Source organism: Buteo buteo, chromosome 1 (assembly GCF_964188355.1).
Source record: "Buteo buteo chromosome 1, bButBut1.hap1.1, whole genome shotgun sequence".
Taxonomy (NCBI): domain Eukaryota; kingdom Metazoa; phylum Chordata; class Aves; order Accipitriformes; family Accipitridae; genus Buteo; species Buteo buteo.
In genome coordinates, this window is record NC_134171.1 from 57,931,323 (window position 1) to 58,187,567 (window position 256,245).

At 37.9% G+C, this 256,245-nt stretch overlaps 3 protein-coding genes across 5 annotated transcripts; 1 reads left to right on the forward strand and 2 right to left on the reverse strand.

Annotated features, from left to right (window-relative positions):
* Positions 1–32,407: 32,407 nt before the first annotated feature.
* TBCK (TBC1 domain containing kinase) lies at positions 32,408–147,980 on the reverse strand. Of its 2 annotated transcripts, XM_075032410.1 has the most exons (28): positions 147,866–147,980; positions 147,314–147,437; positions 141,156–141,390; positions 138,151–138,223; positions 114,902–115,016; positions 113,269–113,342; positions 112,030–112,171; positions 110,710–110,770; positions 109,571–109,632; positions 108,744–108,805; positions 107,886–108,034; positions 106,741–106,879; positions 105,202–105,301; positions 103,195–103,244; positions 102,701–102,830; positions 101,707–101,805; positions 100,340–100,402; positions 99,413–99,539; positions 98,801–98,851; positions 97,103–97,186; positions 92,454–92,539; positions 84,004–84,040; positions 82,450–82,611; positions 66,465–66,640; positions 49,928–50,103; positions 45,121–45,280; positions 35,690–35,816; positions 32,980–33,082 (listed from the first exon to the last, which is right to left on the reverse strand). In XM_075032410.1, the coding sequence occupies exons 3-27, from the start codon at positions 141,346–141,348 to the stop codon at positions 35,778–35,780; spliced, it is 2,610 nt and encodes an 869-aa protein (XP_074888511.1). In that variant the 5' UTR covers positions 141,349–141,390; positions 147,314–147,437; positions 147,866–147,980; the 3' UTR covers positions 32,980–33,082; positions 35,690–35,777. The 2 variants fall into 2 exon arrangements, with proteins under 2 accessions (XP_074888501.1, XP_074888511.1); XM_075032400.1 differs by lacking the exon at positions 35,690–35,816 and having other exon boundaries at positions 32,408–33,082.
* Positions 147,981–148,177: 197 nt separating this feature from the next.
* Positions 148,178–187,894, forward strand: AIMP1 (aminoacyl tRNA synthetase complex interacting multifunctional protein 1). Of its 2 annotated transcripts, none has more exons than XM_075032486.1 (7): positions 148,178–148,253; positions 167,114–167,247; positions 167,982–168,095; positions 170,388–170,546; positions 173,628–173,839; positions 179,392–179,560; positions 186,689–187,894. In XM_075032486.1, exons 2-7 carry the CDS (start codon positions 167,139–167,141, stop codon positions 186,853–186,855), a joined length of 930 nt encoding a protein of 309 aa, XP_074888587.1. In that variant the 5' UTR covers positions 148,178–148,253; positions 167,114–167,138; the 3' UTR covers positions 186,856–187,894. The 2 variants fall into 2 exon arrangements, with proteins under 2 accessions (XP_074888587.1, XP_074888577.1); XM_075032476.1 differs by having other exon boundaries at positions 148,215–148,277.
* A 921-nt stretch (positions 187,895–188,815) lies between these two features.
* GIMD1 (GIMAP family P-loop NTPase domain containing 1) lies at positions 188,816–192,861 on the reverse strand. Its single transcript, XM_075032495.1, has 2 exons — positions 191,875–192,861; positions 188,816–189,097 (listed from the first exon to the last, which is right to left on the reverse strand). Exons 1-2 carry the CDS (start codon positions 192,265–192,267, stop codon positions 188,816–188,818), a joined length of 675 nt encoding a protein of 224 aa, XP_074888596.1. The 5' UTR covers positions 192,268–192,861.
* Positions 192,862–256,245: the final 63,384 nt, after the last annotated feature.

Genomic DNA, 256,245 nt, shown 5'->3' on the forward strand with positions numbered 1-256,245 from the left:
TATACTGTGCGTGTGTGTGTGCACATGGATGCGTATTGCGCCCAATAGGCTGTGGGCAGTATTAAGTGTTTGAGCAAGGAAGCCAAGTATTTATCTAGCACACAGAATAAGGATGCTCCTCTCTCTGTGATACAGCCAAATCCTGCCTTCCTCTGACCACAAGGTACTACAGCACTTCTCCTGTAATTTTTAACCTTCTACTTTATGACTTTTTACCTTTTGTTCAGGCCAGGAATCGTCCTCTTTCACACTCTTCTCCCAGGTTTTTCCTCATCATGAATTTCAACAGCCCATGTTCTCATTTCAGACTCTCATCCAGAATCCTTTTGATACTCATTTTGAGCTTGGCAAACACCTGGAAAGACAAGGTACAGTGCGTATTCAGAGAATGATGTTACTGCATTTGCATGCAACACCAGTGCTAAAGTTTGGGATTGCCACTTACACGGGATTTCAGGGAGACACCATCATTGCTCTGGTACCACTGCTGCCCCAGCAGAAGGGTGGGGACCACATCACTTCTTCTCTTGCCTTTTGCCCCTGCCCCCACTTTAGGTCAAAAACTCAAAGAAATGGACTCACCACAAATGTTTTCCCCATCAGGATTGTCCAGGACAGAATTTCCCTATGCAGGAAGCAGGATTACTGCAGCATGCATACACTCCAGTTCAGTACCTGTGGCTTCTTACTGCAAACAATAACAAAAAAGCCTTTCAAAGAAAATTGGTTTCAAAAGAACAAAAGGACTGGATGTGTATCATAGCAAGTGCCCATCCTTCTCCTCCGCAAGGAAACTGGTAATGTTAAGCTTCCATATACAATGCAAAACCTCATGGGTCTGGTGGCATACTCATGTAATACTCCACCTGTTTTAAGAAAGATTCTTCTCTCAAAATGTCTCAGTTTGTAATAATATCAACTTAACAGAAATTAAGTCTCCATGAACTCCACAGAGGCCACTGCTTTATTAGTCAATTAAACATGCCTGGGACTGTCCTCCATCCCTGAGGTTAGATAACACATAATACCTGTATCCGTACTATTAAATCTATATTCATGCATCCATACTATTAAATCCCCTTCTCCCCAACAGGCTGTTGATGCGCACTCTATCTGTGAACAGCTGATGCCGGGGTGAGCTGACTGCCAGCCACACCAGGAGCTGTTTGGAGCAGAGCTGGCTGGTGAGGGCTGATGCTGTGCCAGCGTTTGCTGGGAGACCTGGAGCCCATGGGGCTCCATGTCACTGCAGGTCCCGACTCCCCAGAACGGCACCTGCAGAAACAGCCTCAAGCCCACCCAGGCACAGCCCCACCTTGCAAGTCCTGATTTAAGCCATGACAGGTGGGCCCTGTGCACTGTAGGCAGGTGAAGAGAGTGCTTTCTGAGGACACAGCAGCATGACATGAATAGTAAAACACATCCTTTCCTTCAGAAATGCTCTGCCAATCCCCTGATGCAAACGCACACAGTTTGCCTCTCAGCTTGCACAACTGGCCTGCTCTTGGTGTGGCTGCTTTGTGAAAAGTACTTTGCAGAGCTACGTATACAACAGAGCCAGCAAACACGAAACCAGTCATCAAAAGCCAGAGCTAGGGCAGGTGTCATCAAAGCAAGAGGGGTGAGCACAGGGGAGGGGTGAGGTTGCTGTTCCCCCTGCCTCATGCACTACTTCTTTCTACACAGACATCACCAATGCTGAGATGCAGCTGTGCGACAGTCTCACAAAAATCCCTATGAATAAAATCCCAAAGATGCTCATACCTACCACCCTCACACCAAGGTCCGGTCCCTAGCAAAAGTTGTGACTGGTGTCCTCAAACGTGATCACACCTTCTTGTACCCCTGGGGAAAAACACTGACCATGGCTACAACCCTCAGGTCGTAAGCTCGTGAAATCAACAGGGGGACAGACAGCTGTGTTTCTTGGCTGTACCTCTAAGGTGCTCTTGGCCTGTGCAGCAGTCTGATGTGGAAGAATAAGGAAGAGTTGCCCTTGGTCCTTCTCCTGCTGCAGGCCTCAAACGGTGCCTTGTCCGCCTTCCCCCTTGTGCCACGTTCCCAATCCACAGAGGAAGCACAATGGGAAGCCCCACCAACACTCCCGCTGGGAAAGCTGCACAGTCCACTCCTAAAACACATTTTCCTCAGAGCCTCTGTCTCAGGTTGTCACAGAGCTGCTCCACAGTGGTTCTGCCAAAAAAAAAAAAAAAAAAAAAAAGGGAATCACTGCCAATTTAAAGTATGTTTTTACATGATTTTATTCCCAGATGAGCACAATAATACACATGTAGAACAAGTGCCCAGAGAAAAAAGATAAGCAGCCAAAAGCATACCTTGATATGTGATTGGTAACAGATCAAAGGCAACATCCAAATTTTAAATTAAGAAAAAAAATGCTGGCTGACTTAAAAGAACAAGCCTCTTGCCTATCATTTTGCTCCAGCAAATGTTGGAACTTACTCATTGGATCTTAATACCATTATTTTGGGATGCCAAGTGCAAGTAAACGTTCTTCCCTTTTTCCAGACCTTTCCATCTAGATACAAATACTGAGAGTGGCACAGTGAAATGCACTCTCACATCCCTGGCTTCAGGTCTAGCACAAGAGCTCCTCATCTGGTTGCTCACAGGATGTATGCCACCTCAGCTGGTGATGACAACACCTCAGCAAAGACCACCTTGACATCCAGCCTGATATGAGTAGAGAACTAAACCCAAATAAGCACTGAGCAGTGCCAGTTAGCTTTCAAATGAGGAAAATAACTGGAAGACTGTCTAAGGCAAGAAATTTGATTAACAGGATTCAGAAGGGCACCCAAGAGAGACACTTTGACTTCCATCCCTCTCAAGTTCTGAGTTAGCTCAGGATATGTCATCCTACCTCAGTTTCTTGGACCAGCTGGAGGACAGGAGAAGTTGTGATCCCATGGGGCTTTTCAAGGTTTCCATGCCCAGATGGGATGTTTAGTGTTCTCAAATACCAAATACATGATTCTTGTTACAGTCTAGAGGATCCCTTTAGTCATTGTGGCTTGGAGTGTATGAACAGGGCTTGAAGACACTGAAACTGCTCACTAATATTAAACCCCACAACTCTATAGTGTACAACAATTTACACAGAAACCAGGCACCTTTATTGCATAGTTAGAAGTGTCATTAAACCGTGAGCAATTCAGTTACCCTCCTGTTGTATGCCACTGATTTTATCCTGCTTATAAAAAGATACTTTAATTGGCTGAACTCCATTACTGAAGCAGATTGCTAAAAGCGAGTTATGTTTAATTACCCGCAAGGTACATCAGGCAGTTTTGTGGGGTGTTAGGAGACCTCAGCACTCTGGCAGCTTGGCTGTGTATTAGCAAGCAGCCCTGGCACATTCACACGCTCGCTGGGAAACTCACTGTGAGCTACTCTGCCAGCTTTTATTGGAGTAATTTGCCAAATAAACAAATATGGGACTGGGGCTTGAAAAAAATATTTAATTAATATGAAAAACGGGCAGAGAAAGTACATCGTACATCAAGTACATGGCCTTCATCACCTCTATAGCCTTTGATCCACTTACATAGGTGGTTAGAGAGCTAGACAAAAATTGTAAGGGTTCAAATACGGCTTGGTCACAAAGCTCCCATCCACTGGCCTCTCACTAAGGCTCTTTGTAACACTGTTCCTCATCTTCTATTCAGCCACCCACCCCAGGGTGTCTCCCAGGACACCACTTAGCCCAAAGAGTGTGTTTGGCATTGCAGCAAACACACAAATTACGACTAACCCTCCACAGCTGGCTGGGACCATGTGGTCCCTAACACATGCAACTGTCTTCATTTTTCTCTCAAGTTTTGTCAGATGTATGAGCTGTGCTACTAAAGACATTGGGCAAATTCAAACTTTCATGTTACTTGATGAAGGTAAGGAAGAGATTTTCCTTCCCTGACATGCAAGTCTGCTTCCTTCCTAATGAGGGACCCTCAGCAGAGGAGACCCATTCAGTACCACCCTCAGTGCTAGCTGCTCTGACCGAAATCCCCTGCATACTGCAAGTAGTGCGTACATAGAAAACAACACCAAAAAAACCAAATAAGGCAATACCCGGAGCATGCGGCAAATGGATCTGAACTATAATCCTCCAAGAGGCACCTATGGGTGAAACTACAGGAGGCACAAATGGGGAATGCAAGGAATCCTGCAACTGCACTCACCAGCATGGCACTGCAAAACAACTCAGCTCCATTCCTGGCTCTGAAATGCACTGACACACACTTCAACTGGTGAGTTTTCCAATGGCCAGTCTGCGTGGGACAGCCCAGGAACACAGCATCTCCAAACCACGCAAGGCTGCCAATAGTGACCGCAAGGTAATCTTGCGACATGAAAATAATACATGAAGGGGATTTTCAAACCTTGCTATTAAAAACATCCGTGGAATGATAGCTGTGTCCCAACACTCAATACGGACAACCCATGCTTCACGTCTCAGTGACGGGGCAACAACTCCCTTAGGGGATGTGTACAGACTGCACAAACAAGCTCTAGCCTTTGATGACTGCACTTTTGGGAATACAAATCTCTTGCACTCATAAGGGAACTGCACAGAGCTGCAGCAGAACAGGCACAGTCTGCTCCAGTGTTATCAGGCTTCACTCACTGGCCTTTCAGCCAAGGGGTGAAGCTGCCCGGGAGCTCCCTAAACATGTTCAAGGGACCAGTAGGAATTTTCTCTGTGCACCTCTCCACACCCTTATTTATACTGCTGTAAGTTGAGTAAACTCACCCACGTGGCAGATAACAGAAGTAGGCAAATACTTATATCGTGCACCTAAAGGTAGATAAATGCCATTTACTTGAACCTCCTCAGGTATCCTACTGCCACACACTGTCCTCTTGACACACAACCACAGCAGACAGGTCAACTAGCCTAACCGGCAATAGCAGTTAGTTAAAAGCAGCAGCACAATTAAAAGCCTCCGTTATCCAGCATTACTGAAGGGAGAAAGCTTACAAACAAGTTTAATTTGTCTGTAACTTCCAGAAGCCTGGACCTCTGACTTGGCCCTTTTGCCACCGCCACAGTCAGGTGAGGCACGCTGAAGCTGTTTTGGACCCAGCTGCCATTAGCTTCTGTGGCACAAGATCAGGTCCTTCATTAATACCATACAAAATACCTTGCTTCTCATTAAAATGAATCCTCTCAGCTGCTCAGAGAAACACTTCTGACTTTCTCTCCTGAAGGAGTTGCTGAGCAGGGCATCTAGAATGCCGCTGTGCACAAAGCAGAGAAAACCAAAAAAACAATTACAAAGGAACTTGGGCAGCCATGAGACAAGCAAGCAGATCAGATACTGATGAAATCACTGTGCTCCCTGAGCTGTTTATATGTGATTTATCTCAGTTGCTAGTTAATTTTTAACAGGCATTTCCCCTGTCCCTTGCCAAGCAGTTGGCAAACTCACTGCAGAAGAGCCGCATGTGCTCCACTAACAAACATCCAAGCAGTGTTTCAAAGCAGATACAGTAAATGGAGTTCTTACTCCAAGTAAGAACTGTTGTTTAAAATCCTATTTCTCCTGTATCTGAAAACAAACAAATTTCTTTTTGCCCACATCAAAGAACTGAAACACAACATTCCTCCCTTCTTCACCATATTCTGCTTTGTGCTACAGTTTTTCTTTTTCCTACCTAGGTACTGCATGTCATACCTATCTCCTATGCAGAGACTCTACAAGACTCCAAAGTGGATTCTTTCATTAAACAGCTACCAGCATTCAAAGTCTTTTACAAAATGCATTTGCACCAACACTAAACCAGGACAACATCAGGGCAAGACAAAGGGAGAGCTCTCGCAGCCTCACATTTCAGCACATTGCAGTTTTGCTGCAGAGCTTCCAGTCTAGCCCGCAGTGACACCAACCTGTCAAAAGCTCTTCAACAGACCTACCAGCAGTTTTATAAGCACTACACTTGAAGTACCGGCACTTTCACCTGCAAAATGCAAACCCTCAAACCACCTCCTCTGGTTCCAGACATTACAACCCTCTGGGCTGGTGGAGAGGTTGGGCTGCCCCAATTAGTCCCAGCTGAGGGCTCTACTCCCTGGGCAGAATGCAAAGGCAATACCCACCACCCAGCCAGGGCCCCTGCAGCTAATGGTGCTCCTGCACCAGGGGACCTGGTGCCAAGCCAACACCACTCCAGACAGGCCCTAGATCTGCTGTTTTCCCCCAGCGGGATAAACCAGCACGGGCACAGCCTGGGTTAATGCAGCTGCGGTGCCCTGTTACGCAGCTGTGTGCTGTCTCTGCACAGCATGAGGGCAGGCAGCCGTGGGCATCACGACACCCACACACCTTGCCACAGCGGGGTTTCTAACTCCTGGCAGGGCCCAATCCTGCCACCACTGCCCCTGGCTTCAGTTAAGGCTGGATCAAGCTCCTGGTGCGAACAGATTCAAACCAAGTCCCTTCAAATCAAACTGGAAAAAGCCCCATTTGCCTCTGAGCCTTTGTGGTTGGGCAATCCACAAAGAACAACCACCTGAATTTATACAGCCTATCAAGCCTGCACTACCCACCCCATGGTGTGATGGCAGCCCTAGCAGCTGGGATGCTGACAGGCACCATCAACTGACAGCAGGAGAGCAGGCACTGGCATTGCTTCTAAGCATAACCAAGTCTTGAATTAAGCAGCAAGTGGCTACAGACTGTGAATTCAGAACTGGAGTATTTCTTTATCTCGTCCACAGTAAGTGTGTGCGTGTGCTTTGGAGTTGGATGCACCCACTGCGACACACCATGTGGGGGTACAGCTCCCCATCCTCTGCACAGGTTGCTTCCTCTCCTACCTTTTCCACCTCCTCCTCACACCACTCTCAAAGTTTCCCAGCTGCGCTTTTTCTCTCACTCTCCAGTTTCTTCCAGGAGCCCAACTTTTTTCTCTCCATCTTCCAGTTCTGTGTTGCTGCTGTGGTTTTGAGCTTTTGATGAAAAACAGGCTATCAAAGCTTTTATCCTCAGCTGCATACTTTTAAGTTTAGGCCCCTGTCTACCAGGAAGATTCACGTTAGGTATAAAGCACTGCACCTGGCAGTGTTTGCCAGATCCTGCCCAACCTATAATAAAGTTTCTTTGCCTCAGGACCTGCTGAACCCAAAGACTGTTTTCTCTGGCACGAGAGGCCAATTTAGTCCTCAAGATAAATATTAAGCAAACAGGATTTTTTTTACTTTAGGAACTAAGAAGCCAGAACTTTTTCCTGCAACCACAGTCACACCCCTTATGCCTGCAACACTGAGCTATTTAAAAAAAATTAATTCCTGTGGTATTTTCCTAATAGCCATAAAGCAGCGGGGCATTCTGTCAGACACACGTTGCTATTATTACTCTGCCTATGCCTTGTGACTATGACCTTCCAAATTCAGAAAGATTAGCCAGCTGTCAAAAGAAAAAAAAAATTAAATTCTTCTCTTTGTAACCTTTCCTGTATCACTTGTTTTCCCTGGGCAGCAGCTCAGACCTGGCAGGGAACCACCTTTTAGTTCCTGCCGTAAGACTCCATCACATCTTGGAAATGTCCCAGTCCGAGTGTTGCAACTTGAACCTTCTGCATACTAAAAAAAGAAAAGAAAAACTTGTACTCTTGCCAATGTTTCAACAAGCAAAAACAGTGAACCAAAACCCAAGTGAAGTACTGTTGCCCATCCATGTAATAATAACAATTTCTATACCTGAAAAAATAACATTAGTAACTTGAAACAACCAAGGGGCACCGACATCAGCCATTCCAACAATCATACTGTTCCCTTCATCTCAGCAGATGACAGGTAAATTGAGTTTGTAACACTGCTAGTAATTCTAATAAAAGTATGAAGTCCATGGCAAATCACGATACAGACCCGTATCAGCTCAGGGACCTCTTGGTAAAATAGCATTCAGAGACACAGAGCAGTTAGCCGTTTCTCTCCTCTGTACTTGTTCCCTCCTTTAAAATACATAAGATTTTTTTCTAAGACTATGTAAAGATAAACAAAGATTAAAATAACGGCAACTATCTCCTTCCCCTGATTTCATTGTCTGAACCCTCATTAAACTCCTCAGTAAGCAAGGTCAGATCCCATCTATTTTCTATTCATACATACAATTTATCTCGGCTTGCCCACAGTCTGTGCCTGGGGAGAGCACTCCCAAGCAATCAACCTTTCACTCCCAGCTCCTGACCCCATTTCTTTTCACCCATCCTTTTACATTTTCCAGCCTTCTGTCCAACTCCTAATGGCAAAATCAGCTTTTTGCTGCCTGAGCCAAGAGAAGAGGCAGTGGCAAATGCCCTTGTGAAGAACTTGCCTCTTGCCATGTTTTCTACCTGCTGGAGCAAGTCTGCAGCCGTCTGTCCTCCTCGCCCTAACCCGCTCTGTGGCTGCTGCCCTCAGCAACGCTTGTAAGGTCACAAGAAGTGGCAAGCTCCGGAGCAACCCCTCGCGGCTCTGGTTTGCATCTTGTCACGCTCCCCCTGCTACTGCAAATGCACCCTGAGCCAAAAATCTCTTTCAAGCCAAAACTTAACTTACTGACGCACAATGAGCCCAACAAGCGGTAACAGTAGATTTTGAAATGTAAAAAATTTCCCCTGCATGTTAATGCTCTTTTCCCTTTACTTGATGAGTCCACCTTCAAACTCTGTCCTAAAGAGGTGTTGAAAATAAGATACCGTGAGACACATGCAGGTCAGAGCTTCACCCACTGGCACAGCCCATCTGAGCCACCTCCCTCCTGGATGGAGCTCAGCTACTGACTTCAGAGATGCAGCTGATAAAAGTTATAATAAAGGTTTTAGTTCAAATGGTGCTGTGCTGTTTTTATATCAGCTGATTTTCCAGCCCATGAGTTCCAGCATCATTCATTTACTCAGAAATAATATTTAATTCTCATGTATGTCAGAATCACAAAATTTACTTTGCCTCTTCCACATCAAACTTAAGGAAAAAATAGGTGATGGGTTGCAGAGCTCTCTAAACCTGAACACTAATAATTGCTGGATGAGAAAACAACAAACAAAAAGTTATCCAGCACTTCTGGCTAATTTCAGAGAGCAAAAGGGAAGGACTTCACTCAACAAAAAAAGAGCAAAATCCCCAAAGACAAAAGTAAGCATTTTTTTCCTCAAGTCAATATTGCTTACAATATTTCCAGTGGTTTATCTACATTTCTAGACTCATTATTTGTTCTCCCAGACATTGGAAATAAAAGATAAAATCAACTATTGCCCCCCTCTGAACAAGCTATAGTGAAATGCAACAGATGACAAGCTGAACATGTCTCTAACAGGACGCCAATTCCAATACTGCACCTTTATTTATATAGGAGGAACAGCACATATATAGAGATATTTTTAATATATGTATCACACATATATATATATATAAAGCCTATTTATGCATTCAGGTAAAAGGTGTAACAAGAATTGCTTGGGAAGTGCTGCCAATGCCGGTCGGTGCTGGGAAGGCAGGACCTCCCGAACCCCTCCCTGGGGCTTGCCGGGGGAGCGGGCGCTACCTAAGAAGGAACAACCTCCGCTAGTGCCAGTTTTTTCCCCCGTTTCACAGCTGCAAATCCTCAGCAGTGTGTCAGGCTCTGCTTGTTATAACAAAAGCCTTCAGTCTCCCGACATTTTAAAAGGGTTCGAAGAAACATAACATCAGCTAGTTAAAAATACCACGTGGAGCGTGTATACACACCCACCTCACTCTAAGCCAAAATCATGCAGAGCAAAGTTTGTACAGCCTAAGAGCTCATCCTGCCTATCCCCCCTCTCCTGCAGGACTCCTCCGAAACAGGATCTGCTCTGTTGCCTTGCCTGGTGTGCTTCGAAAGCCCCAGGTGACCCCCTCTTCGCAGCAGGCGTGCAGGCTGTACCCCTGTGTACGCCCATACCGTGCCTGGCACAAAGAGGCTCTGAGCCGAGCCGGGCACCTTCAGGTGATACCCAAAGTAAATAGGTCACTGGATTCCTCACACTGCAGTACCTTTCCTGACCTTCAGCCAGAGTTTTTGCTTCAGCTAATTTGAAATTCCTCCTCTTGTGAGACTCCCAAAATGCCTTTGTACAGTTCAGGTTGTGTCTTAATCACCTGGCCAAACCTAAGTCCTGCAGCTCTTTTGATCTTTCCTGGTTAATCAAACTTCTTGGTCTCTTTGCCATTTTTGATACCGCTCTTGGAATTCCTCTCACGTACAGTGAATCTCCTCCTGCTTCAGACAGCTGCAGAGAGCCAGGCAGCACGATAACTGCAGACAGCAGCACGTTCCCACAGCCGACACTAATAAGACCAGCGCAATGCTCAGACCGGGCTCAGAGCACAAGAGCCCGTGCTGAGCTCCCTCTTGCTAGTGCTAGACTGCTTTTGAAACTGAAGTAAGGTAAGGTCTGTCTGCGCCACGCTGCAGCGTGGTCGCACCGTTTTATTACCCAATCCATTCCCAAACATCAGTTCACAGTCATCTGCATGCCTTGTTCATGGCACAGACAATACCTCCCTGCAACTGCTTCTGCAGCAACTTTAAATGTCCGAGGGCTTAAGTGCACCCAAAGCCTGCTGCCAAGCCATGCGGTTACAGCCCTTGCTCCCCTCTCAGTCCACCATCAATTTCCCACAGCCTCAGGGAATCAGAGGCAGGGACCACTATGGAGAGAAGAAAAAATGATCAAAAACCAAAGGGCAAATAACAACATCCAAGGTAATGCAGGTAAACCACCACCACCAGTATTCTGGTTCTTTGGTGGGCAAATTCCACGTCCCAAATTTTCCCTAACGCTGAACAGTTATCAGTGGCATTTTATATTAAAAAATAATGTAAACTATACCACCAATCCTACTGTATAACATAACAGGAGGTTACAGACTTTGCAGTGAGTAGCCAGGCAACGAGGCTTCCTGCATGACAGTTCTATGGTATTTTGTCACTGTGCCAAAGCCTGACAGCAGCCCTGGATTACTGCCTCTTAGCAGCGCCTCTAGGCTGCTCTTCCTACCACATAGTTCATCACTGTCTTACTGTTAGCATCAGCACACCCTGAATGCCAAACGCCAAGTTTCGGGTCAGTGTGTGTTTCATGCTACCCTTGTGTTGATGCAAAAGTGATGCCACAAAGCGGCAGGAGAGAAGGCATTGGGGTCTCAGACTAGAAGACGTCTAAAGAATTGATGGAGACAATCCTGTGCCACTGTAACAGAAAGATTGCTTTTGGAAAGCCAATAGTGCTCAAATAGGTCATGCTATAATAATTAATAAACTTTTATACTGTGCCAGTGATCCATGAGAGATCTTACGCTAGATGCTGTACAAACAGGGAGATTTCTATTCAGGGAAATCCCACCTCTTTATGTCATTTGCTTAAACAGACAAAAACCCTGAAATGGTGTTTTCATCTCTTCTTTAGGATATTTTTCATCTGAACAGATTCTTTCAGAAAGTGTTCTATAAAAAAATGACTTAACCCTTGCAATACTCTCCTGACAGTGGTAGGGTGCAATCACCCAGAAGAAACTTGCCTTTCAGATGAATTCAGCATAGCCTGCTGACAGCACTTAAGGCATTGCTCTCTTCATTCAGCATTATAAAATTAATTGTCTCTTGAGTGTAAGAGTTTCATTTCAGGTTCTGCCAAGGCTAATAGGCAGGATAAATACTCTCCTCACCCATGGCCTAGTGGGAGCTCTCTTAAGCACCTCAAGTTTGCTATGTAATACCTAGGGAAACATGACAGTCAACATCTTATATGCTAAGTTATGTCAGACTTCAGAATGCAAGCACGATTTTACTTCAACTACTCTGTTCTAACCCCCCTCTGATACTGAAAAGAAGTGATCCTCTGTAAATCTGAGATACTTTGACTCACAACACTAGAAAAAAGAAATCAGTATTTCTTATAGGGATTGTTACGAACAAAGCTTTAGCTGAACAAGAGCTGTCACACCAACCTCCTTCATGAAAAGTTAAGTGCCAGGAACTGGGCGGGAGGTTGGGGAGAGAGGGAACACCGCCACCACGACACCGGCCCCAAAACAGAGACAGATCCATTTTAATAATTTTTTCCCTCAGAATACCTTCCCCAAGAATCACTTTTTTCCCCTTAAAAATTGATATATATTTAATAACAACATTAGCAGTATTTATTTTTATTACCACTTTGCCAATGATCTGGGCTACTTTGAACAGTTAATCTTTTCTCCAAATGAACCCATAAGTTTTCATAATGGCTGGCCTGGAATGAATATGTGCCCTGATAAAGTGCAATGACATTTTGCTAAAATGTAACTACTGTATATTTTATTTGGCAAAAAGGTGGAATCTTCTTCTGGAATTTGTTTATAATTCAGAAGTCTACATAGTCCTCAAAATGTCTTGGTTACTCAATGAAGTTCATAATGAAAGAGAAGTCATTCACAGAAATAATCTGTTAAGCCCAGAGCCGAAAATTCATACCCAAGGACACACACCAACACATGCATGAGAAGATGGTGTAAGTTTATCTTGGTTGGACTTTATCTGTAGAGTTTGTGTCAATCTGCAGTTTCACTGTCAGTAGAGCTACTGCTGTCTGCACTACCAAGCTAGAACAGACTATTAATTAAGTCTAGTTAACTCTGAATCCTGCCCCCAATGTGTCCATAAACCTCCAGACAGTTAAGGAAAAAACGCCCATTTTCATTTTCAGCAAGAGTATGCGCTATTGAGACTTGTCAGAATGCTGACATCTAAATACGCTTCATGAACTTTTGAGTTTTGACTGCTTCGCTGTATTTCCTGAATGCATTATGCCTGCAATTTTCCCCCTCTGAATCACACAGCTCATCCGTGTCAAAATAAATTTATCACCTATTAATTTCCATTCTTCTGCTCAGTTATTCCACACCTCCAGCAGACAAGGGCAATGCAATGGCAGGGCATCAGGTTGCTAATCTAACATCACTGAGGAGGTTACAGCATTTCCCCCCTCTGCAGTGTGCACACTTTGCACTCTTCTGACTGTAGGTTTCTGACAAAATATAAACGAGGTATCTTTTTCCACTTTGAGAGAGCTCTTCCCTGAGTTCACGGACTTGGGTGTCTACTTTACCTCTTTCAATTTAAAGAGAGATACAGCAGAACAAGAAAAACTGCAACTGATGAAGGCATTTTCCTAAAAAAAACATTTCACAGGGAAGTTAAACCTTACACAGCAGTGGTACAGCCAGCTAGAGCTCCACTTCTTGACCATCCATGTCAAAAATTAAAAAGTAAGACACTTTCTAGTGTGGAGTAACTCAATCTCTCACAGGAAAGCTCTCCATTTGATTAAAACCACTGCACCCTGCCTCTCAGCCAAATTAAACTCAGTTTTGCTTTAACTGTAATTCTGCTTTCTGATGCCTCGTTGTTACGATCAGAGCGGGTGTATTTTTCCACGAGAAAGTACTGGCACAACTGCAAAGGAAATGTACTTATATCATGCTTCCACCCTAATGCCCAATTAAAGCAAAAGCTGAATAAATTAATTGTTTTCATGTTTGGGAAGTCAGGTGGTCAGCACCAGCTCTCTCCCATCTGAACATCATTTGACACTGCTGCCGCTTGCCAGCAGGAAGCACGGCTGCCCACTGAATGCTGCTCTGTCGGCATGGCACTGCAGCCTCTCATTCAGAAGACGTTAATTTAATTAAGAATATTTAAAAACAGACAAAAGGCAACTGAAAAGCCTGTCAGTCATTGCATACAGTTTCCCAGCTTCTGTTCTTTGAATACATGAACTCATCACAGACCTGCCACTGATATAACGTGCAAGCTGTCAGTCCTCTTGACTGTACAATGCCTGTTGCACACAATAAACAACCTCTCCACCTCACACATTTACTCAACTCAACAAGTGGCAGCATCCTCCCATCCCCAAACTACTTTAAAAAAGTGGTTGCTTTTTGGAAGTACCTTATAATGTTCTCAGATTACCAAAAAACTGCCCAACGCACTTCAGACATAGTTCCTTTTAAAAATACACCTACAGGATTCCTTCTATAGCATGAAAATGAAAGAGGGTTAAAAACTTGGACGCCTGGTGAACACAAGTAAAGTCCTCCTCCCAGAAAACCAGGTTAGCAGGAGTTAGCACTGTTCGATTAAGAGCTATGCTTTGTCTACACCTTTCATCCCTGAGCCTTGAAGGAAGGTACTCCAAGGGGACCACTGGTGGAGAAGATAACTGCTAGCAGTACCAGCAAACCTGCGTGCGAACGTCTGAGAGTTGAGAAACACTCCTCAAGCCAGACGGGCCAAACGTCACACCAGAACCAGTGACCTCCAATAAATTCTAGTGTCACTTTTGGAAGCCCCACCTCAGGGAACTCTCCAGGCTACTGTGTACAAGCCCTTTAGGTTGCAGAGTGCCAGTAGGGTCTAACAGCTCTGATGCTAGATACATGCACAGGATCTAATGCTGTGACCATTACAATGGCAGCTACTACGTTTATATTTTTACACTATTGTAACAAACAGGTAAATGTTTAGTTCCGGATCCCCATACAATCCACAGGATGATTTAATTAGCAATACTCTGTTTCTCTGCATACAAACCACCATACTGATGCAGTACTAAGGTAGACAGTCTTCATAGTCTCCATTTGCTGGAGGTATTAGGTACAGGTTTACCCCAGAAAAAAATAATTCAATGAAGCCTTTCAAATATTGGTATTATATACCTTGAAACTAATATATTCATCATTTGAACTACAATAGTATCCAGAAGACCAACCGCAGTTGGACCCCACATAAGCATATAGGGAAACACATCTCCCAAACGGCGTATGCTCTGAAGAGTCAGTCAAATCAGGCACACACTGGAAAAAGAAACAAAGTTCTAATGAAGTTAATTGAGCAGCTTCAACTCGGTAGCAGAGGCAGGAATAAACTTTCAGTCTCCCCAGACCAGTTTTGTGTTCACGTGTTCATGTTGTCTCACTGGTGGTTAAAGGAGATGGTGGTGAACCATACCGTCCCCAGCTCAGCACAGCTTGAGAAATAGGATTCTCACAGCTCAGACAAACATCAGTTCATAGCACATGAGGAAACTTATGCATTGCTCTTTAAATGCCCAGTCTATTAGAGTTTCATGCTCCGATAGCTCTGCCAAAATCATGGTATCAAATGACAAACTACCGTATCATCCCATTGACTTGCACTGGAATACACTCCCTGAAATGCATTCAAGAAACGTCATAAATGCACACACCCGGAAGCTGCAAAAATAATAACCTCAGGAAACAAAAAAAGGAGGTAACAATAGCAGAATTCATTGCAGGAGCAGCAGTGTATCAGAACAATGACAGAAAATAAAGTCCTAACAACGTACAGAAACCACACAGAACAAACATGACTGCTATCATTTTATTAAAGTGCAGGAAAGACAGACAAATCAAACACTGGAACACAGAGTCAAGTTTCCTTCTACAGTTCAGTATGGAAATTTCTGGTCAAAACAATGTTATTTACTACCAGCTTCAGTATCTCACCTCAGTGTCATTCAGAGACAGACCAGATTGAAACAGTTTTCTTTCCAATTGACAATTTTGTACTCACCGTGAATCCTAATAAGAGACACATGGAATGAGACACATGCAGAAAAAAAACCAGTTTGAATTGCTTCAATTTTACTTTTCTCCTTCTGGGTCCAAATCTACATTGCTGCTCTTGGCAGACGCGTTTACCAACAGGAGCCAGTGACCAGCTTGGTTCTCAGCTAAAAATGCATTAATGATCATCACTGAGTAGGACTACCAGATTTGCTCCACTGTTTCAACAGAAGACTGAGCTACTACTGTAGATGTAATCATTTTTGCAGCTATTCACTATCAAGCTTGCTGCATTAATGTCAGAAGATTTCCTGTGCTCAATTTTAACTGTAAAGAAATCATCAGGCCCGATCACAGGCCGAGTGAGAGTAACATTTATATCCTCAGAGGTGGTAAAAGGAAAGAGAAGAGAGACAGTAACTGGCATGAAGCAGAATCTGTGTCACGGGGGAAAACTGGAGACTTGCATCCCCCAGGTTTCTAGTTAGCACCCTGCCTTTCAGCTCCAAGCTGAATGCGCTGCCACTGGACGATACTGAAGTCTTGCTCAGTAGTTGTACACAAATCCCAAAGACAGTAAGGGACACAGCAGGATATGAAAGCTGCCTAAAACAAAAAACCCTAGGCATGAAAAAACAACACAATGTGGCCATCAGTGGTACATCTCGTAAACAATAACTGATGTAGCCGATGGTTGCAAAAAGGGGGGCAAAAAATTTGGAAAGAGAATCTGCTATATTATTTCAAATAAATTGCTTCTTTCTCAGGATATCCATATGTCATGAGCGTGTTACGGTACACTTGTCACACTAAATGACTGTCCACAAGATATAAGTGTATATCTGATAAACTTTTCTTTCTCATGAAATGTTCTGCATGTCATGTTTTAAATGTCTTCTGAGAATCTGAGCTGTTGGCTTGCTGAATGAAAAGTGCACCTCATTCATGCATGACTCTGCCTGAGATTTCACGAAGAGGCCAGACCTACCTGTGGGGCTCTGCAAAGCAAACACCAGCTTCAACAAAGGCCGTAAACACGTGAATACCTCTTAAACAAATAATTACACTAGCGCAATATTGGGAGAAGGGGTGCATTCCAGACTTGCACTCAGTTGAGAGTTTCTGGGTAACAAATTTGTTCAGCAACACTTGACGTTAATCCCTTTGTTCTCTGTACATATTAAGTTGCTCCTATATGCTTTCTATAGTTAACAGACAGACTATGGGGACCCGTCTGTTACCTGCAAGTACTCTGAATACTGAAGAAAGAGCACAATTTCTACTTTTGTTTAACGGTCAAAAACCTTCCGTGCTGACAGTACTTCTGAATGCCTACACAAACATTTTATTTGACTTTGCAGGTCTCCCAGGTTTCCCATAGCCCTTCTTTCCCCTCTGAATGGGTCTGAAGTTCAAACTCTTCCAGTAATACTCAACTGTAACTCCTACCTTCACTGCTAATATTCTCCAGCCCTACTGATATCTCAAGAGGCCCACTGGGTACCTGAAGACTCTGGATCTTTTGGATTAACCTACACTAGAATATTCCTTTTAATTAAGCATAATTTTGTATAATTAATCCGCACAGAAAGCATTAATTTACCTCGCTATCTCAGATTTCCCCAGAGAAAACTTTACAGTTAGATGATCCCCATATCTATTGTTATAAATCATCGTACCTTAATAATGCAGCCTGCAAGTACAAGGAGCTTCCCACACACTCATTCTAATCAAAACAGGAATGCTGCCATATACAGCACGCACACGAATTCCAGCCTTCAGCAAAAACAAATCCTGCCACAAGACGCTCTGTAGAGCCAATCTGTCAGCATCACTGAGGCGCTCTCCATTCACAGCTCTGGTGTTTTGCATATGTCAGCGACCCAGCAATCATCAGTACGAGCCAACTCAGCCACAACCCTAGTGACTAGGCAGTCTAGTTTCCCAGACTTGCCCTCTTTGGAAAACTGTTCCCTAAAGTCCTGTTCTTATCTATGAAAATCAAGGCTGTCTTCCACTTTTATTAAGACTGTGCAGGATTTTGCCTTGTGTACTTAGAGATGTGCAGCACAGTGTGTGCAGAGATGCCCACTTGAGCACCAGCTTTGTTAATTTGCCTTGGAGGAGCAAGGAAGTACTCCACTGTCACAGCAACTTGGGGATTCATTTCACGCAGCATCAACAGCCCTCACCTGCCCTCCCAGTTCTGCTGTTGTGTTGAGAACAAGCACACCAGAGAGAGAGGACAGTTCAGAAGGAAATATTTAAAATTGAAAGGAAAAAGACATCTCAGGCTGTAAGCCCATGCTGGGCACAATACATTTGTGCATTTTTAAGTTGTCTCTACCCTGCAGTCAAAGCTGGGCACACACACACAAGACACAGTCACCGTTTTGCACAGTGTTACAAGCAATGTTTCCCCAGCAGCTAATCTGTATGAGCTGTGGACTGGACAGACACCTCCAGAAAGGTATTTTTTTTTGATAAACAGAAACAAACTTCGGTTTGTGCTGAAATGCTTCTTTGTTCTTGCCTCTTGACTAATCAGTCATGAGTTCTGAATAACCCTACACCATCTTCCCACAAAGTAAGTCCAGTCTATCTCATAGGGCACAGTGGCATAAGGAAATAACTATTCCCTGTAGCAATTTGTGCTCCAAAAAAAGCATAGGAATTGCTGTCAATTTGGTCAGTATTTACTCTTACTAGTTGCCATTTGTACAGGTGAGAGTAGCAACTTTTGGCAGGAAGGACTGTGTGTAAGGATCATTGCTTTTAGAGAAGGGCAACAGCCTGTCATCAGCAACCATGCTGCTATAACACAGGGACAGCTGCGTTAGGAAAGGTACAGAAATAGTCTTACACACCATTACCTGGTTTGGCAAGGACACCAGTGTATCAGAGATCAGCAGATTCACACACTTCAGTTCCTCCAGGAAATGGAGTTCCAGCATTGAGGGAACAAACCTGAAGAAACGCAGGGAATATGAAGTTCAGATTCTCCCTCTCCTCCTGCCTAATAGTTTCAAATAGTCCTTTGATTTCAGGGAATTTGCCATTTATAGTTAATTGTTATGCCATTCGGTCTGGAAGTACCCACTTAAATAAAATTAGTTATTCACTTGGAATAACAGATAACACAATGTACTATGCAGACTCTCTAAAAGAACTGTCTCTGCTTTTAGAAGCGTACGTGCACCTGGGAAGCAAGGCAGGGCAAGTAGGCAGGAAAAGACAGCCTATGCTCCTCATACAAGGAGAAAACTGTGAGCGTGCAGGACAGGCGTGAGAAGGAACCAGGGTTAGATGCTGAGCACCTGGTGAATGATAATTCTTTTCCAACTCTCAAGATTTTGACTGACCGACTGGCAAATCTGGGTATAACATCTATTATACTCAATATCTCTGTCTTCTGCACACTCATTTGTTTTCACTGACATGAGCTTTCCAAACTTTTAATCACCTTGATGAAAACAACATAATTTTAACTTCCTTAATACTTCATGTTTAAAAGCTACAATAAAAAATGGCTTTTGGTCCAAATACTATTTTCTTCTAAATATTCCAAAATGTGCTGGGATAATTGTTACTGCTTGACTGCAGGCAAGAACAACCCTATACTGGATGTATCTATGTATGATAAATCCCACGGTTTCCCAAGCTCCATGGTTATCATTAAAAAAACCCAATAAGTGATTAAAAAAATGAAAGAGGGAGGGAAAAAACCACTTCTGAAATGCATTAAGTACATGTGCACTCATACACAAAACTTACCTACAGTATGATCCTTCAGGAATTTAATTCATAGTTTTGGAGAGTTGTATATGACCAAAGGTTATGAGCCTCTCTTACAGCAAGACTTGCCTGCCTCTTCTATGATGCTCACGCTGAACCAGACTGGAGGTGGGGGAGGATGCTTACTTACTGTTTTGCACTCCAGGTGGGGATTGACAGGCAGGCTTTCAACATCAGCCAAAAAGTAATCAGCAATTACAAACTGTATTGTGTGACGAAGACCATGCTGTGCACATGTGGAGCGTTCTGGCTGCACACCATCTCCTCGCCAAGAGTTAATGAGAATTTTTCTCCTTGGAGGCTATGCCACTGCTAAATTCATGAGTAAAGGCAGCCTTTGCACAAGCAGAACCTCCCATGCAGCAGGGCCCTGAAACAAAACATTACCTAATTGTAGGCTGCAACTCAACAACTACAGCCAAGAAAGGCTCCTCCTCTCTCTGACAGTAACTGCTTGCAAATGGGTTGTGTTATTTGAATGTGAGAAGCTCAAGGATCTGCATGCATACTCTCAAAGCTGTTTACATCCCTTCAACACATCTTTGGTGGGTGGCCTTTCTCTGTTTTGTTTTTGATTGTTTCTACACCATCCTCTTTCCCTCAAAGTACCGTCCTTATTATTATTCTTCTAACTGCTATTCCTTAGCCTGATTAAGGCTCTCTGACTATAGGAGGTATTTTTAATTTTGGTTTAATAAAACAAAACAACACAGCAGAGAACCCTCGGGTCTTTGAGTGGATTCAGGCAAAGCTTGATGTTTTGATCATCCCTGCTAATGGTTTCTAGCCAGATCAGAATAAAGTATTTAAGGTATTTAAGCCTACGCCTAACTTAAAGCTAGGAGTCATGACATTATCTTCAACCTGACAGTGCCTCTGATCATCTGCATAAGTATCTTGCTGAATCAGTAAAACAGTGCAGGAAAACGACTCTCATGCCTGCTAATACTTGAACTTCTTAAGGTTTCTTATTAAAAAGTGCTCCCCTGAAAATGAAATCTGAAACAGGGTCAGCAGAGACTTTAAGAGGATTTTGTAGTCAGCCTAAGATTTCATGAGGAAAACAGATGCAGGAGACAATTTTTTTTTTTTTAAATCAGCTAAAGGAAATCAGTAAGGACGAACCTTGGCAATGAATGCCCCATTTAGGCTTGTTCTATTGCACAGGCAGAATGGGTGGTCTGCAAAACAGGTTAACAATTAACACTAAAGGGATGGCTCTGCCATCTTTCTGATTTCCCACTGAAACCATTTACAGACTGTATGTAAATCCTGACCCTTATGACAACAAATTTTCCAAGCTGAAGTCCAAATTTTTAAGTGTTTAGGTGTGAGCATGGAGGTCAGACTTTCAGGAACTGGGGTCCCATTCGGACATTAACAAAGGGTTCAGATTTTTGCAAGTCCTTTGTGTAAGTAACTGAAGACTTCTGAAAATTGGCTATGTGTTACAAGAAACAGTTTCTGTTGCACAAAATAACCTTTACTTAACCTGGTTCATACCTAGTAGCACAAACAGAAGTCTGATATGTTTCTGCACAAAATTGCAAGAGTCCAATGCTGTAATAATTTATCAAGGTATTATATCATGATATAATTATATCATGATATAATCATTATATCATTACATCATGAACAGGTGAGGCTTTGCAACAGGGCAACACATTACAGCAAGTGAACAGGTGGACAGTGGAGATTACCCTAACCCTTAATGTAGCGGAACAATGGAGTAAATTATGCCCACCAACAGGCTAGGGCAAGCATTCAGACCTTTTGATCTGCTCCCTACATCAGTAATGACAGCCAGCTATGCAAAAATTTACAATAAGGTGAAGTCCTCCATGCACCTCAAGCAAATACAGGCTTAAGACCAGCTCAGCGTAAGAGCCTGGGAATCATTACTTTCTGATCCCTGGGACAGTCTGCTTGACTCAAGTTTTAGATGTGAATTTAAACAGAGAAAAAAACACACCCTGAACTTCCTCACACCGAGTCAAAACTTCCATTCCCTCCTCCCCAGCTTCCCATTCAAATTGGTGACCCATCCACTGCTGCACTTCATCTAAGTTGCTTGCTATGGATGACCAACCATCCTTGAAAACTGTGTAGGATATAACGCTTAGGGGCGTCTCCAGCATAATGTAGTTCTCACTATACTATACATGTTTACCTGTGCTGAAAAAACAAAATCCTGAAAACACCAAGCCAAAATCTGAGAAAAATTGCTGGGCATGTTCTTTTGTAATTTGTAACTCAGAACTATTAAATGCTTTTATTGCTTCAAATACAGTAGTAGTTGAAGGTCACAGAAAAAAATTAGGGTCCCTTGTGCTAGTGGCAAAGGGTCAGGGAGGGTACACGCTAACACAGTGATTCATAGATGAGAGCTTCTTAGCAGTCTATCATCCCCCCATCGTGGCTCTGCAGCAATCTTTGTAAGCTCCTGACTGTAGTTAACAATAGTTCTGAAAAGTTCAGAAACTCTTACCTTCTACAGCATGTTTAACAAAGGATTTAAGCTTCAGTTCCCGCATTTATTCTGGGTTCAGTCATCAGTTCCTTATAAACATTTAAAACAAACAAACAAGTTAAAGGGCTGCAATATAAAGGACTCTCTTCCCTTTTTCTTGGACTGACCTCACCTCATTTTTAGGGACTTCCTCTTGACTATGTGCATGAATATGATATTGTTTATAGAGAAAGAGATAGATACATGTCCTGCACTACATGTACCAGGCAAAGGTTTCTCACTGCTCTTGGCAAATTTAATTGTTACTTTGGAGGATGAAAAGCCTGGTAGGGGGCCACTCATCATGGAAACTGGAGAAAGGCTGGAGCTGCAATGGAAAGCTGGCTTCAGAAAGGCTCCAGGAGAGCCAGGCCTGCCCTCTCTGCTTCCTCAGGGGGCCAGAGATACCCAATACTGCTTCTAGGAAGACCTCTCCATCCCTGGGAAAAAGGGTGGTCCGGGCTTTCCAAGACCGGCAGAGGGGATATGGTGAGTTTTCCTGGACAATCGCTTCTCCTTCTGCACTTCAGCAAGCCTTGGGCACACACACATATATGGAGATAAGGTATAAAAATGAGGAGTACTCATTTTGCATCCCTATTTGTATTTGCACAAGACCCAAAGGCAAAAAACTTTTAGGGCTCTGTAGCCGACAAAATTTCCATTCGCCAAAACACTAAAATTCCATTTTGTAACACGGCATCATGGTGACCTGTCTGTCACAGCCAGAGTACTGTATTTATGCAGCCTTAAGTACTTCAAAGTCTCAGCAAGTTTGCTGGGCACACAAGGTCTGTCCTACTGCAAGCTTAAGAGGATTCATTCAGATCTGGATTCACATGGAGGGCTATCACAGAGAAGAGATGAGACAAAATAAGAAGCAGCTTGAATAAGGATGAAGGAAGGCTGAGGTTCCTTTTTTCTTTTGGCATTCATCAGATGACCACCAGAAACACAGGATATCTTCAAGTTCAATATAAAAAATTCCTAATACCCATATGTTTAGGTTACTTGCTATTGTGACTGTTTACTGCAAAACTTTTACATGCAGCACATGTAGTACGGCTGCTTTACTTTTTTCACTGCCTGTTTTTTCCCCACTACTTCACATAAAAAAAAAAAAAAGAAAAAAGGAAAAAAAAAAGGCAGCCACCTTGTCTTTGCCACAATGAGAGGTGACAGTTCATGCCACTGTCTCAGGATGTGATAACCCAAGAGCAGTCCCAGTCCATGAGGGCTGTTGGTGCTCCTGTAACAAGCCATGAGCAAGAGGCTAGTCTGAAGCACAGCCCTAGGTGTCAGTTATTCTACCTTGTTAGGAAAGAGTAATTAGAGAATAACTCCCTGTTGCCTTCAACTCTCTCTTTCAACCCCCACTGGTCCTTATCCATCATCATGAAGACTTCTCTCAGTGATTCATTTTGAGAGCTGCCTTTCCAAGGGAGGCACTGAAAGGAATTTTCCACTTCTCCCTCCCTCCCTCCTCCTCTGCACAGCAGCAATCTCATTTCATTACAAGCCCAGGATCCTAATGTCAGTGGCTTCAGGCATCTGCTAATAAGGAACAAGTAGTTTCCAGGAACAGGAGACACGACAAGTGTATTAAAAAACTCTTCCAAGAAAGAAAACCCATCACATGTTTCTGATAGGGAAGGTGAGCAAAAGGTAAGGGCCTGTGAAAAGCTGAATGAAATCCTGGAGGAAGGGAAGGCCTGTAAGATACACAGTAAAAGCACTATCAGACAGGATGAAAGAGAGCAAAGAAGCCTGGGCAAATACTGGTTTACATGCAGGAATTTAAGAAGAAATGTAGAGCAAATACATATATGTAGGGCGTATATATATATATGCACATATAGTACCAAGAGGCACAAAGCATTTCAAAAGCAGCGAGAATATTCAGAACAACTGAGCTCAGATACATTGCAACAGCACTGGGTTCTAACTGTCCATTTCTCTGGTTTCTCCTTCAAAAATAATTGCAAAATTTCTCTCTGCATGAAACGGCAGAAGGACTTACCTATTTTAGTAAAGCACTCAGATTCATATGCATGTACTACAAGTCTATATAAATATTGCAAAAGAGGAATTTTCATTATTCAAATTCTTTGAGCTATTCTAGCTAGGTTCAAAGGATTCTCCAAAAAGAGTCAGAAGTTTTTAACAGCCTTGACAGTTTAAAGAAAGCTGTTTGTTAACTATATTGTTATAGTTATACATAAATTATACATGTATATAGCATATAGTTATATGCTAAACTAAACTCTCCATGTTCATTCTTCCAGATACATATTGTAAATGGGGCATCTTTCCATACCTGGGGTAGGAGTGTCCCAGTTGCTGAAGAGCTGCCATCAGAGAGCACTGAAGTGGTCCTACACATACGACATGTAATACTCGAGACAGCCACCAAGTTCCTCTCTTGAGGACATCACCCTACATCTGATGTCACTTATTTCTTTCAAGCTGCGATGACATTGCCTGAAAAAACAGCTTTACTTGAAACAAAAACTTAAAATCTGAGCTATCCGCTCATTCAAGTTTTGAAGGGTTTGAGACAAATTGCATTTAGGGTAGGAACTGAACCAAGGCAAATCAAATTAATTGATGTAATAGCAAAAAAGTTAACGCTTTTGTGGAAGCTGAATGTTGTGAGCTCACTAACAGTATGTTTCTGAAACTCCAAGTTTGTACAATACTTTTAAAGTAGTAATTACGGTTACACAGCAGATGATAGAGTGTGCTACTCCTGTGCTCAGTGGTGCCAGAACTATGCACTAAGCTCCCAAACAAGATAAAGTTCTCTTTATGGATGTGATTGAAAAACGAAGTACAGCTCTGATTTGTTTTGAGTCAGCTTGCTGTGAGAATGCCGAGTGAAAAAAGATTAAGGCTAAAAACCTGTCTTTCAACAGCTGTTAGAACACGTCAGGAATACCCAGAGGATGAATGTATTCAATTTGTATAAGAACACTGACAGTCTGAAACTATGGAAAACTGAGTAATAGCATGATATCACATGTTAATTTATCTAAAACAATGACTACTAGCAAAGGCTAAATATCACGTGATCAACTCCATGACATTTAGTTCCAAAATTCTGGTCTAGATTTATCTCTGTTAACATGAACAATTTGTTCCTTATTGAATCTTTTTAACAGAGATCTAAAGTGGAGAAAAGGTGGATTGGATAGAAAGAGAGAGATCCATCCAAAAAGCTTGACACTTCCTAGCTTGTGGTATTTTAGTGGAGCATATAAACATGTCTGTGAGATTAGACACCCCTGCTATCCCTTCATGCAGGCCTCAGTGCCTGTATTTCCCCGTTGAGAAGCTGTGAGAAAACTGTTAGTGACAACAATTTGGCATTTTACTACTGCTGAGGCAGGCAGAGTTTTTATGCCTTAACAAGCCGTAGTAGGACAAAAAAAGTGCTATACAAATTGATCTACTTCTCTTCTACACATAACTTCTGAGCACACAAGACAAACTTGAATTGCTAAAAGAGAAAAAAACCCTGAAAATCAAAAATGAAAATACATTCTTATTATCCTCTGACCTCTGCTTTATAAGGGAGACTATGATTTTATTTCTGGTATTCTAGGGTTGTAAAGCCTGGTATTTGGTTAATTTTACAGAAGGTGTCAATCTTGATCAACATTAAAGAAAAATCTAAGTATCGCAATCATTGAAAATACATCATATTTTATTATGGCCTAACTGCACAAGAGTGTTTACTATACACTATTAACATGATTGCTGGATATAGCTAACCAAAATTTAAAACAAGCTTTATAATATGAGGGCTTCTTCCTCACTAATACTATATTCTTGATAGATGCTGTGAATTGTTTGTGGGAATGCTGAAATTGATTCATTAACAGTACTTACTAGTGAAAGGATTGTTTACAAAATTATTGATGGAGAACTCATGTTGTCATCTGTCTCTGGCTTCCCAAGGAAACAGCTTGTTCCTAGGAAAGAAGTATTTAGTCTTTAGAGCCTGCATTGTCCTCATACTCACACATTTTAAGTAGTCACAGTACTCACTATATTTCTTTGTCCTACACCGAATAAAATTAGGGAGTGGGATCTGAACCATCCTGATTATGCAAGGCCTATCAAAAGTTTGTAGAAAGGCAGGCAATAATAGCCCAGTAACTCAAGCTACTGCCACAATCACTGGATCTCTCAAAAACCCGCAATTATTCCATGTACCTGTTACTCACAGGACTTTTACTCCTTTGGCCAGCTCAGCTGGCAAGACCTGATACCATCAGATGCTATGACTCTCTAAAATGATGTAATGCTAGATAACCATAGATAGACAAAGAAGCAACAAATTTAATACTGCTTCAGTTAGGAAATACTAATTAAAACAGTGATCTACAACTTTTCTCTGGATTGTTCCCATAGAATATAGTGATTATCACCTTGATCTCTGAGTCGCTTTACTGTATCTATTCTTTCACAGAGATTACTGTGTCTAGAAACTCATTTGGTGTCTGTGCATTATAGAATATAGCTCCTAAAGTACATAAGGACCTATCACTGGGGAAGTAAAATATATGAATTACAACAGTGCACGCACTGGGGTCACTCTACCATCATGTGCAAGACCACTACCAGAGCTTAATCTGAACATGGATTTACATCACAGTTAAACATGTTTTGGGAAAAAGCTTTACATGAAATACTTACAATTTGATTCAGTGGTAATATTTTTTGGACCAGTTTCTTTAACTTGTAACACATTATTTTATTAAATGTTCATTAATTGTTGATATGATAAGACAGCCACACTGCAACATCAAATTATGTTCAACTACATGCTTATGGCAGTACAAGTTGAATTTGTCAACCTAAATTGATAGAATACAGACTCTGTTATCACAGAGCACAAATTGTTGTCCAACGGGTATTTTGGTGTTACTATTGAAAAGGCACTGCCAGCAGCAAACTTCAAGCCTCATGGTTATGTGAAAGGCAGATGAAACACTATTTCTGAAGCAGAATGCAGTTTCTGGCATCAGCTCTCCACTGATGCTGGAAATCTCAAAGAATGACAGTACTGGCATTTTAGCTTGGGATTCAAAGAAAAAGGAAAATCTGGAGTTTTGCTAGTCCAATATACAAATCTGATGTTAGCTCAGTCAGCACAGATCATGTTTCACTACTTGCCCTGGAAAGAAAAAATCTTTTGGGAGGAATAATAATTCTTTCAAACAATGTTTGCAAGTTGGGCCCAGGAGAAGGAATTAAAAATAGCAAGATAAGACTGATGACAGTAGTTAAGTTTCTAACATAACAGTGGGAGAGGCCAGTCTGACTCATCAGCAAAGAAAAGATAACTGGAAATGAGAGATTAAAAGGCCACACTCATTCCCACAGGATTCCCAGACCTCCTAGTAACTCAGTCTGAACACTGCGAAAGCTAAATAAAGATATAGCTAGTTTTTATCTTAACTGAAGAAGCTTAATAAGCTACCCAAACCAAAAATGTAAATTAAAACTCTGGAATGGATATTCTGGACAACATTCACACCCTGCAAGTAGGAACAGTGACTATGTCTCAGGCCACAAAACTAAAAGGTTCTCACAGTACCTCTCTATAATGACATGAGTGATGCAGCTGCTGAAGAGCTATTGTAATTTTTTTTTTTTTTTTTGCTTTGTTGAGTTGTGTGTCATGCAGCTCCAAAGTCCAGCTAAGAGATACTCCAATAAGCATCTTCTTTAGCTGGCTAGAATAGCAAGGGAAGTCTAGATACCTATATCCAGAGGTCACAGAAATAACATTGCACCACTGTATTATACCTACACAGATTATGTCTACACAAAGGCAGGCATAGAGGGATGGCAACAAATCGAAGCGTAGTGGTCTTGTCAGTTAGCCTAAGATTAGATCAAAGCTTAGAAAAAGAAACAAGGAAAGGATGGTATTGAAATTTAACCTCTTATCCACCCTGACAAATGATTTAGCCCTTCACACTTCTAGAGATTATTCAGGAGATCAGAAAAATAAATCACCTAAGTAAAAGAATACACACCTGCCTCTGCCGAGTTGCTGTGGTTACTGTTTCTACTTCAGAAATACCAGAAAGACTGTCTACCAAATACCCTACACTACCAGTGGGGAGAACACAAACCTAAAGGGAAAACTCATGCTAAATTTGAAAAAATAACAAACCAGAAGTACCTGAAGTAAACCAGATTAATGAAAGCTAAAGTGAAGTAAACATCACAACTTCCCTATCTTCTGCTACGTAAGATGAGTTGTTCCCATCCTGAACTGGGAAGGTAGCATGGCTGCAGATGACCTAGACTTACAGAAACCAGGATGACAAAGGGAAACAAGATGGGTCCAGGAAGGGAGGTTCCTAGGATAAGGAAAAGTAGTCTTAGCCTTTGCTCAAAAAAGTGGGCCAAATAGGAAAAATATCTATTTGTAAAAAATAATCCAACAAACAAACAAAAATAGACACAAAGTGTAATAAAAATCTCAAAGGACCATGTCTAGCCTAAAGAAAGACATTCTATAATTTAACAGCAATTGTTTAATAGTCTCCAATGATCAATAGGTCTGAGACTGCCAAAGAAGGTTTAGCTCCTTTGCTCTGTTCTCCTTAGATGCCCACCTGGGTACCCTGCAGGGAAATCTGGCTGTCCTGGCAGGAAGCTATAGGTCCAGGTGGCTGGGGCAGACTCAGGGTGTTTTTAAAATGGTAGGCAAAAATAGACTGGGAGAGGCTACCTTTTCCAGGCCAAACAGTGGGAAATATTTAGCTGGGACATTTTTCTGCTAGCAGCAGAAGACATCAGCTTGGAAGATTAGTAACTTTTCTCTCCTACTAGATCTTTATGGTATCCAGTTGCAGTCTAGAACAATGACCATGGCACAGCTAGACAAACCATGGTGCTAGAAATGTACATGTTTGGAAAACCTGGCCTCCAGAAATCTTTCAAGAGCTCTACAAAACCTGACAACTGCTTGGTCCACCACAGCAGTGCCAAAATTGGTGGGGTAACAGAGCAAATACATTTTGATGCTCTTAAACTGGGCAAACACCACAAATGCTAGATAAATTCTTTAATGAGAGATTACGACAAAATACAAACATTTTCCTTATCTATGCAAAAGGAGATCAGAAGTTAATTTTGTGACCGAATACTTGTCCTACATAACTGAAACAAAATAAGTAGGCATACTATGCCTATCTATAGGCAGAGTTTCAAAAATGCTGACTAAAGTAGTAAGTGCAGGTACATCAGCAACTAGCAGCCATAACCAGCTGTTAGCCACAGAACTTTCCAGGTAGTTCTATTTACATGGGAAAAAAATTCAATACTGTTTAGCAGTTCTTGACATTTCCTGCTTTTACACACATCCTCTCTCACGATGTCTCCTGGAAAATATGTGTAAACATTACTTTATAACATAAACTTTAACTTAATGGCAGCTTTTAAGTCTTCTGTCAAAAACATATCCATACACAAATGGAATACATCGTCTTTGACTCTTATTCAGCTAAATTGAAAATGAAGACTGAACTGCATTATAGCTGAAATCTATAGATATCCAACATTTAAATACTAAAACTAGCTGTATTTGTCAAAATGGTTTTATTGAAGCTGTTAAATATTAGGTATTTTTAACTCAAAAGATAACTTGGCTTCTCTAAGAATGAAAATACCTGTAGAAGATACAGAATACTTCCTAGCCCTAGGAACAAATAGCTAGGTACACATTAAATCCTATTTTCTCAAAGGCATTCTAGTCTTTGTGCTTAACAGTCCTTTTCTGAGTACCTATATAAAGGAGAAGGAAAAATCAAGCTAGGATTAAATATAAAATATTACCTGAACTGATGTATTGTGTATAGCCCAATATCCACTTATGAAAGGCAAATGCTTGAGAAGGGAGTGCAAGAAACAGGGTGAAATCTTTCTCTGGTGCATTCTCCCAGCCCCTCTTAATCAACAGATCAGGAAAGTCCCGAGTTGAATACCATTTCTCAACCATTGTGGTTAATAGTCAGTCAGAGATAGAGCTCTTCCACAAAGCTGTCTAATCCTTCTTTGTGAGTATTTTTATAAACTGTTGGCCTCTTCTGGTGACAAATTCCACATTTTAAGGATGTACTTTCAGCAAAAGGTGGGACGTTCTGTTTTGGTTGTCTCTTTTTCCAAGCTGCAAAGTTTTGGTCATGATAACCAACATCATCTTATTCTGACTCTGTTTTGTGTCCATTCTAATCCTGTGTATCTTTTTTTTGTATCTGGCTGTGTTCAAAATGTACCATATAGGTTAATTCTCTGATGGCATAACTTGTTTTGTTCACTTCCTTCGTTAAAATCATCAATATCCTCTGTGGCTTTCTGGCCACTGTTAGGCATTTGCAATGGCATCTTATCTGTAAATGAATTCACTGCTAAACATGGTTAAAACTGTTATTCTCCAGAGCCCCATGTGTACCCTTTCATAGCGAATCTCTCTGACACCAAGTATCACAAGGTCTTTCTCATTCTCCTTGCAGCCCGGCAAAACTTTGATCACGGTGGATGATTTTGTAGTATCAGGAAGCTTGTTACTAACTTCACTGCTCCTCTCCCTTTCCAGGTAATTTTTAAAGTCAGCTGAGCACCACAGGCCTCACCTGAGATTGTTGTAGAATCGCTCTGCTAACAGATGAACTTGATCATCTGTTCCTACATTTCATTTCTGATCCCTTAGTCATCTTACTGGCAGGCATCTTGGATTTTTAAAGTAAAAAACTTCCTGAAAGCTTCGGTATATTATGCTGACCTTAGACCAAAGAAAGCCCGTATATATATCAGCATGCTGTAATTCCACAGGGATTTTTTTGGCAAATCACAGCTGAGATAAAGGGAGCTAATAGGTGCCTTTCTTCCCCCATATTCTTTTCACCCATCATACTTTTCCAATAGGGTTCTCAAAACCACACCTGTGGCAATACTAAACCCCTCTGGAGACAGCACATAGTGCTAGCGACTAGCTTCTGAAGATTCATGATAAAAATCTTCTGGTCATCACACAGGGGAGAATGAAGACTTCCTCTTTCAGCACCTTCTACAAGTTCTCGTATTCCATGGTTTCAGTTAAAAAAAACAACTCCCAAAACAACAAAACCCAAAACCCACCACCACCACTAAAAAACCCCACAGAACAAGCAATCATTTTGCCTGTGATTTAGAAACTGTTCACAGCTTTCTCACTGACCCCTTCTCTCTCCAACAACTGTCTCAGTTTCGGAAATCTCTTCTGACAGAAAAATGAAATAAAGTTAGCGGTTGCAATGTTCCATTTGCCAAACTAAAAACTAGTTGAGGATTTTATATCATAAGGCATATGGTAACCATATCTTCCAGAGCAAATCCTCATTACCCTAACAGTGAGCTTGTATCGTGTAAACTGCTGTGTCCCAGATAATGCTCTAATAAAGAGCATGGTGTCAAATACACAATGCAAGCTATTATGTGACTGTAACCAGGTGAACAGATCTTTGGTGTCATTTCATTCATTTTACAAAATACATTTTCATCCCTGCACTTCAGTGATTTTTAAGCCTCATGTCACATCAGTGTTTTCTAAACTTTAAAAATGTATAAAGAGAAACCTAAAAGTTTCTTGTCTTCTAAAAGAAATTCTTCCAAATTCCCATTTAATTTCAGAGCCATACTGTCAGTCTTACATTATCACAACTGTTTTTCCTAGATTAAAGGTACTATTTTGAAGTAGCATTCTTGAAGACAGATTCTTTCCATTTCCTAGTCTTTTTTCCCCCCACAACATTTTTAGAATAATGGACCTGACATGCTAGCAAAGCTAACATGGGATTTTGAGGGGGAGTAATTAGGGTGGGTTTTTTTTTCACATCTCCTGAAAGGTGGTACTTCTCTGAATCAAATTTATTTTCAGGTTCTCGGTAACAGAGAGATGCCAATTCCTGTTTCTGTTGGTGCTTTCAATACTTTTGGCTTCTTATTGCAAAGTAATTTCCACATCTCTAGTGCACAGTCACCTTATGGCCTTTGTGGAAGCCTGCTTTCACTCATCTACAGCACTTGCATCCAGTTTAGTTTAGAAACAGGTTTCCTGTCTCTATCTGTCAGTTTTAAAGTTCATATTTAAGAAAAAAGACTTTAAAAAAAATAGACACCACTAGCTGAAAGAGTAGAGAATTGAGAACTTTGCAGCTTCAATTCATATGACAGCGATTACTCCAGAATGTTTTCATATGAAAAGTGCATTGTTTCTTTTTAAGGCATGAGCTTCTAAAATGGAAAAGCACGATTATTCGCGGAATAACTGATCTATGGTCATAACACACAGTATTGTCAAATGCCTACCTTTCTCGTAAATGTAATTGTTTCAGAAATGGTTGCATTTGCTGTGTTTATGGAAATAGAATTCTCCACAGAGGAGTAGGCCTTCTCTTCTGCAGGAGATGATACAGTTTGGATTGACTCAGCAGCAGCTCTTACAGTGACTTCCAATCTAGGACACATCTTTATTTCCAAACCAGATGAAAAAATGCTTTCTCAAAAAGAAAGTAGGTCACAAGATACAGCAATTACTCTTTAAAATATTAGAGAATACACTTTTTCACAGGATACACAGAGGGTACAGTTTTAGCTTGTTACTTTCAATATTCACAGTAAAATGCTTCTGAAAAATAATCTATTTAAGTGCAGCTTAGAGCCATCAAGTGCCAGTTTATTTTGTTCTGCAGAAATATTTATAAGATACCAAATGCCTGCTGAGTTACTCTTTTTGTGTTTGGACTTGCTTAACCAGCTGTGCACTACATCAATGCTGAAAGAGGTTTCTTGGAAAGCTTGAAGCTTCACAGTTTTCATCTGTTCCAACTGAAGCTCTATATCAAAGAATAAACACAAAGCTCCCATGCTCTAGATCTGCAGGATAAGATATTGATCATCAGGATAGCTTGTGTAGCGAAGACGCCATAATGCCCTTTGGGTTTGGGATATCTATGTTGTACGGTAAGACTTCCCTATTCAGGCAGATTGTCCTGAATGTTTACAGTCACTTAAATTTGTGGAGAAGGAACAGTGAGGAGACCAGTTGGCTTGATCTTGTTGATTCCTCCATCTAGGATGCAGACCCTTGGGTACTTGTTTTTCACTAGATGAGCTGCAAACTGAAACAGATACATCGTTAGCACACTGCATATTATAGTCCTTAAATCTAAGTAACTTTGTGTTAAGTAAGGCAAGTTAAACAAAAGAAAAAATTATCAGATCCCTAGAAGTTTGTTCTTTGCACCAACTAGTCCAACACAGGAACCCAGGCCTGTTGAAACAGCTGGGATGAATTTGGCGGTCATGAAAGTGCCACAATGATAACCCTGAACTTTATTTATTTCTGCTTAGGCAGGATTTTACCTCATTCTAACAGGATTGTTTAATCTCAGAGTAACCCCTCTCAAAGCATGAAATAACATATTTTTCTCTGCATTCATCTAACTCCCAGCTGTTTTCTGTAGGTTCCCAAGTGTACAAGCATCACAGTTTGGTAGTATAGTCATTTGCTTACCTGTAAATTTGTCTGACATGACTTGATTTCACAGATATCAGATATGAATTTGGGATCCAGCAGCTGTACTCCCCTCACCCCTTCAACCTGCCCATAGACAGGTTACATAGTACAAGCACACACCCCACAACCCTCCCCCTCAGTCCTTGAAAGCTTCTTTCCCTCTTTCCTCAATTAGTTCATTCTGTAAACCAAACACAGCAGTTACCAGTTTCCATGTAGCAACTTCATGAAAAGTTGCTACACTGATGAAAGAACAGTACTTTTTCCATCAAAATAATGATAATGATAAAATCAAAATAACAAAAATTTTGTATCAAAATCCAAACCCAAAGGAACAATATTTTGTGTATCACATGTCAAACTTACCCTTTAAATACTAACTGCAATACATTAAAAAGCAAGCCACGAAAATGGATTAATCAGAGAAAAACTATAATAGTTTTACTTTATTTCCAACAGCTGTGAGAAAGACTGGCCTGCCATCCCAGTCTTTGAGACTGTTGCTTTATGCTTGTTTGACAAATTAGTACCATTCAGAAAATCACTGAGTGCTTCCAAATGGGCTATGTAAAACATTTGTAATTTCCTTTTTGACTCTTTAAAATGATTTGTGATACTATTCCAGAACCCTGTGCAAGCATGATGTCCAAATAACTAACTGCATAAACAACAAAATTACCAACTCAAGAACAGCAGTAGGCATCCCATCCAAAATTACTACATGGGATTTCTTTTTATATTTACATTCCTTCTAATTACCTGTGATAGTGTCACAGATACTAAGGCAGAACAAGATGTACTACATGATTACCTGATCAAGTCCTGAAATAATCTCTTTAACAGGTAAGAGTTCATAGTAGCAAAGTTTTAAACTCCTTCCACAGCCAGAACTTTTGCTTCACACTGAAGGTTATTTTATATATGCAAGGAATTTATTTCTGTCCACTTGTGTGTCAAACTTAGCTACTGCATTCCTTTCTCTGTGTTGCAGGATGGATTTATAACCAGGGAGTGAGCAACTAGTACATAAACTGTAACCACTGAGGACTTGTTGAGGCAGAGTAAGAGGTCACAATGGATTAGTCAGGACATTTTGGCTGTTATGTTTGTTTCAGGTACTTGCCTAAGGAAGACCAAAAGAAAGGTCAATCATCTCTTCCCCCATTACTTTGGGTCAGTCAGTACAGGATTCAGAGGATTAAATGAAAAAAAATCACCACAATCAAAAAGTTAGACTGTATGTAGATGCCAGTTTTCATGAGAAAAGTAAATGCTATGCTTTTAGAGAGGCTCTCTGATGCAAAGATGGTGTAATAGGCACAGATGATATCACTAGGAGAGACCAACTACCTTTCGCTATAATCACAGTCCATAAAGATATGGCAAAACAGAGACAAAGATATTTCTTTGTCAAAAATAGCACTCAACTGTGCATACCCTGAGCTACAAAAATAGTATATATTCCTAGTGAAATACTCCTACCAGACATCTCTACTTCATATGTACATATCTATCGCCTCACAGTGCTCTCCACCTGTGACCAATGGATAGTGGTCTGTCTTGGACACCAATGCTGCTCATAGCTGGCAGAACTGAAAAGTGGCAACAAGTGTTCAGACTGACAGGAAGCAGTATGTTATTTGCCAAGTACAATGTCCCATGTGTCAGCAGAGAGGTTCTACTCTACTGATAATGTTACACTTCTGATAATACACTGTAAACTCTGTTGCAAGTTTTTGGATGCCCTAACCATAATATAACTACCATTCCATGTAATCGGGAAAAAAAAAAATGCAAACAAATGTTTTGTATTTTGGGTTTGACAAATACAGTGTCCCACTGTATTTTAGAACTGCTTTAGTAACCAAGGTATGGCTTGAAGTAAAATTTTCTTCCCTGTATATGACAAGAGGTTCCTTTTTAACCTTATGGTGGGGAACCTCTCGCTTCTTGCAGGGCCTCTGTGAAGCAAGCACTGCAGAATCTGTGGCTGTTAGCAAATGACAGACAGAAGGCACAAGAGCATGACAAGATGATATACCACAAGATGAACTGCCTTTTTTTTTTTTTTTTTTTTTTAAGTTGTCATAGAACTGTCTGTAGTTGTCTACATAGCTTCGGTGAGAAAGGCTGCAAGTATAGCTTAAAATATTGCATCTGAACATCCAGCCAGGGAAAATCCAGCAAGCAGGGAACATGTTATTGGTACCTCACTACTGTGGGAATTAGCTGCAAGTCAGGGCCCCAGAGGCATACACATTGCCCATAAGCTGAGAGCTGTCATCAAACTCCAAATATCAGCCTCCAAGAGCTTTGCGCATACACCTGTCTCCACACTGTAAAGAAGAAGAGTCAAGGTTTAACTCATAGGATCATAGGATTTGATCCAATTAAAGACATTCCTAGTTTTACCTTCTGCCTTCCCACCACTGTGTCACTGCAAGTAGAAACAGTAACTTTCGGTAAAGAGTAGATTTAGAAGTAGTCTCTTACTAGCATTGCAGTCTTCCTAATTAAAACTTTGACTTCTTATAGTTCTGTTCCTCAGTACATATTTGTGCCTTCCAGACAGAAGAGTCTGTCACAGACAAGAACAGGAACTTGTTCACCATATTTCTGAAATGTTCCAACACCACCTGCTATCTTTCCCTGCCAAAATATACTGTATGAAGCTAGTATTTTCAAAACACATGGAAGTGTTATTTCTGGCATGTGCACTGATGGAGGGGCATGGAAAACTATTTGAAATAGCTACATAGACTTCCTCCCTAATGTGACCTTCACTTATGTTCAATATCAGTAACTTAGAAATACAAGAAATTAAGAGAGAGAGAAAAACATTAATCTTTCCCCCAAAGTTGAAAAAAACAGTGATCCCAAAAAAGCAAAATTTCATGCATCAAAAAAAAGCCCAAGGTGCTCTTCTGAATTAATGCCACAGACTTTCTACAGCAGAAACTGCCACCTTGGACTTCACACATGGGCTCTATTTGCTTTATAAATGCTATCATAAAGTGTCAACTAGAAGTTTAATAACAGGCACCTGACTACGTACTTTGTAGTCCACTAAATAACCTAATTTATGGAGGTGCTCTTAAGACAGAAGATAACATGGTGAGGAGATGAGCAAATGGGTTACATCATCCTTAGTAACCTGTAAAGCACACCTAAATTTTAAAAAGAGATTTATTGAAACATATAAAAGTAGTGCACAATTATATTTCCATTATACAGGTTGACTTTAAATAGAAATGAAACTCTGTCATTTATAAGGTGATTATACTTTCTCAAATTTATCAAATGTTTGTGTTGACATTACTTTTGAGATACATCTGTTTCCCCATACCACCAACGGATCACAGTCCTCTGTAAAGCTTCTGTTTTCATTTGGACAACACTACTTGGTGGAAAGAGAGTTATGCTTATCTGAGGTAAAGGATTAAAGGGATGCTACAAGACTTTAAGCCTTTTCCTTCTGCCTCAAGTGGCCTTTCCTCAAAACATACTTCCCCCAAAAGTTCAGTTACTGTGTTTTTACTGGCTGTATCTAGTATTTAAATTGAACTTCCTCTTGCTACTTTCACAGCAAATAGTATATATGAAAGGATGAATAGGTGAGCAACTTGTTTAATAACTACTACGGGATGGCTTTGGTGAAAACTTTGGAAACACTGTTCCTCTATTAAGTAATGCATCAATCAATTCCACATAAAACACTCTTCCTGGTAGGTATAACTGAGCCAGAAAATTGTAATTTGCATTTGAAAGCAGTCAGCTAAGACTCTTTCATGCAGATACAAGAAGTCAGGCTTTCAAAGACAGACAAGATCACAGCCAATTTGTATCAAAATTTGGGCAAATACTAGACATTTTACCCTGTATTGGTGTTGCTCTCAATACAAACAGCATAACAGGACTGCTCCTTTAAGTACCATCAAGAACCTTAATAATGTGCACATTGGAGCATTTATCAAAATGTTTCTACTACCCTGTTCCAAGCAGTAAAATCACAGCTTTTAAGTGTGCTGAATGTATTACACCAGACACATCACATTTTTGACTGTCTACAGCAAAGAGTCTAATAACATAACAGCTTGAGCAGCACCGTTCCCAGCACCCTTCGGGCTAGCCATCAGGGTTGCTCTGTACACATTATTCACTTTCACAGACATTCTTCTGACAGGTTGTAATTAAAGGGCAAGTTGGGAGGGAAGGAGGAGGACCATACTGTACCAGAATACCCAAAAAGACCGTTGTGACAAATGTTACCAGGGTATAAAATGTTGATATCATACTCTGAAAGAGTCAGAAGAAAAAGAGATACTTTAGAAGCTGGAGGAGAAATATCAACCCAATTTTGTAGTACTCATCCATTGTCACAAGATTATTATTAGTTTTTCATTTGTAAACACATGCTACACAAATCTCTTAGGGACTGCAGCCTGTTTTGCTGTATGATTTCAGTCAAAAGTTCACCACTCCGAAAGCACAGCGTAGTCAAGATGGTCAGTCTAGAGCTTTTTAGACAACACTTTCCATATGCCACAAAGCAGACTGAGCACACAGGGTTATTTTTAGTCAGCTCCTTCTTATATTAAAGGGTTCCAGATAAATGAAATGGCACTTCAACACCAAGGGAAAGTTAGGCACCTAAAGCCTCCCATATCAACAAAACATTGCCTATTTAATGGTTACGGTATTAGCACAAACTGAATGAAGTACAAAACAGAAAAAGCACAACTTTGTGCAAACACATAATATGTAAAAAAAACCACCAACAAACAAAAACAAGAAAAAAAAAAAAAAGTAAAAGAGTGCAGAACTTACTGCTCTAACAAGATCAAGGAAAAATTCTTTACATGCAGACCTGGCCAAAATGGAGCAATTTCCATTCCATCAGTACAAAAAACACGGCAGTAACTTAAAGGACTAACATGCAAAGATTTGAAAATAAGCCTACACAAACAGGTATTTAATAGCTGGTTTCTGAATAAATTTTACTGAGAATGAAAGTAAGAGTAAATACCTAAATTTATCAAAGTAATAAATTTTAAACACCTGCATTTTTAATTTTCCACTTAGAAATTATAAATAAATAAAAAAACCAGCTGAGAGCAAGCACTCGAAAATGAAAACTCAATTGCAGAGTGTTAGCTGTTGTAACACAGCTAATTTATACTGACCAAAATATATTCACTACACCCAATATGGCTGAATGAATTGTAAAATTAAAATGCAGAAAGCAAACCTATTCTATTTTTGATTTAACAGAAAATAAAAACAGCTGTTTGTGAACAGAAATAGTATTTTAAAAAAGATGCATAACAGTTGGCTTGAATATAAAAAAGGAAGCATGAGTCTTTCTGAAAGATTCTACCTCGCTCCAAGTCTAAAGATTGCCCTAGATGTTGAAAAATGATCAAAGAAATACTTGAAAGTTAAAAACCTTTCTTTGTGATTTGCAGTACTTTTTACTAACACTACCCAAACTGCCAGTTTTGTCCTGTTTCTTCTTAAACTCCAGGACTAAAGTCTTTGGACCTCCCACACAACGGACACATTGCCTCCTGAAGCTGTCAGTCAGTCAGTCCTCTTCAAAAGCTGATTCAGATACAGTTTAGAGAAAAGCAAAACAACATTGCCCGAGACAAGCATTTTGGATACTGGAATTGCCAAATTCACCAATACCATTCTAGCTGGCAATATCCTTACACAAGTCTCCTGGACCTGTAACACATTTACTAGTTCATTACCATCTCTATTTCAGTTATCACTATTTCAGATTCTCTGAACCAGAATACCAGGAAATATAAAACACTGTCTCAGAGCAGAAAAACAGCCCCAGAAAGTGGTAATTCTATGTTATAATGTAGTAGCCCTGAGCGATATGGATACAACCTATCCATGCAAGCTCATGCAAGGACAAGGGTGCTCTTTCAGAGGTGCAGCCCACAAAGACAGTATAACCACAGCCAACACTGATGTGCCTGAAGGAAACCCTGGAGCCTGACAGCACCACTTCAGAATTCAGGTTCACCATCTCCTATCTTTCCTGGCCTTACAGATCTGACAGATGATTGAGAAGAGCTGAGATCCTGGTTGCCAGCATCTCTCAGAAGTCAGACTTATTTTGACAGAAAAAGCTGAGGACTCCACAATTCCTCATCTCAGAAACATCCAAACCTCTATGTAGTAAGGCACACAGATAAGCCAAACAACATCTACATCAACAAACCAGCTAAGATTTCCAGTAACCGTACCCATCAGTTTCAGTATAGATTAAAAAAAGAGAACCTATTTGGAGTTTTAGAAATAGCCTGCCTTCCTTGGCACCTAATTCAGAAGAAGAAAAGGAACACTCAAATTCTGCTCCTGAGCCTCCATCTTTCATTTTCCCCTTTTCCTTTTTCATACCTAGCTGGAAAAGGAGAATATTTAGATCATCTCTGCTGTACCAGATGCATTCAGTGCAAACTAACCAAAGCCACTGACAGGGGCAGAATTACAACAGCATAACACAACTCCTGGCTGGCAGCCCAAGTGTCTTTCTCCTGCCACATGAAGAGCAATGTATTGGCAACAGCAGCTGGGCTACTTTCTGTTGATGAAGGAAAACATGCATACATGTTACAATAGTTAAAAGGACTAAGTAAAATAATACAGAATTTACAGAATAAAATAATGAAGACTTAACCATGTCTTGGGCAGGGTTACAACCAGGAGGATTGTTGCTGATTAACTAAACCTTTCAATCTCTTCAAAATACAAGCTTAATCTCTTCCTCTTTAAAAGCAACAAAGAGGTGCCTGATGATTCCAGTAGGCTCTGAGTCTGAATGCAGAAGGGAGGGTGATGCTTTAACAAAATCAACATGAAAAAAGAGCCATTCTGGAAATCAAAGGGACTGCCTCCATCCCTGCAAAGAGAAAATATCTTCAGTTTTCATTCCACTTGTTCAATCACTTTTCTGCAGAGAATATTTACAAGGAAATGTAGAATCTAAAAAGATGTATAGTGGAAACATCAAGAAGTTTATTGCCTAATTTCTATTTACTTTCACTCCAGAAGTTTCATTAAGCCCTTCTAACTAAATGTCTCTGTCTTTAGAAGCACAAATGCACCTGGCCTTTAGTATTCTATGTAACACCTAATCTTCAGATCACCCTATGAAGTTTCATGGTTATCCATCTGTGTTTTTAAGACAGGTTTGTAACAAGAAACCAGCTTCAGCATGCAGAGACTTGCTTCTCTGGCAAGGCCTTTTTAAAAGGCCTAAGGAAGATGACAACAAAATCACACAAATTCATTGGTGGTAACTGGACGCTTTAACCTATGTGTTTCAGTCTTCATACAAGAAGAAATGCATTTTTGATAGTGTGCTGAGAGACAGAAAATGTTACTTTCATATAGGAGAATTTTTTTTTTTTTCAGAATATGAATATGTTATACAAAAAGAATCTTGAACTTGACCCTCTCCCTCTTGCCTTGGAAAGGGTCAGAAAGGTCTCATGGAAGATCAGGACTGCTTGACTTTGCTTTGGAGATAATTCATATATTTTATCTATTAGCTACTGTGATGTAATGACTACTTTGCTTCAGTAACTTGTAGAAATTGTCTAGACAACCTATTTATAACAGCATAACTTATCTAGACAAAAATAATCAATGTAGCAATCAGAAGTTACAATTTAGAATTTACTTCCCTGCTATAAAGACAGATTTTCTTAAGCCTTGACTTACAGTTTAGCTAACTTTTTCCTAGGCAAGAAATAAATGAGTTGCAAATTATTAGACAGATTAAAGTATCCTGTATACTTTATTCTGTTATAGCATTTAATTGACAATAAAACAGATACATTAAACCACCAGGGAAACACACATAAATTAAACAACCACATCACACAAGTAGAAGCATGTCACTGTCAAAATTGAGTTGCTGGAGCATGATTTAGTATCAGGTAAGGTTTTTATCCTGTTCTAATTTCAGTCAACATTGCAATAGTACCGACAAAAAGATGGAAATGGAAACAAATAATGGCTTAGCACCTCAAAGTTGACTGAAGGAGCGGAGATGAAGAAGTAACACTGCCCTTCCAAAAAAAACCCAAAGCAATCTCCATGCTACGTATGCATAACTATGATCCGCCTTTGCACTTGCTGTATCTCAGACTTTGAAAGTGACAAAAGTCAGGAGACATGCTATTTGCCATGCACCAAAAAAAAAAGCCACAGTTGAACACTCATTGCCTATTCAACTATTATACTCCCAGCTGTAATGATCCCTTGTCCATACTGGAATTTACAAGGTACTTATCTACCAATGGATGTGGGAAAGGGGAGTTTGATTCACTTAAGAGATGCTGCCACTTAACATATTTAGAAGTTAAAAATCAAAATAGAATCTGTTTGATTAACTCCAGCATAATGCCTTTTATGTAGAGGTTTCCTGCTGTTTTCAAAGACAAACAAGTATCTGCTCTGTTAACAAGTGCCCAGAATCCCCTAGGAGAAGAAAGGCTGGCACAAAGTGAGCACCAGCCTAAAGGAAGGAATATTCTGCAGAGAAGTGTGAGCCAAGCACCACCACATGATGCCCAGTGCAAGGTCCTCTTTACAACACCTTTATGCTGCTAATGGCACATTCAGTAAGGCTCTTGTACATCAGCCAATCTATTAATTTAACTTTTAGAGTGAGTAAATTAAATGGCTTAACAAGCAGGATTACCCTGTTTTAATTCTGTCCTGAGGAACTGTTCAGCTAGAGCCAGAGCTATGCTGAAGTCTGTGGCACTGCTGGCTTCCTTTGCCTCCTGCTGGAACAGTACTGTAGTGAAGTTTTCAGCTTCCCCTCTCGCCTGTCAAGTTCTAGACAGCATTTTCTTTCCAATTTAAATGTTTAATCACCTGGCACCAAATCAAATACAAAAGATAGAAACAGAAAAGAAGTGTGAAAAAGGATTTTTCTACATCTGTTTGGGACATTCAACTTTGCTTTATTTAAATTTTTAATTCATTTAAAGGATGCCAAGTAGGCTACTAATATGAAACACAACTGAAAGATTCAACCTTCTAATTAATAATAGCCCCATAAATAATCAGTGTTTTTTCACACTTGCCCCCACTTCTCTCAGTCCTGCCTAAATTTAAACCAAACATCTAACAGTGCCAATCTGCATATTTTTAATGGAGTAAAAATCAGTGAACACTTCTGAAAAATTCTCCTTTATGGTGGAGGGTACAATTTGTGGCTCATTCCTTTTCAGCTGGAAATGCATAACTCTGTTTAGAAAAAATACATTTTAAGCTGAACATATTATAACAGTTCTTTGGACAAAATTGTTTTTGTTTCCACACATTCACTTTTGCAATTTTTCATATGACTGGATTACCTAGTGAAATTTAAAAATTAATAGCTATTGTTCTTGTCAAGCCTCAAGCTACATAGTTTTGGGTTGGTTAAGTCCATGAAGAGTGGCAGACAGTTCTATGCAGTCATGCAGAGTAAAACTGAAACTGGTCTCAAAAAATAATCCACAAAAAGGAGTTCTAAGTTTTATCAACACAGTCAAATTGAGGCTGGTTTTATATGTACTTTAAGGGTGTGATAGAAGTGGTGAGTTCCTAGCAGTATTTAGGCTCCAGTATTTAATTAATTTGTGGTCAAACTGGTCAATCCAGTATTTTGTTGCTATTTAAAACTCTACACACCCTTTAGTTAGACTTTCAAGAACTCTAAAAGCAAATCAAGAGGCAAAGCAGCATTTCTTTTTTATGAAAAGCTATAATATTGACAATGCCAGGTAAACCAGGTCAACATTGTCTCAGTTACAGAAAGTCTGGGTTTAGAGGATAAGGCAGCACCCTCACACGTGACTGAAGTACTTGCACTTTCAGAGCACATTGCAAGTTTTCTTTAGCTGCACTGCAAAGGAAACATTCAATTTTCATTTAACAAAACTTTAAAAAAAAATAATCTAAGTTTGCATAAGAAGTGTCACTATGTTACAGGAGAAAATGGTATCATCTTAGCTATGGTGTAACCCACAGCCCGCACTGTAATGCCTCTGTCCTTTCTTTTCTTCAGACACTTGTTTCAGGTTGTTTCTTCATTCTGTTTTAAACAGAATACTTAGTGTTTCTTTGTTTCAGAGAAAACATTTCTGACTGGTCCTGGAAAACAACTCCCAGAAAATGACTTGGTAGTATGTGGGATATCTCCCATAAAAACACTCATTAGTGAATACCAGAGCACGTTCTTTTTCCTGTTCCTACTCCTCAGGAGGTTCGTGAAAGGTTAGGCTCTCACTGAGATAAATTAGGATGTTCAGAGATTTTAAAATGTAATTGTTGAAAGCAGCTGCATAATCACCATCAAACGTGTAAAGCATCATTTAAATCATCTCCATTTGGCTCTTAGCATTTTATGGATTTTGCATTTGTTCTTTGGGGGGGCAGGGATTTATGCATTCAGCATTTGGCGAGCCATTATGATTATTCAAGTTGATTATTTCATGTTGAAATATTTATCATGGACTTACCCAGATCTCATGCACAAAACCTAGATATAGTCACTGACTGAAACTATTTGAGATATGCTGTACAGTCTATTTTATGCCATCTGTTACTATTTAAGAGATATGATACATCTCACAAGTTAATTTTCTAAATGATGAAACACAGATTAATGAAAGGGATTTCTCACACTACTTACAAGTCCCTATATGTATAAAAAACTCCAACATGTGTCATGCTGATGCTTCTGCTGTCCATCACATGAAGGCCTTTTAGTGGTCCACAGCCCTCCTTGTCACATCAGGGTTACAGTTCATGCCGTTTGAGTAAATAGGCTTAAGAAATGGGTGAACTAAAGGTATACCATACTTAAGAGCATATCTTAAAAAAACAAACAAACAAACAAAAACCAACCAAAAACCAAAAAACCAACCAAAACCAACAGATAACTTTCCTTCACCCAAGAGAAGAGTGGCAAAAGAAATACTTCTACTAGTTATTCTGCTGGTTCACAACACCACCAAATATTTAGTTATGAAAAGGAATAGGCAAGTCTGAATATTCTCCCTCTCTAGTTAAAGCCACTGACAATAAAAGTATCATACGAAAGTTACCAGTAGGAACCATTCTCCTCTTCACTGAGCACAACTACATAAGCTAAATGATTCTAAAAAACTAATCAGTACATTGTTTTTTATTAGTAAGAATATGAATTATATCTTATTTCCTTTGGACTTCATAACACACCTGTCCCCACCCTACTTACCTTATGTGTGCTTCCTAACACTACAGAAAGTAAATGCAAGTCAGTTTTCAAAACTAAATCTTACTGATGCACATTAGAAGTGCTGATGTCACTTCCATAACATGCCAAAAGTAAAGATTTTAAAGCTGAAAAAGTAATGTTAAATAATCTCATTTCAAAACATGAACTTTCTCAGATGTTAATCACTTGGAGAGAAATGTCTTTATCAGAAGCAGAAAAGAACAACAACAATCACCCCAAATCCTATCATCATACCCAAAGCTACTAATCTGAGTTATCCGGATTCTAGCATTTATTTACTGCTGTCTGTATTCATGCCATTGATGTATTTCTAAGTATATATGTTATAGCAATATACTTACGGCAGCTGTGCTCTTCACTGCATTTCCTACAATCACCACAACTCTTCCTTTAAAGCTCTGGAGCGTGGCAGTTGCTGGGCACTGGACGAGATCCCCTTCTGCAGTAAATGCTGATGCAAATGGGACATTGATGCTGCCAGAAATGTGGCCACGGTTAAAGCTTAGGAAGATCAGTTAAGGACATCTAAAAGGCAGAGGTATCTGTGGTACACGCACAGCTGTAGGATGAACCTGCTCTTCATCCTGGCTGTCGTGATACAACAGTGTTGGTCTTTTGTGCTAGCATATTTTGACAAACCTCATTTACTGTTCACTTATATGGAGAAAACTTCTGACACTACATAGAAAAAAAGGACAGAATGAAGAGTTGTTTGTTTCTTAAAGGACATAGCACAGCACTACAGAAACTGATCTGCTAAATGAAACACTTGGTGCTAAGGACCCAATATCCACAGTATACATATTTTTGTGGATTTTACTTCAAATCAGCTCTAGTCTGATAACAGGAGCCAAATACCAATAAACAGCTGGAACATCTCTTCCAGAGGAGTTTTATGCAAAAGGAATAAAGTACTTACAATTAGAACTAAAACTAAATAGGGATTACTGGAAAATTTCCTTAAACCTCCTACCAACCCCTGCAAGCCCCCTACAATTTTGATCCAAACTGAAATGTACACGCATTCAGATTCCCAGACTATAAGCATTATGTATATTATCTGCAGTCCTGCTAACAGCAAGTATGTATTGGGTATTGAAAAGCAAACAATAAATGAGTACGAGCAACTCTGAGATATAGTTAGTTGTGCTTGACTTTCAAGGATGATCATTCAATGAGATTTTTATGAACAAATATTGAATGTGAAAGTTGCTTCAAAAATTAAGTTGGACCACTACTACCTAGCTTTTTATGAATTTGAAAATGTGCCATGACCTTGACAAACCTCTGAATTACTTTCATAGACACATGCCTGGAACACTCCCCCTCCCCAACAATAAACAAGAACAGCCTTGAAGAGATGGGAAGCAGCAAATTTCTGCAAAAATTTACACAATATTGAATACCCAGGTTAGTCACTCTTTATTACTGTACTGTACTTGCAGAGAACTAGTTTAATTTATAATTAAATCCCAGAACCCTTTTTAATAAAGGAGCTGCCTTAAATGGAGGCAAGACTTAATTGATTTAGGTTAATATTAGCATTCTTTTCTCGTGATTTATGTAACAGTTTCAGCTTTATGATCATCACTGTTAGTGTGGGAAAAACATGGCTATACAAAAACATTTGAAAGAACAAAAGATGATCACGTACCATTCATTAATGTTGCCTGTTTCTATTTTGAAGGGAAAAATTATGATGCTCCTCCTTCACTAATCTGTGCCAACCCCCTTTCCCCAACCCCATTTATAACCACATCACTCTCATTGCTACTAACCAGGGTAAAAATTCTGAAACAGTCATCATGTAGACAGAAAATTACTTTGGACAGATTTAGTTGCATGCACTTATGCCACTGAGTATACTTAACTGCTCAGAGAAACTTGACCTAATCTTTTATAAAAGAAATAATTTGATATCAGCATTAGACACCAAACTAGATCCAAAATGTATTTGCTGTCATTCACATTCTCCCTAACCTTAAGTGACCACCTTAAGCATTCCAGTACTAAGACAATTAATAAAATGGCCAAGATTTTGTGCTACAGACTGTGAGACCGTAAGTATGCAGCTATAACTTTCATAACAGGAATGGAAAGCTGCCAGTATTTCTGCTAACATGCTTAATGAAATGAGCCTTAGACGAATTGCTGGCCAAGAGAGACACTGCTTTGAGTATGTTACCTTCTCATTAGAAAGTCTTCAGTTACAAAGCTGTCTATTGGGAAAAAGGGCTAGTAGCTCTTGGCCTTGCAACATAAGCTTCATTACAAAACAATGCCTTAGCTTTCAAGTGCATCCTAGTATGAAATACGAAGCATGTTTGATACTTGTTGAAAGTCCTCTCATGCTTTTTTCAAATCACACTGAAAACAAAGTTTAGCACAACAGGCATAGACAATGAGTAAGACTAATAACAAAACATAAGAAATGATCATGTTTTTGAAACACGTGATAGTGGTCTGTCACATTTTAAAACACATGCCACAGTAACATACAGACTGTCTGATCCTATTGTACAGTTTGTTGAAATTTTGTGACAAACACAGAGACTATTTCCTTACTGCAAGAATGAACAGGACTCGGAACACTGTATTCCTATGGTTTCCCATGTATATTCAGAACTGCTGAGAGTTTAATAGCTTTCTAGGTACCGTATGTTTTCTTCTACAACTGACATACAAACCAACTCACTCAAGGGGTAATTTTACTACCTACCAGGCTGCCTTTTTAATAATGACATTCCCTACCTCCTAATATCAGACAGGTATTAGGATTTAAGTCCACCCATTATTTAAAGGACAGGACATTTCAGTCTACCATAAACTCCAACCAGACTGAAACAGCAGCAGTGATTACAGTGCACTGTTCAAGCTATGGAGATTTTTCTCTCCCCAGCATGCCTCCTCATTCAAGAAATAGAAATGGAAAGTCTGATTAAAATTTTGGAATATGAAAGACAGGTTCATAAAACCACTTACTTCATAGCTGTCAAATGATTTTCAAATAATTGAAATTCTGAATCCACTCTGCTAAAGTAGAATAGGATTTATACAACAGTAGAGTAGAACCTATTATTAAGCTATTAGGAAAGCTATAGAAACATTTAAGCAAACACCTTGCCTTTGATCCTGATTATAATATAAATAAATCCATTACTGTACACAGATAATAGCCTTTCAGTGCAACAATTGGAGTCTAGGCATTTTATATTACTTGTTCTCCCTCTGCATTCTCCTTGATGATTTCTAGGAAGTAGCTTAAATAATTAATAACAGAATGATGCACATAGATAAAGAAACATTATTTAACTCAGTAGTATCAAAACTTTCTATGCAGTAACAAGAACTTTTTATAGTTTTTAATTCCAGGGACTTCTCTTTTAAACTGGAGTCTAAAAAGTATTATCTCTTGATGAAGAAATTATCTCTCTGAAAATAGCTTGCATTTTTACAGTTTCTGAATAAAGGACCACATTTTCAACAATCTAGATCCAGGAGTAAAGAAGCCACTGAAGTGCAGAAAATAAAGAGTCAAACTACTCAGACACATGAATCTCTACTTAATTGGAATCCTTAACTGATGCATGAAATTAATACATGCAAGCAAAAGAAAAATTACTTTTTTGTGTTCCTTTGACCATTCTGTTTTATCTACACAGCAGATCACATTACAGGTTCAAGTTTGGCATACAATAAAATTATATTTCCTTGAAAAATAACAGTTTTAATTTAGAATAGTCCAATTATACTATTCTGTTTACAATGTAAATAATAAATTTATCTTTACATAGTAAAAATATTTATTTTTTTACTTCACCAGACTGTCATAAATGTTGCTAAATATTTAATAGAGAAAAATGTTAGTGGCAGTGTTTTTCTGCATATACAATTACCTTTAAATGAAAAATGAGATTGAAACATTCTTTATTTAAATTTTTACTACATATTTTAACCCAAATATTGGCATTGATCCACCATTCACTTCATTGTCTGGAATCTACACTTTTCTAATGCACATGCAGTACGTTAGTAGCATTTGTTAGACACTGGAAGATCTCTCCTAATGGTAAAGCTGTTGGGAGCCTGTTGAATCTCTGTCGTGGGAGACTCAGAACAAGCCAGACATACGTAAAAGGAATGAACCTCCTTTCTCAAAGTAAAGTTGGACTAAAACTCATGGTTCTATTTTTTCTGTTTTTCTATTTTCTCTATTGTTTGCGCATTAAGAATTATAGCTTGTGACGCAGCAAGCTAAGAGTACATCTACTGCAAAAACAACTATCTACATCATCTTTGCTATTAGGGAAGGAGCAATACTTAAAAAAATGATACAAACCAATAACAAGTATATTCCCAAATACTCAGTATAACATTAAGAGTTACTTCTAATAAAATCTTGTCATTATTCCCACTTTTAGATGGATGTTGACAAAGATGTGTCTTGCTGGCAAAGCACATCTGTAAGGACTCCCCCTTCCAAAACCCCAATAAACCTGGCCCTGTAACTACACTATTCAGAAAAACAATAAAAAAAATTACTCCACATGCAAAGAACTATGTCTCTGAAAAAGAACAAATGAGTAAGGCGTAGACAGGGTAGCAACCCTGATAAAAATACATCCTCTAGTTAGCTTATAATCAGAAAGGTCTTAAAGGTAACTAGAGGATGTAAGTTAGGGCAGCCATATGGCTGCATTACCTGATGGCAGCAAGAACGCACTCAGTAGGAATTGGTTTTCCACTGAGGGATTGGCAAAGCACATGAGGTCTCAACTCTTCTCTATCTCCCTTCCACTTAATTGGAAAGCCTCACACCCTTCCAAAATATTTGTCATATTAGATGGGGAAGGTTTGCTGACAACACCTGTCATAAAAAAAGTAGCATTAAGGCACTTTCACTACTGGTACAAAGTGGTTTCACTAGATCCACAGCTTAAAATGGGAAGGAAAAAATACGTTTGTCCTCTTCTCTGCAAACCATGGCTCTCCATGACAAAAAAAATCTGCCTTCAGTCCTTCCACTGTACCTCTATCACATCCCTTTCCATTATTTACTATTTGAACATCTCACTGCCTGCAGACTATGAGGAAATAATTGATACAAGCATGATTTGGCAAGGCTGGCACTTCAGATTTGAAGGATACTCTTCACTGTTACGAATGTCCACCACCAGCAGCTTTGGCTTGCTAGACTTTGTTTTCTTTACAGGTGTTTTGGAATGACTAGGTCCTGTCAACTCACACAAATCGATCAGATCTTCTGCTGAAATTCGTGGTGACACCTCTGCCTTCAGGTCATCCAACTTGATAGAATCCCTAGACTTTAAAAGAAGAAAATTAATATTAGAGGTGATAGAATTAGAGACATGGTGTTCTTTGAAACTTCTACTTATTTGACAACCTCAAAATGTAACAACCCAGACAGACAGAAACAAAACTTTTCCTTATGACTCTGAACTCTGAGTTAAACTATCCATACAGAAAAGCTCCAGAGCAGTGCCAAATACCTGTCTGCCAGTTATAGCCCTATATTCTGTTGAAGTTGTTAAAAAAGAAAATCGTTTGACAATCTGTACAAACTATTTTAGTTTGTGATTTGTTAATGAATTATTCACTGTGGCTGAGGGGGTCACAAAACTCACCAAATGTTTTTCAGCATCAGAAATTAAGTAAATTGGCTAGAAAGCACTCTGAAAGGAGAAGCTGAAAGACCTTTTGTTTGGAGCAGGAAAGCAGGGTAGCAGCTGGAGACTTGGCACAGAAACTGCAGGGATGCCTCTGTAAGATACAGAGCTAACTAAACACCAGTTATTATCCCAGCCCAAAGACTAGGCACAAATCAGGACACCAGAAATGTAAGAAATAGTCCTGTATTATAATCCAGAAAATTTGTTCCTTAGTTTTGGGGGATGGGGAAATCGGGGGGACAGGACAGATGATGACATAACACACTCCACCACACACCTGGTAGTACTCAAGCAACTAGTTTGATAATACTTAAATATTTTTTTCATAAGAGAGCCTTCATTGGGAATTATCTCAGAAATATTCCTAACTACTAGCATTTCTTCACTTTACCTTCTTAAATGCTCATGCGTATCTAAATCAAAAAGGGAACAAAAAAAATTTAACCCTCCTTATTTTTGCGAATAACAGAGAATGCAGAAATCCCGTATTTTCATTACCAACACATACAAATCTCTGAACTGAAAAAATAAAATATGGTCACTGCAAGACAGTTGTGAAATGTATGAAGCCATGTCTCCACCTTCCTTCAGAGGCTGCTTTAAACTGCTGAAACTTCCAAGTGCCATTACAACTACACTTTTGCCCAAAAGATTTACCTTGACTCAATCAAAATAAAGCATAAGGAAAACCTTCAGCTTGTTCAAGAGGGTTAAACTTAAGATTATTTGCAAGCAACAGGCAAAAAGTTCTGCAGCAGCACTAGGCTTTTGTCCTTGGGAACACCGGGTTTGCAAAACCTATTTGCAGATCTAAAAGTTAAAGGAGTGCTACAGTCACTTTTCATATTATTACATATGCAAACATAAGACTTCTTTCTTTAATCTCTCAGCTACCCTGGTGGAACTTACAGAATTATATCTGCAGTAAAAGGTCCTCATATCACTTCAATTAAATGTTGAATGTGCTTATTTTTTAAAACTTTCATATACTATGTAATTAAAAATACATGAGCATGCACCATGGTGTTAAGAAGTTAATAAATTACACTTATTATAGTCTTCTGCAGCAAGAACTTTTTTCTTCTATTGTTGCCATTGTCTCAATTTGAAAAATCACAGGTAAATTTTAAAGCAGCTTGTTTTCATTATGCTTTAATCCAGCAGATACAGAGTTAACAGGCAGATTATGTATGGAAAAAACCCCCAAAACGTTATGGAACTCAACTTACTCCAAGAGTTATGCACATCAAAGATACACTTATGGGGCTCAGTCATCTTACAACAGAACTGGTTTGTCTTGTGCAACCATTGTGCTCCTGTTGAGCAGGAGGTCAAGTAGAGGCGAAAGTTGTTCATAACTAAGTCCACAGCTGTCTCTAGCAAGTTATTCTGGCTTGTCAGGAGACAGGAACAAACAGGATAACTAGGATTTGTTAGAGGGAACATCTGAAAGATCTTCTAACTGATCTGATGTCGTCTTCTTGAGGAAGACCTAAATTCATGAAATAGCCAACCATTTCATTGTGAAGATTTGCATGTGTGCTCTGCAGTTGTTTAGAACACGAGCACAGGCATACAGAGATGGACTACAGAAAGTGAAAAAATAAAAGAATAAATATCATGTATTATCTTTGAGAATGATTCTATACAGTGCAGTCAAAATACAGGTCTTTCTAAGAGTATCACAGTAGCAAATTTTCTGCTTTGAAAAAATATTCCATTTCTGTCACCTTGTTTTAGATTGCAGTGACCACACTGATTTGAGATACTATATGCTTATAGCCCATGAAAAAAATTCAAGAGAACAGGAGAAACACACTGAAGGAAATGGACGCCTTACTAATTAGTATTAGCCCAAATGACTGGTAGCTCTAGCTTTTGTTTCAGTTTCTAAACATACTAGGCTTCTCATTTAATCTGAGGACTGTTTCAAATTTAGAGAGTGTGCTAGAGAGAACAGAGAGGCATACACATATTTTCTTGAGTTATGTCCCAGAAAAAAGACTTCTTAGTCCCTCTGCAGTTAAAAATACCTCTGCTGTAAAGCAGGTTATCAAAAAGCACTCAAAATTACAAACAAAATCCGTAATTGTACTTCAGGGAATATATTAGCCCACCAAACTGCCTTTTCCATTGTATATGATAGTATTCAAAACAAAAGAACTTAAAAATTGCTAGTGTCAGCACATAATTTCCTCCCAAGTTCAGAATAATAGATGTCACAATGCTTTATAATCAGAAAAATGCTTGATTTTCTGGATAACACATTATTTGTTTCAACAGAATAGCCAATACTGAAGGGAGATCTGTTTCCATAAAAATAAGTATGGCAGAGGACACAGCCGACTCTCAGCTGCTGTCTAAAGCCACCTCCCAGTTGAGTAGCTCGATTTCCCCAAGAGGAGTCCAAGGAAATGAATTGCATCAAAGGAGAGGAGGAACAATAATACCAAACTCTTCTCTCAAACTTCAGACTTGCCAAATGAATTCAGCAGTCCACGTCTAGGGGATTCACAGCAGACACAAGTTTGCAATACCCAAGAAAGGTAATAACGTAAAAAGGGTAGCAATTATATAAATACACGTTTGGCTGAGACAGCTTAATTTGCCTGATGACTAAAACTGGCAGACATCACTACACCCTCCTGAGGCAACAGCTTCTCCCTCAGGAGAACATTTGTGGAGCATTACCAAGGAGAAAAGGGAAGCAAGTCCACTGCAAAAAGATTTCAATCCTTGAAGCAGGGTCAGATGATTACAGGTAACAATAAACACTCAGGAAGCAAAGTCAAGCATTATAAATGTGGACTATGCCAGTGAAGCTGGCTGAGATGACCTGAATTAAGTCTTCTTGAGAAACATTTACCTTATGATGGTCTCTAATTACACAAACACTTCCTACTTCTATTTATACAACTCTTGTCTAATTCAGCAGATAGGATGGATGCCTCAGGAAAGAATAAAAGTTTAAGAGGCAAGCATAAAGTCTACAGCAGAAAACAAACCAGTCCAAATTCACCTATATTGATATAAAAACATTTTCTCCTTATCTAAAAGTATAAAGCCACAAGGAGTACTCCACATGTAGACACTATCTGTCCTGTGAATAGGTTTTAATAACCAGGAAAAACATTTTCTTTCCTTTAGCTGCGTTGAAAATAAGGAGAAACACATTCAACTGTGAATTTTACAACCATCTTTGCTTTGACCTAGTATGTCCAGATCTGCCTAAATGGTATATTTAGCGATACAATATCTCTATACAGGCTTTGAACAAAGCTGCAGCCTAAAGCTCCTCGACAGTCTTGCTGGAAATAGAATTGCTGAATCAGTTATTTCTTTTTACAGCTGTTTTATCAGACTAATTTATTTCCTTCAAATTGCAAAGTGAAATATGTGCATGCACTTATAAGATCATCTTTCCTAATTACATTTAAAAATTTGACTTTATCTGCTGTACCTGGTAACAACTATATTTCATGTCAGACATTTTCTCACAGGAATCTTCTAATGAACTGTCAGTCAGCGCAAGCTAAACATGGCTAACACGAAGCTGTCAATCCTTCTACCCAGTCCTCACACCTCCTCTTCATATCACCATCCTGCTATAGATACCTGTAGTTTCACACTGGACTTGAGTTCAGACAGTTCTTGAGGCTGTCATGGCCCCTGAGCACCAAATCTTGCAGACTCTTCTGAACCTTTAACACCTTTCCTACTCCTCTCCACAACAGTGTTCCAGCTGTTGTCTACCACCTCAGTGACTACTCTCTTTGCCTCAGCCTGGCCAACTAAGATGACATGCATAAGATGCAGGTTGACATTTTAGACCGGAGGCTTAACATTTGTCCTGACTGCTGCCTTCAATTCCCTGTTTAGGCTTTATTATGTTCCAGCTGTAATGAACCAGAAGGAAGAGTAGGTGAAGGAAGGGAGAAGGCCCACTTTAAACCAAATCCTTTGAGTAATGTTAGCTGCTCTTGGAAAAAGTTTATGCCACTAATAGTCTCCTAGTAATTATTTACAAATACCCAACAAATTGTGAAGAGGCAGTAGTATCCAACTGAGATTTTGATTCCAGCTAAATTAAATTGCAGGTAGTCACGTCTCAGGACAGCTGCTCACAATATCTTGTTGAATTTATCATCTGCTATTTTTTGTTTGTTTTAAACAACGAAGGGAGCATAAGGATTATCCTACAAACCAAAATTTCCATGCTAGTAATACTTATTATTCTATGGGGGGTACAAACAGGACAATTAAAAAAACCAGCCAAGATAACCCATGGGAAAAGCTTAAGTCCAAATAGCATATCACATATGTAAGACGCTTGTTTCTTCCCTCCAATTATTCTTCTACTGTGCTCTGTTTGCTCTTTTCCAAGGCAGACATGGCACATAATTTCTAAAACAACCCCTTTACTCTTTTTTAAGAAAAAGGCAAAAGCTCTACTTTAAGCACAGTGCCACTGGGTAGTTGAAAGTCCAGTTACACACTTGTGTAGTGCTCCAACAGTTCAGTCAATATACTCATAGTTTTAGAGGTAGTGTAAGAAATTGTATACCAACTACAGCACTGAAATTGAGAACTGTGTTCATATACAGACATGAACTGCCTGTCATTACTTAGAAAAGGTAAGAATTTATCAAAAAGATGCACGCGTATTTTCACACACACAAGTCGTACACATGCTAAGATACCGAGCTTACTACTTAAGTTGCTTTGCCTCTTTTCCTGCAAAGAAGAGAGACTTATTTTAGCAGATCCTAACTTCAAGCATGAATCTTGCTTTAGACTAGTCAGTTGTAAGAAGTTGTTCATCAGGGAAGCCTGCTGATTAAGCAGGCTGGTAATAGGAAAAAGAGTGCTTAAGCTTAAGTCTGAGGTCTACTTCCCTCCCAGAAGTTTCTCTGGCAACACCCTAAATTCTTTACTTTCAAAGTACTTATTCTTCTTGCCCCATTAATTTTCAAATAGGCCTGGGAATTGCTAAGCCATATGCATTTACTGCTCTTAATAAGAAGAAATAGGCATTAAGAATTTTTTTTTCTTTTAAATATTAGGAATTAAAGCTGCTTAATCATTCTCAAATTAGAAGTCAAGCTTCAGAAAGATTAAAGCACTTCAGAACATGAGGCTGGCACAATCATAGCTCCTATCTATTTTTCCATTAGCCTGTAATCTCTTACGGGCATTTCATCCTGGCTATTAAATGAAGATATATAGATTTTTTTTTAGAAAATGAGCAAGTATCTTTAGTTTTGCTGAACATGAACTTAACAGTCCCATCTGATAAACACAGGAGCTATAAAGCAACTTTTTATCCATGGAAAGGATGGCTTTATCTGAGTAGAAGCAGGGTTTCCCTCCTTTTGTCTTTGAAGCTGGCAAAACTTATTGCAGCAAATTTAATACAGAAGGAACTTCAGCCTGAAAGTCAATATAATTAAAATCTGGGGTTCAAATAAAATAATCTATTCAAAGTATCAAAGTCCTTCATAAAGAAACACGCTTCATGGAAGATGTCGTTCCATATTTTTGGAACCTCATGTTTTGTTTCTGAAATAAATGTATGCATGTATATCTAGGAATAAAACAACAAAAACATTTTAAAACCGGGTTAGAAGATAATGGTTTTAAAAGATTTCTGAAGAATTGATCAAACAGAGAAAGAGACAAAAGCAGATTCACACAGCAACCAGAAACAGATGCAACTCCGAATCAAGAGTCACACTAGTTTGTAGCAAAGACACTGCTGTTTGTGTTTGGTTTTACTTTAAATAACCATAATGGAGGAAAGCTAATGTTTTGTTTTGTTTTTTTTTTTTTTTTTTTACAGTGATTTCCACCTAAATATAATAATGTAATGGTGCCATCATATAAGCTTTGGGATAAATATATCTTTATAGAATAGCACTATCTTATACCAATTAAAATATAGCAGCCAGATGAAAACAACTCGTAGAAAAGAAGAGGGAGAATAAGCAAGAAGAACAGGACACTTTAGGATAGATTTGTAGGCAAAGCCACTGCTATCGTATTTTTATCAAAGAAGCAGTTTTCATGACAAGCAGAGTCAGTTTTCAGGAAGTAACTGAAAACAAGACCAAATAAGAACACTGGATTTTAGCTGCATCATCTAAAAGGATTTTATGACTGAAACCAATCATTACCGGTGTGTTTGCACTTAGTATTTCCCATGCAAATGGTTTTGTTTACATCCTTCATAACTAAGTAGATGAAGGCAGTATTTAATACCCAAGGAGCGTTGTCCTTTGCAAGTTTATTTTTCATGGGGTGTTTTTGTTTGTTTTTAAACAAATAGAACAACACCCATTGCTCCCTTGAACTCTGATGGCCTGATAAGCGAAAAGTACTTAACTCCTGTACCAACTGAGAAAGAATGATGCTTAAATCCACTGTTACTGACAGAGAGAGGCCTATACAGGCAGGGAAGTATTCTAATGATCACAAATAAATAAAAAGGAATACAAAATATTTTGACATGCTCCCTAATCCCCCTGTCCTCTCCTCCCCCGCCATTTTTTATGACCATTATTAGCAAAGGATCATACAAAAAGGCTTCAATGGTTTTGATGTTCAATCAGTACTACTTATAAAGGAGGAACAGTCAAACTTCCAGATTTTAGGAACTGTTTTCTAAAATTTTTCAAAGACTTGAGAGCCACTGTTCTCTACACAACCTCTCTAGCAAACTCATTCTTACATTTCAAATTCAGTCCTCCCTTGCCATCATATTCTGCTTCTCACATTTCCAAGTGAAGACATTGGTGACTACTTTCTCTATACTCCCTATCTCCCTCTACTTGGAATCATAGAATCGTTTAGGTCAGAAAAGACCTTTAGGATCATTGAGTCCAACTGTCAACTCAACACCACCATGCCCACTAAACCATGTCCTACATTAAAAAGTTTGCTCCATTTCATTTTGCAAGTACATTTTGCAAGCTGTACTCTTCCACCCCCTCCACCACCTCGACTCCTCCACAGAGCTCCCTGCTCCAGAACTCACACCTTAAGGAGTGTGCAAACAACAACTTTTAGCCAATTGTCATTCATAAACGTCCTCTAAATGTCTTAGTACACCATTGTAGGTAGTCTACAAATATGTGAGCTCTGCTTGCTGAAGTAGCTCATTATTAAGGAAACCTATCTCTCTTTCTCCCTGGAATAACATAATTGAGTGAATAAGCTGAGTCAGCAGAGCAGAAAGACAAGTTACTCCCTGCATGCAGCTAGGCAAATATGCTGCAAAGTCTCATTAGTTATTGCCTCTGATATGATAAAACAGGTAACACTTCTCACCACTGCAGGGACCCATTTTAAAATACAAAGCTGAGCAATAATCCAGTCGTGCCTGAAAACACCCACAAGATGTTTAACAAGAAATAAAACTTGAAGTAAAAGAAGCAGCAAGAATGATCTTGCAAGCCTTCCCTGCTTTCCATTGGTGCCTCTTTTCCCATTGATAGATACTCTTTCCCTGACAAAAAATTGTATTACGTTGAGAAAAAAAATAATACAGAATCTTAAGAATACAAACTGTCAGAGATTCCCTCACCCTCTTTAGAAACAAACCCAACAGGAATTTAATATCACATCTCAATACAAACTGCAACTGGAAGAGGAATTTCCTTTCCCTCACGATGTGATCACGTATGTCTCTTGGTGTCAGAGACCTTGGATTTAGCAATCCATCTTTTTTGAGGATTCAACTGTAGTTATTTATCCATGATACCTGTTTTCTGAACTGGCATTATCAATGGCAGCACAGTTCTGGGACATTTTCAGTTATTTACCAATGCAAAGCCTGCCAAAGAGCAAAACATACTGTTAAGGCTCTACCTTAACTGCTGACTATTAAGAGAGGTGCTGAACTTTAATAACTGTCAAAAAGTTTGAAACTATGGTTAGCCAGTTACCCTGCAAGCTGTACGTGCTTTTCACATCAATCTCCTTGGATTTCTGTACGACTCTGCTCATTTTAGAAACCCAGGTCCAAGCTTTGGTGATATATACATTTTAGCATCAACAGAAACATTTATGCCCATCAAACTAAAATGTGTTCATTCATGTTTACAGGGTGGGCTCTGTGACTAACTTTTGCTGCAAGTTCAACTTTGCAATCAGTATGCACTTTTTCTTCTAGCTATGCTGTCATGTGTATTTGAAAATCAGATCTTCCACTAGTGACAATAGCAGATGAGAAAATATACATACATAGCTGTAGCAATTTTACTAGTAAATTAAGATGATGTTGATACGATCACACAGGCCACCAGTCAGTTTGTACTAGGCTATCAACTGCAAGAATGGAGCAACAGCACCAGGCAAGAGAGCTGTGTGCAGGAAAATTTTTTCCATCCTCTCACTCCACTTCCTAGTAAAATTAGATCGTTATGACATTGCATCCTGACTCAACTGAGAAAACGCACAGTACTTAGCCTTGCCTGAGGTGCATTAAGAAAGGGATGTGGTGGAATCCTGGATTCAAGGTTAGCCTAAGGCAGGCTCCTATAGACACCTATACAGAGAAAAAGAGCAGGGTAGGACAGAGGACTGGGAAGTAGAGGAAAACCACACCTTAGGTCTTTGATAGAAATAAGTATCTCTGACATCATACACCCCCTCCCCATGTCATGAAATTTAACTTTTATTACATTTTCCCAATAGCACTGTTAGACAGCACTGTGCTCTAAGACATAACGTTCACAGCAGCAATACAGGGCATACACAGGAGTTACTGCATGCTGAAATTAGAGTTGCTGTGAGTGGCAGGAGGTAGCTATGCCTGTGCACCTGAGCATATTTGTGTGTGAGAAACTACAAACATCCTTGAGTTTACTTCTCCAAAAACTGACTTCAAAAATTTCTCCCAAACTCCATTGCTTTCTAAAGCTACAAGCACACACGTAAAAAATGTAATCCTAAGTGGACCATTTCTCTCTGCAGTATCTAATTGTGCTTATCAGAAGCTGAATAAAGCATTAAGCTTTTTAGATCCGTGCTGGCCCTAAAGCATATTTTTTAGCACACTCAATGGATTGTTCTGAGTGTTACTTCTCTCCTAAACTAAATTCACATACATGCTGCACTGCTTTTTCTTTTTTCCTTTTTTTTTTTAGATGCAGGCCACTATTTTTTTTGATAAAATATGATTATTCAACAAAGTATAAAATAAACCTTTCACCCAGGAAACCACACCAAGTATTTATATTGGTTGCCAAAAAGACTACTTCCACCATAGTCCTCCCTTTGAGAGAGGGCCAGTCAGCACTGAAAACAAAGTAACCATGTCTTCAGCCACCTAGCCAGCTTGCAATTCAGGACCACTACAGCCTGAAATTGTGCTCTCCCTAGGATTTTGCAAGCTGATCTCCTTATGTATTTCTCAGAGGAAAATTCTAAAGCATCCCTCACAAAATGTTAACTTTACATTATCAGCAACCCACTAAGTAATTACCAGTAAAATTATTAAAACACCGAAGTGTGTAACTATTTCCTAACATTCTCCATGCATTGGATGTGCATTAAAAAAGCCCAAACAAAGTGTTTGAAAATAGCTTACTGCTACCCTCCTTGCTAAAACTTAGTCATAAACATAAGGCTTTGCTCCAGCTGTCCTTGTGGAAACACACACTTGCACACAACACCAATTTTTCAAGAATGGAACCATACCAGATCACATATCACAGAGATCACCCACCAATAATCGGTGAGGAAAACTGGCATGAATTAACGCAATGGAAATAGCACAGGTAAAAACCACAGCGCCACTTTGCAGAGCTCAGGTGTGGATTGCCAGATACACCTGAGCATGGAATATGGCTGGGCAGGTGTAACACTGGCCAGACAGACTATGGAAATTCTGGGTTTCCTCCATTTTTCATTTCTAATATTCCAATAATTTACTTTGGCAAGGACTGACCTCAGATTACATTACCAGTGCTACCATATGCATTTCAGACAGTGTCTCCTCACAAGATACACTCCACAGGGGCTATGGGTGGGTATAGAAGGGAAACACAGAGTTGGCTCAAATACAAACAGCTGCAGCAAACTTGAATGCATGGTTCTATTGTGTTTACTAATTTATTATGGGCTCAATCCTTTCTTTATCTTGTAAACAGCTCATTTATCAATAACTTCCACACCTTAAAGGGTGGTGATGATAGCGGCCATATTCCTTATTCTGCCATACAGTGGCTACTGCTTATGATTTTTTTTTAAAATAAATTTCTTTTCCCCAGTAATATGGCAAAACTGAAAAAAAAAAAAAAAAAAAAGGAGAAAAATGAAACTCCCAATATTTAATTGATCAAAGGCTATGAAACCCTGAACCTGATTTTAAAACAATTTCCAAATCAGGAAGAAAAACCCCAAACATAAAAAGAACATTCCCACAAGATGGAGAGAGAAAGAACTGGCTGATTTTTTCTTTTTTTAAAATTAATTTTACAGGTATAATTACCCCCTTCTCCCCCACCACATTTGTTAATCAGTCATGGAAACCCAATTGTGGGAGGTCAAAAAGGTCAAATACACCCAGCTTTCAACTTCAAAGTGGGTATAATCGCAAAGGCTTGTGAGGAAGGACTAGATGGACAATCAGTGAATCCAGAACCTGAGCCTAAGGCTGCAGCAGAGTGTGCTCTGGCTGCTCTGACTGCCCATTCATATTCACAGCAGACAAACACGTCCCAGGGAGACTCAGAAACCAAGTCTGTATAAAATATGTTTAAAATCCTTAAATATGATCTAAGTGAGTGTCTAACAAACTATTAAAGTCTCATATAAATAATATTTAGATTATTATAAACATACACCTTTAATTCTGCCTCAACTAAGAAAACCAGCACATTTGTTCCAGTGAGTTTACATTCAATTAAAATAATTGCTCTTTATATTACAACTTAAAAAACAACCACAACATTCATTACAGACTCTTAAATTAACATTTAACATCAGTTATTTCCTAAGCCATGTACTTCTTGTTTTATCCACTCTGGTAATTGATTTAATGCGTTATCTTCTATCAGAAATAGTCCTAAAACATAAGAAAATACATTCATATTTTTAAAACCAAGCAGAGTAAGGGAAGTCATAAAAAAGGCTTCCTTCAGCTAATTTAATCTGCAAAACCAAAGTACTGAAAGCAGAGGTTCCCTTACACTCCCTACTTTTTGGTTGCTGTCTGCCTGGTTTACGAGTACCAAAAAAACTTTGAAAAGCTCACAAAAACACAGAGAAAGTTTTGAAGCTTTCAATAATTCTGCAAAATATTTGCCACAACGTGATGAGCTTATGACATGCCTAATTAAACAGTGAATTGCTTATTCACTCACAGGGGAGCGACACAGAAAATGTGTTTTAACCAACTCATCTCAAAAATGACAAATAAATCCAACTTCTCACTCAAGTTGTTGGCAGCTACAATCAGAAATACAGAAGCATCAAAGGTACATGCAAAATAAATTAGAAACATTAACTCAGATCTTGATGAGTTAATGCTTTGCACAACATAAACTAAAAACAAATTTGAGGAACAGCTTTCTGTTGAGTAGTAGAACAATGAAATAAGAAAACAAAAACAAGTTCCCTACAAAAACAGAACACAAAACAAACCTGAAATGGGTCAAGGCAGTCAGAAGACCCTTGAGGCAGAATATATGTAACAGATATTATGAACAGCAAAGACATTGCACTTGGACATTTCCTAGCTCGTACACTGAAACAGAAATGTTAGTATACACTACTCATCATACTTCTTTTAGAAGATTAGATGGACTTTACGCACCGGTTATTCAAGGGCTTAATATAAACCTAGCCAATACATTTTATATGGACAAATATATCCTAGGTGCATAAAGGAAATCAAAAGCAACTGAGCGCTGGCATATTTATTGCAAATAGCCCTGCATTCCTATCTGCAAGAAGTCAGTCATGCAAGCTATCCTTGATTATCTGCTAAGAAAAATTACCATCAGGAAACTTTGTTCATACTATTTTTGATAAAACCAATGTTTTTCACATTAGTACTGTTTCATCAAGCCACTTAGTCACCTTCCCGCTTAGTTATTTCTCCTACTTCATCAAAACCGAAAAGCTGAACTGGACCAGTTGCATTTAAATCAGCGCACAGATCAATAAACATCTGGTAGCCTTTTCTCCAGTTGAATGCTTTAATTCCGCAACATTCGTCAGAAACTTGGACCCTTGAAAAGAGGATTACCAGTAGAAGACAAAGACAAAGGCATAATTGTATCAGCCTCAGGATTTCTGGGAGTCTACCTGCCACACCTGAGCAGACATTCATAAAGATAAAGAAACTGCATCATTCTCTCGCTTTTATTTAGAAGTATATAGGTAGCTGGAGAGAGGGTACATCTACCATGTCTATAATAAGGGAGATACAGGCAGAACAGAAAATTGTTACATGACAACTGTTATTTGTCCCTGTGACTCCTAGACATTCAAGAAAAACACTTCAGGAGTTTTCAGGGTATGAAGGTAAGTTTCAGGAAGGATAAGAAAAAAAATCATTAGTGTACTGGTCAAGAAAAAATTACAGACACAAATCTGAGTAGACTGCTACTAAAATTCAGTAGTGAATTTAAAGGGATTTTTCCATTCTTATTTTTGACATTTTATCTTGCTCAAAATAAACATGCAAAACCACTTAAGATGTACATTCATTCTCTCTGAAACTATTTCCTCCTTGAGATTTTATCTCAGTAGAAGTATGCTTACTGGCTGAAAGAGTAAAAGATTAAGCAACACAGAAGTCCAGGAGGGAAGAGGGCATCCAAGCCTGTTTATGAAGTTGCAAATAGATGCCACTAAAATGAAAAATAAGCAACGTTAGTGATAAAAAGAGTCAAAACAGTTTTGTTTTACTGGTTGCTGATTTAGGGAGAAAAGTGCTCACCCAGGGGCAAACACTTCTTTTGATATTATTAACCAAAGCACCATAACATGCAGATACACACAAACACTTGAGCAGTCAATAAAAAGCACTTAAGAAACAAACTGAAGCAGCTTAGAAGGAAAATACAAATATAGGAGCAGGAGACAGCTGGTGTTTAGAATTAAATACACAAACCACTTTGTTTCAAGAAGTCATAAATTACCTTCATAAGCAAACCCACAGCTTTGTTTACAAAGGAACTGTTTCCTACCCTCCCCACCCTCAGATACAGAGGTGACCCACAAATATAAAACTGGAGATAAAACAGTAGTGCAAAGTGCTTGTCCAAATAATGACCAACTAAATAGGTGGGGAAGCTGCAAAGTAATTTTTTAAAAGCTAGACTGACCAGCAAGGACACAATGGTGTTTTAGAAAATTCATTAAAGGCTACTGTGTGTGCTAAAGATTGAACTCAGATTCCACTGCTTTCAAGTAGAAAAAAGTTTCTCCATGGCAGCAAACACCAGTAAAGTACATGTTGAAGAAAGACAGAGATAGTTCCAGGATTGAGGTTAAAAAAAGACACAACACCTTTGGGTGTAAATAGGGTATTTCACCAATAATTCCAATTTTTTTTTTAAGCAATGTTGCTCAAACCCCTGAGAAGTGTCGTCTTACAAAGACAAGTACCCAGAAGTGCAGAACTGGTCGCAAGTGAGAGGTAGCTCGTTAGTGGCTCATGTTACACAGGATTTTCGAAGTCTGAACTATGGCTCCTGACAGAACTGTAACATGCTTGGCTTGTATATATCTGCCTCAAAATCTGACACAAAAAATACAGCACATGAGAAGAAACACATTTGTATACTATAACTTAACTATATGAATTGGCTTCCTTGTCATTCATGTGCCCGTGAGATCCATTTCCTCTTTGCTACAGGAAAAGACTGAATGTGTTCCCACATATAAATCATGTAGCGCTGCTCCATATGATAAGCTAAAAAACCCCAACTACAGCAGTACCCAAAAGATCCAATATGTTTGAGCTTCAACAGGAGTTAAACCATCAGTTATGCTGCAGTAAATCAAAAGTGCTTTCCTATTAAGTAGAAATGAAAGAGAAGGCAGTAGAAGTTATAGTATTTATTTTTCTTCTGTATAACATACCAAAAATATTAGCTTAATTTCTTGGAAATTGTGGGATGGATGAGCTTAGTTACTCATTATAAACAAACACAACTTGTGGTATGAAAATAAAATTACTATAAGTAAAAAAACACCCAAAGAATTTCTCAGGAAATGGAAGAACAGAGAAAAAAAACCAACAAATTTTGCTTGACCCAGAATAACAGATTTTTATCTTGGCTACAAATGTAAATCTCAGTTCTATTTACCAGTTGAGTAGACCATTGCTGCTTTATCCCATCTCCCTCCTCCACTCTTGGATACAGAAAGGCACAAGCACATCCTTAGGACTGAGGAGACTTGTCTTTTTACTCTCTTGTTGTCATAACATTAAGAAAAGCTATCACACACATGAAAACATTTTCACTGTTAGTACTGTCAGGCTGCCAAGAGAGACTGCATAATCTCTTTCCTTGGAAGTTTTCATGACCTGACAGAACAAAGCCCTGGGCAACCCCACCTGAATTCAGTGTTGGGCCTGTTTTCTGCAGGAATTTGTACCAGATGACTTTGTAAGGCCCTATCTGAATTATTCTATGAATGTGCAGCCCTTAGCTCCTTCAGAAAGTCTCTCTACGTATCTCCAGAACAGCACAGCAGCAGTTGTGTTGGCTACAATTCCTGTATGACGAGCACCAGTATTCTACTGTCATTTAGTTTTTCTTCCCAATTGTGTTTCTACATGCACCTATTATTTCTTAAATTCTGTAAGCTCTTTGGAGTTTCCTTTTGTTCTGCATTTGCATGCCTAGCATGTGGAGTCCTGGATTTGTGGCTAAAGCTTCCAGAAAATACAGGAATAGAAATAAAATCAAAACTAAAGTAAAATAAAGAAAATGACTGAATATAAGACTCAGGTTTAAGGACTACGTAAAAAGTAAGATACACTTGAGTGACAATACACTTAGTTTCTTAGTAGTTAGGAAAAACAGATGGAAAGACTAAAATGTAATACAAATGACCAAATAGATATGGCAGGTCTATATATCCTTCCCCTATTATTGTAATGCACTTCTGATTGTAAGGGAATGTGGAAGGGAAAAAAAATCAAAACTGTTTAAGAGACTGCCTAGATTTATACTGCTGAGAGGAAGGAAAGGTATCATTTCAAATCACCATTCTTCAGATGGTGTATTTGACAAGAGAAACAACCATCAGATTTTACTGGAGAGAGAAGGGAAGAATATTTCTGCTAAACTGAGCATCTATTTAATGCAGATATACTCTTAGCCACTAGTTATTCTTTGCCAAAACAAACACAGGCATAACTCACACACTACCTTTCAAAATCATTTGAGTCATACCTTTAACCTAACATGCCAAGATGGAAAAAGCAGTGACAGCTGCCTGCATCACTTTCCAGTTACCTACTTCTCACTGGCAGACTGTTCTTTTTACTATTTTTCTCCTAAGATAAAGGCTGTTTGCGGTTCTGCAGATGAGTCACGGACATTGGTCTGTTGTGGTAACAAACACCACAGAACCGAAGGAGCAGGAGTTGGGAGAGACAGACATCCGACACAAGAAGAAATAACTTTATTGGCATGTACATCGAAGAAGCTGAAGTTCAAAGCAATAAAGTTAAAAAAACCCAAACCCCAGCAACCTTTCAGTTAATTCTCATTCACTGCATTGGATTGTTCATCAAAATTAATAATATGGCATATGCTCTAACACCGTGCACTAGCTGACAAGCAAATCAGAACACCTGATGAATGTGCCAGCCCCCTGTGCTTGGAAGTGACAACATAAATGCTAGTAAGTGAGGTTTGGTGGGTACTTTGCTCCTGTCTAAATTTTAAAGAGGAAAACAAACACCTGGAGCAGGAGAAACATGCAAATTGACAAATACTCCCACCTCCAATTCCCAGGTTACTTACTAGGTCACTTCGAGGTGCTTCCTGATAGTCTGCTGAAAAGCAGGACATTGAACTTCTTGTGCCATTGCTCTCACTGGCTTGCCGTGGATGTTGTGCATATTGCCTGTATGTAGCACTCTTGGGGGTCCAGCGAAACAAGTTGATTGACTCACGAACACAACGCTCAATATCAATCTCTGATCAGGGATTTAAAGAAAAAACAAGTAATGTAATTGTGAAAAATCAATAAAGCCAATTAACCTAGCTATGACATTGCTAAAAATATATATAGATATCCATCTATACCTCTGTCTGTCTGTTCCCCCCCTGCCTTAAAAGGCACATAGTTTTCAAAAACATTTTCCCATTCAAAGAAACCACTTTGAAATTTTTTATGAAAAACTAGCAAAGACGTTTTGAGCATTAATTTTATCCCTAGTTATGTATGGAAATACAGCAAGCTATTTAAGAGAGCATAACAGAACTTTAACCAATGCAAAGACAGGAATATAATTGAGGCCTCGTCATTGTAAGGCATCTTCATTAAGTGTCTTTGCAAGTCAGACTATTGACTCTTAAATGTAAGTACATGCAATACATCGAAAGTACATTTCATGCAATGTATAGACACCAGAATTTTTGGATCGACTGTCTTATTTGTCAGTTAAATACTGCTGTGAGCTAGACTGAAAGCTTTCAGTTGTTGAACTTTGTGTGGCCTGCCATTTTGACAAAGCTACATGTTATTGGTTTGCTGGAAAACAGGATTTCTCAACACTAATTTGTGCTTGATGGCAAACACAATGGATTTGCTTTAGAGCGCAGAGAGAGAGAGAGAGAGAGAGAGTCCAAAACCCAACCAGACATTCACAGTGAAACACTCTGGCTGAAGGAGTGAAGTGCAGTGTGTGACAAAATACTACACATCTTGGGAGGAAAGCAGACACCCATCAAGTGGGAAGCATCCTAAAATAAACTATGGTCAAATAAAAATTCCCAAAGCATAATGAAAAACATATGCAAAATAAAAAAAAAGTAAACCTATCACAAATATTTTTGTGATGCAAAGCATCCCACATGTATCTGTCTTGTAACAAGATGTAACACAGAAATCATTCACTTTTCTATCACTATAAAAAGACTGGTTAGTTTTGTGTCTCCTGTCTGAAGTCTCATGAAGAGAAAAACTATTCTAGCTTACATTTTACAACAAACCTAGTGTAGTTCATCAGACAAACAAGTATATTAGCACTTTTCTTGTGTCTGTCCCAAGCATCTTGGATTATTCATTGTAGCACTGAAAATTTAGAAGATTGAAGCATCAGCTTCTATCAAAAAAATAGAGGCACTGTAACCAAGCTTTATCTGTATATCTCAAAGGGATTTGATGCATTGCCATCAATCAGGGAGTTACTCCAGAAATCTCAGTCATTTAGCAGGGTGGTGAGCAAAAGAAGCTGAAATTGAAGATTGGGGCAGAATATTCCAGTTGGATGAGGTTATTAACTTTGTTTAAAATCTGAATGAATGATGTGATCTATTAATCTCCCATCCAAAAAGCTGTCTGTATTCAGGTAGGATACAACCTACAGCGTATGCTTTAATAGCATTGAAGACAGCATGCTTACATGCTGTCTTTCTCTTGAAATTCTGAAAAATCTGGGACTAAAGCTGTGGTTTACCCAATTTTAATTCTAGCTCTAAAACCTTTTTGTGGATATGAAAGTAGATCACAATTTTCCTTAACCATATCAGGTTCCCTCGCTACTTGGGATAATACTTGCCAGAGATAAATGGACAACGCAGTGTCTCAGCAATAACTAACAATTTTTCATTCTGTGATGAAAACATATTAGATTTTTCATTTTGAATAATAATTATAATGGAATGTTGTTATTTAGTATCATTCCCAAGGAAAATCCATGAAACTGGAAAATTTCACAGAATTTCTAAATTCAGGTAAAGACAGCAGATGCCTTTCACTAGTTATTATTCCTAGAACACACTCTGAAGCATGGTCATTACAGTTGCACTTTCTCTACATTTCTGAAAACTCATTTATAAAAAGCTGAGAACTTCAGTTCAAAACCATAGTATACTTATGGGTTTTGGTTTTTTTTCTGTAGAGACTGCTATAACTGTGAGTTATAGCCCTGTCTCCTAAGATTCTTAACTAAGGAAATTTTAGCAGTACTTTGGTAATAAATGAGATGAAAGCAGAATTTAGCCAGTAAAAAAAAAATATCTGAACAGCAATAATTAATAGCATGAGAAACATTTGGTTGTGAGAGGGCATAATAGCCTACAAATATCTGAAATTGAAAACAGAAAACTAAGGGATGGAATAGGAATGCTATGGGCAGTAGAAAGTTACGAAAAAGCTGAAAGCAGAAATTGAGATTGACAGAGTTAATCATTGAGACAGACTATAAAAATATTTTTCCTAGAAACAAGGTCTGTAATTCCAAAAGGAATCCATTTAGAGAAGTGGGAAATGCAGCAATGCATTTCCTTAAAAACAATAACCAGTTCTCACATATTGGCATGTAAGTAAAAAATTTAGGTGTCTGTTGTTCTGTGATTCTTGGCTGTTTGGTTTCTCATTTCTTCTAAGCAGCATTTCAGGAGGACAGTGGCCATGGCTGAAAATGAAATTCCATGGAACAAGAGGGAATTTTAAATGGTTGAGAAGGAGGCCGTCAAAAACTTAACACCAATTTACAGTCTGCTGATTAAATAATCTGCTTCTAAGTAATGCAAAATAAAAATGTAACAAATAGATTGTGGTTTCCACAAATAACAATAAAAAAAGTATGCACATAGGTACATGTATGTATACGTATGGGAATGGTCAACATTTATCACCTACAAGGGAGACAAGACTATTGGTAGTAAAAGAATTTACTTGCATTCTTTTTTAAAAAACAATTAGTTTCAGGATACTGGAGATTAAGACAACATTAAATTGGTGTAAATATTTACAGAATATTTATTAGTCACATTGCATGAAAAAGCTTCACACTTGGGTAACCTTCAAGCCCATCTTCACCCTTTGTTTGAAATTTTGGTTTAAGAAAAATCACTTCCCCATCAGTAACTAAAATGCAATGCAATCTTTTGCAGCCTTGCTGGATAAGATCTTTCCTCCTCCTTTTGGCTAGTAAGTAAGCATCTACTGTACTGCTTCAATTCTGATTTCTTCCCATGCCCTTTCAAATATATGCCAAATGAGTCAGTCTCCAATTAAATGTCCATCTTTTGTTATCGCACCAAGACTGCATTCACACAGTATTAATCCTGCCTATACTCTTCCTGCTCCCAAGTAACTGTATTACAAGCCAGAAGACACTAAATTTTACACATTATTAAAAACATACTGTTGGTATATCAGAAGTGTAAACATATCAGACAGTGCCTAGATTCTTGATAAGGACTATGAACAAATGGGAGTACCTCACCAGGATGCCAGATTACTTGTCACGTGCAAGCAACTTAGATGAACATCCTTCTGAGAGCAGGCTCTGTATAAATCTCAAGGCATTAGCAAGAAGTGAACAGAAACATTTAGAAAAGACAGGGAGGGCCTGCTCACTCATGGACATGTACCTATAACATCTCTGTGCTCTCCAAGGTCCCAGCACTGGGGTGTTTTGTAGTTTAAAAAGCACGTGCCTTCCGTTTTTATTAGTACAAATTACTTTGCTGAAAAATCCAGAATGAAAATACACTGATATAACATGATGTCATTAACATGAAGTGAGTACTGAAAAAAATTAAGCTTAACTTTAAACATAGTATAAATACTAGAAAAATAAGCTTCAAAATCTAGTACGCCTTCAAGCAGTCTGGTTTTCAAAAAGTACAGAGCACCTGCATTTCAAAAAGCCAGAGTTGGCAGCCAAGTACTTAGGAACTAAAAATCACAAGGTTTCATTTTAAAACATTGGTTTTAGGAGTTCTGGCTCAACTGAGCTCAAGTATTTCACAGTCAAGCAGAAATCAAGCCTTACAGGAAACAATTCTATGGCACCAGCTAATTACTCCATTACTTGGCATCAAGAGACTCTTCTTGAGATTTCTAGATATGCAAATAATAGGGGAACTGAAGAAGGTGGGGATGGGGAAGTAAACCAAAAGAGATCTAGCAGTAATATCCTGGTTTTGCCATGGCCCCATCCCAATATTAAGCCTATTGAAATTTTTTTTCTCCTATTCTCAACTAAACTTCCTGGTTGCTCTAAGATGTTACTCATTTTGCTCTGTTCATGCTAAATTATCACTCCCTACCACACTGCTGCCTCCCTCTGTCAACAGCCTCAACTGAAAAGGATGGCTCAGCCTAACATAGCTGCTTTTAAAGCTACATATATATTTAATGTTTATTATTATAAATATGGGAGAGAAGTAGACGGCACTTGAAACAGATGTTAGAAAGAAAGCATCAGTTTAAAGGCAATACACCTGTGACAAAAGCACATAGAATTTTTTATTTTTACAGCAAAACCGGACATGCATATGTTGTTCACAGCAAGTAAAAGCAAGTAATGGAGAAAAACATAACACAAATGGTTCTTTCTTAATGAAAATGTACACAGACCAAGTCTTTGTGTGCAGTTAATCAATTCCAGAGCCCTTTCCTTGGGTAACAGGACACCAGTTAAGAAATTTGGCCAAAATAAACTGCTTCTGCATTTTGGAAACAGCCCAGAATTATGGGCTTGGTTTGACCTCTCCATCACAAATACTTTATTACTACCCTGCCAGGCAACATCAGGTTTCAGCACACAGCCACATAAATAGGCCATAAAACCTCTCTGCTACAAAAGCAGGGAAGCTGAATAGGTCAGTCAGTTCGATCTCATGATTCCTGCTCTCAGAAGAAATAGAAGTGAAGGGCCATAAACCTTTTCTTTTCTGATGACATACAAAAAATACACTAAACCTAGATATTTAAAAGGACAAATCTAGGAAGAGAAGTGACATGTCTATCCAACATCTCTGCATCTATTACTGCCAGAAGGTTACTATAAACAAAAATGTCAACGCAAAATTGTTGTTCTTATATAATTTATTTCATATGTTATAGGATAGTTATGTTACTTCCTTGTTTTGTGGATAGTAATTTGCTCTTACACACATCAGCATCCCTTTCAGTGCATCTTGCAACAAAATTTCAAAGGCAACATAAGTATCAGTCCTTTATTTTTAAAACGCTTCACCTAATATGATAGAAGTCTTTGGTTTTTTCTACATGGATGCAAGGTGTGCATCTTTCAAGAGCTGCCAGGAGGACAAGTGCTGTCAATCAAGGAGCCATCATATTTTTTATGTAATATAGCAGGCGTACAGAAGTTGCACTCGTCTAGAAAAAAAGACTGGATGCAGAAGCAAAGTAACAAACTATAGTACTATGTCTTCAGAGAGACTGCATGTTGCATGGCTGTAATAAGGATCAATAATTTCAATGCTGCATTGACAGGCTACCTTGTCTGACAGCATATTACTCTACAACTCTTTCAGTATCCTGGAAAAAAAATAATTCTCTAGACAGCTCTCCACAGTCAGTGTTCACTACCTCTGGACGATATTGCCATTTTCAGTGTACATGAGACAGTTGTCTTGCTGTTGGAAAGAAAGGACAGCAATTTAAACTATTCTTGAGCCTGAATGCCCACAAAAGGCAGTTAGTGTATCAAAAATGAAATAGTCCAGGCCGTTGCTTGGTGGAAGCACATCAACCATCTGCATCAGGGTTCAGAAACACTGGGAAAAGGAGGACTTTTGTTTTTATGTAATGAAATCATATGCAATGTTCAAAGAGCAGAAAAAGAACTTGTCAGTCTCTTGTCTTAATCCATAAAAGAGATGTCTGAGGACTGGTAAATTCAGAACGTGACCAAAGAGTTCTGTAGCAGAGGGTGTTATGAAGATAATAATTCAAGTAGATATGACATATCTATGTGAGATGCTGACACTTCTGCTGAGACCAACAGCAGGTATGTTTGCAGCCTGTGTATAAACAAAAGAAGCTGAGAGAAGAGTTATTGAAAGTACAACTACTACAGTACCTGCAGTTATGCAGCTGTCTGGACCAGTTCATGCAACACTTACCAAAGTACTGAGCAATAGAGAGAAGCAGCAGTAAACACTGAGTTATGCAGTCTGAAGTCTCAGGGAATAAAAACCAAACATGAATCCTTACTCATAATTGTAAAAATCACTCTGACTCAGCAGTTTAGTGAAAAGGTTTCATAAAGAATGCCTTCCAGTACAGAAATGTAATGTTGTCCTGCACTGATAAAGATGAGCAGGGAAGACAGAATGATGAATGATTGTACAAAGAGTAAAGGTTTACTGTAAGTGAACCACCAAATGCCACATGCTATGTCTTACTGAGAAAGACGACCAAAATAGATTACATAAAGACTGTAATGTCAGCAAAGCTCTGACAGGAAAGCGTGTTTTACACAGTTTTGAGGTGTGCCATGGCTGTTTAACAGCAGACATTTCTACAAACTAAAAAAATGTTAAAGACATCTGATCTGGCCCTAACATCAGATTAGGATACTAGCCAACAACAGAAGGACATGAATTCACACTGTATAATGGAAATAGTCAGATGGAGGCTGCTATGCAAAACCCAAGAAATAAACAAGAATAAGAGGAAATAAAACAGATCAGTAGAAGAATGAACATTATTTCATAGCTAGATGATAACCATCTACAGAAGATGCATAAAAGGGCAGGTTTACAAAACTGCAGGGATCAGCTTAGAGGACAAACTTGTTAGATATAAAAGGAGATGAAGAACTTATGCCACCAATACAACATCCAACGACATTCAATTTTTGAAGGAAAAACATTGTGTTGGCTTTTCTGTCTTGTATGGTTTGTTAAAATCTTTCTAAAGCTGACTCAACAGGCATTAAGCAATCTCAAAAACTAAACTTACCTCTTTTATCCTAAATCTGTGTTTCACAGAAGTAATATGCAAATTTTGAAGCTCAGTATGCATTAGTAAAGATCTTGCTGTCTAAGTTTCTAGCTGGGTGGTAGATATGAGCCACTTCATCTGTTTCCCAGACATAACAGGTACAAAATTGTAAAAAAACTCTACCATCAGAAACTCTAATTAGACCAAATGCTTATAAAACTGATCAATCTCTAAAGAGCCGTAAGTAGAAGACCTTTGTATTAGCAGAGGTCTCCTCTTGTTAGCCTTCAGGACAGTTTTAAGGAAATAATATGAAGTAACTCAGAATGTCTGTTTTTTGAAAAGACAAAAATTCAAGTAACCTTGAAAAGGAGTACCTATTGCAATGAAAAAAGGATCAAAGCCTCTAATTTGATATATTGGTTCCTAAATCAATAATGGAAAAAACTTTGGGTAAAGATTAATATGGATAAGATATCTCGATCTGCCTAAAGAGCATCCTCAACCATGTAACAACCACAAACTACCACAGAGCAAGAAACATATTATTCAAGACTGAAACATTGTTAATTTCCCACAAATATGGCAACTGTATACAGGAAGGATAATAACCATCTTGCTTAGGTACCCATGCTTAAAACTGCTTTCATTTCTAAAAAAACACTCTTGTCATTTGGAACTACAGTATGTAACTCACTGAGGTGCAAAACTTTCAGTGTTTACCGCTAATCAAGTCTATGCTAGTGTTTTACAGTGCAAAACTAGTAGCTTTAAGTACCTAACATCAGGCCAACCTTGTCAATATCAACTTCTAAATGATTTAAAGTTTGCTGCATAATTAACCTACTTGGAATTCAAGAAAAAAAGTTCCCCTATTCTGTGAAAAAGCTTTCTAACTCCCCCCAATTTGAATTTACACATGAAAGTATTTAAGAAGTACATTCCTAAATATCAAATTTTTATAACAAAAAAAAAAAACCAAACCACCCCAAAAGACCATCTTTAAGACATTTTTAGGTTTGTGTTGTTTCAAGGTTACATCCCCAGCAGACAAGTTTGTGGTTCATACTCTGTCACCTTACATGACTGCTGAATTTGTTTCCCTATAACTATGCTATGGTTTAAGTGAGTGAAAAAAAAGAAAAAAAAAAGGGGGGGGGGGGTTGGTGTTTGTTTGTTTGTTTGTTTTAAGCATAAGGATTGAAGAACCAGCAAAAGATTATCTAGTTCCTTGCCTTGCTGTGAAGCCAAATGGTATGTGACTAGACTATCTCATACAATTGCTTGTCTAGTTGTCTAGACTTCTTACAAATTTTTGCAGCTACAGGTTTCACCTGACACACCCCTGATGGGTACTTAGCCCATTTATCACCATTTTCAGAATACAGACAACATTCTTCACATACAATGCGATCTTTTCCCAGTTGGGATACCTGCCCTTCCTGAACAAGTTTTGCCCTTCAACGCTAACAATCCAGTCTTGAAATTTATTCCAAGCTTGCAACATCAACAAAGTCTTAGCTTTAGGTACAAACTCTAGTTCTCCATGTTTCATTTTGGTCTTTCTGTTGATTTCTACTAAACTCCAGCTCTTAATATATTAAAAACAAAGAAGTTTGGATAGACAGAATCAAATGCCTCATGCAGATTTATAAAGGCAAGAGTTTTAAGTTCTTTGAATATGGGAATATAGACCAAGGGAATTGACAGCTATCCCAAAGTATGACACCACTGAGAATTCACTTAAACAGACCTTGTTTCTCAGTCCTTACTTTAGCAGAAAGATTTTTCTAGCTCTCAGCCTATACCACCATTCCAATTCTGTATTTAAGTAGTTACGTGTATCTCTATTAACAACACTGGATATATGCACCCCCAAAATATATCTACTATCAGAGATGTGCTGCTAATATACATTTTAATCAAGGAATTTTAACACTGCAGTATTTGTGCAGCTCATTTTAAAATCCTCCCCAATTAACAATTAGAGAACTAAAGACTATTGGGAAGACCATTTATACCTGTACAGGCAAACACATTCAGCATAATAAAGATACAGACACCCTATTAGGCATCTTGCTCTGTCAGCAAGATTTTCCATAATTGTAAAAGGAAAAAAATCTAGTGCACACTCTTGCTTTCTAAGCACTAGTCTAATCCTGAACCAGTTGTGCTCATAATTTTAATGAAGGGAAAAAAAAAAAAAAAAAGGGAAATATTTTCCCAAGACACCTTTGTAAAGAGAAAAAATAATAAGTTGCCACATCTAGAAGCAAAGTTCAGATAAGAATGGCCTGAATTTTGTCTTTCCATGCCTAAAAATGCTAGCATGTTTGATGGTCTACCTTCACGTACTTTGATTTTTTTCCCCAGGGTGTCCTGATTTCAGCTGGGATAGAGTTAGCTTTCTTTCTAGTAACTGATATTGTGTTATGTTTTGGATTTAGTATGAGAAGAATGTTGATAACACACTGATGCTTTCAGCTGTTGCTAAGTAATGTTTAGACTAAGTAAAGGATTTTTCAGCTTCTCTTGCCCAGCCAGCAAGAAGGTTGGAAGGGCACAAGAAGTTGGGAGGGGACACAGCCAGGGCAGCTGACCCAAACTGGCCAAAGGGATATTCCATACCATGTGATGTCACATCTAGTATATAAACTGGGGGGAGTTGGCCTGGGGGAGATTGCTGCTCAGGAACTAACTGGGCATTGGTCAGCAAGTGGTAAGCAATTGCATTATGCATCACTTGTTTTGTATATTCCAGTCCTTTTTATTATTATTATTGTCATTTTATTATTATCATCATCATTATTATTTTCTTCCTTTCTGTTCTATTAAGCTGTTCTTATCTCAACCCGCGAGTCTTAACACCCCCCCCCCCCCCCCCCCCGATTCTCTCCCCCCATCCCTCTGGGTGGGGGGAAATGAGTGAGCAGCTGCGTGGTGCTTAGTTGTTGGCTGGGGTTAAACCATGACAAAGGGTAAAGGTGCACAAAAACCTACATAACTAATAGCTGGATTATTCTATTTTCTGAAGTCCCCTTTTGCTACAAAAGGTACATACAGGCTGTCTCAAGAAACAGGAGGCATAAGCTGCTCCTCAGACTGATTTTAAGACACACTAGTAAAGTTCTACTGAGGAACTCACTTTTCACCCTTCTTATGAAATACCATCTCTTGAGACAGACAGTCCTTTGCTAAAGGATATACATTTGATTTTCTTTTGCCAGTGACAACTACAGACTAGCAAGAACACTAATATGAATAAAATAAAGGATTTTGGTATTTTTTTCCTTAGTGTGTCACCCACCACAGCATTTCTCTTTAGTCTCAAGAAGGTAAAATCTATAAATAGAACTGCATTTTGTTCATGTCACTGCAAGAGGAAAACGTGAATAATTAAAGAATTCACGGCTTCAGGTAAAATGACATCAATCCTGGAGTTTGACATTACTGAACAGCCTTGGTGAGCAGGTGTGCCCTAACAAATTGCTCTGCTTCTGTACCAAAGCCAGCTCCCAACCCACAGTTGGCTGTAAGCCATGAAAAAAAGCCCCAAACCCAAACACACACACACAAACAAAACATGACTCACTGGCAGCTATGCACATTTTATACTTCATAAATGCCATTATTTAGCAATGTAATTTTCAGGAATTGCATTATAAAATACACCTGTCAATTGCATATAAAAAAGCCACCTAACAGCAAAGACGAAGAATACAATCAGAAAAAGATGTTTTCATAAATACCAGTCAGACTACACCTTTCAAGAAAAGGAAACTACAAACGTGATTTACTTTTTGCTTCTAATGTCTTTTGATATTTCCAATTGAATTTTTTAACGTTATAGTTATAGCACCATTATCAAGCACATCATGTGACAGAGACCAAATTACTGTTTTTCTTCAGATATACTGTAATTTGAAAAAGCAGTCCAGCTTCACTAACTCCATAATTAATCACTTTCCAGTGTCATCTTCCATGGGGGGAACTACAACAAAACCACGTGTCAAAATTTCATAGGTAAAGTTATGAAAAAAGTTTCCTCTTAAAAGAGCTATTACAACTTCTATTCCTCAGAGCCTTAATCTAAGCAATAGGAAGTTTTCAAAACTGTACAATAAAAAGTCAAACCTAATCAAAACACTATATTGCCTTTGTTTTTCTACTGCTCACTGGCACACAGAAGACCCCAGTGTATCTCTTCCAGTCTCTTCAGAGTTGGTGTTTTGATCTCAGAGTTTACATTTTTATTCAAGAAGAGGTGAAACAAATGGGAACAGGCACCAAACACTCACAAACTCAGTGTGGGCTTGGTGGCCAACTGCCATTTCTTCCTCCTACCAAATCTTACTTAACTAAATGCTGAACCGCCAGAAATTCTGGCATAGTAAATGTGTATGAATCACAGATGTGGGCAGACAAAGGATTTGCAGGAAGAAAAAACAACAAAGTAAAATGGTAGCTACTTAGGGTCAGATATGTATCTAAAGTAGAGTTCTCTGATATGTTCTCTCTAATTCTGCTGCTGTCAGCAGAAACACATCATTCAAAACTGCACCATACAATCTTAGTGTAGAATTCTTTTTAATCTTTAGTCCATTCTCAGCTGGAAGTAATCCTTCTAAGCATTTATATGGCTTTCACCATCTTGGGATTCAGCATTTTGTCACGTCACTACAATGGCAACAGATAGAATTGTTTCTCGCACATTAGAGAAACTCTGGTCCTTGGAGAATCATTTATTGTTGTCCTTTGATTATAGCTAGATGTTTGACTATATGTTGCATCTTCAAGCTACATGCCTGTGTCTCACAAAGTAGAATCCTTTACATTTTCCACTTCAACCATTTTACTGTAGCTCCTCATTGCACTGGATTGCTTTTCCACAGCCAGTCTTTCTGGACTTTCTAGCTGAGGCCAAGGTTCTTCCTTTGGAAGCACTGACTAACCTGGAGTCAGCAAAAAGACACCTTCCTAAGGTGCACAGCATTAAAAGAATGAATGCTCCTCTTGCTCCAAAATTACAGAAGATGAGCTTATTGTATAAACTAACCTAAAAGGCTTATTTCAAAGTATGTTTTATCTTATTTCTAGGCTTAGTGCTTCCCTATTCTCTAATAGCACCCATCCCCATAATTTTGTTAGTTGCCTTATCCCTTCTCAAGGCCATAATTAATCTATGTCAGTGACTATATTGGCATGGATCTCTGGAGGAAGATCTGTTTGCCAGGCCCTGTACTGCACCCATTCTAGGTGGGAGTGAGTTGGCCTACAGGATCCTTCAATTATTTGCGAACAACTGTACTTATCTGGATGCTTTCTTCTGGGTTTATTTCCTAACAAGAGGTGCTGGTGACTTTGTACTATTTGTACAGCGGGTAATGAACCTGGTAATCAAGTCAAGCTACAATAATTATAATTTTTGAGTTGCATAACGTACATTATCACACAAACTTACAGCGATGCTAAGGACTAATCTATAAGCAAAACTGCAAGTTTTAACGTAAAGTTACTTATACAGTTGGCCCTCAATGCATGAAAGAGCCTTCTGGGTTGTAAATTTGCTGATACATAAGATGCAGACATATCCAAACTGGCTTAGTACAAGTCAGTACTGGTCTGAAAGCAGAGTCCTGCCTCTGTTGTTGGTACCTCAGGAATCACATCATAGTAGAGCTACCCTTACCATCCTCATTTTCCTGCCACATTCTCCTCTTACGTGTCAGACTTAGATAAAGGAAAAACAAAGGTAATGCATACATGTTTGCTCTCTCTGCATCACCCAAATAAGATGAAATTTACTAAATCTCAAAACTACACATAAAGAATTAGCAATGACTCCAGGGTTGGTTTTGTTTGCCTGTCTCAAATCATACCTCCTAAATTTTCTCTGGTATTTATATTGCTTGAATAAAGTTTATACTTAACAGAGCTCCTTAAAAACAAGTTAAAAAAAAATGAAAAAACAAATGAAAGTGAATTATAAAAACCACCTTGGGGTAGTAATTTCCTAACCAATCTATATAAGTTTATATATAAGCACTTGCTTATATGTCCCCTTTATACAGCCCCACAAGGAATGAACTAGGACGTTTGTTGCTACAGCAAAGGGATTTTCCAGTATTCTTAATTAACCAATTATTTTGTCAAATACTTCAAATAGATTTCCTAATATGCTAGAAAACTGTTACAACTGCATAAAAATGAATTAAAATTTCCAATAGAGCTCCCCAAAATAGCAAGTAATGGCCAATTATATTTGATTTATAGATAAAAATATGCCCAAAGCTTTGAGGCAAGCATTGGAAAGGGGTTTCAGAATCAAGTAATCAATAATGGCACTGTATCCCTTCTTTTTCCTCAAATAATTGATTTTTTTTTAAACAGTAATTTTAACTTTGTTATATGCAGTGAACTGGAAATAAAGCAATGGTTTGTTGTTTGTTTTAACTTTAAATATACATTTTTAGAAATAGGTACTGTAAAAACAAGAAATCTTAAAAAAGTGTTCCACAAAGTTGCAAGATTGTAGTAAAATAGCTTTATCAGTCTGGAAAGCAACTTGCTTTCACTGGCAGCCTGAGATAAGCCATTCCAGTGCACATAAAGCTTAAAAACCACCGGAGTTTCAGACTGTTGAGCAACAATGGATTTTAGATTGAAATTATTGCAGATGTTTTGAACGACATAATCTCTTCCTCAGGGTGACCCAGTTTCAGGTGAAGGTTGTTTGTAAATTACTTTCAGAAAATTGTCAGGCATGGCACAGGATTTATATTAACCAAAATAACAGAAGTCCTGTTTGGAAGACACACATGATGAAAAGCACAAGCAGTCAATACTTCTTAACCAGAAATAAGACTCAGGTCAGAAAGAGAAGGCACGAAGCTATGATAATTATATGTTCAAAGAAGTTACTGATTACAGAATTCTCAGCTAGACCAGTAACATTTAAGTCACACCAGGATTGTCTCCCATCCTCATTCTTTTTTCCCTTAGTAGTCAGTTTATGATATGCTTTGGATTAATCTCACAATATTCAATCATGACACTGTTGACATGCAAAATATTGCAGACATCAACATTACAAAAAACAAACCATCAAAACAAAAAACAAAATCAAACTTTTCAGAAACACTGTTCTACCAAAACATTTCCTACCAGAGTATCAAAGCTGTCAAACTATAATCAGCAGAAAGCATGTACACAATAACACCACAGATTTTAGTGATTTGATTTTATTATATTAACAGATATGTATTATGAGAACTAACGTGTTCTTACACAAGACCTCAGCAAAAAGTACTTCAACTGTCAGTAAATCAGCTGGTTCAAGATAAATTGGAATATATAACTTAGAACCACTCAAGAAATAAAAAAAAAGGAAGAAATGACCTTAGGCAAGAAAATAAGTTAAATATTAATGAATCTATATTTAACTAAGACATACAGCTAATAGATGGGGGAGGAGTGAAAGGGGAGAGAGACAATCTTTTAGTTTAGCACTCACCTTTCAGTCCATCTTAAGATACCCAGTTAAATCTAATCTGAGCATTTGAAATGACAAAGCATATAGATGGAAAATGAAAAAACCCACACCGTAAGGAATGGCCTAAATAAATTTCTTATAAATTGAAAAATACAGCAGCAATTGCATTGTACATACCAAGCTGAAAAGTAGCACAAAAGCAAAATTTTGAAATCTGGACACATGTTCAAGGGTATACAGCGATAGACAGAATTTGTGACAATAACATTTAGAGAAATCACAGAGCTTCATCCATGACAGCTCACTCAACTTCTGAGAGACTGATTTATGCAGCTATGAACTTAGCCTCAGCCTGCTTGCTGCCATATCCTAGACTACTGTTAACCTCTGTAAACTCTGTAGTTGTGGAGACTGCCACACTCAACAAGACCTTTTAAGCTTAAATGCTCTTCCAAACTTGATTCTCTCATTCAGTTCTTCTGAAAAAGAATTACTTCTGTTTAAATGAATTATGAATTATTGAATTGCACACGTGGTGTTCAAACAGAGCGCACTAAATCTATAGTTAGCCCAGGAATTACGCAAAAGTCAGAGCTACCTTAAGAAAGACCACACGATTAAAACAATGTCACCTCTTAACCAAGACCTATATTATGTTAGTAAGATCCTGGGTTGGAGAGAGGGAATTAATGCAAGAATGTAAGTATGTTCTGGGAGCAGTAGCAAGAATGTAAGTATGTTCTGGGAGCAGTAGCCTTCCAATTCATGTGTTATGTAAATATTAGTCCATCACAAACGGAAACACATCTTCCAGTTGACAGGGCTTACTCAGTTCAAATGTATTCTACTGTCTCACTAGGAACTGGCTCAGAAAGACGACCCAAACTTCATGGTTAACTGCATTTTTTTTTCTTTTTTTTTTTTTTTTTTTATTCCCCCCAAATATGCAACACTTGCTTGTATGGATAGGTCAACCACCTCCCACTGAACAGGAAGACAGAACTTCTGCACAACAATCATGCAGCCTCCAATCCTATTTTGAGGGTTCTTCTGAAAGTTTTACATTTCAAATGGAAACTGATTTAACACAAAGCAATTCCAATGGCTTCTATACTTCTTTCCCTAATCCTTTTACATTAGTTGCTTCCACAGCAAAAGTTTAATTATTTTTTAAAAGAAAACAGGCTGGTACTAGCATCAAAGTGGAAAAGCACTGGTCAGAACAGCACTAAATTTTTTCCACTAGGAAATCCCTATCAACTGGATTGTTTCTATACATGGCATGTCTACAAACAGTCACTTATGAATTATTTAAAATCATTCTAATTTCACAAGTACTCCAAGCTTCACCTGGAAATAACAAGTTAATCCCATTTTTGCTGATGACAGCAAAAAGACTTCTACTAACTTCATCAAGCTGCAGTTAAGACCTACACACTCTGACAGTGTTTGCCTAAATCTACCATGATTTCAAAACACATGTAAGATCTGTAGTATAGATTCACATGTAAGCACATACTGTCTTCAGCAACACACTGGGGAAAACAGAGAAAGAGGGAAGAAATACTTCTTTTCTGTACCTGGCAAGTCTGAAAAAAGGAGAATGCATTCATTGAATCCATTAGCCAGAAGACGATCCCTCAGCTGTTGAAGTATTGCAACTCCAATACAGAATGGAAAGGACGAATTTCCAAGCAGCAATGTATCCCACAGGTGAAAAATTTTGTGCAAAGGAAAGACATCTGCATGATGAACACGCACAATAAAAAAAAAAGCCATAAGCATATAAGTTGATAAAAACATATACATACACTCATAAGGAGTTGCCTATATACTTTTTTCCCCTTCTATCTTAGCATTATTTCTTTTTGATTTGGAAGCAAAAAAGATTCAATCTGTTTAGAAACAGGTTTGTCTTCATATGCAGTTTGATTATTCTGGAAATCATCAGTGTATGCTTTCATTATTAAAAACTTACAAACGCGCAGGTTTTCATATCTCAAACACACAAAATTAGGCAATTTATTTTTCTTTTGGTATGGTGCAATTATGCATTAGGACATGCATATCAGTTTTTTCAATACTATGAAGACATTAATGAGTTAATCAATAAGCTCAACTACTTAAAATTAGACAAAAAAATGAGCAGAATAGAGCAAAAACTGGCAGAATAAAGGAAAGACAAGGAGAAGGGCCTGTTAAAGATAGCAACATTTTACATATAAAGCTGAAAATGGCTCTCCTAAAATAAGCTATCCTCCAACTAAATAGTTCTAACATTTTATTGCAATTCATTGCCCGGGAAACCATCTTCTTGGTTTTCCAAAGGTGGTGATTGTCACAAAAGTTTTAGAAAAACGGACAACTGCAAGAACCAGTTCTTTACAGTAAAGATCTTTAGAAATTGCAATCGAGAATCTCACATTAAATTCTTTGATATTTCATCAGAGAAATAATCCATCAGCTCTTTTCGTCCTGCCACTTTTTTTTTAAAAAATTCAAAGTCTGTCAATGTTGACATGACATGAAAAAAATCACAGAGATCTTTAAGAAGATTTTTAATTGCTTTCTAGACTTGCTTTATTAACTTTGTCCTCTTTCATTAAAAGCTCACCAAATTATAAAGCTCTTTTTCTTCCTACCGTACATGCACAAATGTCATAGTAAACTAATGCTAGTACAATAACAATGTGTTAAAGTGCAATAAAAGAAGCTTGTTTTGTTGGTCTTCAAAACCAAAGTTACTCTCTTTCTTATGTTAATTGAGTGAGGTCAACGGAAGGTGGTGAGGTTTGGTTTTGTTGTTTTAACTATTATTATAACTTTTTCCAGTAGAAAACAGCTTCCTTTGCACAATCCCTAAATACCACAGGTGTAAAATAATCCAGTTCAAATTTAATATAATACTTTTTAAAAAAATAAGAAAATGCTAATTATTGTCAAATCAGGGCAGAAAGTATGTGACAGGCACTGTTGAGACTCAAACCACAACACACATCCTTGCAAATTACAAGTGACTTAGTAAATGATAGACACACCACACCAATTAGGAAGGCTTTAGCTGAAAAAGTGAGGAAAAACTACGCTTAAGAAATATAAGAACATTTAATCAAAGAAAAAGAATGCATACTCACGTGTAAACATTGTAAGAAACCAAGGAATAGCATAAAGCTGCAAAAGGTGGTGATGGGGGGGGGGGGGGGGAAACAAAAAAATGTTTTAAGAGCTAAAGTTGTTTGTGACAATTGTGTACTACATCAAAAATTGCCTAGCTTGGCATGAATGTATTTAAAATGGGAAATAACTGCAGTGGCAGAACCACTATCACACAACTTTTCACCTCTCGGAGAAGCTTTTTCCTCCCCCAAGCCCCCATTCCGATCTCTTCAAAATTACTATATTGAAAACAATGACAAAAACAACCATCACCCTCACTAGGCTTATGCTTGCAAAAAATAACCCCCAAAGTCTTAAAGAACTCAAAAACCTGCTCTATTAAACTGTCACATTTCTTACCTTGCATATATATACCGCTAAGTAAAAATTAGCAAAGGATACCTGAACAAGCATAAAACAACTTGATTCAGTATATCTTTTTGACTATAGAAAACCCCAGTTCTATATAAATAATTAAAATTCCAAATCACAATTTCCAGCGGAAAAATTAACCATATCTACCTTTTTCTCCTGTGTTGGTATTTATTAAAATGTATACTTGTCAGTGAAATGTGGTAAGAATGGTTTCATTCTCAAAAGCATATAGTGCCAGTTACTAATACCTTAAGCATTTATGTAGTTCTAGTGTAACCTTTAAAAGCAGGTGTCATCTGAAGAATTTGAGGCTGCTTCAGCACTTACACTGCTACAAGACTGTCTAAGAACTTGTGCTGCTGTGATGGCTCCAGAAAACCTTTAGTTTCTGCAAATTTTCATACTCATGACATCATATTGAGAAAATTCAGTATGCATTGGAAGACCTAAGCCTTTTTGACACCCTAAGAGTTTCTTAACTTTCAGTGAAGTATTTAGCATGTTGAAGGCAACAGAACCTATTTTCTTGGAACATCGAACTGCGCAGAAAGTCCCTACAAATTAGGAATGCAAGAGCGAGATGATTATTGTTAAATTTTACTCTGTTGCATAGCTCATGTGCTCTGTTTTCCACTTCTGAAGATTTACAGTTAGACATAAAGCTTAATATATTACTTTTTAGCTCATAAAAAGTGCAAATTAGTCGTCCTATTAAGCTTTCCCTGGAAGTAAGCAAATGAGAAACAGAAAGCATAATCGATATTATGTTAATAAATTACTACTTATTCCATAAACTCTTAACTGGGTTAGGGTACTGACTAAATGATGCACACATTTGCCGAAAAGCTCTTTAGCACAGCTCTCTCTAAATTTTATTCCTACATCTTCATCTGAGCATCTGATAGTATCTGAACCATAACTGTCCATAAAGCTAAAAAAGCTGCGATGATCAGACTGTACACCACTTCCAATATTCAGGAGGCTTTTATAAAGCTTGGCCTCCAACTTGCCAATTGATTTTAAGGGTTCAAAAACCAAAACAAATGCATTTCTATCACCATTTTCATCTTATAATATTTTCATACTATTTCTCTGAGTATATCTTTGTTATGCCTTCAACAGATGGTTCTCTACTGAATAGTAACATACCCTGTTCCCCGAAATATCCCCTACAGTGGCTGTGATCAGCTAATACCTGTTTACCTGCTTGCTTGTATGCAATATCTTGCTCTTCATGCAGTAGGAAAACAAACATTCCTAATAGCCTGAGGCTCCTCTTGTAGGTACCATATTATGCTGATGTCATTTTGAACTACATTACTTCCTTGATATTTAAAAGCAACTATTTCCTCCTTTTCATAGATTTCATTAAAATATTTTACCAAAGCAGATCCACACTTCCTCCTAATTTCACAAACACCTCTATCTTGTATGCACCTACATAGATATATACAAGAAAATATACAAAATCTGAAACATTGAACAGATTGTTAAAAGGTAACCACAAGGCAAAACATTGCTTTGCTCTAAACCATCCTCACCAAACCTATCAACAGTGACATGAAAAGTAGGTCAAACTATTTAAGTAGAAGGTATCCGGCAAGTTTTTACTGAAGGGATTTTCCCCTCTGATTTTCATAAATATAATGTTCTAAGACAAGGAAGTCTTGGTAACCCTGAAGAGGTTATGATTACTATTTATCAGCAAGCAAAGAAAAGCCACAACACTGGTGGTATTATTCCACCATGCAAATCAAATTGAGAAACACAGACAAAAAGAACTGCACTGACGAAGTCCTCAAATAAATAGGCTACCAAATTCTTTTAGTTAAATGACTGCACTTTTAACATCTTATTAGTAAATACTGCCCTCTAGCAATCACCGGCTTGAACAGCATTGTGCCATGCTTCTGTACTAACGAGCTGCTGCTGTTAGAGAGGTTTTCAACCCTTCACTACTGAACCCTGAAACATAATGGCGTTGTGTTTTTAGTTGACACTTAACTATGTAATTGGGAAGCATACCTAATATTTAATCAAAGTCGCTTTTGAACTGCTGGAACAGTCTGAGAATACGTCACATTAAAATAAGAGCTTGTAAAACCAATACTTTCTTTTTTAAGAGTAAGCCTTTGATCAGCAATGCCATAATTATCATTTTGCTTTGCTAGTAAAATACAAGCTCTTTTGTGCTTTTAAGTAACGACCTGGACATTTCTTATACATGAAGAACACAGCAGCCCCCTAACATCAGTTCCCATTCAAACAATCTGAATACATCCACAGCTTTTTTTAGTTACAATTGAAATATCTTGTCCTTAGACTTGGCTTCATTCTTTATCTTTCCGTTATCCCTAGCTAAAGCTCCCTTTCCAACAGTGCTCCGCTATGACAAATTCTGTTCAGTACTTGAACTTGGAAATGCAGTTCATTTTTTTTCAACAGGGTGAAGATGTTTACTCGCACATAGTTAGATGGGCATATTTTGAAAAGAGTGCATCTCCCATTAGACATTCAAAGCTCTTGGAGATGTTGGCTCAAATCTCAATTAAAGCCTTTTCTCTGAAGATTTTGTTATTGCCCATTACTACTGTCTGGATTGTTTCATTATTTGACTGTTCCTCCAGAAAGTGAGAGCTTTACATGCTTGTGTCTATAGAAAATTGAGATTTCAGTTGTAAAGATGAAATTTTTAAAGAAATTTAGGCTCAGGGGATTTTGATTCTAAAGATATTTTAGGAGGAATAGCAAGGTGAAAATGAGTGTTAATGTTTGTTGGTGGGGATGGTAAGGAGTATTAAAAGATATACACAAGGTTCTTGCTCTGTGAAAAGTCTGTAAGAATCAAATGGCTGTCATGTGTGATCCAGGTGCACCTTATGAACACAGTGAAGCTATGCACCTGGTTGCAGGATAATGAAAATTAGTTATTTAAAATTGAAGGTTTGAGTTTTCAAAACATCAAAAATGCCAACATTCTTCACAAGTTCTTGTTCATTATGCATTTATATAACAAAAGTTTACCAAAAACCTCTAAGAAAATTAAAAAACCTCTAAGAAAGTTCACCCTCCACACCTCATAGAATTACAGAGCTGAGATCAAGGTTAATTACCTGTAGTTTTAAAGATAACAAACACAATAGGAGTAACCATTATTCTTGCATTTTTTTATAGAAGAATCCTCACTTGACCATCTGTCATTCAATGCAGTGTGTTATTTTAAACTGGTAAACTGTCATGTCTTCACCACTGTAAAAATAATTTACAGACAGATAACAAAACCCCTATGCTATAGCATGTATTTCACACTATTTTCAGTGTTCAAGACTTATGTTGGAGCCTTTCCTTCTCAAAGCTGAAATCACACTTACAGGAATACAGGAACTACCACTGTCAATGGCTACGTGGGCAAGTATTCTACTTCCAATAGTGAGTAGCAAATTTGCTTCAGGAGAACATATTAAAAACCCTGCAATGGACAGTTGTAAAACAGTTTGTCTGCCATGCTAATGTGCTTTCTACACACTTTAGGCAGGCACTAGCTTAAAAGACAATAGAAAGGATTCAGAAAAGGTATCATATATTTCTTTTCTTGTTGAATTGTCCAGTAACAATGCCAGGTGTTGAAGATCTGTTAAGTAATCCAGTCTTTCTTTCCAAGCTTACTAAACTAAAAGACCATTTGACATAGCAACACAGAAATGTGGTCAAACAAAGAATGAAAGAATGATTCTCAGCTAAAAGGATGATCCTCAACTAAAAGAAATCCTTTTCACACTTGCCCCCCACTCCCAGTCGCAACCCCCTTCCTCCCCCCTCCACCATGGTCATCCTCACCAAGCAGAGTGAACCCCAGCCCCCCCTGCACAGCACTGCCACTCAACCAACATATAAAATTATTTGACCTTTGCAGGGAGAGAACCCCCTCCCTTCCTGCATAGACCCCCCCCTCCCTCCTGAGCACCAAAACTTGAAGACCCTGATTGCTTTCTTAAAAGTACTTTAAAGGAGAATTCATTTGTATTTTTTATTTACATTTTATATTTTTGTACATGTTGTTAGGAGGTCCACCATTTTTAAGTGATCTTGGATTGACCAAAAGGGAGGCTTTGTAGTGTGTATGTCTCTTGTTACCTATCTCTGACTTGTAGTGTCACCAGGCCTAAACTATTATCTCAAAGGAGAATAAAATATAACCTTGTAAAAAAATTTAAAATTATGAAAATGCAAAAAAAAAGTTTACAATCTTATTCTGAGCATTCCAGTAACTTTTTTTGTGTACTTTAGCTGTACCATAGATCATGGTTTGTATGAGGTGGCAAGGCCAAAGATAAAAAGGTTTTTTTCTTTTTTTTTTTTTCCCTTTTCTTTTTCCTGTCTATGAAGTTGCTAGTTTTTTGGTTGGTTTTTTTTGTTGTTGTTGTTGGTTTTTGTTTGGTTTGGGGGGGGGCAGGGCTGTTTGACATATGTGTGAAACAATGTTGTCCAACAATAAACCAGAATTTTGTTTTGCTGAGTTGTCCTAACAAGGCTGCCTCCAAATTGCTGCTTTTAGTTTTAATTTTCATTTGTTAAGAAAAAATTTTTTTTGCTCTCTACAGCTTCCTAAGGAGGGGAAGTGGAGAGGAAGGTGCTGATCTCTTCTCCCTGGTATCTAGTGATAGGACACGTGGGAATGGTTCAAAGCTGCACCGGGGGAGGTTTAGAATGGACATTAGGAAGCATTTCTTTACCAAGAGGGTAGTAAAACACTGGAACAGGCTTCCTAGAGATGTGGGTGATGCCCCAAGCCTGTCAGTGTTTAAAAAGCATTTGGACAATGCCCTTAACAACATGTTTTAACTTGGTCAGGCCTGAATTGGTCAGGCAGCTGAACTAGATGATAGTTGTAGGTGCCTTCCAACTGAAATAGTCTATTCTATAAAACCCTGATCTTGCAACTTCATGTAGTGTCTTCAAAATACATACACAAATACTTAGCTTCAAACCTGTATGGTGCCTACACATTTAATCATATATTTAAATGCTACAGAAAGGTGCAAAAAATGTTTTGACTAGGGATGCAAAGAGAATGCAGATTGAGTCCAATTTTTAATATTAGATTCTACCCACCTATATGCACCTACACAAACAAAATTTGAAGAATGATCACTTTCCTCACAAGATAAAAATGCCAGCAAGAAACTTTTCCCCAGATTCACCACTAGGTAATCATGTAACAGAACAGAGATAAAGTACTTCAATTTCACGATTTTTAATTCACAGTTAGATGAAGCCCTATTACTGACCCCTGGACATTGCCAAAACCAAGCTAAGGTATCTACCTATGACAGCAGCTCCAGCACAAAGATATTAAGTAACTGCAGCCAGACTTTGTCATCTCTGTTAATGGCCAGCTGACAACTGTGTCCAGCTTCCATAATTTGCAGCTGAAAGCTCTTTAGAATAATTTATGGCTATAGTTACCCTTTTAGTAACATAGCACACTTCCTTGTTTTTCTTCAGTTCAAAACGGTCTGTTGTTGATGTCAGAATTAGTCAGTAAAATATAGAACATGTTATAAAACAATATATAGCATGGGGGAGATTATAAACTTTGGGAGAGTGAGCAAATAAGAACTGTAAGATTCACTGTATATATCCCCCTATTTATATGTAAATCACATAGCCACAGCAATGTACTTAATCCAGGCACCACATCAACTAACAATATTCACAACTATTCAAGCTTCAGCAGTGTTCAATATTCTGAGAGCTACGTGACCCGAAGCAAATGAGAAGGGTGCCAGGAAACACAATCTTTCCTGCAGCGGAGCCCGCATTTCAATGATGAAAGATTAATCAGGGTTTACTTTGATAGGATTAGTACTCAAGCACAAAACTCTGGTTCAGATCTCATTACTATAGTGCATATCCTTCACCTTGATGGATCCTGTGCTGTCTTGTTACAGGTACAAAAATCACCTCTCTCACTAACCTAAAAGGCAAAACAACTTCTACTTCTAATAAAAAAAAAAAAAATTAAAAAAAAAAAAAAGACAGATGATTATGTAAGGACAAGCTCTCTTCAGAGGTTAGTGTTAGTTTTAGAACTAGCATTCATATTCAATGCAAGGGTGTTTTTTGTTTGGTTTTTTTTTTAAAAATACCTCTGTTCTGTAATTATTTATTACATTACCTAATCATCTCCAGACTGCAACACTTAAGAGACAAAGCTCACATTTGACTATGTGCTGTGGAATGACTAGCACAACACAAAAACTGAAATACAACAAAACAGGTGATTTTAAGCTATTCCATATGACTTGCACTTTGGAAGTTTTCAGTGGTGAATTATAACTGTATAAGCAGACACTAGGAGCTGCTGAAAGATCAGCTAACACCCACGATGGGTTGCTACAAAACTCTCATGTAGATTAGTAGCAGAAATGGGGACCTGTAAGATGGTCAGGGAAATTACATCTCTACCTCTTCAGTGGGAACTGGTATCCTGGACAAAATACACAAAGGAATTGCTTTGGTCATCCACAGGCTTTAACAAATAAATATCAAGTGCATTTACATAGTGATGCTGCAAAATCGATTCTCCCTCAGAAACCTGAATGTTGCTGTTACACATGCCCTTCATACACCCAGATATTTAGCCTTTCTACAGATGAATGTTCTCCCTTCTCCCTACCTTCCCTTCATCTTCCTCCCACCTGCCCTCTTCAGATGTGTGTTATCAGCAATACACATTGCCTTCTCAAACACCTCTCTTTGTAATGCAATACACCGGCTTTCTCTTCTGCTCATTTCAATGCCTCAGTATCTTTTAAATTTGTACCACTCAAACAACATTATTACATTAAAAACACCTCTACAAATGAAAGCATATATTTGTTTTTCCATTACAATCTTTGTAAACAATGATAATGAGTATCTGCCAGTCCCAAAGACACACAAATTCATCCAGGAATTGCGTACAACAAATGACTTTCAGAGGCTTGGCCTTGCTACTTCAACTTAAAGCCTTTCCTAATAAACATAAAGCTTTTCTGATAAAATAAGCTTTATATTACTTATAGAAGAAATGCATATGAATTTCTGATTTATGAAATTTATATTTCTACATCAACATCTCCTGACTTCAATTTCCTTCCACTTTGTTTCCATCTGTTCTTATGACCAACCTGTAACTATCAAATTTCTAAATGTCAAAAATATCATGATATACACTGTATCAATTAACAATGTTCTCTCTATAGCTTTGCCTAAATCTACTTTTTAGAAACATCAGCCATCAACTTCAATAATGCTATAGTAGGAAGACAAGCATTTTTACAGACTATTATCTTGGCTTTCTGGACTATCCACGCCTCTCTAAACAAAAGAGGAAAGCTACTTACAGTGATAGCTAAAAGTGAAGCTCTAAGGAAGGCCTTGTTTTGTTTTTTCCAAAATAACCCTCCCTCTCTCCTACATTTTGGCTGTGTTCTCAGTTTTCATTTTCCACCATCTTACAGACTTCTTCCAACGAAAGCATAAAACTTAGACACAAGTTATGCACTTGTCCAATGTTTCTGACAGACTTCAACAAATGACTGCTAAGCATTTTTCAAGGTCTCACATATCTACAGATTCACCATCACTTGCAGGTTTTTTTTGTATTACTTGCAAATTGATGTCTTTTGTGTTAACCAATGGCATTTAATCAGTTTGCAGAAATTTTGCTATTAGTAATTTATGACCACATTAATTTTTGTGCATTAATCCACACTTTAAAAATAAAATTATATACATCTTTTAAGATGAATCTGTAAGTTATAATAACTGACTAGTAGTATTTTATTGTATTTACCATGCCAACAGAATGGGACAGACTAAGGTATGTAAAACAACAATCAAAACTTTACCATTTTATCAGCATACTTGGAAAGGTCCATTAATATGAAAGCTTCACTTTGGTCAAATTGCTGCTGAAACAGTCTGCAAAGGCATCTCAACCTAGTTACCTTCATTTTCCATTTTTTACTTCCTTTGAGCAATACTTATAAGAACCCTTAGCACTTACATCTGGAATAAAACCAATTTCATTAAGGTGGTTACTCAGCTCTGGATCATGGAATGCAATCATCTGGGAAAACACCGTCAGATATTCTGAAATGACAAGCATATTCAAGATCATTGTCAGAAACACAAGCCACCACATACTGCTAGCTCACAACAGAGCTGTAGAAAAGGAAGAATTTTGATTTTTTAAAATTTTTTTTTTTAAACCTACAATAAAACAGCAAGTGAATACCACTACTGTCCTCCTTGTCACCATTATATTCAATACAGAAGAAGAAATATTTCATTTCTCTTAGTACTTCGCAATTTGGATTTTCAACAATCCAAATACTTAGTTCATACTTATGTTGTGATGTATGTTTGACGTGCAAAGCTAGACTTTTCAGTATGAGTACGAACCACAAGATATTGATGGAAGCAAATTAGAACAAGATCATTCCAAGGATTTTTAAGACCCAAACTGTTTCAGTGATACACAAAGTTTATACTCTTTAAATTACATTGTGTAGTTTCTTTTCTACGAAGTTAAATTCTGTAATCTACAAGTTGAGGTTTTAAGACAATAGGGCTTTAGGGTTACCATTTCCATGATCAGTAACATCTTAATTTGTATTTTTTGGATCAGATAAGAAATACTTATTGTAAAAGATAAAATTTATTACATCTTCAGCATAGCATATTAGGCTGACGGGTACAATTTAATTAAGTTGTCTAAATAACACTTGCTTTTAATTGGAAGAGAAGCAGACAGCAGAACACAGACACCGACAGTTTTCTTTCTCTGTTCTGCCCCTCTCCCAGTTTTGTCCACACTATCATATGCTTTGTTAGAAGGAAGATGAAGAGACAATAACATAGCAGTTCTGTAACAGATGGCAATTCCTTTTCCTCCATGCTCCCCAGAAGAGAGTAATTAGGGCCCCGACAGCTAGTTGAGGGGAGGAAGAGAGACAGAGAACGTGAACCCTGCTCCCAGATCAGAACATGCTGACATCTCAATGCTCCACAGACTACTGTCCCCAAATATAAGCCCCCAAACACCCAGTCCACACAGCTCCACAAATCAGCCACCTAGAGTTGTGACTGCCTCCTTTAAAGTCTATTGTAAGGATTAGATGCCTACTACTGTCTCTCTTGAGGACAGCAAATAACTCCCTATTACTCAGTTTGTCTTCACCCCTGAAGTGGCAAAATTAAATTTCAATTCCACTGCTAAGAAGCACAGAAGTGGCTCTGCTGGGATAATTCCACATATAGACACCTTTATTTAAAAATTGAAGTAGGTCTACACATTCAGTTGTTTATAGACCCCTATCTTACTTAAATCTTGATTACCTGCACTCGAGTCAACTCCTCTCAGGTTAAGCCAGCAAGTTAAGAACAGTCACTCTGTAAAATAATTCTGTTTGGACTACAAATTTTAAAAGCTGATTCTGCCTCAGGAAGACTGATAAACAATGCTCTCACTGTAAGAACACAAGGGAAACAAGCCACAGTCCTACTGTAAATTATACTTGAAAGGATGCCTAATTCTCCAAGGTAAGTTGCAACAAAAATTAAGACCTCTTGAGTCGACTCCAGAATTTTACAACTTTTGCTTCAAGCTGCAAAGACAAAGCCACAGCACACTAAACCTCTTAGGTGGTTTCTGGTATCTTAGGAGTGCCAGCCTCTCCCCTCTGATACTGCATCTCTATTATGCCACAGACGCCCTGGCAGCACTTAGCTGGGGAGTTAAGTTGGTAAACAGACCTGTGTTGTGTTTTATGTCACCAAGGCCAGACTGCTTTGGAGCTATTCACACATCTCAGGTTTTCTCAGTTTCAAGTCGAAGTTACTCTTGCATTCTTGCATGTATTCACATGTATACAAGTTAAGGAGATATCTGAATCCATGCCTTAAATTCACACCACACTACATTATAGTCATTTTAAAAAAGTGCACCTCTAAGGTGCATCTTACATCAGTTTTATTTCACAAAACAGCCAGGAATCACAAGTCAGGTATAGCAAACCAGTAATCCTACACATTCAGCTGTATGCTGATGAAAACAATTTCACAATTAGCTTCCCTGAAGCACATTTATTTTAAAATTGAATACTCGTGCCCATGATGGTTCTCTACAGGTATACTACTGGCTGATAAATACCATCTTTATTTGACTAGCCAGTCTCATGAAATGTAATTATTGTGTGGGATTACATGGTTAATTACGGGTCTATTGAAAACACACAAATCTTTTCAAAAAATGTATCGCTTAGGTCCAGCCAATTGCTGGTGGTTGGAATTTTATTATATGAAGTTTTGTTTTACACAATTGGGCATTCCATACCCAAACCCCTTCAACTGCTCTTGCTTCCTATTTCATTCAAGGAAATACATTTGATATGATTAGAAAAAACATGTATCTTCATTGTATAGGACAAGCTCAGAAAATGACGTATGTTGAACTCTGCAGTTCGAAAGATTCCTTCTGTCCATGCCTACATGGAACACATAAAGAAGCTAAGAAGCTAAAATTGCAGTAGGCATTTTCAATGACATTCTTAGAACTTTCTTCCAACCCAATAATGCAGGGAAATTACACAGAATTTTCCTTTAAAACCGTATTTACCCATTGGTGTTTGACATATGACCCTAGAAAGGATTAAATCAGAATACTGAAAGAATCTTAAAAGGTCCAGTATCCCCGAGTCCTTGATGATGCCAGATGTTGCACAGGAACTCAGAAACACCTACACTACTTTGGTTCACAGAATCCTACTCACCTATATTTCTAACTTTGGCTTATACCTATTTTTGTATAGCCCCTCAGGAATAACATCAGGGAACTCTAAAGAGCACAAGTATTATTTTATGGAAGAGTATACCCTCTTGAGAAAAGTATACCCCCTTGAGAAAAGTCTTTGTAAAGCTATCAATCTTGAAGTCTAAAGCAGTTGTCTCCACAGGACGATCTGATATAATACACTTACTCTTTTCATCTTTAGAACTTTACTGCCCCTTTTTTTCCAGCAAGCACTCTTTCTTTACAGACAAAAGGATGCAAACAAGTTCTCCCGAATATTTTTTCCAAACTATTATTTTACATATTCAGTTCATAACACCTCTTACCCATTGTTTTTTATAAGTAAACTCTCCTAATCACTGTGTTCTCTCCGTATGATAGCTCTCTCCCTATTATCCAATATATAACTGCTTTTATGTCTAATTATTTTTTGTTGATCAGTTCTTAATTTCCTTTCATTTTTTGAAGGCAAAACCCAACAGACAGTTTCTAAGTTGAGGAGTTTCACAAGTTATATACAAAAGAATTTCTTTAAAAGAAATACAAGGACAGCAAGCCATGCTGAAACCCAGTATTCAATAAACACTCATAACTGCTTGCAGTTAAAAACATTCATTACCACCTGTTTTGGTTTTTTTTCTTTTAAACTACTGATGGCTTTTCAAACAGCTTCTTTTGGTTTTTAAAAACTCTTGGCAAGACAAATTATCTTTCCAACAAAGACTGTGCCAAGGTGGCTTTCTAGGTCTAGACAATTCCTTCTTCATGTTTCCATGAAATTTAAAATTAATTTTCAAGTAGAATAGACATTTACCTCCTAGCTATTGTTTTAATTTCTTTGAGTTACCTATATAGCTGTTGAAGACTGAACAACAGAATGTTATTCCTCAGGGTTCTCCAACTCCTGTCCTGTATTGAATGACATTATCTTCTGTTTAGTAAGAAATACCCCTCAAATCCCTAACTCTCTGAATACCGTAACTTCCATTTTCTGAGAAGTCCCTAGTTTGTACTGTTCCTCTTCATTTTCCCTCATTGTCAAAACAGCTCCTGTAACAGTATGATTTTGATCACCTGAAGGGTAGGTCTTTACAATCTAACACTGGAAAGACTATTTCCTCATTTTACAACTTTGCATGATCAACTGACTCTTACCTTGGATATTACACAGAACATTTTGGGGGGAGGGGGGGGTTTGTGTGTCCTGGGTTCAGCTGGGATAGAGTTCATTTTCACAAGAAGCTGGGAGGGGACACAGCCAGGATAGCTGACTCAAACTAGCCAAGGGGATATTTGATACCGTATGACATCATGCTTAGTATATAACTAAGGCAGCTGCTTGGGGTGTAGGAGGGAATGCAGCTCAGGAATGGGCTGGGCATCGGGCACCAGGTGGTGAGCAATTGCATTGTGCATCACTCGCTTCATATATTCTTTTATTAGTATTGTTGTTGTTGTTATTTCTTCTCTCCTTGTGTCCTATTAAACTGTCCTTACCTCAACCCATGAATTTTTACCTTTTTTAATTCCTATTCTCCTCCCCATCCCACCAGGGGTGGGGAGGAGTGAGCAAGCATCCACGTGGTGCTTAGTTACTGGCTAGGCCTAAGCCACGACATTGTGTGCAGTTGGGTTTTTTCTCCTGCCTGAATCTTTACCCACTTATTTTGTTCCTACTTTTCTTGCACAGCTATTGTTCTTATTTATCTACAACAAAGCTTTGGAAAGAAATAGATGTGTATGTCCTACAGTATGATTCCAACTGTATTCCAATTTTACCAACACTTGAAAAAGTATATTTATATACCCAGAAATAATTTTACTTCTCTTAGGACTACAAAAAAATAAAGGGACTTACTTACCTTGAATAACATGAGAATTATCCTTCAGAAAGAAGTTATACAAATACTTGGGGATAAAAGCAGACATGCAGGCATATGCCAGAGCTGAAAAAATTAAAAAAAATGGATGCAACTACAGAGGTAAAAACATAAGTACACCTAAAAAAGTTCATTAATAAGCAAATAATAAGCATAAATACTTAAATCAATCTATACACAAAAATTATTGTAGAACACATAAAACGGGCACGTTCCTTATTAAAGAATTTCAAAAGCTCCTAAAAAAGGTTTCCTTCCATCACTGAGTAATCAATATAAAGCTGGCTGGACCTGATCTGCTCCCAGTTTATTTCCATACTTCTGAGTGACAAAGAAATGAGATGATGTTTGGAAAGCCATGGTGATGTTTGTGTCAAAAAGTCAAAGTCCCTGGATGAATAAAATTTTAGAAGACAGTTTCAGACTACTGCATTATTGTAGTCTTCTGGGTTTTATTCTATAGAACTTACATCCAGTTTATGCCCCATTAGACTTGCATCTTGTCTCTTCAGCTCAGAGACTAACGATGACAGAATTCAGAAGAAAAAAGAGTGGAATATAATTAAAAATACTGTCAAAAAGATGGACAAAAACATCTTAAATTTCTCAACGGCTCCTCATAAACATACCAATTATAGATTAGAGGGTAAAAACTTAAGTGTTTATCCCCTTGATTAATTCCTGGGAACTTGGTTGAGAGACAATGTACTGTCATACAATTCTTAGCCATGGTGCTAGATCACAGATAAAAAAGAAATATGTGTTTGTCATAAATTGTGCAAAGACAATAAATATAATTTTGAAGTTTCTTAGCAAAACATCAGATTTATAGCAAATATGACATAGGATCATGTTTTAAATGAATTCTGTGTTAGAACTTTTCTAGCATTGAAACCAATTTTTAAATATCCAAGCCAAATGTGTCCAATTAAGTTCGTAAACCAGCAGAAAAACTTTACATAATTCACTACTATTATATTTTGCTTCAATGGGAAGGAAACAACGTTCTACAATCAAACTGTATATGAACATGTCCAAGAGCAAGAAAAATCTGTTGAAATATTTAAATTAGTATGCACAGTAGGCATAATAGGAGTCATTGTCCTGAGAAACTAGTTTTCCCCGGTACGGACCTTATAAAAAGAAAGCCAGGTACAAGAGAATAGAAGATTGGACTAGACCTATTCTTAACAAATCACATCCTCAGAAGATAAAGGCCACATATCCAAAGCTGGTCTGATAAGCTTTTAGGCATTTAAAACCACCATCAGCTTTTCTGAATAAAGCTAGTCTGACAGGTTAACAGCTAGGTTAACAAATAATGCATTCACATTAAATAAGGCAAAACTACAGCTTCACTGAAAAAGACAAGTACTAGAGAAGCATTTCTTGCTTTTCTGTAATCAAGGTGATTTGTGCTTTTTATTATATATTCGTTATTGTACTCGGCAATAAAAACAGGGTTTGAATCCCTGCTTGAAGAACACTACAACACATACACTTTTCAAAACACAACCATTTCTTTTGACTTGTGGCAAAAAGAGCTTTAAAATTCCTCTGTGGCTACAGAAAGTTTCCATCCAGTGCAAAAGCACCCAGTGGGTGCAAACATCTGTCTACTATTAGATACAGATGACAGACTGTGCTTCCCCTTCAACCCCAGCAGAAAAAGGTACTCACCTTCATTGTTAAAATTCAAGTACAGAAACGGTGCACAAAGAGAGTCAAGACCTAAAGAGAGAAAAGCCATGAATGGCATAAAGAGCTCATTTATTGTAATGCACAACATAAATTCATTAATCATGAAAATTTGCATACTTGATACTGATTATAATTCTGCAATGTCAGGCTTCACATGTAATGCTGAGAACCACTGTGAGATCAATGCACAAAAACAGAGAACATTTTAAATTACTGAACTATAATGCTGAATTGATTATTGTGCCAAGGATTCCAAGAAATGCCATTTACCATCCCAAGAACTCTCTCAGTAACTTCTGCAGTTTTACCTTGGAACTGAACAGACTATTTTTTTTTTTTTAAATAAAGTGACTGAAACTTAAGGAGAGTAAATATATAAGAAAGAGTGGAGCAATTTTGCATTACAAATTAAATATAAATCATTAGGAGCTAAATTTGCAATTACACACAGATTCATTCTTCAAAAGAAATAGAAATGAAAGCACTAAAAAAAATGCTTACATTATTGGTGAGGGGAAGCGGGGGAGGTAATTTTAAGTCAGCCGTAGCTTTCCAGTTAATTATCTGGCCTTGCCAACTAGTCAAACTCACCTTGCCAGTATACCAAATCAGGATGGGAAACAACCCAGGCCTTCAGCACACGTCTAAACTTTGCATGACCCTCTGGCGATGACAGCAATTCATCATACTGATGGCAACGAGGAATATCAACTTCAATCTGCACCACAGCCAAGCATATAATATAAAGAGAAGTCAGAGTAAGCGTGGTAGCACTACAGCAATTTTGCAACACTAGAGGCAGAAGTCAGGCAAAGAATGTAGGTCAGACCACCATTATAAACACAATCTGCTTCCTCCATCACTTGAAACCAAAACTTGAAGAGAACAGGGAACTATAGCCACCCTGTCCAAGGTTAAAAATAGAGATTTTTTTCTTTTTCCAGATTCATATTTTTAAAAGGGTTCTAACCCTTGAAAAAGACAGCAAATTACACTTATAGTTTTTTTCTGATCCAAATTTGGACTCATTTCAGGTGCTAATATCACTTTGCTCTAAAGGATAATCAAATCAGAGTTCTCAGAATGTTGTACCCAATTTGATGGAAAATATTTCTTCACCCAGCCAAAAGGAACAGCTGTTGCCTTTGATGTCTTTTTATGTCTGGCAAGACTTCTTGGAGAACCAAATTGCTCAAGAACCCCTTTCTGTGAAGCACAGCTCACCTTACAGAATCTCAGGGTATTCAGCACTATCTGGTACAAGGTCCAACAGGTACAACAAACATTTGATAAAAACAGGACTTTTAACAATACATCAGTAACATTGTTCACTACACTCTGCTGCTGCTACAGAAACAGTGATTCTGAAGTAGAAGAGGATTTCACTTTCTGCATGTTATGGGGAACCCTTTTAGTATTATCAGCCACATCTGGTGTAATAGGCAAATGACTGCGACTGGTGGGAAATATCTTTGCATTACTTCAAGTGACAATATTTGATAACACTGGAAAACTTACTTGTCTGTCTGTAGGAATTGGTGTGTCTTTATCAATGGCATCATATTTTGCTTGTATGTCACCCTAAATGTGGAAGAAGAATACTTGAATTTAGAAAGCACTTACTAACATAAATGCATATTACAATGTACACACCGATATACAGAATTTGACTGTTTTTATTAGGTGCTTTACTTAGCAACATTTTTTCCCTGAAAAAAAGTCCCCAAAGTACAGACAATTCTGACAGCTGAATTTTAACAAAACCATCTTTATTCTGTTATGATTCAGGACATATAGACCATTCTGTGACCTCCTCAGTACAATATTCAGTGATTTTCAGTTGTTTATGCAGGAAGCTATGTACTTGACACAGTTTTCCATTTTCAAATTATGAGATGCTCTCAATTTAAATTCAGTGCTTACCTCAGCCACTGGCAAATGGCTTTCAGCATCATCTCTGTAAAGACACTGAATTCAGCTGCCTGTTAATTAATATTGGTGTTACCAATATATACTACTCTTAAGTAGCCTGTCCTTGCATGAATCCCAAGACAGGCAGGCTGACAAGTCCATCTTAATGTTATGGGACAGGGAAACACCACCTGCACTGTAAGCAGATAAAGCATGAGAACTGACTCATCTCCCAAGACCCAGGCTACAACCCTGACCATTAGTTGTTCTTTAAACTTTACAGCTTTTTTCGTGGTCATATTATATCATACTCAGCAGATCACATCCTATGCTAAGTATCCTAAATAACCTGGGATGTGTTATCTGTAAGAACCTCTTTGCTGCACTACTGCAGACTGCAAGCAGGGTAGATGCAAAAGCTGGATAGTCAAGCAGTCTCAGTGAGGAGTCCTTACTTCTGGGACATTTCTAGTCCTTTGTCCAAAAGGGTTACATTTAATTTATTTATTCTCCAGTCTTTGGAGGAAGTGCATTGATTGGTAGGTGAGAAAAATACATTTGATATGTTTCATCCTGTTTTGCCCAACTACTGGTGACTGAAGCAGGATTCTAACTGCATGTCAAAAAATAATCAAAATCAAAACTCCCCCTCCCCCCCAGTTAACTACCTGTTGTATTTAAACAATCTAGAAAAATTTTACTTTATGGGTAGTATTTTTCCATCCCATAATCAAAATTAAGAGCAGTCAAGTTTACATACATTCTCCGAAATCAAATAATATTGGAGACAAGAAGCATGTTTGTCTGAACGTTCTTTGTTCACACAATTTCACGACTCATTTTGTTTGAAATGCCAGTAATTTTACTTGCCAACTCTTCAAATCCATTCCAGCTTACCTGTCAATCCCATTCCTATCCCACTCCCTCCCCAGTCAGTACTGGACCTTCTGCAAACGCCCTCCCATTGCCCTTACCTCAACACCCAACAGGGCAGCCCAGGTTATGCCTCTCAGAAGAGGAGGGATGTCAACCCTGGCTTCTTTCCAAATTTGGTTTTTCTTATATGGATAGGCCTTCAAAGAGAAGAGATTAACAGCAAAAAATGTTACCATGTAACTGAAACAATTCAAATCCCAGTCCTGGGACGGTCTTTCCCCCAAAGGACAAATGCTGTCAGCCTAAACGATGAATGCAAGTTTACAAGTAAATTTCATTCCTAACTGGAAGGCCTGGATGGAGGAATACTATTTGATTTTAAAATACCCACTTTTTCTCATAAATGTATTCACGTGGTTTGGTATACACTGTATATATAAATTTACTAAGCCAAATTTTAGTTAAAATCTTTTTCTTCATTAAATGTTTCTTTTCATACTATCCATCCAACTTTGTTTTATTAAACATTTCTAGTTTATGCCTTCCTAAGTAGTGCACTTGATAAGGCGCATCAGCTCTTTCTCATTCTTAAACAAGAATCCATCTCTCTGCATATATGTAAATTAGGGACCGGTGTCCGTCCCCCCGTCTGTGTCCTGTTCCCGCCCCCCCCCCCCCCCAGTATAAACCCTGTATTTCTAACATGACACTGTCACAGTAAAACGGTATTGTTTTCAAGTATCTTACTGCTTGGAAATGCAGAAGTGTTACTGGCATATTTATACCTATAATAGCTTAGTCTGTTACGAAATAAAGGATGCAGAAGTATTTTCTTCAGTAAATAACAGGTATTAGCAACAGCTCTATTTTCATGTGCATACTTTAAAATACACTTTTATATTCATCACTACTGAAACGACCTATTTATCATATTTTTATTTTAAAATCTTCTTATACTTCTGTAGGGTTTTCTCCCCCCTCTCCCACTATGGTCTCTTGTATCTCTGCTTCCTTTTTCAATTACTTGGTGCTTTAAAAATCCTCTAATTACCAGACCAAATCCAATTACCCAGCATCAGAAAGATTCCATACCTTCAACAGCCTGTCAAACAGGACAATTCTATTTAGCTGGTACTCTGTGTCCCTCTCCCGGATGATCAGAGGAAGACTAGCAGCTGCAGACAGCTCATTACTACTATTTGAATGAGGTAAAGTTGACTGGCTGAAAAGAGAGTTAGGATAGTAGTAGTGAACAGCAAGAAATACAAATCATTGTGAAAAAAATGAATATCCTGTGATGTATTTCTGAGTCAGAAACAAGTATAAATGGCTAACTTTGAATATTCAACACAGAGTTGATTTCCAGAACAGAGAAACAGGCTAGGATCCTCAGTTTGGTATCAGGGCCCTGAGTCCACCAGTGCAGAGTGCTTATCAGCTCTCACTGACTTTAAGAGCCAAACAAGGACATGTTAGGTTTGCTTTTGGAAGACAGTTGTGTCTAACTCTGCAGTGTGCCACTCAAATAAAACTAATAACTCAAAATTCAGTCCCTTCTATATGTACAAACTTACACACACACTTACTCATCTTCAAGCAATGGATAAAATGCTTCCCCACCAACATCTTTCAGTCTCTGAAATGAAGAATAAAAATAATTATCAGAATACTGCTCAGAATTCAAGTGGAAATGTTTAGCGGAATACAAAAACTATTAATTAGCAATTCATTTGCCAAATTTAGAAGCTTGCCTTGAGATCTAAGCATTAGCTCAGTCCTCCATCAGCAAGGAAACATACACCCTTTAATGCTACAAACTTTTGCTAATACAGGCTTTTTGAGTTGATAGATGTTCTTCTGCCTGAAGATAACACTCATTCATAAACGTATTTCCACACAAAAAATAGCTTCTATGGGCCATGGATTAATAGATCAATAGTATTACATAGTTTTTTTCTTTTTCTCATTTTTCTACATGAAGTTCCTATCCAAGTAGCTGCAAAGCAACTGCACAACTTGGTTTTATATTTTTAATCAATTCAAGAGTTATGCAAATTTGAGTTCCTTTTAGTAGCTGCATCTGAAAGCTGCACAGAAATACAGACACTCTCTGGCAAGGTGACAGACAAGCATGCCTGGACTTTTGCCTTAAGTTTTCAGACACCTTTGGTGCATTGTGATTAATGTTTAATACTTTCCTCCCTGCAGTGCTCTGTTTTGCAGTTCAATCCCTAACTTAAAGGCATACAGCATACAGTCTGTCCCTCCTGGGATTGGAAGAACAGTTCATTCTCAGTTCATTCAGTACTGATCCTCTTTTGATTATAAGCATCATGCTCTGCTCCATAAAAGCTGTTTGAAGAATTGCATAAGTTCAAAAATTTATTTCAACTAACATTGCAAGGTTCAGTCTTGTATCTTCCTCAAAATGAAACTTCAGTATATAACTTATTTGCTGCTGTATTTATAGAAGTAGGTAGCAATATCCAAAATTACAGATTAAAAAGCTTTTAAAAAAGCCTTAAAAACTGCCCTTTTGTAGGAACAACAGTAGGAGCTGCAGTGTGTACTACCTTTAAAATAGCCGTTGTATATTCTTAACCTCCCCACACCCCACCAACCAAGCAAACAAAATAACCCAGTTCTTTGATCTGTTTTCATGCATTTGTGTGAAGTAATGCAAAGTTCTTCTGAAGAAATAAGTTTACACAGTATTTGCCACATTGCCCCCAAAATTACGGTAATGGTGGCAGAGATCAAGACTTCAGGAGTCACCTTCCTTTCTGTATTAACCCTTGTAATCATATGGAAAGGTATTTTTATAAAGACTGTGACAGTATTGCATTTGCTACTATAAAAAGCAAGCTGCAAACAGTGCAGCACAAATTTCTAATTCTACAGCAATAAAGCTCTACATATGTAAAGACATGTGAACAATTAAAACATTTCAGTGATACATGCAGTAAATCTTGTAACTGATCATTACATCAGGGAAAATTATGAGTTACCTATATGCTGATTTTTCCACTGAAGATGAAAGAAAACTGCATTACTGCATGTTGGCAAAATGCCTTGAAGTGATCTTTTGAACTAGTTGTTTAATAGCTATACATTCCAAAGATTAGTAATTAACTACGGGAAACTTGGTATCCAATGTTAGGTATAAAGCCTTCAAGGATCTGCAACTGAATTGAGTTGATCTTTCTTTTGAATAATGTGAGCCACCTACAGACAGGAATTAAAGAATGCAAGAAAACACTCACTGTCCAATTAGTTTAGCAATTGTGGAGAATATCAGTACTACAGAACTATTTGGGCTACACCAGAACAAAGCGGGTAACAAAAATCAGGAAAGGGAGGGACACAGGAAGGGTATGGAGAGACAGAAGATAAATTAAATTTAATAAGCTTTTGCAGACAAAGCAATTTAATAGCATAAATCAGAATCTGACTTGGACGCCAAGAAGTGTTCTCTTGGAATTAGTAACACTGACATTTGTAGGAACAGCAGTAGGAGCTGCTGTTCCATATTCCCTTTAAACAAATGTCTCTGCAGGAAAGACATAAGAACAAGTGCACAATATTCTTCTTACGTTTCGGAGCTGGCACAGAGACAAAGTCACAGTTGTGTCATCTAGGAGGGAACTTCTATCTCGTCCTTGCCCAAAGCTCTCACCATCTTCTAACAAAAAGCTTCAAAAGGGAGGTGGGAAAAAAAAAAATAAAAATCAGGTCATTTTATAACATAAGACTTAAGTTAGAAAAAATAGAAAATTCTTACATCAATCAGTTTCCTCTTTAAAACAAAATACTAGCTCTGAGAAGTATACTGTATTGACTCTGCATGGCATGAAACCTGCTATCAAGGGAATGTACAATCACCTTAAATTATTCAAACAGTTTTTGCTGTAAAAAGGCACATTTCAGGTTTTTTGTAACTTTGGTCTGCACACAAAGGAAGAGTAATGAGATATGGGATTAATATTCTCTTTTATTCCTTGACCTGGCACAGCGAAGGACTGCCATTTATTATGAAAAGCAAAAATAAAACTTTATTGTCTTATGTAAGCCATTTCCCACCATGACAAAAAACAAGCAAAAGTATGACCCACACCTTTTCTGTGGCAGTCTACCTAAGGATACAAATACATGCAAGAAAGGGTATACACAAATTGTCTATTTATTGTTAAAATGTTAATATTGTTAAAGCAGACAACATGAAACTGATTTCCAGAAATTAAGCTAACATTCTCAGTATCACTTAGAAAACGGAGTCAGATTCCATTGTTGAAATTAACACCTCATCTTCAAGATAGATAATATGACGAAAAATGTTTTCCCCCTCATAATTCAAAAGCACATGCATTCACCTCTGAGTACAGAAATAGGCAAACCCTCAAAATCTCACAGTAATTTTGCCACCAAAATACCACTTAAAAGCTAATTCCACCTTTTTTGCCAAGATATTGCATTCTGGCTGTACACTGACTTCATGTGTTTTAAAAACCCAGAACCAGCAAATTGATCTATATGGACACATAATTATGCTTACTAAGATCAGATTGGGGGATTAAAACATGAATATACTACACAAAATTGCAATGTGTACAGCAGTAAGATAAAAGTATTAATGACTAAAATGCTGTTACAGAATTATAATTCATAAAACTAAGCATTTTACAAAAAAGCAATCAGCTCATCTGCTGAATAATTGAATTGACCACTCAGCACTGCTGTTCTGTGAAAGGGAATTCAGAATATGAGAATTTGCTACAGAACATATTAAATTAAATTACAGTTACAAATATGCTGTTGAAGCATAGTGAGATATTTTTACTAAAAGTTAATGCTATTGGAAAGTGTGCTAAATTTAGGGACTTCCAGTTCAGTATTTTCCACTTCACCTACATTTCTTCAAATTTCAGAAAGTGAAGTGCAGCTAGGCAACAGATATAAGGCATTCAATTAATGCCTTTAAATTGGGTGACATGACTTCCTGCTGTTCAAGAAAGCCATTTTCAACATTTTTCACACATACAGGTCTTGAAACGAAAAACCAAACCAAAATGTTCTCTCAGAATCACTGGCCTTCATCCATCTTCCTTTCCCTTAAAGTGCTTCTCTTTCCTTACTTGGGAAGAGTGCAGACAGGTGGCTTTGATCGAATGATTTCCTTGTTGACAAGTTCTTTCTCCAAGTCTCCTCCAGCCAAACACCAGAGATAATAAACCTCTTCAATTGATCTTTCTGCTAGGTAATCACTATCTTCATCTATTAGGAGAAACCACATAAAAACGAGTTACAGCTTTTTAGGCAGCTTGTATTTCTTCCTACCACTCTAAACTCATATTATTGGAAAAAAAAAAAATTCTTATGCTTGAAAGGTCCTAGAACTTTATGTGAAGTCAGAGGAAAACTGTTCTTCCCTTTGCAAGTGCCCTTTAGGTAGATTTAAGGAAAGAGCAGATGGGCAGAAGTCAGAAAAAAAAAGTAAGTACTTCTGCAGTTTGCCTTGGTGCCAGAAAATAGAACCAATCAGATAAATACATCAAAGTGCGGACTTTTGCTTCCTGTGTGTCTTCTAAAAAAGAAACCAAACAAACACTACTTTGTATACAACAGAGTGCTAAGAGTAAAAATAAGAAACTAGTGATTCATACTGAATAGTTATCTATCTTCCCTTCACATACCATACCCATACTTAGAAGGGGTAAAATCTTAGTCTCCAAAAATTGTATAATGAGTTTTTCTAAACATGTAGAAATCTCCAAGATCATCAGAAAAAGTTTGAGGACTTAAGAGTGGTAACAATTTCAGCATACTGTAGCTTTAAACTCAGAAATGTCGCCTTTTATTCTAGAATGTGACCTTTTCCACAAGGATTTAGTTTTCCAATACTTCCAAAAAATCATCTCATGCTATGATCCAGCAGAATCTCATTACCAATTCACCACACAATTTGGTGAAACAAACTACTTTGTACATGTATATGTCCAAATTCTAAAGGCAAAAGATGATATTGATATTCCAAGCTGGACTTGAACACTAATGATAACTATTTATTACCTGAGGTTGAAGCACAAAATCAAGATGCCCTCCTTTGACTTGCACACTTCTCTCAAAACATGTTTGCATATATCTCTACCCATTAAACAACTTATTACAAGAATGTAGTATTGTGACATTTAATAGTTTCTCTCCAGCAAAGTATTCAAAGAAAACATGAAAACATTTTCCTTCCCCCTCCAATGACATTCATGACACTACACGCTTTTACCTTTACATAATTGACTTATGTCTTCAGGAAGCGTTAAATTAGCACACCTTGGAGAAGATGAGAACAGACCAGCAGGTTTGTGGAAGAGAGGATATACTGAGGATACTTCACTGAACAAACTGTCATGCAGCAATTCCTCTGGAGTTGGCCTTGAATTAAGAGAGTAAAACATTAAGAGTAAATTGCTTCCAAAAATATTACATTTCAGTAAGAAACATCCCCAGTAAAAAATATTAGCAAGTTATTTTAAATTGTATTGGATTTCAGAAATTTTAATAGCAAAAAAGTCTACCAATTTTGTTCAATTCACGATGCACAACACACCATGCAGTCTATTTACAGCCCAAGTTCAGATCTCACCTTCATTTAATGTACATAGCAACTATTTTATTAATTCCCCTTTAATTCCGCTAAGTAGAGGTGGAAAAATGAAAGTGCAAAGCCTTGATTAAAGAATAAAAGCATACTTGTTTTTCAGAAGAAAGCTGTGGCAGACTGACATAATGAAAAAGTACTCTAAAAGAAGAGATGTGAAGAAAGCAGCCCTAATTCTGGCTACAACAGAGCTATAGTAACCACCACCAACTTCCAGACATGGAATCAGTAAAAGCTGTGAACTTAGAACTATACATGCCTGAATAGTTTTCCCTCAAAATACTCAGAATCAATCTCAAGGTTTTGCACACTTGACTTCTACCTCCCCTCAATTCTTCTCCTTTAAACATTGAAAAGCAATAAAACAAAGAATTTCTTATAGGTAGCACAAATCATCAGTATTCCACAAAAGGTTCAGCAACAAGTCTTCTAATTTCATAGTATCCCAGCAGAGTTTACTAGGTATTTGGACTGAATACTTGCCTCTGAGAAGGTTGGAATGTAAGGCATTTCTTCAGTAGAGCTATGATATTTTCAGAAAGGTCCTGGAACATAAGAAAAACATGGAGGAGATCTGTTTATTACTGTCTTAATTCAGCAAGCCAATTAGCTCATACTTAACTTTTAACATACAGGCTATTCCTTTGAGGGCAATAAAATTTCACACCTACACATATGAGGTTAGCTGTGTCAGACCAAAATGCTGGGAAAGTAAATCTTCTCACCCCCCAACCCTGCATTTGCTTTGGGGAAAAAATAAACTGAAAAATTTGCAATGTATGCAGCTTTTTATTTTTATGTTTTAATTCAGATATTCTGTATCCAGCTTGAAACAATGCAGTACCTGGGAACTCCCTTCTGCTAATAGTTGGAATCCTTTTACACAATGTCTCAAAAAATACAGACACTACAATTCAGTGATTAATTTTGGGGGTGGGGAGGAATTGAACTGTGTAAGCCTACACTATCAGAATGTGTAAAGTGGCCCAAATAGAAGACTAAATTTCTAGAAGAAAAATACTTAACTCCCAACACTTTAAAGAAAATGTATAACTTATTAAACTGTACAGAGAGCATTAAAATTTACTGAGATAGACAGTAATTTTAGGAAAGAATGAATATTACCAGTACTGGCTATTTGAAGGAACCTTAGATATATAGTTTAGACTTCAAAATTTTCCCCTCATACCACAATCAATCAAGTGACCAAATAAGTTAAAAAAAAAAAAAAAATATATGTGAAATACTATGCAGCAATAATAAAATGTTTTGGATAAGACAGCATGGAGGAGCAAACTAGTTCCACAAACCTTAATAATATCAAGACAACCATGTTCTTCAGCCAATACAGTTACAATATCATCTACACAGCCTTTGAAAAATAGAACAATAAAAAGTTAAGTGATACCAATTACAGAGGCTATCAGATAAACCCCCACCCCAATAAAAAGCACTTAACTTTGGCTTTTTATTGACGTTGCCACATCACTTGAAAGTAAATTCTCAAAATTAGAAATGAAAATTATTATTATCACCTATGCAGACAGAAAATTGAAACCTAAGAAAGTAAAGCAGCACATCTAATTTAACAGTGAAAATGTTTTTGCAGGCTTAGTACATCCAGAGTGTCAGGTTCTGACAAATAAATTTAAACAGTCTTGCCACTTATAAAAAAAAAAAACAACCAAAAAACCACAAAAACCCCTGAAAGAACTTAAAAATAACTCCATATAGAAGCTCAAAGTAATTTTCATTTTGTTGCTACTTGCTGATAATACTAGCAGTATTTTGTAAATTGTTTTCAACACATTATTGAGACAATAATTCTCAAGTCAGGACATTAATTTTTTTCAGTGCATAAAGGTTACGAATAACTTGCATTCAACTTGAAGGGGACTGAAATGCTTCAGAAAGCTAAGAAATCACTTACCAAACAGTCAGAACTTTAGTACCTAAGCACTAAGTGCTGAATGAAAAAGATGTCTCTATTGACAGTAACTAACAGTATTGCTGTTTGGTCTGGATAATAACAACTTCCTGATAAAGCTTCAAATTGCAAATTCATGTCCTTCCCCTCCCCGTGTTTTATACATAAACCCCACAAAAAATCAAGTTTTAAAAGCCACAGAATAGTCCCACTTCCAGACTCATTTACAGTAAGGAAAAATTCCACGTCTACGGTAATGTTTTATAGTTTGTAGGTGAAGCCAGAAACAAAAGCCTGGATCCAGTAACACGCTTCTCATCCCTCTTTTTATTTTCCGTCTTCCTATTTGCATCCTGATTCTCCCTGCTTAGGATTTGGTGTGCAAGCACTGCTAGTGCAGGGATAGTTTTCTTTCATGTCATACAATTACTAACTCGTTTCAGAAACAAGCTGACTAATCTGTAAAGCTGTAATTCTAGAACTGCTTGGAAACATAAAACCCCCTGATTTTGTGCTACTTACCTAACATAATTATAAATTTCAATCTTTCTGCTATCTCCAAACTCTGGAATAATTTTCTCCCCTAAATAAATAACAAAAATCAAATTAACAGTTGAATGCTACTACATAAAAATATTTAAATAGTATACACACCCATCTATATAAAAAGACAGTGAAATAAGCTTCTACATGTGAGTTTTAGATTTTGGAAAACTATCTGTTAGAACAGAAAACATTATTTACCCCAACTATAGCAGAAACACTTTCATGCCATCAAAAAGAAAAAAATGTATCATTTATGACATCTCTTAACTGGAACAAATGCAAAATGAAAAAAACATATGCAAAACAAAGCCCCAGGCTTCCTTAGCAATCCTGCAGTTTTATTATTAATTCAGTAATACGCTTTCAAAACCTGCATTTTTTCCAATGTGAGCATGAACAAAGGTAATTAATTACTAAACATGGTAGTCATCATAGCTTGTATTATTGTATTAGTACTTTTATAAAGTCATCTGAAAGCCCCTTTAAAGGTGTTTCAAAAAATATTCTTGCATTTTGAAGAAAATGTACTTATTCAAAAGAATAATGATCTATGAACACTATGCAAATTTACAGAAGAGCAGAATATGCAAAAGTTGACTATTTCCAATGTCCTGATCTAATCACTACATCAAACAGGTTCTCAACCATGTAACTGTCTGACAGTTATCTTATATAATGAGACTAAATATCAACATTGAGGTATTTGCTAGATCATACCTCCCTATAGAACGTTGCTGTCTTTGAATGAAAGAATCCCAATTTAACATATACAAATAGTAAAGATTATGCTGTCACAATTTATTTCAACTTCTAGAGTCAAATAAGCATTTTCCAAATAAACCCTTAATTCTGTACAGCTTTTTAAACTCTGGCAATAAGGCAGATTCCTCCCTTCTCTTCCTCTCCATGGAACTTTATCAGTTTCTCATCCTTTCCAAGGAGAATGAGGGCATAACAGCAATGGGTATTTCATGCTTAAAAGCACAATTAAAACAAATTATCTAGAGAAACTTCTTGGTTCAGAAGCTATTTCTTGCTAAGAATTTGATCATGCAATGACATAATTGTGGCTTAACAGGCAGCTGCCCTTCATGCTTAACACATACACTCATACCAAGCCAATACACATCCTACTACTTGAAACTCCACCAATACCATCCAGGTGGGAATGCTAATATATTCTGATATTTGGACTTGGGTGATGGGCAAAGTGTCTTAACCCCATATTCAAGAGCAATCAAGTTAATGTAACTATTCCCCAAGAGTCACAATCAAGAGAATTATCCTCTTACTTACCATGCAAAGCTCAAATAATATTATACCAAGAGACCACAGATCTGATTTAGGGCCAGAAGGCAGAGGTTTCTCACACTGAGTATGATCACTTGGTTTGACTATTCCTTGCGCAATTACTTCAGGTGCCAAATAGGATGGGTACCTAGAAAGATGCACCAACATTAAATAACATCTTGTCTGTCCAAACCCCCTACATTTCAGTTACAGTAATCAAAATAATTTTGCATTCTGAGAAACTAGAATTCATAGCAATGCAGATTGTTCTATTTTATTCAGTCAAAATCTACACATTGCAGCAAAGTTTCGCTCCAATTGCAAAATACATAGTGCCTACTACATAAAAGGTCAAATCTTAATCACTAGCTCTGTCTTTTTGTGAGAGGAATTAACAGCAGCATTCAAAATAGTATGTCTACATATCTCAAAGAAAACATATATTGAGTTTCAGCACTAGTACATTAAATAAATGTATCCTAGACCCATATTTGGGGTTAGTGGCAGTATTCCCCTCCATTGACAGTGTTCCCACCAAATAACTTCTGAATTTCTTAAAATAGTAAAAGGTGTTGAGGACATATTCTACCTGCTGCTAGATCATTTTAAAGTAACATCATCACTTTTTCTGTCAACAATTCATTATGATACTTAAAAAAAAAAAAAATCTGAAATCACCTTTTGAAGGGAAACATCATTACTTCTTTTGGGCATGCCTTTAAGAATCAGCTCAGTATTTCAATTGTAAACAACATGACACCTCAAAAATCCAAAGTGGCAAGGAAACACTGCAACAAAGCATGTCACTTTGGCTAGACAGTAAGATCACTTGAAAATAAATCACAAAATGATAAAGAGACAAGAGACCTACAGTGGTGTGCAACAGTGAAGCACTGATTGTGCTTTTTCCTAAATTTGAAATTAGATTATATCTCCAGAATACAAGTTCACAGGCAAGTACTAGCATTTGATGCAAATCTAGGCAATAAGGACAGATATGACGTAGTTGCAGTAACACACTTGCATGGTACCCATCCTCTGTCTTTCATGTCAGATGATAACTCTTCAGCGACATTATCAGAAGCTTCTGTGTAAGTGGTGTATGCAACAGATACAAATTAAAACAGCAACCTATAAGGGCTCTGTGCATATAACACATTTTTGAAGGTGACTCCTCAAAACGTAAAGATATTTCCTGAAAAAATACATCCCTCATATGTTTGTATTGTGTAGTTACATCCTTACCCTATAGGAAAATCAACATCAACACCTTGAGCAGTCATATGGTAGAGTCCAAATTTAGCCAACTTCACATGTCCCTGAAAAGGAAAAAATAAACAATCAAGAGCAGCAGAATCTGACATTGGAAGAATCTGTGTTTAAGTTAAAAAAAAATAAAATCATTTCAAGTTGCATTAGCTGTCAGAAAACAAATACCTATAAAAAGTCACCCTCTTACATTTTTGTCTCATCTATCATGCAGAACACCACTGCAAGTTAATAAGGTCCTTATTTCTAATGCTTTTACTTTCCAAGAGCATTAAATAATCACCTTATTTGGAACACACTGTAACTTACAAAGTTCTGATTTTCTTGTATATTTTCAGTAAATTAAAAAGGCTTACGTACTCTATTGAACATTTTTCCTGTTTGAACACTGTTCAAAATCCCATTTGAATCCTAGAACTTCCTAAGCATCACCACCATTCCCTCACCTTTTCCATTTACCTAGCCTTGCTCCTCCAGTCCTTCCCATCAACTCATTACTATTTTGCTCTCCTGAACTGTATCAACACATATTTCAAACAAACAAGTTTCCCAGGTGCTTGCTTTTATTCTGTGTAAGCAGAGAGTTAACACCAAAACAACACAAAATAGGCATGGAAGTTAAACTGAGGTGGTGTTTCTGCTGGATTTTGAATTGTACTCAGCCAGCCTGCAGATGGTGCACAGTGAAGGCTACATCAGCAAGCTATTCAAAGTGCAGGGGAAAAGTTTAGAAGTTTATGGTGTCATGGCCCCCTTCTGTTCTTTTACTGATTTTAGGAATATCTTAAAATCCTGAAGTACTTTTGCTTGTTAGAGCATTATTATGATCTTCATTTGTTTACAAGTATATAAAAAATAATGTTCCTTCCTTCTTCCTCTTTTGTTTCTGCCTTGCAAAGAGAGGGTCTAGCTATTCTATCTAAACTGAGTAAGAAGGGGAAGGAGAGAGGACTTATGCAGACAGGCTAAGCTGTTTAGCTGTCAGTTCAGGTGAAGTGACTGCTCTGAGTACAACAGCAGCTATTAATTTCTCTCAGCTTTTATGAGGAGAACCTGTATTCCACATTGCCAACTCAATAGTCTTTGACAAAAGACTTGACAGACGCTGGAATTTTAATAATTTAACATGAACAAAAAAGTATGTTGATATCTTAGAAGTAAAAGTCAAGTATCAGATTACCAAGAAACATAGGAAATATTATTAACAGCTAATTAGCCAGAAGTATTTTCCTATTCAAACAGCCAGGAAGGTTTTGCAACTAATTACAATGACAACAAGTAGACTTAGATTACCACCTTAAGAAGAAAAGGGTGAAAAAAGTGGTTTGGGATAAAAGAAAATGGGAAAAGAGAAAAACAAAATCTAAAATATATTTGAAATTTAGGAAATGGGGGAAAACTGTCATTTAAAAAAACCAAAACAACACCAAACAAAACCCCCACAAAACCACAAACCAAACAAAACCAACACCTTTCCAGAAATGCAATTTTTTCCCCATCAGAAGGGCTGTGACTGCCCCATCTCCATATATGACATGGCATGGACTTGTTGGCAAGAGGAAAAAACAAAAAAACAAACAAAAATATAGATTTATTCCTGCAGCTGTACCTTTTGATCCAAAAGAATATTGCAAGGGGAGAGTGCTCGGTGGACCATTCCATGTTTGTTCATATATTGCAAACCTTGCAAAACCTCATATGCTATGCATAAGATCCTTGAAGAACTGCAAAAAAAAAAAAATGTAAAAGAACACATCGTACTGAATGTTTCCCTTTTTAATTTGTAAAAATGTAGAGTGTTCCACAGCTATTCCAAACACAAGTGAGACATTTACAATTCCAGAACAGTTTAAGGGATCAACATTGAATATGGTAGGATATATTCAGTACCATACACAGCTCCTCAATACCTCACAGCTAGGTTTCTTCACCCTGAACTGGTCCTTAAAAACAGCAGAAAATTGTGACAAAGTGTAAAATATTCTCTGCGATAGAAACTATGAGATATACCTCAACTAACTGGGAAAAAAAATCCCAATCCTCCTTTATTTTTATTTGTTCTTCCTAAGTCTGCTATTGATGTTCATAGAAAAGTTCAACTGAACAAAAGTTCTTGAAACTCAGATGTTAACTGGAGCTTATCTAGAAGACAGTATAGAGGCATGGCTAGATCACACCTATAGTCTTCAGACATCTCAACATCTAAAACAAGAAACAAATGAAAGGGCAGAAAGCTTTATTTTCAGCACATGTTGTTTTACAACCTTGGAAGCATCAACCTTACTGTCTTTGGAAAGAAACGATGAAGTTTACCATCCAAACCATTCTGACATAACTATATGTTTTGACTAAAGTTATCATTTACTATAAGAACTGATAGCTCTAAAGAGCAGTTTCTGTGAACAAGTGAACAGGAATTTGTACATAGACCACCAGTATTAGGCTGCCGAAGTGCACCCAAAATAAGAACAGAAGGCACAGATCTAATATCACCCGGAGAGATTCCTTTTAACTTTTTACCTTCCTCATTTCCTGACCACTCCCCCTCAGAGCACATTTCAGGTCTGTTTGGCAACTTTATCTCTGAAGACTCTGGTTTAAAAAATGCCCAGAAAACAAAGCATACCTACTTATAAAGACCTAACTTTACATCCCACCTTTTTTTATTTCATTGTTAAAGAATAACATACAATAGCATTCTGGACAAGGCTCACCACCTTCTCTTGCTTAATAAAAATTTGTGTAACAGCAAAATGAGGGGGACCATAACAGACTGGGGAGAGTGACAAGCCAACTAGCTGACTAAACACCAAAATTAATTTCTTTATTAAAACTTTATTAGCTGCTATTCATACCTGATGGAATGCCAAAAATTTGTCACAAGAGTTAACAGGTACATTTTGACAAAAGCCACAATTCCAACAAATTCTGAGACTAGGGCAACACATAAATACTGAAAAAAGCTGTTTCAATAACAGTCTAAGGCCACCATTACATTACCTTACATGGAGCTATTCTCTATACTGTAACCTTTTTCCTAGAATGAGAGCTCTGTACTACTTTACACTAGTTGTGAATATATGCTTTTAAGTTAAAATTTAAGCACAAAGGCAATCTATTCTAACATATGTCCACACTGCTGTATCTTAAATCATAGCATTTGGAAGTGATTCTCAAGGTCTTAGCAATTCAACCAAAACCACATGGCTAATAACCACAAAACCAAAACAAAACCCCACAACTATCTCGCTCCTCCCTCACTGGCACTTTTTCTTCCCCATCCCTTCCACGCCCAAGTTACATAATACACCACAGCATCAGACACCACTAGCTGTGTAGGGTTTCCTCCCAGTCATTCTTGGGCTGAGATATAACTGTGGTAAAAGATTTACCTTACAAGCCTTCAGCTTCCCTGTATAGTTTCTTGCCTGCAATGCAAATATTAATGATAATGGTTGCAAACAGAATCCTCTCTCTCACTTTTTGCACAGCTTTGCAAAACAAGACATGAAAAATAAATCATGGAGAATTCAGGTTTCCAGTAAGGAAAAAAATTGCGTATGAACAATTAGTACATCATAAGGTATTTTAGCCTTAAAAGTGTTTCTTTGTATTAAAAAATAAAAGTAACTATGAAATGCCCGAGGCGTGCAGTGTGCTCTGGTAGCACTAGGGGGCCTCAGCCACCCATTTATTCTCCCCTGTTCTCTTGCAATTCATAAAAATAGAACCTGGGCAAATGCCTGAAAATACTGCTTTTGGATTCTTTGCTCTTTAAGATAAATCCTCTATGGTGTTACAACGAACATCAACACATGAATGACAGGTATCGTTCATTGCACACAATTCTTAGTGTCCTTGAGCTCTTGATGCCACCCTGCTGGGCAGAAGTGTTCAGTCAGGTACATCACCCTCAAGCTGAAGCATGTACACCACCTCCCCAGGAGTGAAGGAACTCTGTGTAACAACCTCTTCATAGTGCTGTTGCACATTATCTAGTTCTTATTTCATTTATTAGGTAAAACACACTGCGGTTATTACCCAGGAGATTTGCATTTAATTGCAAAGGGCCTAACACCACCACTCATTGCTGTTATCAAGCACAAGAGATCTCCTTGCTTTAAACTCCCCAGGGCCAAGTTTAACAGCAGTCCTTTGCCTCACTGGAGAAGACTACCAAGGCTATCCCCTTGCTTCAGTGGGGGTCAGCTCTCTCCCAGTTTCTACAGGCACTGTCAACACTGCAGCATTGCAATGGGGTTCTGCAAGTGCAGAAGGTACACTCATGAAACTGCTTCCAAGCTTCACATAAACAGAAAAAGAAAACACAGTCTAAGTGATGAGGACATTTACAATACCAAATTTTGGTGGCGAGGTCTGAGCAGATTCAAAAACTTTTTCCCTGATTATATGGAAGCCTGTTCTTCAATAGACTAGCTAGTGTTGGACTATGATAGATGTAAAGGAGTAGTTTAGCCTCTGGGGTTCTTGAACTGCAGAGGTTTCAGCACCCTCCTTTAACAGGAGCTGGGGGAAAAAAACACCAGCAAAAGCACTAGAAACAACACAGGAGAAAATGAGGCAAAATGGAGGCGTGGCAGGTTCAACACCAACCTTGCTACACCACTGACCTAATGAGAGCCATAATAACAGTTGTGTGGCTTGAAATACCCTGTTCAACTCATCAGCTGATGATCATGGTTGTGACTTTAAACTATCAGGAAACAAATCATTCCACTGCTCAAGGCAGATATAGCAGGAGGCAGTAAGTAAAAGCACAAAAGTGTGATTCTTCAACAACTGGCAGATCTGAAGGGGCACTAATCTTCAGTTTCCCAGCTCCCCTAACAAGACTTGTTTTAAGGTTCTTTTCCTCTCCACCAGTGGGAGAAAGAGAGAAGCAACAAGTGTTTCTCTGCAAAAGGAACACTTCACAAACAGAAAAAAAAAAAAAAAAGCATGATCTCTCTACAAGTACCAGCACATTTTCAAGGAACAGGCTTCATTTTAAACCTCAGTCTGGATACCAACAAATCTACTGTGCTGCAGCCTACTCAGCTAGGCTTTTGAAAAGGGGTTCTCCAAGTGAAAGGATTGCACACTGATGTAAAATCAAACTACTTGAATTTAATCATTGCCTGCTTTTTTCCTGGTTCGGAGAAGAAGAAATGTAGCCATAAAAAGGCTTCATTCTGGAAATGAAGAATTAAAAGAATATAAGGATTAAAACCAATACCAGGTTTAGGTCTGTACCTTGAATGTATAGAACCATAGCAAAAGAAGCACAAAGGATAACTGAATCCCTCCCTCAAATTAATTGGGGGGGGGGGGGGGGTAGGGCAGGGCAGGAAATAAAAATCTCTGCAAGTTGATATGAGCAAGTTCAGCCAACAGTACAAAACCAGCATGGTTAAGAGAGACATGTGCATGGTATTTGTGGGTGGAGAGAGAAGGGAAGATGACTTAAAAACCCACAAAAATGAGGATTGTTTTATTACCTCCAGAATTTGTCAGACCAAAAGCTATACCAGACAAATGACTAATTTCCACACTGTAATAGTAGACAGGTGGCTGCATTGTGCCTTCACAAAAAACATTAACTTTTCCACTTAGCAGTCAGCCTGATCTCCAGCCTGTTGAATTCGTACTGTTAAGGATACGAAGCCATTTTCTGGAATTTACTTCAGGAATAACGAACCTAACTTGTCAGGAAACAGATGTTTTAGCAGGGCTTCAATGTCTTGTGATGCCGCAAATACACCGATGAAATAAACTGATTGCTTAGGACACTTTTGTCACTTTTTGGATTCAGACAGAAAAAAAAAGAATCTTCTTCTCTGTGCGCCCACTACAATCTTCCATCTGACTGAGAACAGCTTCTGGGCCAGGGTGAAAAGGAAAAGTTGCACTAGAAGAAAATGGCACATTGAGAGTCTTACCTTTCTTCAACAGGATCAGATATGAACCAACAGAGGGGGAGAAAGAGGGATTTATCAGTAACCAAGTAGAGATAATAAGCCCCTAAAATAATTAGTGGAATGGAGAGCTAAGAGTGAGCATACTCACCCAGTACTGACAGAGCAGTACCTTGGAACAAACATCTAGGGAGAATTGCCCAAGCCACAGGTCAACATAAACACAAGATCAAACAGAAATGTTGGAAACGCATTTAGAAATTAGAAAGTTTATCACAGAAAGGTGGAATTCTGAATTCTTGCTAAAAAGCCACCAACAATATTACTTATGTATTATTCAGTTTGAATGGTTAGTTATTAACTTATTATTTGTGATTCTTAATGGGAACAATAACGCAGCTGCTTGCAGAAGCAGGAAGCTGGACTCCAAGATAGGATGTTCTAGGAACAAACAACTTTCTGCAAATGATTATTTCCATTTTAGGTAAAATTACTCATCTTCCCAACCGTACAAATGGTCATACTAGCTCAGACCAAAAAACTATCTGAGACCACTATCCTGTTTCCCAAAAAGGCGATGGCAGATGCCTAGAAGAGAAGGAATACAGAGCAAGCATATATGAAATGTTCCCTCATATTTTCCTGGCTTCCAACCTCTTTAATTCAAGCTTGCTTCTGGGTAATAAAAAAAAAAAAAAAAAAAAAAAAATTGCCTCCTGAGCATCGCAACTGAAAATGTCAGAACATAAAGTAACTCCTGCAAGCCTCAACAGCTCTCATACCAGGACACCCATTATCCCAAGTCTTTAATCCATGTGCACAGAATATTGCCCAGGCGTTACTGTTGAAATTCATAGCCACCAAATATTCTGTTCGTAAGATCTTCTTGCTGTCTATTTTATCATGAGGTTCTCTTCATGGTGCTCTGTTGCTCTAACTTCCAGAAAGCCAATTTTAAATTTCAGTTTCAAGCAAAGTAAACAATTGCTTAACTCCAGAGTAGGAAAAGTGATTTTGGAAAAATGCATTTGACAGCCAGCAGCAGTAGTCCCTACATATACCACAGATTGCTGAAGGGAAAATAAAAACTACTCGATGCATGACATCTTGAATACTTAAGAACAAGAGGACTGTATATCATACAGTTGGAAATCGGAGGTGGTTGGGGTCAGGTGACTTGACATATTAAACTTTGGAATATAAGAATTCCAACATGAGAAAAGAAACATGAAAAGAATAGATAAAATTTCAGCATTCATGTCAGTATCATGGAAGTTATAGGTTCACACAAGTTTCTTTTCCTCCAGTTTAAAGGAAAATTAATGCCAATCTACACATGAATTCACTGTATTCATCATCTTTAAGAGAAGTGCATTCATGGCATTAACTGGAAATACAACTTCTCCATGCTTTTTTTGGTGCTGCAATAAAATAGTTGCCATGAGAGTAATCAGGTATCTCAAAAGATCTTCCTGCCTGCTTACTGTCTCCAGTCCTACCTTCTCCTAGACAAAGCAATCTCCCCTTTTGATGACTTTGACACAGGTAGCTGTAGCTATAACAGTGTAGTTAACCAGAACACACAGATGCACCTGGACAGCAGTACAGGAGCAAAGATAACTGGGGCTGGAGGCAAAACAGGCAGCAGCAAAATCTTGGGGAGAGGATAAATGTTTCTGGTTGTTACAAATGCATTTGTGGTATTTTTAACTGGTTATGGCCAGTTGTAAATTTCACTTGCTTTTATGCTATTGTAACAGTCAACATGGAGTACCTAATGCATTTTGTAGAGGCAAGAAAGCTCTACCTGGTAAGCATTGACAGTGCAATCAACAGTTAAGAGACTATTTTGAGTGAGAGTGTTTCGTCTGGTGAAATGAACAGAGGCCCCACTGGAATTTGAATCAACACAGGACTGGCACCAGAAAGCAAGGCTCATAATCTACTTAACTGTAGAGAGCCTTGTAATTTTTGTACCTGCTGGAGATGTATATGTGGATTAGTGTTAAGTCATGCTTCTTCAACGCAGTGGTAACTTAAGGCAAGAGGAAATTGATAACAAAAACTGGAACGAAAAATATTTTGACTTCTCTCAGGAAGGCAGAGCAAGATCAAATGGGCTAAGATTATGCTGCTGATACCATGTTCCAGAGTTTCTCTTTCCTCAGACTTACAACTCATGGGTACACAGAAATGCATGCTTAAGGAAGTCCTTTATCAAACCTGTGCACCCTGTTCTAACATTCTATTATTGCTGTAAACAAGTAAACTCTTTCTCTAGAGTTTAATCCAGAGTTTACTGAGAATCTCAGCAACCAGGAGTCTTAAGAAGCTTATGATACACTGATACACAGGAGCAAAAACACGGGTTCCTCTTCCAAAAGGAGTGTCAGACAGGGTCTGCCCTGAGGAAGCACACCAGAGCAACACAAACCAGCAATGTCATCAATCACTACCCCAGAACTTGTGAAACTAACACACATTTGGAATTCAGGAAGGAGATTCATCACAAAAAATTGTGTCTGTTCAAAGTGGAATAGAACCAGGTTGTGAACAGATGTAATGTTTCTGAACTCATAAAAGTGACAATATTTCAATACAAGCAAAACTATAAAACAAAGAAAATGACATTTGCAGTTAGTTCCATTACCGCCAACAATGTGGATAGACTGGTTAGGAGTGGTGTGGCCAAGTGGTTACAGCAAAGGATAAAGTTTGGGTATAATCCCAGCTGAGACAATCACTACACTGACCTCAAGAAAGCCATCTGACCTCCTTATGCCTCAGTCAACCAGCTGGAAAACTGGATAAAAAGCAGGACTGGGTTGAAAACCAGATGTGCAGATAAATTGGGTCTTCCTGGGTAAATAAATTACAAAATACCCTATACAGAACATAAAGAGTTTGATGCAGGTGGGAACGGTTTATTTAGCACTTTATTATGTGTTTGATTAAAAAATGGCACTAGGGACTGAAATTGTAAACACTGCCAATTTACTTGGAAACACATTCACATTATCAGAATGAAATGAACTGGAAGGGAATTCAACAAGCAGAGAATACAAGACAAAAAAGAATGAATTTTATAGGCAGAGTCCTCAGGAAGTCTTTAACTCACCCACAGAGGTATTTCACACAGGATATCTTCAACAAGTTCATATTGCTCATCTGAGGAAACTCAGTAAGTTTTTTCATTCCTTTTTTAAAGTTCTAAGCTGCAAGCATGGCTTTAAAAGCAACACAAATGATGAAGGTCTCAACTTGTAATGTACAATAAAAAAAGTCCATAAAACAATGGATGAAGGCACAGATAAAGAACAACTTCACATATAGAGCAGATTGCACACAAAGATTTTTAATAGATGGTGATTTTTCAGATCATTATCACTCTGAATGATTTAAGTGTATCTGCTCCTCATAAAGCAAAAATTTTAGAACACCACACCTTGAATTCCTTTAAGACATCCAGCATTCATCCCATAAATTGGGGGAGCAAATGAACAAAGTCCTTTTGAAAAGTAAGCACACCTTATAAAGCACCATCTTAATGAAACCTCTAGTGCCATCTGATTTAACACACAGAAGGGGAAAGCCACATCCACACTCCCAGTTTTTGATCTTGCCACTAACTTCTGAGATGTCATTTTCTGCATCTTAGCCTTAGCTGGCTCATATGTAAAAGGTATAATAATGATACTTGTCATCGGACCAAAAAGCACAACGAAATAAACAAAATTTCAATCACCACATGCAAAGACTAGGTAAAGTAGCCCTCATTTAAAACCAAATCACAGACTCTGCATACTTCTCACAGACTACGCATTCTGAGATAACTAACACAATAGAACTAGATGCACAGGTGACAATAAGAGAACAAAAGCTAATGGGATGAACACCAAGACAATGACCTCAAAATATACAATAAAGAACTTAAGTTCAATAGCATTATAAACACGTATCATACGTCACATTGCCAACATTTCATTAAAGAAACATCACATCTCACATTCTCCTCTCCTCCTCCAAAAGGAGTGAACTCGTAAAATGTAGGAGTAGAACTGGGATCAAGTGAAGTCAGATCTCCAAATATCTTTATTTTGTTTTCTTTTGGATTTCATGTGAACAAATACACGCACTTTTAAAGGGCCACACATTTTGTGATCAACAATCCTGGCAAGGTCGATCACAAACTGACAGACTCAGGAAACCAATCACACAACATATAAAAAACAAATAAGGGAATTAACTGCAACTAGGATACTCTTTACAATAAAAGGCACTAAATCAGATCTTCAGCTGCTTGGGAGTGTCTTATTAAGTTAGTTCCAAACCAGGCATCAAATCCCATGCTCTAGGCAAGGGCTATCATTCCTTTGCATCTGAATGCACCAGCACCTAAATTTCTAGGCATAGGTTAGGTTAAGTTTCAGCTCTCTGAAGTATAGGGGCCTTGACAACTGTCTATTAAACATTTACTATGCAGTAAATGGTACAAATAGCAGTATTACCAGAGCCTTAAACCATGCAATCATTGAAGGAAAAGTGACTTCTAAAGATGTATGATGAATGGTCACACAGTAGGCAGTGCCTATTTCCTTACCTTCCTCCATGTTAAAGTAAAAGATCTATCTGAAAAACAATTTTTCTGCATGCTGAAATGTGAACTGGCAACTATAGATCAGTGTCTGGCTCAGACCCTATGCTTTTGAAGACACCTAAGTTCATAAGAGGTCTGAAAGTGACTTTTGTAGCAAACAAACTTTGCTTGCTTCCCTAGTCCTGCCCTGTCACAATTCTTACATACTAACAACCTTTTCAGACTTAAACACCTAATATTACCTGTTTAAATAGAAAACAGATGACAGAAAAAGTAATCAACCTAGCAAAGATCACATCTAAATTATCTCCATTTGGAGAATTGAGGGTAAAATAAAATCATGGTCTGGATTTTTCACCATAACTTTTGTTATGAATACAAACCCAAGAACTTCATACCATGGGAACCATTAGAAAAGTAGATGCCTGATTCAGAATGACTAATAAATAAATAAATAAATAATAATAAAAAAGAAGCCACCAGGTCCACACATTCATGAGGCTAATTTCAAAAAGAATAGTTCTACTAATACAAGGAAAGGGTGGGAAGGATTACAAAAGCTCATGATTATGGCTATATAGGTAAGATTTTTCTCTAAAAGAGAAAGAAAATATCCTGAAGTAATCACATTAAGTGATCAAATGGTACTAACCTGGCACTAAACCACAAAATGATAGTTACAATACAATGGCAAGAGTCAGCAACACTGACTTTGCAGTAAAAAATTACAGAAAAAGAATACTATGCATTTCAAAGTCCATGTGATCCCTGTAACTCACTAGTGACAGCACATCCTTTCAGCATAAATGGCAGTATAAAATGCTGGTTATAGACTTGGGAAAGTGGGTATCAAGTACCAAAGTAAGGTGGTCCACAAAACATTTTCATTATCCCTCAGCCAGCTACTCTTCACCTAGCTCATCGCAGCATTGCACTGCTGAGAAATCTTGCGGATGCAACTCAACAGATTCAGGATTTTGTAATACAGGGAAGTTGACAAAATCTGTTTTCCTTTCCTATAAAAAACACCTCTGAGGAACATAAACAGCAAAGATGAAGACCAAGCAGTATTCTTCTTGTTTTGATATCACTTTTACACCAGAAAAGTAAAGATTCAGTTAACACACATTAGCAAGCAGAAGGCTGTGGAGATCTGGAATATCTTCGTATCTGAGAGCACCGTTATTTTAAGGATCAAACCCTTGCAACCCCCCTTCAAACCAACAACCAAAAGGAGAAGTTCTCCTTTGTCTGTACACTTCATAGATGCTGTGAAGACATCGTTTCCAAAGGCTGAAGTTAGCATGTTAGACTATCAAATCCGGGTATCAGTAAATGCACTCTCTATACAAAAATCCTATTTTGAGCTGGGGATCTCTACCCAGCATTCACCTAACAGAACATAATTTGGCCTATTATTCTTTTCTACCACTACAGATGTTTTGAGACTATTACTAACATAAAATGATGACTTCAATTAAACTAAATTTAAAGAACACCATTCTTCCACATTTTTCCATCAAAAATACATTAATGATCTAAGAAAAAAATTATACTTCTAAAAAAGCTCATATTACATTATGTATTGTCAATTACATAGTGTAATGCAATTTTTTTTTTAGAGTATAATTTTTAAGTGTAACTGCTGACCTAGTGTCAATTATGGCAACACTATGTTGACCTCAAGCATATTTAAAGTGCTCTTTCAAGGGGAAGAACATAGTAAAAAAATTTTTTATAGTCACCACAATTATTCACTATAAAGTTTTTAAAAAATATCATTTCCACTCTCTCTGTTTATAGTCAGATGATATCTTTAACAATTGCTGAATCCACACCAAGAAACAAAAACAGCATTTAATGCCCAGGCATTAATTTCTAATTGAATCAACAGAGTTATCAGAAATTATAGTAATTAACCAAAACCGTTCATCCTGTGCTGTTAGTCCACCCAATGAATATCCAAAAGTTACTCAAAGCTTTCAATACTACACTTAAAATAGACGGTACCATGTGCTGGTTCAGCAGCAATTCTCAGTACTATTTGCATTAGTCAGTCAAAATTACTGCTTTTCAAAGGTTTGCTGACAGGATACTACTAACTAATTTCATCACTGCTTTTCTGCCTCCTCCCATTAAGAAAAGAGGTAGTATTGTGCAGAGTTTGCTAGTATGGTCTTTGCCAGGAAAAAAGGGAAGTGGGGTGGGTGGGAGTCTATTATCAGAACTGCCTTACTGTGCTACAGTTAACCTGGTGCAGCTTCCTTCTATACACCAGGGCCAGAAAAAAAATGTTTTCTTAATCAAAGGCACAGCCATGTACATACGAAAGAACAGTATCGGAGGGCCACCTTAGATTGTACGTTTGAAGCTGTCATAATAAAACAAATGTTCACATGCTTGAGGTACATTATTTTCAGGTACTAAATTTGCCTCTCTTCACCCTGAACTGCTATACCATTCAGGCTTAGCTCAACAGGACGACAGAAGATTCTTCTCCTGCCACCACTGTCTTTATCCAGACAGAACTCAAGCCTCATAAACTGGAAGCTGTAAGCTTCTATCTACTTTATAAAGATAACTGTGATTTTACTAAGGCTGAGGATTCTCTGCTACAAAGATCAGTGTCACAACCAGATTTCTTCAGAAACAAACACCAAGACAGCAACATTTTGAAGTTTTCATTCTGATGGGGAGTGGGTCAAACCTACATTTGCTCTTAGGAGCTACTCTGCAACCATGCCATTACAAGACTAAAGGTGTTGTCATACTTTCAAATGCAAACAGAGGAATTATTTTGGGATATCATTACTAAGAGGAAGCTTTCTAAGAAGTTTTTGCTTGGAGTAACATTATTCACATGAAGAAAAAGTTAACGATGTTTTATTTGGAAACAATGCTTTTAGTTGAGTCTTTCTGCAGGGGCTTTCATTCCTATATTATATAGTTCTTGGTTTATAGCAAATGTATGCATCGAAATAAGCTAATTGGGGAATATCCACAGAATTCCAAGTCTGCTTTAGGCATTCTCTATAAAAAAATTAATCAATTTACTTCCTTAAGCTAATTTGTTTGTATATTAGCTTCTCTGCTTACAAGAACATGCATATGCACAGCATACACAGAGGACTGTAACAGTGGTTTTACAGTGCTCAACTTTTTTTTTTCCCCATAAAGAAAAGTAAAGCCAGTGTTTTATTACTTTTGTAAATGCTGCACCAGCAAAACAGCTGAAGTTGGGTTGTACCAGTTATCGTGTACCAGTTTATCATCCTCGATAAAATTAGAAGAGCAGAAGAAAAATGAGATTTCAGAAATCACTAGAAAATAAAACCAAGATAAGGTTGTCTGCTCTGGATTTGATGGAAATTTTGTACAGAAAAGCACCAAATGGCTAGCCATAGCCCAAGCATAGGAAAGAAACACGTCTCCAATTCTCATCTCAGTTTTCATTGTCATCATAGTAAGTCTGCAGATCTCTGAAGATCAAATTGTCTGAAGAGTTAAAATAAAACAAAATAATTTTAAAAAAACCCAAACCAACCAAAAAAAAAACCCCTAACCCCAATGCCTAGATTTCCTTCAGTGAGTTTTAAACCTGAATGACTTCTTCTGGAGACTACAAAGTATTACTGATAGCAGACAGGAAAGAATTCCCATGTCTGCCTTTATATTTTATCATAAACTTGTACAAACTTCAGTTACATCTGGAAGCCAAACATAAATTAAACACAGAGCAAGCAGGTACTGCACAATTCAGTGTTTTCCTTTTCTTTGAACCTCTCAAGCCTGGACAGATGTGCCACTCTTCACTGTGCTGGAAGACAACAGAACATATGAGCTCCTGGAAATCCAGCATTCATACTGAGGCACCTAAAGAAAGGGGCTCCCAACCATTAAAATACTGCCTGAATTCAAAAGATTGTGCATTAAGAATTACTGTGTAACATGGTTAAGAAAGAAAATGTTAGAAACAATGGGAATCTCAATACCACATCTTCTGCTCCTGAATAAATCCAACATTTTTTTCCCCTTGTTTGGGGACTAAAAAAAAAGTCCAAAATCACTCTCCAATGCACAAAAAGCTAAAAGAATTCTCAAAACGCTCAGATCATGAAAAAACCAGAAAGCTCCTCTTCTTCAAAGACCTAAAAGATGAAGAACTCAGCTCCCTTTAAGAATTTAGCTTCTCTGAGCAGAGCAGTCTTCTGCACATAATTTAGTGCAAGATGCAGCCAAGGAATAATCTCCTACTGAGATTAAAGATGATCTTGTGACTATCGCGCATGACTCCTCAGGTGGGGAGAGGGAAGTCTACATTGAAAGTAGGAATTATCATTCTGTTAAAAATAAATGTTATGCCATCTCACTATAGTGGCTCAGAACACAAAAGTGAGCAACCTCACAGGTACTATATTTAAAACTAAAGAATGTGTAGAGATTACTGAGGACATACAGGGAACAATAATTGTAAGTACACACAAATTCATACGAGAACCGATTATTCTCACCTACTTTCAGCATCTTACCTATAGTTCTACAAATATAAAATAAAGCAAGAACTATGTTCCACAACTTCTAGCTTCCCTTGTTTCACTCTGCACTGAAACACAGTAAGTATTCCATCTTTGAAAACTAATTATATCTGTCAGAAATTCTGAGCAACTAACATGAAAAGAGGAGAGACTTGACTCTACTAATGGGTTACTTTGATAATCAGCAAAGGAGATACCTAAGGTACTTATATAGGGCCAGCTCACAGCTTTTATGCAGCTTATGCAAAACTGAGCTTTATTTAAGTTAAATAAATGAGAACAGCAACCTTCAGTTTTGTGTTTGCAGCAGAAAGCTCAAGGCAACTTAAGGAGTTCTATATTAAGACTTGAGTTCGGATCAGAGCACACCTTTAAAGTATACCCTCCTGATCAGCCTCTCCTACTATGCTTTATTCACAGAGTGGTTTCAAAGCACACAAACTGGATTCCTTTTAGGTGAACCAGAAGATAGGATCCGGAAGGTGCCTATTGCCCTGCAGCTGCTAATGGGCATTTGGTCCAGAGCAGACTGGAGCTATACAGAATCAGCACCCCTAAAAGATGTATAGTACACTTGGCTTTACATATCTGTTCCTACTGGATCACATTACTTGCTAATAAGGACATAGCCTGAGAAGAGTCCCTTTTCTTAGTACAGGTAATCCAAGGCTTTTTTACCTCATCTGTGGTAACCTATGCTCTTGCGTTCCACAAAGACACTCTAGCCCTGTGGGCCAAGAGGAGTACAGTCAGTCTACAGGCTGTCCCCACGACTGAGCCAGCTGCCAACCTCAGCCAGCATTTCCTGTATGAACTCCTACCCGCAGCACCAGGAGGGCACAAGCAGGGGCAAAAGTCTGAGCTGCAGCTCTCCACAGCTTCTTCCACTGCAGCCAGGGAGCATAGGTGGTTAGCCTCTCAGGGTGGAGGACTCTTGCCCTACTGAAGTAGTGCCAGGTATCAAGCAGACATTTTAAGATCACAGGGGTGCTTTCTGCCTTTTAAGGTTACAATGGACAACTGCATATTTTACTTTCTTTTTAAGGAAGACCCCTATCTGTGGCACAAGAATAGAGTTTTGCTTAATGTTAGCCATGCCGACTTTCTCCTTCCCACTGCAACAGAAGTGATGGGTCCCTAACTTCATTATACAAGATGGATTGTCTCACTCTGAGGTGCCCCAGGTGGAACAGAAAAATCTCATTAAGAATCTGAACAATGAAAGTTTTTAAAACAAAACTGAAAATGAAGTGTAGTTATTAATGCAGTTAACATTATTGCAGCTGTGTGGCACTATGAACTGAACTGACAGCTCTAGAAATCGTGACTAGCTAACAATAAATAATACTGTCCTTGCAGCCAGACAGGATTGATTTTTTTGTTACTAATTTCTGCAGTTCTGTGAATTATTGCCAGTTAAAAAAAAAGGGGGGGTGAGGAGAGGGTGGGGTAGCAGGCTACTTCTTGAATAGCATAGTTGCAGAGCTAACACACCGGAAGATAATTAACTTCTTAAAAAAATAAATTACATTAAAAAAAGGAAAAAGTCACTTCAAGAAAACTATAACCACTAACTCCAGTAAGGACAGATATTAGCAGATGAGAACTGAGCATGTTTTCTTTTTTATGAGTTACTGGATAGCAGGAAAAGCACCTAGAACTTCTTAAAACGTCACTAAAGCAATCTCTTTACAAATTTCTCAGCCTTTGAGAGAAAGTCTGCACTTTAGGCATCTCTGCATGAAAGGATTAAGCATTATCAACAAGCCAAATTACTAATTAACCCCTTGCTCCCCCCAACCCCCATTTTATAAAGGTATAACAGAATTTTTAAAGCTATGAACAAAAATTGCAACAGTGCACAGCTCTTCTCTTAAAGCCAGGCATTTCCTGCAAATCAGTAGACTTTGTAACAGCGTTCTTTTAACAAACAACTTGACTATACCACACTTTAAAAAAAATAAATCTAAATATCTAACGTTAAAAACCATACCTAGGTACCTTTTAGTGGTTAGCTCAAAAAAATCTGGATCCCTGTATCAATGATACAGATGCTGCTCAAAAGTGAAACAGAACGGAAAGTTCCAAAAGAAAAACAGTCTGGAAATGCAGGTGATCAAAGGGACTTTGCAACTAGGCCAATAAGCAATGCTGCTGTTAGAAATTTCATAGCTAACAACTAATATTCCAAAAGGCATTAGAAGTGCATCACTTTGATCTATATTCCAGTACATGCCATCACAACTGGCAGGAAACACCTATCAAGAAAGGTAACAATAAACTTAAGTGTAGCCAAAGCAGATGCCTGTGACTACAAATTAGAAAAGTATTTATCAGCATATAATTAATATTAAATTTCCTTGAAAGTGATATAAGAAATGTGATCACCAAAGGGGCAAACAGAGATGGATATAGTTGCATGTAGGAAAAATCCACAAAATAAAAGTCGCCAGACAAAAGGACAAGAGAAGGACAGCAGACTGTATGCAGGATGTACTCCCAAATACATAAGAAGGATGACTGGCAAAATATAAAACAAAACAAACAGTACTGGGAGTAGAGGAGACCACCCCTTGCGGGGCCTGGAGAGTGGTGAGAACACAAAAGTATCAGGCATTTGATAACAGTAGAAGAAAGACCAGTCCATACTGGTTCTTAATTCACTCAAAGAGCTCTCAAGCCTGATCACCTTCACTTCCAAGAACCACCAACGGCCATAGCTACCACTGTTAACTGTACAGCATCAGCTCCATGGTACTGTATACTCACAGCTAATTTACAATAGTGTTAAAGACTAACAGTAATGATTAATAACATGAATGAGTTAACCTTTAGCAAGATGTGTGCTGCTAATGAATGAAATTAACAGTTTAAACCTCAAAACTAGCCTGATCTGTCAGCCTTCTAAACACTCCTATCACAGCAATCTCCAATTCCCTGGTATCTCTCTAGCTATAAACACACAACCCAGTGCATATATTCAGTCCCAACAAAAGTTCTTTCTGTCTGCACATGTATCTGTCCATCTGAAGGTCCTGTTGGTTCAGGAGCCAAGCAATTCAGCTAACTTAGTGCTGTGCCCATGATACAGTGCCCACAAAACTGCAGGGCAGGGAAAAAGAAGCTATACCATGTTTCCCATAACATTATGTTCTGTAAACCTATCATTTCAAGTCTGGCACAACACTGAGGTAGGGACAGTATGGGACTAATGCAGCTTCCAGGCAACAAAGCAGCTAGCTTTGACTGAAGGCACAAGTCTGGGTCTATTTGCACTGTAAAATAGAGGAGCTTGAACCCAAGGAGAGAACATCCATATGCAAAAAAGAAATTATTTCAAACCACAATGACATTAGAGATGTTTGCAAGCATATCAATGCATCTAAATAAACCAGCTGTCTGATCCCTAATTAGTGACAAATGCTCCCTTGAAGATATTGCTCAGTAGTTCCAAATGCAAGAACTTGCGCTTTAAAAATATAATCCCTTTCTAGAAGTATGCACTGTATAGCAAGTTTAATAAGTGTTAGCTCTTCCTTTTTTTCCTTCCTAAAAGCAGGATAAATGTCAAATACTGTGTCGCGGTAGAGACGGACACGACAAGTAATAGATCATGCAAAATGGCTACTTTATTGTTCTAACACACCTTTTTATACCCTTCTTTTGAGTATGTGTTAGTATATGATTGGTTTGGTTAGTAACTAACAACTCATGATTGGTGAGTTCGTTAGGACGGTTCTTCTTATCACTATCTTGTTTTTGTACTGGTCTTCTCGGATCTTTCCAGACTCTCAAGGATACACTACAAGCTGCTCAAGGTCGCACTGTTCTCGAACTGTCAGGAATTCCGTAGGCTCGTTGCATCCCCCGACAATACTGTATTAAGTTAGAATAATCATATACTAACCACGTCTTGTTCTCACAAGTCTACAGACAATTTTTATTCCAAACAACTATCATAAATCAACATTAAGATTAATAATGTGGCTTAAATCCAGTAAGATTTGCACAGTACAAACTTGACATTTGGTTTTTCAGCCATTAGCTCATTAGTAGTAGTTCACTCATTTATGCAGAATGGAATTTTAACACTGATCCTTACACAGTTCCTTGCAGAAATATCTCTGCAGGATGAAGTCACCCTCCCACTGAGGATGGCGTTAGTCTGTTCAAGAGAAACTCAAGGTCCTCTTTCACTAGATACTGAAGACTCAAAGCTCTCCACTACTTTTGTTCTCAATTAACTCAGCATAACTCATCTTCAGCTCAAGATCTTTAATACTGCTTTTAGCACGGAAATCTGTATGAAGTGTCTACAAGAAACTACAGAAGTAGTACAGTAGAGCAAAAGGTTGAAATATAATTACACACTTTTTCCACATCTACAGACTTTATGTTGTATACAGCCATCATATCTACTTTTCAATAGCAAGAAGCAGAGACTATCATAATCTCAAACGTAGGATTCTTCTGTTTTCTTTTTTCCTGGAAGAGAGGAAGATAAAAAACAAGTGTGCACTTACTGTTATGTTTCACATGTAAGGGAGACATGGACACATGTTCTGGGATGTCTTTGTGCTGCCATCAAACATTGCAGCCAACTATACAATCAAAGAATTTGGTTCCATACCTAAAAACGTCACTCAGACATGAAAAGAAATAATGTTCACCTCAACTATCTCATGGAAGTTATACCCCTTTTCCATTCCAAACAATCATTTTCTCGTTGTGAGGGGAAAGGCAAGACACAGGAGACAATCTATGCTAAAACAAACATAACAGGAAGAGTTGCAGTCAGACTAAAAATTACTTAGAGAAATTAAAAAAACCCTCCTATATGAAGAAAAGTGTCATTGGACAATACATAAACAAGTCTGGACTAATGCCTAATTCTTTATCATAGCTTTGGAAGCAAAGCATTGGCAAGAAACTAAAGGAAAACTCTACAGACACTAAATGCCCAAACTATAGACTCTTACACATGCTTAGGAAAAACACGTATGTTTGTTTATTAATGCTACTTCATTTTACTAGTTCATCATTTATCCTTGCAAAATGCAGCCTCATTATGACATATGGATTTCTCATGTGAAATTCCAACACAGACTTGATTCAAAGCAGAATACACTCAGCCCTTGAAGTTCTGCTCATATGCAGCTCTTCAAGTCAAATCATGTAAAACCTTCAGCATTTTGATGACTTGCACCTGTCTTACAATATTTTTGAAGAATCCCTGGCTACTCAGAAATTGTTCTTCCCCCTGTCTAATAATCTATTCTGTAATGTATTTTCACATCAAGTTTGCCAAAAGCACACAAACAGAAAGGATGGCGTAAAAAAAATCTAATTCAATCAATGAGCAGACAACTGTTTAATACAGCCAAATAAAATGTACTCATCCGAATCAGTCAGATCATGTTTTCTCCAAACTAGTAAACAGCTGCAGACACAGTCTGCTTCCCATCAAATGTTCCATGTAAAACAAACTATACCTTGTATCTCTGATGGTTCACTAGTAATTTTTCAAAACCATGACTTTCAAAACATATGACAACTATATTTTATTGAAGAAAGGAATAGGCTTAGACTGCCCAAGCCACAAATTGAACACCAATCCAGAAACTCTATTGCAGGTGCCAAAAGTCTGCTGAATGTCAGTATTTGCTGGCATTTTTATTATTATGAATACAAGTGCAGGCCAGCTTCTTCAAAGAAGAAACACACTTCAAGCGTGACAGAAATGCAAAAGCTCACAATGCCTATTATAAAAACACAGAAGCACAGAAAATAACTCCTTTAACACTGTCTGGAAAAGGTGTCCCAAAGGAGTAGTTGTAAACGTGTTTAAAAGATGGTGAACCTTAAAAATAAATGCACATCTTATATTCTGGTCTGTGGTATCAACAGCGCTAAAATAACTAGCAACATTGAAGATCTAGTAAAATTTTGACTGCCACAAACATGAAAACTACCCTTAGTGAGACAGCTGAAGTACAAAACTTCTACCCACCGTAATTTTTTGTGACTTATTTTCAACTCATTCACAAGAAAAAAATCCTTGCATGTGCAAGAAGACACAGAGGAAGCCAGCCAGATCAAGACACATTTTCAAATCTCTGAACAGCAGCAAACTATTATGAGCTTAAATCATGTATTCACTATTTTTGCTTGACTATGTACGTAAATACCTAGCCCTTTAAAAATGTGACTCCTGAACATAGTTCACAGAGCTGATTTTGCACTAATATGACAGTTATAAACAAAAATTAAGTGCATACTTTCTCTGACTCAGAGTAACAACAAACAGGACAATAAATTGGGAATAAACAAACAGGAAACAATGACCCAGACTACAGTCTTTCACACAGAGGACAATGGAGACTGATCTGGTAAAAAACAGGACACCAATGCCTAAAATTCTTATCCTACCCTATCCTATCCTAAAACTCTTATCCATGGTTGCAGCCTGAGCTCCCTGTGGCGCACAACTCCAAAAGAGCCCCTCTGCTGTTATTGTGATGCCCTGTAGAAGGACAGTAAAGAAAATTGGAATCAATGTCACCTTTACAAGCATTAATTGTAGTTATGATGTCCACATGGCTATCTCCTGAATAAAACACAGAAAACACTAAAGAGCTGTATTAAATTCCTCTTCTGCATCTGGCTACCCATGGTAAGAATTGCAAAGAGTTGCCTCATTTCATCCATTTCAGAATTCTTGAAATTTACTGGATAGAGTTCTAACAACAGCACATGCTCCTTCTAGGATCCCAAATATGCATCACTCAAAAGAGAAAATAATCTGGCCATAAATTACCAAACATTTACTTGTATTACCCTTTGAAAGTGAAGTTGAGCATGTTAGCTTTGCGGACAATGACAAACCATCTTTGTAATTCCTGGAGACTGCTGTCACAGTATTCTTAGGCAATGAATGAATTCTTGAATATATCACAAATCCAAGTTATAGAAAATTTTTGGTGGTATCCTCAGTAAAATGACTTACTGCACTGTGACAGAGCAGATAAGGTAAATGGTTAGAGCTCTAATTTCCAGTATTTGGCCCCTATATGCAACTGATTCATTAGAATTGGACAAGTTGGTGAAACTCTGAGGTTAACTGAACAAATAACTCTGCTGCATTTTTTTTTTTTAAATATAATTCATATATTAAGGAATGTATGTTACACTTGATGCATGACTTCAGGAAAGAGTAACTGCAAGTAACTACCGAACAGCTGTATGGCCTGTTTTCCAGTATGTGTGGAAAGACAGACAGTCCATAATGTAATGTCTTGAATTTCAGCACTAACATAATAGAAGATTTCCTGCTGATTTTACGTCAGCTTGTGGTACAGGTGCAAAGGACTTAAGTTACTGGCAAGCGTAAGGAAAATTAATCTAGAAACCAGAAGAGCAGCTTCTCGCATTCCATAAACAGTTTATAAAATTAATTGCAATAGCATACACATCAACTCCGGATGTGTAACCAGCTATGCTATCATTGACCAAGACAATAAGAATACCTGGAAAAAGCCAAATACTTCCCCTTCCAAAGGTAATTGATATAGACAGATCACATAACTAATAACTGGGAATTGGTCCACCCAAGTTATTTCTGGAAATATATGGGTCTCACCATGTCGGTCTTTCTTGCAAGAAACTTCATTTGAAGTGAACATAATTTACCTTTTAGCTACTACTGCAAAAGCTGTAATGTATAGTAGATGAATCACTAACGTCTCTTAAAGCTATGAACACACATACAGGCTGTATTTTAGCCCTATACCTCAGGCGTTACAACTTCCTGAAGAAATGCCAATCAGCTCAATAAAAGAAAGATAAGATAGTAGAATAACTTATTTCAGTAAAAACTCTCTGAAGCCAAAAGGAAAAAATAAAGCCAGGCTTCATGCATCTCCTTTCAACAGAGCCACAGTCCAAATAGCTGACGTAACTGTTGCAAACTAAGTAACTTCTCCCAGTGTGTCAAAAAAACAAAGTTGCATACAGTAGCAAACTATCTGAAAATGTCTCAAAAATCTTTCTGGGTGCCACAAAACACATGCTAGTATAGAGGGGCATAATGGATTTGCATATACACCACAACCATTATTTGAGAAAGTTTTGTTTATAGAATTATGACAGAGAAATATAATTTATTTTTCCTTTCAGAAAAGGACATCTTCCCCTTGCAATTCTAAGGCTGCAGGATTAAATTGCAACAGAAGTTGCCAGAGAATCTACATAAGTATACTGTATCAAGCAATTCAAAGCAAATTAAAATAGCTACACGCATGCTTTTTCAAAAACAGTCAAGAGGCAACAGACAGTCTGGGCTGCTTCTCATGTGACACCAAGATACACACGTTCAAAGAACAGTGTGAGAACTGAATGAAAAAGGAAAGAAAAGAGCTTTAACTATTTCTGGAACTTTGGACAATAGGAACCTGATGCAAAACTGTGTGAAGGGCTGTAATATATAACACACATGACAAGCCCTTTGCACCTAAATACCTCTCTATCTTAAGAAAAAACGGAAGCCATATTTGCCTAACATTCCTCAAACTATAGTCCTCTGCAACACATACTGTCATAAAGCTTAAATTCACAAAAAGCTAACACACAGGCACAGGGCATTTTGCATTTAGATTTATCTCTGCCAGACAACATTGTTAGCATCCTATGTAGGGGTTGCAAGTCTCAGAAGGCTACAGATCCAGTATTACTCCCTTTATACAAATCTAATTTAGGATGAGTCACAGGAAGTCTATCTGCATAGTACCTTATGAAACACAGCCCACCTGAGGTACCTAATGTTAACTGGGAAGACACACAAAAATTTGTCGATTATTTTACCGAGTAATTATCATCTCTACACTTGCATGAATATCAAGAGAGATGAAATCTAATGCTTGCTACAAACTTTCCAGAAACTAGAATGAAGAGACTTTTGATTTCTCTGAATGTGCTTTATATTGATATATTTGCAGTTCTGGAAATAACGAGTTAGCCTACAATGCCTTGCTACCCCAAATTGAATACTGTTTCTCTTCTTCCACTCTTTACATTTTCTGTGTTACATATTCTTTAGGACAAGAGACTACTTCTTTGCTCCAAAGGTAATAGTGATAGACTTTAAAATTACAGTTAACACTTTTAGCAACAAGTCTGATGGGGATTTTGTTTGTTTGTTTGCTTCTTTAAAGACAGAGATCAACTATTCTATACATCCTAGTATGAAAGCAAATATTCTTGACATCCAGCCTCTGGACTTGGTTTTGACCAAAGCCTTGCCGAAATGATTATCTTAACCCAAATTCAAATCGCTTATAGTACCCTGGCATATATATCTGACATCCTGTACACTTTCTGGTTAATAAATTAATACATTTCTGCATATGAAAAACACACATCAAATTCTGTCCTTTCTAATGAAAGTTGTATTTCATCATCTGGCAGGCATACAATCTTCAAATTCTTAGGAAGATACTTATCCTGTCATAGGTCTGATTTTATTTTTAAAAAGAAAACCCAAAACTACTATTACAAGACAGACAGGATTTTATGAGTTACAAAGTATTTCAGTTGTATGCAAGTTCCACATAAGTCTTCTAGCTTTTAGAATTGTATGGAAATAAGTACTCCTCTTTCAGGCACATGTTTTATCTGATAAACAATGTCTTTAAGTTAAACTTTAACAGAGTAAAATTTATATAAACCAGTAAAAGTTAAAAAAAGGTCTGGGACTTTGCCACAAATGATATGTGAAATTATGGTGAGTGGATTTGAGTTTAGCTTGACACCTCACCTGACTGGCTTTCTCTCTCGCAGCAAATCTTCCAGACTCTTTTCACAGTGTTCAGCTGCCACAACCAGTCTCTCTAAATTAGAGAAGAAAAAAAAAAGTGTAAGAGGACTAGAATCCAAATGAGACAGCGGGATTACAGACTTCTCAGTCTACCTATTTGGCAGATGTAAAGTATTCTGACATACATTGTAGGGAAAATTACACATAATTAAATGCTAAAGGTGTACAGCTTCTGGATATCACCACCATTTTCATTTATGAGATAGAGCAGATTATCTTTTCTGATTCCTCATGCAAATCCATCCATCCAGTAACCTCCTAATAAATATTGAATGCCTCAGCCAATGTCAATCAGATTTGGCTTAAGAATAGACATCTCAAAGAAGATAAGCATCTACAAATTTGCAGGTTATCTGTAGCTGGGTTAATGAGAGAGAGACTCCAAGTAACACCAGCTTTGAGAAAAGGGACTCAAGAATGAGCGCAAGAGTTGCAATCCTGATGGGCCAACTAGCTGTAGTACCTCTTGCCCAACAAATAGTTATAGGACTTGCAGGGGTCCCACATGTTCCAAAGACTGATGGCCTGGCTCTGAATACAGAGGAAAAGACAAAACAATTGTTGCACTGAAGACAGCAATTATAAAGTAGGAGAAGACAAAGGTATAAGATATTACATGGGGGTGCGAGATAACTCCTAAAGAAGCTACACTTTGCTACTTCCTACTAGTAGAACAGCTAGTAGTGAATATTCAGATTCAAAATCAAATCAAACTAAACTGTTTCAAACATATTTATGTAAGACGACTGTTACAGTAAGATAGAGATGGAAAACACTTTGAGGAACACAAGTCATCACATTAAAGCTGGCATGCTTGTTACTCAACTCTTTGTTTCTCTTTGAAATCGAAGGACCACTTAAGCTTCCTTTGGAAGAAAAAAAAAAAATCTGGGATTGCCTTCTACAATGCTATAGTTCAACTGGTTCCTTCGACTGATGTGGATCATGCCTGGAGGTGAACATGCTCCATGTTTATCGGAGGTCAGGTCTTAATAAGCACCACATCTAGGAGCTCTGAAGTACAGCTTATCACCATCTTTTTAGTCATAAACCCTCTTCTGAGGTCAGAAGAGTGAAATTTAGCAAAGAAAATAGGAGTCATCCAAGAAATGCCTTGCCTGGTGCATGAAGCTAAATCTGTCTTCTAACAGTCACTGAACATACAGCCTCCCCAGTCCTCCTCACAGTGCATTGAACAGCTTCGCTGAGGTTTCTCAGGTGCTGTACGCATGAGCTACAGGCCTTACCCCTCCCCTGCTTGCTCTGTCATTACATACGTGATGTCCAACTGCTTATTGAGGGGGCTTCTGTCTCTCCCATCAAATAATTTCAGTGTGAACGTTTTTCTATTACTTTTATATTCCCCCTTTGAGGGTCTTTTGGGGGGAATGCATACATCTTAATTTTTTTTTTTGCATTGTTTTCCTAGTCTGCTTTCATGTTTCTCTGTAAGGGTAGAAACTGACATTTGCAAGAAAAATAACATTAAATCACAATGTATAGGACTGACATGTGAAAAATTCTGTCAGTATCAGAATGATAAAATTTGCCACCAAATTTGCCATATTATTTGAAAGTGATTAACAGCTATTCTAACCACTAGGAACAGACCAGTCTCCCGACTTCATGGTTAGATGTTTTATTTGCTATCCTTCAAGTTACTTCAATTATGAGAAGATATCTTCTCTTTCATATTTATACACACTCATAAACCTTCATGTCATTGACTCTTCATTGTCAAAAAGGCCATGTTTTCTTATTTAACCATATATTTTATTTACTAAATGTTATGTTAGCTAATGTTTCTTAACCTTTCATTCCAAACAGTATCCTAAGATAATCCCAGTTTCTCTTTCAAGAGGTACTAGTGAAAACAAGATGAAAAGGAATAAACTTTCTAGATCTCCTGACCACAGAAAATGAAAAATTTAGAAATTTGAGAGCAAATGAAAACACAAAAAGAACCCGCTGCCCCATTGAATACTTCAGCGTTCAGAGTTGGCAATATCCTCATTTTCTAAAAATCTGAAACTTCCTATCATACTGCATTTCTAAAGGGGAAAAAATTACTTGCTCTACTTTATGAGACCCCATAGCTAACCCAACAAATACACACAATGCACTTTTATATAGGAACATTGTTGATTTCAAAGTTAAAGGTGGCAACCACTTAAACTGTCACAGGTGTTTCAGCCTTTTTGTGGAAATTAAGTGCTGTACTCCTGCGAAGCTTGCAAGAGAATAAGATCATTTGGAGCAGAAAAAAACACAACTGAAGCCACAAATGATATGTGAAATTATGGTGAGTGGATCTGAGTTTAGCTTGACACCTCACCTTACTGGCTTTCTCTCTTGTGGCAAATCTTCCAGACTCTTTTCACAGCCTTGAGCTAACAAGTGTGATAACGGTTACTAAAAAAAAATATCCATACTAGAATAAAGTACTTGTTAGTGGGAGAGGTCTTAAAGAGCCAGAATAAAAAAATAAGGGAAGCTTACATGATGACTGAGACAAGAACAGCTGCAAATTAAGTACAAGAAACCTAATCATTACATGAAAATGTTCACAAGATTAGAATATGGGTTTAGGAGCTCAGCATCAAAAATACATGTATTTCAATGCCCCACGCAACAACATGGCACAGCAGTTGAATACAAAAATTTTACAGTGAGGTATGAAGAGAAGAAAGTTCTTAGCTTTTATCAGTTAGCATAACATATAACAAAAGAGGACAGACAACTAACCTCTGCCTTGACTCTGTAGAGAAGAAACAAAAGCACCAGTACCACCAGTCAGAGCAAAGGCATAAAGTCATTTTGAGACAGAAAACCAGCCACTTTCTGGTGCTATAAAGGCAATATTCTGATCAGTCACCTTTAGATACATTGTCACAAAAATATAACTGTAACCATACATAAAGTTTCCTTATTAAACAGATACTCACCATGTTTACCTCTGGTAATGTCAACATACTGGCAAAGCCTGGGATGGGTGATTGTTTTAAGGATTTGAAATCTCCCCAAAATTTTTATGGAGTTAGGTGTCAGAGGAAGGCCGTTACTTCCACAGACATCATGTGGCAGAGCTGAGGCGAAGAAGGTGGAAGCACCCATCTCAGTGTCTTTTAAAGGAAACATCTTTTTCACACAATCTTAAACCTTTTGGAGCAATTTGTGTTCCTTAAAAAGAGAACACAGAGTAAAAATTTATCTGCAGAAAATACAGATTCTTATGACTCAGCTTACTAGTTGCTTACTAAACAATGCAATTAAAATGTTTTTTTCTCTCTTATGGGGGAATGGGACATTTTTGCATAATCAACACAATAATAATAATACAGTGCTGCTGCATCATAAACACTATATTTAAAAATGAAAATATAGTGATAAACACAGATTTAAGAATAAAATAAAAATATTTTTAGGAGCATATAAATTCTTTAATACAAGCAGTCTTCAGATGACTACTGCGATATAGTAGGTTATTTATTAAAAAAAACCAGTAAAGGCACCAAACAGAAAAAAAACTCTTCTAAAATACCACCTTGTCTAAGCAGGCCACAAATCCAGATTACAACAGCTTTAGTGATAATCCTATCTATATACTATATCCTATATAATTTCTAATATTTAAAGCTATGAAGTAACAACAGTCTTCTGTCCTACCACCATTTCTTTCCCTACCCATAGGTAAACTGCTAGCTCACACATTGACTCAAAACAAATTAAGAAAGTAATCTACATTAAACATTTCTGTAAGACAGTCAAGCAAAATAAATTAGCTTGCAGTTTAGCTCCAGGAGCATTAGTTACATGACCATTTTCCTCTCCAACAGGAACAAGCTCTCTCCTCTGAACTATGCATTTCAATTCAGTGTGAGCAAAACGTTTTCTCTGCACTTCTCCATAGCCAACCATTATGCCATTCAAGAATATGAAAATCTATACCATGCACAAGTAGTAGACACTTGCACAGTCAGCTAGGTCTCAGGTAAAACTGCCTGACCTCTTTTTACTAGGAAACTAAGAACTTAATCTGAGGCAAGAAGTACCAAAATCCAAAAACTGAATAAAGCCTCTGCTCAGCTCGTTTCTGGATTGCCCAGACAGTGACTCAAGACACTACAAGCTGTCATTAGGCAGTATTACCCCTCTGCACACGTTAACTTCCATAGCACATACATACTTGTGTGTAAGGATACATATACAAACAGAGATAAGAAGGCCAAGCTTATACACTCTTAAGTGAGCTCTGGTCTGGAAGTTGTGATGGTGAAGTAGATGGCAGTTCCACGTAACATGGGACAAGAGGCCATAGAACAACAAAAAAAACCAACTTCATTAACAAACCTATGCAGAAGAATACCATCCAGCTCACTTCAACGGTAGAGACGTTATAGCACAGAGTTGGGAGGCATTTGTGTATACAATCAACAGAAATAGTCCACTGATGTGGAAAGCACATCCAACTCGTCAGCTACGGAACAGTAATTATAAGCTCTAAAGAGTAGAAACAGATATGCAGTTGCTCCAGGAAAAGAGGAGGAAGAACCCTCAGGATTTGAAGTCCGTAAGAGAAATAATATGAAAAGCTTAAAGTATAAAGCCAACATAATTCTTTCAAACCAGATGTAATAATTTTTTATCATCTTAGGGGCTTCATGAAACAAAAACCAAGTAGAACAAGATTATGCAGAGCACTAACAAAACTAAGTGCTACTTTTTTATTATTCTTTCAGCAAACATTGACCTGCTGCTTTCAGGAAAACTTATTCTCTCATGAGAAAGTCACACAGGAGAAACAGAGCATTTAATACTTTAATGTCTCAAAATTGTTTTCTAAGGGAACAACCTTGTTCCCAGCACAAAATTCCCAGTAAAAACCTACTAATTTTCTTTTGTGACTCTTAATTGAGAGAGTGACCCCACAACAGGTTGCACAGAGATCCTTATATACCAAACATATTTACTAAATCTATACAAATGGAAATCATGGAACATACCTTCTGTTTTAACTAATACAGTTCAATTTAAGATACAAAGCAAATATAAGACTGCTCTCATTTGTGGTTTTTTTTTTTCCCCTGAAGAAACAACAGACATGAGATATGTACATTTAAATTCTAATATACAACATCATATTAAATATGGATGCATAGCATTAAGAAATCAAACTTAAAAAGGAAGAAAATAAATCTGAAACAGCATTGAGTGTTAGAGTATTTATAGTAGTATTTTTGTATTAAAAGTCTCATTTGTAAAGATATAATGCTTTCATACCTCATGAATATTTAATATTTTGTGGAAATGATCTATTTTCGGATGCCAACAATGCAATTTACAGTTAGAATATTCCATCGGAAAAACATAAATTGGACTGAGTGCAAGCAAAAGGACTTATTGGCATGCAGCAAGTTCCAACTGGAAAGCTTTAACTGTGTATTTATAAAAAGACCCACATTCCTGTAAAAACATCATGTCTGCCAAATGAACTACCCGGCCTCAGAAAGAAAATATATATTAACCATGAAGAAAAAAAAAATCTTGATTTAGAGAGTGAATTATAATCTTGCTTGGCACAACAGTCCTCTATAATTGCTCTAAAACAAAAAAAAAGTTAATATGATCAGTGTTGAGGGGAGGGAGACTAAAATTATGCCAAACAGCAAGATGCATTATGTCTCTAAAAAGTTGTCGTGTACAATATATTTACTCAGGTAAGAAATGTTTTCATTTTTACTGTAGAAAAACTATCTGCTAGATAATACTTCTCCAATACATTGTATCTGCATTCAGCTGACATTCAGAAAGGAATTTTAATAAAAATAATTGTTAAATATCATCAATTCAATAACCATTTTAAGAGATTACACTTTTCTTGTACTCCAGATCAGTTGGCCTAAAAGGATGAATCAGACTACCTACAATGCTTTCAACTAGACAACTGCAGATTTCTCTCTCACTTCCTTTGGTTAGGAAGCACACAGATAAAAAGACAGAAAAGAGATAAGCAAACAGTCCTTCCTATCAGCCACCTAAAGGAATCAATAAAGAATTTTAAAAAGTATGCATTAAAACAAGCTCTCTTATTATAGAGTTAATTCTGTGGAATCCACTAAAGCAATGAAAAAAGTTCTCTCTGATAAAGGAAAAGAGCTAGTTCTGTCAGTAGCTACCTTCACAATTAAACTGATCTCTGTCCTTAACTCTCAACTTCCATAAATTCCAGTGACTGACTTGAAAAATAAACCATGTAACCCGAAAACTAAAAACTTAATCCTTCCACCACCTTTAAAAAGGGCCACACATTACAGCTTAAGTTTTTTTTTTTAACTAAGTTATTTCAGTCTAGTCATTTCTCCAGTAACCAACGTTTCTAAATTCCAACAGAAGTGTTACACATATTTTAAAAGTTCATCTGAAAAAAGATCTTATCTGATTATTTTTAAATTGTGTGGGGCTTTTTTTAAATCCACATCAGAGTCTGGCACAACTATAAACATAGAGTGCTACACATCCTCCACATATTCAAGGCACACAATTTTACACCTCAAACTCACCTTTTCTCTATATAGAAGACACATATTGCATTAATTTTATGATTTGGAGGAATGAATTATATCCTACAGAACTTCCCTGTTACTTTGAAATAAAAAGAGGAAGAGAAAAAGAAAGGTTTGTTATTTTAAACTGACACCAGAAACAGTTATGGCAAATTCAATTTTGGAACTGAATTCTGGAAATTCAATTCTGATAATCCAAAACAGTGAGGATGGAAGAGGAAGCGAAGACTTGTCTGATTAGTGTAATCTAAAATTACTATGTCGTCCTTTCCAAAGCACCGTTTATTCTGTACATGATAGCTTATCACATCTGCGAAATAGGTCTAGAATAAAGATTAGAAGTCCAGGAGTGGCCTGTTTTACATCCCACCTCTGAATGACCTTCCCTAGCCCACTACCTCCAACCAAATCTCCCTTAGAAACCTTTACAGTACACAAACCCACTAACCAATGTTCTCAGCGAAACCCATCACAAACAGAAAACCTTTACAAATTCCTACTTAATATTCAGATTAGTGCTATTTTGATAATTTTTCACTTGATAGCTTTTCGATGCTCAACACTGAGAAATAAAATACAAAAGGTAGCCCCTCATCTACTAAGCAACTTATTTGTGCCTCTGAATACCTACTGCTCTCAGAGAACAAATATTTTTTCTTCAGAATTTAGCATTTTCTAGCCATCATTTACAACTTTTTCACTGCAGCAGTGCTAAGACAATTGAGTCAATGGGCACTAAGAACTTTACCCTTAAAAAAAAAAAGAATCAAAACATAGATTTGACTTTCAGAAGAAAACGTTGCACATAGAAACAGACCAACCTGAACGAATCCATCCAACATGTAGATGTGAAACACATCTACAGTTTCTATAGCATCCACATGCAGAAATAAGGACAACTAGCCATGTGCTAATACCTGTTAGTAATTTGAAATGTCTAGTTATTTAAATGCCTCCTGAGTATCCAGGTGTAAATGCTCCTTGCCTAATGAAGGCAGCTTTTCAGAGTTAAAACGTTTATAATCAGTACTGCTACAGAATTATTTTTAAAGCAATTGAGAACAATTTCAGGAGAGAAGGTGGCCGGAACACCCTATACTTACACTGTTTTTCATTAAATCACAGTGTTTTCAACAAAGTAGGCCACTTCATAAGAAGAAATAAGTTCACAAAATATCTTGTCTTCTTTAGTCTTAAAACATCCCTGTTGCAACTCTAGTAATTACTAATTTGATAAAGTAACTGAAATAAAAGATGCAATTTTAGCTACAGCATTGTTACTTCACAAAAAAACCCCAAACTATGATTTGCCTCCCACTATCCACCACCACCACCATTCATAAAGTTTATTAAAATGTATAACAGATATTGAAGAAAAGCTGAATTCAGATTCCTATGGCAGGGAGCACAGAAAATAAGTAAGAGTTTGTTAGGACAATCACAATAAAGAGCTGGGACACGTTCACTTCATAATAATAATAAAAAATATTAACTTATCAGCTTAATTTTTGCAGGGGGTGGGAGGACTGTGGATTAAACTTGGTTCACCACACAAACCTTTTTTTTATCTGCAGTGTAAACATCTACTACAAACACCATAAGATTCCTTAAAAATCTAAATGTAAGCAGTATTGTGTTTAACCAGATGTTTTCCCCTGTGGCATATCATCAAAACATTGTCTTTTACAAAATTTCCTAACTTCTCTAAAATCCATTGAAGTAAGAAGTATTCTACCTATAAATAAAGAATAACTATAGTCATGGGCAGATAATTACAGACTATACACACATTAGACATACTTAAAAATATATATATATTTAACATTGTTATTCTGTCCAAACTAGTACATTCAGTGCAGAAAAGAAACATTTTGCTTCAGATTCCAGCTACACCAATTGAGCAATAGATAGAATAAATAAGTGTGCCAAAATTTTCATTATAATACGTTACTCAAGATAAACAGAAAATGCAAACTAGATTTTGACAAGTCTCCAATGTCGTTATTTTGTCTTCAACGAATACACAAATTTGGGGGAAAAAAGCCAGACAGGTGTCATGGTGTTTTTGGCACAGGTAACTAACAAATACTTGAAGAGTTATTTCACGAAAATACTAAATAGCAATTCCTTTCCCTACTTTTGTAGGGATATTAAAGCATCACTTCACTCAAGTGAAGTAGAGCATTTTTTAATCTTTGCTGATGGCTTCTATCTCAGTAATATTTGGAGAATTTTGGCATACATACATGAAAGCCTCTGTATTCTATGTAGGTATTTGCATAAGACTAGTTACTGGTGGTGTTTGAAGCATTCACAATGTCACTACATAGATTAAGACGTTGCTGCTTTGAAAGACAGGCATAAGAGTTAGCGAGACTTAAGGACATCTGAAGTTTCCTATCTGCGGCTAGAACACTTAGCGAGTGGGACAAAATAACAGCACTTGGATAGCATGAAGAAAATGTATAACCTAATGTTAATAGACCACGGTAGGCTTTTAGTCACATCTCTCTATTTTATATAGCTGTTACTTCTTTTACCTGTTTATCAGTGTCTTTTGGTTACAGCCTGTCTGCCCGTTCTGCTACACCAGTGTCCCCACTCACATAAAGACGGGGTTTGTTACCATTTCATTTGTACGTCACGGCTGTTCAGGAATTAAATCTAGTAAAAGAGAAATCAGTTTTAACGAGTTTGCTAAATGACTGCTAGAAACGCCGGTAACGCCGGGCAGCCCTGGTAACCTCTCAGGCCCTCTAACGCTAGCCGGAGATACCCCCCGCCGCCCCCAGCCCTGAGGCGCCACATACCGGCCCAAACCCGACCCCAAAAAGGGGCGAACCGGTGCTGACCTCGTCCGACCGGCCCCGCACACCTCACGGCTCCGCAGGGGACCGCTCGCCCCGCGCCCCGGCCCTGCCTCGCCTCACTCCCGCCACGCCCGCTGGGCCGGCCGCTCCCTCGGCCCCTCCGTTACCCGGCGGCCACCGGCGGGGGCTGCCCTCGGCGGGGACTACCGGCCCGGGTACGGCCTAGCGGGGGAAGGAGAAGGGGAAGGGGAAGGGCAGAGCTAGTGCCGCTGCCGGCGGTACCTGCGCCAGCGCCGCCATCCCAGCTACGCGCCGCGCCCCCGAGCGCGGCGTCAGCACCCTCACCCCCCTTCGTCGCTCCGCGGCGTCACTCCACCCCGCCGGCCGCCTGAAGGACCCTGGCATAGAGGTGTCCTGCGCCATGCCTGAACCTCCTTTTTGTCTGGGTCTTAAAAAAAACCCCCACAACAGGAGTGTAATAGTCTTCCCCCCACCACCATACACCCCCATCTGTGTGTGTGCGCACTCTGCCAATACTCTGAGAACGACGCGTTGAGCGCCTTGGCCGTAAAAACAATGCTCGCTGCGGGTAGTGAGGCTTTCTTATAAACCTCAGGCGCTCGCTCGGGCAGCCTGGAGGAGAGGGTCCTTTTTCCCTCAGCGGATGAAGGTGTGTGGCGGCGGCTCGGTACATGTGAGTGCCTTTTGGTGGGGCCTGTGGGGCCCCGGCAGAGTCCCGACGCGGGGGTGGGTGGCTTTGTCCCCTCAGCCTGCTCTCAGCGCGCCCGTGGGTGGCTTAGTTCGGTCGCTGCTGGGGAGCTGTGTCATGGCGGTCTGATGCCCTGGGGCTCCCCCCGCGGACCGGACCGGACCGGGCCAGGCCGGGCCGAGCTGTTTGGGGCGGGCAGCGGGAGCCTAGTAGGGCCCTGTTAGTTTGCGGGGGGCGGCTGGAGCGGGTGTTCCTTGCGGGCTGTGTGCTGCGGCCGTGGTCGTAGGGAGGCTGCTGCCGTCCCTCGGAGGGGAATTCCTCTGTAGCGGAGGAGCAGGATGAATGCTTCGAATTAGAGGAAAGGGCATTATGTTCGTTGTTGTTTCATTTACATGAGGAATTTAATCATGGGGCTTAACGTGCGCTGTAGCTGTAGGGTGGCATTGCAGATACAGATACCATACTTTGCGGGGAGGAAGCATGCACGTGAAATGGTTCTTCTGAAATCAGTTGTGTTCCTTTATTCAGCCGATCGATTGAAGTGGCAGTTTGGAAGGGGCATAGTGATGGTCTGTTGAAGAAAATGCTGTAATAGCTTGGAAAGTACAGGCACAGAGTATCTACTGAGCTTTGCGTAGGAACAGCTGTTACTAATTGAAGAGTAGATGCTTTCTCCGTTTTGGTAAATGGTATATATGTTCGTTATGCTTTTGCATAAACATCAGTGAATGAAAAACAATATAACTGTTTGGTCCATCCACAGTAGAGGTACCTGCAAGATTTAACATACAGCACATAGTCTGTACAGGGATGCATGGATTGGATGACAGGGATGAACTTATGATTTCTTGCTTGTTAGGTTATGTTATGAGTCCACAGCTAACCAGCATATGGCAATGTTACTAAAGTATCATATATCTTGAGCTAATCAGTAGGTGGTTTTGTGCTGGGTTTAGTAGCTGGCAAAATGAAGAAAATACTGCTGCAAAATAAGTAATCCTTGCATTTCCTGCTCTTTCTGTTTCTTTAACTTGGATATTTATTTTTTTTAATACAGTCATTGCTTTTGCTTTTTACAAATAGTTTTGCTATTCAGGATACTTACGTGAAATCCATAGTAAGGTGACGCAGTAGTGATTAAGTATAGCACCCCATTTTTGTATGCTCTTATCATTCACTTACTATATTATTCTTCAGTTATGTTTAAATAATAATACATTACTTGGCAGACCTGTTGGAAAGTAAGCCCAAAATCTGTAAAATAAAACCAAAGTCCTAAACCTGAGGTTTTCGTACTGGATATTATTAAGAGGGATAAGGCCTTAGAAATGATTAACAGATAGAACTTTGACAAATCTTACCAAATAGTTGGTAAAGTGTTTTTTTTTTGTTTTGACTTTTTTGTTTGGTTTGGGTTTTTTTGGCTAGCCTCAAGGATCTTGTCAAAGTGGCTTCATCATAATATAATCCCCCCACCCTGTTGCAAATTAACAATATATTCTTGTTACAATGATTTTGACTTTAAAAGAGTTTTAAGAAATATATTGGTGAGTGCTGCTTACTGAATCCTGAAGGTGCAAGGTGTTGAAGGCGGAGTGATATAAATCAAAATGATTCTTAAAACTATCTTCAGCAAATTTGGGCTCTGGAAGGTCTTTTTCCAGTTGTAAATATAAAGCTTGTGCATGTTTTCTATATATTGCTGTAGGTGTATTTGTTTCTTTTATACCTTTAAGTGTAAATAGAGAAGGAAACAAATTCTCATTCCCCAGATTGAAAGCAGACAACAGTCTGGAGAGAATGGTATTGAATAAAAAAGGATATTTGCTAAGAAAAGGACATTTGTGCAGATCTGAACATAGTCCATCAGATTGGAAATAATAGGACTCTTGAGTTCCCTAGATCCTTGAAAACTTGATACTTCTGATGATGAAATGTATGAGAGTGGGAAGACAATCTGAAGAATAGAAGTTTAATGTGGAAAGGTATCATGAAGTTGCTTTGACATCATTATAAAAATAATTTAGTATGAATTTAACAATGGCAGGCTAACCTAGGGTCTCTTTATCAAAGGAGGGCCAAACAGCCCATGAATATTTCTTCATCCTTTTGATTTAGATGTTCTCTATAATGGCTTTTCTCCTAAATATATTTGACTGAAATCTGTTTAATATGTTATTGTTATTTCAATTATGTATGTTATCCAAGAAGACTAGCAATGAAGTTAATTTTATGCCATGATGGGGGGAAGCAAGCAACCCCCTAGGACTTATTATGCTTTGCAAAATTCTTTAAATCAATTTCAGTTGGCATGAAGCTTTAAAAACAGTTTCTGGAAGTATTGTAAAAATGCCTCAAAATATGTCTATACTTTTATTATACAGCACATTTTATAGTATAGAACTGTGCTAGTTTGTATTATAAGATAGCAACAGATAACATAAGGTAATAATCAGCTGTAGTGATTTGTATTTTCTTTCTGAATCAACAGACCACTTCTAAAATTGCTGCTGTGTGTAAATTTATAATTATCAGTGGAATCAAATTAGAAAAGTGCCAGTTTCTCAGCTTCCTCCCCCCCAGCATTAAAGTAGAATAAATAATTTTATGGATGTCATATTACTCTGTTCATTTCTGAAAAAGCCATAAGAAGCAGCAGAGGTAGCTTGTATGTTCTGGAGGACAAGAACTCAAATAATGGCATCAGAATGAAGAGTGGATCTTGAATTGGCAAGCAAAAAAAATGTATTGAGATGCAAAATAGGAGATAAGTTTTATCCAAGACCTCTCTAGACCAAGAGTGAAAAGAAAAATTGAGCTCTCCGGTGCCTGCAAATCCCACCTACTTTACAAGTCCCCTTAAGCATACTGGCGAAGTATCTATATAATAAAAATAATGTAAAGCAGTTGTCATAAGAAGGATTGATCAAGTGTGCAGGAAGACAAATCTGGTATCTACCATAATATTTTTGAACTTTTCTGATTATGATTTGATTGCTATATGTCACAGCTACCATGTGAATGAATTCATTCACATTTGTCTCTTCTAAGGGAGTGTTTCCTAAAACTGAAAGAGTGTCAAATGCTGAACAACACAGGTAAAACTTAGGGGTCAGCATAGAGGGCAGTTGCTAGGAACATCAGATGTGAGCAAAGTAAATACCATCTCTCGTTTCTTGTAGTGATATGAACTATATGATATCAGTCCAGCAGAGACCCACAGAAGATGCTGTTTATTATCCTTCCAAACAGTTATCTGTATGGTTCTTGCTACTGTCACCAAGAAACATTTCCCTTGTTAGATTTTGTGTCATACTGGGGGCAAGGGGGAAATTGATGTTTAGTTTTCATTTCCATGGTTGCATTAGTATTAAAACAGTGTCGGGGGCGGGGGGGGGGGTAGTCTCTCATGGCTTTTTTCCCCTGATGTGGTGGAAGCCATCCTTAGTCATAATTTTATATGGTTTCAAAAAGATTTGGATACTTCTCAAAGCAGTCTTCTGCTTTCATTGTTTTGATTTTTTTTTATGCGTATATATTTTTATTGTGTGTGTGCATGTGCTTGGGAAAAAGTGCTTTCCTTGGAAAAAAAAATTTCTTTAAGCAAAAACTGAAAAATGTTTTACTGACTAGTGTTGGTGACCACGGGTCAGTAAGTCATCAGTTAAAGTTTTCACAATTTTCTTTTCTTTTGGAGAACAAGAAAATATAGTACTGTCTGCATTATGATGTCAGGGGTCAATTTCTTCAGATTGAGTGTAAAATTAATACATTGGTATTTTACTTCACAAGTGGTTTCTTTATTCTGCTTTCACAGTTGGCAAATCTTTGTGTTTTGTTCTCCCAAATAATCACACTTGAATATGTGGAAATATCACAATTAGAAGGGTAGGTTTTACTACGTGTTTTTTAAAGTTAAATAAAAGGCAGGAGTATAAGAGGGAAATATTATTGGTTTTGTAACACTGGGTATAATGAAAAGACCTTAGCAGAAGAGGAGCAAAAGATCTCAAGTTCATTCTCATCTGTTATACCTTAAACACTTCTGACAGATGTCTGCCTAACCTGTTTTTAAAACCTTCCAGTGATGGATATTCCACAACCTCTGTAGGCAGCCTGTTCAGTCCTTTACTTTTACTTGAAAGTTTTCCAAATGATCTAACTTAAATCTTCCTTGCTTTTTCCTGTCTGCAGTAGACCTGGTGAACAGTTTAGTCCCATTCTCATACCAACTTCCTTTGCATTTGAAGAACGAGACCAAGTCTCCTGTCTAACTTCTCTCCTATAGACTAAACAACTACACTTCTTTCAAGCTTTTTGATCTTCTTTGAAGTGTCTTTAAAAAGTTGAGAGACAGGAAAGGAGAATCTGAACAAAAGCAACTCTCTGTGGCAATTCTGGGGGGGTCGAGTATGCATGAGTACAATGTGAATATTGCTTGGGAAGCCTCTTGAACAGCTGAGACAGTTTGCCTATAATATAATGTGGCTAGTCAGGCCTTTCCTGACTTGCCACTTCTTTATTTCCTCCTGTCTCCCTCACACTTCTTTTCTAGAGAAATTACAAGTTTGAGCTGATTTTTTTTTTTGGTCTTTTAACTGGAGGGGAGAGGCAGGGTGAGGGAATAGATTCCCAGGTGAGAAGTTTGTTTTTTCTCTATAATGCTTGTGGTGTGGTGTTATGTTAATTGATTAATTCATTAGTTAGTTGCCTTTACACTTTTTGAGCCATAAAATCTTCTAATGGTGAAGTCCACAACAAGCATGAAACATTTTGCAAGCAGGTATTTCCTACCTGAAAATGTAGCCCCTGTGGTTCCAGTCAGTTGAATAGATCTGATAGACCAAGGGGAAGCACTTTTTGAGCATTATAAGAATGTGCTAGTTTGCTTAGGTAGCATGACAATTCCAAGTGTTTTGAGATTGTCACCATATTAATTTGAGTATTCCTAAACTGTCCAAGCGTACATGTTTATATTTAAATAAGTAAAATTCCTTGCCTGAGCATGCTCTGTGCTTCTGACAAATACCTCTAAATTCAGTATGGTTAGAAATTTGTAATCAGTTATAACTGGTTTTAGGCATGGCAATCACTGGCATTCCTGATGACAAAATTCAGTGTGCCAGATCCCTGTTGAGTTTTCTAGGGGACATTTGCTTATGATGCAAGTCACAGCCTGCTCCTGGGTCTGCAATACCAGGTGATTGGCCAACACAAAAAGAAATAGTTTCATTTATAGGATTTTTTCTAAATGCTGGTTTTGACTTACCCCCCCCCCCCCCCCCCCCCCCCCGCAAAGAAACCATCTTAAAAATGGCATGCCTTTCAGAACTGGCAGATGGCAGCTGTTTCAGATCTTAATGTTCTTTTACTTTCTTATTGCTAGCTTGTAAAATTGTTTGCAACTTCAGTTTTCAGTATCATATTTTAAATAACTGGCTGGTTCAAATGGAAAAAGAAGAGGAGCAATTCAATTGCTCACTTGTTTCTTTGTATGCTATTTATTTTGCTGTGGTAATTAATCTACTCCAATAATTCTAATGCTACTGCTTACAGGCTAATATTTAGTGTGTGGCCACTAAAGAATTTGTTTCTGGATCATCTTGTATATTCTTCCTCTTGAATGTCCTTGGCTCTGTTCCTCTTCTGTTACTCAACAAATCTTGTCTCCTACCATGGGATAGGGGCAGGAATGGGGGGATAAAAGTTAACTAGGAAAATAAGTCATCATCTGAATAATCTTATCTTTGAAGTCTTGGAGCAGAGCACCTTCCAGTTGTTCACTTGCATGTTTCTGGTTTGTTTTGCTTCATTCTGTTTTGTCAGAATATTGTCGGTTGGTGCAGTGGCCTTCTGGTAGGGTAGGTCATGCATTCTGTCCATAGAAACTGAGGAGGGGATGTTTGTCCAAAAAACCTTTATTGTCCATAAGGAGTGTGAACATTATTAACAAAGGTATGAATTACTTTTAAAGGGATAAGTGAGGGAATCATCTTTGCCTACCAAGATGAAAGATAAGATTTCTCTTAAGTTACATTTACAACCTAGAGTCATGATAGTCTGAAATTGATCTACTTTGATGATTAAATGCATCAGTGGGCACCTGTAACACTTGTTGACACTTGGTGTTTCTAAAGAAAATGACTTTGATACCTTACTGAAATGGGAATTTGATAAATTCCTCTTTGCTGTGTAGAATTTTCAGAAAGAAATTCCAGAAAAGAGATACCTTCTGCTGACTTAGCTTTTACAATTTTAATTACGCTCCACAACTTTGTATACAAATTCTTATGCCACTTTATATAAACTAACAACTTAGAAACTGTTCCTTGACTTCAAAAACTGTAGAGAGGGAAATTGAAACTAGCATTCATATTAGAAAGCAGTATATACTGTATTTAACCATCATCTGTTAAACACAATTCATGTAGAAGAACCCATTCTTCTTTCCTCAGAATGCTGGAAAAAACCTGACAGAGGTTCTATGCTGGATTAGAGGAAAATTGAATTCCTCTCATAACTGCTTCCCTGGTGTGTTGTCTCATATCCTAATTATCTGAAAGCAGACAGATTCTGAGATGCTTTTTAGATTTGAAAGCAGCTGGCAATGCATAAAACATCATCAAAAATTGCCTCGAGTTAGCAGATCTCTTCTTGAGATCATTTGGTACAATCTTTTGGCATAAAACTACCCATTATAGAAGACTTTTATTTCCATTTCCTTCTCATCAGGAGCTTTCCCAACATAACTTCAACTGAGTATGAATTAATAGTTTAAAGATTAGTCTCTGACTTCAGGACCCTCTCTCAGAAATGATCCATGGCTATTGGATCTGGTTTCTATCCCAGAGTATTTCTCAATTACGGTTTAATATACAGCTTTGTAGTGGCATCTTGTTTCAGCCTCTGAAGATAAGCAAGCAGATCTTTTCAGCTGTTCAGTTAGCCGGGGCAGCTAGGGACTGCTATTCCCACAAGAGTGCATGGACTTGCACATGGCATGCAAGAGGCACTACATTTGGCTTGGTATCAGCTGCTTTGGAGTGAAGGCTGTAAGTTCACATTTGTGCTTGTCCTGTTGTAAGGTTTGGAACCTTTTCTGTGAAGTGGTCTAGTAATTGGTAACAGTCACACACTAAGGAAGTCACCGTTGCCAACTAGGATGTGACACTGAATTGTACACCAGGGAAATTAATCTTTTCTTAGGGGTTGAATTACCCTGCTACATCACAGTGGATAAGTAATTTCACATCCGTATGACCATCTATAAAATAATGCTAATGATAAGAACGAGGCACAGTTTGTTTGGGTTTTTTTTTCCTTTACATATAGTTTACAATTAAATTTTACTGAGAACTCACCTGCAAATTTGCAAGTTTTGAAGATGTGAAACCAAAATATTCTAATTGAAAATAAATGTTTTAAAATAGTTGGGTTTTTAATAGAATAATTTGCAACACAGCAAAATTAGAATTTAGCTCAGTTTATCTTAAACTGTGGAAACAAAAGAAGCTTTGTATCCGTAAATGAGATATGGCTATTTCCCAAAAGCTGCTTGGAGGATTTTTCTGTCAGATACCGTCAGTCTTAATAGATGACATCAGCCCTCTCAATGTCCAAGATGAGTGCAAAAGGGTTTTGTTTGTTTGTTTGCTTACTCTGCACAGATCTAGTATTAAAAGAGGAGAAAATAATTTTCATTCTAGAAGTTTTACAAGCTGTGAACCTAAAATGCTTGTCACTACATACAAATACAAAGAAGGTTCTGAACGACAGTTACAGGACTGCTTACTTTTTTAGTACCATCAAAAGATACAATATTGCTGTGCTTTCTCTCAAGCAGTACTTAAGTATTTGTAGAAGATGTGGTCCAGAAGTTTAGCTAGACTAACATACTATTAACTCAGTAACCATGTTGCTATTCTGGACTGTGCCCAAAGGACTACTGAGTACACTTACTTTGAAAGTGGGTTATCAAGTGCTCATAAAACCAGATATTTACTAACAGTGGTGTTCCTGACTTAGTTCTTTTCAGTACCAGTGTGTGAACATTCTTTTGAGAAGTTATTCATGAATGTATGCATGTGATGTTAAATTAACAGAGGGATGAAGAAGGTGAGGGCACTGTCCTGTAACCAAAAAACTCCTGATGCTCCCCTCTAGTTTAGAATATGGAAAACAACTCAGGTCAAAAATAACACTTTCAAGATCGCTCTCTTTGGTTTGGGAAGGTCATTTCTGTGTGTCAGCTAGAATAACTACAGTAGTCTGGGGTTTACATTTGATTTATCTGTCTCTGCAAACTGATTTGGTTTTCAAAATGTGAAATAAGTGTATAAAATCTGAGCGGTGGTTCTCTGTTAATAAGAATTAAATGATTCTCATTTTAAAAAGAAAAAACCTGTTTTAAATATAAGCATCATTTGCTGCATAGAAGAAAATGGTGGGATTTTTTTAATACAAGGAACATCTTTCTGTAAAAATTTGTTTTGTTTCAAATCAGTAGATCTGAAATAGCTGTGTAATAATATAATCCTTTGGTAGATGTTTGCATCTGAGTGAAAGGAAAGCTGGCATTTTGATTTCAAGTATACTTTGAATTGTTACTTTGTGCACTTTAGTTAGAAATGATTTGACAGGTATTTGCTGTACAGTCTGCTTCAGAAGTTGATTAGTTTGTTTTCTTGCTGAGAATAGCAAAGTCTTCACCTGCAGAAATGTAAATCTACTGAAAACTTTTTTTCTTCAGAGTTCCTTTCTTTTATCTCCAAAAGGGAAAAAATATTCTCTGTATTTCTATCACACAAGTTAAAATCATTGATCCAAAATGTAGGTAGTTACAATATTTAATAGTTATATCTGAAGATTTTTGTAAGTAGATGAGATGCTTGCTAGGAATTTTAAGTCTCTTCACTCTGTACGTGATGGAAGGAGAGACATGTATTTTGAGGCTGATGCCAGAAACATGCAGTAGTAGATACTGCTGGCACGTGGTTTTGAAGGGACATGTAACTGCTTCTGGCTGCTGAGGATTGGTTGTTGTCAGTCCACTTTAGACTTAAAAGTTAATTTAGACTTTTCACTCCACAGCTGAATAAATAATATTCTCTGTGCAGGGTAAGTTAGTATCTTTTATAGAAGATTTTCATTAAAATATCGTCCTCCTGTATTACGTGAGTAAATTCAACACTGGGAAGTACAGTTATTTGTGTGATGAATGAAGCTGGGTCCTTGAATGTGTGTGGGAGAGTTTTGCCTGTGCAAATAAGATACTGCAGCTGCAGGGTCAAAGTTCGGCAAGGACTGCCTTTCCCCTTAAAGCTTTGTTTGACAGCTTTGTTGCTCCCCATTAAGAGATGTTCGCCATTATTCTTGCATTGATTACACACAGACACATGCACACACACGCACATTTTCAGGTTTAATTTTCTTCAGCTTTTATTTGGCCCACATAAAAGAATACCTAAAGTTTCTGCCTCAGTAAATACCAGCAATTGTTAATGCAGTTGTAGTTGGAGAACATTGATTCTTTTGCTGTACATCTGCATGATGTCTGCTGAATGCTTTAATGAATAAATAATGGTTATTTTTAACCTTAGCACTTGCATTAGCTGAATGGTTAAATCCTGTTTTCCTTTAGCTGTGCTACAAGATACTACTTTTACATATAGAAAAGCCGATATTGGCGTAAAAGTAATAAATTTCAGGATTCTTTTTTGCTACAGTTGAACTAAGTAAGATAACTAGTAGGCAGGTTTCAGACGTTAAGAGTATTGTGAATTAAAATTGAAAAAAGGGATCAATGTTCCTGTGAACTACCTAAGCAATAGCATTATTTTGCAGACAATTGCTGACATAAAGTATGTTGCTAATGGTATTCTTATTTCCAAACTCTTCAAGTTTCTGAGGAGGACATGTCTTTAAAAATGTCTTTTTAGCAGCTAGGGTTTTTGACTAGGGTTATTATACTTATTGTTCTGGTAGACCCAAAAGAAAAAGATTGATTTTTGAGAGATACTTTTTAAATATATTTTTGTTCTCAAGTGAGACCTGTCTTAGGGAGAGGGGGTAAACATTTCTTTCTTCTTTACCTTTTTATAACTGCCGTGTCTGTTTTTAATTAAGGAGGTAATGTGAATGCTCACTTTTTTAGGATAAAGTTACAAAAATCAATAAAATACCTGAGAAAGTGTTCTACTTGGTATCAACAGGTAGATTTCAGTGCAGTTCTTATTATTCTTCTGCTGTCTGATTTATGGCTAGTTTACTCTGTAGTTATAACAGTAATCTAAAGCTTTCACTCCCCAGTAAAACCCTAGAGGCTGAACCACAGTACAGATTCTTCAAGTTCCTGTGGCATATGCTGACCTTGCAGACTTGTCCAGATGCAGCTGAGTCTGCTTATATTTCTGAATTTATAGGCATATGTGTGTGTCTGTAATTGTAAAGTCCATCACCAGTCAAGGAAGTTTTATGAGGATGCTTTGAGGCATGAGTAGCAGCTACTTTTTTTTTTTTTCTTTATTCAGTGGTAGGCACTAGATACACTGTGGTTTGGAAAATTAAGCTTTTATAAATTAAAAAAAACAAACAACCCTGTCAATTTTTGCTGCAAACTTTCTGTTCCAAAGAATTGGATGAATTTGGCATTTGGAAATCAGTGCTTAAGGTCAAAGAAACAGGGTAGCATGTTGTGGCTGTTGCATCTTTTCCATCATGGGATTTATGTGAGAATTCCTTTTGCATGTGGTGATCGTTTATCATAAGATTCTGATAGTACTATTAAAATATTAATGTAGTGGGATCCAAAAGATACACACTGCTGAAAAAATACATAAGGCTGTCCAACTGTTTTGGCATATGAGCTGCTACTTAAATTTCAGAGTGCGCTATAAAGCACAACCAGATGAATCTCTACTGAACTTCCAGGGGACCTGGCAGATGTAGTGGGTGTGTAACCTGTTGAGGCTTAAGTCAAGCAGTGCAAAGAAGTTGGTTTTCTTGAGCCATGTTGTGAGCCATGCATGTCTATTGAATTACTGGGCAGTCTTCTCAGATTGATAAATAAAGTTACATATAACTTTGTATATGGTCTTTGTTACTGAAAATTTTTGGTAGCTCTGAGGGCAAAAATTATGTTACAAACCACATCCAAATCACTTGACTTTCATCTTAACCTGGACAGAACTCCTTGTAGTCTTGTCTCTGCTTTGTTTAGTCCTTGGGGTGTCTGCTCAGAGGTGGGAAAGAGTACAAAGTTAATCCAGAATTGGACAGAGACAAACATTAGTAGAAACTTCTCCCTGAATACAAATTTAGCACAAGCTTACAGCGGGGATGTGAATGAAATTGCAAGTACTCTTAACTTACCTTATCCTTTTGAATGTTGCAGCTGTAGTATATCAAGATATGATGAAGTTAATTAATATGTTGTGGCATCTACCAAGTCTTGAAATGCAAACTTGAACAAAGTAATTTTTACTTCTGATTATTCAGTTTCTAATGATGTCTCCCATACAGATCCATTTTAATTCAAATTAAGCCTGTCATAATACTCTTAAAGTAAAAATTTCATGCTTCTACCTTTATTTGTTCTAACATATGCCAGTCTTGCTTCTTCAGTCATTGCTTTTCATGGATTTGATTTTTGCCTGTCTCATTAATGCAGTGACTTGCTTGTGACTTTGGTACATTGTTCCCTTTCAAGACAGACCTGTCTTCATGTTTAAAAATAATTACTGAGGAACTTCTGTTGTCTGAAAATTGATACCAGTGAATGGGCCTCTTTTTGTGCAATGTTCGTCATACTTTTAAAAATCTCTTTCATGCTGCAGTGTTTTTCAATATGAAAAAGTTTGGTTGTGTGTGTTTTTCTATTTACAGCCCTTTAAAATAGGGAGGGGTAGGCTCTTAGGACTACTAAAAGACCTGTCTGCAGCTGGGATTGAGCCTGATTTATCTGGCAGCCAGAAGGGTTGGACTGTAGTCTCCAGAGCTAGCAAATCATTCCTTAGGGCTGGCATTGCTTTTTGGATGGACTGTGTTAGACATGTTAGTTTGGAAATCTGCAAAGCAATTATTCTCTCTCAGTCCAAAAGATGTGAGTTGATATAACATATGGCAGAAATGTACAACTTTGCCTAATAATTTGCTGTTTGGCAAATTGTTTTCAATACTGACTACACAGGAGTTTATAGTTTATGAATACTTTGAAAATTGCACTTAAGTGCTCCAAAAAAAAAAAAAAAAATAATTGGGCTGTTCAACTGTTAAAGCCCCAGTTATAGCAATTGTTTGGGGAGAATGAGGAACATACAACTGCAAAGAGATGTAAGAATTCTAAGTCTGCAAAACTGTATCAGCATACTTAACCCTCTTATGTTTTAGGCTGTAATTCCATTTTACTCATATTAAAAAGAGCATTCTTTCTTTAGCAAAATACAAGGATAGTAGTGAAAATTTCATTTGATCTTTTATGGTGCCACATTCCTAGTACCTGATAGGGGATCACTGATCTAGTACTGAGAGTCAAAAATGAGGTTCCATGGTGATTTATTTTATAATAATTTCTAGATTTTGAGTTTTTACACTGCAATTTATCAATGTTGCTCAAAATCTTGACAAAAAATACAGTGTTCTTGGTTTGGTGTTTTGTGGGTTTTTTTGTGTGTGTTTGGTTGGTTGGTTTTTAATTGTGCTATCATTGCTAGCTCTTGCTTTTCAAGTGTTTGCCATTTTTCTGCCAAAAATATTTTGGTAGGTCTCCTTTGCTGTGTGTGGAGAAGGACCTAGGTGAGCATCTACATTTTGATTATGCATATTTGTGTAGGACCTTAAACTATCTTTTTAGTTGTATTACTTTGACAATGTGAGATTCGGGAAACCTACATTCTTCCCTTACAGAGCTAATAATATACTTAATTCTAAAAGACAGATGAGCAGATAGTTAAATCTTAACTGGTATGCGCCCGTCTTTTCAACATGGGTGAAATGATATTTAAGAAAAATGGGGTGCACTATGTCTTTTTGCTCTATTGTAACAAGGGGACTAGGGCTTTTATTGTGATTAAGTAGTCTCAAGCAATGTAAAAGTTTTATCTAGTATCTTAGATACTTCTGTTTTCTTTCTCAGCATTATATTGTTGCTTACTGATGCCTTAGTCTATTTGTATATTGGTTTAAAAGGCACAGTTTTTGAAACCTGTTTGTGAACAGCTTCACTTTTTACTCTATTTTGCGATTGAGGAATTGTATTTTTCCACAGATAACACTGTGGAAGACCTGTGTTTCTGATAAGTAAATCTGATTCTTCTCTGTCTTTTGAAGTCCAGAAACATTTAATCTTTTAGAATTGCATTTCTTGAGAAGGAGTATTTGGGTGTAAAAGCCACGATTGCATTTTACAATGCGTAACAGGTATAAAACCAGTGAAACACCCAACCTTTTGCAGTAGTGATAGGTAAGTGCATGAAACTTACTGAATATAGCTGATTTCCAAAATGTCTTAGCAATAGAATTATATCATTGCAAATTTTTAACTAAATGTTGTAGACCATTGCCTCCCTAATGACAAATTGGGAGCTGCTATTGATCTTCTGTGTTTTTAGAGTGAAGTAAGGAGATGATGAAGTCAAAACCAAGATTTGATCTCAAAACTAATCAGTTGTAGCTCTCCTCAGTGTTTGTTTTTTTAATAGTTTACATTTTCATAGTTTTGAAAACTAAACCTTAAGTTCATCTACCAAAAATGTGGAATCAAATCAGATATTGTGAATCTTAGCCAAAGATGTTTATGACATCAGGTCTAGAATACTTTATGAGAAGTTAGGAGAAACCTGTAAGAGAGAATTATTTTTGTAAAGTATGAATCGTGCTTCTCTGAGAAAGGAGATGGGACAAGTTACAACAGTTTCCTAGTTGCACTGATACTTTGGTTTAGGAAAAGGTAACACAGTGCCACTCTTTTTTTTTTTTTTTTTCTTCTGTTTTGATCTGCTCATTACTGTACCTTACTTTACAGAATAATAAGGTGTGATGTGAGATTCTTAAAGCTGATTCACTGTGTCCTGACTGTTCATAGAAGTGCAAAGCACAGGAAAGCAGAATCTGGCAAACAGCTGGCACTTTCTGTTATATTTATGGGTTTTTGTAAGATTGTCTGCCAGAAATGGCCATACTCAAAGGAGATGCTCGGATAGAAAGAAGTCTTTGAACACACTTCTTGCAGAAACAAAGTGATTGTTGATACTTTCTGTCTTTTACAGAAACTAGAATACTTTGCTATACAAGTTGGCCACAACAAAGCGTCTCGAGACATCTCACAGAAGAAGAAAAGGAATTTAATTTAAAGGCTGCTTGAGACTTAAGACCAAAAGCTTAGAAAGAGAAATTGCCATTAAATATTTTTCTATAATTTAAATTAATTGACTTTATTTAGCATTGGAGAAATTGCCCTTTTGTTGTTGATAACTTTTAGAGTAAGGCTGATCCCACTGTCTCTGCTTCGTAATGGCAAACTTTTAATTTGAACAGAGCATCTCAATTGAAAAGCAAATGTGTCTTTTTGCAGACACTTATTTTCTCCTGTAGTGGTTCCTTGCCTGATCTTAGGTCTTGATTGGCAGCTATTCATAAACATGGCATTCTCTTAAGGCATATGTTTATGCTATCTGGGCCATCTTGTGATTTGTTGTCTATTCTTTGCTAAAGATCAGTAGGATTGGCTTTGCTGTAGAAATACTGGATTCCTCCATAGCTAGCACAAGGCGAAGAGCAATGATGGGTCATAGTGAAGCAGCTGTGCAATGAAGAATGGTGCCTAGGTGTGGTGAGCTGTGAAAGTTTACCCTCTTACTGTGGATGAGTTAGTGTGTGTGTGGGAGAAGAACAGAGGAGAAGCAGGCAGTTCTGGTGATTTTGTTTTGGTTTACATCATTTGAGACAAAATTCAGCAACTTTTTGTCTCAACACATGGTCAGGGTGACCAACTGAAGCATGCATGGCATTTGGTTGTGTTGCGTGAAGGCCCGTGGGAAAGAAGGAGAACAAGAAATAAGATGCCTGTCACCTAAGAGAGCAACATAAAACTTCACTGAATTGAAAATGCTGAGATAAAGCAGCATCACTGTCATAGATGTACTTGCTACATAGATGGAGTGCATGTTGATCCGTAGGCAGTAAATCTTACTAAGCAGCCTGCAGGTTAGATCTTGTACAGTTAGTAATCGTGTATGTTGACATTAACAAAGCATCGCAAGAAAAAGCTGAGAGCTTCGAAGTGCTGAGCTTTTTTGAACCTCCAGCTGGAAAAAGGAATACTTAGAGCTAATTATTTTAGGTTTTGGGAATCAGTTGGCTTCCAATTTCTGTTTTTTTGGTTAAATGATTGCTTTTCCAATAGTGAAAAGTAATTGGTTCCATGTTTGGACTATGGATAGATTCCAAAACCAATTTTTAGAGTTTAAGGTTTAAATCTTGTCATCAATTTTATGGGGTTTTTTTGGATTTTTCTTGCTTTTAAAAACAGAGAATATTAATGTTGAAGAGTAAACTACAACAAGGCTTATGTTTTTAGCATCTTCTTGGTGTGTTCACTTTTTGATCTGGATACGTTCTAAGGTCAAGGCCAATGTCGATAAACCAATATTGGTAAAATGTTGAAATTTTGGGGTAATTTGTACTATATGAGAAATCTTGATTTATTATAGAGAGTTTGCCACTTTGGGGACCCTTTCACATCACATGTTCTTGAGAAACAAAGTAGAATAATGCCTGTTTTCTCCTGTGAGTGTACAGCAGCTACTTAGAGGACCACAGGAGGCAGTGCTTTCTCTTTAAAAAAAGATAGGCAACTCTTAATCAGCAGTTAAACAACTTCTATGTCTTGATATGTAACTTCATGAATAACTGCAGGACGTGAGTCTTTCATCTGAAGATTGTGTTCCATTATAGTGGAGCAAGTGGGTTTTGGAGCAGTTCTGAATGTCTTGCAGGTAGCAAAGTAGTCTCGGAGGTCTGAGATTAAGCAGTTTCCCTTAGCTGAGCAACCAGGTAACTTCAGGAGGTTACCCTTTTCAGAAGGTCTGAATATAGCTACTCCTTATTTGTTTCAAAAGTATTTTTTGTTTGAAGGGAAAGCGGCTTGTTAGGCAGAATTGTATGATGTGATTTTACTTTCACTTGGTCCCTGGAACATTCTGACCTGTTTTGCAGAAAATGTATCTGTAATAAGATACGAATCTGGTTTTTAAGCTATATTATTCCTGGTTTTCTTTCCTATTCTTAGTTTGTGTATCACCAATAGGAGTTGGTTGTTTTGGGGGGGTGTTGTGTGGAGTGGGGGGGTGTCAGGGTAATAGAGGGCAAAGGAAATAGGTTAAAAAAAAAAAAATCCAAAAAAATTATTGACTGTAACCTTTGATTGTTGCAGTGGTAATGTTTTTAACGTGTTGGTGTTTTATAATACAGGGTGGATCTTAAAAATTATGTGCCCTTTTTAGATACAGTTTTATCCCTCTGCTGTATGGGTTCCTGTGCCTGTGCAGCAGTTCATTTCAGCCTGTTGGCTCTTTATATTAGTATCGGAAATACCTATTCCTTTTTGTTATTGTTATAATACTAGGTTTACAGAAATTTATTTGACAAGTGGGAAAATGTCTACCCATTGTAATCATGTAACTTCATTTCCAGATCTTCAGTTCATTAGCCAACTTGGCTAAAACCTATAAAATGTACCAATTCTATTCACTTTGAAGTTTTAGTAGCATTTCTGCTGTTGTTGGCAAAGTTTCCACTGTTAGTATTGTGTTCCCCTGAGAGAATATGTAGCTTGCAAGAAATCTTACTGGTATGCAGACAGTAATACCCCAGGCTTTGTATTATGCTGTGTTGTGCCATAAGAGTTTTATGTCTATTTCCATTTGACATCTAAATCAGTAACTTATTGGAATCACTGTTTTCCTTTTTAAACTCCTCCGTTTTCAGACTGCACATCAAAAAAGAATTATTTTCTTATTAGCAGAGATGAATTTGAATTACTTCAAGATTATTTCACTTGTTGCTCTTCTCTCTGTGAGAGTTTCTTTCTTTTAAAAGAAAAATCTTTTGTGGATGAGTGGAAGGTGTGATGGCAGTAATGCTCTTGCATCTTTAAGTGAAACTGTGTGTGTAAAACAGATTTCTGATGTATTAGATTGCAAAGGCGGCAAGATGTGGGTTCATTCTTTACTTTTGCAGGAGTAATATACCCCATGCATCATCTGACTACTGTATCTCTCTGGCTTTGTGAATTTTACTTTGAGAACTTTTAATTACACTATTCCTGATTCATTGTGTTTTGCCCTTTTTAAAAAAAAATATATTTATATATATAAATAAATATATATGATTTCTTTGTAATAGAAGATCAGATATCAAATGTAAGTTGATGCTGAGAGTGCAGCAAAGGTCGTATGTTGACACTGGCATGAGCGTGATTGTATTTGTTCACCTTTCAGTTATTTCTAAACGTATTTCGCCTTCATCATGGTTTTTGTTTCAAATCCCAACAGAGAATATTCGTATGTTATAAACAGACTTAGGTCATAGTGTCAGAATAATCTTGCAATAAAATGGGAAGTTTTCTGCCAATTTGATATGAGAAAAGGCATTTTTGGGCTCTGATAAAGCTGAGGAGCCAATGCACGTATGTGGATTGTTATTTTCTTACCAGTTCTTCCCTTTGTTGCAGTTGATGGGCAAATTCACAGGAATTGCCTCACGGTTGCTTGTGAAGATCTGCAAGGCCTCTTTTCTTCCTGCCTATAGTCAGTTTTCTTGATTTACAGATGAGGCAACTGTTAGTACAGATTCTTTCTTCATCTGTATACTGAATGGGAGGGTAAAAGCACTATCTGCTGCAGATACGAGTGACTATTTCATCATTCTGTTGCTACTATTTGAGCTTTTATGGTCACACACAAATGTTGCAGAGTCAGAAGCAGGCCAAATTTGGTAGCTTTCAAGAGATAAGGGCTGCACACAAGGCATAGCTAGTTTCTGCAACATAGGAGAACCCCAGTAAAAGGATTTGAACATCCTAAAAGAAGGTTAAATGCATTTATTTGTGCTCTTACCTTTACTGGTCGTTTTTGTTTCCTGCTTCTTTAATGTTACCTGTGTGCCTGGCCTTCCATTTCAGTGGGAAAAAAATAAGACAATTGAAATCATTGCTAAAATAACTGTGAAGGTGTAAACTTGCAATAACAGTTGTATTAATCTGAGATGAGTAAAAGTACTGATGAATTCTGCTTAAAAGTAAAATAACAGTAAATTCTTCATGTATGTACAACCATAGTGTATGAATTATTCAGTATATTCTGAATAAATTTATTAGAAAAGTTTGGAAATTTTCATGTGATGTTTCTATTTTCTTAGTTTCAATAAAATTCTGCATATGCTTAATAAATTTTTCAGCTAAAACCAGGACACAGTGTTCTCCTGCCCAACCTTTTCCCTTTTATTTCTTTTTTTTCTGATTTATAAAGACCTTTCATTCTGAGAAGGTAGAATTCTTTCTGTTTCTTGAAGGAAGAACATGTTTTCTGCAGCTGGGAAGAAGAGTAGCTTTTCTTCTGAAATACTTGAAAGCAGCTGTCAAACATCAGATTCTGTTAAATGTTGCTTTTTGTTTGGGCTTTGCATTAGGAGGTGGGAGCCCAGCTTGTTCACGTAACAAATTTTCTTATTCAGCAACTGATTTTAGAACTGCTTCATGTGGTAAGAAATGGTAGCATTACTACATTAAAAAGTCATTAATTTTAGACTGTCTATTATTTGTCTAGGTTTTTAGCTCGTTTCTTGGTAAAGATGGCAGCCAACAATGTAGTGCTGAACAGACTGGAGCAGAAGGGTGCAGAGGCCGATCAAGTTATTGAATACCTCAAGCAACAAGTTGCTCTGCTCAAGGAGAAAGCTAGTAAGGAATTACCTATCTTATGATAAACTTGTTAACTAGATGGTTAACATTAAATGCTCATAGGAAAAATTGAGAACATAGACAACTTCATTGGTGCTGTCAGCCTTTTAAGTGTGTTACAAGTTTTCTAAGATAAAGCTTGTAATTGTAGTACTGCTTCACGGTCTTGTGGTTTGTGGGTTTTTTTGGAGCTGCTTATTCTGAAATAGAAAAGGCTTGAATGACGAAGGATTAATGACACAAATGGATTATGGAAATTTGATAGGACACTATTCCATTTGGGGGTTGAAAGGGAGTCGGGAAGAATACAAGACTATGGATTTGGCTGAAAGTGTTACTGCTTTTTCACCACTATGGGATTCTCTCAAGAGTATCATATCTTCAACTTTGATACTTTGTACATATCAGTATCAGTGAATTAAGGTCCTCGTATTACAGCCATGTTCAACCTTTTTCTACTAGGTCTCTTGGAATTTTTTCTTGTGAGTCTATTTAGGGGGCTGAGAAGCTAGTATATTAAGAAGCAACTTGAGTATATAAATATTGTAAAAAATGGCTATATCAACAAAAAAATTATTCCAAAATACTTCTGATGATACACTCCCTGAAAGTTTCCACTTTTTTGGTGTTTGGCTCGCCATGTTTCACTTTTCTTTAAAAACAAAACCTCTCTTTGCCAAATGATGAATGCTAATTATTGAAACTTGTCGGTTTTAATATTGTGTCAACTCTAGTCTTGCAGGCATCTCTCCGAGAAGAGAAGAAGCTCCGTGTGGAAAATGCTAAACTGAAGAAAGAAATTGAAGGGCTGAAACAGGAGCTGATTCAAGCAGAAATTAGAAATGGAGGTGGGAAAAAATTCCTATCCTCATGCAACATAGATCTAGTTAGTTTTGATCATATTTTGTACTATCTTAATTCTTCTTGATTTTTCTCTTTCTGTATGTGACTTCATGGCATTTCTTACAAATTCTGGATTTTCCTAAATTCCATGCCTATGACAAGTTACTTAATTCCAACATTTTAGTAAGCTGCAAGCCTAACAGGTACATATGCCAAATCTTAATCAGGCATGGAACTGGTTCTTTGTATGTTTTTGTATAGTGCCTTTCATAATAAGCCTTGAATTTGACTGATGATAATGACTCATTATAATACCTTAGAAATTGCTGAATGTCTAACACTTCTTGATACTCTTGACTATTTAATCTAGCATGACTGAAAAATCCCTATGGAAAATCAAGCCATAGTTCAAAGTACAGATGGACAGTGACTTAGTAGAAAATCTGTGGTAATGTAAAATTAGAAACAATGTGTTTTGAATTTTTGATTCCATGCTTTAGTAAGACCAGCCTTTCATTGCCCTGTTTTTCCTTCTTCACACTCCTCTGTATAGCTCTGTTCAGCTCACACCATCATTATGTAATTCATGTTAAAAAAGAAAGGAGTAAAAAACAAAACTGGAGTGTTTCAGATCCAGCGTGTCTTCTTTAAAATTATTTCCAAAGAAAGCCTCTCAGCCCTCAACAGCTATTACTATTTTTACCCATGCTGTCAGTATTGTAAATTGAGTGAGATAGTAGCCACGGTAGCTGGATGCTAGCATTCAACCATACTGAATGCTTTACTGGCAAAACATCTTCAGTCTTCAAAAAGACTAGCATTTTATAAATGGAGGGAATTCTTTTTCTCCTTTGGGCATGAATAAAGCCCTTTTATGTACTAAACAAAACTATTAGTTTGTATTTCTCCATTGTCTGTTAGTCTGCAGCAATTCTTGACAGGCATAGGATATTTCACAGAATCCCTGGTATGCTTGAGAGACAAGTCTCAAGGTATATTATTTTTTCCAAGATGAGAAAGGACTAGGAAATTAATATCTAGCTTGACATGCATCTTCCTATATTAGCTAGTTTATCTAGAAGGTAGTAGGACTAAATTAAGATCTGTCCTTTTGAAGTAAATTAGTGTATGTTAGCTTTGACAGTATTGAGTAGTTGAGAACAGGAATTAGATGGACATAGAACATCAAAAATATCACTTGATATATTTCTTCGAAAATCTGAGAAACAAATAGTCTTCCCACAATTAGCAAGCAAAACAGCAAGCAAGTGGTTGTTGGTACAATAAATCTCAGATTCAAATGATTTTTAAAAGAACACAATTTGTGCAAATTATTTCAGTGTTAAAGAGAGCAGGTATCAACAAACATGGTGCAGTTCTTTAGGAAGTTAATAAATGTATGAAGTGTAAAAAGAAGTATGTATGCAGAATGGAGAACTGTATAATAGTGACACTAGAAGGATTTGTCAAACAGTAATTAATCATAGAACAGCCCAGTTTGAAAGGGACCTTGAAAGACCATCTGGTCTAACCTTTCTTGGGAAAGGGAGCCTGGATGATACTGCCTAGCACCCCGATGATGCTTACCCAGCACAATGATTTTTTAAAAAGCCTTAATATGATTCTTGAAGAGCAGAATGTATAAGTGAGGTGATTCTTATGCTTCCATCTGATAAGATTGATAGTGAGATGATGTCCAGAATTCTATATCAGCAGTTTAAAAAGAAATGTGAAGGTGTCATGGAGAATTTAGGGAAGGGGAGTGAGGGAGGAATCAACAGATCATTTTAGGGCTGCAGGTAACTTCTTAGAATGTGATTATTCAGGCTCAGTTTCTTTAATCAGGAAAAAGAGTTGAGGAATGATCTGACTACAACATAAAAATGATTGTATGTGTAGCAAATTATGGAATAGTCTCCAGTATGATGAGCTAGTAGCCTGAAACTAGACAAACACAAATGAGAAATAAGGAGTTAGTAGCAAAGATAACTAGATGTTGAAATGAACTACAAAAAGAGGTGGCGTTAGCTCTATATGGTTTTTTCTGTTTAGCACTTTTTCCCATGTAAAAAATGGGTAGTGAAAGACATTGTTCTTAACTGATCAGAATAATCGTATGTAGATTGAGTTCTGAGATGTGATTTGTAATGTTGTGCTTCACTACTCAGCAGTTGGGGTTTATGTATTTTAAGCAAAATTTTCAGTTTTCTCTACTTTTTCATTTATGTTGGAAACTTAAAATGTCATAGTTTTCAAAGTTCTGGTACCCCTTCTAACTTCAGTGGTTTTGATTTTAGTAAAACAGATCGCAGTTCCTCCTGGTACAAGCATTTCTACAGCTTCGTTTTCAGATGATGTTCCACAGCCTACAACAGTTGCATCATCTCCTGGTTCCAAAGATCAAATTAAAGGTGAAGATGAAGAAAAGAAAAAGAATGAAAAAGTAGAAAAAAAAGGTACTTCAGTTTCCTTAGCTCTGATAGAGATAGACAGTTAAGGCATTTAATTTATGTAAGTGCTTTTACATCGTTTTGGGCACAGAAGAAAACGGTTTGTACAGCCACAGTAGGAAGAATCATGTGCTAGCTCTTAAACTCTTGGAAGTAGTTGAACCTAATGAAGGCCATCAAGTAAGCTACAGATTCTTACTTAAATGGGATATATGCCAAATTTCTTTTAATGTGACTGAACTCCCTTATTTAAAAAACAAACAAACAACAACCCCCCCCAAGGCCCCAAAACCCCACAACAGAAAAAAAGCAAAACCAAAATACACACACAGAAGGAGAGAGGGGAAAAAAAAAAAAAAAAAAAAAAAAGAAAGCGGAGCAGGGAGGAGGATGACACAAAGTTTAGAGAAGTTTTTTTGGGAGACTTGGATGGCTTTCTGTTCTGAGGCTTAGTTAGATTCCTGCCCTCCTCCCTTGCCTCCCCCCCCATGGAAACAGTGCGAGCAAAAGGCAAAGACCAGCTCAGCAAAATACCTTGCAAGCAATAACAGCATAACATAGTACTAAAGGAAGAGTGCTAAATTGCAGTTTTCTGCATCCTCTAAGTATGCTGCTTTTTTTTGCCTTTTATTTTTTTTTTTCTTCTGGAAAATTCTTACAGCCAGTAAGGTTCCATCAGAATCAATCAGATACATCCATGTCAACACTGGTAGAATTGTGTGGCTAAGAGGAAGTGCTGGGTAAAGGACATAGGCAGATAGCATTATCTGGTTTTGGCAACAGGGAGGAAATGTAGGAGAAGGGTATGTAGGTTTCCTAACACCTTTCCTCCTGTTTTTCTTTTTTAGCTGTCTGTATTGACTTCTGTTTACCAAACTGTCTTAATAGGAAAAGAAGGCAGTGTCTTTTACACTTGCACAAAAGTACAAGTGTCTATCTTGTAACTTGAACTCATGTTTTACAATCATTTTTTTATGCAAATTAATAATAATTTGCTCTGAATTGATTTGTACAGCTTTTCAGAGTTTGGATACTGTGCTGATAGGGCACTGTATCTCTTTGATTTTTCTGGTAAGCTGTATGCAGGCTTATAAGCTACTTCATATTTTTTGATATACTGCAGCCTTTGACATATCAGTATTCCACAGAGCTGTAAATATAAAAGCAGAGGCCACATGTCATATCAGGCAATTAACTGTTTTCTTCAAGTATTCAGTGGCTACAGAGCACATATTTGGTTGGTAAGGAAAAATAAAACTTTCTTGTATTGTATTTCCCCTCATCTTGTGTAAGTAGCTTAAATTTGGAAAGCAATCTATTTGACTTTTTCCTTCCAGTGACTCTATTTGGAAAAAGGTGAAATATAGCATGAACATTAAATAGAAGGCCTGAACAGGCTATTTCTGTGGAGTTCAACATCTACTGTAGGTATAGTATTTAACAATCAAAGTAACAAATATGTAAACATTGTTTTTTAGTCTTGAAATTGACAAAATTATGGAATATCTCAAATCTCTTTGCTTTCTGTCACCTATCTCATCTGTTTCCTTTCTGGTTATTCCCATACTCTTTGTTACGCTTCTTGCAAACTTCGTCTGTGATGCTTCTCTGAATATTGATTCTGGGCTGACTCTGACACAGGCCACAGGAGTGCAGTTACCTCCTTAGACTGCAGCATTGAAATGGGTGTTTTCTGTGCATCTGAATATATGCTGTATACAGACACGTACACAGCAAAGCTTTTTCCTTATTTGGTGACAGACTTAATTTCTTTAAAGAGAAATAAATAGGGTGCTAGAAGCTGATTTTTTGGCTCCAGACTGTTGTAGAGAAATGTCATGAAGTGGAGAACAGTGAGGAATGATACCAAGGATAAAGATGGCAGGTCTTTGAAATGATCTTAGGTATTAAATATTAACTATTCTGGTGGGGTTTTTCTTCAGTTTCTCTTCAATTATTTTATATATCACTGGTTTTATTAACCTAATTGTAAATAGATTACAGTCTAACAATAAGTCATAAACACTAGAGCTTTTTATTCATCATATATGAACTGAAATATTTTTGAAGAGCTATTGCTTAAGTTTAAAAAAAAAACCTACCTTTTTATTCTTGAATGTATTATTTAATTTCAACCCTGTACTAGAGCAATGATAAATGAATCAAATTTCATGCTGTAGCCACTTTTCCTTTTTTGCTCCCTGAAGAAGGGAGGTTAGTTTACAGTAATATGTAAGCTACCACGGATGAAAGAATAAGAGAATATGCTCATGTTAAGTAAACACTTTAGACATTTCTTAATCCCCCAGATATTGTAGCTGTTAAACAAATCTTGAATGTCTTTTAAACAGGACAGTCTTATATACAAATTGCATGTAACTTACTCATCTTGAAAGGAATATCTAAATAAGCAGCTGAGTATGGGAGTGTTGCTTCACTGCTGTTTTATACTATACAGTATGTATGGGTGATGATAAACCCTTGCATTGCCCTGAGATAAAGACTCCGCATCAGTGGAAACTTGTAAGCCATGAGCATTTTCACACACTAGTATATTCGGGAAGTAAAGGATATTAGCTAAGGTCATCTTGAAGGGTTCCTTTGCAACTGTAACAGTGCAGTTGCAGTGAGTTAGCATTGTCCACAGTTAGGACCTGTTGTTAAGCACTAGTAACCTGGTGACTTGTGATAGTCTGGTTTCCCTTTGCTGGTGAAACACCGTGGTAAGACTTACTGGTAATTGCTAATTATTAAAACAGTACTATGAGGCTTATTGATGTGGCCTTTGGCAGAGTGTTTGTGTCACCTACAGACATGTTTGCTACAGTTAAAGTTCAGGATGACTTCCCTTTACAAACAAAATACCTCTAAGGTGGTAATTACTTGTAGTAGCAATCTAAATTGGAGCGTGTATGATGATTCTCCACTGGAAACTGGTAGTAGAGGTGCTAACTCTTTACTCTTTTGTGTTTTACACTGGATTTACACTTATTTCTGAGATTGTAGCTCACTTTTCCCTTGCAATAGTCATATACGTTATTTATGCTTTTTTAATGTTTATTTCATGAACTAAACTTTCTTTAATAGGTGAAAAGAAGGAGAAGAAACAGCAGCCAGCTGCTGGAAGTATTGATGCAAAACCTGTAGATGTTTCTCGTCTGGATCTTCGTGTTGGCTGCATTATTACTGCTGAAAAGCATCCGGATGCAGACTCTCTGTATGTTGAAGAAGTGGATGTTGGTGAAGCAAGCCCAAGGACAGTTGTCAGCGGTTTAGTGAAACATGTTCCTCTGGATCAGGTATTGACAAAATTGTTTAGTGATAGGAAAGGAAAAGCTATCTTAAAGCCTTCATCTGTTTATAGGATGTGTTTTCATTCTGCTAAAAGATTTCTACAGTCATGAAAACAAAAATAAAATGCAAATGGAAGTAATGCTTGACAACATTTACTAGAAAATGGAGAAGTACCCTTACCCCAAATCAGTTCCGTTCTGCTTGCAGTGCTCCTGTCCTGGGATCTTATTCTGACTCCTTTGTGATGCCATTGGTACACAGTGAGCTCCTAAACCAAAAAGATGTGACTCTTCCTTTAGGTTTCCTAGTGTGTAGTAGAGAACCCATAATAATTTTTTTGCTATCATCCAAACTTTTGTAACCTTTGTCTTCTAGCTCTCTTTATAGCCCATTGAAGCGTTTGGCATGGAGTAAAGCAAAGATCATGTAAATTTAACTTAGCTGGGAGTGAGTGGCTTAAACAAAAGTGAAATACAAAATGTGTATTTTTACTTCCTTGTCCAGGGTAAAGTCTGCCTCTGCACTTTTTTTTTAGTTGATACACTTTTATGTTTGACATGCATGATTTATGTATGTCCTGGGAACGACCTAAGACTTCAAGATTACATTTTCCTTTCACACCTCTTCTATAGGGTTAGTGGAAGGGAGGAATTGACTCAAGTCTGCTTCTAAATTCAAATGCAAGCTTGGCAATTAAAACAATGTTGTATAGAGCAACTGCAAAACGGGTCATGAAGGAGTTGATCTTAGTGTGGAAAAGCTACATTTTCTCAAATGCCTTTTCAATCCCTTTTCACGCCCTGTCCCCATGGTAAGACTGCAAATGTAGGAGGCAATTACAATTGTGATTGTTGTTTTTATGATACAGAAAGTTACTGAACTGAAAAAAATTACTGAATACAATAACTGTTCCCCACTGATCACCTGATAGTGTCCAGTTACTGGATTTGCAATGGGCAAAAATTCAAATTGCTCATTTTTAGCAGTCTGCTCTCAAAAGCATGTAGAAAAAACATCTCAAAAGCCTTTCTGAATAAACTTATGAACATAAGTGTATAGAATGCAGCAGCAGTAACAGCCTTTTCTCTTTAACCTTCTTTCTGTCTGGAAAAAAAAATTCCGAAGTACTCATTAACAGAGAATTAGGGATCATTCTTGCACATGTTTGGGAACAGTTGGTTTGTGTGTCTGGTTTTGGTTTGACAAGTCTCTATTAGAAAGTAATTTCTTAGGGGCAAGCTTCCATCTTTTGGTGGGGGTTTTTTTGTTGTTTTTTTGTTTGTTTTTTTTTAAGCGTTCAAAAATGTGAAGGCCTGGCATGTGACTACTGCCATATATTTAAATAAAAATATATACATCAGATCAAGTACTGTAGACATAATTCACCAAAAATTCAGCTATTTATGACTGCAGTGTTTGATGTGGTAATTTAGCAGTGTTTGAGGCTGTAGTATTTGTATCATCTGATTTTACTTTTGGTTAGGAAGCACAATGTGTATCGTCATTAACATTTCAGTATGCAGTCCAAGTTATTTATGGGTGTGAAAGCTTACTGTAAGCCCACTTTATGTGGTGCATTGTGGTTTTGTGCACCACTGATGGTGGTGAAGCCAAGTCCAAAGTTGTACCCTCAGGTATAGATAGATATATGTGTCATCAGTAACAGGGATATGGAACTGAAGCATAAGGTGGACCATGCCAATGCTGAGCTCCTTCAGCAGCAGTTGGGAACAATTGGAGAATATTCTGAAATGTCAGCAGGACTTGACAGCTTTTCTGCCACTGCATTTGGCTTTTTGAAGCGGATCTCTGCTCCTAGCATCAATACCTGTCTCAGGCAATCATTCTTGAAATTCAGACAATTCTCAAGTGTCTTTTTTACCTCTTGAAATCCTCTTTAACCTGAGAGATCCTCATGTCAGTGATCAGAAGGGAAGGACAAGAATACACGGCATATATCTTAAACTCAGCAAGAAGAGAAGAGGCCACCAATCAGCCTCCAGAAACACTATCCTACAACCATTCCTTGTGAGAGGATACATTACAGCTATATCTGTTATGAACTGTATTTTTATAGCAGAAACTTTTTCTTTCTACTTAGATGGCTTCATCTTTTTTCTTTCTAGATCATTGTTTAAGGGTGTTTTCCACCCAGGAATTAACAAATGGTACCAGAATTCATATTTCTTTTTCTTAGAATGGTAATTATATTCTTTATACATACTCTTCATCTTCCAATTTTCTTTGTCTAGTCTGCAGGGAAAACATGTTTCCATAAATTATAAAGTACGGTGACTACAGCATAACTGTAAACTTATTGACGTATTCTGTGTAATATGAGACACCTTTCTTAAAGTAAACCATTTTTTTCTTCTGCTTTTGTAGCATTATGCTTCAAGGCTATATTAAATGCCACTGTGTTTCTTTTCAGATATGAAACAAATAGATATTTCTATGTAACCAAGCTTGTGACTTGTAAATTATGTTTGCTGGCAAACTTAAGATCCAGACAAGCATGTAATAAATTGAGGGGGGCTTTTTATTGCTGTTGGCATTGCAACTCACTCTGGTTTTACAGCAATCATGAGAGTTAAAACCAACACACTATTCACTAGCTATTGCAGTCTGTCATATCTGATTTTGAGATATAGAGGGATAGTTGATAGTCAGTTATACAGGTAACTTCAAGGATTACCTAAGAAAAAGGGCAATTTAACACTTGTGCTTCAAGGATAAGGTCTTGGGCTTTCTATATGGTAAACTTCAGGATTAACTTTTCCTCATTTTAGTTTCTTTGCTTTATTTTACTCCCCCCACCTTCATTCTACCAGCATGTTGGGAAAATGCATTGTTTTATTCTGAATGTAAAGTAGCTGCGTGTCCAACCATAGAAACTGTAAAAACTAGCATTTTTACTAAAACTACATCAGTTTCTCACTAGTTGAGTTGTCAGTTTTGAACCTACTGGATTTCTGAAACAAAAGGGTTGGCTCTTTGGAAGGCCAGCGGAGATTGTTACTGTTTCAAGAAGGTAACGTTTGAATTTCCGTTGCTTATTCTCAGCTCATTTATGTATCAAACACCTCCTGAGATGCCAAAGCCTTAATCAGTTCCCTGTAGACATAGACTTGCTTCTGTTTGTGTCCTTTTAAGTGTAGAGATTTGCCCTATTGTTCTTAACGAGAATTTGCTTTACTGGATAATAACACATGCAGAAGGAAACATACACTTACTGTTTATCTGTGTCACCTTCAGCTGCTTTTCAGTAACACCATGTATTTCTGATAGAACTTTTCATGTACTGTGAAAGAGAGCCAGGTTTCTCCCCATTTTTATTTTTTTTTATTATTATTTTTTTTATTTCTGCCCATCTTATCTCTCAGGAAACTCCCCAATTTATTTTTACAGTTACTTTTGGAAAGCTAGATTGTTTCTTTTGTTTCTCTAACTTACAGGGTTACAGAGAGTGACCATCAGTAGAATTACTGAATCTGACTCTTTGAAGCAGACACATTTCAGAGTTTTATTTATCATTTACTGTGAAAAGATCTGTGAAGAGCAATGCGGGTAGAATGATACCCGAATATTAGATTCCCTGATGGTTCGTAAACAATTTTTTTTGCGCTTATTATGCATGAATGCAGAGGGGTTTACTATTGTAATTGAAGCCCTGTTTTCTGGAAACATTACAGTAAGTCCCTTCTATAGAAATTAGCACAACCAGTTTAAAAAAAAAAAAAAAAACACACCACAAAAAAACCCCACCTAAAAACTTTTGCATTGTTAGGAAGCATTTATTTAGGTCTAGTTTTTTTCCTCTCTCCTTAGGGAATTGTCATTTATCTGAAGACAGTTTAAAAATTGATTTATTTATAATAAAAAGGAAAAAAAAAAAAACCAACCCCGCCTTGACATAGCAATATTCTGGGTTTGGCTGACCGTCTTGGGGTGGATTTTCCTCTTGTTTTATAAAAATATTTATTTAACCTTTTGGCTTTTCTTACCATTTATTTGTGAAATCAGTGCACATGTTAGTATTAAAGCAGTTTTTCAAAAGCATTTGAAGATAATTCCTAGTAAAAGATGGGATAATATCTATGTTTTAAATGTTGATAAATATTTCTTAATTTTGTAATAGTAATCAACTTCTCATACACAAATCTCATGCAATATATATACATATTTGGGCCACTGTGATTGGAGAGAAAGGAATGATGTGATGCTAGTTTGGTTTTTCTTTCATGTTAGTTTGATGATCTCCATTTCTGTATTAATGCAGTCTGGTTTTGTTGATTGTATAATCTGTAATAAAAAAGCAATGCTCTGAAGTCTAGAATTTTTTCCAGTTAGTCAAAACTAAAGTTGAGTAACAAATGCAGAAATCTTGTCTCTTATATTCTGTATATCCATTTCCTAATTGTTATTCGGTGCTAGATAATGTCTAGAACTTGCATTTTAGAGTCACTGGTATCTTACAGCCATTTCTTGTATTTTGGGTGATTTATATCCATAGCGATAACTTGAGAAATTTTCAGTCAGTGGACTGCCTTGAAACTTATGCAAGATAACTTTTCATTGTAACTGCTTCATTTTGGACATTTACATTTTGGGTTTTTAAAATGTTCTACTTGGAAGATATGCAGTATTCAGAATACTTGATTATATGAGTTTTATTAAGTATTAATCCTGCCATTTTGTTTAAAATTTATATTGTAATGCACAAAGGCTGAAATCTAAAAATACAGATATAGATATATAGATATATATATGTGCACCAGGACTATGGGAATTAAGGCTTACTTACTTTCTGTCTGTCCCTTAAGAATGTCCTGGGTTTAATTTCTGTTCCACCTGAAAATGTGGTTTGTTTGCTAGGCTAAAGTGTGGCAGTTTCCCCTAGAGAAGTATGTTTTCTCTGATTTACTATTATAATTTTTATTAAAACAAAAAAACAAAGGAAGAGGCCTAGCTTTACAGTTTTGCTCTAACAAATTACAATGCACAGTATATACAACCATTTTCAGTGGTTAAAAAAATTGAAAGCATTTGGGTTAAATAAGATAAAATTTAAGATTTAAGTGAGCTAATTATGTAAAACACCTGTATGCTTCCAGTACACAGTTTGAAATTTTTATCTATGAACTAGCCTAATTTGTAGAGTGGGGTTTTTTGGTTGTTTTTTGGCTTTGGGGTTTTTTTTTGTATTATTATTATTACATGGAAATTGTTTGGTTAATAGTGCAATATTGAAAGTGGACTGAGTGGTGATCTAGAATGACTAAAGGTGGAATGAGGGTGAAATGCACATTTTGTATTTCCATGATAAGTGTGTCACAATTCAGCATTTACTCCATTATTCACTGGCCAACTCTTAAGTGGTTTAAATGTTATTTGTTACTGTTGTCCAGGCATTAAAATAGTTTATTTGCTGCTGTATGCTTCTCTTGTCCATGTTAAGGTCTCTTCATTGTCATTCTTCTGTTATAATGAAATAATTAGAGTCCCGAAAAGCATGTGGCATTTAAGTATTCATATCTTTCTATTTTCCTTCCCCAAGATGCAGAATCGGATGGCAATACTACTTTGTAACTTGAAGCCTGCAAAGATGAGAGGAGTAGTATCCCAAGCAATGGTGATGTGTGCCAGCTCCCCAGAAAAAGTGGAAATTCTGGCTCCCCCACCTGGTGCAGTACCTGGGGATAGAATCACTTTTGAAGGTTTTCCTGGTAAGTAGGTATTTGGGAAATTGGAGGAAACAGTTATGCCAAGGTGACCTCAGTGTTGAAGCAGATAAAACAGTATTTTAAAGTTGGTTGCTTTTTTTGTTGAAATTTTCTGAATTAGCTATATTCAAACTTTTTTTATTATTGGCATGTTAAGATTGTGTTTCAACCCCCTAAATAAAGGGTTGAAAATACTTAACCATCTGCCAAAACCCAGAAAATATAGAGAAATAACTGTAACTTGAAAAAGTTGTACAGTACTTAAAAGTACCTACTTTCTTTAAGTCTCAATAAGTATGTCTGCTTTTAAAATGTATGGACAAACATATTTGCACTTTGCAAGTTACAGTAAGCAAATGTAAAGCATCTTTCCCAGTATCTCAGTGTAAGTGATGAAATAATAAGTTCCTAAATCCAGCTCCTCCCCCTAATGAAAATGTCAGAATTGGAGGTAGGCTTTTGATTTTTTAATTGGGAGGAGGAAGGGATGGAGAGCATTGGAGGGGGTGGAAGTCTTTATTTATGAGAGGAGCCTATAATATTCACAACACCACGGATTTTTTATTTGTTTGTGTGAAAGGAAATGATGTTTTGGCTCTCCAGAGACAGAAACTGAACTTCTTCCCACTTAATTAAATCAATAAGTCCATATTTTTTTCAGAATATAAATAAAATAATAAAATTTAAATTTTCTCAAAAAATGATTTTCATCCATTTTCCCAATTCCTCCACCTCCCACTCATCTATGAAAATTATTAGTTTCTGACCCTACATATTAGGAACTCAAATAAGCATCATAGATTTAGTGTGTTGGTGAATGCTTCCCTCCTACCCGAATGCCAGTTTATTATTCTCACAGGCTGAAAGGGATACGGTCAGATTCAGCTTCTGTTGCTGTCTTTTTGTTATTTTGTTATCTCTATCATGGTTTTAAGTGTTTTTCATCAGGAGGTGCTGGCCCATTATGATCCCGGTAAGAAAGGCACTGAGATTCTGTAAATTATCATTTAAAATCCTATTTATTAGAGCTGACACTGAAAAGAGAAGATAGTATTGATAATCTTACATCACACAGATTATGGGAGCTCTGAGTTGGTGCAGCATCAAACAGGCTTCTGATCTATGTGCAGCATGCTGTGTACTCTCTCTCCATAGAAGATATTCCCCTCTTTTGGTCACTTGAGCTATTATTGTATTTTCTTCTTTGACTGTCAAACAGAAAGGAAGTTTGCATGAGGACTTGGTGCCGCAGTGCTCCATAAAGGTGAGGACGTGCAGGTGGCTCATTCACTGGTACCACATGGGAGCTGCCTGCAGGCTCCTCTGTTATAATCAGCAGGCTTGGTTTATCCTGTGCCCCAGGAATTTGTGCAGCACAGCACAAGCCCAGACCTACTCAGATCAACTGTTGTGTGGATCACCGAGTTCTTGATGAACAGTGGTCGTCTTGTCAGGATCGCTGCATCACTTTTATCTTAAGATAAAGGGTATAACTCCCAGTATTTCCCATATTGGTTGGAGTTGTATGTGTCTGCATTTATCAACAAAGTATTCATCTTCAGGATGAATTTGTTCCTCAAAAGTTGGCTTTCACATGTGAGAAAATGATGTAGCTTTCTGTTTTCTACATAGAAACATATTAACCTTTTTAAGCTATTGCACCTCTGACAATTTTTAGCTGTACAGCAGTGTTTTTATTTGAACCTCTTGGCAAGCTCTTTGCTTAAACATATTTGCATTAAATACTTTCCATAAATATATATGTATATGTACATATATAGATATTTTTATATTTCTTATGTTTGGAACTGTGATGCTCTAAAAAAAAATTTGTATTTTCGTTGGTATATGATAAAGGAAGCAATGGTCTATCTAGGTGTTTTTGAAACAGGAGGAAAGCTCAGCTTGCTGTGATTTAATACTCTAACTGAAAATATTTTAAAATAATACTGTGTTTAAGAAGGAAATTAGTCTTGCAACATTTTTTTCATTTTTAGTTTTCTGTATTAAAATTATACCAAGCTTGCTTGTTGAGATGCAGAATTGGTAAGCTGTACTGAAATCTGAAAGGCTTCAGCAATTGCATTGATGAAATTGTAGGAATACCCACTCATAACTTCTAGTAGTTATCATATTTCCATGAGTAAAGATAAATTAAATGTTGGATGTCTGACCTCTGTTACATGCACAGATACACTCATATTGCTTTCTATTGCTGTGGAAATGGATGTGCAAGAGAGAGCATCAAGCTGTAGAGTAAACCCTTCTAGTTCATAAGCCTTGCAAAATGATGTACAAGTCAGCCTGAGCATGTGGCTTTTTTGAGGGGTGGAGGGTCTTTTTTGTTTGTTTTTGTTTAAGACATAGCCTTGTATCTCAAATAACTTCGTACACCTGGCATTTGAAAATAATGTCAGAGCTGGTAGTAGTGCTGTTCTCTGTTACCTAGCATATCTATTCTTGCACATGCCTAATGAGGTAAGTTTTAACAAAAAAATTAAACTATTTGACTCCAGGTTTTTTACAGTTGCAAAAAGCTTTTCCTAGAGCAAATCAGTTATAGAAACATTTGTTTTAAAATTATTCCCAGGTGTTGAGGTGTTGACATTTTGATTCTTAAAAGACATAGAATAAGCTGAAGGTGGTGTAAAAGTTGTATGAGTTCTGAAGTTATGACCTGTAGCCTGTGATACAAGATTTTGTATGCTTTATATCAGTTTCCCTCTGACAGGGAGCCAAAGACATGGAGCTCTTAGTGCCAAATGAAGGCTTTTACAACCCTTCTGAAAAGTGTATATATCCAGCGCTATAGATTGTAGTCTGAAATATGACAGCTGTTCCCTAATATTTCATAAATAGCTACTCAGAAAAATTGGCAGGTATGAGATTAAAGCTAATCATTGTCTTGGAAAATATATCTAATGCTTAATAGTGCAAAGTAGAGTGATGTATCTCCTAGTTACATAAAGCTTATTTTAAGGAATTTTAAGACTTGTGATTTTATTATCTTGAAGTGAGTAGGAAAAAGCAAGAAAAAAAGCATTGATGGATGGAGACTTACAAAAGCATTCTGACATCTGCTTCTGTAACTTAATTTGTTGCATACATGTCTTTTGCATACTGCCTTTGTAAACTAAGCTATTAATACTGTTCATTGGTAGGTTTTGGTTTGCTATAGGGTTTTTTAAATTTTTTTTTTAGCTGGAGACTAAGATTGTTGCCACTCACCTTCTTGTCCAAGTGATTAACAACTTTTGGTGGGTTTGGTCCCCCCACCCTGGCCTGATTCTTATTTTTGGTTTGGGTTTTGGTTTGGCTTTTTTTTCCTATTGTCTTTTTAAAACAGCTGTTTGATGTTTTCTTTTGGGGGGGGGGTGTGTTTGTTTGGTGGTGGTTTTGTTTTTGTGTCTTTTGGGGTTTTTGTGGGTTTTTTTGTTCCTAGGTGGGGGAAACTCATGGGGAGACTGGAAAACTGTTTCTCAATTTTTAATGGGGTTGTATGTCTGTATCTTCTGCTTACCTTTTTTGTGTTCAAAATCTCACGTGCTTCTTAGCTGCTGTCTCCTCAAAGGCAATCTAGTGCTTCACTGGTACTGTTATCAGGAGGGTAGAATCCTTGCTATGTCAGCTGTCAATTTCAGTGCTTAATTGTAACCATTTATATTCTGATCAATTTTTTCTTTTTTGAAGAATAATTTTAAAGAATAAAGATTCAGTCTGAGTCCTTGAAACTAAAATAGAAAGGACAGCTGGGTCTTATTTTGTTTTGAAGTATGAAAACTTAAGAAGCAAAAGAAGCAGCAGCAGCAATGATAAAGCAACTCTAAAACACACACAGCTGTCTAAGCAGCTTGGAATCAAGTTATTTTTAAGCCTTCTCTCTCTACTATACAAGATATTTATGAGATACAGGCTGACTTTCCTTGGTCATTTTAGTCAAAGTAAATAAATGGTATCTTGATTCAAGCCAATTGAACTTTTTTCTGCAGAAACTTGAGAGTTTTTCTAGAACCATCTTGGTTGGCATGGAGGAGTGATTTGATAAGGAACGCTGTTGTCTACAGGATTGTTCTTTTTTATTTGTTTATTTGATGTCATTGCCCTTAGAGGAACTTTAACACCATTTTATACTCCAATACATGAATCTTCCAAGATCTGTTGGGCATTTTTTGTATTAAGAACTTTATCAAATTTCTGTCTGCCTTCAGTGGAAAAGGTCTGATTTATAAGCCATAGAAAAAATATTCCATTGCATGTCTGTAAATACTATACCCTCCTACATAGCAATTGCTGTAAGACAGTGATAATTCTTGGAGTTTTCACAGGTAGCTCTGAAATCTTTCTAATAGCAGTATAATTGATACTTTGACGAAACTCTTCAAGGCAAAAATGCCACAGAAACTACAAATCTGTTATTTAAGTTATATAATTAAATAATCATTCTGGTCTAAGAATCCCTGGCAACTTAGTTAATAACTATCTCTTAAAAAAAAAAAAAAGATGCTGAAACTGGAGTGCAGTGTATTTAACAGGTTTCTTTAATCAAAGCTTTGGTGTATGGATGCTTTCCTTCAGTTGCATAGTTATAATCCACAGTGGGCTAAGTGGTATTAACTTTTCATAAGGTCACACATCATTGCATCTTTGCCCTTTCTTGTGCTGAGATATATTCTTTCAATAGTTACTGACCTGTTACAAAGTGGAGAAGTTTCTTGCTTTTTATGAGAATTTCTTCTGTAATATTTAAACTGCTAGACTGAATGACACACTTAACCAAATTCAGGTCCTCTTATTTTGTTCTTTTTATGTAAGGAGAGTGGGAAGCTCATTAAACCATTACAAGTTTAAATTTATTTTATTTATAGAAATGCTTCTAAAGAATATTTTCTGGGAAAAAGGAATGCAATGAGAAGAAGTCATAGGAAAATGCACAGCCTAAAGCTCTGGTAGTATTTAAAATTGGTGCCTATGCTAATCTAATATGAGCTCACCACAGATCCCAAGGGAGCTTGATGCAGGATTCCAAAGAAACTTATTAACATCTAAAGCGTGTTTTTTATAGTAAAAGTCAGTTTCTTACCCCCAAAAATTAATGTGCTTTTTATATTTGAGGAGGGGGAAGGAAATGCACAATGGTTCATTTAACATTCTGTTTAATGATTTTATTAGTTCGTATGCATTCACTTTGGTCTAAATCCAAGTCTGTCTTTGTTCGTGAACTTGAGCATTGAGCAGGATTTTTATTTTTGTAGAAAAGGCGCAATTAGCTCTAAATGTTTAATTTATTAATGGTATTACTGATTTTTCTTTTAAATATTAAGTGCCCTGTGGTGGTGAAATAACTCGACTGGATTATTGAGCTTGCTCTGGCAAGGCTAGCCTACTTAACAGAGAAATATGGCTTGGTCTGCTTCTCTTACACAGTTACAGATATAGAAGGTACAGAAGTTAGACCTGGTAGAAGTAACTTACTTTTGCAAGCATTGAGAATGTGAGTAGTTGGAACCACTGAAAACATTTAAAGGAGAAAAACAATAAGGTAGGCTGGAATGAGAGTAGTTCGTTTTAACTGCCTGTTGCTCAACCAGTCAGGAATACACCAAGCAGTAATGAATTTCAACCAGCTACTAGAAACACTTATGTTAAAATCCCTGTAGCCTTATAGTTTTTCTTCCTGAACCTTTGGGGTCACTGAGTAGTGGAAGATGAGAGTACTTGACATTCTGCTTACTTGGAGAACTCCTCATTTTCCTTTAGGAACTCTTGGCTCCTCTGAAAGTATCTCAAAGAGGGTGTGTTTACTAGGATTTGGTTTTTGATTCTTGCTTGTTCTAGAACTTGATATTTTAATAGTTTGGGCAGAATGGTGCCAATATGGCACTCCAAGCAAGGAAAAAATACACAGTGTATCAACAATGAAATAGCATGGGATCCCTTTCAGCATTTAATGTGCTCTAGTTACATTTAAAACAAGTCTTGTACATCAGGGTTTTTTTTGTGCTGCCTGTTTTACACACAAGAGGTCAAGAGCACCCAACAGTGTTATGATTAAATAACTTTTTAAATGAAATATCTTTTTTTCTTTAAGAGAATCTGCATTGTATTAGAATTAAGAGATTAAATTTACTTGACCTTTGAACCGAAAATAATTGTACAGTGAATTGGTTGTCTTTATCTAGATTATGTCAGCAGGCAGCAGTTTATTCAGTATTTTTACAGCAAGAGACCTTATTTAGCTTAGCTGGGTTTTTTTCCCTGTACTTCGCATTTAATGCCTATTTAAAAATAGGAAAAAATATGGCTCTGAAATACTTCACTATTCTGTGTAACTTGTTAATAGTATTTCGAAACATTAGTAGAAGAAAACTGTATTTTGTGGTCATTAAAGATCCTTAAATAATCAGATTTGCTAATGTAGTTAGACTGTCAGTACCTCTCGGGTGTAGGTAGATTATCATGGTGTACACATAGAAACAGGGAACTGAGACTTATAGAGACTGAGGCCATAATTGCTGAAATACAAGCTGACCTCTAATGCTGCTGTTACTTTAGGCACCAGAGCTTGTCATCAAATAGTACAAAAAGTAGCAGAACAGTGTTGAAACTTGGGGCTAAAATTATATGTCAGTATCTTAATTTTGGACTATTCTTGTCTAAGTTCAATATTTCTCAACTGTAAGGGCACCTGCCAAATTCACTTAATATTAATTGCTTATAAAAATGTATTAATTCCGAAACTTAAGATGCTGACAAACCTGTGTCTTGGCAAGTAGCGTATTTCTGTGGTCCGCATCTACTTAATTCTTAGGAGTCCTTTTGGTCTGTAGTAAATTTTGTAAACCAACAACTAGCAATGGTTTGATTTCTTCCTTTTGATGGTATTTGTGGTCTGTTACTCACAACTTTTTTTCCCCTGAAAGATCAGCATTCTGAGAGAGGCTCTGGAGACATTTCTTAGGCAATCACTAATTCCAATTAAAATTTTCATTTTGAGAATCACAGGTAATGTTTTTTTCCCTTAAAAGTGTGTGCAGTGATGTTATGTGGGCTGTCACAAATGTGTACATACATAGGGCTCTTGCTCTGCCTTCTGTGTTGTGTGCTATTTGGTTATTCTTTGTTTTGAAACAGGAGATCCTGAGAAGGAACTTAATCCGAAGAAGAAGATTTGGGAGCAAATCCAACCTGATCTTCATACCAATGACCAGTGTGTTGCCACGTACAAAGGAGTTCCGTTTGAAGTAAAAGGGAAAGGAGTCTGCAGGGCAGAGACCATGGCAAACAGTGGAATTAAATAAATAAATGGTTATTAGAAGCTTTTTCAGATGTTGAAATGGAAAGTAATGCAAGCATAATAAAAAACCATCAATATATTACCCCTCCGAAATGCATGGCTAATACCGTTTTTGTTTGACTCCTATTCCAGAGGTACAGAATGTGTTATGCCTCCAACATTTTCACAATTCACTCATTCAGCATGCTTACTGTCCTTAGGGTTAAGTGTTGTCAACAGTTATTAACCACTCAGTGCTCAAGACTTAATGGCCAAGGCTTGTTCATGGTAGAACTACAGGCAGGCAAGTGTATTTTCTGGACAGCTAAAAGGTTTAAAAGATCCATGGAGCAAGAGCATCTCAATAAGGAAATATTTCTGCGATGTTCCTTGTGTGCTAACTGCTCTTCAAGGGGTGCAGGACTAGCAGTTGGTCAGTGAAGACCACAATCGTCTTCATTCTTCTAGTCACCTTTTAATAGTTTTTCTCCTCTTCTTCCAAGCACTTTTCAGATATATTATAAGCCTGTGCAACTTTGTGCTTGGCTGTGTTGTCTCAGTAGTCTGCAGACAAATGTAATGGGAAGATTAAACTATGGCCCTTTATGCCCTAAAATATACAAATGGATGTACTTTCATGTCCCACAGTTAAGCTGTTATAATGTCAGTAAGATCAAAGCTGTCACTTTGCTAAAATAGTTCTTTATCTAGTCCACCTAGATATTTCTTTCCAAAGAGGAATGAATAAATGGCAAATAGATTGCCAGAGCTCATCAAATACTACCAAAACAAAGATCCATTTCCAGTGCCCAAACAGGTATAAAATGAATGGATTTTTTGTTTTAATGTATTTTTATGCAATGATAATTTATACAAAAGATGCTTTGGTTTTAACAGAAGTAGCTGCTTCAGTTTTTACCATTAGAATTACTCCATAATAATGTAGTACAAGTAGTCATGATTGCTATGGTAATGGCTTCAAATTACTTCTTTTAATCCTGCCTTTTAATAATCTGAAAATAAATATTTTAGATCAATTTTCAATAAACCTTTTAAGTAACTATTTAGAGATACTTCAGTTATTTTGGCATATAATATTTAATTAACTGGTTACTGTCTAACCACTGAAACATTAAGTGCTTTTTTTAACCACTGTAAAAAAAAGAAAAACTTAGCCACTCTGAATTTTGCAGGCTCTGAACTTCATCCAGTAAACTAGGAGAAAAAGCAAAATGACAGTGATATAAAATTAAAACAAACAGGTGCAAAAGAACAGATGAACAGATTTCTTTTTTGAATGAGTTTTGTATGTGCCTATAAACTGTCTTAATTTTTCATGCATCTAGGAATAAGCAATAGTAATTAGTTCTTTTAAATGTGCTGAATAGTATTTAGCACATGGGAGCTATTTTGTCTGCCTTGTAATTCAATAATGTCTTATTAAACAAAATTCTTGAAATTCAAAATCTCAATTCTAACTAATCCTGAATCAAGGTAAGGAAATATTTTTACAGTAGATAAATCCTAGCTTTTAATACTACAAAGATCTTTACAACCTGTGGAATTCAGAGGAATTTCTGAAAGCTTGAAGAATTGGGCAATGAGGCTCCCTTACATTCTGAACTCTTGTGCATTTTTTACCTTTTTTTTTTTTTTTTTCCTTCCAGATCTGTGTTCTGTATGAACTGCAATACACAGTCTGGTATAGTGTAAAATCTCATTTGTGACTACATACATATTAGGACCGTGTTTTAGAGCACTAGCTTGTTCTGATTTTTTTGGTTGAAGCTAGAATTCTGGATGCACTAGTGTGAGGTACTCTATGAAAGGCAAGTAGTTTGGTAATCTAAAGAGATACTTCCAGCTCTGTGTTTAAAGGTATCTGGTATGGATGTGGGATTTTTCAGTTGATGGCTTCTCCTCTACTCTTTTACTTCTGTTAAATGTTACCTACCATAGAAAATAGACAAATGAGCACCTGAACACTAATTTAATTCCTTGCTGTGTTTAAGTAGAGGAAGCGCTTGATAATTATTTTGTCTGATAAAGTTCAAGAGCTTTCTTAAGACAATATCTCTTTCTTCCTTAGTTATGCTCTTCTGGTTGTCTAGGAAAATGTATTTATTCTGTACTGAGGTTAAAAGTGACAAGAGGGTACTTGAGGCACTGTGCAAGTATGCTTCCTCGCTGAATCCAGCCTCTTCTGCCTTGTCTGCGTGAGTAAGTAGAACTGCAGTGAAATCCTTCCATGTGGGACCCAGAAGTTCCTGTAATGAAAACCAAATCTTAAATAGTTATCTTTTCTTGTTCCTTTTCCCCACTCCCACCTCGTATACTTATGCACTAACAGACAAGTTATATGTTGTTTTCCTGGCAGTAATCCAGTTCATGCTATCTGAGTTGCTGAAATTTCTGGGGTTTTTCACCTTCCCAAGATACTGACATCCACTTGCAGTGGAAATATGTGGTCATGCAGTACTAGCAGTTCTCTGTTTTCTTACTACAGATGTTAATAGAATTTCTCCAGTTAAGAAATGTCTATGTAAATGAGGAAAATGGTTGTTTAGCTATGTCATGCATTAGTTTACATCAGTAGTTTCCACATACCCATATTTCTACACTTTTTACAGCTCTTTGAAAATTTTTTTTAAAAAATCACCAAATCACCTTGTGTTGAAAAAATAAATGATGAATTTCTATTTAACACCAAATGCCTTTCCAGCTGTATCCCATAAAACTGAACTATTCTCAGCAATTCAGGAAAAACACAAATCAAATGCATCAACCTAAGTGATGGGCTAGAGTTTGTGTTTAACTGCTGTGGTTCATCTGATGGAGGGGAATGGGGAGAACAAGCTGCTTTTTTCTCAATGAGTACAGAAAATTTTAATATGAATAAGAGATCGGGCTTTCATTTGCAGATGTAAATGAAATTACTTTAGTGCAATCATGTTAACTCCTGTGTGTGACAAGAAGCCTTCTTTGGTAATAAAGTCCACTTTGTGATGATCTTAACTCTGTAAGCTAAATAACAAGCTGTATAAAACTGCTTTAAAGGAGATCTTTCTACATCCAAGATAAGCAGGGAGTTAGAAAAACCTGGTGTATTGATTGTGATTAATCTGTTTTAGATACTAGAGATGAAAAAAAAAATTTAACCCGTACAAAATTTTCGCATAAGCTGTCTAAGGAAGTGTTGGGCTATCAGTTTTGGTGAGAGAGGATAGCCTCTTGATTTGCTGAGGACTCAGTCAATGCTAATGTTAGTTCTGAAATCAAAACCTGCCACATTCTCCATTCATTAGGCTATGTTACTGAAATTAAAAAATCCAGGGAGAGTTAAGTGCCAGTAGTCTTCTACTGGTAGGCCATCTTCATTGATAGGCTGTCCATAATTTGCAGAGGATCACTGTGAAAACTCCTGATTGCTAAAGGTAGTCTTCATGCTAATGTCTTCTTGGAATGACATACTGAAATATAATCATTATTGTTCATATTCCTGGCACCCAGGCAGCTGTCCTGTCCTGTTTGTGGCTGATGAAATCACAGCATCTGGTCTTTCAAGGGGAACATAACCAAAACCCCAACCATTATGTAAGCTGAGAGTGAGCCAGTTGTAATCATGAAACAGAAGTGTTGCTTTCTCATTATTTTTAAACATGCTTTATTTCCTTTCCAGTAAGGGGTTTTAAAGGTCCATTTAAAGAGAAAAGGTGCAGTTGCACCTCTTATGCTTTTAGTGCCCACATGGACTTGATTCAAAACAGTCTCAGCCTAGAAGCATGATGATTTTTCATTGGCTTAGAGTAAAAATATTTTGAGTAAATACTGCTTTCTCTTAAATACCATGAAGTATAGAGAGATGGAGAACTGTGTAAGGAAAGAGGGTAACACTGAAAACAGATAGATGTAAACTGACAATGAGTAAGAGTGTGTTGAAATTAGAACCAACTCTCAAACTACTGGAAAAGTGAGGACTAGCCTACCAATAGAGAGTAATCAGAAAGAACAGGAGAGCAAATTAAACACATTTTGAAAACTGTTTTTCTATCTATGTATTTATACATTGGTATATTTTTATCTACATACGTGTTATATATTTGGATAATATCAGTTACAGTAGGTGATAAGACTTGATGGACCAGGAAGTCCCTTCTAGTCCTAAAGATTTTTAGAAAGTTCATCAGTGTAAGACATGCAAAGTGTCATGTGCAGACTTTGGCAATAACTGAAACCTTTTCTTTCTTTGTAAATCATACAAACGTGATTCATCTGATCAGATAGATAAACTAAGCAATATCTGTTTGCTGGCCTCTTTTTTTCTTTCTTTTTTTCTTCAAAGATATGTTTGCCTGGTAATGAGAAATCTCCAACTGAAAAGAATGCCATTCTTTTTCAGCGTCTCTCCCCAACATCTTACCTACTTGCAAAAAAAATTTTTCCCCAGGAGCTTAAAAATACTTGCTTCAAGTCAGTTATGCTGGAAATTTTCCTTAGCCAGAGTAAATATATGGTAACTTTCTAGTTATTTTCTCTTGAACAGATACAGCAGTAGTGACAGTACAGGACAGAGCTGAGCATCCTTGTCCCAGGTCAGTCAGATTTTCTGCATGATTTTGGACCTGTTGCTCTCTGGTTTGATCCTATACAGAGTGCAGAAGAGTGAGGTAACCTGACTTTTGCTTGCTTTAAATAGTGTTTCTCTTCAATAAGCTAGATCTGTCATGAAAAGTATTCACTCTAATTTCTGAGAGAAAAGCTTACTTGGATAGGTAAATTTGGTTCCTAAATCCTTTGTGCCGAGTCCATGTACAAAAGAGAGCAGTTCTTGCCTCTTTTCTCAGGTTTAGTGTGATTAAGTGTAACTATGGTGTATAGTGTTGGAGTTGTGAATGGTGTGTTTCATCTGCTGGACTGGGAAGTGTTCCAGTCTTCAGCTGCACTTCTCTATTTCACATTGGCAGCCAAGTCTTCCACAGCTATTGTCATCTGAAGAGAAAAGAGTTGCTGTTAGGGCAGAGACTTCTATTTATTTATTTGTTACCTGAATGAACTGAATTGCATGATCACTTTCATCCGGACACAGAGGCAAGTCAGCCCTGAGGACCAAGAGAGCTAGATGCAGGCCTTCCTCCCTAAAGTGGTGAGCCAGGGCTGATCTCACAGTGTTTCTCACTTGTTCTTTGCTCAGACCACTGTGAGGGTAGCTTGGAGTGTCAAGTACTTGAACACGGAGAGCTAGCTCGCAGCCATTTCTTCGTATAATACCCAAAATGCGGCAGCTGCGTCCAAGGCTGCAGCATGTAGTCACAGAGCTAGGGGAGCAGTGACTCTCAAAGTCCGAGCTGCCCAGCAGGCTGTTCCCAGCAGCGCTTTTGCCAGTCTGAGTTCTTCCAAGGACAACAAGGTTGATGGTCATCTCATTGCTGTTTGCCATTGTCTATGCTTTTATCCACAAACCTGTCACTAAGTGAAGAAAAAATAACATGAGCTGTTTCAGTTAACTAAAAAAAAAAAACAACAAAAAACAACCCAGCAAAAATTGCAAAATTCATTGTCTTGAGTGTCCTTCTATGCCTGAAATGTTTTAAGGAGTATGTGATGTAGATAGACATTCGGTACAGCACATATAACCTTTGTTTCGATCCAAAGACAGATCTTTGCTGTCTTTCCCAGTCTGCTGCTTAGAAATAACAAGACCCCATGGAAGGTGTCACAGGGACAAGAGCAACCTGACAGGCTGTACTCCTACACTGGCAGAAACTGAAGAGCTGGGAAAGAATCAGATGTGAGAAAAGTTTGGGGAACAGGTATAGCAGATAAAGCTAAGGAGAGGCAACAGAGAAGGGAGGGAAGGGAGGAGCTGGGAAACAACTGTGGAAAGCAGCATTGGCATGCAGGGGGAGAATAGGTTATGAAAAAGAGGAAAACGAGGAAGAAGAGAATGGTGACAAATACGTGCCGCTGTTATAAAGTGACCATGTTTCAGGAAGTAAATTTTCACTTGTTTTTAGGAAAAAAATGGATAATCAGGGAGAAGTAGCTTTTAAAGGAGCACTTTTTTCACAGCAGCGAATTGCTTAGAATAAGTCTTTCATCAGCTACCACAAAAATTGAAATATACAGTAATCTGAAAGGGCTTTCGGATACAGATAAATATAAGAAGCATGACTTAATGAAAAAAGAAGAGGTGAAATAGCCAATGCTGCAGGTTCTAACCCCATATGAAATTGAGACTTTGGAAATGTATACTGTACAAACTTTTAGACTTACGGCACAGTCAGTGGAAAAGAAAAGCATAGACTGGTGGATGGAGAGGGGATGTGGGCAAGTATCGTTTCCAGTTACTATAATTGTTCATAAATAAGCCCTCTCATTCTCTTTGTACTTTTCTGGAATTCAGTATCTGAAGGGGTTTTGGTGCATGTTAATTGTCTAATGGGAATACTGGCTGGTTAAATAAATTCAGAGGTGTTTCAGATGGAAAACCATATTGGCAAATAAGTAGTTGATTTTAAGTTATCGGTGACACCTCAACTTCAGAAAGAATTTGTTTGTTTAGGTTTGGGTTGTTTTTTTTTTTTTTAAGATACTGTGTTTAAGTACTCATAGAGAGATCATGGATAATTTTAGAATGGGATTTCCTGTGATTAATTTATTTAGATTCTTGCATGTGCAGTTCAAGCTTTCTCCCTCATACTAAACCCATGCCCAAATCAATCTTTCGAAATAACTTCAGTACAAAGCCAAACATGCAAGAGCTGTTAACATACTAATTTAATTACAGGCAACACGGAATACTGTACATTATGGTCTTCCTTACTGAATTCACAGTGAGGTTTTTGTGGATTTTTGAATGATCGATTTCTTTTTTCTTTTTTTTTTTTAACACCTTTTTTCAAAGAGACCTTATTAAATGGTTGTCATCAGATATTAATCAGTCTAGATGTGCATTGTATTCTTTTTCTGTAGCATAATAATATGACATGGTGGACATGCATTTATGCATTCCTATTTTAAATCATGATCGAGGGTTTCTTTTTTCTGTAAGCAGTCTACACTTAAATACTTAGATTAATTTCATATTATGTCACTTACCTTATTTTCCCTTAAATTCCTCTTTCATTCAGGCTTTGTTCATAAACCATGTGTGTAGTATAAAAAGTTCATATGTGAACTTTGAAACTAACAGCAGCAACGTACCATGCTGAGACTGTTACGTACACATTAATCTGGTTAATCTATTACTGATAGATCCTCATTCTGGATATGTTTGGTCAGTAATTGGCACTGTTGAATTTTTGCAATTTAGCTGCAGATACAGTTTTTGCAGTCACTGTAGTCGTTGTATGAAGTTGATATTTTTGAAAGTTAGTTGAGTTTAACCAGCAGTTAAGTGTGAGAGTGACAATGGAGGTACTGGGATTACTTTGTATTGCGTGTTCTTGAATGTGTGTTCATATATACATGTAAAGAACATAGGCACTTTCTCTTATTATTGCAATGAATTAATAATTGCAATACTTTCAAAGCATGGTGTAAACCATATGCAGATGTAAAGCTGTTTGCCTAACAAAGATGGACTAAAATAATCAAAAAATGGATTAAAATACAGAAATGATTTGTGAATCAGGAAGAAAACTGAAAGCTCGCACCACTGCCAGTAATGTGCATTAGCTGTTGCTCGATAGCTTGATACGTTTCTCTTGCAAGCATCATTGCCATGCTATAGTAGCATTAAAACCAGGGACAAAAAGATTGTCCAGAAAGGACCCATTACTTGCTTTTTAGAAAATTTTCCACAAGTGGGAAAGTAACTGATTTGAACTCCTATGCCTTAGTGGAAAATAAATACAAATTTGTGCTTTGATGACCAGGTTCTAGTAACAGAATGGAAAAGTGAAGTGAGCCCTTCTTGTCTGTTCACAAGGAAAGGTTTACGAGCCACCTCTTTGACTGTAAATCCCAGGTGGGTGGGGGCACGTGTTTACTCCAAGGGCATTAAGTTATGCATCATTACAGTGAGAACAAGAATCTGGCATGTAGGCTGTCTGTGGTGGGAGGAAAAGAGGAAGGTGCTTTCCAGAGCCCAGTCTGGCTGGGGACACTGTCATCCAAAATGTAGCTCTGTGTGGGAGCCTGTAAATATAGGTTTACCACAGTTCCAGGGCTGTTCCTGCCTGCCACAGCAGTGGAGTGAGACTTCAGTTCCTCTAGAAATCTGTTGTCTCCTGCTGTGGTGCCACAAGCACAGCCAGTCCTTTGGGAGAAGGTAGGAGCTAATGGTGCCTTCACAGCCTCCTTGCGTAAATTCACATTATTCATCGTGAATGAGTTCATCACTTGTGTTACTTGGCTGTAAGTGGCTGTGTAACAGTTTTGTGGCTGTATGTTTTTAAGAGCCCATAGACAAATTAGTTGTTTTGAGATGGCTCCCTGCTCTCAAGCCTGCCTATTCTGGTGAGAGGTGAGACATTAAATCTTTTACTGTATTGTATGTGTAGCCAAGGCAACTACTGATGGTTTCCACTGTGAAAAGCCTTGCAGGTCAATACTATGCACAGCCTTTGTGTCTCAAGGCATATTTATATATAAAGTGTATAGTGAGGCTCCTTCATTTGCTAGTGGATACAAACTCAATAGATGACTGCATGGGGCGGGGGGCTCACTTGCAAAGCAAAAGGGTAGGTCAGTCTCATAGAACTATGGATATTGTGAAGATAAAATCCAGGTGCTTCTTTTAATTTGTCTAGAAGTCTTGACTTTGTTTAAATTGTCACAGTCTAGCTCTGTACTTTTCATCGGATTGTTCCTATGCACAGTAATGACTCTTGTGACATCTGAGGCAGTATATGTCCTGTCAGTCGCATCCAACTGAGCCAGTAGCCTGCCAAGGAGTTAATTTAAGCTGTGCATGGACAAGGATTTAGACTACCAAGAAAGCTAGAATCCCAGAAGCAGAGGAGAATTGTATGCAAAATACAATTTACCCAGCTGGATGCAGAGCAGGGCTTTTATGCTGGCAAGATGGCTGTAAAATTAAGGGTAGTGTAAATGAGGCACTGCTTAAGTGATATCTAAAACGGCTAAGCAAACTCCCCCACAAAAAAGACTTTTCTTTCCAGTAATACAGTCCAAGTTGGGACACATCTGGAAGGTCTTACAACAGCACGGGCAGAGGATTTTAAGAAGTTGTCTTCCTGGGAGGATATGACAGGGGAAAAAAAAAAAATCAAACTGATTTATATGACACTTGCTTAGGCTCCTCAAAGTATGTGGAAAGAGTCCTCCCCAAGGTGGCAGTATCAGCCTGCTCCACAGGTACGGGAAAACCTCGGCTGGAGTCCCTTTGCTCTGGAGTCCTATGCTGAAGTAAAATACCAGGTCAGAAATGAGCTAAAGCATTAGAAAATATGGAATAATTACAGCAGTTTTCAAGTGTGTCCTGAAATAAGAAATATAAAAAGCATTTGTCTCTCCTTTGTCACAAGAAACATTTTTTACTTTATATATAAAATGCAGACAGCATAGCACCTTCATGAATTTGAATAGCAGTAATGGAAAGGTAGCAGTTAAGAAACTGGAAGTGTTATTTACTGTCCCTTAGGCAATTCTTTTTCTAATCAAGACCTTTTTTTTCCACTAGCTTTTAAGTCAAGTTGGTGACAATTATTATGGGGCTTTGGATACGAGATCTTAAAATCTACTGTCAGAGTATGAATTTGCAAAGAATAAGTACAGAGTCCAATAGAATTGCCTTGGATGCTTTTTAGCACTGCTTACTGACAGTGGGTAGGTTATTTTGTTGTTGTTGTTTTCTTTGGTTTTAAATAACTATGTTTTTGAAATAGCAAAAAGAAAACCAAAACTGAGCCTATTACATGTTGGCAGGCAGGTCGGCTTCCTGTAACTGATAAAGGAAGCCTTGTACTTCTCCCATAGAAATACCAAGCAAGTCTAGTGAGGAATTGCCAAGAATCTAAGGAAGTAAGGCCCCTTATCTAATTGAAAATAAGCGGCATTCGGGTATCCATCTTCTTTAGTTGTCTTTGAAAAACCGAGGCTAAAATAATTTGCAAGTAATCATTGGATTTGTACATAATCTACAGTTAACTAGAGTTGCATTGCATGTTAGTCGCATTACTGTGTCAGCTGCTGTTCTATTGTAGTCCCTGCGATCACCCAGTTGGTTTGCATGCACCCTAAACAAGCTCTCCATGATGCTTGTTAGAGTATACCAAGCAGGCTAGATCTTGTAAACTGAAATAGTTTTTTCTTTAGGCACATGGCATCTCTTACCATGTGTCATCTTACAGTTCCCACGCCTTCCCATCCCTTACAGCTTCTTTCCTGATGTGGGCTCTCATTTTAGCCCAAGATGATGCCATAATAAGTAATTTAAGATGTGCTTTGATGAATTTTTCTTACTTGGAGAAAACCCAGTGAGGCCATTTTATGGATTGCCACACACGGAGGCGGGCTCTTATCCTTCTCAAACAACATGAGATATCCAGGAAGGTATGCAGTCCATGTAGTCAGCGTGGCCTCAGTTCTTTTAGATGTGTAATTTCTAAGAAACACCAGGCAAGTCACAGCTGAGAGAGAGATAGGATAGATCTAATGATGCTCTATTCCTTTTGGACTATGTTCACAACAAAAACTTCTGTGCTGATCCTGAAGGAGCACACACACAAAATATGCTAATGCTTCCTTAAAACAATTTTTTTTTCCTTTGCTTAATTCAGTCCTTAGTATCCTTAGTATTTTTGAACAGAAGTAGACTATTATCAGCAATCTACAAGATCATGTTTCTCTTTGCAGTATAGGTGGCTGTGTAGATTATGTGCTACTACACTGGCATTGCTAAGGGGAAAGGAGTTAGGATACAGCTGCAGACTAATGCTGCAATTGCACCAGCTTTCAGACAATGTCTGTTTGTACAATGATGGAACCAGCTCCTCATGTTCCCACCATACTACTTACAGTGGATTATGGATTCAGGGCAAATACTGCTGGCAGAAAGGCAGATCAAGGACCTGCCTTGTGTTTAAAAGGAGATTGAGTAGAACTATCAGCACAGTGAGAACATCAGCCAGACTATTTTTTTTGTTTCTGTTCTCCCACTGAATCACCTTCATCCTCTGCAAATAATAGACAACTTCAAATTAGAAACTAGTGTCTTTGACATGATCTGGTAAGTCTCTGCTGTGGAAGTATTGTGTCTCTTCGTTTGGCAGGAATGATGTTCTTCCAAGCACTCTGTTTAGTGCACTGAGAACAGAGCACTGTAACAAGCCACAGGAGCACAGTCTCATCTTGTTTCCTGTTAGTTTTGTTTGGTGTGACATGGCTTTTCAGAATGCTGGGGTATGCATTGTAAGATAGGGCATGTCACACTTACTGTCACAGGCTGCCAGTTTCTTAATTCTCCTACTAATCCCCACCTTCTCCAGTTTAACTAATGATTTTCCCCATGGCACCATATCAAATTTTTTTTAAAATATCTAAGGAATGTTTTTAATATACTGTTTTGTGCTATGCTGTCTCCTGAGCAGATTAGAGATACTTAAACTGTCTTGTTTTCACCCATGTTGCCAGGATATGTTTTCTCTAATATGGGGGTTGGACATGAGTCACTAGTGCACAGGTTTGGCCATAGGACTATGCCGCAAGGCTGACATGTTTGTGTCTGTTCACTGCTTTATGTGAAATATGCAAAATATCTGAAGACATAAAGGGGATACTGCAAGTAAGACTGTACATATATAAATAATAGTTAAAAAAAAAACCAAACCACAACCAAAAAACCCACACATACAAACAAACCCACCAAAACCAATGAAAACATAAACTGTTGATTTCACAGGCATGTATTTGGGAAAGAAAAAATAATCAGAAAGTATGAAAATACAGATTTGAGGAAGAATCCTTTTTCCCTTATGCATACTTAGCTGGGTGAACTCCCTGACTGGCCCCATACATCTGCAGTCACAACAAGAGTCAGGGTACCATACTCATTCACCTTCTTGTGATTAGCCTCAAAATTCATCCACATGTGTAAAAATGTTTTGCCCTTGGGGAAGAAGTCCTGTGAATGGAGAACATATCTGGAAGCTCAGGAAACCCAGATCTGGCTGCTATTTCTGTTACGGTCATCCTCTTATTCTGAGAAGCTGCATAATTTCTCAGTTTCTTCATCTAAATATTATGGGATAAGATAAATAATCACCTCTTTTGAAAATGTGTAGTGGGATTGATTTAGCTGAAGGCAACAGACTTTTGTAGGGCAATAACAGGATTGATTACATTTAAGAAAAAAAAAAAAAAAGGTATTCGTATTGTATTGTAAAATGCTCCATAGGGTCCCAAATGACTTAAGACATAATTTCCAAAAATTTTCCCATGATGCCTGGAAAGGGTATAACCATTGTAACACTAATAATAACCACAGAAATTGTACTGATACGCAGGGTTAGACTGGTCACACTGCTACTCTTACGCACTCTTAATCCTTGAGAGATGTTTCATAGAATGTCAGGAATACAGAGCATATAAAGTTTCAATTCAAGGATGTATAAAAATTATTCTACTCAATAACATGGATATCTATGTGTATTCAGGACAGATTTAGTACCCAGTTCCTTCATTTTCTTATTTTCCAGGTTTTGCAGGGTGTTTGTATTTCTATGGATACAACACATGTTGAGGACTTCTTTTAAAAAACCCAATAACTAACAACTTGATATTTTTTATATTTAATTCTGTTTATGAATCTTTCCTGTCTTCTCTTTGTAGACCTGCACTTTAGAGGCAATATGCTCAATTGCAAAGAGCATTTCTTAAAAATACAGGTTTAAGAAACTGGAATACTAATTAGAAATACTACACATTTGTTTTTGATAATCATGATAGCTTGTGGACATCATGCCTGAACAGATGCTTTTTATATTTTAAAACATTCCAAACAAGCTGAATCTGAGGACGTATTCCTATATATTTTACGATGTCAAACCATTGAACATGTAATGTCAGAATTATGCTGTAAAAGTTGTCTTACAAGCCAGTGTGGCTTGCCTTGGCAGTGCAATTTTTTAGAGAAGTGGAATTGCTGTAGATGGTTTATTAAAATTCTGAATAGTGTGTATAAGGAAAGGGTGCAAAATATATGGTTACAAAGCTGGTGTGTGGTTTGGGACTGAGCCCCAGACTCAGTAATTCACCCCAATGCTTGTAACTTTCCAATATCAACTGTCACAAAGTACTGTGAAGTTGGAGCTTTTTCAATCAGTGTCCTTTCTCCATGAGAGGACAAAAGGGGCAAAAAATCCCCAGCTGCCTTTCAAAGTGGAAAGGTTTTAAGAAATCGGAATGCTTTCTCTCTTCAGTGTGTTGTAGCATCTGTAATGTGCTGTGTTCAGGAATATATTGTGAATTTGTCTAGGATCTTTCAGGGCTTGAAGTGTGATAGACTATTACCTTATTCAGTGGCTGGAAATCTGCCTGTTGTTGATGCAAAATACAGAGCTGCATCACCGCTTGCTCTCCTGAAATTAAAGTTTTGTAGGTTTAGGAAAGAAAAATAAAAGTCTGGGCAAATACTGCAGACCTGAAGCCTAGCTCTGGTGAGCACTGACATAACTAGGAGCAATGGAAGTCACACTTGAGTTTCAGATACAGCAGAGGGCTGAGAAATGGCAGGTTGATCAGGTTTTTCCCTGGTTTCCTCCATGGTTCTTACATCACTGCTTGGCAGGCTTCATCATCTGCACACAGTGGAAGCCTTCTGCTGAGTATCTTCAGATAAAATGGCCCCAGGTCTAGCACTCCACACAGCACACAGAAAATGTGAACTCAGTTCCTTTTGATGTCATGCACCTTACCTTGTTAAGTCACCAAAATGTAAAGGCTGGAAATTTTAAGGATGTTAATGATATGCAAAGAAACAAATAGGAACCAGAAGAAAGTTTTCGGGAGTCATTGTTTATTGGTTTGGGTTTTTTTTTTCCCTGAGGTCTGCAAACCAGTATGCCACTACAGATTCAATGAATACAGTCTGCTCCTTCAGATCCTCAAAGTCTTGATGAGGAGACCTCCTCTCTCCACCTGCCTCCCTCTCCATCTAGGCTTTGCTTGTTTCCTTCTCCATGTGACTGTCTTTCCAGCCAGGAAGAGCTGGGTACAACTTCCATCCATTTGATTCCTTAGTTGACAGCAGCCTCTGTGCCCCCAGAAAGATTTTGGGGTGTTTCTTTTTTTACCCTCCTCTATCAGACATCTGGCATCCTGGAAAAAGTTGGTTCTTGCCAGTGCTTCCAGTTCTGATGCAAACCTGGGCTCTCTGTACGGAGGGGGATAACAGGTCAGAAGGGAAGGCTGATGATTATGTGGCCTCTCTAACCCACTATCAAGTTCATGGACTCTGATAAAGTAAGTTAAAGTATTGTCTTCCCTTCATGTAGTTAAATATGGTTTCTATCCAAATAGTTACGTCCCTGATGTATTTTACAATACAGTGTGATAAACCATGAGATGAATTTAAAACGTGGTATCATGCTGTGAATAACTTCTGCGGAAGAGATGAGAGTCTTCCATCTGTAGCGCAATGCAAATGCAGCACTGCTGGTGGAAATTTGGCTATAAATTATTGTCATGCAATGTTCAATAGGCCTTTTCTCAGAACGGAGGTGTACAGGGGACAGCCGTATAGCAGAGACCAAATGGTGACTCCCTGCAAGTTCACAAAGTCTTCAGTCTCCCAGCTAGCTGAACCAGCAGGAATAATTCAGGGCTTTGAGTGAAGTTTGGTTTTGAATCGGAAAAAATAGATTTATGTAGTTAGTTTGTGTTTTTACATTAGCTTCCCTGTATCTCAAACAGTGCTTGCCCATTGTCACCAGCTAAGATTTTGCAAAATGTTTTTTTAGAGTCAGCACAAAATCATTGATGGGCCATGAAGAACAAACGATTACTAATTTTTTCAGTCTACACCCACAACTCTTTCTTTAGAAATGGTATTTGTCTCAAATGAGAGAATGGATTTTTTTTTAAGAAGAAAAAAAAAAAAGATGGAAACTGTAATGCGGGAACAAAAACTTTCAGCTGTCAGCATTTCTGTAACCTCACAAGACCCAATTTTCATGTATTAATTTATAATCTTGGTGTAAAGAGAAAACATGTTTTTGTTTTTCCTGTTTCAGATTTGAATAACTGGATGATTATATATAAATTTACTGCATTTGTGCAGAAGATGTGCTGGTTTTAACATCTGTCAGAGAGCTGCATCTTTAATTCCTTCCTGTGATCATCTTTTGGGTGTTATTTTCTGGCAAGTTTGGGACTTTAAACTGGTTTTGAGAATTCTTATTCTAGCAAAAGGATAAATCCCTCCCGATTCAAGAAAGTACTGTCTTTAGCATTGATACGATTAGAATTCAGTGGCTAAATTATCAGTTTCCTTTGAAAAAAACCACAATAGTGACAAAATTCAACAGTTGAGGTTTGGTGCTTCCTGAGGGGGCTCTGAAGGCCTATAGTGAAGGCCTATGAAATATATGTTGCTACAGAGAGACAGCCATAAATAGATGGTAGAGGAGAAATCTTCCTTTTAATTAGGAGAAGTCTGTGCGTAGTGATTTGGTGCATCTTTGATACCATCACTTAGGCTGTTTGCATATAAAATAGGTTGTCTTCTAGTAGGTTGTGAGAGTTCGCTGGTGGCTGGGGGGAGTGTGATAAAGCCTTCAGTCATTCTGTAAGAGCTCTAAGTGCAGCATTTCTGCCGTATTTTCTCTATCCTTTAAACACCTAACTTCACTGTAGGAATAAATAAAATAGTCACTTTCTCAAAAATGGTAAGAAGTAGCTGCAATTCTTAACCTACCATTAGCACCAGAGTTCCACAGGCAGCATGTGGAGCTGACAGGCTTTGCAAATGGATGTGCCAGGAAAGGCAGACATCTACCAGAGCATGCTGAGAAAGCATGAGAAATCATAATATGGAAGGAGTTGACAAAAAAGAGTCTGCTTTAGTAGATGGGAGATTCAGTGGCTGTATGAAATATGCACTATATCATACTGACTAGTGCTGCTCTGTTCAATATTAGTCCACAAAATTTGGCGTACTATCTCACTCCCCATGATAATCGCTGTTATGGGAGACTCAGCTTGTGGACCCTGGCAGCTGAAAAGAGAAGAGTAGTTATGCAGATGACTTCACACTGTTTAGAATTTCTGCATTTGGGGAATATTACGGAATTGCTAACAAATTAGTCTCTTTTAATTGTAGTGGCATGTATGCATTTCCTGTCCCAACATGTCCATGCTTATTCATAGCACACCAAAGAATCACAGAATATTTTTTTTTTGCCTTTGAATACAAATGGCATGAAGAAAGATTGTTTTCTAGACATCAAAGAGAATGAAGTCAAAATGACCAATTCAAACACAGAAAACTGAACAGAAATCTAAATATTGGCCTGTTTTATCCCATTTAACAATAACAAGACCAGATATTAAAGAAAAAAGAGGAAAAACAAAGTGAAGAGGGGATTTTCCCACAGTTTGTATTTAATCATGGACAAAAAGTTAGTAAAAAAAATTGTAACTTGGACTGTAATGTGGTGAAAATAGACTTTTTGGACCTTAGTACAAGGATGATGTAGTAATTCAGACTGTAATTTGAATAAGACATATTGGGTACTTAAGTCTGCCCTTGCACATGAGTGACTTATTTATAGTGTTTCACCTTTCAGATTTCTTAGATCTGAAGGTACCTAACCTTACTGAAATACAAATTTAGACACTGGAGTCGCATAACTGCAGCTATGTCAACAGTGAAACACAGCAAACCAATGGTTTAGAGGAAGAAGTTAAATATATCAGAGGAAACTGGGGGATTGTAGAGGCAGAAGGTAATTTCTTACATGGAACATTGCCAAGGAATACCATCTATCTGTTGGCAAAAATATCATATGAGCATGCTTTTGTTATTCCTTCTTCCCCAATACTGGGTTTACACAGTATAAAACAAACAAACAAAAAGAAAGGGGTTGGGGGGACCCTGCCCAAACTGAAAGGGAAGAGTGGAGGCATATGTTGTCCTTTTATATGAAGGAGTGCTGCATGTGTGCAGTCCCAGCAGAAAAGGACAAAGTGTTGCACTAGTGAGGAAAAGGCACCCAAGTCTAAAGAATATATAAATGTGAGGAAATGGACTTGATGAAACAAATAGTAAGATTGTATAGCTTTGCTTAGTGTAAGTTAAAATAACCATAAAATAACCACGCTTTTTTTTCTTCTTTTTTTTTTTTTTTTTTTGTTTTTGGAAGCCTTAGAAAACCTGTGTGTCTATTTGCATCTGCTATCAGGAATGTAAATTCAGACTATCTGCAAGATTAGGAAAAGGTATTGTGCAGCTGCTCATGGGTCTCTGAAAATTAACATTGGTCCTGGGGCAAGAAACAGCTGGAACTTCTGAGGCTTAGGACAAGAGTGTCACAGAGTGATGCCCCAAGTAGTCTGTTCCTTCATTGTTTTGCCTCCTAGATAACGCCTCTAATTTCTAGAAGTGCTCAGCATCCAAGAATTCTCATTTGAGTCAGTAGGAAGGGACAAATGTTGCAGTTTTGAATTAAAATTATGAATTTAAGTGCTTAAACATGGATGTAAAAAATGAACTTTTTGTCTCCTTCAAAAAACAAACAAAAAAAAGAAAGTCCCACGTCTCCATTCTAAGCTGGTCCCAGATGACAGTGCAGGGGTGGTCTCTGGGCTTTGGAACCTGGCTGCAATTCCAGCAAATCCTGCATCGTTGCTGTTGTAAGGCTTTGCAGAAGTGTATTTCAAAAGGGAGACTTGCTTTGAGTGAAAGGCCATATGTTTACAGGAATTGTGATCTACCTTCCACTGGCATAGATGGGAATTTTAGCACTGAGTTTGTCAGCTTCTCCTCCAAATCATACAGTTTTTGTCCTTTTCTTGTGTATTCAGTTTTTCTTCTCTTTGGCAAGGTCCCAAATATAAAGAACATCCACGGGCTACTGAACTGTGCCCCTGTCCAGCTCTTTCCTACGAATGTCAGTCTCTTTTGAGTTTACCTTGAACCTTGTAGACGCTCTAGTCTGCAGCTGTTCAGATTCACCAACTGAAAAGAGCGTAGAAAGAGTTTCAAGCATAAAATTGTGACTGTGACAATAGCTGAAGAATACTGAACAGGCTCTAATGCATGGAGGTATTGAACAAAAGCAGGATGGAGGACTTGTATGTAGGCACTGTTAAGCTTATTGAGAAAAAAGCAAGTACATTGCTCTTGCATTGAGCCAGTAAACATGACAACAGTAAAACATCATTAAGATTAGTTTGATTTCAGTGCATGACAGTAACTCATGACTCTTAGAAATACAGCAGATCAAATTCCTTTCTGCTGTACCCCAGAAAAACTCTGTTGGGTTCATTCACTATAACTACAACAGTGCTCTTTTGGTTGGGTATGCTTATAAATCATTTGAGTAATGCTGGTTAAAACTGAAATAACATTGATGTAAGCGAGACCTTTCACTTCAAATTGAGATGGCAAAATATGTTCAGCCTCTTGAGAGGAAATGACAATGAGCTATGGCATACTAAAGGAAAGCTGAGCATTGTAACTCTTGGGATCAGATTGAGAAACTCTTTGTAAGGCCATGGCCTCACACTTCATATTTTCAAGTGTCCAAACTGACTTTAATTCTGTTCAAAAGGAGGACACTCAGACTTTTATTTTTCCTGCAAGTTTGCATTCTCATTTCTCTCACTTTCACAAAGAATGTTACCTCACAAACATTAAATGGGAAACATGTGCTTCAGGGCTAATGGTATTGCTGCTTTGTAAGGTCAGCTCCAAAGTCTCAATGTAAAGGCTTTGTTAATCTAAAGTGAAATAAAAGCAGCTGTCATAAAGCATGTGATATATAAACTCTCATTTAAAGCTGTATTATATTCCTCTTATTATTTTTAATAGTCTGAATTGAGACAGAGAAAAAATATTTATTGAAAGGATTGAAAAGCAGCACTTTTCTAAACTTCTCAAGAAAGGGGAGACAAATATTTTGTCACTGATAAAAGACACTATCTTTAAATGCTGGTTTTTCCCTCCGTGGTACTCATTTCTCTTGGGTCCTATGTTCTGCCTACAAAAGAACAAGGAGTGTTGGTATTCTGTAACTGAGATAGCAGACAAGACAGATAAATTTCACAGCTTTTTCAAGCTGATGAAAAAACATTTTTCCTCTTACTAAGTTCTTGTTCCATCACTCGCAGTCAGGGATTTAATTTTGGTTAGTGGTCCCAAGAGAAGGAATTCTTCCATGTTCCTACTTTATTTATCTGAGAGTTGCAGTCAACATGAAATAAAATCAAGTATTGCAGTTCATGTCATGAGACCTCTCTGTGCTGATGAATACCGGTGTTTCTCTCACTGCAAGTTTAAGTTGTTTCTGTCTTCTACTGACCTATCCAATCTCTACCTTGTATCTTATTAAGACTAATGCAATTTATGAGGTTGAGTTACTCCTTGTTACAAATGGTGATTTGGTCTTTGTTGGAACAACTTCAGGTATTGCACCTAGAGGCCCAAAGGAAATGGGTCAGTTCACAGAAGTTTCATGTTGGATGTGCAATGGGGAAAGGCGCTGGCCTTGCTGGGTTGCTTGACAGACAGTTCCAGCTACGAAATCCATGGATTCTTACCTGCCAGGACAGGGGGTCAGCAGTTGCTAGATATGAACAGTTATCCTGATGGTTTTCATTTTGGGATTGTATCTATACAGCTTTTAAGATGCATAATGTTTTAGTTATGTGTAGGTATCAAGAGAAAAGTTACTGCTTTTTAAAAAACCATGGGTCACTGTGTGTGTCTGAGTCTTCTCTATAAAGATGCTTTTGCAAAGGCATGTATTAAAAGCAGGACCCTCAGACATAACTTGAAAGCCCAGCTATTTCATCAAGAAACTAAAAGCTTCTTGACAAAGCTAAACTATGAAACTGAAAACTAAAACTGCATGCAAGTGTTGGGTATGAACTTTTTCTGATACTGTAATGATCATTTGGCTATATCAAATTACATTACAGAAAAGCATACAAACGTATGAGCAGTTTATAAGATGTTGGTTTGGAAATGTGCCTTTTAATGTATCTCAGAAAAGAAATAACTGAAGAAATCTTAAACTATATTTTCTTCAAAGCTATTACCTTGGCAATCAGAAAACTGGGAATATCTGTAGGGAAGTTTGGGGTTTTTTTTTTTAAAAGTTTATGTACATTACTCATACGTATCATGGACGTTTATTTTTCTCATCGTGGTTGTTTTCTTCCTAGTGCACAATAGATAATTTAGTTGTGATATGGCTATATAGTCTTTGATGGCTTAGCAGCAAACTAGTGACAATTTTGGCACTCTACAGAGAAAAATAAGAATAAAAATGCTATTAGTAGAAAACTAAACTAACAGTTCTATGATGTGTAAACAACACAGTGCTTTCCCTCTCAGTTTCAGCTGCCTTTTCATTTTTCTAACTTCAAAATTAATTTCTGAGTTTATCTTATTTAATATCTGTTTAATGTATTCCTATTTTCCCTCCCCACCCTCAGCAAATCTTTCTGCATTAATTGTAGATCTTCTTAACAGAGTGTAATTCTATGACAGTATAAAAAGGCTTCGTTTTCAGTGTACAATTATAGCTATTCTTTATAGAGCCTATACCCATTTCATAACATACATCTTGAGATACTTGTTTTAGTGAACTTTAACTGGAATATCCTCCAATCTCTTTTATAACTCTTTTGGATATCTTTCTTTTGTTTTTCTTTTTTGGGAAATCACAGTTTCTTTTTTTACAGTTCTTCAAGAAATCAGAAACCTTATTAAAAACTGTCAAAATGGAAAAAACATGTTCTGTGAAGCCAGAATATCTGTCTAAGTGTTTTTATGGTCCATTCTTCCTTTTACACAAGATCAAAGCATCAAGGGACAAGAAAATAGGGTGAGAAAAGTCACTTCAAGCTTGCAGAAATCACGGTCAGGCCAAATATTTATCCAGTGATTCATCAAAAATGTTGTGAAATGTAGTACTGGATTTTTAATGATCGCAGGTTTCACTGCCAGTTCTTGTAGGACATCCTGTCCTTTAAAGCAGTGCCTTAAAAAAAAAAAAAGAAAGGTCAAGTAAATGTATTAGGTCAAACCATAATTCAGGGACACTAATGGAATGGACGTATGTCATTATGAAGCAGTGGTTTTTAAAACAATGTAAATAGTTATATTGGTGGTGGTAGAAGACTCGCATTTAATTTGATGGTAGAGAAATTTCTTGTAATTGAACAAGTTCCTGCTTCTGCTCCCAGAATAAAAGGATTCCTCAAGAGTGATGCACGTTCAGAAAAGAAGTGGTACAGACATGACAACAGTCATCTCTCCCACTTCAGTTCTGTTAAAATAAAAGGTGAAACTTCAGAATTTCAAACCACGAGATGGCGACCAACAGGTTACTTGTTAAAGGACACTGATGTGGTTTATAGGGATCCTTGACGTGTGGAACAAAAGGATACACAGGGAGAAGCAAACAGACCCTGAGCTCTGTTGGCAAATTAGGCATTGGTTGAGCAAGACACAGTGACAGTAGAAAACAGTAGAGAGAATGAGGTAAAGCAGAATGGTGTGAGTCAATATCAAAGAAGTTGAAGGACAAAATAATTGTGAATGCTTGTCAAGGTCTATGTAACAGTTTATCAAGTACAATTGAAGGATGTTTGCATGAAATCTACTATTTGGCTGAATGTTAACAAACCACTAATACAGAAGGGTTTGTTCCAACAATTTTCTCTTATCAGGAATTGCTGTATTCTAGCCCCTGCCCTTGTTCTCTCTGTAGCTGGCTATATTTCAGTTACAGACCTGTACCTTTTATATAAGGAGTAACACTACAAGAGGAGCTTAGTCTATGGAGAAGAGGGGCCTTGAGAGGCTTCAGCTCCTGAGGCACTTTCCCGAGTGCCTTTCCAGAGTTCTCTGCATAAAAATGAAGACAGTCAAAGCACCACTGTTTTTCAGCCTAACCACTGGTACTTTCCACTATGTTTCCCACTATATCACATATCAGAGACATTTTTTTAAAAATAAAGTAGAAACAGCAGAATGTATGTACACCCATATAACCTAGATATTAATGAGATAAGCATACACATAGTAAGAGAAGAGAACTAGCTGCTAAGGTGTAACTTCAAAAACTTAGTTTTGTGTTTAAAGGAGCAGAACTGATGATGATGATAAATTTTGCTAACAAAGCATAGGATGCCTGCTATTCAAACTGCGTATCATGTGTGAGTATCCACAGCTCACTCTACAATTTATTTTAAAACCGATCCATGAGCTTTTTCTCATATAGTAGTCTTAAAAGTGAGAATACATAGTTGAGTGCAATGGGCTGTAGTGTATAACCACATATAACCACAAAAGTTATATATTAATGAAGGTATAAAATAGAGAACAAACTTGGAATGAAATGCATGGGAAAACTTTGGCTCTCGTACTACACAGAAAAGTCAAGCAGAGTTGTCTCTTGTGAAACATGAAGGAAATTATGTAACTGAAATTTTAAATGTACAAGTTTTTTGGTTTCTCCTCCTTCCAGGATTACTGAGGTAATGGAGATGGGATTCTACTAGTACTTTTCAAAATGTTATTAATGGCATTCCTGATTGCCAACAGAAATATCTCTGCTGACTCTGAAAGACTGTATTCATTTCTTTGGGAACTGTAAAAACACTGACTGTTCCCAATCATCTTAAAGATGACCCTTCTTAGTCACTCCAGGAGACAATTTCCAGTGAAAAATCCATCAAGCTTAATACAGCATACACACCTGTGTATATGTAAGCAAGGAGAAGTGCCCAGCCTCTCTAATGTGATGAGAACTGCCGAGAAAAGGGTACGTGCTGCTCCATGGTGCTCACCCCCTTCTCTAGTGCTGTTGCTTTGGCAGTGTTTTCACACTTATTGTAGAGCAGCAAGGAATATTAGAGCTAATGTGGTATCTTCACCCTGTTGTTAAAAGCATCAATGCCAACAGAGGACGCATTTTAAGGAAATGTCAAATTCTTACTTTACCAAAGTTTTCCACATCAGAAGGCATGGAAATGTAGAAGTAAAGTGGCTCAGACTGAGTAAGGTGGACAGTAATTAAAGTGCAGGAAGAAGAGGGCTACTTAGCTTTGCTCTCTTGGGCTAATCCTTAAGACCAAATGGTGGAGAGACAATAGAAAAGGTTTGACAGAGAAGGGAACCTGATTCCCACAAGGTAAACTGTAGCCTTCTTACAATTTTTTTCTTTAGAAGATGCACCAAGGGGATTCAAGGAAAGGCTGGAGAGTTTTAGAGCTCTAGGAGGAAAGCTCCCCTCTCTTCACTTTTAAAATAAATGGTTTTGTTAATTCTCTTGCAAATAAAACAGGAGAAAGAAAATGTGTGGGTTTTTTTGAGGCATGCAGAGAGGCATTTATTACAGCTGTAAAGCATTGTTGGTATGATGCCGTTATCTTTTTGAACCAGTAAAAATGTGGCTGAGTGGTGATTTAGGCTTTGATTCCTACCACCTGTGGTACACAGGTGTACCTGTGAGCTGCTGGCATGCCGTGGGAAGGCTTTGCTCCCTTATTTGAGGATGTGTGTAGGTTTGCTCTGTGTGGGATTCCCCCCTCCCCCCCAAAGCAGCATAGTAGTTGTTGATTTACAGTTATTTATTTTAATTCTTTTGCACTGCAAAACTAAAAGTGAAGCTGAACTCTAATGAGCGGTCAGCCTCTGATTTTCTGCATTGAATAATGGAGGTAAGTGGCTGCTGAAGTGAAGTGAATGTTATGTGTTGGATTTAATTACTGAGGTACAGAAAGAAGGAGTTTTCCAAATGTAGGCTGGGGAGAAAGAGGATATGGATTGGGATAGTGAAGAGGTGGTGATGCTTGATAGGTTAAGTGGAGGATCTGCAGATGAAATCTTGTTCCCTTCTTATACGTGCACAGAAGGATCTGGGCAGTTCTGTATCTCCATAAGTATCTCAGTATCTCCTCGTACTTGTTGCCTGTGGAGGAGGTGTTTGTCTCTGTTTATCGTAATATGTCTGTGCCCTTTTGCTCCTCTGTTGGGTGAGTTGGGATTTAGAGGTCTTGCTGCCTTTTCCAGGAGTGTCTGAGGCTCTGAATCTGGTTAGCAAAGCTAGTTCTCACCTAGTCTTGGGAGCATTTCAATGAAGCTGTTTCTGTGCATGTCTAAGAAATTCATCCACTCTCTGATTGCTACCAAATATCTTCAGTCTCTAAAGTTTTGTCCTAACTCGTGAGCTTTTGGGGGAAGCAATTGTCGATTCAGTTTTCAGTTGGGCTGCTATGGAAGGATGCAAGTCGTTTGGATGCGGATCCAATGTATATGTGGCCAGCCCTCTGGGGGAAAGCTGGAGGAGAGGAAAGGCACAAGAAGCAGAGTTTGATGCTTTCTGGAAAAGCTAGTCTATCTGAGAGCCTGGCTGCCATTATACTGAACTGAGACCTGGCAGAGCGACAAGCTTAGGTTTGCATGAGGAATAGTGATTTATTCCTCAAGCTCTACAACTCTCTGAGGTAAGTTGTATGTTCTGTGTGGCTTTAAGTCATACACACATTTTTGTATGTGGACTGTCAGATAACCTTCCCAACATAGTTAAATGTCTCGTCTTGAGTTTTAGTAACCCCGAGATGAATGCGGTCCTGGAGGTACTGACTGGGCAGGGCTTTGTGGTCACAAGTGTATGCAGCTCTGCAATGTGTTTTGTATCTTCTGATGTGTAGGAAAGAGAAAGTTCATGGTGCTGTGGCTGACTTGTTTAGAGGAAAGTAGTAAATGTCTGCCACTGTAGTCCTTATCGGTCTCAGGCTGTCACGGGCATCTGGGGAGATGGAGGTGGTGGAGCTCAAAACCAAGAAGGGATTTGTACAGGTGTGTGTGGAGGTTAGTGCTTTTCAAAGAGTTCCTCCTTGTCTCTTCATGCTGATCTTAAAATGCCGCGTATGAATGGGAAATGGTTGAAGTACTGTATTTTTTTAACTCCTATATTCAGTTCATTTTGAATTTATGCAAATAGGTCAGCCCCATAAGTAGTTTTATTTTTTTGCTCCTTCTCATGAGGAAGAAAGAATTTCACCAAGTTTAAAAGAAAAAGAGCAGTTTGTATGGAAAACTTTAGGTTGGGGTGAATTAGTCCAACTATTGAAATGGTCTTTATTCTAGATGAAATGTTACCAGCTTTAAGACCAGTGCCTGGCACTGGTGTAAGGCAGGTGTGCTTGTGATAAGAGTATGGATGTGAAGTGTGGTTCTGCTGTCTCAGTGGATCACAGTAACTATAGGAGGCAGAGAATCAGCTGGTATTGGTTATCCGTCAAGACATATGCCTCCATCTGGCTTGCTGCCTGGCACACGCCTGTGCAGTAACAAGAGACAGGCAGGACTTATGAGTACATTAGGAGACAATTTGACACAGAACCGAGCAGGCAGCACAGAAGATGAAACAGGGAGTTTTAGAGGTAGGCGTAGAGTAGATTACCAAAGCACTTCTCTTTTCCATGTGTTTAATTTGAGGTCTGACTTCATAATAAGTGATCCCATGTGGTGCTTCCTTAAAGTAATACTTACCTATTGTAATCCTTTAAACATTCTGAGATGCCTGAAGTATGAAGTCATTTTAATCTATTACCTGGAATGTACTAATCACACTCAACAAATTTTTGAACTGCTATTAAATATTTGAGTGTCATTTTCCCTCCTCATTTTGCTCCTGCTGCCCCTCCAGGGGTGGAGACATTACTGTTTCTGCAGAAACCTTGGTGTAGATACAGCTGTATCGTGTATAACCAAGTTGCTAGGGAATGGTGGTTGAATAGAATATTTTAGCTGAATGTGTATGTTTGGACAATATAAATCAATAGTCTAATATCATGAGTAACTTTCTCCTCAGTTCAGCTAGTAGTTTTTAGAGAAAGCATTACTGCAGGGGGGCAACTTCTTTATCTTTTTCTTTCTTCTTTATTTTTTTTTCTTCCATCAAATATATGATAAGCATAGTGACTGTTGCTTTTTACCAGACAACTTGTATAGCCCTGGCTTGACTCTTGGTAAATGTCTTGAAATCTCACTGGGTTGATTATACTCATTTTGGTGATGTGAAACAAAAGAAACAATGTTCCGTGCTTGTAGGTCTCTTTGCAAGGAATAGCACTGAGAATCTGAGGAATGCAAGAATTTTCCAATAAAAACATCATAGTAATTGCATTAAATGAGTGAATCATACATGTAATCTTTCAAATATGCTGGCATGGATTTTGTTAAGACTGACTGACTTGGCTAGTGTGATAGGTGCTATTCTTTAGAAACATACCTAATGATAGTATAGAGGTCTTGTCTGAGCTTAAAACAAGGTAGGGCCAAGTGAGGCTAGGTCTTGGACGTGAAACCTCCTGGGACACAATAGTTTGCAGAAGCAGATACTTTTTATTTTAGGCGATGCTGCACTGCTAGAAGTAGTCTCTCTAATTACCATCATGATCCTGGCAATCTGGTGACACTAATAAACATCAGCCAGGTTGGAAGAGACATTAGGAGGTTGCCCAACACTGAATTCAGAGCCAGTCTAAAGTTCCTTAATTAAGGAAGCATAATAATTTCTCTAGAAAATTCATTATGCTTTGGTTGGTACAGCTGCATATGCTGTTAGCCTTCATTGTTGCCAGGTCGCATGGATCACTAAAGTTTAACCTCCTGCCCACCAGGACCCCAGAGTCTTTGCAGTGGAGCTGCTAGCCACTCAGTCAATTCCCACTCCAGGCCCTGTACAGCTCCTCCCTTGTAAGAGGAGAACTAGGTTGCTTGAGAGACAAAATTCCTGCTCTTATTCCCCCTGCTGAACTGTGATTTGTTTTAATAGGCTACCCTCTTTTTCCTACTGTAACTGGCTGCATAGGGTTGATGCTGCATACTGGTTAAAAAGTTGCCATGTTCCATCACCAAAAGGATTGCTTTTTAGGTCCGAAGCAATGGTTGTACAGCCTAGACCTGAGAAAACATGAAGAAAATCCAGATAATCTTGGGGAATGCTCTGAAACTTTCTAAATGAAGGACACTAGAGGTACAATGCGTAGGTGCAAGATCCAGTTTGCTGGTGTCTCCAGCACTACTTTCAGTAGTACCATTTTTCTCAGAAGTTTCCACGTACAGCTCTTGATCAGGAGTCACCCTGCTAAAGTAATATCATACAGCAAGGTGTTTGGACTGACTTAGAAACTTTTTACCCCACCATTTGGTTTTATGTTTCTATTTTACCCTAATTTTCCTAAGATCCATTGTTATGGGATTCTCTGTATTCTAACTAATACAATTCAAGTTTTCATTGGAATACAGCATGACTTGCCGAAACTGATCATGAAAGGAGACATGCTTGTACTGAGTAGTAAATAAATAAAAGCTTGATTAATCTGAATACAAACCTAGGCTCAGAACACAGGTTAATAGTGAAATACTAGTTATTCTATATACTAATATATAGAATGCTATACTATGAACTATTTTATGTGTATAGAATACTATATACTGTGTACTTGACGCTTTGTGTTGCTACAGAGCACAACATGCGATCCCCACCCAGTGAAGTGGAAATGCTGTTAAAACCCAGAAATTAATTCCTTCATTTGCTGTATGCATCCAGTGATGTTGTAATTGTGGAAATTAATTGTTTTGGTTTTTTTCTTTTTTCCACTTCACTTTTAAATCATACAAAAACTATGCTATTTTCTGTTCCTGTTTCTTTCAGGGATAACTTTAGTGCATATTCTAAGATATATTGCTTGATGCTGAGGGACAGATATAAGCTAATTGTCCAATGCTATTAATTTAATGAAATGTCAGGCTTAAATATCTTTCTCTGACAAGTTTTCAGAAATTAATTTCATCTTCTTCTGGTTTTTTCAAGCAACAAATGAGCAGTGATAATAAAGAAGCCAATACTGATCTAGAGAGAAAATGTGAAGAATGAGACACTACAGCCCTCATCAATGAAAAAGCAAATAGTCTTACAATTGAGGTGGTAGGGGCTCACAGTTTTTTACAGGAACCTTCCGCCTATGAATTGTCACTTGATTGCATTTAAGTTCTTTGAAACGAGAATCAAAGTTGCAAAAATGCATTCTTTTCTGTTGGGCACTTGCCCCCCCTTTTTTTTTTTTTTTTTTTTTTTTGTAGCATTGAGGACAGCTTATGAGCTTTAGTCCTCAGTTTGTGCCACTGAAGCAGTGTCTCCTTTAATTTTTTAATTGGTTTCAGGGTAATTCCACCGGCTGTTGGAAAAAAGAAAAAAAATAAACATCTCTGGCAATAGTCATGATGCATATGCAAAACTGACACCCTCAAGGACTTTTTCAATTGAAAAGTAAAAAGCATCACAAAATTGGCTTCTTTCAAGGCTTCAGAGAATGCTCAGGTACGATAAAATCATAGGCCCTGTAATTTTCTGGTTCTCAAGTATTTATTAAAGTGTATTTATCAAAGGTAATTCTTGACTGCTGGTCCTCTCTGCATGTGGATCTAGTACTAACTTCCAAAACCTGTTCTTCCTCTTTTCTTTTCCCCTCCCACCCCAAGTTTTACTCTAGGTGCTTTTGACTTGGTGAGACACATCAAATAATCCTACTGCTGGCACTTGTGAAAGAAGGGGTGGATTAGTTCAATGGTGAAACACCTATCAATAGAAGGTGATTTTGCTTGTGTTGGAGGCTTCTTCATAGTAAAACCAAAAATACATTCTGATTCTTTATGAATGAGACAGCTATACAGATACTTCATGGATAAGATACAAGCTGAAGAATACTGTATTCCTTCTGAATCTCCACAAAGAATGTGCTGTTAGATTATAGCTTTGATTGTCTTTGTCCCTTACAAAGTAAACATTTGCACATTGCAACACACCAAATTGTGGCAGTTATTGTTTATTGACATTATTTATAAATTGGGATTTAGGGTGACTTACAGCCTTTTTAAAATGGCAGAGAACATATTTCTTCTTGCACCTTTTTGGTGCTAAGTGCTTTGTATGGCAGGGTAGTTGCTGGAAATTGTTGCTGCTGTTACTAGCTTAGGTATACAGTAGTAGAGTAGCTCAGATCAGGGATAGTTGTCTGTGAGCTATGTGCTAATACTTTGTTCATGCAAGTACTTATTCAGACTTGCTTGGTTCATGCAGTTCCCTGCTCCATTAATAGTTCAAAGAACTCTCAGTGGCTCTCTAAATTGGCTTAAAGAATGCTGGAAAAAATCTCAAAATCTGATGTTAAATGGATTGTCTTTGTTCTCCATTTGATGTTGGTTTAAATTCTTTTTAAGTTGTTGTATAGCTATCCAAATAGATAAGTTAGTGTTTAGAGAGGGGAAAAAATAATGGGAAAAGTTAACACAACTGTAGTATTCAGAAAAGCTGGAGTTTAAACATTTGTCCCAACTCTGCAAAGACTCCTGCTTTCCAGTGGACTGTACAATAGCATTTTCCTTATGCTCTTTTGTCTTTTAGAGTAACATTTAGAGTAACAAATTCTATTAGATTTTTTTCATTTCTAAATATATGTAGGAGAATTAATAAGAAATCGAGTCTAGTTATCTTATTAAAAAGAAGTTGGTGGGAGCGGAGAAGAAAGTAAAAAAACCCAAACCACCACCACCCTCCCCATCATGCTGCTCTTCTGAAATGCCCATGCCTTTGTTTGTATTGCATAATTAAAACAGGATGTTGGCTTTTTATAGGAAATTAGGAAAGCAATCAATGCATAATATGATAAATCTCTTTAGGACATGTTAAGAAATGCCCTAAGAATGGACAAGGTACAACGTTACTCTTGGAAAGCAAACAAAAGATATGTCCCCTCTTGCTACAGAGAACCAATGCAGTCAGTTGCTGAACAAGGGAGAGCTAGGATTGTTGTAAATTTTGGTTTCACTGAAGAGCAGCGGTTCGTATAGCTGGGAAGCAGAGTAGGACTGTGGCAGCCTCCTGAGTGCAATGTGAGACTGAGTGGTACAGAGTTGATACTGCCATGAACAAGAGGCACAGGAGGGAGACTGTGATTTGCTGCTGGCTAGACTTGCTCCAGAGCACTTTGGGTTTTAATATGTGGTCAATTAATATTTTTGAAGATAATATTGTCCAGTTGTTTTGGCCACCTGGAAGGACAGTGACAAGAATCCTCCAATTAAGTGGGTTGTAGAGAACAACAGTGAACCTTGAAGAGAGCTTGGTGTTGGCCGTAATGCGTGAGGGTATCTTGGAGCTGTGTACAGAGCCCTGGAAACACTTCTGACTGGTTCCTTGGGGAACAGAAAGGCAGAGAAAACAAGATAATATTGAGAAAAATGAAATATTAACTGTACCTGCATTTTGCCTTGAAGATTTATTGGAAAGTCCTATCAGACAAAAATACATCAGCAGAAGTGTTAACCTATCTGAATGGGAGTGTGGGTAATGGTTCCAACAACTTCATCTCTTTATAAAGACCACAAATTATAGTTGTTTACTAGTAATTTACAGGGAAGAAAAAAAATTATTCCAAAACCCATACACAGTTCTTCCCTTTGTATTTTATTTGTGGAATCATTAAACCAGCCAAACCCCACCCCCAGTAACTTACATGCATTCAGTTCCTGAAAGCTGAGCTCCTGAAAAATTTAATATAATTGCAAGAAAAAGAGGCTTGTCATTCTTAAGTCTGATGAGCAGTTAGGTCAATGAAAGTCTGGCCATTGTTGCAATATTTCTTTTAAGTCACTGAATTTTAAATATGAAATGAGCCTTTAAATTATGCTAGATGCAGTATAAAATTGTCTTACCAGCATGGCTGCAAACCTGAAACATCTTAAGTAACTGCATGTATATTTTTAAAGCAATGTGAGGGTGTTCTGAGAGTATGTTCTTAGCATGGATACATTGTGCTGTCTGCCAATACCTTCTGGGGGAAACTTGTCTGTAAACTTTTTCTGGTAACTCTGGTGTACAATGATGGCTTCATAATGAACACAATTGGATTTTTATCAGAATCAAAAATGCTCTTCAGTTTCATTTTAATTGTTCTATGAAGTAAATGAGATGGCTTTAACTGGTGTTCGTTGGCTTAGCAATGAGTGAAAGCAGTATCAGCTGATGAGCTAACATTTAGTGGAGCAAACTGGTCAGGTAAGTTGCAGGTAGTAGAAAGCAGCATCCCATGTAGCTAGTGGTAATTTAGAGTGTGTTTTTTACAGCTAGGTTGAAATAGGAATCGGTTTGCCAGCCTGCGGCATAAGTACAGGTATGGCTTAGTATTTTAATGTCTCTTTCATCTGAAAACCTCAAAAGAACAAACGGATGAGGTCTCCCAGTACCATTGTCTTGTATGACAGTGTTATGAGCTGCAGTGGAATAGTGAGTTACTGCTTGATCTATCTAAAATCCAGAGAAGCGTTGTGTTGCTATGTGACACAAATAATTCCCGATCTTCCACTAAATTCTTGGTCATTGCCACTAGCAAACTCTTCATGTCATTGCATATGAGCTGGACAAAACCTTGCTTGTGACAATAGTGAGATCAAAATCAGAATAGTCAAAGCTTCAGTGCTGGTCAACCCTGTTATTTTGCATAGACTGTGTACTAGCCACAGGTGTTCTTTCTCAATGGATTTGTGTGTTCATAGAATAGATCCACTCCATTAGAAAGAAAGGAAATGCAACAGGTTTTGATGTATCCAAGCTGCTATTGAGTAGCTTCTAGAAGAAAAGGATAGCAGCCTGTGAGGGAGAGATGGTTGGATTTAGTATAGAAATAGAGACAATGAACAATGCTATTTCGGCAAACTGATCAAGTAGGAGCACATAGATGAACTCTACTGTAAATACCAGATCTCTGGGGTCTCTCATCTTCCTCTGATGTTAAGACAAGCTGATAGTTAGGAAAATCAATGCAATTTATAATGCAATTGAAAGCAACTTGTTGTCAGCTTAAATGTTAACTATAAAAAAAATAATTAACATCATCATTGGGAATAATATTTTTTCTTTATGCTGTTAACAAGGCAGGTTTAAAAATTAGTACAGGCACTAACAGTGGTGGGTGGACAGCCTTAACCACAGCTCTTTCTTGGGCTGTTAAGTGGTATGACCTAAAGATTTGCTTTAGCAGTGTATGGCCTGTAAGTGAAAAAAGTTGTAGTAGTAACCCAAATGTTGAGGTATTACCAATTCTGAAAATTACTATTAGCTGTATTGGCATATCTACTTGTATCCAAGTTTCACAAGAAACGTATGTCACAAGTAATGTTTATCAAGGCAGATGTTGCCACTAGGAGTTTCATCTGAGTTTAAAAAAAACCAACCAAACAAAACCACCACTAAAACTGCATTTTAATTTCCAAAAGCATGAAATATTTCTTATTACTTGGGAGAAGAAAAAGCAAGATGCCAGCTGATTCCAAAAAGAGTGTCACAAAGACTTGAGGTTTAGCGAATATACTGGGTGTTTTCAGCAATGCCTTTGAGGTTCACCCACTAACAGTACTTCTGAAAAATGTCTTTAAAGTCTGCATCTTATTCTTTTGATGGATTACCAGAATCTCAGGCTCATGCCTGAATTTAGTGCAACATAAACTGCAGCGAAGGCAGAGAAGGAGGAAATGAGATGAGAATGCCTGAAGAAACTTTGAATGTCCTTGCTTTGATGTATTTTGCAATCTTAGCATGACTTCATAGCTGGCAGTATACAATATATACAGGACTCAGAGAGCCAACACAGCATGACAGCCTGAAACAGAAGTATGTATTATATATCAAGAGAAAAGTGAACTAAAGATGTCAGGAGTAACTGCAAAGTTCAAGCAAAGTTGTTATGAAAGTGCTGATTGTGGCTCCATAGTTATGAATTGACTTGTTTTTTATTTCTGAAAAAAAAAGGTATTAAGTCCCTGTGATATCAAGAAAGAATTAGAGTGCTTTCACTCTCAGATCATAGTGAAGAATAAATAAAGGTTATGTTGCTTTTCTGTATAGTGTGTGTACCTGCCTGGGTGTTCTTGCACCTTCTGAAAAAACACGTTTTACTTATTGTCAGACTTGGGAGACTTATTAATTTCATGTATGAACCTCTATATGCAACTTGTAATTATATTTAAGCCTAACTGGAGACCTCACTAGACAAGCATGCTATGAACAGAGATTGTTAGACACCATAAATATTACAGGGAGAAGAGTAGGAGTAATGAAAGGTGCTTAAAAAGATTGCTTTGCAGCTTGCCTGAAGGGGGAAGCACAGACAAATGTGTCACTGTTACTGCCCCCAAGTTCAGCAGATCTTTGAGTGTTCAGGTCTTCTGAGATTCAGCTGTTTTAATAGTAATCCTGGCACATTGTGGAGATTTTGCTTTTCTTTTGTACTTAGATCTGATTTCTTCAGTGACAAAACTGTTAGTGTTTTAATCACTTTTTAAAAAAAGCTTGCAAACACTAGAGATCTGATATTCCTAAGGAAGCAAGAAGCAGCTTCTTGACTGTATATCGGTGGCAATTGTTACAAAATCTGCTTGCTCACTTCTGTGCAACAGCATAAATTCTGGGAACAATTTTGGAGGTAGAATTAGAAGAAAAGCAGTAATTTGACTAGCAGAATTCTTATTTGGCATATAACATTGGTGACTGTTGTGTTCTTTCTGCTTTCACATCACGTTGACCAGTAGAAAGTACAACTTTATTTGGCAACATTAGAAATCTGATCTGGGATTCCTCTAGCTGCTTTTTCACTTTTCTACATGTGTGTGTGGTCAAATGGGTGTTTGCAACGTAACCACCAAGTAGAGTGCAACCTTTTAAAGCTAGAGGAAAAGTAAGATCTGTCCTGACAACATAGGTGGATGCATCTATTATACTGAAAGACAAAGGACCAAGATCTCCACTGGTTTTACTTTACAGACTATAGTTCTGTTTCATCTGTAGACAATTTGGCTTCAGTAGGGAATGCACGGTCCTGAAACAGTGCAATACAGTGACCAGCATGAAGGATGGCATGTGATTTCAGAGGCAGGTCCGCTGTTGCACTGTAAAGCTGAAAACCTCTATTGTTGAAAGATTAAGATGCTGTCTGTTACCTCTTGCAGCAGTACTTACAGTTTGATTTCCAACTTCTCAGCCAAGTATCTGTTGTCAAAAGCATTCATGTCTAAGGCAAAAGAAAGAAGGATTTTGCCAAACAAATAGTAAAAAATGAAAAACTCTCCATGTTCATGGTTGTTCCAGATGAAGATTATATTAAAGACATGTTTAGGTAGCATGGTTAAACTTAGCTTTGGTATTTTATTTTATTTTTATTTAAAGTGTATTTGCATTAATAATGCAGCTTTTTTAATTAGCTGGTCACACACTATATTCATTGTTTAAGAAATATACATTTGAGACAAGTATATATAACATCTTGAATGTAGCCTCTAGTCCTCTTACTTCGAGGTACTCTAATTCATTATGATCCAGTATTTTATACTGATAGTGGGGGAGATACTGAGAGATGCAATGATGAGCAAAGAACTTTCTCTCTGAATTGTCTTACCCATTTTATGCATACTTCTACATTTATAGCAACGGTAGGGTAGGATAGTGTTAAGGTAAAAATGGAGTCAGCTGTACAAAGGCTGAAGCCTAGTCCGTGAGCATGGGCAGACAGAGTAGAGGCTAGGCCTTGGCTGAAAAGGAATTTCTCCTTTTCTCAGAGGGAGGAGGCCTCATTCCCTGAAACATAGGTATTCTGCTTATTTAAAACTCATTAGGAAAGCACTAAACCTGTAGTTTAAGACTACTGACTTGCCAACTGAAAATCCAGCTTTGTGCACTGTGACAAATACAAGAAGTTAGCTCTGTTTTGGTGGAGAATAGTAGCTGTGCTATTCCAACAAAACATCAGAACACAGCTCCCTTTTACTTGCTTCCAAAACACATGATAAATAATTCTTCACCTGCACAAAGTCCTCAAGCTTCTCAAGGTTTAGTGAATTGTGTGTGATGAGCAAACAGTGCTGTGTTTTTTCATGGAGGAGATGTGTTTCCGTGTGTTGTGCTTTAACCCTAGCTGGCAACTAAGCACCATGGAGGCACTTGCTCCATTCCCTCCCACCTAGTGGGATGGGGGGGTGAGAATTGGGGGGAAAAAATAAAGTAAATCTCATGGGTTGAGGTAAGAACAGTTTAATAGGATGGAAAGGAAGAAAATAATAATGATGATGATGATAATAAAATGACAATAATAATAATAATAATAAAAGGATTGGAGTATACAAAACAAGTCATGCACAATGTAATTGCTCACCGCTCGCTGATGGATGCCCAGTTAGTTCCCGAGCAGCAATCCGCACCCCCAGGCCAACTCCCCCCACTTTATATACTGGACATGACATCCCACATAGTATGGAATACCCCTTTGGCCAGTTTGAGTCAGCTGTCCTGGCTGTGTCCCCTCCCAACTTCTTGTGCCCCTCCAGCCTTCTCGCTGGCTGGGCAAGAGAAGCTGCAGAATCCTTGACTTGAGACTAAACATTACTTAGCAACAACTGAAAACTTCAGTGTGTTATCAACATTCTTCTCATACTGAATCCAAAACATAACATTATACTAGCTACTAGGAAGAAAATTAACTCTATCCCAGCATCGGAGCAGCCAGGGGATAACGTGCTCACCTGGATGATGGCTGAAATCTTTTCTCTCATCCTGCAGCTTACAGGGATAGAGATCGGGTGGCAGGACTGACCAGGACACTGTGGCATTATAAGCTCTTATTCCTTTTTTTGCCAGGTTACTGTGTCAAGCAGGCAAGCTTGACATCTGTGGGGAACGCAGAATTTCTTTCTTGTACATTTCCCAAGTTTATTGAAAAAAATATGGTGATAAAAGTTTGTGGTTACATGTAACAAGAGAACATATCATCCAAAGCAGCCTTTGCTGGAACTGAGTGAGGCATATCTTCCTGCTTTTTGCTTTTGCCTGTACTTCTATAGGACTTAAAATACAATTGTTTTGATAATAGAGACTGCTGGGTAACTAACATCTGAGAACAAAGTAAAGGATTTAATGGATCCAACATGGACTTAGGGTACATCTAAAACTGGGTTCAGCAACCTAATTTTCAGTATAGAATTTCTGAATTCATTCCTTGTCTTGACAGTGTTCATTCTTGCAACTAATTTCTCATAGATTACCATAAATTCCTTCCTAAAACTTCAAGGTAAACTAAAATAATACTGAACAATGGGGGCCAATTTGTTGTTCTTCTAACATTTTGCATGTGCGATACTACAGGATTTCCAAGCTGACTCAACATCCTTTGACAAACAAAATGCAGTCTTGATAAATGAGCAGCAGATTAAAACAACTACCCTGCCATTTGAACGTCCTCTGTTAACTCATTGACACTTATGTAAAATATTTCACTGACCCACTCAATACGAGTAGATGGAATGTGCTCAAATGAGAGGAAATATTTTTGGAGAAAAGTCCACGAGGAACTCGTAAGAAAGTGTTGAATTATCTGACATGCAGATATGTGATGACTGTAAAATAATGACAGAAGAGATTAATGAAACAGACAGTTGTGTTATGAATTAATCAAATGTCAGGATACAGTCTAGAGCAGTGGGGAAGATGGTTTGCATGTAACTCGGAGAACTGTGCCAAATGTAGTTTACAAACGTCTCTGTGGAGAGCAAAGGGCTGAGCTGATTTCACAGTGCCCTGATGGCTCCCTTGTAAGTGATGTGTGTCAGTTCTAGAGAGGTTGTTGAGTGGACAGTCTTGGTGTGAGATGGTATCCTTCTTTCAAAGCACTAGCAGCTGTTAATGGCATACTGGCAGAGAGGGTGTGCAGTGACATGAAAAGTCAGTTTGGAAAGGGTGGGTGTTTGAACCTCTCTGGAAAGTTTGCAGTAAAACTCAAAGTTAAAATACTCTGCAAATTTGGATCTCCATATTACTGTTAGGTTCCCAGCCATCACCGTAACCAGACCATTTTGTGTACCTGAAATGTCTTGTATGGCTGGTTTTTATATGTGCCCTCGGTTCATACCATGCTGCTGATGAAACAACCATGGGTTGTTTTTTTTCTTGACGTCCCCTCTCCACCCATGCTCAAGCTGTCTGATATCTTAACCCTGTGCTCTTTCTTTATCAAAATGTAAAACCTGTGGTGGCAGAAAACATGCTGAAAATCTGAAAGGGGTATTGTCTAACCCCACATGCAATATTTGGCAGCTTCAGAGTGACTGTAATCACAGCTGCTTTCAAACCTGCTTGCTGTCAGAGCATCTCCCACAGGCCCTGTGAAAGCCAAAATTAAGACCAGAGCAGGAGCAATAAACTTCTGTCTTCAATGGTTATAGACATCCCAAAGCCTACTCAAAGGTGTGCTTAAACTGTAGCCAAAATTGTCGCTTTTCAGTTGGAGTTGCAGAGGTGGGAAAAAAACTTACCCTTGATACTGTTAATGGTTCAGTGTTGAAGAAGTCTATGGTGTAGTGATTTACTTACTTGGCTTAGCATCTTCAAAATTCTTGCGCTGGGGAAATACTGATTACATCTAAGGCGCTTTCTGAGTGTGTTCAACTAAAGAACTTTTTGGGAGACTGCAGATTTCTGTCTGTAGATGTTAGGCCCCCTATTCCCATCCTCATACTTGCAAAATTATCAGTCCTGTCACCCTACAGTAACTTCACCCCACAGAAGTGCCATGATCAGACCCATGGATAAGTAGGACTCTTGCAACACATTGAAAATATAAATGAAACCAGTTACTCTTTCTGAAGAACTTGTAAAGTTCAGTCTGGTTCTTGAGAAACCAACACAAATGGTTGGTTGGTTTTTTTGTTTTTTTTTTTTAATGGGGCTAGTTTTAAAGCTGTTTTCTTTAAATAAATAAAAAGCCTTAATGAAAAGGGATCTCTTTTTTTACAAGTGATTTAATTCCCACTGCTAGAGAGGATGTAGTCCAGATGACTCTCTCAGGGGATGGGAAGGACTTTTGCCAATATTCCTACATTGCTGAAGGATTCACCAGGCAGTCTTCCTAGCTAGGAGTTTTACCTCCATCTTCCAGCCCCAGTCCCCCTTTCTTAAATCTTTTGAGAAACAAAAAGGCAGCAAGGGTTCAAGTAAAGACCTTAAAAGGAATTCCTCATTAATTTTAAAAGGTAGTTTTGCAAACTTTTGGTAAAGCAGTCAACTGACATTATGCAGCTTATTTTCATTTAGTAATGTAATGATGTGGTGATAGAGTATTGCCATTTTACCAAAATGTATCTTTAACAAGAATTCCAAAAGTTTTGAATTGAAGAAATAAAAGTTGTCCAAACTTAACATCTAATAATAAAGATTTTGAATAGCTGAACTCATCTCTTCCTGTGGTGTTACTTCTTTTTTAAAAAACAAATATTTGCCCCAGCTTTTATATTTTTTGGCTTTTTTTTTTTGCTCTACACATTATTCTAGAGGTCAGGGGGCCTTTGGGCTTAAAAATTATACCAGATGTTGCATCTTTCAAAAATCCACATTTTCTGAATCCCTTTTGTGGTCGCATGAGTTGTTTAAAACATTGTGATTAGCGCCATACCTACTGATCATAAATCACAGTTTCCTCATCAAGTATTTCTTTGCTTACATTTTATTTATTCATCATTCAGTATTGCCACTGTGAAAAAGTATTCTATGAAAGCTTTGTTCACGTAAACTTCTCTGAAACATAGGCTTTAGACTAACTTTTTGAGTAAAATGTGAATTAATACATAACTAGTTCTGATTGCTTCCCAAGTCCTTTGCTTCAGAACATCTTCACCGTTTAAAAAACAACCAAACAAAAAAAACCTTCTGATATCATTCAGTTAAAAGGGAATAACTTCTTTTTGCTCCCTGTAGGGGTGCACTAGTGGAAGGATTCTCCTGTGTGAGCTACCTGCTGATGTAACAGCTGACATGCCTACAGTCATAACAGCAGGGTCTGATCCAGCATCTCTTTCCAAAAAGAACTGGTCTTTCTGGATGTTCTCTGTGCGACTGTGGATGCTGTGCTTTAAATCATTGGATTTTATTTCATTCATCTTCGCTGCAGTGTGTATTTACTTTTTCACGTTACGTAGCTTGCTTCCTTGTGAGCTAATCCATTGGTCAGTAACTCATAAAAGTAACATTCAAGTGAATGAATGCTCATAATTTGGTCCTCTGTGAATTCAGAGGTAAGATTAGCATGGATGCATACATCAAGGCAATCTCTTTACAGCTAGGCATTGTATGAAGTATAGTAAACAAAAAAACATCTTTGGTGCTCTTCTCAGCAGAGATCAGATACAGTAGCTGGAGGAGCACAGGCAAATATCTGATTTCATTCTGGCATTAATCTGCAACAGCTCATGGACTATTTTAGGAACCGTCTTTGCATTGTTGGGGCTGAGTTTCAAGTAGTGCTGCAAAGTCACGGGTACTCTCAACAGGCAGAAAAATTCCCCCAAATTAGAAGTGAAATTAGACTAGCATAAATAGTGTTATAACAGTAAGATTAATCAGGTAAGGGAATCATTTGTGGGAAATTATTGTTAAAACGTCAGTGTCAGAGATGTTCCTGTACTGCACATAGTGTAGATCATCCTTCACTGAAAAGGAAGGAATGGGAAAGTCTGTTCTTCCTCAGCAACCGTAACACAAAGCACTGCTGCTTTTGTGCTTGTACATTCTTTTTCATTTAGCAGCAAACTTCTTGGTGAAGATCAGAAAACTCTTTAAATAACCACTTCCTGGTATGTCCTTGAGCTGCTGATAGCTCAAAGGAGAAGCTTTTTTTTAAGTGTGAGTATTCTGTTCTTGATCATGGCTTGTGTGGGACTGTTTGTGGCTGATTAGTATGTATAAAGCGTAAGTAAAAATCTTAATGATTTGTGTATGTACAAAACTATGACCAAATGCCTTTTTCCACTGTCAAAAACTGTCACACGGAAGCACTTAGAAATGGCCACCTGACTTAGAAATAGACCTTGGATCTCTTTAATCTGATATTCTGTTTTCATTTGTGACTAACACCGGGCTGAGAGGGAGGTGCGCAGAATTCTAGTGTATGTTAAAGTAGGACAGTTTTCAACTCCTGTAATAACTGTAAGTTGTTTTCTCAAAACCTGTTCTAAATATATAATGTTATTTTGAGATGTAATATTGGTATTTTGCACAAGGATGTGTTGTTGCCATTTTATAAGGAAAAATTAAACCAACTTGTCTTAAGGAACAAAACTTCATAGGTTAAAAACAGCGGGAATTGAATATGTAAGTGAGGAACTGCTGGCAGCACTTGAGCTGAAGTGTCAAAGCACTCAGTTGATCACTTTATCAGCTTTTACCTATGCTTTTTCACCTCTCCACTGAGGTGAACACCTGAGGAAGGACTGTACCTGTAGCATCCATAGGCATTCCTGAATGTGTCTTGTTATGGCCACACAGTCTCTTCCTCGATGAAATTATCCTTCTCCAGTACTAAAAGTACGTCTAAACTGCAGGTCTTTGGAATGCCTTCAAACTAGCGTGCCACAGTGTGCAGTTGGTTGATTTTACATCCATTTGGGGAAGAATAAGATATGGTACCACCCCTTCTCCTTTCTTTGCATCAGAAGGAGGCCAGGCACATGGGCCAGACTTGAGGCATACAAAGTATGTCCAGATTTAGCCTAAGCCAGGAAAAAAAAAAATCAATATATTTTCTGTGAAATGGTATTTGTGTCATAAATAACTAAATTAAAAAAAAAAAAAGTAAGCCAGTTGCATTGAACTTTTAGCGATTCAGAAAATAAATGCCAGTTTCTAACCAGAATTTCTGTTGTTAGCTTGTTGGAGTCCCTGACTACTATTGCACATCAATGTTAGGACCTTCAAAATAGCCTAACAAAATTGGTTCTTCCTTGCATGATTGTCAGGTAGCAGGGGAAGATTAGAAAGGACTACTTCCCTTAAAGAAGAATCTGTTGGCTACTGGTTGTTCTACAAAGGCTCCGACAGTCCATCTAGCAGTGAAGCAGGGAAAGACTACAATAAAATTAGGGAGTCCTAAAATAAGAGATAAAAGTCAAAGATAAACATCTTTTTTTCATTATAGTTCTTCAGCTTCCTGTTTATTCATTTTGTACTTTAGCTATAAAACAGGAATATGGTAGTGATAGCGATTTATGTTCTCTGTTAATGTGAGCTGCAGTTAAAACCTCACAAGAGTTGAAGGATGGATAAAGGAAAACTAAACAAACCAGGAGCTCATTTATTTTCACACCACAGTGAGTCACAGTAGTACCCCCAATAGGACAGAGGAGAAGAAAAATGGAAAACCAGGACTATCTTCAGCAGACTGAGGGTGGGGAGGGTAGAAAGCCACAGGTAAAATTGTGTTCGATTGTTTTATACTAAATTTGTACGTTGGCCAGAATCCCTGATACAAATTCTTCACACTGGAAAAATGTTTCTCAGGGGAATCTATCTTATTACTTTTTTTCCATTTTGATGAAAAAAGTAATGATATGAAATGGAAAATGTCAAGTAAAATTAATCTAAATATTGGCCTCATGTAACACAATAGAAAACACATTTTACTGTGTGGTGGTGTTATTCACTAAAGACCTTAAGTACAGGTGTGCCAAACTGTCAGGACATTTTTATACAACTGATCGATTTTCCTTTGCTAGAAAATGCTGCAGTCCCTAGGGCTTGTTCTCCCCTTGGACCATGACCTAGGAAAGTTTTTAAATACTTGATGCACAAGACCTGCTGCTCCATTCCTTTTCATACCCATATATACAGTCCCAAATGGGGATATTTTCTATCGGTGCAGTGTGGCTCTTACTGCAGTGCCTAAGCATCTCACCTGGACCATTTCTGCTTTCTCAAAGACAATGGTGTGAAAGTAAGGTACAGACACCATAGAGCTGGTGTGACAACTGCAGTCTAAACATAGATACAGTTTGCTTTTGTTGCATGTCTACAACAAGTCTGTGCTATGTGTGTCCTACCCCCAACATATGGAAGCAGAGCAGGAACCGGAGCACCATTTGGAGCGGGTAATGGAAGTCTGCAGCTGGAGTCTGCTGCCCAGGATCGCTGAGGGTGTCCCTTGGGGACCTCACTAAAAGAAAGCTGTTCATCAATGGTAAGGCTAAGATGCTGTTGTTGTACTCCAAAACAGAGAGTTTCTTATTTCATTAACTGGAGGGTAAAAAGCATACATGCTGATGGGCTTAGATGCTTCCAAGTTAAGCAAGTACTCTTTGATGAAAATTTGATGCTAAATTTGTTACCAAGTTTGATTTTTTTGGAATTTTGGAATCCTTTTGGTAATTTAATCCAAGATACCCTGGAAACCCTTGCAAGAGCAAGAAATCAAACCCATATTTGCAAGTCCTGGCCAGTTTCCTAAATGCTAGAATGTCCTCCCTCTTGGAGTCTATTTTTCTGAAACAGAGCACTCCTGATTATGTGCTGTTTGGATGACATCTTGAGAAATTTCTAAGAGGAGTGAAGGGTGACCTACTTGCATCTTAATTTTTTTCTGTATTCTTAGTGAAGGTGTTCCAGTTTAGTAGTTGATTTTAATTTAATCACATGTTGTCTAAAAGCTCTTTGTACCACAAATAGTTCTTTTCCAAGTAAAAATGAAATAAATCTTTAAGCAGAATGTTTATATTAAAACAATTGTGACTGATGTGTCCAGCACTGCTACTTAATTACTACTGTTTATGTACGCTTTCCATTGTTTTGAAGAGCCATATTGTCTCAGGTCACCTTCAATTCTCACTTAAGAAACTTTTGGGCTTTCGCTGTGATGGATACTGATCATCTTTCTTAAATTTTAAACTTAATCACATCTATACACACTCATAGTAATTGGGGTTAATTGGGGTCAATGTAGAAGATGGATTTTAAGAATTACAATAGCATTGTGGCCACAGCATTTGATTTTTTTCAGGGTTAGAATGACATATAGTGCCTATCAGTGATGTTCTCTGAGGTATCTTTGTCTTGAGCTCCATGCATTTGTTTGTAAATAAACATCTCTATGCATATTTATTTATGTCTGTAGACTTTGATTGTCTCCCACTGGTGAGAATAGCTGGCTTATCTTCAATACACAACAAGCAGTCAATTTAAATACAATTCAAATTTGCTTCTGTTTCTCTTAGCTAATGAATAGCAAGTGATTTGCCAGCCCTAATTATGGCGTTAATGTGTTTCCAAGAGGCACAGAGAGAATAAATGCCATTAAATTCTACAGTGGCTTAAAGCAGTGTTTGGTGTAACTGTGTTTAAACAAAGCAAAATGCAGCCTCTCTTTGTTACATGCAGTCAGTGGTGGCAGCTGAGGTTTTTTTGTATGACAAAAAGCAAGCAAACTAAATGTCAGATTAGAACTGTCCTGCAGAAACCCAAAGAACTAGTTTATTTTTATTTGGCTGGGTTTTTGTTGTTTGGGGTTTTTGGGGGTTGTTTGTTTTGTGTTTTTTTTACAAACTCTTCTCTTCATAAATGCATGTCAGCTCTCTGATGGCATGTGATGTTCAAGATTGTGCAGTCAACTGAGTGGGCTGTATAGATAGTAGAATCAAAACCTGAGGTTCTTTGTTGCATACACTCGAGTTGAGTACCACAAAGTAAGCGGGCAAAGATAAACGTGGGTCTTCAGTTGATTGGTTTTTTTGTTTGTTGGACTCTTTTTTTTTTTAATGCGCTGATGTGAAATTGCACCAACTGACAGTCCCATCACCTGCAACTTGGTTATGTGGCATGTGAGAAATAGCCTGTGTAAGTATAGCAAATCCTTTCAGAGGGTACAGCTGGCTTGAAATGAGCTGTTAGAGAGGATTGTTGTATGGGCTGTTGCATACAAAAATCTCTTTTCCTCTTTTTATCTCTTCTTTTATTGAAAACGTATTATAAACACCGAGTTTGAGCTCTCCTTGAAAGCTTTAAAAAAACCTTATGTTCATATAGAGCAACTTATGCTTTCCTTATGTTGCTCCTGGTGCCAGAGGAATTTATAAAGTGCTTTTAGTGACTTAAAAGCCTGCAAAGTGTAGCATAATCCCTCCCTGTCTTTAACACAGTCCAGTATCCCTTCATCAGCTGTCCTAGTGGGATGGCTCCTTATTGTAGTAATATGTCTTCTCCACTGTGGATGTATTCAGGCTTGTAGATAGGTTGAGGTTTGTTCTGACAAATGTATCTTATTTTTCATCTTACTCTTCCCTCTAGAAGGCTGAAATCATAAGAGTTTGTAGGATCTTTCTGAGGCTTACCTGGTAGTACCAATGTGATAAAGTCATTTGAGTGTACACACCTGTACATGAATTCTCCTCACTTGTCTCTCTATTTTGTCATAGCAGTTTATAGGCTTTTCAAACGCATGATCTGCTGATACGTACAGTACAGAAGGACCAAGTGTACTGAGCTTCTTTGAGCAGAGACTCCATTGCCCCCATCTTCTACAGGTGTTTCACATGCTGTTGCTTCACATGTCATTTTAGTTTACCATTTGATTCTCTGTCCTACTCTTAATAGTTCAAGTATCTCTAGAAAACCTCATAACTATATTTTTCAGTACTATAGTGCAAATGGTCAGAAGAGAAGCTGATGATAGGGTAAAGCCACACATGAAGCTGTGTCTCCATCAGCTTAAAAAGAAACTAAGGCTGGAGTTGCACAGAAAATATTTAGGAACCTGGCTTAAGATACCTAAAAAAGATTTTTGGGAAATCCTATTTTCAGTCTTGTCGGAGTTTCTTTTGACCTCTCGTTACATGTTTCTGTCCAAGTTTCACAGACTGAAAGTCAAGCAGGTAAGTTAAAATCCTGGTCCAGCAAACCACGTAATACTATAAAGTGCTTCTCTGGATTGGGGCGTGAGCCCTTAACTCCACTGAAAGTTTGGTACTTAGCCACCTTTTGAGGGTCACAATATGAGCAACCTGTCTGAAGATGGTGTTGCTATAGCACCAGTGTCAGAAGTTGGGAGATTCTGATTCACCCTTGTCTATCAACAGTAAGTGGTAACATCTCTCCCCTCACTTAAACTGAATGGTGGTGGTGTCTTTTTCACTCCATATGGAAAACCAATTTCATGCTTTGTCTTACCTTGTATTCCAGACAATGGCTGGGGAAAGGTTTCAGAGTGGAAAATCCAGGAAAATTGGACTCTGATACTGATCTGAACTGAAACAGTCAGGAAATACCATTTTCTAAGCTTAGTGGGCGCTGACAATTTTTCTTTTCTTTTCTTTTTTTTTTTTTTTTTAAAGAGATGCTTAGTCCTTAATATGACCCATATTAAAAAAATATCCTGTTAAATTCATCAGCTGTTCCCCACATGGTCTTAAAACACTTTCTAAAAAGGTATCTATGAATGTAACTTTTTTTTTGTTTGAACAGATTATTTAGGGTTTTCTTACTTTTACATGTCTCAAAGTTGGATGTTTATCTGGAAAAAATCTTTAATAGCAGGTGGTATTCCCAGGTTCAAATAACATCTCTTGATTTGAAACTTTATTCAGTGATGTAAAATAGAAGGATATTTACTAGTGTCAAGTTTAGTGAATGGAACATTTTCCTTTTCAAACTTTAAACGTTGTCCAAAATGTAACATAATGGTTTAATGAAGTTTCTGTGATTATTTGGAAATAGTGTGTTATCCTTTTGTCAGGTTCAACACTGAGGAAAAAAAAAATCCAGTTTCTGAAAGTAAAATCTAGTTTTATTTTAATAAAGGGTTGCATTTCTTTTCTGGCTCAGAAAATCTTTAGGCAAGAGATACATTTCAATGGAGTTGCCTCCAGTTTACAAAGTACTGAGTCATGGCAAAACAAGTTATGTGACTGCTTTTCTTACAGCTGCCAGAGGCTAAAATAAGGAATAAAGCACAAATCTCCCAAGTCTTTTGTGTGTCACTAAACCACCTTACTACTGTGTCATCTATAGCATCTTTTCTAGCACCTTCCTTTTCACTGATTCACTGAGCAGGGATATTAACCTTTACCTGAGATTCTGTTTGGGTGGTCCTTTTACATATGGCAGAGAGATAAACAATGTGAAAGTTTAGCTGGTTCAAGGAACTATATTATATTACAATGCTTGGTTAGTTTAATTTTCGTGCATGATCGAATACAAGGGGTAATTATATTCTGGAGTTACTCAATATTTGAACAGCTTGGAAAGAACAATCTTCAGGGAGGTGGAGGGCTCAGTTTGATTATAGAGCTGCCTTATTTATGCCTTATGGGACTACATTGTTTGCTGGCTTGCCTCTGATTAGAGGTGCAAAAGAAATAAAATACCAACATAATAAAGATTTGAGTTAGAGTAGCTGAGCACCAATAAGAGTATTTTGTTGAACAATGGATTTGATGAGTAGTGTTTAGCCACGTCCACAGCAGAAGGCGCGGTCTCACTGTTCGACATTGTGCAGCTTCCTTATAAGCATGTGTAAGAAGAGGAGTGAAAGACTGAATGCTAGTTTTATACTGAAAAATCAAATGAGCATTCATTCTGGGTGTATCACCTGCCACCCTCGTTTAGCTTACCATTTCATTTCCTTATGTCTGCTTTCAACAACTGTTTGCTGTAGGTCTTAGCTCTATGGCGCTTGATCCATCACTAGGAACTTATGGGCAGCATTTGACCTGTCAAACATGTTTGGAAATTAATGGGTATCTAAATCATCCAGGCAGCTCTGAAATCCCCATTCTTAATGTTTCTGCACTATTCATAATCTTAGCTGTGATAAGATGCTGTAGTGATGAGTGCTTGAGGGCCTAAGACAGATATCTGTCATTATTTGTCTTTGCCTACATAAGGTATGTTGCTCTGTTTCTGGAACTGTGTTTAATATGTGGTAATGTTCACTCCACTTTCCAAAGCTCTCTGAGGTAATGCTATAAAAAAAACAACAACCCACATGGTCCCTTAAGAGGCCAAGGCAGATGACTGTTCGAGGGACATCTGAACCACAGGATCTGTCCTGCAATGAACATCTGTTTCAAGATTCCTGGCATGCTGTGAATGATTAATGAGTGTCTTTAAATGTATTTCACTTTATGAGTATCTAACTGGCACTAAATGGCCATCGCCTTTCACTTAAAAGATCTTGCAGCATACTCCTGAGCTCTGAAATATTTACCTTGTTTTTTCTGTCTATCTTCTAGCAGCGTAGTAATTTGAATACATAAATGCATAGCATATAGCATTGTTTTCCCCCTTGGGACTTCTGAACGCAAACTTTCTGCAGATGTGTAAGCTTGCAGGGAGTCATTATGTATGGAAGGTGACTTTCCAAAAAGGTCTGACGTTATTGAGAATTGGGAGAAGAATATTTGATCATCATTTGTCCAGGGATCCAGGTTCCTGAGAAAATGGAGAGGTTTTCTGACTTGATTGTAGGTAAATGAGGAATTTCCCAGCACCTGAGCAAGTCAAACAGTGTGTAGCTATTGAATGCTCTTGACATGAGTAAGGGTCTCATTGGGGGTGGGTTTGCATGGTGATGTGCAATCTGAAAGGCCACAGATGAGGCAAGTGAGGTTGCAGGAAGACACGGGTAAATGTTGTTAATTTTCTTTTTAGGTACTGTCTAGAACCTCTGTGGCTAACTCTAGAGTAACACGCATCCTCATCACAAAAGGTTTTGAACAGCAGCCACAAGTAGAATTCCCTGTCCAGCGAGAGCTACTCTGAAGGGTTGGAGTCTGTGAGAGGGCCTTGAGGAAGAGGAGGGGAGCAGGGCCATGAGGAAGGGACAACAATCAGCTACTTCATTATTGTCATAGCACTACATAAGATCCACCTGGTTTTGTCTGACATGCCTGTTTTCTAGACATTGGTGAAACCTCGGAATGCAGAATGGAAAAAAAACCCAAACCCCAAACAAGAGTTTGTTCAGCACCTCACTGATACCATTTGCAGCTTAACTGGCAGGCAGACAAGGCATTTAATATTGCTGATCACTCTCACCAGCTGGACATTCAGACAATAGCTTTTCTCCTCCTGTTGTTCTCGGGGCATGTGATGGGAGAAAGCTTCAGTTCTGCATTGGCTGTAATTTGCCTATATAAGAGGTTAATCTATCTGGTCCTGTTCATAACTCTTCTACAGTTTGGTTTTGTTTTTTTTTTAAATTTTGGGAGAAAGAATTAGCTCTTAAATGCTTTCAAGGATGGAATTCGTGTTCCTGCTGTTCTCCGACCCAATTTTACTGTAACACTAGTGTGTGTGTATAAGTGGCCTTCGGCTGCTCAAAATAGATATGTGTGAGGCCAGTTGATATGGCATGTTGCATTCTGCCAGTTCCTGAGAATTAGCCACGTGGGAATAGGCAGTAGACAGACCCCTTTCTTAAATCCAAGGCCCAAGTCCTGTCACTGACACAGTGAGGACAACCCCTTTCCTCCCAGGTGATTCTTTGTTCTTTACACAGCGGATGCTTTTCCACTGCAAGAGGCCTTTCTGTGCTGCATGAATAGCATCAAGACTGAGCCATCAAAATCAGCTGAAAAGACCTTAAGCCCAAGATGTCACATCTGCTTTACAGAAATTACAACAGGAAAACAACATAATTTAAAAAAAAAAAAATCATTTCAAAATAAACGTTGTAAAAACTTAGTGGAAAAACATCTGCAGTTCTCGGACCATTACAGCAGTTTGTCAGGAAGGTCATGGAGAATTTTTGCATTTTTTTCCTTGATTTTGTTATTGTTGCCTTCTATTTCTAAATAACATCATTTCCCACCAAGGAAGACTTAATTTATGCTGATGTCAGCAACAGCATGTAGCTCTTAGGCAAGGTATACAGGGCGTCTGAAATACTGGGAAGAATGTTTGTGATAATTAGGACAGCACAATAAATATGAAAGGAACATTTACAAGGGTTTGTTCTTGTAAATTATCTTAGAGGATGGAGATGCCTGGAAAAAAAACAAAACCAAAACAAAACCCAAAAACTTTCCAAGCTGTTGGAGCAGTTAGAAGCAATGATGCCTTTTTACATGCAAATGAAAAATAGCAAGCATAGTCACATTTTGGGTCAGAAAAAAAGCGTTACAAGTATAGCTGCAACAGAAAGGGCAGCGTCATGTAAGGAGGTATTGTGCCCCTATATTATCGCACAGGTATTGGAAACGCTGTAGCTAAAACTGCATGGGGGTAGGAGAATTGTCCGTGTGAGCTTATTATGTCAAGAAGCAGAGTTGATCTGTTCACACTGAACTTGGATGGAAATGTTCTCCCTAAACTACTTTTGAACTAGCTTGCAAAAGCTAAGAAGGTGTCTTACAAAAACTGCACTTTCCTGGACAAACAGAGGCAACAGCAATGCTAAGCAGGATCACCCAAGGGCTGACACAAGAGCACTCATGCCGTTAAGCATTAGCATGGTCACTGGCATGACTTTGGTCCTGCAGACCTTCCAGAATCCTTTATTTCTTTCAGAAGTGTTTGCTGTCTCCTTCTATCATAGGTGCACAAAGGAAAAGATTTAGGAAAGCCAGGGTTCACAGAGAAGCCTAAAACAGAATAGTAAAAGAGTAAGTCACTCTTGGTAGATTCTTGTATATGTTCAAAATAGGCTTTCTTGTCATTAGCACTTGAATAGAAGCGCTGTTACTGCAGGAGTTGAGTCAGTCTTTAAAAGACAGTGTTGTAGTGACTGGCTTAAATCAAGTCTTTAAGCTTCTGCTGTAAGTGAATGCAACCCTGCCCCTGATTATCATTAAGCAAACCTGTCTCTTTAGTTGTGATGTCCTGAAGTACTTGGCGCAACTTCTTATGAAAACACAAAACTTGTCTGCTTTCCAGTGCCCAGTGTCACATATGGCTTTCTGTAGCTGACAGAAAGCAGTCACTGTTGTACTTAGACTACAAAACTAAACAAGGATTGATTGCAATGTGAAGGATCAGTGTAAGTTTTGCTTAGGGCTAGGTCGTGAGAGTGCTCTTTGGGATTAGCTCAAGGCTCCTCCTCAGACTTCACAGTTATGTTACAGCTGCAAAAAAAAAAAAGCTGAACCATCAAACAAGCAAAAATGTCTGATGCTAGAGTTATAGTTACCCTGTAATCAGCCTATACCCACTGATGCAAAGCTCTAAATAACTTGGCACGTGCAGAACTCATTCAACATGGATCTGAGAAGTCCCCTTAAATTCAAGATCAAATGGGCTTACGAGGTTTGCCCAGAGTTACCCAGGTAATGCAAATGCACTCTGCAAATGGTTTGCAGTAGTCAACTTCCATACCAAGTAATGTAAATTCATGGGGGAAGGATGATAGCTTGGTCTTGATAACGCTGCATAGACACAAACAACTTTCTCAATACTTGTAATGTGGCCAAATTCAAGTAATTTCTACCAGCTATTTCTTAGTTGAGATGCTGAATTTCTCCATGTGTGGGCAAGGAGGAAGTCTGTACTCTGCTATTTAAAATAGCTATTTAGAAATAATTTAGATTAAAATCTACTTAAAATCTGTGTACGTGTGTAGGTATTTCTTTGGTGGGCAGAGAGTATTTTATTCATTGTCCTCTTTTCAGGAACATGCTGTAAGCATTTTCTCCCCTCTGATTTTTATATACCTGAACCTATTGTTAAGCTGAGATAAGGTGGGAAACCTGTGATCCACGTTCAAAATAGTGAATTAAAAATGCTTCCAGCCATACTTAATACATTAACTCTTGTCTCCTTTTAATTTTAATTAGCACACAAAGTAGCCCCTTGCTGTATGTTGAAGCAGGTGGCCTGTGCCACATATGAATGAAGCCCCAGTGGGCTAGGGACAGAAAGGCTGCACCGTTGTAGGATGGGATGTGGAAGGATTACCAGTGCTCCTCGGTTCTGATGGGAAACTCCGGGGCATTTCACTGGAGCTGACAAACAGCCTTTATACAGTGACAAACTGTCCCCTGAGAGCCTGGGCAGGATAAGCTGGGTTTGGCATACCAGCAGAAGTCTCCAGAGAGGTCCGTCTCCACCTGTAGCACCACTAATTTCTCAGGCAAGAGAGGGAGATGATATGTGTGCGCATACATGTGAGAGAGCTGTGTATAAGCTGATTGTGGATGCTCCATGTATAGGGACAGACTAAGAACTGGCTTGTTTGAAGAGTCAGGCAGGAAGGCTGGGAATCTAGTTTTGCTCCTGCTGAAGCTGGGAGAAAGCAGTTATTGAGAAAGAGTTGAAAGGGGAAACAGGGAGCAAGAAGAAATGAGAATGGAAACATACTCAAAAGCATGTATTTGTATTGTACGTGTATCTTGGATTGCTGATAATATTATTGCTTTTACTTAGTTGAACCAATATTTACTGGTTTACAGTGAAACATTTAAGCGTCAGTGCCTCAGATATCAAACCCATTGCTGTGGTGTGCCTAATCGTATAAGCTATCTAATGTTGCCACTGTGAGTGCAAAGAACTAATGGCCAAACTAACAAACTCAAGGATGCGTGTGGAAAGTTAGCAATGCAACCGATCTCTTTCCCAAAATGGTCTAGAACTTCAATAGTGTGAAGAAAGCCCAGAACTTGCACTGAGTTGGTCTAGTTGTAAGGAAATTCTAACACATTTACCAAAATCTTTTTGTTTTGTTTATCTTGATGCTGATAATCACACCTCTGCTAAAGCAAGGACAATATTATGTCTGTGTGGATGAAATTTAATGGCAACCACAAATAGAGTAACATACCACTTCTGTGGTAAGTCAGAATATGTCCATGAGATGGGGTTGATCTACTTCACAACTGAGTCTTCTTGTTTATTTAACAGGCTTTCCCCTCATACCAAATCATTCAATCTACCCGGATCTAGTCTCATGCTCTTTTTCCATATTTTATATCCAGAGTTTGAATGGTGCAGAAATCGGGAATGGGCGTCTACCAAATTCTTTTCCTCTCTTTTTCTCCTCTTTGTGTCTCTTTCATTCTCTCTCCCAGACTGATAGTGCAATCCACAGTCAGCAGTAGCTTGCAATGTTTTCCGCTTCTGTGGATTGGAAGTTCCCCTTGAAGGGATGTTCTAGAAAAACCACAGTCAAGGAAGAACCTGGAAAGAGTACTTAAGGAGAGTGTATGCCTGTGGGGGTAGCAGATGTAACATGCTATAGTGTAGGTGACCTTTGGATCTAGTGATCCATCTGAAGTTGTAGGATGGAACTCCTGGTCTCTTTGGGGAGAGTCAAATATATGCTCACAGAGAGAAAAATCACGGGAACAATCCACAAGTCAAAACTGGTGGAGTTTCTCACCTGCTGTCTGTGAGTTATTCCAAACAGAATGCGAATTCATGAGATTGCAGTTCAGATTTTTTTCACACACAGTTATTCCAGGTCCTTCATACTACAGATGAAGCTGAGCCATCTGAGAGTATCTGCTCAACGTGAACAGATTGATGAATTTGAAAAAAATGTACTGGAAACTAATACAGCTCTTCAATGTTTCCACAATTTGGCTTCTTAACATAGATTATTTTTTTTTAAGTTTTATTTATTTAAGATCCAATTTATAGTATGGGGGGAATATACCAGGAATAGCATTGGAATGTTAGTGTTGAATAACAAAACCAAGATTTCACATTATGTCTTGGGAAAATTATTTTCCTGTATGCTGGGTGTAGGAAAGTGCTGATATCTTAAGGTGCTCTTGTGGGAACTGTGAATCTTTAATTGCGTTCTCTATTTAAGGCCTAATAGTTGGATCTAGGTTGCAGTAGGTGCTCAGAAAAATGTCAGTGGATCCTGTTGAACTGGTGAGGTCTTGTTGAGATAGAGGTTCTTGAAATAACCATGCTAGCAAAAACCCCTACCTTTAGGGAGTTGTGATTGCCTGGCCGGGTCTCAGTGCACGAACAGGTCAGCAGAAACAACTTCAAATCCTTTCTTGCCTTGCGAATCTCATCGCTTGTCTCTGGCTGTAGAGTAGTTTCCACATCTGCACTTCGGCAACATGTTGTGCCAAGTCCTGTGCACTCTGCTCATGTGAGTCATCACATTGACCTCAGCTGGATGGCTCCTGCGAGTAAAATGAACACAATTTGGCCCACTGCCAGCACAAAACCTAAGAGCTAGTCACTGTATCTGGACTTCAGTTTCCTTGATATTTCAAGGTACCTTATTCTAGCTGCCGAACGTGGAGTATCTGAAACCCATGTATGTTGTTGCTTGAAGGCCAACAACCAGGCAGTCCTGAGGACTGTTGCACCATGATAGTTATCCCAGAAAATGTTCCGTGTTACGCAAAGTCCAAAGATTCCATGACTTCTGTTGTGGGCTTTCTTTCAAAATATGTTTTTTATTTCACGGAGACAGTTTCCTAAGAAAGCTTTCAGTGACATGTTTATTCATGTTGGTCAAATGAAAGTCATGTGGTACACCTCCCTTTCTGCTGTGGCAAGTCACACAGTGTTTGGTATAATACCACTATCTTGTGTAAAAAAACCCCAGCTGAATATCAGATGTGCCTGGCTTGCATGTCAGTGAAACAGAAGACATGTTACACAAGTCACCACACTTTGCAAACTCTATTTTTATTCTGGAACAACCCTCCCTTCAACTTTTTCCACTCTCTCTTCTTAGGCATAGGGTGAATCCAGGGCTTTTCCTGAGGTAACTATGAAAAGAAGACATAGGCATAAGGAAAGACACCTGAATACCCTGACTTTTCATGTGGCTTCCCATGTTTCTGGTATTAGGTGTATTGACTGGTTAGCTGATTTTATACTCTGAAGATACACAAATGTGATTTCTGTAATGGTCCGTTCATCTGTTAAGTTCTCTCCAGTACAGCAAAGTCAAAACTCAAGTGAAATGCCATAGCTCCAAATAAGTATTTGAGAAATCAACATATTTATTTGCCTTTAAAAATAAGTGTAAGACTTAATCAAAGTTATCCACTGCCTCTAAAAATAAAGAATTTGAAGACCTTCATATTAGCACAGGTAATTACTTGGTAGGGCTATCCAGCTTTTCTTCTCTGCTTCCTTCCTACCAGCGAGAGAACTTAGCACTGAGAAAATAAGATCTTTTCTGTGTGCATGTGAATACATACGCAGCTGTTATAGACATCTAGTAGGTCCATCTAATAAGCTAATGAAGAAAACTGATGAGACAAGATGGACTGTGATACGCTATGCAGCTGTGTAATTGCTGAGCTGATGCCATGTTTATCAGCTTGGTCTGTTACTGTCTGTTATGTTGTTTTTTTTTTCATGTGCATATTTAACTAACTTAGCTAATTCTCCGTATAGTTAGTCATTCAGGTGTCCTATGAAGGTCTGAGAGCAGCCAGGTGGCACTGACGTGAAAATAAGTGTTGGGTTAGTAAAACTGACCAGTGAATGTGAAACAAGACTATCCCCAAATGATGTCTAGTCCAAATGAGCAAGAGGGGCTTTTTATGAGAATAGGAGAAACATATGTCAGGTATGTGAAGCATAAGGTCAGAGAAGCAGTCCATGTATGCAGAGGACACTGATGCATGTGCTGAAGGGGCAGAGAATGGCTGTAGCCCCTGTTATCTGAATTGCTCCACTGGTGACTGTATTGGAGGAATGGCAGGAGAGGGACAAGGCCTGTTTGTGGCCCCACTGCCCAAAGCATGCATTCATGTAAGGGGCTGTATGACCTGGTCAGGCAGGGGTGACATTTGTAGGTGTAGCAGTTTTGGTTGCCCCAGAAATCTGCATCTTCCTCTTAGTTATTTCAAAACAAATTACATCATATTTCAAGCTCTGTGCATCTACAGGTGAGCCCATTTAGCCTTGGGACGCTGCACAATATTTATTTCAGTGCAGAATTTGTCCAATGAGGTTTATTTCTAAAACATCTATTTCAGACTTAAATTTTAAGATATTACTGCCTTGTTTGCAATAGATATCTATGTCTGAAGCTGGCAGGTAAAAGTGCTTGGTAACTTAGAGTACAGAAGAAAACTGCATTTATTTCACCCAGTGCAATGAAGACTTGTAGTTAGCAAAGAAAAAAAAGTGGTGCCATCCTGCTGCTGGGAGCTTCAGAAAAATCAGATACAGACAGAGAAACAGGAGAAGGACAGAGTAGCTAGATCATGGGAACACTGAGATTCTGGTTCTGAATCAAGTCTGGTTTGTTTCCTTATTCATACCATGCTTGAAACTTGCAAGTTTTCATGAAAACTAAGTGAACTTAAATACAGCTGGTTATCCCTCTAGGTACGATTGGATATGTTTCAGTGTAATTTATTACTAAAAAGTGAAGGATTTTTCATTTGATAGAAAACAGACAAAAAGAGGGAATTAACATCATAAGTGAAAGAAACCTGCTCCCTTTTAGCCTTGGTATTGGGCTACTTGCACTCTGGACGTGACTGTTGCAACGCGTGATGTTCCCTGTTCTGAGCATGCCCTGGGCAAACAGCACAGAAAACCACTGCTTCACGAATGCTGCTTCTGCTGAGCAGAAAGCTGGGTTAGGCTCTTTTGTACTGTCTTGAAGTGAGCTGTCCTACAACTGACCTTTGAGCCTGGAGTTTTGGTGGGAACTACTGCCTCTGTGACAGAGGACAGGGTATGAAGAGTGGCCAGGTGACTACTGCTGTTTAAACATGTTTTGTCATCATGCTGTACCTGCTTAAGCTGGAAATCGTAGCTGGTTACATAAACCAATTTGAAATCACCTTTCTTTACGGTATTCTTGTTTTCCTGTCCTTTAATCAATCTGTGCAGTCCATGGTAATTTTACTAGTTAGTACCAGTACTGTATGCAGTTTTCTTCTTCCATAAGAAGCAGGTGATGGCACATTTACAAAGACCTTGTCATTACTTTATAACTAAGCAACCATGGGCTTGTGCTTTTAGGACTGGGCTCTTTCCCCACCCCCCCACCCCTTCTGTATTACTCCTTCATTGGAGTTGGAGGGAGAGGACACTGTACTGTTCGTGCAAAACTAAGATATAAGGCTGCTTTCTTCTGTTGAGCTCTACAGAGGTAGAAGTGAGCTGATACAGACTAGCTGTAATATTTGAAGTCCAGTACAGAGCAGAAATTTTAAATGTGAATGGGTCACTTGGTCACAAAGCCAGGACATCTCCTGGTCTTGTGGTCTTCTGGCACTAATGCAATGCTTGTGCAGTTACTAAACAGAGGAAACAAGGTGCACTCACAAGAAAAGTTACCCAAATAAGAGGAGCTTAACTATTTTTCAAACTGGAAAGCTCAAGTGGTGCAAAAATCAAGTGAAAAGTTGTTTTATAGTTGGAAATATATCCAGAGCTGGCTGACCCAGCGGCTCCAGGAAGTCAGAGCTGCTGGTCCAGTCTGGTTAATTCTGGAATTTTTTTCTTTCTTCCCCCCCCCCCACCCCCCTTCACTCCCCACCCCCCCCACCCCCGACGCACACTTCATCAATTTCTAATATGAAAACCAAACCATTTCCTTATTTTCATCATTTAATTTGGAACTGGATGGGACTTCTCTCTGTGTCCTCAGAATGATGAGGGCAGAAAGCTCATTTATCAAAGCTCTGCAATGAACAAAGCCAGAGCAGAGCAGCATAGGCATAATTAACAAGGAAAAAATGGAGCTTGTGGCTTGATGTTGATGGATACAGAATGTGCCACAAAGGAAACAAAGCTTAGAGAATGCTTTGAACATAAAACCAGTCTCACGGGATCAACAATCCCATACCAGAGAGTAAATTCAGGATAAGATGGATAAGCTCCACCTATCATGATGACCAACAGCCATACTGCTGCAGCGGTGGAGAATCTAGGTTCTTCCTGGACATGTTTTGGGGTTGTTTGGGGCGGGAGGAGCTGGTTTACTTATTTTCCCTAGGAATGCTCCAGTTGAATTGAGCGTTATTGTTATTGCTAGTTTTGTAATGGCAGAAGTGTGTGCCGCAAAGGGATTTGTCCATAGTGAAATGGCATGTATTTGAGCTGTCATCAGCTTCTCTCTGTAGAAGACCCCAAAGGCAAGACAGATGTAGTTAGAGAGGCTCTGTTTGCATATATGATCACAAACCTACTGTAGCTTGTCATGCAACTGAGCTCACTGTTACAGGCAGCGTGTCTGTCTTCTCACTTGAATGCTCCTTAGGAAAAGTAAAATCAAATTTTGTTTCGCTGCTTCTATCAAAAACAGTTCATAAAGGATCCAGGGAAACAAGCTCTTAAAAATGTGTGTCTTCTCCCTGGAAAGTGTTTCTTTTACCATATTCACATTTTTGTTTTCCTGTTGACTTAGAAGTCTTTAATACTCAACCCCTGCAAAAAGTGTTTACATATTGCTAACTCTATAATCAAGTGTTGGACTAACCAGTGAAAGAGTTTTAGCACATACAGTGGAAATTATCTTGGATAAGAATAAATAAAACTTAATCTCCCGAATAATAGGACAGAAACATTAACATGCAGAAGAGAGCCAGAAAGCAGGTTGCCAGTCCTGCTTCGTGGCAGTCCTAGCAAGATCAGTGAGGGTTAGTATAAAACCCTCTGAGACTCTTGTATTTTTAAAATTGGTGGCAAGATTTAAAGCAACACAAAGGAAAGGAAATGGATCTCAGTGCTGCATCTATATGAAATACAGCTGAATGGGCTAAATATAGGGCTGTTTCTTAAATGTTATGAAAGATGAGGAATTCAATTACTGTACACTGCCACCTTATTGGTGTCTTATTTTATATGGATAACCTGCCTTGGTCAAGTCAGTAAAACAAACGTGATTTAATGAACCAGTTCACATCTTTATGGATAAAAACATTTCATTATAGTGTAAGCTGTTTGAGGGTTGAAGGGTATGTATAGACAATCAGAAGTGATTGTGTTACTCTCCCTTCATGAGTTACTGCTACTCAGCAGAATAGTTTTTTTTTCATTGACTGTGTATATATGCTTTGGCTAGTGTGAAAACAAACCAATATTAATTAATGGCTTCATATTTGTAGTATCTTAGGCCAACATATTTAATTCTGCAATTTCAGTGAACTAGAAATGTGCAACTTAAAGCAGTAACATGGTACACCATGGAACTTTTCCTGCTTCTGAATACTTATGAAACAGGATAAATTTTCAAGACAAATTACTGGTCATCTGGAAGATAATTTGTTTACAGCATTGAAAAAAAAAATAATATCCACTTCTTTAAACATCCCAAGCATCAAAATGTTTGTGTTACATTTGTTTGTTTATATGTATGCTTACATATTGCATATGTGGTAGAACTCATCTGTGTTAATACCAAACTTGAATTCTGATTAAGTCACTGAAAGGAGCCTATGCAGGGCTTGCTAATTCATTAAAGTTCAGAAATTTTCATGGTGGCCTTAATGATGTAACTGTGCTGTCTTCCTGCTTTTTTTGTTTCTTTAATGCCTTTAGGCTTTTTATCTACTGCAAATATTTGTGAAACATAAGCTTGTTTTTAAAAGTATCTATTCTCAGCTAGCTTGCAATTGTAAATCTGACAGTCTGTTTTCTTTTGCTATGTCTCTTCTTTTCCAATTCCCACCTAGAATTTCTTAAAAATTTCATAATGATTTTCCTAGTGTTTATTGATGTTTTTTTGAGAATCAATGCAAACTCTATGTTTCAGTGAGGTTATGTGACAGTATTCTCTTCCTTTATATGAACCCACACAATTTTCAACTTCAGCACATTTCCACAACTAATGCTTTGCTTAGATCTGCATTAGACACCCCCCCCCCCCCCCCCATATTCTAATAGTTCTGTTATGAGGAATATTTGGAAAATCTAAGTCGGGGGAGAGAAAAAATAGGAGATATTGTCTGTCTAGTCACAGCTATGGTGCAAGCTATGAAATGTGAACTCTTTCATTTTTTTTCTTTGCATGCCTCTGACCTGGGAAGATGACTGCCTCTGGGGGAAGGAGATAATTTAATTTCCACTCATGTCAACTTTCATTTCTCTGCAAAGAGGCAGCAGATATGTTTCAGATTCTCTGGGATCACATATTTTGTTTTGGTGATATAGCATCTCTCTGCCATGGCACTTAAGTTAGACCACCAGGTTTCCTTTGCTTCAGACCCTTGGGTGGCCATGAAACCAGACTGTGTAACCTAAACCAAAATATCTTACCCAGTAAACTGTCCAGTAACACACTTAGTTTTTACTTTGATTCTTTCATGAATAAAATAGTATAACAAAAGACCTCAGGAAAGGTGAGGACTAGAGGAAAGGTTAGCAGGGTAGAAAAGAAATGGGAGTCACAGGTTGGGTTTTCTGTTTTGTACTCCATGTGCAAAGGAAAGGGCTAGAAATTGTTTATCTTAAAGGCTGGTGTTCAATAACTGGAAGCTATTCAGAAGTGTTGTATGCTTAACATGATCCTGAAAGAAATGAGTTAGCTAAAATTCCTTAGGGAAATTATGGTAATTTCATTACCATTTAGAGCCTTTTTTTTTTTTTTTTTTAAATCATTAGTTCCTGGAATTGGTAAATCTTGCCAAATTCAAAGTACTGCATTCTTCTCAGATGAATCACTAGATTCCTAGATTGAATTTTAGTCTTTTTCTTAATCTTCATAGCTCCCTCTTCAATAATTTGAAACTGTGCTGTTGGATCTTCCCTCACTTAATTTTTTTTTTCTAAGTAGGAGGAACTCTGAATTGAGTTTAAGGACTTGAAGCCCCTCTCCAATAACAAACATGCCATTTTCTACATGAGTATGTGACTTACAGATTGTCCTAGCTCTAAAATATATAAATAAATTGTATGTCTAGAAACACTCCTGTCTCTCCTCAATGAGAGCACTGTTCCTCATCAGGCAAGTCACATTTATTTAACTATTGTGTACTCCTATACGTCTTGCTGTGACCAAATGGTTCTAAGTATATTAAGAAAACATCGTGCGCTTTGGTCAATAAACAAGATAGTTATCTTTGTGCTAAAGCCCTGAATGAATTCCTTCCTCCAACCACCAAGTTTTGCTTGGGGAGGAGAGGAGGAACGCAGAACAAAAGACCCCAAATATCAGTCCTGTATTGCCTCCCTGCTTGCCTGACAAGTCTTGCATCCATGTGGGAATTAGTGTGTCTTTAGGTGGAAGGCTGTGTTCAGTGTGTGGACATCCAGTTAGTGCTCACCTATGTCTCATGGGTGAGGCTGTAATGGTGGAGATGGACTTGACATATGTAAAATGTTGGATGTGGCCATATGTTTGGCATGTTGCAAGTGAGCTCAGGGTGGACATAGAAGTGAAGATATCCATGGTCTTCCAGAATAGCTTGGAAATGTCTGGCTTGCATTTTCCTCCAACATAAAACCTCCTGTTGGCTCACATGAAATATGGTCAGGTTTTGACTCCAAAGACAGTTGTCACAAGGCAATAAGCAGTACCTGAATATCAACACTGACAGATGTGACAGCCCTTTTTTGCTTAGCTTTTTGTCTTAAACCATTTGGTAGACTGTCACTTCTTTGGAAATAAATGGGTTTCTTATCTCTTGTAGTAGGGTCTTTTTAGAGTTATTCAAATAAAAGAATAATCTAATGAGTCTTTAATAAATAATTCTCTGGTAATTATTTACTCTAATCCTTTCATGAGGCACATTAGGTGTTTGAGTCAGTAAAGCATAGGCACTGTGAGCACATGTTAATGCAGAAGAACAATTCTCCCCAGCAAATGAGGGTCTCCTGACTGTAATCTACAGGTACCTTTGGGCCAGTAGGACTCTAATATTAAGGAGTAGCGGAGCACTAGTGAGCATGTTGATGCCATATCATATATGTGATCCTAGAAAATAATGAATTAGGCCATTTGGAACAACAGCTAAACTCTAGTTGTGGAAATAAATGTGAACGCTTCACTGTCTCAACTTTCCATGGCTTCTAACTCTTGAAGGGGGTTTTATTCTTACAGAAAACTCTGTAAGGTGACCACATTGTCATCAGTGTGCAGCTTTATCCTGGGTGCAGGTTTCAGCCTTCCTGAGTGTGATCTAGTCTAATGTAACCTTAATGCTACATTGACAGTAGGAGGCTGGGGTGCACCTGTGGGTTTTTTGTTTTGGTTTGTTTGGTTGTCGTGTCCCATCCTGTCGCTCCCCGCCCAGTAATTTCCTGGGAGTGTCTTGCATGGTACATTTCTTAATAGAATTCAGAAAATACATATAAAATATCTTATTAAAATGCTGCTGGAGACCTGTAACTTCCCCCAGGCATAATGCAAACATACAGATGTATTAGCAATCAGCCAGGAAGCAATAACTTGCTACGTTTGGAATGCACAAATACGCTGAGATCAGGTGTTCAAAGCGTTGGCTGTTGTGTACCACTCAAATTTCTGGCTGTATCTGAACAAGCTTGCTCTGTGGGATCATGTTTTTGAAGGCTTCCTAGTAACAGCAGGACTGGGACTTCTCCGTATTCACACTGAAGTTTGTGCTGTAAATCATTGTGGGTGTAGCACTGTTTTGTTATTCGGGACAAAGGAGGATTTTATCAAAAAACTCTTCTTTGTACTGGGGAGAAGCTTCTTTCAAAGCTCTTGTAACTTGTCCTAGCTTTTTTTGGCTTTTGGTTTGAGTTAATGACTTTTACTCCAGCAATGGTAAGCCAGTATCGCTCAGCATTTCTCTTCTACAGGCAGAGGACTCATAAAAGGTGACTTCAGTTTTCTTTGTGCAATGTACAGTCAGGTCATAAAATCCTATGAAGTTTTGCTTTTAGAGTTGCCACATAGAGTGATAGGGATACGAATAAGTGTAAGTAGAGTGTTATCTTGGCCTATAGTCCCTCAGAAAGGAAATAACTGATATATATAAATTAATTAGGGCTGACAATACTGAAATTGGTTTCATGATGTTTCTTTGATTATACAATGGTGTAATCAAAAGATCAGATGTTTTAGTAGATCAGAGGAATGTAGGAAGAACATATGAGAGTGGCATTTTGCTTTTGTTAGTGTAATTACTGAGTACTTAATGAAGTTAGGTTTAATCTGTTTTGACTATTGTAACCATGAACAGGAGCTAGACTTGTCTTATAATTAATTTTTTAGTAAGTATAAAGCTGTCCGGCCAATAATTATTTAGGCAAAAATGTGTTCTGGTGAAAACAGGCAATGAAATGCTAGATACTGTATTAGAATTGATAGTATGTAGAGCACATCTAGTTTCACTGACATTTCTGGCTGTTTTTTCTTAAACGCTAGATAGGTACTTTCTAAGTCTAGGAAACAAAGATGGTAATTTTCTTTAAAAATTAGATATCCTTTCATGCAACTATACAATTAAAAGCATGGAAGTTGTAGCAAGAAGAGTTTGAGATAAAATGATCTAGCCTTGCAAAAGTATTAGACATGGGACATTTCTGCTGGTCATTTGATCACCTTACCTTAAATTATTGAGGTCCTAGACCCATTGCACAAAGGTGGAAATTCCCTCTTTCCCTTCTCCCCCACTCCTGCCAAAAAAAGACATCTTGCTGAAATACCACTCGCAGCAGGAGGTCAGAAGTACTCTGTGTGTGTAAATCCTTCATATTCATCTATGTATTGGGAAATGCAAGGCTGGAGCATAACATTTTTCAGTTCTGGCCAAGCACGCACAACACCATTGAAGATTACATATTCAGGTGTGGAATCTGCAATAAAGGGGGAAACAAATGCACAAGTAAAACCACATGAGACTAGGCTGTCTGTGCTCCAAGGCTGGCAGAAACATAACTGTGTCAACCAAACAAGGTGCCTTTTAAGTAGTGGGCTGCCATCCAGTTGAAGATGTAACCCTGTTCTACATCAATTGAAATGTCATACTTTTATGGGATAGAAAATTGTAAGACAATTCCCAAGTTAATGACAGAAATGCATCAACTAAGAAATGGCATGTTTAAAAAAAAAAAAAAAAAAGTTCTTTGAATTCTGCTCAAGTGAACAACATCAGTCCTTTTGTCAGCTCAGGTGGTAGAAAGGTGTTTTGGTTTTGCTCTTGTTAAGACACCAAACACCTTTCTTGCAATCACTGCCATAGGCTTATGGATTGGGCACATTACAGGCAAATAACTTGGATGGCTCCACTACTAGGTGGAGGAAATGGTATATGTTCTGGAGGAGTTGTTAAGGGGCGATGCAGGTCCCCCACTAGCGTGGAGTGGAAGGACTGCAGGACTGGATGTGCTCCTGTAAGCAGAGCTCATGGTCATCCTGCTGGCTCTGCAGACATGTTGGTTGGTGAGTGGTACCCTAGACAGCCTTGGTTCTGCCCAAGTATTCATCCTCCCATTTTTGTTTAACCATACTACTTTAACCCCCTGGAAAAAGATCCATTTAGAAGCTTTTACTTATAATCCCCATACTTGATTTTCTTTAAATAAATATTCTTTCATCTGCTTTAACTCTAAAAGAAAACTATTCAGCTACAGCTCATTAGTGTAGGTACAGCACAATAGTGAATTAATTTTGTAGATGTGTGAGTGTATGTCTACAGCATTAACTGCACAATAATAAAGCAAATGTGTTGTGAAGCTAAATGAAGGGGGATTTCTTAAATAGACCTGAGTTTTCTCATACCAGAAAAAAAATATGTAAATATCAGCAATCTGTCCTAGTGTGGTGAGGAACTTCGAGCAGTGTGAAGAAAGATCTCACTAAGACCTTAAAGGGTCATGTCTGATATCAAAGAGCCTTACCAGAGCATTTCCTCTTGTGAATTGCTCTCTAGATCTAGAAGTGTTTCTTGATGACTGCCTCTTTCATTCCTGCTCGACAATGATGATTGAAGGACTGCAACTTAACCCAGGAAAGAGGGAATTACCCCCCTTGAGCACGGTAAACTTAAATCGCATACTTCGTTTATCTTCTCCCTTCCAGCAGTTTTAGGTTGACATATTTTGATGAACCCATGAGTATTTTGAGAAAGCATAAAGATAAATTTCAAGTATCTAGAGAAACTACTGTAAGCAAGTATATGTTTGAATGGAAGGTCCTTGAAGGTGATATTTATTTCTATATTATTATAGCTTTATAGGTGTTAGTAAAACAAACAAACAGTGATGCAATGGTGATGTAGAAATAGAAATGTTCAGTCTGCCTTTGTGATTGCCAAGCACAGAGGTGGATAATAGGGAAAGAAGAGAGTAGTGATGGCAATAGATGTTTTCTTAAGAAATGAGGAATTAGGCTATGCAACTTTGATAAGTGTCCTCTTTAATACTAGTATTATATTGTTTTCACCTATGATCTAATTACATGACTTTTAAATAACAAAATATGCATTCATTCTCAAGGAAGGTGGTGGGCATGGACTTTCAGAGCATGGGTATGTGCACATCTTGACTACACTATTCTCTGGAAACAGGAGAGCAGCAAAAGAAATGGCTATGCAGTGGATCCTAGGCAGACTGGGTAACCACCTCAAATGAGACTGTCCTTCTTTTTAACGGGAAACATTGCTTGTGCTGTTTTGTACCGTTACTATAAACACAGGAGTCTGCTGAATGGTTTTGTCCATACCTGTTTAAAATTATGGGACGTTGGCGGTGGGGGGGTTGGGGTTTTTTGGTTTGTTTTGGTTTTGGTTTTAAGTTTCCAGGTTGACTTTTGCTCCAGAGGAACTGTGTCTGAGGCTTTCAATTACTGGAAAATATTGGTTCTTTCCAGTCTCTCCTATAGAGCAAGGCAGATGTGATTCTTGCTTGTTTTTTGTCCGTTACAAAATAAGGCTCTTGGGACTGGGTTGCTGTGAAGTAGGGATTTTAGGCATGGAGAGAACGAGCTATGTACATTTTTACATATTAATGTGTCAGCTAATATATTCTCTCCATGGTTTCCGTAAGAAGGGATTTGATAATATCCTGAAGCCTTCTTTCATCATTGTAGAATGATATTTTTTGTTTTCTTCTATGCTTGCAAAATAAGCCTTCTCAGTTATACTTTTATGGTCACAACCTTATCAGCAGCAAAGCACATACAAAACCTGATTTTTTTTTTTAACCTATAACTTGAGTGTTGCAGCTGTTACAGGGTGTTCTGGCCACTCTTTCAAGTACAAAAGCCATAGCTGTGAAGTTAAATAAGTTATGTGTGGGATGTACTCAAATATATAGACTGCAACCACCTGTAGCACAGTATATGGCTAATTACCCAGAGAAAGAAGTTACAAACTATTATAAGTAATAAAAGTCTTGCTTTGCCACAACTCAGACCTCTTTCATTTGACCTTATTTCTCAGATCTGCAGTGCTTGTGCCTTTTGTGTCTCTGTTTAGACATCAAGATGATAAGAAATACTCGATTTGGGTCATCCAGTTAAGGTGGAAGGAAGTGAGAGCATTATTGCAGGCTTTCTTATTTCAGTGGGGAAGAAAAATGAAGTAAAGCAGGTGATGTAATGTGGTGTGTGTGCACCACAGAGAGGCCTTTGTTGACAAAAGGTAGCCAATAACCAGTTTCTGAAAAATGTAGTGGAACTGACTTTAAAAAAGATTCACAGGGGCATGCTACAATTTCTTCTCAATATCACAAGCTCGGTTTGTTTGTTTCTCTGAAATGATGTCAAGACTGTGTAGAAAGGGCGCTCACTTTTCCCCTGTCCCTCCCACAGCTGTCTAGATGGAGTCAAAACCCAAATGGCTTGAGCTTAATGGTAACTTGAAGTCTAAAGAAAGATGCACCATTATGTTGTCTGGGAACTCCTAAAGAGTCCTGCAGTGCTCAGAGCTAGGAACTGGGTAGCTGTTTTCCACTGACTGCTTCATTTGAATTCCCGAGCTAAGCCTGGGAACCAAATAACCAGTTAAAGCTGTTTTTTATGTCTAACACCTGATATGTATGTCATGCTTTTTCCTCAAGGGTAACGACTGCTTCTTATTTACTGCTTAGGAGTGGATAATTAATTAACAGGGGTGAGAATGTGCACACTTGACTAGACACTCAAAAACTCACATAAGTGATTCCTGGGTTTGAATAACATTTTTTTTTGTGTGTCATAAACCAGCCTTGAACTGGAAAAGTTCTATTGTCAAAAGTATGTGCTAAAAGTTTTATGTGTATGCAGTAATTTATTTTTATTACAAATAGTGCTTCTCTTAATCTGTTAAGAAGGATATTGAATCTCTACCAGTATAATAGAATAAAATCTTTGCCATAGTTATTGGTGGTGCTTTATTGCACAGTATCGGTGTTTTTTCACAAGCTGTCTTAGTAACTAGTTCGGGTGCATGGAGGTAAATGCATGAATAGATTTTAAGTGCCTTTAGTTTAACTAACTCTTGTAAGAAGATCTTGGTGAAGCATATGACTATTTAGCCAAGTGGACAGGGCCATCAGTTTGCAAGGTGATGTTCCCTTTGTACTTCTAAGAGGTTAAAGATGGCTATATTTAAATGTGTGTACTAGAGCATTTATTGTTTACCAGCAGAATTGTTGTCTTAATTTATATGTTCAATACGTTATGACTGAACAAATTCTTATTTTATTTGGTAGAATGTTTTGGTGGTGATTAACTTGAAAGCTACAGTATAGGAAATCAATGGAGGGTCTTTCTGTGGGTGCAAGGCTCCTTATCCAGATCATATTCACAAGCTACTGATAATTGGTAATTAATATCCAAGACTCAGGAAGTCACGAGTCTGTGCCTGAAGACTAGAGTTCCACCAGAACGCTGTGAATGTTGGTTTTAGTTAATTAAGCATAGTAAAATGTTGGTTTTAAACCTCATTGTTCTTGCATGATCGTGTTTCATTGTTGCACTCCCCAAACATTCTCCAGAGAGCTATATACTGAGAGCTTGTCTGTGACAGTTCTCTGGCTGTGTGTTTCCAAACAGGCTGCTTGAGCATGCATAAAAAGGCTGGGGCGAGCTTTCAGGGCAGTAGGTCAACCACTGTCAGTCATGGACTTCTGATGCGAGAGTGCTCTCTGGGTTTGGCGGTTCATGTGTCGGGTTCCAAATGGATCCATCGCAGATGTTGCAATGGTGTTTATGACATAATATTTCTTCCCAACACAGTCAGATCACTGAAAGTGGCCATCAGTAAGTGTATGTGTGGGGAACACTTGCATGTGTGATTTCATGAGGGAGGCAAGTCAACCATCACATGCTGGAGGAACTTGGCCAAGTAATATACATAAAACTGGACTATGTCTCAGTGCTATCCCAAGAGGACCTGCATGCAGATGTTAGTGGGGCATTTGCAAAATGAAATCTCATCGAAGAGAACTAAATCAAAGCTGGACTGCTGAGACGTGAAGCTCAAGTTCTTTGTGGCACGGTTTCCTCAAGCAGTTTTTATAAACACTTCCTAAACGTTTTATGAGCTATGAAAACAGTTGGGGAAACTGTGGAGCCACAGAAAGGTCACATGCTAAGTACGTTGCTGGAAAATGTTCAGTAAAGTTTGAGAACCAGCAATTCACTGACAATGTTATGGACCTCTGACAAATGTTTCTCCATTGCCTTCCGCTTAACTATTTTTATTAAGACTTATCGATTAGTATTTATTTCTTTAACAAAAATGCTCCACTCGCTAGGCACTTACCTTAATTTCATGTTCTTTTAATTTGACACCATAAATTGTCCTGAATAAGAAGGTGAAAATTGATAGGTTTCTGCCCGTGCCAATATATGGTCTAGATTATGGAAGTATGGTTTATTAATAAATAAATAAAATTCTTTTTAAAAGTGCTATTTTCTGTACTTGATTTATGTTTGCAATTTCCCTAAATGCCAACAGCTTATATTATGGTCTCCCACTCTTCAAGTTACTGGAGTTTCTGTTGACTTCCTTTGGGTTGCTGGTGAATATTCTTTGATGTGACTGTACAGAATTTATTCAGTGTGCCAAAGCCTTCTCTGTACTCAACTTTTGCTAGTTTTCTCTGCTGAACAGGTGTCTTCTAGACATCTTGCTGATGGTCTGCCCGTATCGGACACGTCCATTTCATTGAACTATGAACAAAGCCATACTAATGTATCTGACAAGACTGCATGCTTGGAGGCTTCCAGCCTGCTCTCTTTCTGCAGTATTGTCTGTACAGGGAACCTTGGCAAACCAAGCCAGCTCACCCAAAGCGTAAACTGAATTCGGTGTTATTTCACATAGTGCATTTTATTGTAATAAAGAATAAGCTAAAAGCATCCAAAGCTAAGTACTAATCTGAGACAACAGACAATGTGCTCATCCACCCTGTTTTCTTGAAGATAAGTCTTTGAAATGGTGGTAAGTAAACTAAGTGATAAATCATCACATGTTGGCAGTTTCAGGAGCAGCGGCTGTTCATTGTACTTTAGGAATGCTTTATATTCATGAACAAAGTTTATACCGTGAAGCTTGTGCGGTTAGCCATCACTTTCTCCTCTAGTTTTTGGCCTTACTGCAGAAGCAGTAACGTTAGCTGTGGCCTTTCTTCACCTATAAAAGAAGGGTAAAGCTGGAGGGAGGGTGAGTAACTGTCTTTTGGAGTGATGTCAGGGGAAATTTAATCATCTTCAGATCCCCACATAGCTTGGTGACTGCTATGTCAGTCTGTTAGTAATTAGGACAGACCCGGCTTGCAATGCAGGATAGCTTTGGAGTGCCTGCTCCCCACCCCTGAGAAGAGCCAGCGTGGGGCCTGCCTGATGCACAGCTACTCTCCTGGATCTTTCTCTGAAGTTCAGATCGCAATAAATGAAGTATTTGGGGGGGGCGGGGGAAGAGCCCACCCCGTAACATCTCTGTGAGGCAAAAATGCTGTCAAAGAACTATGTGCAGCTATTCAGGAAGTCATATATTTTAGACAACTTGGTCTCAGTATTAAGCTCAAACAATACTGAAGTTTTCAATAAGCAACTTCTGAAAGAGCCATGTCACCCTGAGCAGAAAGGTGACTATACAACAAAGACAAACTGGGTAGAGAGACTCAATTCCCTTTAATGCATAAAACCTATCTTTTCCTTTGATTATTCTCAAACGTGCGTATGTGTGAGAAAGCAGAAGGAATATTTGGTCAATATGTTCATAGTTGCCTTGTTCCCTGTATGCTTCCTTTGTTCATTTTCCAGTTACTGTAGTCCTTGAGACTTTCACTCACTCAACAAGCAGCAAATGCCACATACTGAAACAAGCGCAAGCATATTTATGATATCCCTCTGACTTTCTCCAAGATGTTCAGGCTTTGCCTCAACTCTTGCCTATTGGAGAGACTCATAAATCAAAGGAAATAAGATGCTCAGTGGAACCTTGCTGAGTGGTTGGAAATCTCTGGGTGAATGCATGTGGGACTGAGGCATTTGGGAAGCAAATCGTTGAAGCTGTGACTGTTAAACTGAAGTTGAATGTTGAAGGTGAGCACTCGCACTTAACTTTTATGTC

Excerpts from the sequence above, each read along its gene's own strand:
- TBCK (XM_075032400.1), bottom strand. The coding sequence starts at position 141,348 with ATGTTTCCTTTAAAAGACACTGAGATGGGTGCTTCCACCTTCTTCGCC. Across the intron at positions 138,224-141,155 it reads CATTACCAGAGGTAAACATG|AGAGACTGGTTGTGGCAGCT; the intron begins GTGAGTATCTGT and ends TCTCTAATTTAG. Across the intron at positions 92,540-97,102 it reads TAATTCTCATGTTATTCAAG|AATATCTGACGGTGTTTTCC; the intron begins GTAAGTAAGTCC and ends TTGTCATTTCAG.
- GIMD1 (XM_075032495.1), bottom strand. The coding sequence starts at position 192,267 with ATGGCAAACAGCAATGAGATGACCATCAACCTTGTTGTCCTTGGAAGA. Across the intron at positions 189,098-191,874 it reads ATGCAATTCAGTTCATTCAG|GAACTTCTGGGTCCCACATG; the intron begins GTAACAAATAAA and ends TTTTCATTACAG.
- AIMP1 (XM_075032476.1), top strand. Across the intron at positions 173,840-179,391 it reads AACATGTTCCTCTGGATCAG|ATGCAGAATCGGATGGCAAT; the intron begins GTATTGACAAAA and ends TCCTTCCCCAAG. Across the intron at positions 179,561-186,688 it reads CACTTTTGAAGGTTTTCCTG|GAGATCCTGAGAAGGAACTT; the intron begins GTAAGTAGGTAT and ends GTTTTGAAACAG.